General features: G+C 42.2%; 2 protein-coding genes across 11 annotated transcripts; one reads left to right on the forward strand and one right to left on the reverse strand.

The window, feature by feature from the left end:
* The first annotated feature begins 4,073 nt into the window (after nucleotides 1–4,073).
* Nucleotides 4,074–28,659, forward strand: NR1D2 (nuclear receptor subfamily 1 group D member 2). Of its 4 annotated transcripts, XR_006166819.1 has the most exons (9): nucleotides 4,074–4,337; nucleotides 7,584–7,844; nucleotides 9,865–9,953; nucleotides 10,879–11,023; nucleotides 12,655–13,271; nucleotides 16,934–17,119; nucleotides 20,987–21,197; nucleotides 21,731–21,874; nucleotides 23,844–25,643. XR_006166819.1 is itself a non-coding variant. In XM_042806325.1 (8 exons), the coding sequence occupies exons 1-8, from the start codon at nucleotides 4,322–4,324 to the stop codon at nucleotides 25,880–25,882; spliced, it is 1,722 nt and encodes a 573-aa protein (XP_042662259.1). In that variant the 5' UTR covers nucleotides 4,074–4,321; the 3' UTR covers nucleotides 25,883–28,659. The 4 variants fall into 4 exon arrangements, 3 of the variants coding, with proteins under 3 accessions (XP_042662259.1, XP_042662260.1, XP_032852635.2); XM_042806325.1 differs by lacking the exons at nucleotides 21,731–21,874; nucleotides 23,844–25,643 and adding an exon at nucleotides 25,686–28,659; XM_042806326.1 differs by having other exon boundaries at nucleotides 21,731–25,653.
* Nucleotides 28,660–62,062: 33,403 nt separating this feature from the next.
* THRB (thyroid hormone receptor beta) lies at nucleotides 62,063–232,500 on the reverse strand. Of its 7 annotated transcripts, XM_042806414.1 has the most exons (10): nucleotides 232,417–232,500; nucleotides 228,426–228,542; nucleotides 188,349–188,378; nucleotides 110,418–110,482; nucleotides 78,848–78,948; nucleotides 74,655–74,802; nucleotides 72,670–72,875; nucleotides 69,335–69,481; nucleotides 64,455–64,713; nucleotides 62,063–62,979 (listed from the first exon to the last, which is right to left on the reverse strand). In XM_042806414.1, the coding sequence occupies exons 4-10, from the start codon at nucleotides 110,422–110,424 to the stop codon at nucleotides 62,738–62,740; spliced, it is 1,110 nt and encodes a 369-aa protein (XP_042662348.1). In that variant the 5' UTR covers nucleotides 110,425–110,482; nucleotides 188,349–188,378; nucleotides 228,426–228,542; nucleotides 232,417–232,500; the 3' UTR covers nucleotides 62,063–62,737. The 7 variants fall into 7 exon arrangements, with proteins under 7 accessions (XP_042662348.1, XP_042662350.1, XP_042662349.1 ...); XM_042806416.1 differs by lacking the exon at nucleotides 228,426–228,542 and having other exon boundaries at nucleotides 232,417–232,446; XM_042806415.1 differs by lacking the exons at nucleotides 228,426–228,542; nucleotides 232,417–232,500 and adding an exon at nucleotides 219,400–219,580.
* Between the last annotated feature and the right edge of the window lie 55,858 nt (nucleotides 232,501–288,358).

Raw genomic sequence — 288,358 nt, forward strand, 5'->3', positions numbered from 1 at the left:
ATGTGAGGATAGGTTTGGTATCAGTTGCCTCACCTAAGAGAGGTGTACTTGTGTGAACTAGTCCCAGCTGCAGTTGTGGAGCACAAATTATTCAGGAGAGACAGATTACTGAGGGTTTCAGAAGGATCTCGTCAAACAGACTGACCAGACAGAAAAACAGTGACAAACTGCTTTATATGGGAGAAAATAACTTTCATTATATGTAAACCACCGTAAGCTGTAAATGGCCAGGGAAGAGAACTTGGACTCACTGTAGATCTGTGCAAATGTCATCATTGCTCAGAGCATCAGTCAAAAAGACAAGTAGGTTAGGAATTTTTTCCTGAGGTAATAAGGAACAAAGAAACAGAAAACACCAGGAGCTGTTGGGGCATGAAAAGATGATGTTCCTTGGCACTCTGCATGTAAACAATTTTTTTCTCTTTCCAAAGTCTATGTTTGGGGATCAAATTAATATTATTGTAAATGTGCCAGACACCGAAGAAATCCAACTTGTCCAAAACCAGGCAAATGCCTGCTGATGGAAACTCCTACGTTCCTGGCTGGTGTGTGGATGTTTACCGAGATTAGGAGGGCCTCTACACAGGGACGGAAAGGTGCAGGCATTCTGTCCCAACCCGAGCAACCACCAGCATTTCAGGCCTGAGGAAAAAGAGTCATCGGCCTCCACATACCTTTGGTGAGGTGGCCAAAGTGCATCCTGTCCCACCATCCAGCTATCAACTGCACTTAACAGTTAAGTCAGCATCAGTTGGCGCAACACTGTTGTGCCGTCTCCCAGCCAGAGGCAGGGGAGTCTGTAGCACAGCTGGGAGTCACTCTGCAACCTCTGGAATTTAAACACGCAGTTTTAGCTGCTCCACGTGTGTGAGGTGGGAGGGAAGAGGGGGAAATGTTTGTGTTCTTTCCCGGGGGTGGGAATGGGGTTGTGCTTTTTCCCCCTCTTCTGCTGCTTCACCTATCGATGCCTCACTTCAGTCTCTTCCCAGAACCACAAGCAGAGAGCAGCACCCTCAGTAAACAGAGGCTGAAGGATTCGGAGGACTGACCAAGTACACAGATTCCCAATTGTTCTTCAGGTGGTTGTCCTAATGCTGGCCCGCCTTCGGGTTGGAGAGGTGCTGTGCTGCTGTGAACACCAGCAGTACGCTGTCTCCCCATAATGCCGGGTTTGTTTTGCCTTTCATGGAGGGGTGAGCAACACAGACGGAATCACATCTCCTCATGGGGATCAGGGAATACCCACTGAACAACACATCTTGAGGGGAACGTTACTTGCAGCTCAGCAAGTAACACTAGAGCTTTAGTCGCCAAGCTAGGGTCAAAGAGAAACTCCTCAAGTTTCCAGGCACCCAGGCACCACGACTTGGTCAGCACCCAGAACCACAGATTATTATGCGATGTATTTATTTGTGTGGGTTTGGAAGAGGTAGGAGGAAAGAGGCTCCAAGAAAAATTTGGCTCCTGTATTGCAACCCGTTGGCAGAGCATTGTCTTCCCCCAGGTTATAGGGCAGCATAAAAACCTCGGTGCTCTCTAGGACAGTTTTCTCCTCCAGTTGCTGAAGCACCTCTCATGGACTGTGGCAGTCCATACCTTTGTGCTGAGCAGCAGACCTGTAGCATAGGAGTGGGCAGGGCCATTTCTGAGACCATCTCCATTAGAACTCCAGGACTGCACCACCCACGGCTGCCCACAGCCAGCTCTGCCTGCTGGACCTCCTCAGGAAACACACTTTTTGGCTTCCTCTGATGTCGTGGACAAGGGTCCTGAGCGGAAAGCTGCGTGGTGGGCCCATGTCTTGCTTTTGCCATACCCAGCCCCAAGAGGAGTGCTTGGCTCTTCCAACCCATGTGTGTGTGGGGAGCCACCTCAGGGAAGGAACCAGAGAGGATGCGGTACGGGAGCACAGGGAGCAGCCCAAAGTCATTAAGGAAGGAGATATGAGAGAGAAGCAAAATAAAAGCATTCTTGAAGATGGGCTGGGGGTGGCTCCAGGGCTGCAAAGTGCAGCACGAGAGGCAAGAGTTGACTGAAACTGCTATAATGATCCCTGAGAGTCTCAAAAGCAGATGGTAGATGATACGAGAGGCTGGAATCCCTCTGGGAGGGTCAAAATCCTGTCCTGGCAGTAAATAGGAGAGATTGAGATTGGGAGCAATAGTGTGATGGCCTCTCCCTACGGCATCCTACAAAGCTGTGTATGTTGCCTTTCCCATTTGTCCTGCCAGGCCAGAGCAGCAGCATTTGTCCTTGCCCACAAAGGAAGTGGAGGAGCAGTCCTTCCCCTTATTGGCCACTCTCAAAATGGAATCCACGGACCCGAAAAATCTGGAGCCTCCCTTGAGCCCCACAGACTGCCTGCAGACCAGGTGGACCTTTGGTCTGAGTGCCAATGCTGGCATACTCAGAGTGCTTCCACCACCACCTGCAAATTGAAGTCTCCTGCCTTGTCCAACAGAAAGAGCTCAAGTTCTGTAGCTTTTCTTTTAGCAGCCTTAGTGAACATCTAGGGTTGCTAACCTACTGGTTAGTAAATATTACACAAGCATCTACCTTGCTAAAATCCAAAAATAACAAAAAACAAACAAACGAACAAACAAAAAAAACCAAACAAAACCAGAGACACAGAATGCATTAACAAGGAGGACTTGCTCTGCTGTTGTTCCTGAAGTTCAACTTGGTTTCCTAAGAGAATTTGATTTATACACTATCTTCTCCTTTGAGTTTGTTGGCCAATTTCAGCTGCGGGGAGGTTTGACATGGCAGGATAGGCTAATCTCAAACACATCAAATTTGTGCTCGGCCCACAAAGACCAGAAGCCAGGCAGAGCAGGGAGACAGTGCTGTAAGAAATCGGAGCTGGGGGATGGAGGGACTGGAGATGGCGGTGGCTGTTGTGTGTGGACCGAGAGGAAAGCTAGGTGCCTCCCGGCTGCTTGGCCACGGACGGAAAAACAGGAAAACTCACCCATTTACCTTTTTCGAGAAGTGAGGAAACTCACCCAAACTGACCTGTTTACTTCATTCTAGAAGAGAGGAAACTCGCCCAAATTAGGAGGCGGTAAACTACATTTAGCTGCGCTTAGCCTCCACTTAGTTAACCTCATTTAACCCCACCGCCTCCTTCCCAGTCCGGAGGTCAGCACACACCGTGAGGTATCTTCCTCTGCCTGCTGGGGCCCGAGGAGGGACTGAGCTTCATTTTGGGCTGCGTGTTCACTTCATGGAGCCCCTGCCACCCCCCATTTTTTTGTTGCTGTGGTGGGTTTTCTGCAAAAAAAAAAAAAAAACCAAAACAAAACAACAAACTTTTGGTTTCTTTCTTCGAGCAGGAGATGGGGGAGGCTGTGCATCCCCCCGACCCCCCGGCGGGGACATCTCAGCGTTACCAGTCAGGCTCAGCGGGGCCTCTGGGGCGCATCCCTCCCCCCCTGGGGGTGGCGGGGGGGGGGCAGGCCGTGCCCGGAGGCTCAACGGCGGTTATTTAGGCAGAAGCGGTGCGTGTGCGGGCGCGAAGAGGTCTCTCCCGGTTTTTCCTTTTCCCCTGCAACGAGCGACGAAGCGGCTGATCGGGGGGAGGTGGGGGGGGGGGGGCACCCCCTCGCTGGGATGGGTGAGACGTTGCGGTGGGGAGAGGAGAGAGCTAATTAGCCGCGGCAGTCAGAGCGGTGGCATTTCCTGCCGATGCCCGGCGGGCGGATGCTGACACCGGCGCCCGTCACCGTGCCCCGCGGCGCCGCGGGCGCGTTACTCGCGCTTGCAGCCGCGTTACTCGCGCTTGCAGCCGCGGCCCGGGCCCCGGCGTGCGTGTGTGTGTTGGAGGGGTGTGGGGGGAGTCCCCCCGCAGCCGCCCGGCAAAGGGTCGGGGCACACGGGGGACGGACGCACGGACACTCCGCGCGCACCTGGTTGCCAACCCGCAGAGGCTGCGCGGCCGCACGCGCCCGCCGCACGTGAGCGCTCCCGCCCGCGGGCCCGGGCGGCGCGGAAAGTGTGTCACTGGGTGAGGGGGGCGGGCGGGGGCGGGGCCGCCGGGGCGGGGCGGGGCGGGGCGGGGCGGGGCGGGCGGTGGTGCCGCAACTCTGCGCGGCTCCCGATCGCTTTTGTTGTGGAGGGGAGGGCGGCGGGGACGGGCAGCTGCCGCCGCCGCCGCGCTGACAGGCGACGGGCACAGCCGCCCGTATGTAGGGGCTTGCGGCGGGAGGACGGAGCTGGGGAGGCAGCGACCGAGCGGAGCGGAGCCCAGCCCAGCCCAGCCGTGCCGAGCCCGGCGGAGCCCAGCGCGGCGCCGCCCCTGCCCCTGCGGGCGGAGGCCGCCATGGAAGTCAGCGCGGGTAAGCGGCGGTGGGGACGCGCCCCCGCGGGCGCTTGCGGGATCGGCGCGGCGGGTGCGGGGCGAAAGGGGGGGTGGCGGGGGGGGGGTTGGGGGGCAGCGCGGCGCGGCCAGGCCCCGCTGGAGGCCGGGGCGGCCGCGCGCTGCCCTCACATGGACCCGCCGGGCGAGCCATGTGCGCCCTGTGTTTACGTTCCGCGCGGCGTGCCCGCTCATTGGCCGTGCGGGGCGGTGACGCGCGGATTGCATAATAGTGCCGGGGCGGTGGCGCGGGGCGGCGGGCGGCGCGGACACGTGAGGCGGGCGGGCCGCGCGCTGTTTTGGTGACCTACATTCGGGGCGGCGGCGGCGGGGACACGTGGGGCGGGGGGGGGCAGCGCCGCTGCGGCGCCGGCGGCCCCGCCCCCGCGGCGCCTGGCTCCGCCCCCGCTGCGCTGAGGCCGCGGGGGGGGGGGGGGGGGGGGGGGGAGGCCGTTGTGCCGCTGGCGCGGAGGCGGCGGGGGGGGGGGCGGGAGGGGACGGGACGGACACACTGACGGGCACACGCGCTGCGGCGGGGGCGCGGGGCCCGCACGTGGAGCGGCCCGGTGCGCGGGGGCGGTGGCGTTGTGTAACGGGGAAGGGGCGGCCGGGCCGGGCCGGGCGGGACCCCGCTGCCCGCCTGGGCTAACGGGGGTGCCTGCCGGGGCAGCCCCCGCTGCAGCAGCGCCCGCTTTGGGGGTTGGGGGGGCAACCAGTTAATAACGCGAAGCCTCCTTCGAGCCTCTGCGTCACTGCAACTTCCCAAACCTCTGCGTAAACGGAATGCCTGCGCCTTACGGTGCCCCCCCCCCCTCCGCTCTTAAGCAGTTCCCTGCCAGGTAGGTCCCCGTGGCTCTGCATGACGCCAGAAGCGCCTCTCTTAGCCGTCAGAGCCCCGCCGGTTGGTAGCCCCGGGGCCGCCTGTCCCCCCGAGCACCCCGGGGTCCCTGTCGGGGTGCCGGTGTGTGCCCACAGGGATGGCTGTGCCGGTGCTCTTTGGAGCTGTCGCCCTGTGCTGCGTTACGAGACCCAACTTTTATCTGCTGATGGGACAAAACCAGGGCTCATGGGGAAGCGGAGCTTCTAAAACAGCAACAGGATTAGGAATCTGGGTTGGGACACAGATGGGAGTGCTGGGCTCTCTGTGGCACAGGAGCAGCCCAGCTAGCTATCTGGGGCTCCTCAGGCTTTTAGAAGACAAGGAGTGAAAACCCCCATGGATATACCCTCTCCGTGCTCCCTTACGACATTGGCGTTACCCTTGAGGGAAAAGAGCATCTCTGAAAGATAGTGGCGTGAGGTGGCAGCATGGAGAAACGTGGAGTTCCCTGCAGGGGCCGTGTTTACGTGCCCTGCTCTGCCCCTTGCAGATAAGCGTGGCTCCTGCCGAGAGACTCAGTGCCTCCCTTGGACCGGGTGGCCTGCGAGCTTTGACCTGGCACCTGGCAGAGGCACGTGCAGTGCTGGGGGACAGCAGGACCTTTGTCAAATTGGTGCTGTCTTACAGTAGCACAGGTGTCGGATGGTGTCTTTTAATCTCGTGCTGCTGTGGGATCCGTGTCCCCCTTGCCAACCCTCCTCCAAAAACCTGATCCTGGATGCGTGCTGCGCTGCATGGAGGATTTCTTAAAAAAAAAAACCCCTAATAATAGTAATAATAATAATAATAAAATCTGCGTGGGAATGGCATCTGTGGTGGGGTGTAGGGGCACCGGTGTCCGGGAACGTGAGCAGCAGCCTGTGGGTAGCGCACGTGTTGCACAACCACTGGGTCCGGCATCTGCGCTGCGGTGGCTCTGCCAGTGGCTTGCTCCTCGGCTGCGCACTCGTGAGGGTGTTGGTGGCGGTTTCCTTGGTAGAAAAAAAAAAAATTAAACGTCAGAGAGGAAATGGGCCAGTAAAGCTGCCATAGAAATGCGAAGAGGACTCTTCTAGCTGATCAAAGTAATGACAATTTGTAAGGCTGAGTTTCTACCTGCAAGCAGTGATTACTTCCAGGGTTGTGTAACACTGCTGTCTAATGGGCATAACAGCCTTTATCTGTGAGGAGGCGATGGCTGATGTAAGGGGCTACAGCCCCGACCTGCCATGCCAACACAGTTCATCAAGGACTCAAACTGACACTAAGTTCCCACTAACTAACTAAACACTAACTCAAACTTCCCCCCAAAGGAAGCCAGCGCGCAGCCACTTTAAAGTTTTTAATTCTTACTGGTGCGTGGAGTTCCTTGCTGCAATGTCCTGAGTGGTCTGTGAAGAGACTTTACAGAACAATGCAGGCATAAACCAGAGAAGATGCTGAGTGTAATTTTTTTAAGCAGTTGCGTGGCTTTCACTGTTGAAATTTTTGTGTGAAATATCACATGTTTTTATATTGACTTCTGAAATGCTGAGTCTTGGAGACAAACCCTAATGAAGTGAAAACAATTTCTCTTGCTTACAAGCAAGAAAAAGGAGCCTGTGAAAAGCTAGAACTGCTCCCAGGTCTGCCTGAGGACAAAAAGCTGTTTCATCTGAGGGATTCGCAAGTGTGTCAGATTGCAAGATGCAGCAGGACAGAGACTGTTTGCAAATAGCAGCCTGGCAGTCAGAGTTCAGCTGCTGCTAGAGACACTACAATGGCTTGCAGTTGGACAAATGACTTTCAGTATTCTAACTAGGCTGAAGTGCTATTTCTCTCCCTTGCCACCTTCCCTTCTGCATCGTGAGCACCTCTCAGCCCTTCCTTTCTGTGTCTCTGGCGCGTAGCCTGCATAAAGTCTTTCTCTCTGCCCTATTTCTGTCCCTAACCCAGCTTGTTTGCATTCTGGCTCCACAGAGCTGTAAGATCCTGGCTTCGCTGCGGCTCCAGGCGAGCTCTGCTGGGAGGGTGGCCAGGTAAACCCTCCCTGGGCCGCCCTGTGCTCTCTCCCCGCTGCCCCGTCCTGCTGGCACGGTGGCTTCTGGCTCTGTCATTCGGTTCTGCCATTTCATCTCCTGTTGGATCGGAGGCGGCCGACGAGACAGGCGCAGGGGACAGGGTCCGACTGGGAGGTCAGCTGTTGGGAAGGAATGGAGAGAAGCAAGCTGGAGGGAGGGAGGGAAAGGAGTGCACCCAGGCACACGTGATGGCTGGGTCTGGTGGTGCTGGGTCATGGCGTGGCTCACATGGCAGCGGTGCATGTCTGCTTGTTATGTCACTACGTGCCGCCTTTTTTTTTTTTTTTTTTTTTCCCTCTTGCCTTAGGGGGTGTGATAGCTTACATCAGCTCTTCAAGCTCAGCATCTAGCCCAGCCTCATGTCACAGCGAGAGCTCAGACAGCGGTTTCCAGTCATCCTCTTCACCTGTACCATCTTCTCCGAACAGCTCCTCCTCGGAAAGCAGCTGCAACGGCCGGAGCAGCGAGGGCTCTGATGGGGCACCGAAGAGCGATCGGCTGGAGGAGACTATTAAAACAAACCAGTCGAGTGTTGCTGGTTTGACAAAAGGCCATAATGGAGTCACAAGTATGTTTGGTGCCAGTTCCTGAAAACACCATTTTCCCCTGATCTATTGCAGCCAGGTCCTCCGTGTGGCTTGCTGTGAAGGCACATAGCAAAGCCTCCATTTTTATCTTTTTGCATTATATGTAGGGTAATACCTATGGTGTTGCCATACAAATGCTAATAGATGGAGGTCCCACTGCGGCTGACTGCAGACAGTCCATAAATACAGTCCGGCTTTGCTTCAGATTTTCACTAGTGAAAACTGATTTTAATAAAAATTGAACACTTGGTTAAAAAGATGCAATGAAGTAAAGGTAACAGTAATCAGAAATTGCCTTCAGGAGTATTTATGGACCTGTTTTGCAAATCAGGTTTCTCTGTGTTTTCATACTGCCTCCTCTGCCCATTCAGCTTCCCTCCCCTCGAATTTCTTCAAGGAACAAAATAAATTACCGAAACAGTATATATATATATATATACATAGGTGTTGCTGGAACCTTTATCTTTTTGATTCCAAGTCTTAATTTGTGGATGTAAAACCCAAAGTACTCATAAGCTGGAATGAAAGTCTTTTAAAATGCGTTTAACAATCTAGCTCCCACTGTTTGCTTCACGCTTTTTTTTTGCTAATCAGAGAAGATCAACAATAAAGAACTATTAGAACAATTTTGGAAGAGCAGGAATCAAACTGAGTACTGGAATGAGTGTTTCAGCAAACACTCAGCTAGAATTTAGACCAGTCTTTTGATGACTGAATTATTTTGTTGGCAGAATTACTTTATCATTTGGAGTTGTTACGAAGCTAGAATAAGTATCCTAACAGTTCTACCTTAAAAGTTTTTGTTTTATTTTTTTTTTCCTTAAAAAGTGTTCCTACCCTGAGTTCTTAGTAAGAACCTTTGTTTCCTCTTAAAAATTTCCTAGCAACTAGGGTTTTTTTTTTGTATCAGGACAGAGGTTCCTGAAGATGAAACCTGTTGTAAACTGTTCAGATGTACAGATAGATAGATAAACAGAGCTAGTATTGAGCTGAAAAATGTTTAAAAAAAAAAAAAAAAAAAAAAAAAAAAAAAGGAAATTTTGTGGTTTGGTTCTTTTTCAAAACCTTAAAAAAAATTTCAGTTCCTCTTTACAAATGAAACCCAAATGTCAAATAAATTACTTCTCTGGTAGATTATGATTCTGTGGAAGTATTTCCAGCTGTCTCTGTTGCTCACTGTTAAGGTAACTTTGTGGTTACTGAAGTCACTGTTAAAATTCCCATTGGCTTCAGTGAAACCTATGTTAGACTGGCACTTAGGACTTACAGAAAAATCTTTATTGACAAGCTGAAGCAAAATAGATGGGGAAAAAAATTAAAAAAAACCAAACCATGAGCATATTTACAGGGCTGAGAAGATATTTTTGAGTTCAAGGGTGCAAGCATGCCCTAGCTGGATATGCACTCAAATGAGTAGTCTTTACTATGTAAAGTAGTCTTTACTGTGTACAGTAGATGTGACTGAGTTACCAGTCCTAAACTGTTATCAAATAGGTAAGAGTGTATGGCTTGTTTACAATATATAATAAAATAAAGTGTCCTTTAATATTTATGTTTTTAAGAAAATATGTTTGTTGGGAAAACTGTAGCCTTTGTATGGGCTTACTTGTCCTGATGGAAAAACACACTGAACCTGAACTTTGGTGGCCTAGTTAACTAAAAGGGCCTTTTAAATGTGTGTAAATGTAAGCAGACTTTCTTTTTCTACAGTTGAGTACAATGCTACTGTGATTGAAAGTCCAGTGAATGCGTGCTTTCTCCCTGTTCTATTGAGTGCTTCATGTTTGTCTGTCTTCCCCCCTCCCCTGCACTGGTACCTTCTGAACTGTTCAGGGGTTTTGTACATTTTTGTTGTCTGTTCCTCTGCTGAATTTTTTTTTTTTTTGCATGTTGAAATGACCTGACACATTTTGCTTTTAGTCCAGGTTTTGAAAGCTGGAAACGCGCTCCTGCAGTTGTCATTGGTTTTCTATATCCTTGACTTCTCTGTTCTGATTCTAGAATTTAATGGCATGGTTCTTCTTTGCAAAGTCTGTGGAGATGTTGCTTCAGGATTTCATTATGGTGTTCATGCGTGTGAGGGCTGCAAGGTGAGCTATGTTTCTGCTTATCTTTCTGCTGGTGAAATACTCAAGTTCTCCCCATAGGGGAAAAGGTGTGGTACTTCTAAAAAAATATCTGTTAAATCTGAGAAATTTCAAACAGTGTATAACTTGTAGGAAAAGGCAAACCACTTAGCAATACACAGCATTTTCCAAACTCTGCAGTCCTTTCTGTTCTTGCCCCTTGTCCAATCCGACCTGACCCTGGATTGCATGGCAGAGAACAAGAACTGGAGACAGAGGTGGTGAGGACCATACCATGCAAGACATGTGAATGTTAATTGTATTACGAGATAGGTGTGAGTTGTCGCCTGGGCTGGGACACAGAACAAAACAGCTTTGGAAAGGCAATTCTTTACCATGGGGAAAGCCAGAACTGGGTGCTTGCACGTTCATGCATCAGTAGATCTGTATTTTCTGATATTTCAACACTGCAAATTTTATGTTCTGTGAGGGAGTTTATCAACTTCAGGGTTATGTGACAGAACCACCTTTGAAGGTCATATGGTGCAACAGGATGGTTTTGTTACTGAACTATGGATATTGAAGTCAAAAGATCTGATTTTGACTTTCATCTTTGCACTTGATGTGATATGCCCTCAATCTCCTATGATAAACTGTCAGTACAGTGACAGAGGTAATACTGGAGATATTTTGCTCTTAGGTGCTGACTATGCAGGGAACAACTTAGCATCTTCTGTAGTTAGAAATCGTAACTAGTTTGAGTTACATGCAGATCACACACGAAGGGGAAGTTAGTCATGAGGAGTGGCAAGTTCTTTAAAATCACTTGTAGCTGATGGCTCTGAAGCAGCTCATGAAATGCAGTGAGGTTTTCTGTGCTTGTGGAGAGGTGAATCTTTGACGTGCTGTAATAATACTTGTGGGGGTCTTTTTTTTTGTTTTCTTACAGGGTTTTTTCAGAAGAAGCATTCAGCAAAACATTCAGTATAAGAAGTGCTTGAAGAATAACAACTGCTCTATAATGAGAATGAATAGGAACAGGTGCCAGCAGTGTCGTTTCAAAAAATGCCTGTCTGTTGGGATGTCAAGAGATGGTACGTTCCTCTGCCGAGCAGTGATCCTCTAAGTGGGAATCTGCTGCCCACCTCCAAACCAATTGCTAATGGTCTTAATGGCAGAAAATGTAGGCAGCCGTGTTGTCAGGGACAGGTTCCCTGCTTGAGAGCATTTAGATCAGCTTGCCTTCTTGCTCTGTGACTCTCCTGAACTGGTAATGTAATACTGACCGCAGAGCTGCCCTCTCTCCTCTGGGGGCTGATGCATTGGTCTGTTAGGGGGATCGCTGTAACAAAGAGTTTCAATTTTGTTTTAATGAGTTAATATTTATAGCTGTATCCTGCCTGAATCTGAACAAGACTTTTCTCTCTTTTTTTTTTTTTTTCTTCACCTGTTTGTTTTGTTACTGTTGCTTTTTCAATGAAAGGGAGTTCTGCCCAAGCTGATAGCCTTAGAGTAAGCATTTTAGAGCCTAAATAGTCAGGTTTGGATGCATGGAGCAAGCATATGTATCTGCTCCTTTTTTTTTTTTTTTTTTTTTTCCTCCCTTTCTTTTCTTTTCTTGGAGCGAAGGGGAAAGCAAGGAGGAAAGGGTACTGTTGAGCTGTGTCTCTGACCATCTTGCTGGTTATCCACTTCTGATGTTTTTCAAAATGTAATGCTGAAAGTGTAGTTCATTAGTCTGCTGCAACTTACTGTCATGAACCAGAACTCTTCCTTCTGTTTCACTTTTTAATTTTCTCTGCGTGTTTATTTCGCAAGAGCTAGGAATCTTGGCTGTTAATAATTTAATGGGTGGAGTGTTAAAACTTATTTTAAATAATTGTTCTGAGTTCTTGTTGTGCATAGGAGTTATTTCATCCCCTAGGCGCTTGTTTGCGCATAAGGTTGCACCTGCTTTAATGAAAGAGATTTAGTTACATTAATGATGGACTACTGCGTGAACATAATTACATCAGTCGAAACTGGTTATAGGCCCTTGTAAGGCTGTGGTTGGACAGGGTGGTAGAGGCAGTTGTAAATTCCCTAGGACAGGGTCAAAAGGGCTGCAGCCACAATGATGCCCATCCCCTTGCCAGCAGAAAGTGTCCTTGTCGAGGCAGAGTTATCAGGAAAATTTTGCCAAGGTAAGCTTCATTCAGCTTTGATTCTCTTAATTGTTTTGGCAAGTTGTATAATTGGTCCATGAGGAGCTGTCTTGTAGAGCTTATATTCAAGTATGATATGAACTGTGTTTAAATTCATCTAATTGGCAACAAAGTTGTACTGATTTAATTGATCCACTCTTAAAGCCTGATACTTAATTAACACGCACAACTGTGTGTATAGTCCATAGCCAGGTTTGTAGCAGAAGGGGAAGAGGCTTTAGAGATTGTGTGCTTCAGAGCTGCCTTCTCTTTGTTTGTAAATAGCAGCACATAATTCATCTCTCTTGCCTGTCCTATGCCCAGGAAGCTCTTTGACTTCTGTGGTAGTACCCCTGCTGTAGTATTGGTGAGAGTAGTTAAAATCTTCCCTTAAAAGGCTAGATTATTTTTTGGGGAGTGTGTTTTGTGTGCCTGCGTGCTGGTTTTTGCTTCAGTTTGATGCCTGTGTCTGCTGTTAACACTTTCATGATTGACTTTTTTTTTTTTTTTTTTCCCCGCTTTTCATTTCTCCACCTTGGTAGCTGTTCGATTTGGCCGCATTCCTAAACGTGAAAAACAGAGGATGCTGATTGAAATGCAGAGTGCCATGAAAACCATGATGAACAGTCAGTTCAGTGGTCACTTACCCAATGAAGCGTTAACAGAACATCAGGATCAAGCACCTCAAGACGACCTTTCCTCCAAGCCCAAACAAGAGCGGGAAACCATCAAAAGCCCTTCTTCCCCTCCTAGCGCTGACATGGCTAAGGAAGAAGTGATTGGTATGGTCACTAGGGCCCACAAAGACACGTTCATGTACAACCAAGAACAGTCCCAAAACCCAGCAGAGATGATGCAGCCCCAGAGTGGGGAGAGAGTGTCGAAGAACACGGAGCAGTACATCTTGAGCAGCGAGCGCTGTGTTAGTGGGCTTGGTGGCCCTCAGTACCCTGAAAGCGAGCAGCACCTTGGCGGACAGTACAAAGGGAGAAGCGCAATGCACTATCCAAGTGGGCACACCATGTGTTTCACAAACAGCCACTGTATGAACTTCGCCAGTGGTTATACCCAGCGACTGTGTGATAGGATCCCAGAAGATGGCTTTTCTCCAAACAAGAATGCCACTTACTCTTGCAGCACTGGAGGAAGAATGCATCTGGTATATTGATATCAATTGTTTGATTTGACTTAGTGATGGGTGTGATCCAGCTTCACACAGTTGGCACAACTGCTGACACGTAGCATAGTGACACAGGTTTGATAGCACAAATTGTGATGAAGGAGAGTAATGGCTTAAGTTGTGCAGAGGATTTGAAATCATAAGTGATGTGGTTTCTTGGCTTGGCTTTTAGCAAACTGAAAGTAGACCAGTGTCAAAGAGCGTTGGTTGAAGAAAAATCATGGGGTTTTTCACTGGCTTAACAAAAATGAAAATAGATGTTAGGAGTTTGTAAGTTCCCTTCTACACTCGATCCTCTTGAAACCTTCACTTGAAAATAATCAACACAGGCAGATATAATGTATTTTCCTTAAAGGTATTCAGAGTAAATTTTATGGGGTGAAACCTCAGGGCTAGGATTTTGAACCAGTCTGCACGCCTTGCTTCTATGTTCTAAAATCTCTCTTGCTGGGTAGGCTGTTTGCTGTGTTTTTTTTTTTTTTTGGGGGGGGGGGAGGGGGGAAGGGAATGGGACAGGATGAGATGGTGTTTTGTTTTAGTGGGGATAGGCTGATTCTGATACAGGCAGTGTAAAATACAGGTTCAGTGGGACCCGGAGGCTATGCATCCTTTTCCCCTAGAACATCTTCAGATCTGAACAGAGACAGGAGGAAGATGCACGGCTCAACTGCTTGAGAGAAGATCGGGGTCTTTTCTGTAGGACTTGCACAAGTGAGGCTCTGAACACATTTCTTGATGACTTCGCTAGAGCATTTTCCCACTGAATTCTTAACAAGGATGTTTCCTGTGTTCTTGCATATGAGTTTTTTGGGGTGTTTGTTTTGGTTTTTGTTTTGTTTTGTGGTTTGTTTTTTTCTTCCTTTCCTTAACAGGTCCCTCTTGTTTGCCTTGCACCTGCACCTGCTGTTTCTCTGCCATTCCGGCAACCGGTTCTATAAGCCCCTTAAAATAGATTGCCCTGCTCTTTATCACTGGAATTGCCTGGGATGAGAGAACATTACATCCTCGTTCGCATCCTGCGTTCCTTTTGAGAAGTGCGAGCCCCTGACCTTTCTGAAGTACTCGAGCTGCCAGTGTTTTTCTTCCTCCTAATTTGTAAAGATTCTTCACAGGTTCTTGAAGGCCCCTGAAAGTCTGCACAGTGAAGGCTGTTTGTTTTGATGCTGGATTTCCTTTTTTGAGGTTTTTTGTTTGTTTGTTTTTCTTCTTCGGCCAGTGCTTATGTGGGCCATACCATCCCTATCAAGCTCTGACCTTAATTGCAGACTCTGGACACTGCAACGTGGCAAATAATAGTCATTCTCAACTTTTCTTCCTTGCAGGGAAAGTATGTGGAGTCACTACGACGTCATTCTTGGCACTCCCGAGAGGTGGAGGTTAAACCCGTCAGTATGGGCAGGCAGGGAGTGGTGCTGCCTGCAGAGGCCCAACCAGTCAGTTTGACCCGTGCACAGCAGCAGCAGGGAGGTTGAGCACAGCCAAGGATGAGGAAACAGAACCGAATCCAGCAGAGCGCTGCAGGCCTCCCCCCTCCCCATATCCCTGAGATGAATGAGGGCTTTGCTGGAGAATTCAGTAAGAGCAGGATCTGACCAAAATGAGTCAGGAGCAGTAAGGGAGTGTAATTAGACTCTAAACCAGTACAGAGACTGGTTCAGGGGTTTGTTTTTTTCACTCAATACCCCCACAACCAGAAAAGCAGAACAGGTTGTTCCTGAAGAGGTTCCTCTAAAGAGAGCTGGTGACTGCAGAAGCTGACAACTGCTTTCCTAGGAAGCCTGTCAGAATCCAAGGAGTGTCTGAGTGATGCTCTTAGTCATATGGTTTAGATTTAGGTAGTCCTGCAAGGAGCAGGGAGTTGGACTTGATCTTTATGGGTCCCTTCCAACTTGAGATACTCTATGATTCTGTTACTCTTGGGCAGAGGTCTCTCAAGAGAGCTTAGATGTAATACACAGTGGGTGAAAGTGGCAGTTTTCCCTTGGAACTGAGCGCCTGGGGGTTAGGGTAAAGTGTTGTAGGATGAGAAGTTGAGGTGCTTTTTGTGTCCAATTCAGAGCAGGGTGCTGAACTAGAGATTATTTTCAGAGAGTACTGTGTTTTTAACAGTACCTGTGTGAACTGCTGCAGTGTCATGGACAAAGCAGTGGTTAGTGTTTGCTATGCTTCTGCTTGTGTGCCTAGATATTTCCTTTTCCCAAAATATTTAATGATTTTCAGTTTATGGAGAAGGTCTCAGTCTATCCCGCAAGTGATCATTTGGTTTTAGGCGTTGTCTTCAGACACACAAATGATGTTGTGATTCACAGCTGAATCAAGAAATCTGCAATTCTGTTGTCTTTTGGGGACAGCTTTCTCCATATTGACCACCCAGTTAGTAAGTGATATTTGGGGGGAAAAAGGAGAAAAAAAACTAACCAACCAAACAAACAAAAACCACAACAAACCAAAAACCAGAACCAGAAATGTATATCAATTGATCTCCATCTTGGTCTCCCTAGCTGTTGTCAAATACATACACACGTGCACACACACACATGTGTGTGTAATACCTGTTGAATATATTCTTGTAATGGATCTTAGTTATGGATCTTAGGACCTTCCACCCAAAGAATTGCTAGGCAATTATGAGATTCCAGATGCCCTGCAGAAGCAGCAATGCTCTGAGGAATTACTAATCTATTTCACTGTTTCTATTTGCTTTGCTGGAATTATGTAGGATAACGTACACCATTTAGTATACTTGTGAGGAATACTTAAAGGAATTCTCATCCTTGATGATGACAGGTGAAATGAATATTAAAAGGTTTAAACTTCATTAAATGATGTAAATTTTAGAAAGCAGAACTGAAAATATCTCAGAGCATCTGGTTGGGTTTTACAGAGGGAGTTTATTGGCAGTCAGCCTTGACTGGTACCTCTGATCTCATTGTAATGGATTCAGAGTTTTTTACAAAAAACCCACTATGTTTGTATAAAAGAAAGCATTTTGTTGTCTTGTGACTGAGCAAAATTGGAATACCAGTTCCTTAGTCCTCCTTCAGTGATATAAATAAAAGCAAACGTATAGAAGAGGAAGGCGGTTCTGGTAATGAGGGTGTAAACCTGTGACTTGGGAAACCAAGGCTGGGTTCCTTGCTCTGCTGGTGACACCTTGGTCACCTCAACTGAATCACTTTTAGTTGCCTGCAAAACAAGAAAGATGTGTGAGAATGAATGTGGCAGTGACTGTGAGATTACAGTTTATTGATTGTGAAATTGTGATTAATTGTGAGATTACAGGGATAATACAAGTAAGAGAAATGCAGATATCAGGCATGAGTGACATCAGGGAAGAATAGCAGAACCTGGGTTCTCTCAAATCTTTTTTGCTATAAACAGTGTTGGCATTTCCAAGGTCAGCAAATTCAGAAACAGGTTGCTAATGGACTGCCATGGGGTTTTTAATTGTTTGTTTCACAGGGAAGAGGAGAAATCCAGTTGCTTTGGGAATTGACTTGATGAATAGTGATACTTTTTTTCTCCATGCGTCATTATTCCAAAATATTCTTGAAGAATAAACCTGTTTCTTTCAAGTGTTTGTCAGTATCTGGAATTAGATCTTTAAGAGTTGTTTTCTGTGTATGTTTTGTAAACATCAGGTCTGCCCAATGAGTAAGACTCCACATGTGGACCCAAACAAGTCTGGCCATGAAGTCTGGGAAGAGTTTTCCCTGAGTTTTACCCCTGCAGTGAAGGAAGTGGTGGAGTTTGCCAAGCGCATCCCAGGTTTCCGAGATCTCTCCCAACATGACCAGGTTAATCTTCTGAAGGCTGGGACCTTTGAGGTGAGACCACTGTGTGTCTAGTGTGTACCTGACAAGCTGTGCATCAGTCTGACCCCCTTAAGAGCAAAAATAAATAGAACTGGGTTATATCGGGCAAAACCAGCTTGTTTGTGGATGCTAGCTCTGAGCTGTCCTTAAACTCGTGGTGTCCAGTGCTTCTGTTTGGTCAAATCTTGGTGAGCTGTCCCTCTTCCAAGTAGCTCAAGAGTGCTCTGCCCATTTACCTTTTCATCTTCCTTGGACATTAATAAATAACTAATGAGGAGTTTCTTGGTTTTGTATAGCAGCGCTTACTTTGTTAGCTGCCTTTGCTTAGAGTGGAGAGGAGTAGACTGCACCTGGAAGGGTGGATGGTTTAGAAAGCTATCTGTTGCCTTACAAGTTTTGTAGAGGAATGTGTTTGTCATTCTTTATATCCTTCCATCTGCCACTGTGCTCCCTGCCAAAGCCAGAGCATCCATCCTGACCAGTCACCACCAGCCTTTGGTGGCAGCTGGGGGTTGCTGAAGCCTCCACCTCCAAAGCAGTAACACTGATAACGAGGTGTACTGCTGCAGCTCCGTAGATACCATGTACCAGCTGCACCCTGACTTACTCCAGACTAACCCCACCAGGTCCTTGTGGTTAATTTCACCCATTTGTGAGCATGACACATATGTGAATTAAATTGGGCATGATGCCAGAGAGCTTGCTGCTGTTTTAATAGTGACCTTCAGCAGGGGACCTTCACTTAAGGCTTTAGTTGCTTTTCCAGACTCTTGTGTCTATTGGAGAACATGCACATATTTTATAAGTATTCAGATGTGAAGTTTAAACATAGAGGGCCAGAGGAGCTGAAGTCCCAGGTATTCAGTGTTACTGTGCTTTTCTGGGGAGGGCAGTGTTGGTGTTGCTTTTGCTCTTGTTTACTTGATTTATTCTTTCAAAGAGGGATGTTGGATTTCATATTTACCTGAACTGAAGACGTTTTTCATGTAATGGGTTGGGTCTTTTGTCTGTATTTATACAACCTGGTTCTAAAATGGATAGTTGTTGGGTTGGAAGGTTCAAATTATACTGGAAGACTTGGTGCCTGAGTTTCTTCCATTCTGCTGTCATGTATTTTTTGCCATTATACTTGATCTTTCAATACTCATCTACAACTCCTGTAGCTAAGGGCTGTATTTTCACTTCTTCAGCTACAGCCTCTTACGTTGCTGTTCACATCACACAAAAATGTTGGTTCCTTCCTCTGCAAAGTGGTCTACTGTCCAGTGCCCTCGAGGAGGGTGGAAAATGAGGCTTGAACTGTTCTTATAATGTAAAGCCAAAACTTCATGTTTTGCAAGTAAAACGTTTTGTCTTGGACTTTCTTCACTTCAGGCTTTTCTCAAGCCTCATTCGTATCCCTTTTTGCTGGTTACAAACACTGCTGGTAAGAAGGTTTCTATATCCAGAGGAATTAATAATAATGTATGGCTGAATGCTTATCCTATTTATAAGAAACATTAATGATTTCTATTAGTGAGCTGGTACCTGTAGTTAAAGGCCCATGTGGCATCTTAGCAACAGAAAAAAATCCCACAAAAAATAATGCTGCAGTGCAGTGGAAAAAAACCCAACCAACCAAAACAACAAAAACAGGATTAATGAAACCTTTGCAATAGAGACAAAAACATCTTGAAAGCCTGATGCATGCAAGGTCATTTCTGTCTGCTGGGTAACTAAACTAGGATATCTCAACATCTGTATGTTAATAGAAGAACCTGAGTAAAAGTAATGCCTCCAAGCCTGTTTTGGCTCCCTTGGGTACCAGTGTGTGGCTGTCTTGGCACTGTGCTTACCAGCAGCTTGTATTCAAGGAGTACTTGTTTGTTCGGAGGTGAGAAGATGCATGGAGACACTGTTAGTACAGAAGCAGCATAGATGTATATATATTCACAAACATCTAAGCTAAAAGGTCCACTTAGAACTGGCAGTACTGGGGAGCTCAGTATATTGTGGTGGTATTTGCATGCCTTTGTATGGGAGCCAGCTCAGAAACTGTAGTGAGCATAAAATAAGGAACTCCAGTGGATTTGAGCGGGTCCTCCCCCACCTCCACAAGCCTCCATTCCAAATGTAGGTGATGGTAGTGCTAACAAGCCCCTTGGATCCACTGGGGTAGTGACTCAGTTTCTCCACAGACTCCCAAACCTGGTAACTTGGCTGCAGGTGGTAGGGAAGTGAGCGAGCACTTGCCTGTGTGGAGGTTTCTGTGTGCTTATATTGCTGTGGTCGAGTGATAGGGTTGATAAGGTGTATCCTCAACGTGCACAAATAGGAGTCTGGCTTGAAGTAAACAGGGTGAATCAATCTTGTGCTACACCATAGTCTAAACTGTTCTTCCTTGGGTTAGAATGCTGACTTTGAAATCTGTAGGTGAGATCTTTGCCTCAGTATTAAGTCAACACAGCTTCACGGGCTTCGGTGTTGAATACTAGTGTTAATACTGGTTCTTATCATTTAAAGTTCATGTTTCTGAAGGCCAGTTCTGTAAGGGGGAATACTCCTTTGAACTGAAAGGTTGTTGAGTACCTGGTGGGTCCCTGCTAATGCACAAGTTCAGCTTTGTCTGTCTGCCCTTTGTCTCCTTTTGTTGTATTCTGAGGGCTTTGCACCTAGGTTTCTGCCTAGGTTTCTGCACTCTGTAGTTAATGTCATCAAAGGACATATAGCTTAGCCAACAAAGGTGAATAATACATAGTGCTCGTGTGTCCATCAAGATTGCTGCATGTCATTTGGCTGTTAAAATTTACGGGCAGGCCATGTAATCTGCATGAGTGGTGTTTGAATTCTCAGACATTTTTATTTTTTTTTGAACCCTCCTTTTTTAAGCTTGTCAAAGGCGCTAGGCTTTGCTGAAAACCTGGTTCTTCTCTCATCTGTAGTAAACATTTAAATTAATGCAGTTATGTAGGGTAAGTGAGAAGAGACGACTGTCACACCAAGAGATTACAGCAAGTCTGAAGTTTTAACTAATGCCAGTTGGTTCATTTTCTCCAAATAAGAAGGCTGTTCTGTGCAACTTAAACCTTGAAAATGTAATTAAAGTGGTTGAACATGAGCAAATGAAACTTTACAAGCCATTCCAGAGGGAAACATTTCACAGTGCGACTGAGAAACCACAAGAGAAATTTCAGCCCAGAGGGGTAAGTTCAGCACATGTCAACTGCTCCAGCCCAGGTGCTTACACCAACGGGGTATTCCCAGCTGCAGCTACAGACCAGGTGCCGCTCCAAGCCCTGCTTCCCTAGCCTTTTGAAGGCCGTACGTGTGGTTCCCTTCTGTCAGAGCTCATTAACATTCCTGTGGGTACAGTGATGCGGCATGGTACTTTCCCAAAGAATGCCTAGTGGGCCAGATCATCAGGTGGTGTAAATCAGCATTGTTTTAATGGAGCTGCTCCAGTTTACGCCAAGCAAGAATCTGGTTTAGCACCTTCATTTTGCTCCTCATAAGTGTGGCCAAGAAAACATTTCTTTTAATGCTCTGTATGCCTTTGGCTGTTCGGTGGCTTAAGCAAGTCGTCCTCGTGGCATATGTATGAATGGCATCGTCACTGCGGCTGGCTGAGGCTTAAATTTTAATTTTCCTCCCTTTTATGTGCCATAGCCACTCCCCTGCATCCACTCGCTAATTTTTTCACTTGTTTCTCTCAGACTACTGGGCCAGAGCTTGCACTGTTTTTTACAGCTCAATAGCATGCTGACAGTTTCTGTAGAGAATGCTTGTACAGCGGTTAATGAGACAGTTTGAATGATGTTAAAAGGTTTAATTTTTTCTTTGGCTTTTCTAGAAACCCACCTGTATTTATCTGTTTTTCTTGTTCTTTTTTTCTTTCACCAGGTTTTAATGGTACGATTTGCATCTTTGTTTGATGCAAAGGAACGTACTGTCACCTTCCTGAGTGGAAAGAAGTACAGTGTGGATGACTTGCATTCAATGGGAGCTGGTGATCTGCTCAACTCAATGTTTGAATTTAGTGAGAAACTAAATGCCCTGCAACTTAGTGATGAGGAAATGAGTTTGTTTACAGCGGTTGTCCTGGTATCTGCTGGTAAGGAGAGAAAGTTAACTTGCACCTTTGCCAAATTTTGATCCTGGCTCTTTATTAAAATATTTTTGTAGAATGTATACCTTGTTATTTCGTGTCTAAGTGCAATTTAGTGTAGGTTTTAGCCTACTAGCAGCCTGTAATTTACTCTTTTACATACCTGCTCTTTCCAATGCTGCCTTTTGGAAAAAAGTGACAATGGGCTTATATTTTCCTACTACTTTCTATAGAATGCAAAAATACATCTCATAGCTGCCCAGTGGTCATTTAGAAGTTGTTTGTCTGACGCAGCTGAGTTTTACAGGACAGCATCAGTGAAATTAGTCCTGACTTGCACAGCCTAAGTCGTGGGATATGGTGGTGGTTTTACTTTCGAGTATTGTCATTGAAGGCTATTGCCTATCTTAAGTCTAAATCCAACAGTTTGATCTCTGGCTATGTCAACAAGAAAGCCCTATTCATCTGCATTGTGACTTCTTGCTGCTAAAGGTCTGCCAATCCACTAACATCTTCACCAGCCTCGTATCTTGTTTCAGTCCCTGGATATACAGAACATCTTGGCCCAGATTCAAAGAAGGATTAAGCACCTACTTCTGTAGTATTATCTAAAGCCTCAAATTAGGCACATTAGCTCTGCATATAATGCCTGGAATACAAGACGCAGAATCCCTGCTTGCTGGGTAAGGAGCTCTCTAGAGGTAGCTAGCAGGAATGCTAGTAGTGCCCGCTTATACAACAAGCCAGTATTTGGGGGCCACTCACTTCTTGAATAAGTGCACCTCTTCCACATGAGAGGTTTAGACCCACATCTTTCTTACCAGGGAGGGGCACCTCAGGCGTGGTGCTGTAGGCACATGAAGCCACTGTGAACAAGGTAGGACAGTTCAGCCTAATAGCTTTGTGCGTGGCCTAACGGAAATGTGATAGCACAGGATGGGGCAGCTGTAGCCTCTCCAGTTTGTAAACGGTGGTAATGAGCAGAGGGTGGTACAGAGTTTGCAAGCTTCAAAAGCCAGAGTGAATAGCAGTGTGAAGGAAGTGTGGCACTGTAGTCTGTTAGTGAAAATATTCAGGTAGCAGAGAGTTGCTTTTCCAGACACGGCTTTACATATTTTATCTTTCAGACACTAAATTGACGAGTACTGGAGACAACCTTTAAAATAAGGACAGAGAACCAGGCCTCTTCCCTCTTGGTGCAATGTCGTAACTAGGCTACAGCCACTCTTCTTGCTTGCTCAGCTGCTGGGCCCTAGAATGTCACAATCTCTCTGCCACCTGTTTTGAATGCAAGTGGCTGTATCTGTTCTGTTAACTGTGCTGCTAGTGCAGAGCCAGCCCCCACCCCCCAGCCTTTTAAGCACTGTTCTGTGCTGTTGCTAGCTCCCAGTAGGGCTTAGCTTAAGGATGGTCTGTAACGTGTACAGCATGTAATGTTAGAGCCATGCAATAGAACAAAAAGAGAATGTGTTTGATATTCAGGCTTCTTGTAGCTGCTGAGGATTTTTCAGATCATAGCTTTGGACATTATTGCTACCTATCTTAGCTACCTTGTGATCTGATCTGCAGTCTGATCACAGCCTTCCTGGACATCATCACAAAATACTTCTAGAGTTTTATAAAGTACAACTTCATTAGTTTTTCAGCATTTGGGCCCAAACTTGCATTTGTACTGTGTTCCAAACACAGTAGTAACCTTGATGGTCACTGTGAGTCCAGCGATTTTCAGATCAACTTCATTCTGTAGCTTGCAACTGAATTGAAATGCTGCAGTTGTTACTTGCACAAGTGAGTGAGCAAGCTTCACGCTCGAACAGGTACCTAAGAAGAACAAAAGTGCCCCCAAAAATGCTCCTGGGGAAGATGCTGGCAGTGTGAGGGTTTGCCAGGAGAAGGTGCCTGTAGAACTGAGGGATTGTGGGCACCTGTTGATTAAACAAATCTTGAAAGACAGATCCCCTACACCCCACCCCTCAAGGAGAAGCATGACCCGGAGGGTCATTCCCCATAAGGTGGAGGCAGAGCTTAATTAGAGAAGGGTCAAGAATTGGGGAAGAGCATCAGAATGACATGGAGATGCAGGCAAAGGCAAAAGATGCTGTAACTGGAAGAAGAACTGAAGGTGGAAGAATAAGGCCGTTAAGGCTTCTTCATCTTGGAGTGAAAGTTACTCAAGAGAAAATTGAAAGGAAGATAGTAGTCAAGGTTTACATCAGTTCCAGAAGTAGACAGGAGTGTTTGACTGTTGAATCCTGATTAAGTCATCCAGAATATGACATACCACGCTGCACTAGTTAAAAATCTTTTAAAGAGACTTTAAGTTGTTTAAAAATTTTTCAGAAAAGCCACTGGAATAAAAAGAGATGTTCATAAGTCTCTAAATAGTGCTAGCTGGGAGAACACTTGTCAGAAGTATCTCCACATAACACTGGATAAATAATTGCTCTTACGAGGGATAGTTGGAACATGTGGAAAGATGAAGTAGGGGTGGTAGCAAGGAGTGCGTGTAACTGTACATCCGCTTGTTTTGGTGTCACATGGCAAATAAAAGGCAGGGCTGTATAGTGGGGATGTGAGAGTGTTTCTGGTGGTGCTATGGAGTTATCTTGGTACTATTCCAAAATTAAAAGAATGGTTTGCCTCTGGCTGCAGTTTGCTGGATGTGTTGAAGATGCGGGGGAGATAGTAAGATGGCTCATGGGCACTGGAGAAGGAAGAAGCAAGGTGGAAGCAAAGCTGAATGAATGTGGTTCATACAGCCCTAGAGACCAGATGGTCTCTTAACTGCGGGTGATGCCCTGCGGTAGAAGAATATGAAATACGCACCCGCTATTATTCTGTCTTATTGGAGTCGTGCTAAAAACTTCTGCTGGCTACTGGGAGCAGCTGGAAGTAGACTGAGAGGGAGAAGAAAGACTTGGGCTAATGGAAGAGAAGAGGCTGCAGTAACTCCACTGAGGTAGCCAGGAAAGGCTGGAACTGCATTCTGCCTTCAGAGGCAAGGCGGTACTGCTGTCACTGTTACAGAGCTCTTGAGAAACCTCATCTGACCTATTCTCCTCTTCTGTGCAAATGTCATCATCCCTGCTCGAGGTAGAGCAAACCTAAAGGTTTTGCAAAAAGTGGGACGCAAGTGGGATAGATAGTTTAACAAATAATGGCAGACAGGCATCTCTTTACTTGTGCTCTCCTGGAGGACAGCTGTCAAAGCTGATGGAGCGTCTTTACAGGAGAGTGGAATATGTGCTAATAAACATAATTTAATATCAAAGTTCCTAATTGTTAGAGTAGAAAGTTCTGGAACAATCTTTCTAAAGGAACAAAACAGATTATCTGCTTCAAGGTGGATCCTTAAATGGATTATATAATAATTTTTTCCCATAGCGGTAGGGAACTGCACTGAATGCATGCAGGAGGACTTCCTAGACTCTGTTGACCTGAGAAGTCTGATTGGATTGCCACGGACAGCATAAGGAAGGGATTCCCACTCTGACTGTACGATCTGACTCAGTGCTACTCCAGAAAGCTGTTGTCATTCTGTGTCCCAATTCTGCAAAGTGCTTAAGTACATGTACACATCAAAGCACATTTCTGTTCGCGTCTGTCACTTGTGTATGTATGCACCCTGCCGAATTTACATAGCGTTTAAGAGAGGCTACGGCTTGGAAAAAAACAGCTACCCTGCATGGTTATTAGGTCAGATGTTTTGCTTAAAAATTCATCCTTTTGAGCTGCTTACTTAGGTTCCATCTAAGGACAACAAGCATGTTCTTAAATATCACTCTCTTGAAAGAGATGCTTTGGGTATGGGGTGAGTGCAGTATCTGAAAGCGTAATATTTTCTTGATGTTGAAATTCCTCTTTTCTTCCTCAGTTGGGAATTTTTGGGTGCATCATGTTTCATTCTAAGTGCTTCAGAACACATTCAGAAATAGTGCCTGGTCATGTCACAGCTTGTACTCCCTTTGCCCCTGGGGATCCCGCTCTGCAGATACAGGTGTGACTTGTCCTGTGTGGGATTTCCTCCTCAAACATGAACCTCCAGTTTAAGTTTAGGGTTCTGTGTCCAACCTTGAGAAACGTTTGAAATTTTTACTTCTGTATGCCCTGTCTCTATCCTTGTGTTGAAAGTTGCAATTCAGCAAAGTATTTAAACATGTGCTTTGATCTGTCCTTTTCTGGAAACATGAGTAAGTGATTACAGAAGAGGCGATTGAATGCTGCCGGTTCGGCGTGAGCTTAATGCTCTACAAAGTTGATGCTAAAAAGTGTTCGCAGGACTTTTAGAATGTGGGTTTGAAACTTCTGGCATAAGTATCTAATTTTTCTTGTGCTTGTTAATTTAATCAGTGATTCTTGCGGGGGCTCTTTCTGTTGCAACTACATCCATTCAGTCTTTTTTTTTGTCTTCTTCCTCCTCCCCCTGTTTTTCTCTTTTTTTTCTCTCTCCCTCTCCTCTCCCCTCCCCTCCTCCCCTTGCCCTCTTTTCTTTAGATCGCTCCGGAATAGAAAATGTCAACTCTGTGGAGGCACTTCAGGAAACACTAATCCGTGCATTAAGGACCTTAATCATGAAAAATCACCCAAACGAAGCCTCTATTTTCACAAAACTTCTTTTAAAATTACCTGACTTGCGTTCCTTAAACAACATGCACTCTGAAGAACTCTTGGCCTTTAAAGTTCACCCATAGGCCTTTAGGTCTCACTTGTACTTGGACTTGCCTCGTGTTAAACTGTTTCGTGCTAAAATATGTATTTATACAGTTGTACCACTTGTTGGAGAGAGAATTCACAGACTGTGAACAATGGATAGATGTCCCATAACCATGCAATAACGCTTCAGCAGGTGCTTTCAGCTAACGGCGGTGCAGCGTTCAGAGTCCTCCAAGACATCCAGACCCAGCTGTGCCGCACTTCTGCAGAAGAGGTTGCAATGAGCCCAAGTAAATATGGACTGTTCTTTCATTTAGAAAAAGAACCACCACTGCCCTCTCATGTAAACTGACCGCAAAATAGCTGGGTATGTGCACACGGAGCATGGAATAGGGTGGGAACAATCCTGTGCTAATAGGGAAATGGAAGAGCTGATGTAATTTGTCTTTCACTTATCTAATAGGTGTATGTCTGTGTCTCTTGGTAACTCACTCATGATTTCACTGTTATTCCATTAAACCCGATGGAATGATTTCAGCCTGCACCAACTCTCACTAAGTGTGTGTTCATGCCATGTGTATATAATATAAATAGTTAAGTAATGAGTGTTTATGGCTATATAAAGTACAGAGTTGTGTGTATATATGTGTATGTATATAAATAGTTCTATACATAAAGTATACATATAATTTCTTCACAATATTTTAAACTGTGAAGGAATTTAAACTTAGAAGAGAAGGTGATCGATGGGAAGAACCAAATAGATGCACTTTGCATATTGCTGAACTAATTATCTGAGCATTTCTAATTTTTAGAAAACAGCAAATTTGCATTAATATGCTGTGTTTGTTAATTAAAAAAAACAAAAAAACATAAAAAAACCCCAAAACAAAAAAAAACCCAAAAAACAAAAAACAAAACAGAGTGGCACCAAAGGGGCAGAGTCAGATTTAACTTCCAGAGGGGGTTCATAGAGAATCTCAAGTGGAGATGGTTAGTTGTGGCACTAATGAGATTGGTTGTTGCCACTGAGGTTCTTACATTCTGATAAAGGTTAAAGAAGCACCAGATGCTCTTCAAATACTTCAGCACAGCCAGAAAGAAACTATCACATGAATAACAGCATCTATCAGAAAAAAAAAAAAAAAAAAAAAAAAAAAGGGAAAAATGTGTCCATGGTTGCGTTTGGGCATATGTGTGTTCTGTGACCGTTTATTTCTTGCAATACATCCTTTTGCTGCTTCATTGCTAAATAAGAATTGAAAACAGGAATGTGAGATTCCCCATGTCTTTTCAGAGTTTGGGCTTTGTGGTTCCCATGCCTGTTCTGGCGCTCTCCATTGGTGCGTGTGCCTGTGTGTGTGTGTGCAAAGAAGGTGCGCTGGATGGTCTGGATTTTTTTTCTTAAAAAAACACCACAAAAAACAACCAACCAAATGGGACTTTTTTTTTGTTGTTGTTTATGCCAGTAGCAAATTACAAAGCAGATCCGCAGGGCTTAAGGTTCTGCTGCTTTTCCATGTAGGAGAACAGCTGCCTATGGGTTTTCTCCATTTGTAGCAGGACCTAGCACCAGAAAAGAGAGATTAAAACAAGTCAAAGCGGTTGTGTTAATTAGCTATGTTTAATTTTTGCTCATGTGGGAGGAAGGTGCTCCGCTGCCCCTGAGCTGGTTAACCTTGGAGGTGCCCCTCGGTAGCGCTGCTCTGCAGAGGGTGATGCCTCTTGGCGCTCAGGTGCCCGCAGCAGTGGGGGCCAGGGGCCGGAGAGCCACCGCGCTGCTCCTCGCCGCGGCTCTGGCTGGGGATTTCCCTGCAGGAGCTGGTGAGGAGTGTGGGCCAGCGGGCCAGGAGCAGGAGCTGGGGGAGAGTCGGCGTTGGCCGTGGCTGAGGAGCAGAAGCACCCACCCTTTCCCTTGCTCGGCAGCTGCTGCAGGGAGGGCTGTCCTCCTGCCTCAAGCTGCTGCAACCACTGGGTAACAGCCCCTTAATACACACAGTTTTGATAGCCAAATGCGCTATGGGGGCATATTGTCCTAATTTCTGTTAACAGTCTGCATCCTACCAGTATTATTTGTTTGAGAGCTTCACTGAATTACGCGTTGAACCATTCAGACTTGAGAAAGGACGCAGTCACATGTTTTGTATTACTTAGGAGCTGAAACAACTTCTTTGTAGACCCCATTTCAAATGTGGAAAGTACAGTTAACCCTTGGTTGTTTTGGGAGGGAGGGAGGTTTCTTACAGAGATTGGCACCCTACAACTGTGTTTTGTTGTGTTTTGTTTTATTTTTTTTTTTTTGTCTTAAAACTGTATTATTAAGCCTTTAGGAATGTATAACCAGGACTGAGTAATTACTGCTTATTAAATTTTTAGTTAGATTGACCATGTATGCCTATAGATAGATATTCTAACTTGTGCAGTTTCATTTGAAATAATCTTCCTGTACATAATGGAAAGACTCCTATAACAGAAAAAAAAGCCCCAAACAGATTGACTGAACAAAAAAGTTGATTAAAGTACGGTTCAAAAGTGACCCACATATTACAAACCCTAGCTGGACTCTCAGAAGAAAATCTAAACTCATCGTGTTAGCTGTGTATTGTGAGCTCTTCTTTTACTGTGTCACTGGTTATACACTTGTTAAACGCTGAGATAATAGACTTCATGCCAGGCATTTGAGTACTGTAGATTGGGTCATTGCTGAAAGATTAATGTACTGTATGACTTAAATGAAATTTTTATTCTTGATTTTATTCTTGATTTTGTTCTTGTTTTAAAAGATTAAATATGGGCATTATGTCAGCAAGCTAAACTGTGCTTCTGTGTTCTTTGTATTTTTCTGTGTGAAATCTGGAGGGGAGGACAGCATGCTGAGAGGAACAAAGCAGAAGTAATGGATGAGAACATCAGCTGCTGTAAGGCCACGGGGGCTGTGCTGGTGCGGTGGCTGGGAGCCCACATCTCAGCCTGCCTGCCATACTGGTCTGTCCGGCCAGGTGGCCGGGTGGGGTTTTCTGGTGCACTTCATTTACTACAGTTAATGGAATTTCTTGGGTAGTGTCATTAAAACAGATAGTTATTTTAAACACCTTCGTTAGTTTCAAGAATAGAACTCTGTAACTGAAAAAAAGGATATGGTTTTGGTTTTGGTAAAGACAGTCTTAAAGCCAGGTTATAAGAGAGGTGGATGGAAAACAGCATATGAAGGGCAAAGATCTGTGTGATTTTTCCAGCTTAATTTCCTAGTTTGAAGTGTTAGCTCTTTTAGGAGATAAGAGAAGCTTCACCAGGAAATGTTGTATCTATTGGTGTTTAAAAACAAAACAAAGCAAAACAAATGCCCCCCAAATTAAAACAGAAACAAATTATGACTGCCAGCACTGGAAGAAATACCAGCACAAAAATGCTTTATTTTTTCTCGGCGTGTTTTCTCTGGTGGCATGTTTGCATACGGCTTCCCTTATTGCCACCAAGTCTGAGCCCCCATGAGTGGGGCCATGAGCCACGGAGGTCCCAGGGCCTGGGAGGTCCTTGGGAAGAGCTTCTGCTGGGATGCTCTGGATGGGCCACAAGTAATTTTTCCCTGTTTGCCTGCCTTACTTCCCTGGTGGGGACAGGAGGGACACTTCCCTTCTAAAACACGATTCCATTCCCCCCTCCCACCCTCCCACTTTGGCAGGATGCTCTGGGGCTGGGGACATGATGCATTTGTGCTTTTCCGGGAGAAACTTGCTGGGCTTGGTGTTGACGGTGCCGATTCAAGCATGAACGTGCCTGCAGCAGGCTGCCCCGTCTCTGTCCTCACTCCATGAGGAAATGGTGACTGTCGCAAGGAAAACAAAGGTATGAGTGTCACTGTGTGAAAGTATAGAGTGACGAGGGTGTGGGCAGCCAGCTACCTCCCGCTTGGGTTTGTGACCTGTGGGCTGTGTGTGGGGTGGGAGGGAATCGGCATTGGCAAGTGAACCGCAGAGCACTTTGAATATAGAAACACTTCGTACAAGGAAATACTCAGCACTTCCTTTTCTTTGATGAGTACAGCAAGCAGCTGCCAGAACCTTCATCAGCAAATACCTTATATATTTATTTTTCTTTTAATTTTTTTTAAGGTTGAAGTTTGGTATGGGGAGGGAGGAGCATCCAGGTAAGGGGACAGCCTGGAGACACCTACCTCTGGCAGCTGACTGAGCTCCAGTGGGCAGCTCGGAAAAAAACATTGTGGGAGCTGTGCTTGCTGGGCGGGAAAGTTGGTCAAGGACACAGCTGTGTTGCCAGTGAGAGAGTGAGGAGCTGAGCAGGCGTGCATGGAGGCTGCACATTCCTGGTTATCAGGACCAAACAGGTCCATCCACGCCAACCAAGCTTCCTCCGTGCAGCCGCTGCTCTGCCATGCCAGGCCCCTTCGCAGAGCAGTTTATACTTGCTGCAAACATACACCCTAGCACTTCTGTTTTAAGGCAGAGCTTGCAGGGGCTGAACTCTGCTGTCTCCTACAGCTACAGAAACAAACTGCTTCTGCCTGGCCTGAATCCCTGAGGCAGGCTCCGTGGTTATCCATGATGGTCGCTCATCTGTTTTGCTCTCCAGGAGAGCGTTTGCCTCTGGCTGGAGGAGGACCCTCAGGGGGTTACTTGTAAAATTACATGCTATAAACTGGGGGGGGGAATATCTCCTCAAAGGGCCCTTCTCTCTGCCCACTCCCCTATACCTCAGTTTAAGAAGTCTGTGGCTCAAATTGTTTCAGGCAGCAGCACTGAGTGCTACTTTCAAGGTGGTGGAAAGGCAGAGGCAAACACGACGTGTTAAAAGCCCATCTGGTTCAAAATGAAGCACATCTAGAGAGGCCTGCTGGATTACTGCTGTGCAACAGCTCTTCTCCGTTGTGCGTGATGCTCCATAGACCTCATGCAGGCAGCCCTGGGTTAGCTGCAAGGCTAGATAATTGCTGCCTTGGTTTTCATTTACTTAATGCAGATACTCAGAGCTCTGTGATGCATAAGCAGCGGTGGTGGTTTACTAAAGGGGACTGATACTCCTGTCCCCTTTTATGCCACTTTGGCAGGTTCAGTTGCCAACACACAGCCGACAGTTGCCTCTGTCCTAGGCTGGAGACTGACTTGGTTCCCTTATAGTCCCACAATACGGGAGGATCTCGAGGAGAAACTCAGGCACCCCTCAGTCCCTTTCCCTCTGCTCCTTTGGCCCCAGTGCAGGTGCAGAAGCCCTGGGAAGCAACTCAGATCTGTGCACAGATGTGACATCCTGATAGCTGACTTCTCTTCTGCACAGCACTGCAGGATAGAGAAAACACATGGATAAACGGCCACCTGACATGTGTGCCTGGGTCCCCAGTGGCAGATGACACAAATTATTTAACAGGGCTTCATTTCCACAATACCTAAACTAGTACCTCTTACGCTGGTTTATGGTGCAGAGATTGGTCCATGCTGCATGAAGGATTTCTTTCTTTTCACCTTTTTATCCTTGCGAGCAACCTCTCTGGCCTCCTCGCGTGCTGCTTACCGGGGTGTGTGGCTTGGCAGCTCTATTTCCTACTGTGCAGTGTGCATTTGCCCTCTGCATGCCCATGCACAGGCTTCCCCTTGTTGCTAGTTTGGCACGGGGCCAAACTGACCCCCCTGACATCTGCAGGGGAGCATTTGTCCTTTATAAGAGCATGAGCAAAACTGCTGGGTTAATGCTTCAGAAAACAAATGCTGGGTCTTATATTTCACAAGGGGAGTTTAGCCATAATTATTTACAGTCATTTGCCATGTGCCGCACAGAAAAGCTGCACTAAAATAACACTATCTGCAAACCTAGTTCTGTCACTCAGTGGCTGCTTGCTTTTCTGCATTTTAGCTGCCTACTGCAAATGCTGTGACAAACCCGGGCATAAAAGTGCCGGTTTTCTCATAGGTGCTTCACCCTAGCAGAGGTTCTTCCACTGCTTTCTATAACAAAAAGTGGGGTGTCACTTTTTAACTTCACTGTAAATAAAACTTTCCAGGTAGCTAACTAAGGTGGGCTGAATTAAAGCCCTTCTGTAAGTAGCCGGGAGGACCACCTGCCAGCGATACCGGGAATTACCTGGCACCTGCAGCCAAAAATTCCTGGTCATAGACAAGCAGGCGTGGGGCTCAGCCTTCGCTCCTACGCTGGGGGGGTGTTGGTGTCCCCCGGCTGCCCCACAGCACCACAGCCCCTGGGCCACGCTCAGGGCACGCGTCTGGCCCCGAGAAGCCTCCTCGTGCACTGAAGCCAAGACAAGAGAGCGTCATGTTCAGAGGGTTGGAGGAGAAGACAAACACGCGATGGGTGGTGGTAATAAGGCTAGGTGGCTACCTCCACAGCTAGTAATTATTTTCAAATCGTGGAGAAGGTCCTTGTGTTTGCCGCTTCCCACCCACCAGGTTTCTGAAGGTCTGTAACCAGGTCAGGGTCTTCAAAAATAGTTCTGGAGCTGAAGAGCAAAGTGCTCGCAGGCTCTGATGTCCATGCTAGACTTGTCTGTGGCTTGGCTCTCCAGTTGTGGCTTGACCTTTAAACACACTCAGTACAAACCCCGGGTGGCTGCTGTGGTGAGCTTTGCCTTGTTACACACCTTACCCCCAAAATGGCCAGAAACAGCGCTGTCGGAGTTGTGACAGAGCTAAGTTTGCCTTAGTGCTGCAACAATTATTTCATTTAGTCCTAGCATTTCATTAGAAATAAAATAAATAAAACGACAAGACCTGCAGAACCGTGGCACGGCTTTGCCTGGGTGTTCACCTATGTCTGCAAACATACCCTCGCTCTCTCGTGGCTGCTGACAGCAATGACTGCCTCCTGCTTTACAGACTGGCGTAATTTAAGCTCAGTTACTAGTTCAGCCCAGTGACCTAACCGCAGCACTTTGCACTTTACACACCACCTGATGCCTACCAGCTGCAGAGGTCTCCGCGGAGGGGGGACCAGCTTTAGCCTCATCCTGCCAGGGCGCAGCCGCGTCCCCATGCCGGCGCTGTCCCGGCCCAGCGCGTGTGCTGGGGCTGGGGGCCGGGTCGGTGCCCTCGGGAGCAGGCATCGGCAGCCTCAGCCTTGCTCTGCCCACGCTTCCCTTGCTGCGTAACACAGCCCTTACCCCGCGTGAACACCGTGGGCTTTGTTTCCCAAAGTGCTGAAGAGCTGCCGCAAATTAGGAAGGGACCTTTCTGCACTGGAACTTAAAAAAGTAGCTCCAGGGTAAGTTTTGTCTTCTCTGGAGAGTGTTAAAAGATGTAAGAGAGAGCAAGACTCCAGTGGCTTAACTTGTTAATACACTAGGACTTTATTAAAGTCTAAAAGGAGTACCTTGAAGGAAAATGGTGTATATGATTAAAGTCTAATAACAGTACGGACAACATTTTAAAAGGATTGTGTGATGTTGTTAACTTCACCTTAAACCTAGTGTTAAAGTTACAAATGAACTGTATGGGCTCATACCTCCCTCGAATGAGTCACGGACTTCACATTCCCTCTTGATACAGGTATGACCACAACCTTGGCTGAGAACAGTGTTAACTTGATGGTCTGGCTCAGTGTCCATGTTCTAGCTTTGAAAGGCCAAATGTCTCCAACACAAGCACTTGAGAAAAGGCTGTATATACAGGGCTGCTGGAGTGACTTCACACATCAAACCACAGCTCAACGTCTCGGTCTTTTGTTGTTACAGAAACCAAACCATTTGTGACGGCCTTGCTTCAGAGAGTGGTTACAAGGTAAGCACTGATCAGCACAAAAAAAGGCAGGTTATCAGTGTCGTACCCCTCTGTCCCCCTTGTCTCTCCACCCAGCAGCTACCCATCCTGCGTCTCCCCTAGGTGCTGCTGCCCCTGCAGCAGAGACACCAGGCTCCAGCGCCTGGCTGTGCCCCCCTGCTTCTGCACGAAGGCCAGCAACTCACCCCAAACCCACTTGCATTGACCCCTTTAAGCTGAGCTGCCAGATGTTGCTCCACAGCTGGCAAAGCCAGGGCTTGTGAGCCACTTCACTCCTGTCACCCTCCTGATGCTGTGAGAAAGGCTGTTCCCTCCGTCTGTGGGGGGACTGGCCAGCTCGGAGCAGTCTTTAACCACAAAGCAAGGTTTGTCAGCGCCTGCCAAAGCCCAAAGACTTGACCAAACAGAAACTGGCTGCTCGGGGTGGGATCAGATATTGCAAAGGGAAAAAGTGCTTTCCTGCAGGAGGGCCACCTACCCATGCACGGCACGAGTGTGCGGGAGGAGACCCCGCTTCCCCAGCCACCGCCGGGCTCGCTGCCCAGCGTGGCCCCTTCCTGGGAGCTTTAAGCTGGCAGGGTCAAAAAGCCAGTGTGACAAAGGAAAATACAAGCACCTCAGAAAGAGAAGTGCAAACCCCAGCAGATGAAGGGCATTCCCTCAACTTGAAAACGCAGTCCAAAAAACTTAATTTCCGTTTGCACCAGCATCGTTTTAGCTAGTCTCATCTAAGTACCCGGACGTTAACCTATGGCCAGACACTGAGCTGCAGAGTCCTGCCTGGCGTTTCTTCCTCCCGGGAGGAAGAGGAGACGTGTTATTCCTCGGTATTTCTGGAAGGGGGCACTCTGGCACCAGGATTGCAGCACAGCACACTGCTGTCTGCGGCAGGGCTGCTTTCTGCTGCTGTTTGCTCCTCAGCCCAAAAGAGAAGCTGTTAGGAAAAAATAAACAGTTTATACCCAGCTTTGAGACAGAGACATTAGAAGAGAAGGATAAACTGCAGCTCTAGGGACAAAGATAATGTAGCAGTGAATTTATTGAAATGTCAGGGCAAATGGGAATGACATAACCAAATAATCAAAAGGGGAAAAGAAAAGAAAGTAACAGAGATGATAAAAAATTAAAATGGCAAACACAGCACGACAAGGAGCAATTACCCCTGGCTGGAAGCAAAGAAAATGTACAGCACAGAGATACAGAGAGAATAGTGGTAGAGCACAGCTCAAAATGAAAACAATAAAACAAAAATATAATTAAGAACAATTCAAGCCACCCAGATGCATTCATGGTTCAACTCGGATGCCAAATTCGGTTAATAACTGCTTCCAGCTGCTCGGTGATGCACAGCCATTTCTCACTGCAGGGAGCTGGGGAGAGCATCAGCCAGCAGACAGGCACTGCACTTGCAGCACAGGCCCTGGAAGAGGGCAAGGAGCGGGAGGGAACGAAAGGTGGGAAAGAGCCCTCAAGCACTGCTGAGCATCAGCAGGACTAGGCACAGGCTACTGAACGTCTCTGGGTGCTGGGCACTTGGGGGTAGAGGGGATGCCACGGCTTTAGTGATTTCTCTGTACGGTCACTGTTCCTGCCCCTCATCTCCCCTCACAGCTACAGTCTCTTCCAGCGAGAGAAAGATGGGGGCATGAGCCTCAAGGGCAAGCAGCCCTTCACAGAACGGGGCTCAATAGCAGCCTCTATGCTTCTTCTCAATCTGGGGCCTGAAAATAATAATACCGGATAACTTTAATTTTCCTCCTTTTTCTGTTGTTGATATTTTTTTTTAGCTGTGTATTAGGATCCACCTTTTTCTGAGTTGCTTACCAGGAGAGCTCCCAACTTCACTTTTTCATGTTTAGACACAGAGATTCCCCCTGCCCAGCTACTCTGGGTGTGTGTGCACACACATGCACGCTTACACACACACACACACACACACACACACACACACACACACACACACACAATGATTCCAGCACCTGATGGAGAGCAGCAACTGCGGGTGTGCAGGCATGAACTTGCAGCACTAGAAACTCCTAAGTTTCCCAGGGGATGATGTTTGTCCTGTAAGACAAAACAGTCCTCACATAATCAAATAACCTTTATATCACTGCTGGGAGACGGGGCATGAAGACTGTCAGCAAGAGAGTGAGAACAAAGAAAAGACAGAGAAGGGCACAGGAGGGAGCTGGATAATGTGTTTTTTTTTCCTCTCCATCCCCTTTTTTAATTAACAGCAAGCCTACTCTGTGATGGTAGAAATGGCCTGCGTTTGTTAATCACAGATCATTTTGGTTATGTAGGAAGATGTAAACAGAGCTTCGTGTGTGACTGATCTGAACTGCGGAGCCAACCCCATGGATTATTTTCACTGCTCCCATCAACAGCAGCTCTCAATGTGCTTATGGCAGGCCCCAGCTCCAGAGGGTGCTGCTGAAGTCTTCTGTGGTTGGGCTTCAGCTGAGAGAAAGGGATCCAGCTACACTGTACCTGTTCTCAAGTCCCCGCTGTGCTGTCCCACATCCAGCATCCAGCAATACCTCCCAGCCTTGCCAGATGAGATAACTACATTGGCATTGTGTCTTCTACAGCTTGCTTTGTTCCTGCTCTTCCCGCTTGCTGGTCAAAGAGCAGAGACCTCTGCTCTGATCTTCTAGCACCTCTCGTCGTCTATCTGCTCCTTCCCTGAGCAGCACCACACATCCCCGCCTCGCCTGCTTGCCCAAACACCTCCAGCAGCCAGCTGGTAGGGGTGCAGCCAACTTCAGACCCCCCCAAGCCCCCCCAGCCCGTTGCATCCTGCCTGGCTGCCTTCTTCAGTTCATGTTGCCTGACTTGGGGCTGTTGGAGCTTCCTCCCTCCTCCTGGCACTTGTCCCCCTCCTTCAGGAACGCATTCCCCTGCAGCCTCTCCCATCTGCCCCCCGCCCCCCCCCAGCACTGGCAAGAGTTAGCAAAGGAGACAGCTCTGGTGTTTGCACTGAGAGGCTGACTTGTGTCTGGTAAGCCCAGTAGCAACCAATAGCATTTTATTAAAAAAAAAAAAAAAAAGTGATCAAGGAGGGGAAAAGAATGAAGGGATGAGTTGTCATAAGAAAAATGGTGTGCCAAGAACTGAACGGCATATGACTGACAGCTCTGTGATGCCATAAACGCAGCTGTTTCAGCTACAGCTTTTAAGCTGTTTAAGCTGAGTCAACCATTTGAAGTATTTTGGTTTCTCTACCTATTGACTCAACACCAGGCTACTGTACTAGAGATCCCAGAGATTATCTGTTCAGGTGGGAGGGCAAGAACCCAGTTTTGCTCCATGTACTTGTGCCAAGACAGCAGCTCTAAACGATGGCAAACTTTTAAAGAAAGTTTGTAAGTGGATCTTCAGGACCCGTCTTGCATTTAAAATCTTCAGGCTACATTGATCTTTTGCTGCTGGGGAAACCCAGTTTACTTTCTTCCTTGTTTAAATATAATCCTGATTCAGCTTTGAGATGAACAGTAGCAGCAGATAGGAAAGTCTGTCCTTCAGACACTCTGTAATTCCAAAATTGCCCCTTGGGACTGCTCTGCAGTTCAGAAATGGGTTCCATGGCAGGAGACCATGTCTCTGTCACAGGGCTGTGATGGTGCTGGTACTGCTGGATAACCACAGCCTTTTTCTTCAGCTGTAAAATAAAGTAAGCCAAGAGAGTCTTTCAAAGCAAACCTCTCTGAGACCCTGTTGTACTTTTTGCCCACCTTCACCCCACAGACAAGGATCTCCTGCCATCTCCCCCCACTGCTGGCTCTCTGTGGTCTGTGGTACATCTCCTGTGGCTCTTGTTCACTCAAAGATTTTTGGTGTGTGTGTCACAAGGTCAAGAAGATTGATCCCAACTTTCCCACCTTTGGACGTTCAGAGCTCGCTTTCTGGTTGCATATAAAGATGATTCAAAAGCTCCAAGGGGATTTGCAAAGATTTGAAAAGTTAACACTTATCTAGTTTGGTCTAAATTTCCATAATCACCCCACACCCCTGCAACAGGTGGTTTATCCAGGAGATATAAAAAGAATCTTATTCTTAGGAGAACAACTATGTGTCCCTGTTAAGCCAGTTGCATTGCTTTGCTGCTGGTCGTGGATGAGCCAGACACAACAGTTTCATTATCTCTCAGCTGAAGATGGAGAAGGAATTGAATAAATTCTGGTGGCAAATTTTCTATTTCTCTTTTACTGTCAGATGTGAGCCCACAAGAAAATGTGTGGCTGGTATGGGAGAGTTGGAGAGCAGTCACTGAATCACTGCTGGTTATGAATTTAACGGTACACAAGGCAGCCTTTGATGAGAGCTTTGCTAGTTGCACCCTCCTCTGCTGGGGTGGGCATCTCTCCATGCTGCATTGTTGTCTACTTGTGACTGAAGAAGACTCATGGTCTCCTGCAACCTGGCTGCTGGCGTGTGGTCAGGGGGACAGCATGCCACAGTGAGCAGTGTGAGATGTTAGAAAGAGGGTTATTTAAATTCATGCTCATTGGATGATTGTAGATAAGTATGAGAAGTCACCAAAGGTTTTGAATGTATAGGTTCTCCAGCTGTGCTGTGGTGATTCACTGCATTGTACTCTAATTTGGTGCCTGACAGATTTTACATCAACAGGAAGGGTTTTTTTCTCCATCATGCTAAAGCTATTGTGGACTACCTCAGACATTTCAACACCCTCAGTGATAGATGGCCAAATCAAGGAGACGATGCTTGGCTATTTAGCAATATGTGTTATGTGGCAATATAGTTGTACAAGGCTAAGAATTTCTGCCATGGACCTTTCATCAGTATAATAGAAAGAAAGGCCAAGTCAATCAAGTCTAATAGTGATTATGCATCTAATTTTTGTTCAGCCAGAATAACATCAAGGACAAGTTTTTCAAGAGCTCTTGACTATGGCAAGGAAGTGCTAGCTCCTTTTTTTTTTGGCTGCTACTCTCATTAATTAACATGATTTTTGCTTCCATTGTGATAAGAAGCACTTCAGAAAGATGCCAAATATAAATATAAAAATTAACAACAAAATGAGATCAAACCAGAAGATGCTGGCTGAGGGAGACACAGCTAAGTTTTCCCACACCATCACTTCATTGTATTCCTTTCTTTGTCTGGCCCTTCTCTAAGATCATAAATCCCTCAGAGAAGAGTAAGCCTTACTTTTGAGGCTGCTAATGTGAATAAAGATTGCTGAATCATCCACCTGGCCTTCTTACCTATCTGCAGACTATCTAGAACACTTTGAGGGCTGGGGTAAATTATGAAAAAATTACACCTGACAGTTTGGTTTTATAGCTCTTCAAAGGTAAACTGTTTCTCTGAACTTTCTGAAACCACAAAACTGTGCAGAAATAATATTTAACTGCAGTTCAAAAGCATCCAAATCCCTCTTGAGACTCCAAAGTCTACCGCATGGATGCCACACATCCCTCAAAACCACTGCACAGCTGCATGAGCCCATAGATCACATGCCCCTTGGCATACCCTACAGCTAATAGTTTGAACCTCTGGCGGTGTAGTTCATCCGTGAAGCCCTGTTTTTCTAATCCATCCTGGCAGTCCTTGTAACACTGGGGTGTGGCACCCCTAAGTAATGTAAACAACTCTTATCATCCTTATCAAGAAAGAATGTAAATAACCAATTTAATAAGAGGCCTAAAGTCTTAAAATAACTTGTTAACCTCCCTTTCCTCTTCTCATTCTCTTCCCCCTCCAGAAGGTCATACTTTCAGTTTTTTCAGTCCAACAGCCTTAGAACTAAATTACATACATTTTATAAGACCTTGTTAATTGCTGATAAAGAATATAGTTCATGTTTGATAACAGGAGTATATCATGGGCTGCAAAAAGTGTTGAGCACGGTGATAATAATTACCTGTGACTTCATGTAGTCTTTAACTGAAGCACTTCCGCAATCTGGGCATTCATCCACTTTCTCCCTTCTCTCCCTCCCACGTGGAAGCCTTTCTGTTGAATAAGCACTGAGCTTGCCTATTACCATAGTAAGGGGAACAGGGTGTCTCCTTTACCTTGAGGCCTCTTGACAGACACTCTTGAGATCTCAGTTCCTCTAGAGAACACCAAAAGTCAAAACTTCTCAATGGGAGGGAAGGGTAAAATCAAGACCGGTACAGAAAAACAGAGAGAGAGAAAAAAAAAAAAAAGCAGAATTGCAGGCATCCTACCAAAAAAATAGATATAATCTTTAGTTCCTGTGCTTTTCATTTTCCTTCTTCATTTACTCATGATGCCTATGCCTCCCTCATTTTCCTGGTACTTGCAGGGCAGAATTAATTTTGATGTCATTTGCAGGACTAGTAGAGACCAGAGAACTGCTCCATGCTGCCACACATTCAATTCCCGTGAACACCCAACCTGTAGTATTTTTGCCTTTCTCCAGCTCCATGTGTTATGTCTCACATAAAGCACGAAGATGCCAGTCTCCTGAGGAGGCTAATCTTTTCCTGAGATGAAACCAGTGGCAATAATTCATCCAAGCTTCTGAAAGGCAGAATAATAAATTCATTCTGAGACTGAACTGCAGACCTTATCCTGCCAACACTGTCAGACATCAGTTGCTATAATGAGAAGTACATCCTGAACCTACAACTCATATTATAAGCATTTCTTCCTTGGCGTTAAAACATGCCCGTTAATGCAACAACCCAAGAAATCACAGGGAAAATATTGGTAGAATTTATGTTACTTGACCTGTGAAAGAAAACCACCAAGTGTAGCACAGGCAGGAGCAAACTTTCTGTTGCACATGGCTCATTCCTGTCAGTGAGACATGCCAGTGATACTGGGGCATACTGAGAATGGAGAGCTGGAGGGATTCAAGACGCTTCCGTCTGCTGCAGACGTGACAAGGTGGCTGGAGAACAAGGACCAGGCCATTCTCTGCATGGAAACCAACAGCGTTTTTTATTTCATTGTTTCTGTTCCTCTGTCAGAACAGCACACTTCACTTGCAAAATATGTGTGCTTGACAGAGGCAAAGGTCTTGCCCTCCCTGAGATATTTTTTCACTCTGTTCAACTAATTTTAACACCCTATAGACTCAGTCCTCAGGTCTTCAGATGAAGACGTTTCAACATTACAACTGTTTCAAAATAAGAGCCATGAAAAACCTACTAATGCTTTGTGTATGCTGCTATTAATTACCCTGTCAGAAAGCCTAGGAAAGCCTGATAAAATGAACTGTATTTAATCCACCATCCAGAGGAATTCATTCAAATAAGCAAAGCTGACTCAGGCAATTGCAGGGAGTTTTGCTAACAATGTTGTATCCAAAGAGTGACATTCAATATGACACATATGGAAGAGACCAGGCTGCCCTACACTGCTCTTAAAGGTGTAAGCATGACTCTCATTACTGTGCTATTTCTGTATCATTGGTGCTCCAGGAAGGCAGGGATACGTTACTTCCATCTTGCAGGCAGTTTCACTTCAGACCCATGCCCAAGATCACACAAAGAATCCCTGGCTAAGGTGGGAACGTACTTGGGACCTCCTGAATTCCCATTACCGTCACCACCAACCCCTTTCATATCTCATTCTCAATTAATACTTAACAGGGTCTATACCCAAATAGCAACCACAGTGCACTGCACAGCTCAGCCCAGGACAGAAAGGGACAAGCAGGTAAGAGGTGGTGCAGACCTCACCTCCCAGTGTGCCTCAAGAACTGCAGGCAGAGAATTTTGAGCTCTGGGAGCAGAAGTCACTTGGGGTGGTTGAGGCCCAGGAGCTGAAAGAGAAACATGTGAAGAAACCCCTAGTCAAGGAACCTCTCGCTGAACTACCCTCCCAGATTCCCGTTTGCGAACAATATATTTGAGACAGGACAGCCTTGTCCTCCCCCTTTAATGGTCATTTAGTGACAAGCAGGTAAGCGAGGCGATGAACAAGATAATCTCTCCAGACGTGGAGTATGATACAGGGCGCAGTAACGAACACGTACCAAGGATGAGATGTGCTGTATGACCAAAGTGCTCAGCTGAAGTTCAAAATCTTTATGGTGTAGGAGTTTCTGAATTTTTTACAGCTCTCTAGTACTTTTTACTACTAGCTTGGGAAAAACTTCTCTATTTAATCTAGCAAAACTTGTGAAATCAGAAGACTGCTGAGAGGAAGCAGAAGGGTAAATGTCAACAGGTAATTTCTGAATCCTGTTCAGCATATAGTCTGGCAAGCTCCCTGTCCTGGGGTTTGCTGTAGTTTAGATCAGCTGGAGTCACAAAGATCCGAAGGAAACAACATAAAAACTATCCAAGCTTCCCAGTACATTTCTATGTCTGGAGTCCTCAGAGGGACAACTGCAGGTTTCATCTTACAGATCCTGCCTGGAGATTGTCATTGCTCTCCCCATTATGTCTTGGCTGAGTAACAAGAAACTTCTCAAGATGAGTCAGTCAAACACACACAGCATTTTGAAGCAGGGCAAATAACCTGTTATGAAGTATGTAATCAACATTTGTATTGTGAATACTGATGTTAGGCTGATAGGGAGATGTTGATACCATCAGGCCTGGAACAGATACCAACATGGTGATGCTGGAATGATTGATTTATCCATCCTGGGTGTTCTCTTGCTGGCAACTGAATGCACCCTGGGCCTCCTGACTCTGGAAACAAGTTAGACACGTGTGGTATGATCAGAACAACAGGTTTGGCTAACTGTCCTGCTCCAGGCTGTAGTGATAAAGGACAGGTACCCATGGACAGCTGTGATTACATCATTTACATCTATTAGCTCTTTTCCCATGTTTCGATCCTCCTTTCTCCACCCTAGCCTCCTCCCAAATAAACAAGCCACCCCTAATTACTTTTTCCCTCTCAGTCCAAATTTGGCTACATCCAAACCCAAATTCTGGTCATGATATGTAGATAATCTTGTCCTTATATGATATTACTGGTTCTCTTACATAGGCACTGTAGGCCTTGCAAGGTTCTACTCCCCAGAAGGTCCCCAGCCCTCCCTTACAGTTATCTGTGAAGTCTGGTTATTCCTCACATAATTCACTTTTAACTGTGTGTGAAGTCCATCCATTCCTCATGGCGCTATATGCAACTTCTGTTGGCATCTCATGTTAGTAGTTGTTCTGTCTGGCAATTGCTCATGTCATGGCCAGTGGTTTATGTCCCATTCAGTTAGCTGAAAGACAGGTCAGGGCATAGTCATCTGTCTGCAGCCTTAAAAAACACTGCATGGTTTTTAGGCAGCCTGCAATGTCCACACCAGCTATGTGCTGCAAGAACCATGGAGCAGTATGAAAAAGTCTGGAGAGAATCAGACTAAAATCACCCTGGACCTTACAGAAGCTCTGACAGGAACCCAGGTGCATCAGGACTCACAGCCAGGCTGTATTTGTCAGCGGGGGAGATTTCAGATGATAAATGGTTCCCTGCATTGATGTATTAGTGTGTCTGTCACAAAAGCTATTCTTTATTCTACGTAGGTGCACAACCAACATTCACAGCATAACGAACAAACCATTTCATGTGAGAAGAATATTTTCAACAATGGAGGTGCAAAACCTCTGCCCCACAGCTGCCATGGCACAATCAAACACCCAGCTTCCCGATCACAAATCACAGCTTTGTGTCAAGGACAAAATCGGGCTTCACCAATATCCATGCTTCTACTTCCTTTGGCTTTTTGTAAAAGCAACAGATAAAATTCTCTTGTCTGATGAAGAACGTAAATTTTTGCAAGTGCAGTACTTTTAAAGTAAGGATGGTTTCTATTCCATGGAGGGCACTGGTGTATACACAGAGTAGCCCTCTCTCTTACAAAACCTTGGCACCCAAACTCCAATCCAAATATAGGAGCTTCTACCCCGCCACTACAAAGAAAATGCCCAGGAGTCAGGGTATGCATGTGTGTAAGATGTAGCAATGAAGGTTAAATGGTCAACGCAGAAAAGTATGTCCCCTACAGATAAATCTCTGCATAACATCCACATTAAGCAGGAGGAGAGTGTTTCGTCTGCAACAGACACAACACAAAAAAGAATTAATCCCTTCCCAATGCTGACTGTTACAAACCTCAAGAGCTGAGAAGGGCTTCAAAAGAAGTCAAACATCCTCTAAGTCTCTTCTGAAGCCCAGAAAAAGGAAAAAGAAAATCTTCTTTAATCCCTTAGTAAAATCAGGGGAATTGCAATAGCAGTCCTGAAATAATTCCTGGGCTTGGCTTGCTGCACCAGTTGATTAGAAGTGCAGCACTGCAGTTGCTGGATCATGAAAGCGATTCTGAAACGCCCATTTTATTAGTCCAGCCTCTTGTCCTGTCCTAGACACCTATCTTGCCTTGACACCTCCTCGTTAAAAGCCTTATTACCACCTTCTTTCCTACCAAAAAAGAAAAAGTGGGGAAGATCGTTAGCTTTGTTCTGAAGCTGAAAACACTGTCATCATGCCCAGTTCAGGAAAAAACCCATGTGTGTGGGAGTAATGGAGTGTGTAGGTAGGTGCATTCATCTGTCTGGAGCCAAGGCTAGAGGCAAACCAGATCAGATCAGCATGGCTAGAAATGTGACAAGGTGTAATTAACATTGGATGATTACTTAATTTCACTATTGAGATAGATATAGATATATATATATTTTTTTTTTTTTTTACTAGAACTTGAAATGAAAATGAAATTCAGGAGAGCCCCGCGCCCCGCGCCCCGCGCGGCCCCGGTGTGCCCTTGCCACCCCGGGTTCAGAGCAGCGGCCGAGCCCCGGTGCCAGTGCCGGGGCGCACGGCTGGCGGCCCCGGGCTCGCCGGGCTGCCGGCCCGCGGGCTGCTCGAGGCACGGGCCGATTCCACCATGGAGAGTCCCACCACGGCCTGTCCCCTCGCCCCTGGGGCAGGGCAGCCCGGGACTTCACGTCGCCCTCGGCTCCCAAGGGCAGAGGGAGGTCCGGGAGCTCGGCGCCCGTGCGAAGGCTCCCAGCACCCCACGCGGAAGGGGACCGGGCCCAGGAGCCGGCACCGGCCCGTCAGCGCCTGTGGAAATCACCGCGGAGCAACGGCCTGAAATCGGTTTCCCGTCTGGGGCAGGCCAGGAAGCGATTTGGGACCCAGGCGCGAGGTCTTGCTTTTCTTCCCGAGGGGAAGGAAGGAATCGGAGGAGAAATCAAAACGGCAAAGGAATAGGAGAACAGAGACAGCGTCTGAACGAGGAGACCTTCTCCCACGGTAGACTGTGAAACACACCATTTGGCAGTGCAGGAAGTCTGTTTCTACTTGAACTCTTGTATTGCCGTTACCCAATCCTTCTGTAAATGTTTTAATTAAGAATGTATTGTTCATATTTACATATGTCTCCTTCCAAGCCTGCATTTAAGGATAGATTGATGCACTTACTTTTCAACTTAATGTCGCTAAGATAGCTTCCTTTCAATACTTGCCTCTTGAGAGACAATAAGGGCAGAATTCACATGCATTTTGGAGCTGCTGGGTCTTCGCTTTCTGGGACAATTATGTGCATTCACAGTGCTGCGGTGATGAAGCACTTTGGACAACACCAGAAAATGGCTCAGGATTTCCTCCTGTTCAAAAATTTAAGTTATGCTGTATCATTATTCACTTAGGATGATTCAGGCAAATGCAGATCTTAAATGGCAATGTCTGTGAAGGTGCCAGGCAGGTGCTCCTAGCTGTATGTTATAGATGCAACTTTCAAGTAAGATTAAATAAATATTTACACTGATCCTCCCAAGATTTCTCCATCTCTACTTCCAATTGCTTCATCCTGGATATATCTTGGAAAAATACTGGAATTATATTTCCTATGGTGCACTTCCCTAGACTTTCAAGTCCAATTGCCCCCAGGTTAGAAGATTCTCTTGTTGAATCAGGTGTCTCTGAATGGTCTGAGTCACATGTACAAAGTACATCCTGAGTTCTCATCTTTGAATAGTAACACCCAGCAGACATGCTTTTTGGTAACATGCTGTAAAATGGTATCTCCTTTTCACTTGAAAAAAGCATCCTCCAGCTCTGACACTACTTTATCCAGATGAAAATCTAATAGATGCCTTTATAATAAAAAAAAAAAAAAGGTTTTGTTCATATTTGGAACCTGTAAACAATTAAACTGATAGGAATTTTCTAGAAAGACTTGTATGACCCAGTATGTAGTAACCAAAATAATCTTTGCTTAAGACATTCTTCAGAAATCAACTTGAAAATGGAGTACTGATTGAGAATTCCTATAAACTACTGCAGTTTGGGAATTTTAGCTGCAGGCCACATCTGTTTTTTCTAAATAGGTTTTCTAAACCTTTTACTTTGTAACAACTGTTGATTATATAAATGGCAATTGCACCACTGAACAATAGTTGTCTCCATTGAACTGCTCAGTAGATAATGAAAATAGACCGCAGACATAAGAAAGCCCATCGTCAAGTTCTTCCATTCTGCTAGGCATCTCCATTCAAAAGCTTTATCATTTACTGACATTAATGTACCCTTTTTATGATAATAAGTGAAAATTACTTCACAGTTGCTTCAAAAGCAGTAATTATGTTTTAGAAACAATGCCTATTTTCTACTTAGATTCGTTTACCTTTGTCTAGAGCCATTTTCATTAAGGAAATGGCATTGTCAGGCTGCTGGCAGACTCTGAAATAAAATGAGAAGGCTCATTTCTGTTACTATCAACCTCCATCTCACTCCCAGCAGCTCCTTGTGGAAGGAAAAAAGGTAGAATTTAGTGAACAACAACATCTTTAGGACAGCAAATAATTTCTACTGCATTGGGTTCCTTCTCTTTGCCAGTCAGAAAAATAAGTGTACTGTATAGACTTTTCAAATGTAAATACAGGTAAATAAAAGGTAGTTACCCAGAACATAGAATTATGGAATCATAGAATGGTTTAGGTTGGAAAGGACCTTTAAAGATCATCTAGTCCAACCTTCTGATATGGGCAGGGACATATTTTAAACTGGAAAAGCCTTTTATGGATTGAGAATGGAAACTGCAGTCACACTACATATCCATTTATGTGTACACAGTCATTGGAAGATTCTGTGTTTTTTGTTTCTTCAGCTCAAAATTGCTGGCTTAGTCTGCATTGCGTTTACAGTGGTGTAAATCTGTTTATTTTACTTAACTTATTGTTGATATACATTGAAAAATTTGGGATTCACTTTCCTTCTAACAAATAAGCTGCTGTGGGAACACATTTCATTATCTAGTGTAAAGATCCCTTTTTGAGGCATGAGATGATACCAAAAAGAGTCATAATCTCTTAGGCTTCAAGATGAAAAATGATGAGCAGATTAGATAATTTCAGCCTCTGTTTTAGTTCATAGTGTCACAGAAAGCCAAAACAGCATTTCAGTTTCTCTTCACTTTCCCCTCCTCTCTCCTTTCTGTCCCTCTGCCCATTCTTCCTAGCTCCTACAAACATCTACCACCCTTCCAAACAAAGCTCCAAAAGCCTCCAAAGCCTCGGAAGCTTGGGGGGAAAAGGACTCTACTGGATGTCAAGGAACAAGTGCTCAGCCCAGTACTGGCTTTGTGATAGCGAACCATTATCTTCATCCTAACACCGCATGAACCTTCTGCTCTTCCTAATCCCAATAGTTAGGCATACCCTTCTGTAAAACAGGCACTAACATCTTTACATGTCCCCTTGCAAAGAGCTGCCTCTAAATTATCTAGTCAATTAATAAATCAATTAGACTAAGCCTTTGAGTTTTTCTAGCCAAACAGCAGCCTGTCTAAGCAAAATAATACTTTTCCCTGTAAACTTTGCCACACTTATGTCTAACGTATTTTGCATCTGGCCAACTAACAATTAGTAGTTTCTAGCAATGATGATAATGTCTTTTAGCCATCAGTCATCCATTTGCTTGACATGAATACACTGACTAAGATTAAATGAACTGTGTTTGATTGCTTTCCTCTTGGCTATCCAAAGGCAGTCCTAGTTACCCGCTCCTTTTTTTCCCAAAGTATACTAATCAAGAAAAAATAATTTCTCATAATTTTTCTTACTTCTGGTATTAGTGGTACTGACAAACTATTACCAAATTGTGCTTATTTCTAGATTATTCATATCTTAAAATATTTGTTTTAAAAAACCATTTGCTACTGTATTAGCTAATCTGCAAGATACCTACTTTGTATTATTTAGTACTTTTATAATGAATCTTTCCAAGCAGTCAGGAGTTCCAGCTCAAGTGACTCTGTACTGTAAGCAGGTTAATGTTTTCCTCTATGAAGATGATGCTATATTGTGCCTGGATTGGTTTATTGCAGCTAGCTGTATTAATATGGCAAAAGAGTTGTTACAGTGACTGGAGCTGGTGGAGGATTAAAAGACATAACCTCAGTCAGCTTTGATCTCACTTTACTAAGTCACATGGATAGAGTTACATTATATAGTTGTGCTAAATTAAAGGAACTGGAGTGGTGACTCTGTGAGCATTCCAGACACTTCTCATCAGCGTTTGAAACTGATGCTACATGCTGTTGTCTAACACGTGCTGCTAGAGGTCTAAGTAAAGTGTTTTTAAGTCAGAAAGTTACTTTCCCATCTAATCAAGAAGTTGGATCTGAAATGTCCTGTGCAATGTTAATTAGCTGTTTTGGTTGTGTCTGTGATCAAAGTATTCAAATAAGTGGAATTATAACATTTCTATTGGATGTTTTGTAAGAGACATTGGTAATACAGTCCTTGGTAGAAAATGCTTTAAAGATTTCTACTAATTTCAGTATCAGGAGCAACTTCATTGGTTTCATCAAGTCAAATGGTTAGACCCACTGTATTTGACTTTGTCAACTCATTTTTGGTGATGTAGGGAATGACCAAGGCAGACAGGCCACCATGCATGGCTGACTCACAGCAAGCTTCTGCTGATGCAGGCAGTGGGGTATCCTCCAGAAACTCAGCTACGATGCTGCTCCCATGACTTCAGCTGCCTCATGCGCTGCGCCAGGTAGTGACAGTGATGGTGTAAAACCATCAGGGTGGCTCAGCTTGGACAGGATTGTGGCTGTGACCCATATGTCACTACTCTTATCAAAGCAAGAGATAAGTTGAAAACTGTGATGGATACAATGAGGTGCAAAGTGTGAGGATGGAGGAAAAAAGTAAACATAGTACACTGCTATGTGTGTTATCAAACCTAATGATACCACAAAGAGTTCTCTGTGTTCCTCACCTTAGCTGGAAGGGCACTTACATGCTTCCCACTTCTGGATGGAAGGAGAGACTGGTTAGTGAATGGCAAGCAGGACTGCTGTGCTGTCAGTTACCTTTGGAGTTACAGAATGTAGTTTTAGTTCCTATGGCTGAAATTTTTCTGGACTTTTTTTTTTTTTTTTCTCCTTTCAATTATATACTTTAACATATTCACAACTGAAACAGTGCATACACAGTAACAGCAAACAAGCATGAGTTCATTTAATCTGAAACAACATATGTCTCATTAAGGTAAAATGCATATGCTGTATATTATCATAACCACATTAATTGTATCACTGTCATCTTGATGTACAGATTTATTGTAAAATGTTTCTAGTTATTCACCAGTTTAGTGTAAATAAATAAGTAAAAGATGAATAAACACTTTGATCTATTTATGGAAGAAATTCCAAAGAAGAAAATATATACAGAGGTTATTATATAGGTCAGACACAGCTGTCTCTTCTACTATAGTCATAATTTATCATTAATACTTTAACATATACTGGTCTAAGTTCAGATAAAATCTAGAATACCACAAGTATATGTTCATCCCATGGCACCATTACACAAATACATATACCAATTAGTAAGATTGATATTGTTAGTAATACATAGTAACAAGTATAATATTACTATATATAATGAGCAAAGGGGGAAACAGAAGTTGATAAAGCGTATATTTGCACTTCACTTTGTCTGAATTACTCCGTGCAGTGTATATCTTCAAACATCCATCAGCTCACCTTTTCCATTACACAGTAGTAATAAAACACACAGCTAGAAGCAAGCAAACACAAAATTCCCAGTACCTTCACCTCAAAGCATGTCTCAAGCACCCCCCCATAAACGTACACACACATCCTATCCTTGTTCCTGCAAGACTGAAGCAAGACTTCAGTAAGTAAACAGCGAAAAGACTTGTAGTATTTCTTCTCCCTATCCCCCCATAACTGTTGATCAGGCTACTAATTAGCAAAACTTTTTAAATTTATAGTGTTTAAAAAATACTTTCCTAAAAATTTTTAAAATTTTTAAAAATTTAAAAATATCTGGCTCTCTACTAATTATTCCCCATTTTCCCTGGTGATTAAGTAGTTCAAAGTAGAACCGTGCTATGAGACAAAAACGTCTCTGATCTGTGCAGTGGACCTCGGTGATGATGAAATCTGACAACAGAAACAGCTCACACATAGGCAAAGCAGAGTATCCTATCATGGAGCTGTTGTTGCAATGCCTGTCACAGTCTGAGAGCTGAATATTAACCATATAACAAACACATGCACAAACCTGGATGATGGTGGCACAGTGTGATGCAGTGAAGAACAGGAACATTAGTAACAGCGCTCTCTGTGCACACTGACATCACATGACCAAAACAGCCCTGCTTCTAGATCAGAATATCGGATGCTATTTCTTCAGAACTCAGTTTTCAGTTTGGTATAGTTAAGATTTTTAACCCCTGGGCCAGCTGAATGTGGTGCTTTTAGACTTACTGTACTGCCTGAAATCCCAAGGATTGCCTTTCCCACTGACCAGCGTGCCAGCAGTCTGTAACCCAAACCAAGTCATACCTGAGCATGCCAAGGACAGAATTCTGGACTGAGCCTGGGAAAGAAACAGGATAAAACTTTCCCAGTTCTTCAGAGGGACAAAATTCAAGGGAAGAAAGAGCATCCTCCATTCTTGTCTGGATTACCATGTTTTTGGCAGATCTCACTCCAGCCAACTCTGTGACTTTCTGCGTAGCAACTTTTCTGCCTAGCCCGATCCAGGAAGTGCTTCCCATCCTTTCTGGAGCCAGTTTGTCTACTCTTTCTTGTGGGTCTGCCAACTTTAAACCCACTTGAGCACGCTGAGTATTTTCCCCTTCTCTCTCACCTCGTGCAGTCTTTGCAAAGGAAAGGAACATGTAGCTGAGAACACACAAATCAGTATTATTGGTGATACCATGCATACATTCTTATACACTCCACTGTAGCTAGGGAGCATGACAGATAGAACTATAATACCCAAGATATTAAAATCATCTGTAATGGCCTATATATCTTTTGAGTGTGTTGTATGTGTGTCCATGTGCACCCACTGTATGTGTGGGTATGCAACAGTTAATCTCACATGTAGCCTCATGCCTTTGGTCAGTGCTTCCCATCCATTTTCTTGGTCTGCTGGTTATTCACTGAAGGAGAACTCTGAACTAAGGAACAGCAACTTGCTTCAACTCTTCCATAGTCTCCCTCACTCAAAATGATAAAAATGCAAATAATAATGATAGTAAAGGAAATCCTACTGTCTGAAATTTACAACTGACTAGGAAACAAGTGATGTTGAAAAAGGATCAAATGCCAACCTCTGATAGTAACAGTCCCAGGTCTGAGCGCATCCACTTTTTCCACACTACTATACTTTTGAAAGTTTATGTGTAGGATCTCTGAGTGGGTTCATAAACATGGATTCTAAAGCAATCTGATTCACTGTCATGTGCAGAGCTTTCCCCTGGCCTACAACCTCCTCACACATTTCTTTCGGAGTACTTTTTATTTAAAAAACAGTTATGCCGAATAGGCGTGATAACATCCTGCCCCACGACTGTGTATCAGAAAGCTTCACTTTGTCTGATCCTCCCAGGGCATGTTCTTTCAGACCTCTGCACGAAAAAGCCCACTTAGCATGGTCATTTCTACACTCTCCTCAAGTTCCCATCTCATTTCTAGAGGTATGTACCTCACCCAGCATCTGGAAGGCTGTGAAATTGGTCTGTGGGAAACGGTTTGCTTTTCTGCAACCCTTCTAACCCCACCACAATTTGTTCCATAGATATTACAGTGAAATACTCCAAGGGACATGATTACTGGAGTTGAAAGGTCTCCAATGAAAATTCGATGCTACTGGCTTGTTGTGGTACCTAGTGCCAGACTTGTAATATTTTAGCTGCAGGTGTAGACTAGCAGTCACAACAATTGTCACTTGGTGGAGCCAGATTACTCTGTAAATGGAATATGCCTTACAACTGACTTGCAAAAAAGGTCTCCAAGTCAGGATTTTTAAGTAGCACCTTGGAGAAAGAAAGTTGGGTATCAGGGCACTTACATCTTTTGAGAAATGAGAATTTTTACAATTTTGCTTTTAGTTACTCTGGCATGGGAGAAGTAAAGGTCTTTCCAGCTGAGGGAACAGTTACTACCTTTAGTTGGAACAGGATAGGAGTGCAGTAGAGATGCATTTGGTAATATATGCCCAGATGTGTAAGACACAACCAGGAGCTGTCACTGTCAGGTTTTGCACAGTTTAAAGAAGTTCAGATTGTTGATGCTAAAATGTGCAATCTTTTTACTGATTATGTCTTTTTTTTTTAAATATCTGCCATTTTTTCCATCTCCCCCTTAAGTTCTTTTAATGCAAGTGAGAAAGGACCTAATGTATTCACCATGTAAAACATAGAACATCCTAAGAGGAAAAAATGAGAGGGTGCCAAACTATAAACACCTTCTCGGCACTATGCTGAGATTAGCAACTCTTTCCCCACACTGTGTTTCTTTCTTTCTTTCTTTCTTTCTTTTCCTGTCCATATGTATGGGACATTTTAATTAAAGAAGTGTTATTAGTAAAAGCTCCTCTGGCTTCTGATTCTGTGCTATATTTGTTGTAATTGCTGTAACAGAGCTCAGGGAACTTGCATCACGCTCTGCCATCTTGATCTTCAATGATCAGGAATTATTACTGAGAGCATGTGTGCCCTCTGGAATTTTTGTATCTTCTCATGGCATATTTTTTCTTTGCACTGAATTGTTCCAAACCAGCAAGGTAAGGCTAGATGACAGGTTTACTTTTGAGGACGTGTCCTGACTGGCATACAAACAAAGTCTTACCAGTTCTTTTCATGTATTTTTTAGACCTGTCAGATCTCACACATTGGGAACAGATGATCAGTTGGCTCCAGCCTACTATTTTTCTTCAAAGTATATTGAAAAGAAGGAGAAGAGAGCTCTTTTTTGTACAGTGACCTTGCATGCCAGAAAATGCTGGCTGGCTTAGTCTGCAGTCTGTTGATGGGTATATCTTACAGGGGAGACAGAGAACAGGAGAGCGGCCAGAGCACTAGTGGGGGGGACTGCAGTTTAGTGCCCATGCCTACCTGGAAGGACGTCTCCTTGCATGACACACTGGATTGGATGAGGGTTGTGTTTTTTCATGTTCTTGAGGTTGTAACAGGAGCTCTCCTATCATACAAAAAGGTGAAAGAGAACAAGAACTGCTTGTGTCACAGCTTTGAAAATTTAAAGTACAAAAGAATATTAAGGGCATTATTAAGTTCTACCTAAGATCTCCTAGATAGTTAATTTACTCAATTATTTCTGCATAAATCTCACTCTTTCAAGATGGATGAGCACATGATCATGAAAGTAAGCCATACATGATGAACAATTTAATTTATTACTATGGGCCAGGAACAGGACTTTTACGAAGAATTAAAAACTACAGTGTTATCTCTGTCAAGGAAAGCAAATAAAAGTGAAAATTATACCTGCATGTAAAGAACACACCACATTTTATAGAACAGTAGAATGAAGTTAGTGATAAAAATCAACAAAGATCAAACAGAATAAATGGGGCTACGTGAATAGAGAAGTGACTTTCCCATGTACAGGAGGACAGCATGGTCTTAATGCTGGAAGGTGGAGTAAGGATGGGATGAAAAGAGATCATTGGTTCTGCATACCTGGAATAGCTGGAAAGAGGCCCTGTGATGGCACAGGCCAGGTGGGAATTACTATTTTCAACCAGAAAGTTGATGGTTTTGCTCCCTGTCATGCATGGCTGAAGCTGAGGACAGGGTTGGGATCTGTGCCCACAATGGGAGAAACAGCCCCACAATTGGGCGAGGAGACCAGGGAGGCTCATGGAGTTGTACTTCAGGCTGGAGAGGTCTCCTGTTTATCCTGGGCCAACTTGGGCTCCCCCACAGTTTTCAGGAGGGTGTTTGTTTCGTGGTGGCAATTTCAGATTTAAGTTTGTTAAAGAAGGAGTTGATGAACTATGTTTCTCTGCGGTCCCATGGAGCTGAACCCACACCAGGACGTGGTGCAGGAACCCCAGACTGCCTCTGTCTCTCTTTGGTGCAATGATGGGATGGGGTCAGTGGTGTCAGGCCATGCAGAGTATTGAGCTGGGGGTTCAGGTGGGCTCACCAAAGGGCAGGAGAGATCGGAGATGGCTGTGTGCCCCAGCCTTCACCCTGACTCTGGAAGTCTTCTCAAACCCAGGAAGGAATGAAGTGTGGCAGCCGCTCCTTTCCCTAACCTTCCTGCTACTCCTGCCCATACCGGTCTTGACCAAGCGGGCCAACTGCAAACCTTGTTGGCCCCAGGAAGAGTTTGAAGGTGTTCCAGGAAATGCAATGCCAGATCCTTGCTCCCAGACCGTGCAAGAATTGAGCAGGAGCCTCTGCTCCTGGAAACCAGAGCCCTCACCCCGACCCATGGCCAACCTCCTGCTGAGCAGCAAGGTGGGCACCGTCCTGGGGCTGAGAGAAGACCTCACTGCTGCCTGCCACAAACACCAGCCCGCAGCCTACCTCTGAGGGACGTCCAGAGGGAAGGCAGCAAAGACTGGGGCTGGGACAGGCATTTGAGGTCTGTTCCCATCTCTGGAGGGTCTGTCTGGTCCTCGGAGAATCTCCACACAGCTGTTTGTGCCTGTTCAACGAAGTTTAACCCATACACAAAATTCAACAGGCTCAACTTAGTCAAAGACAAGTTCGTGCTGTCATGGGTAAACCCAACTTCAGAGGTAAAGGTTTAGCAAGACTGTGCCTTTAAACCTTTCCCTGTATATTCTGTGCTTCATAAAACTGGTGAAAAAGGCCAAAGTTCTCTCACTGACTGTTAGACAAGTATATCACTTCTCAATGTTGTTAAGCCCACTTTATGGAAAAAAAAAAAAAAAAAAAAAAAAGATGTTTCACTCAGAAAAGTCTCCACTGAAGTAAATAGTGGGGATGGCTGACTCATATGCAAGTAAGATATTTTTCTACAGCCATCAGATTTCTGAACAGCTTTTAGGCCTGAACCCAAGCCCATCATCATCAGTTAGGTCAGCTCTTTAAACTAGACGAACCTTAAGCTTTCACTTACCTCTCTGTTTACTTGTCGCAGGCTGTAATTTTCATCCATTAGTTACCGTATTTGCCCTTAAAAAAATAGTCAAAATGCTGATGCTTCAATACAGAAACAGAAGGATACATTTCTGTATTAGATAAGGCATTTTATGCACAGATACATACAGAAGAGGGAAATGGAGAATTTTTTTCAACCTCTCCTTTCAAGAAGGAGAATTATAAAACCAGTTTCAAGTCTTGGGTCTTTTTATTAGTCATCAGTTGCTCTGCATTATATAAAAATTATTCCTGGCACCCTATGTCCAGTGGGCCTGAATTGAAAGAGGCGAAAAATGGGAAAATTCAGTACAAACTACTCAATAGCCATTTCAGAGACAAGAGGGAAGGCAACAAGCAGATTTCCTAATACAATAATATTACATCAATTTCTAAAATTAGGGCCAAGCAAATTAAAGCTCAGAATATGCTCTTGTTCTCAGTGCTAAATTACTTCAAATCTGGTCTAAGAATAATGCAGTCCTAAGCTATCCCACAGCTTGCAACAGCAGAGAAAAGTGAGGTTTTCATAACTGATCCTTAACTCATGCAGTAGGAAAAATCTGCTCCATCTCACAAAGAATATGTTTTTGCAGTATTTTTAGAGCGATGGCAGTTTCCATTCTATGGAGAGCACTGGCATCCACTCAGAATAGCCCTCCTCCTCACAAGGCCTTGGCACCTGACCTCCGATCCAAGGGCAGGAGCTATGAAAAAGAAATGCCCGCATGCTGAAAAAGAAAATGCCCGGGAGCCAGTGTGTGCATGTGTGTGACATGTAGGGGTGAAGGCCAAATGGTCAGTGCAGACAAGATTTCCCTCTTACTGATCAACCTCTCCGCTTAAAATGTACATTGAGCAGGAGGAGAGTTTCATCTGTAGCAGACACAAAACATCAACAGCTGAGAGTGGCTCACTTGACTTTGCAGAAGTCAAACATCTTGACTCTGAGGAGGTCAAATAGCTCCTAAGTCTCTTCTGAAGACTAGAAAAAAAAAAAAAATTACTTCCTTGATGAGAATGAAAATACTACTGGGATCAGCCTCCTGAAGCTGTGGAGGGATAAAAGTGGAGCATCGCAGCTCATGAAAGTGATTCTGAAATCCATCTTATTTGTCCAGCCTCTTGTCCTGTCCTAGACACCTATCTTGCCTTGACACCTCCTCGTTAAAAGCCTTATTACCACCTTCTTTTCCACATAAAAAAGAAATGGATATTGTGAGCTTTGTTTTGAAGTTGAAACACTGCCATCATCCCCACTTCAGGAAAAAACATGTGTGGGAAAAACAGCATGTAGGTGCATTCATCTGTCTGGAGCCAAGGCTAGAGGCAAACCAGATCAGATCAGCATGGCTAGAAATGTGACAAGGTGTAATTAACATTGGATGATTACTTAATTTCACTATTGAGATAGATATAGACATATATTTTCTTTTTTTTTTTTTTACTAGAACTTGAAATGAAAATGAAATTCAGGAGAGCCCCACGCCCCGCGCCCCGCGCGGCCCCGGTGTGCCCTTGCCACCCCGGGTTCAGAGCAGCGGCCGAGCCCCGGTGCCAGTGCCGGGGCGCACGGCTGGCGGCCCCGGGCTCGCCGGGCTGCCGGCCCGCGGGCTGCTCGAGGCACGGGCCGATTCCACCATGGAGAGTCCCACCACGGCCTGTCCCCTCGCCCCTGGGGCAGGGCAGCCCGGGACTTCACGTCGCCCTCGGCTCCCAAGGGCAGAGGGAGGTCCGGGAGCTCGGCGCCCGTGCGAAGGCTCCCAGCACCCCACGCGGAAGGGGACCGGGCCCAGGAGCCGGCACCGGCCCGTCAGCGCCTGTGGAAATCACCGCGGAGCAACGGCCTGAAATCGGTTTCCCGTCTGGGGCAGGCCAGGAAGCGATTTGGGACCCAGGCGCGAGGTCTTGCTTTTCTTCCCGAGGGGAAGGAAGGAATCGGAGGAGAAATCAAAACGGCAAAGGAATAGGAGAACAGAGACAGCGTCTGAACGAGGAGACCTTCTCCCACAGGTCGGAGAGGGAGGTATGGAAAGAGTGAAGAGACGTGAAGCCCATTCCTGTCACAGCGCCCCGGTCTAGACTGGGAACGCAGAAGGAAAGAAAGGGCGTTCCCTTGGGAAGTATAATTGAGACATAAATCGAGAGTCGGTTCACTGGAGTGAATTAAGTTTGGCTGATGGGAACAGTGGGGAAGTGAAAACCTTTGGCTGGGTGCCCAAGGGAGAGGAGGAGTGGAGGTAAGATACGAGGCAGGTGCTGAAAGGGATGCAGAAGGATAGAAATGTGAACAGGTTAGAGTCGATGCAACACTGTGCTCTGGGACCGACTTTTCCCCTTCCAGCGGCTTGAAAGGGTGTGACAGAGCTGACGAAACAGCCTGCAACAAAGAGACAGAGACACCAGGACCACTTTTCAGTTATAAGCTTTTTCTTTTTTAGAATTCAAGCTTACACAGTTATCTATGCCCACTATATTCATAATTACATTTTAATATCTGCATACAAAAGCTATGTAAAAATTATTTTCTTCCCCCAAATATACAAATTTTCTCTTTAGATAGTTTAAAACATTTGTGATCACAGATTCTTTTTTTAATATATTTTAGGCTGAAAAAATATTACCAATCTAGCATAACTCTTAACACTGTTTGCAAAAAAATACATCATCCAAGGTACTTTGTTTTTTACTGTACGGTGTAATGTTTGCCTTACCCTCAGGGCACGAAACTGATATTAAAAAAAAAAAAAACAAATAAGCAAAACCCACAAACCTCACAGACAAAGTAAGAAGTCCTCCCAACCAACTTCATAAAAACAAATAAACAACCCAAACCACCCTTCTCTTCAAAAAAAATATGAATGACTAATTTGATGTATTTATGAGCAAACTAAAACTGAAGATTGCTAAGGAAGTAGGAAAAGAGTGAAAGAAATTACAGTATGTCAGCTAGTTCATGCCCTGATACTATCTTTACCAACATTAAATGTGTAATTAAATAAAGTGTCTTTTAATGTTTTACATTGTGCTCAGTAATTTACATAAATTTAATCTACACCCGGGTGCTGATGTAGATTTACATTTGATTGTCTTGTGCATAAACAAGGTTAGCTTTTAAAGAAAGTAAACTGTGCAATGGACAGTCACAAACAACTTATTACCTGCACAATATTGCTTTTTGAAGGCGACATCAGTCAATGTGGATACACACAAATAATGCATACTCTTTGCGTTTGCTAACATCTATACGACACACTAGAACTTTGTAATAAGGCCAAACCTTTTTTTTTTTAGTTTTTAATTTTAAAGCAAAAATATACCATAGTAAAAAAATGTGCTCACACTGTTTTGAGTCTTTAAGTGGAAAATAAATCTCTATCACACTAGAATAAAATTCTCTCTATAAAATTTAAATACGGATCACTTCATTGCTGTATCAAAAGGAAACGTCTGGCAATCATTTCCAGATGATCACAATAACAAGACACATCAAAAGGTCCTGTCGCCTCTTCCTCTGTGAAAAGATAAATGTTGAACACTTTCAATTGCTCTCACAGTGAGAGGAATGCGTTCCTTGGTTGTGGATTTTGATTCTGTCAATGAAAAAGGTTTAGCCTTAGGAATGCTGGCTACATCTTAAAACCGTAAGACTGATTTTTATAATTTATGATTCATGCAGCAAGAAGTCAATATGACACATACAGGTTAGAGTTCCATAGCATAAAAGTACATCACTAGCAATGACATGCTCCGCTTGTGATCAACAGTCCTATCTTGGCAGATTTCTGATAGAAATGGTCTTTCTGGACAGTTTTTTCCTCTTTCTGATGCCTGCCTCCGAAGAAGCAAGCAGTCTGCTTAAGGATGATTTTGGACCTTGGAGGTCTACCTCTAATGTCTACATTTTGGCAGAACGTAAACAAAAATCATTGTCACACACTATATATGTCATTATAAATACGATAACTTAAACTGAGATTACACATGAAATAAGTATCTAAATGCACATGTTACTCAGGGCAAAACCATGACCGGTGACAATCAGGTTTGACAGGAAGGATCTTTTATGTAAGACCCACATATGGACCACAAAGCAAACATGAGAGTTACGTGGCACCATCAAACATGAGACTCTGGACTGCACTGGAAAGTGCACATTTGCTATTTCACTCAGAAGGCCAGCTACTGCAAAGGGTGCTGACTGCAGTACTGGTGTCTGCCCTCAGACGGTCGATCCAGAGGCTCAATTCTACAATGGCCTGAGACCACTGATGTTTAAAAGCAACTATGTCTTTGAGGAACTAAGGTCAGTATCCACCAGTAAGAATCTGCAAGAGCATCCTCATGTGATCTAGTTTTGCCCTCACGATCACATAAACCAGGAGTTGTACTGAGGGAGTCAATGAAGTCACACAAAGTTAAGACTGGTAGGAGATCAGAGGCCATTAGATGTCAGCACAACAAATCTGTAAAACTAAGAGCTTGGTCTTAATTTTCAACTGAGAAATACTACTGATCTCCCTCTGTTAATCAGTGCCAGGCTCCAATTTAATCTAGAAAGCCAGAAAAGTATGTTGACACATGTCCTTTCTGCTTAGAGCACTGCCAAACCTGTCAAAGTTGGTTGCTGATTTTAGGCACTTCAGTCCATCTTCAGTCACCTAAGAAAGGAGGCCTGATTTTCTGAACCCTGATTAAGCACAACTCCAAACTGCATCAGCATCTTGGGAAGTCAGACCATTAGCTCAGATGCCTAAATGCAGCTTATGTGCCTCAATTCAGACATCCATTTATGCAGGCTGTTTTAAAACTTTGTAACTTGCCACAGCAGACCTTGGGTGACAAGTTCCTGTATGAGCAATGACTTTTACAGCAGCCAGTGTGAAAAATGTTAATTCTCAGTACTGTTTCAAACTGCAGTTTTGTCCAGGGTTTTTCAAATTCTTTCATCTCTTGGTGCCTCCCCAAGTCAATCCAGTAACTCTCACATTTTTTTCTTTTTTCTCTTTTAATGCAGTCCTGACAATCTCAAGTGTTCAGAAGCCAGTTATGAGGGCCCCAACTGTCATGAGCTAAGTCACTGCTGGGTAGCGACTTTCCACCTAAACAATTAACATTTAGGCTACTGCTTTTCTTTATAGCCCAAAGGGTAAGAATTGTTCACCTTAATGACAGACTGAACCTCTCAAGCAGCAGCATGATTCTGGGAACTGAAGCTCTGAAAAGTACATGAAGCATCATGGACCTTGTAGTGAGATCATTGTGAATGTTACCAGCAGAAACACGATGTTTTTTCTCCCAGGTCTCATCTGCAGCACAGTCAAAAGCTTGTACGCTAACTCAAGCTCACATTTAGCAAACAGGTGAAACACTTGCACTGATTTCAGGAGGAACTCCATGCTCAGATCCATGGCAGAATATAACTCCAAGACAGGCACATTTCTCGTTCGTTGCAAGCCACTGTGGGTATAGATGCAAGTATGGGATCTGTTGTTTTTTTCTTCTTTCCCTGTATGCTATCTGTTCCCTATCAAGCCACCCCCAAATCAGGTATCTAGCACTCTTTACTGACTATGGATGCTGCTCATCTGAGATTCTGCAGGAGTAAATGTGAGTTCATCATGTCGTCTGGTTTCTTGTTCCAAAAAATTAGAAAGTTTCTAACTCCTTGTCTCCTAGTCATAGTGCTCTACAAGGAATTTGGATAGAGACTGATATTGTTAACACGTATGTTTCAAGATGGAGAAAACGCAGCCCACAACAGAGGTTCTTCAACTTCAGCAAACACTGAAGAATGAATTTCCAATGGTCTTTCTTCCTTGCTACCTGCAAAAAAACCCTAAACAAGCCATTGCATTTTATGTTCTCACAAAATGATGGGTACAAACTCCTAAGTGATAACATCAGTGCTCACAACTCATCACTGGTGCATATGGTATCAAAGAACAGGGAGAACATCCCTGAAAACATAGCCAATAGCACTCCAAATGCTTTATCAATGATGTAGGGAAAGAGGAGTGGAAAGAATTTAACCCCTGACACACACACTGTGTTCTACCTACAAGGTAAGATTTCCTGAGTATCAGGTTTTCATGAGGGGATAAACAAGTAACATATGGGTTTAGGTATGGGCCATGAGCTTTGAAAGTCAACACATCCACCCTAACAATGCCCGCTGACTTGCCAGGCAAACACATCAATAAATAGCAGAGAAAGAAACTGGTACAAATGAATGCAAAACACGAAAGAATGTGGGGAATGAGGAAGTGCAAAATACGTGAGCTAAGACTGGTTCCCAGAAAGAACAGAAGATGCTTTTGATGTATCGTACAAATTCAGAGAATGGTTTAATATCAAGTTTATAAAGTCCAGGGACAACACCCTTGAATGGAGATGGATGGCAGAGAGGAACCTCTACATACAATGCCCTCATCACTGGCCTCCAAACATTCCAGGACTGTGAGCACTGGCTTTCAGATTTCAGCAGCAGGACATCCTATCATTGCTCAGTTCTGTTCCTGCTAGTGCAGTTAGTGGAAATAAATTAAAGGAATCAAGAGAGAATCCAGCCAAATGAAACACATACAGACACCACGGAGGGAGAACCTAGCTGATCAACACACACAAACACACACACACAGGAGAGTGTGAGAGAAGGAGAGAGTGAAGCTAAAAATATGGAAATATGTTTAAGACATCTGCTGAAGATTTGTAATTATATATATATAAAATTATATATATACGTGCATATAAACTTTATATATATATATATAAACCAAAAGATTACTGCCAAGCAACACTATTTGTATTACTGGGATAAAGCTGTACAGTCTTGAGTGTCATTAATGACACAGTTGGTTTCTGTCCCATCTGAAGGTCACCCTGTGTGTTTTGTTCTCCTTGTCCTCATTCTGTGAGCATTCATATCCCTGAATAACTCTGAGGAAAGCCTGCTATCCTGACAGAGAGCCTTCTCCCTCAGAGTAATAAATTTTTCACGCACCTCAGAAAAAGCAGACCTATCCACTCTCAGGAAAAGCACCTCTTTACTCAATAGACCTTCCAGTGAAGTTACCTGGAGTTCAAATGCAGTAAGAACTGAAGGATCTTACTTTCTTATACACATGGAAAAAAAAAAAAAGAAAAAGAGTCAGTCCCTTCTAACACTCTGCATTACTTTAAGTACTTTATGTATGGGGCATAGTTAAACTATCTGCTGGAACAATCCTCAGATAATGATGGCATCATGATGATGATGATCCTAGATCATGATGGTGACTGTTATAGTAGAAACAACCATGAAGACTAGAAATCTCATCTCATGAATTGGTCAGTTGTGCCCTGCAAAATGAGGTCATACTAGACAGAATTGCCAGGGTCAAATTAACGATAGCTGTTTTAACTTGGAGGCCAATTTATTTTCTGCCACTTCAGTTTCTCTCTCCTATTTTCCAAGCAATGATGTGTGTGAGCTGGTGACCACGCAAGTGCTGGTGAATGAGACTGGTCTGTTTGTATTTTCACTGTTAAGCTGTCAAAGCATTCACATCAAAGGACTGAAGAACAAATTGCAATAGTCACAAGTACCCGCATTAAAGGGATGTTTTCATCCATGTGTATACAACTTCCCCCCAGCAACCCCAAGAGAAAACCCAAACAAAAACCCAACCCTGCCTCAAGAAACAGAAGAGCACGAAAGAAGAAGAACAAACAGAGGTGAGAAGAGCCGGGCAACGGGATGAAATGACAGCCAGTAGTGCGACGGGGGTGCGGAGAGCCGCTCCAGTCTCTCTAATCCTCAAACACCTCCAGGAACAATGGAGGGAAGAGTTCTGTGGGGCACTCCACCTTCATGTGCAGGAAGCGGCTGGCATGGCAGGCTCCGATCATTCGCAGGTCTGTCACTTTCATCAGCAGTTTTGGCCAAAAGTGTGCAACGTGGTGTTTTCTGTAATTAATGTAATGTTCGAATGCCAGGAGGAAACCCTCTTGACACTTTTCTATCCTCTCAACACAAACAAGGCCTGGGCGATCTGTAGATACAATGAAGCAGAGTTATTATTACTACTTATTTACTTTAACAAATTCTTCATCATAAATCAAGAAAAATAAGATGATTCCACTGTTAGGAAAGGAAGGAGGGAGACCAAGGACATCTGGCTCTGCCACAAACAACTTCTTCGATCCTGGACACCTCACTTATCAGTACTATCCCTGTTAAAACAAGGACATAATCCTGCCTTTCTTCATCCTTTGCCTGCTTTGCCCATTAAGAGTAGGGCTGTTTAGGAAGCGTTTCCCTACGGTAACTAGAGCGACATACCCCTGATCTTAGCTAAAGCTCCTATCTATACCTTTCTGTAAAACAACTAATAAAGAACCAACAAAATTTCCTTGGCAGACAGCTAAACTACAGTTCTTTCCTATCTGTTTCTCTACAGTCTGACCAATGCTTTGATCAAGCTTTGATCCACAGGTGAGCTGCAAAGGAAACTGTTACAGAGCACCAAGGAACAACAAAGGCTGAGATTTTGGCCAGTTGTCTCAACCAGCACCCAGATGGGCACCAGGAAAGCTCCTTTCACAAGTCGTTCTTCAGGACACACTTCTGGGAAAGCAGGTCCTCTGAACTGCCTTCCAAACCCCCTATTCATGTATCATTGTGTAGGGAACTAAAATCAAAATGTTTTGATTGGGAAGGTCAATTGCTGTGTTGTGATTAGTGTGGAAACCTTCCTGTCTCAGATGCAGTTAATGCTTGTAAATCACTGTTTGTGTATTGTTATTCAGTGCCCAATTTTCAAAGTGGTCTTAAAACAAAATCTTCCCAAATCTGCCACAGCCCAAGAATGGAATTTCCTCTTTGGGCTGGCACAGTCAGTGGAAGCATATTTGAAAACATACTCAATTTAAGAAGGTTAGAAGCTCTTTGGGAACCCTATGAAATGGTCTGTGCTGCTTCTGTTTGAGGAAGAGACCAGTTGCAAATGGTCCCAGTGTGGGGAAACAGCACAGCTCTCAAATGCCCATTAGCAAGCAGTGGTGCTGTTAAGTAGGAAAACAAGACGTCAGGTCAAACTAAGCTCACGAGGCTGATGGAAACACGTATGAACTGTACCTCCTGCCCAGTGCACGACAGTACCTAGGGGAAGAGGGAACCTATTGTAAGGACTACTGTTGCTAAATGATCAGGTTTTCATTCAAGGCAAATTGGCTCAGAACCAGATCTCATTTCTTTCTGATGATCAACCCTGCCTCCTCCCTAAGTGCTAAACTGAGCCAGGTGTGTTAACAAAGCTGCTTTTACGCCCATCTCTGAATACCCTGAATTTTTTCCCTAGTGCTCACCAAACTAATTCTAAGCTGCATCGGGATTTTGAGAAACAGTTTCTCCCACATTTGCCAGCACTACAAGATCTAACACACCCTATTTCTTTTAAAAAGAGGCTTGTGACAAAGTCTCAAGAGTTTCAAAATGGTTGGGGTCCCAATATATTTCTGATCTCACCTGATGACATGAGCAGAACAGCCTGAAGAAGGGCAACCTCGGTGTCATCCAGGTTAAATGAAGAAAGAGACATGCCCAGGTCAAAAATGGCATCAGACACTACACCAAGACCCCCATTTTTCAGCTGGCCCCTTGTCACCGCCATCTCCCCATTTAGCGTTAAAGTCTCACTCTCGGGGTCATAGCGAACTGCTGCTCGGAGGGACATTATCTCCATACAGCAGCCTTTCAGAAGGATGATCTGGTCTTCACATGGCAGCTGCAGAAATTATAAATGGTAAAGAAAAAGATATGTTTTTCGAACTGAGTTGACTTTACAACTACAATAAATCCATGAGCATGAGGCTGCAGTTCACCACCCCAGGCCACTGCCTCGCGTAGTGCAGCTACCCTCCAAACACGCTGCTGACCAACTGCACTGCACAAACCTCCAAGGCTCACATTCCTGCTTTCAAAAACTGCCAGCAGGTTAACATCCCCACGCACCTTTAGGCAATCTAGTGATGACACAGCTGTAGGCAAGTGGTGCTGGGCATGACACTCAAAGCAAACCAAGCTGGTTCAGGTGCTGCGGTGAAGCAACCCAACTTGCAGAAGTGCAGCTCTCCCTGGGACCGCTCAGTTTGTGGGAGCATTATAAAATTAAGTCCAATAAACCTTAAGAACATAGCTTTCAATTTTGCAGAACGTTTCCCAAAGTGTGAAGGGTGAAGCAGACCTGTCAGGTTGGTGGTAACATATACTGTTGGTTTTCTCTCCCATCAGGTGTGGATCTAACTGAGATGGCTGTAGTGGTCACTGTTAGCTGCTTACGTTTTTCTCCTCTACCCCTGAGCTCCCTCTGCTTCCAACTTCACATAACAGAATGAACTATAACAGGGGCCAGTACAGACCTCAGCCATCCTGGTTAAACTCACTGCCAGCCGTGATTATTTCTTACCTGACCAGAGGAATAGACAGACATTTGGGAGGGTCTGTAAGAGTGGACTGCTTTTTAAATAAAAGGAATTAAATAAATTTTTTAATTAGAAGAGATACCTCAATCAGGGGGTATGTGCTCTTAATTTTCACTGCCCATTGAAATAACAGAGAACTTATTAAACTATATTTAGCCTAGTAAGGCTGATCTCCCTAGACTCCCTACAATATTGCTGGACAGACACAAAATCTACGGTGTAACACCAGCTTTTATACTGGTGTATAAGATGTGATCTTCAGGGCATGTGGCTAGACACATCTTTTCCATGACACTAAAAAATGTAAACTGTCCGATCCGGTGGAGGTAGGTCCTGTATTTGTAGAGTATAACCCGGATGCTGACACATTAGGAGAATGTGTTCTGTAAAGCATGTCTTTACGTTTTCATAGGTAATTCAATGACAGCAAAACCTACCAAGATTATTTTGAGACTGTCACTAAATGAACAGCAAAGGTCACGTGTATGAAAAAGCAACTAATTTCTACCTGGCTTGAAAGGAGGCAAAAGTCCATCCATTTCTGACCCATATAAAGTTATTATATTTACCCGATTTACAATTAAAAATGAAAAAAACCCACCAACTATAGGCTTACGTGGCAACTGCGTACTTGCAAGGCAAGTGTATTGATTTGGTGTGAAATGATGTGGATGCCAGACAGTTACCTAATGCATGTGGAAAGCAGTTCCCTGTCAGAGAAGAGTTTTAAGCCCAAAGCTAGCCACAGTCAGAAAAAGGCGTTGAATCATGTAGCTATTTTTCCAGCAATGCCAACTTCAGGTGTGAAGTGTTTGATACACAAGAAAAATGACTCATCCCGTTCAGGGCAAATCACTTTCTCTGCAGATCACACTCAGCTCAGCAGCAGTGTGGGGAAGGCTGCACAGGCATGGCAGCAGGCTTGCTACCCAACGACAACACCACTGTTTGGCTGCTGAGCCCAAAGTAGGGAAAGAAACAGAGTAAGAAATAAAAAGAAAAGGGAAAAGAGGAGAGGAGAGAAGCGGGAAAGGGTAAGGGAAAAGAAAAGGGAAAGGGAAATATGTGTGAGAGCAACCATGAAGAGATACCGGAATAGGTAACTACAGAGACACGAAAGAAAGGAAGTGAGAAGGGAGAAGAAAAGAGAAATGACGAAAGAAAGACTAAGGAGAAGGAAGAATGGTGGAAAAGAAACAGACAGATAACGTTAGGGAAGTTATTTTGTGACGCTTCAGCTATTTTATTAGTGAGCCATTAAGCCAATGAGAATTCCTCTTCCTACTTGAACTTTCTTAAAACTTTGTCATGGTAGTGGTGATCTGACTATGCCCGTCCTTCACCCACTTTTCTAATTTGAAGGATATACAGGACACCTGTTTCACAGATGCCAAGTCTCAGGTCTTATCTGCCAGTAGCAGCAGGTACCAAAGACAGGGGGCTTGAACAGCAGTTCTGCTCCTGACTGTGCAGGTTCCAATGCTACCTATGCTCATCACTTCAGCACTGCTACCAGAGCACCTTCCAGGAGTGGGGTCAACCAATGTCCCTGATTATCTGCCACACGTTGTCCTTTCCTTCTCTCTCTGCAAGGAGAAAAAGCAAAAGGCAGGAACATGAGGTGCTCACCTCTGTAGGACATACTGATAGCCAGCACACGTGTAATGCAGCACCACAGAGCTGAGCTGAGCTGAGCTATCTAGAAGGGTATTTACGCAGCTTCACTCAATGGGGAACCAGTGATGCCCACGGCACTTAAACTCACATCAAACTGATTAAACGATCCTCAATCTTCATCTTCTAAGGACAAAGAAATGCAAGAAAGAAACAACAGCAGAAATGCTGAAAGGTAAATTGTTTTCTTTATACTTCGATTATTCTGGGATTAGATTCTTGCTTTGAGGCATGGGCCAATGGATGCACACAAACTCAGCTGGGTGCTCACAGTGCTTTGCTGGCTTGTGCATGTGTCCAAAGCAGAGAGAAAGAAGCAGCGGTGTATAGGTAAGCGGCCATGCATGTTCCTTGCCATGCCCCTCCTTGACAGAGATTTGATACACTCTCAGCCTGAGCCTCTGGCAATTAAGAACTGAGACAAAGTTTAAATGCTCTGCAGGTCTTATGGGAGAAAGGAGGGCCTTTTCTCCTAAGCAAATCTGCAGCCCACACAGTGTTGCTGCTTCTTAGGAAGATATGGGTTCTTAGAGAGATATGGGTTAAAAACCATAACTGAAATAAAGTTAACAGGACAGTGCCACTTCAAAAAGGAGTAAACATTTGTCATTTTTTGTATGCTACAGCAGGAGCTAGATGACAACTCAGAGGACAGCTGTCCTATTCCTTTGTGTTCCCAAGGAGTTGTCCCCCACTGCCATCAGACCATGCTGCATATGGGTGTCAGGTTTACACAGTGGCTCAGCTGTAAACGAAGCCTGTCCTAGCTGAGCTGCATAATCCTACAGAGGCCATGCCCAATGACGCCCCGACTCCTTCATCCATCCCTCCTGCCCGGCTCTGACACAGGTGGGCCCACGGCAGCCAGGAGGGGTAGGAGATGTCAGATGGGCACTGCAGCCTGTGTGTGACTGGCAAAGCTTTATAAATTAAAAAGCCTACCCTGGTATGTCACTGCAACTTCACACCGACAAATGCCAAACCAGAGGAGACAGATTCCCTCAGACACTGAATGCTGCAGAGGCCTGATCTATGGACACATTCCTTATATTTTAAAATCTTCATGCTTGGCCACTATTTCATGCTTTCTTGGCTGATGGAGCCAATCCTGAGGTTAGCCAGAGAGAGCTATTTACGCTATGCCAACTACTGATATTTACCTCTTCTTGTTCTGTAGGTGCCAGAGGACATAAATAGCTCTCCTTGACTGACCTTAGAGAAAAGCTGCCAGCCACAGAAGAGTAAAATGCTATAGCTGCCTTAAACTTCCTCCTGACTGATGTTTAGTTATTAGGAGGAAACACTGTTCCCAAGCTGGGGAGCCCGATGAACTCACTGACCACGGTCACTGCCATTTTGAATGTCATTCACGTGGCATTTCACCAGCAGAGTCAAGTGTTGCTCTGCAGTGTGGGTGAGCAGGCAGGCATCCTTCCCTGGCTGGGCTGGGGACATTTCCATGTTAAAATTTCCCATGGTTGTGGATCCTAAGGGACTCACAAGACCTAAAATTATTAAGATTATTAAGACTGAAATCTTATTTCAGGCTACAGCTCTGGTAACATTTTTTAATTTAGGAAAAAACTATCATCAGCCATTGCATCTGGTCCTTCAATAAAAGCGATACTTTGGTGTAAATGAGATCAGCCTTGGGCCTCTGTATTCCTAATGTGCAACCAAGTCTATTTGAGTTGATTTACCGTATATTTTACATGTGAGTTTCTAACTGGAATGACAAACCATTACTTTTACAGATTCTTTTATGCACAACCTCCCATTCAGAAAAAGCATGCCAAGGGAACACAAAGAAGCAAGTGCCATTCCTGGGTAGGGATGCTTTCCTGAGTTTGAAGAATTTGTTACTGTGTAGACCCAGCTCTACAATACTGCACCCACCAAGGAGCCAGAAAGTACAGAAGGAACTGTGTGCTGGAAGATGTGATTAAATGCATCAAAGATGCTTCTAGACAGTCTATTTTTGTTCATTTCCTTTGTTCAAGGCTATCTCTAAAGACACATTCAAGTCCCTAAAGAATCATGATGACTTCTAGATGAATAAAACCAGGATTTCAGTAATCACAGGAAAAAGAAAACTCATAAAAATCCAGATGATTCTAGTCCCATCTATTTTGATTCTCTTTAATTTTTGGGATTTTAAACACAGTGATTTTTTTAGTTCTGTGCCAGGAGTATTTTGCATAGTGTTTAACAACAGGCATATAAACAAGGAATGCAAGGAAGTCTTCTTACCTCACAAAACATAGGCAACTTTTTGGCAAAATCCACCACTCTTGTAATCGCTGGTGTGATAATTTTTGTAAACTGGCTGAAGGCTTCTAAATCCACTTTCCCACCTTCTGGGGCATTAACTATTGGTGCCTGCCCAATATCTTCTGGCTAAGGATATAAACAAAGATATTTAAAGGAACAGTCTATCTTAGAGCAAGTATTTTATAGTCTAAAAAGTCCTGCTTGGTGACGAAAGATGGTAAAATAAAAAATAACACTACTCACTATATAAGTAAAGCCCATTATGACACAAAATGTCAATTTGTTTGTAAGGCATTTGTGAAAGAGGGGACTGCACAGAGAAATGGGTGACTGGCATACCACTACCCATCCTGTGTGGGCAGCTGCGTTTTTGTGCACATGTAGTTTCTTCCCTTGTGCCTGTATCTGAGTATTTTGTGGATGGAGCGTATGTATTTTTTGCTTAAAAATATATATCCATGTTTTTGTTTCTTACAGGTGCTGAGAACACTCAAGTTTTTCTAAAAGCAAAGGGAGCTGAGGTGACTTGTTATCCTGGAGAAGATGCTGAAAACTTTGCAGAATTGGGCTCTATCACCTACTTGAAGTTCTGAAATCCTCCCCAGAACAGATTGCCTGGTATCACAGAGCTCCAGGCAATTACCAAAGCCTGTTTCCAAAACTAGGCTAAACCAGTTGATGACTAAGAATGGGTTAACACAAAGCTTGTCTGGATAAAGTGACTAGAATTTGAACTCATCTAGGCAAAATTTTGGTTGAAAATCACTTTCTGCATGACTTCAGCCCAAGGCTTCTCCAAAAGAGAAAAAAAAAAAAAAAAGTCATATTTTGAGGATTTCAATAAATATATACAAAGAAATAGCTTCAAGCAGAATTGGTGATGAGTGGGTTTTTATTCCAACTGCACTTCAATTTGTTCACCTGATTTTATGACAGCTTGTCAATGTTACCATGAATTTTAAAAACAGGCATATCAAAGCTGTTCTGTTCGCTAAGTGTGGCTTTGCGGTTGTAAAAGACCTGTCAACCACCATGCAGAGGTTCCATTTTGCTCACATTAGAGAGTCAAAAAATAGGTAAAACCCAGAGAAGGAGGCCTTTAAGACCAATGGACTTAATGACATTTATATAAGGGCACTTAAACAGGGGAGGTGCTGAAAGTGCTGTCTCTGATAAAAACTTGTGCTTGGCAGTTTTTATAAAGCAACACATCAATAAAGATCCTTCCACAGCTTTGTCACCAATCTGAGTCCAAATCTAACTTCTTTCAAGAAAAAACTCAGCAAAGCATTAATAAAGCAAGCATCAATTGTAAAGGAACAATGAAGAGGACTGGGCTCAATTATCTGACAGCTCCTACTAAAAAACTCGAATAATCCTAGTTCTAGGCTCCCTCCCTCCCTGAATCTTGGGAAACTGAACCACACTGTCTCTGTGCTCATGATAAACAACCTCCATCACTTCCAAGCAAGAAGACCAAATGCTTAAAACCACGCAAAACACTGTTAGGGAGAAAAAGAAAGAACACAGCATTTTATTGGGAAAGGCAAAAGAAGTCAAGATCACTAGCTAATGCTAACACACTCCAGAAGAAGGGCATGCAACTGGAGAGCCCTTGCCATCTAACTCACCTCAAAAGGAAAAGAGGTCCAGACCTCAAAGGAGCTCCTGTTGTTGAAGAACCAGCCTCAGCTGCTTAAGGACTGACCCACAGCTCCTGGGCCATGCAGTCAGCTCCTCCTGCTCTTCAACAGCTTGTGGCAGGGGCTTTCAAAGCCTGGGGCTGGCAGCCCATCCTGGACTTTCCCCTCTGCGCTCACTGCGAGGTGCCAGTGAGCCTCCTGTGCTTGCCTTGAGATCACTGGGTGTCAGCGTATGAGCACTGCAAAGAAGCAGGAGGGCCTGCAGCAAGGGCTGCACCGGGAGCAGTTTGGTCTGACCTAGGAACCAGCTGTGACTCCCACAGAACTGGCCATTACAGCTGCCACCCCTGCCCCATCCCTCCCCTCTCCCCACAGCCCTGTTGTCACATCACCTCATGCCCTGCTTTTGGGCACCCTTTGCTGAAGGCTCCCCCTCCACCGTGTCTCTGGAGCCTGAAGCCCCTCCACGACCACATTTTACATGACCCAGTATACTCATTCACAGCCCCAGCCTCAAGCTCCCCGTGCTTTATCCCAAACCAGGCAGTACCCAAAGCACAGCACTCCTGTCTAAGCAGCCAAATGCACTATTGCAGCTGCTTCTTGGTCTGCTAAAACCAGTGCTGCAAACCTCACTGTGCAGCACCCCTGGGAAGTGCTCTGCTGCTTCCTGCCAGCCATCACTGGCTGTGGTTTCCTGACTATGCGCTACTACGAACATGCAGCCATTCATACAGAAATTTAAATGGTGCCACTGGAATTAACAAAACATCATAAAAGGGATCAGTTCATTTGAATATATAATTTCTCTCAGCAATTTAACAGTGGGTCAAGATTCCCATGGTGAATTAGGCAGCAGGAGCCTAGGCTTGCAAAAATTAATATACTCTATCTGATTTGGTACACACAGACTGTTAAAGGCCCCTGTGTATTCCTGAAATGCAGTCTATAATCCCTCCTTTGTGCTGTATAAGCATTTTGCATTCTGCACTTATTCCTTTAAAAATCAATTTAGAAAAATCAAATAAATCCTTTTCTAAGCCTGAGCATCATAAATCACCACTTATTTTCTGATCCTTAGTTACAGGCTGAAAACCTCAATCGTCTTGTAGTCTGCAATGCCAACACTATAGTGCATGTATCATCCTGCTTTCATTGAAATTCATTTTTCCTTGCCAGATTTATTTTAATGAATGTGCTTACTTTGGAACAAAGAAGCAAAAAACACGAGCTATTAATAAAAAATATCAGCTTTCGCCTAGAATTTTACATTGTTTTAACATTTACAATACATTGTATGCTAGTCCCTAATAAAGACAACTATCCCTTGATGTAATATATAAAATATATATGGTATACATTATAGTCTGCTACCATTGTTAATCAGGAGTGAAACAATTTTTCTACTTTTTCTTATCACAGCACATTAAAAGTATCCAGCTAGGTAAGCTTTAACTTAGCAACATGCTGTTTATCTTTTGAAATACATAGTCTAAACAAACACTGAGCTTCAGGCAAGGATAAGCAAGTAACTATAAAAATAAACCATTTTTCATCAACGTCAATACACTAGCAGATATACCCTCTTTGGAGTTGCAAAGCTGGGAAGGGACTTCAGAAAAAATAAAGGAACCTGGCTTCAAGAGCAGCGTAAAAGGCTACAGTCCTTACCAGAAATTTCCTTTTCTGCTTCCAGTGGCTTCCTTGTGCATTGGTGGCCACATGTGCTTCAGTAACAATTTTGATGAGTTCCCATTCCTCATCCGTTGGCTCTGGTTTGTGCCCAATGGTTTTCTGCAGCTCTTCCCGGCGTCTCTTCTCTCGATTTTCTTCTATCAGCTTCCTCTTTGCCAACCGCTTGCTGTCATCCAACACCACTAGCAGGGGAAAAAGCATACAAAAATGGCAGGAAGCTCTTAAGGCTGCCTGAACTTTGGTATCTTCTATGCCTGAAGTACTAATTGATTACAAACACCTTAACTAATCAGTAAAGAAGTACCTTGGTAAGTCCCACAGTTGACACAGTTCTCTCATTTCTCCCTCCAATCTCATTTTCTCAGAAGCCTGGATTGCAGAGAATGACTTACGCTTCTGGTAATGTCTCGTATACTGCCACTGCCTTCAGTGGCTTCGTCCACCGATGAAACTAACATCTAAAAGCTCTGTGAGGACTCAGATGAAGTGCTCCTATAATGGACTTGGAGTAGTCCATGCTGGGAAAGATGCACTTTTATTTTCTTTAAGGTAGTGTTAGGTACCCTCACTGCTCTGAATTGTGTAGAATGGTTCTCGTAAGCCAGCAGAAGGCAATACTTGGATTTAAGAAAGTGGGGGCAGCTATTCACAGGAGGCTCAAGTACCTGTTGCATGACACGATCAGAAACAATCTGCCTTCGGCTCCCTCCTTGAGCTCTACAAATGGTGCCATTCTGTAGCACTCCCCTACAGCCCCGCTACTTCCAGTGATGCCATTCGCAGAGGCCCCAGGGCTGCACATCTCTGACCACCGCTGAAGGTTTTGTCCCATTTGCCATGCAGACGCGAACAGGCCGTTTAACCAGAGCGGGCAGCTCTAGCAGCGGTGGGCCGTTCTGATCCACAGCCGGCAGCAGGCAGGAGCAGCGAAAGCCCCGCTCACATGCTTCTGTGCACACCCGTGAACTCAGAGGTGGCAGAAACCCTCCTGGGGCCGTGCGCAGCGACAGCTCCTTCGGCGCGCACCGAGGTGCAGCTCACAAAGGCCGCAGCAGCTTTACGGTACCGGGCTGCTCAGAGCCAGGCTCAGAGGAACCTCCCGCCCCGCGCAGCCGCTACCCAGCTGATGCTCAGCACCGCCGGCCGTGTGCCACCAGGCTGGAGGCCAACGGGGGACCCAGGGTCATCCAGCCCTCCCTCCTGGAGGTCCACCTGCCTAAAATGAAACTGTGTCATTTCTATTTCCCTCTAGACAGAAGGCACTGTTATACATTACGTTAACACTGAAACCCACTAAGTTAGCTTATTTTTCTGTTGCTTATTGGGCCTGTTTTCCTGTCAGTTCTTCTGCAGAGGATTACACCGGCAACAACCATTAACATTAATGCCCAGGGGGATTTACATGACTTCCTCCCACTTGCACTAACTGAAGTTATCGGTGTAAATCCCTGTGCAATGGCAGGAAGAGACGACCCCTAAGGGTTAATCTTACAGCCATATTTTCTAGTTCTTTAGAATAAGAGTCAAATTCTTTGCAGTAGATAACTTCTTCAGGGCTAAAAATAAAACAAACAACTGCAGGATGACTCATACACCGACATTCAATTTCACATCCTCCAGAATTTTCTAAACAAGATGTTTTTTTCTCAAGCAAAGTGTCCATCCAGATGCATTTCTCCCTCCTCTCCTCCAAAGAGTGAACATTCCTACTGTTACTCAGCCTGGTAAGGCCAGGAGAAGGTGCTGCCGGGTAAAGGATAAACACAAAATTACAGCCCCAGGAAAGTGGTTTGATGCAATGAGCATAATTCCCTGGTACAAATTATTAAAACAAAAACATGCTGGTAGTTCTGTTCTACTTTAACAATCTTCACCGATCAACATACTTTAAGCACACACACGTTAAAAAAAAAAAAAAAAAAAAAAAGAGAAAAGAAAGAAAACCAGCAAAACATACTTACAATCTGTTGCCATGCCAACAAAGATACATTTTTTGAAGCGACATTCCTGGCACTGATTTCTTGTTACTTTGTCTATCACACATTTTCCTTCATATTTACAGGAATAGGTTGGATGGAGGTTTTTCTGAATGGTTCTTCTAAAAAAACCCTAAGTGCAATAAATAAATACATTGGAAAGCATTAGCATTGTCAGTTTTTTCAAATTGGGAGCTACTTTGGTTTGGTAGGAATGTACCTAAGTATGCAAGATAACATATTTAATTTCATGAAACTCTCAAAGAGGAAAAGAACAAACCAGCTTTATAGTGTATGGCATTTCTTTTCTGAGTTTCATGAAACATCTCCTCCCTAAAAATTAAAAACATAAAACCATCTTAGGTAAGTAAAGGCATAAGTAATGCTGTCTTGAGGGACAAATACTGTCTACATGTTTTCTTAAAGTCTTATGTTTTTGTGTGTTAATTCTTTTTGTATTTGAACTAGAGAGTTTATTTTGAACCCCTTTCTAAATTAGATAATCTTCAAGGGATATTAAGAGGCATATACATTTAACTAAAGTGCAGCTTGTGCAAATGCTATGAATGGTGGTGTGTATGTGGTACTAAAGTATTAAGAACAAACAGTTCTACTCCTTTCTTCCCATCAAAGCCAAATAACCAATTAACTAATGAAATCTGAGCAAGACTAAGAATTTTGCAAAGATAATTTACAGAATCTTTGAGTTGGTTCTAAATAATGGATCCATAATTAGCTGTACTTCTGAGAAGAGGATTTAATTCATATTTACCACAGACCTCTGTATTCAAAACAAACAACCCCAATAAAAATCCTTCTATGCATAACTCCATTCTTTCTTTCTATCTATCTATCTATCTATCTATCTATCTATCTATCTATCTATCTATCTATCTATCTATCTATCTATCTATCTATCTATCTATCTATCTATCTATCTATCTATCTCTATCTATCTATCTATCTCTCTATCTCTCTCTCTATCTATCTCTCTATCACAATATAAATCTGTATTGCCAAATGCAATATGGATGTGAGGTCAGATCCTAAGCTCATGAAAACTAATGTAGCACCACTGAATTCACTGATTTATACAGCCCACGGACCCTGGCCTTAGGTAAAGAAATCAGATACAACTTATCTCTGAACATTACAGACCTAATCCTGGTACTAATTTCAACATGACATTTCTCACTGACTTCTACAACAGCTGGATAAGCTTCCAAAAACTTCATGATAGGGACAAGATAAAGCTGTAAAGCAAGAAATTTAGACTTCACTTTAATTTCTAGTTTCACCATTGTTTGAGACCGTCTATCTTCAGCAATGCAGCTTAGGATCACCTTGACATAGAGAACACACTGGGACCCTGGTCTTGTTTGACTGAGGCCACTGAGAATGGCTTTGGTTTCAGCGAAAACAATGGCAAAATTCAAGTGAGATTTTACCTAGTGAATAGCCTCTTCAGCTGAGATTTTATCTAATGAATGGTCTCTTCACGTCACTAGGTGAAAAGTCAGTTTTTAATCACGTTAAGTAACACCCAGTAAAATCTTATAGCAGCGTGTAATTTCTTTTAACACAGGATGATGAAGTGAGACATAAGGGTAAGTCTCTATTTCAGCTTTTGCTCCTAACTCCAGTGAAGACAATAAAGAGCCTTGTCCTCATTAGATTTTTATCTTACAAGACCCAGCTGAGAGTACAATTCCTTCTTCCTTAATAATCTTCCTTAAGACCTGGAATCTCAGTTAAACTGCGTTGCATAAAGCGTGTGTGAGCCTTTCCAAGACTGGGACCTGTGGGGTTGAGCCAAAATCCAGGAAATTGCAGGCAAGATGTCCTTCTTTGGGGTTTGAATCAGGTCTTAAACTCATCTACTCAACAACTGGATTTGGATCCACTCAACTCTTTGACAAATTCCTAGACACAGGACCTGCCCCGCTCCTCCCTGAAGATCAAAGATGGCTCTGGACAACTAGGGCGACGGAGTAATCTCTAGTTACAGCAAGAGGTGGATCAGGAAGTGGTACTGAACTTTGGTTATCCAAACCTTGCATGGGACTTAACGTCACTCTAGCTTTACAATGGCAAGGCTCTTCACCACCTGTGCTGGGACCAGCACATTTCGTCTTCCCATTTCTTTGCATTTCTCAGAAACTTTTTGAAAAAAACCTCTTTGATCATCTCTAGATATGATGTGATAAGGAAGCTGCTCTCTGTATTTGTCCGAACACTTCATCACAGAAGTGTTATTTTCAATAAAAGACAGCACATTTTATTGTAAGGCAACTAGTCTTTTCCTAAATTCGTTTACTATGCACCAATATAGCAATAGATGCAATGGGTACAGTCCAGGGAAACACTTAATTGACATCAGAACTCACGGCTGGTTTATTTGTGTTTAAATTCCTTACAATTTAGTCTTCAGAAATTATGTGTGAGGATGCTTTGTTCATGAAAGCACTTGCCAAAGCAAATTTTTGGCTGTCAGCCCTGATTAATGTTGTTACAAAATAAAAATGATTTTGAGTGTAAGCAACCAGTAAATGTCAAATTAATTCAGAATTGATTACATACAACTTTGCTGATAAAACATACAACTTGAAGTGTATACGCAGATCCTCCAAAGTATGAGTTGAAATTGTCCACATAAAACCCCCCATCTTGTACAATGAATACAGTTGCAAGAACAACAACAAATCAAAAACAAAACAAAGCAAAACAGTCTGTTTGTAAGCCAACTGTAAGTAGGAGAAAAAAATTAGTTACTTATTGCAAATCATTAGCTCGATCCCTTGTGCACATAAGCATTATTTTATATCGTACATCAGACAGAAGAACTGTATCTGAAGATAAGAGTAGATTTTGTATGTTGTATCTTTAAAATAGCTGGTAGGCATAAAGAGAAATACTTTAGTTGGAGTAACAAAAACCTTAGTAGGAAAGCTGGAGAGAGATACAGCTGTTCAGCTGGGAGTAAAAGATACTTCATAATGCCACAGTGTCACTTCTCATTATATTTGAATTAAGTCATACTCATCCATTATATGTATTGTTATCATCTGGTATATCGGATGCAAATCTGTAAGAATCACTTGCTCAGCTCCACAGTTTTTTTTCAGATATAAATATTTTTTCATACATATTATATGTCTATAAAACCATTATGAATATTACCACAAATCTGTTACATGTAGGATAGTTAGGTCTTTGTGCATTTCATAAATGTAACTTAGGGCAATACTGTACAACTGAAGGAACTACTTCAACAGAGGAGTTACTGTGATGAGGGGCTCTAAAGCCAATCCAAACCCAAAATCTCAGATCCAAACATTCCAGACTTTGGGGATGAACAGAGTACAATTTTTGTGGCTTAGTCCCATGACACTAGTCTGTGACATGTGTGGTCCCATTTGTTTAGAAAAAAACCCCATTTTTTATTTTCTGCAGGAAAAAATAGCTTTCTTACAAGGTCTCAAGCTATTAAGGCAAATTTATGGCAGTGAAATCATCTAAAATGTGCCTGATTGTGTTACTCAATTCTTTTTTTTTTTTTACTTACTTGCCCAAAGCAATCTCTTTTTTAATTTTGCATGTAGCTTCGGAGATGCAATTTAGGGTTGAAAGTACATTTCAATATGCTTAAGTTAAAGAAGTCAAAATCTTTTTTAAACAGTCTTAACTGGGTGTCAATGCTCCCCAAAGTGATGGATGTTACTGTTCTATAAGCATGTGGAAGGGATTTTGATTTTTGCTTCTTCACAGTGACGATGAGAGGCACTGGAACACTGTTAATCGCTACAGACTCTTCATGGCCATAGGCAGAATCTCAGCTATTGCATAAACAGCTTCACTGGAGTATGCTGATATACACTGGCTGAGAACATGGCCAAACAAACATTAAAAAATGGAAATGTAAAAGCTAACACTTAAACAGCAACAACTAAAATCTAAATTTGTTTTCTTTTCAGAAGCAAACACTACAAAAATCAACTATATTCCTTATGCATATGAAGAGCAGCGGCATAGCCAGATACGGCTTATCATCAGTACTGGATGTTCTTATTCGCTTCTAATCTGTCTTTGTTTTATTTGACAGCACCGTTCAGGAAGTCTGTATAATAGAGGAGCTGGAGAGCTGTTTCTGATTCCCACTTTCCCACTGTGCCATTTACCTTGCAACCTTCGCAAGTGATGCAGCGATAATGATATCCGGTGGCTTTGTCCCCACATACTACACATAGCTCATCCTTGTCTAAGTAACTGGGTATATACCCTGTAAAGAAAAAGAGGATGTGGCATGTAAACTCAATATAAAATGGTATGATACATTTGATATAAAGATATTATATTAAAACCCACTGCAGATCTTGTCTACCAGCCCCATACTTCTGAACTCACTGAATTTCCTGAAAAGGAAGCCCATACTATGTTACAGACTTATTTAAACATCACCTATAACATCATCTACTTCTCAGACTGTTTCAGCATCTACTGGCCAAGAGGGAGAAGTTGGGACATGATTGCTCTCTCCTGAGTGGAATCCTTCCTCAGAAAAATCAATATATTTATTTTTGCCTCCTAGTCATTGATGTGAAAAAAAAAAATAACAGCAAGACGCACAATATATTTCTCTTTTCTGTTCCACAAAAAACCCAATGTATATGTATACTGAAGATGAGATCCCATGTTGCAGGGTGACTCAAGAACATGGTAGTATGAAATATCTAGAAAGTTCATTTGTTTCAAAACAGCTCAACAGGTGTGGTTAGAGAAATACCAGCAACAGATAGCCCAAGATGTATTGATCATACCTGACCTGGGTGTGTTTCACAGGAACATTTAATATAGCCTGAATTTAGGGCAAAATACGTGGGCATTCACATATATGTGTGTGTATGTGCATGCGTTAGAATGACATTTTCTCTTCTGAAGTGGTTCACCAGACACCCAACAAGGGAAATCAAATACTACTGCTATGCTTTGGCATTGGCATTGGCAATGCTTGGTTCTTTTCCCACAGTGACATTTGTTTTGATAACATAAACATATTTTAAATTTGAGCAAAAACCGAAACAATTCTGATGGCAACCAAAAAGTAAATCTAAACTAAAGAGAATTTTTAAAGAGGGTAAAATACAAACCTTTCAGAGTAAATGTTCCTATGACTCATAATTACTGGAGCTGTGGTACATAACTTTTCCTTCTGAAAAATCTCTCTGTAAAGATGTTAACACAGAAATCTCAGACTCAGAGGGGAGAGAGGGAAGTGCAGCTATCTGTGTAACTGCGTAAGATTATTAAAGCGTAGTAAATATTTCACACAATCCCAGACTGGCTGAGGTTGGAATGCACCTCTGGAGGTCATCTGGTCCAAACCCTCTGCTCGAGCAGGGCCACCCAGCGCCGGTTGCCCAGGACCATGTCCAGATGGCTTTTGAGTATCTCCAAGAATGGAGACTCCACAACCTCCCTGAGCAGCCTGTGCCAGTGTTGGTTCACCCTTACAGTGAAAAGAAAACATTATTTTATCGTCTTCAGAAGGATTTCCCTGTATTTCTATTTGTGCTCATTACCTCTTGTTCTGTTACTGGGCACCGCTGAGAAAAGTCTGGCTCTATCTTCTATCTGATGGGGGATCAAGTATTTATACACATTGGTAAGACCCTGCCTTGAGTCTTCTCTGCTCCAGGATGAACAGTCCCAGCTCTCTCAGTCTCTCCTCATAAAAGAGATGCTCCAGCCAGCCCGTTCATCATCTCTGTGTTCCTTTGCTGGACTTGCCCTGGGAGCCCGGTACTGGACCCAGCACTGCAAATGTGTTTCACCAGAGCTGAGCAGAGGGGAAGGATCACCTCCCTCAACCTGCTGGTGATGATCCTCCTCATGCAGACCAGAATGCTGCTAGCCTTCCTGGCCTCAGGGACACACTGCTGGCTCATGTTCAACTTGCTGCCCACCAGGAACCCCCTGGTACTTCAATGCAAAGCACCTTCCAGCTGGTCGGGATCCAGCCTGTACTGCTGCATTTCTTATTCCTCCCCCAGTGCAGGATTTGGCATTTCCCTTTGGTGAACTGTAAGAGATTCCTCTCATCCCACTTCTGCAACCTGCCTAGGTCACTCTGAATGGCAGCACACCCAGGGGGTCCACCAGCCACCCCTCCCAGTTTTGCATCATCTGCTAACTGGCTGAGTGCAATTTATGAGTGCAGTGAGGGAAAGTCCTGTGGATGTGATTGCCTGTGACATTATCACTTGCCACTGGCTTGCTGAACCCATCTGTAGCATCACACGTTAGACTAGACTCCAAGCTTGCTGTCTTTATGCAGCCTTTGCACCAGTACAGCTCGGCATAGCTCGCGGACATGGCACACCCCAGTCACATGGGGGGCAACCAGCAAACAGGACTCAGGGCAGCAGAAGGCTGTTGGAGGATGCTGCAAGAGGGGTGGTGATCACCTTCCTGTGACTACCATGCCAGAGGGTCAGCTCAGTAACAGACATCTTAAGTGAAAGTGCCTTCCTAAGGCTACACTTACCAGAGGTTCTCCAGAAAGAAAAGTCCAAATTAGAGAGAAGATACTTGAAATTAAATGAGTTTAAAATAACTGAATTTTCTGGGGGCTGGTGAGTGGATTAGGAGAAAGTAAGTAAGGAAGAAGGCAGGAAGTATTTGTACAGTCTATTTCATATGTCTAGCTAGAGCATAATTATGAGAACCTCAAATTATAGAGGCATGTGTGTGTGTGTGTATATATATATATATCCTTCTTCAGTAATGCTGGAAAGCAGAAGCACTCTGAAGCCATGCTCGGGTACCTACATCTCAGATTTGACAACACCCCTACTGGCATATGAAAAGGGAGAGGGGAATAAGCTGAGATCTTACTGATGTATCATACCAGTCTATATACAGCAAAAGATCGGCTTTACACTCAGGTTATATTTCTCCATGATGAACAAGTTGTGCTTGGATAGAGACTGGTGGACACATGGAGCTGGTCCTGTGACCTTGAGGGAAGAAAAACAGCAGAGTTTTTACTCCAGTACACGTCAGTGACTCCTAATGGCCATTATGCCAGTGGGGGATTAGCAGAGGTTATTACCTCCATCCTGCCCCACTTTTGCTCACACCTGCCTCTAAACTTCTACAACGTGGAGCTGATGCAGGAGGCAGCAGAGTCAGCACAGGGATGCAGAATTTTACACTAAATTTCTCGTAAAGATTAATGGCTTCTTGCTATTGCTGGTTACTGCTATTCACGAAACGCAGACGTAGCATAGCATGGACTATGTACTCTAAAATTCAGTATCCTTGGTTTGCTTCCTCAAGAATTACTTCTGAATTAAATGGCTTGATATTTAATATTATCTGGTTAGCACTGCTCATGTAATGGCAGCTTCGTTCTACTGGATGAAAAGGAGACCAGTGGTCTAAACCATTTCCTTAAATATGTACAGTAGCTTGCACTTCTGACCACTGGTGTCCACCTCTTTCTTGGACTTTCATGACTTTATCCAACCCATGAGAGAGTTTCCAGTCTGGCAGAAAAGATAAATCTACAGGCACTCCTAGTCAGAAATTAAAAATGGCATCCTTACATGCAACCACATTCCCAATTTTGCTGCATCTGAAGTGTTAAGTGACAACCATTTAAACTAGTTAAATGATAAATATTATTTTCATCACTTTTGCAGGATTGTGCCCATGTCACAAGGTAAGCACACACTTTGAGCTTTTCTATTGATTCAACAGGAAACTTAACCCAAGAAATCACTGGCAGTAAAAGTGTGAAGTAAACATCTTTCTATTACAAAACTGAGTGATATGCACACTTTTGTGTATTTTTAACCCTTCTTCCAACAGCTAATGGGGGCAGAAACTGCTAGAAAGTAGGAAAATGGAACCTTCGGCAGTAATTTAAAAAGATGTAATTCAGACAAACAGACATCATGCCAACATGAATAAGGGGACTTACATTCCATACAAACCATAACGTCTACTGTAAATAATTTCTATTAGTTGCAAATATCCAGTCTGAACTCTGCATACATTCAATGCAATTTTATTTGTCAGACATGCAGATAAGCAGCCTCAGTGCATTTTTGTTGCTGCTCAGTTAGAAACAGTATCAGCAGGAGAACATGCAACAGTGTTTCTCTGAATTTGGTACCAGCATGAAAGCTATGAATAGTGCAGTGGAGATTCTTGAGGAATCTGTGGATAGCAGGAGAGCTGTCTGTTGGATGGTTTGAGGAAGAAGCAGAGCAACAGACTTCTCTCACACCTCGCAGCACTTGGGGAAAAAAGAGGAGGGGCAGACTAATAGGGACTTGTTTCTCACATCAGGAAGTACTTTGGCATCTGGTGTGTTAAATAAATCTGAACCAAATATAAAGCCCTCTATGCGGAGGAAGCAGATGCTGTCTGGGCAGAGTAACCCAGGTGCTCTCTTATGAAAGAATGTCTGATGACAAATCTCTTGGAAACATTGGGTAGGTTCCTATTACTGGTGTTCATATTTCATTCTTTATTTCTTGGTCAAAACCTAACTAAATAGCTAGGAGGAATCGTTCAAAAGCAAGACCAATCTCATTGAACTGTACAATAATAACTGGTATCATTCCTTGGTCTGTCAAGCCTCTGCCTGCTGTATTCCAGCAACCTTACAGACCATCATCTGGTGCATCCCGTATGATCCTCAAAGTTAACTTGGCATTGTTCATCCCAATGTCCACCTTGAATCTTTGTTTTGAGTAGAGAACACTAATGAACGACCTTGACCTGCCACATCTGGTGTTTCCCCCACAGCCTGAAGTAACTCCTTTGCTCCCCAGCCTCCCACCTGCCAGTCCGCCTAATCTGACTCTCGGCCAGGCTAAGTACTCTGCAGGACCAGTTGCCCCGCTAGAGGAATATCTTATATAATCTATTACAACCATTCTTGATGGTGATTTACAATATTTTAAAATTTTCAACTGTAGCTTTGTAGAGGTATGGCAAGAAACAGCTCCCTTTGATCGGAAAATGCACAGGGAGCTTGCCCCAGCAGCTGTAAGGGCAGGAGGAGATCTGCTAACCCATGCAGTCACCTGAGGTACTCTGTTTCATTAATACTGGATACCCACACTCTCAAATTACCATTTGCAGGAATGATACCTTAAAGCAATATATGTGACCCTGTACAGTGTAACAGATTGGAGAGACATAAATGAGACACTCAGTGGCTACTCTCGCCCCCACCCCCACAACAAGGTAAAGAAAAACTATATAAATGAAAACAACCCCTGAACAATGATAGGTTTTTTTCCTCTTTGCCTGGCACATATTAAAAAAAAAAACATGTTTTGAAAAAAGTAAAGAATCAATTTCAGTTTTGTTAAAGTGTTGTTGCACAGACTTTACACCTCCAGGTCTCTGTCTGTACAGATAATGTAATAATGGCTTAAGGATTAAAATACACCTTAAAAAAATGCTAGGACCCAAACCATATTTGACTACCGAACAGGGATATGAGTGACGTCGATGTAAACAAATGATGCCTGATACCAGATGTTCCTTAATAGCTTGTTCCTGATCCACCATAGGCTTATACCTTGCAAGCAGAAAAAGCCATTTTTTTGCTATTGCACAAGGACACTTATGTTTTAAGACCATTATTCAGTATTTTGATTTTCACTGTACACTGGCAGAGTCACGTATTAAATATATTCTCTGAAATCTTTCTTTCCCTCATCTGGTATGGTTATGTGACTAGAGACCACTCACTAAAACAAGGAGTTTAGGACTTACCAGTAAGCTCGTATTCACTTACTAGACACTGCCGTATGAAAATGAAAGAGATGAAATTAATTACTACCTTGAGAATCCGCAACTGTATTAGAACTGAAAAGAAAATTCATACTGCTGTTCCACCGATTCTATAGTCACATTGTAACTCTGCAAATTATAAAAAATTACAAGAGCCATCCAGATATCATCCTTGATACACTTGTGTAGAAAAAGCTTAAATTGAGTGTTTATCGGAGAAAGCATAGAGCTGAGTGGGAAAAAGCATACTCCATTCTTGGTTGTGCTATTATCAATATTGATCTGAATGGCTGGGCTGATACACTGATTCTTGTTTCCCGCTTTCTTTAAATTACTCCCACTGAGAAAAATTGCTTGTTTCTTCATCGAGCTTGGAAGCACCAAGAATGTTGTTAAACAGAATCACACATTTCTTGCTAGCTACCTGGCTTGCTTGTCCCAAATTTTGATCTTTGTTGACATTCTTTGATTTATGAATTTATTAAAAATTGGCAAGAGATTCTGCAAAGGTAGAATTTAGAACATTTTTTATAGCCTCTTTTCCCTCAGTGACTTTTTCTATGTATTAATCCTGTTCTTCAGGCTGAGTCAGAAACCTTATCAACAGTAGTGCTTTTTGCACAGATGTGCTAGAAACATTTTAGCTCAAACTGTGTTTTCACGTAAATGTCTGTGATTGGTACTGTATTTGCATCCATTATCAACTACAGGTATAAAATGCACTACTCTAAGAGTCAGACCATGCAATTTTTTCCCAAAAAATTATTTAAATGTTTTTAGAGGCCATAGCTTAGTATCACAAGTAATTTACTTATTTAGAAATCTACGCCTTGCTGAAATCAGTTTTACTGCTGATGCAAGAGCAAAGTATGACTTAGTTCACTTTCCCATCCTTCATTTGGCTGTAAAAAGAATACAGTAAAGGAACTGAAAATGCTTTTTTCCACTCACGTTTTTATTAAAAAAGAAACTTATAATTCCAAATGTATAATAATTTGCTGAATAAGATGCAATTTTTCTGATCAGTGCTATCTCCTTTGTTGGGTGGTCAAGAGCAAAATTAATCATTTTTAAGCCCCAAATAATTGTTAACAGACTGGGAGCTGCTTTGCTGCAAAGGCCAAGATGAAAAATTCTCACTGTTTTTGTAAATTGATTATATGCACACATACTCCCTGCACTGATAAGAAGACATTTTCACATAACCTTCATGTTGCCTTTTCTTAGATTTTCAGAAAGTACCCTAATGCTTTCACACCGCTGAGAACTCACTTTGGACTAATTCAGTTGCATACTCTAGCAGTTACACAGTACGTATTCTCAGCTGCATGTAAACTGCCTGAGAAAATACAAAGGGAAATAATAATTACAATTATACTAATAACAACAATAATAACTTCCAAAGCCCTACTCTCCCACCATACGAAGGGCCCTTAAAAAGGCAGCATTAACCTCACCTTGTACCTGGGAAGAAAGGTGAGAGGCAGGGCTGAGGGACTGGCACTGCTACAGCTCGACTCAAGCATTGCTGCCTGCAAACCCCTGGTTTGGGGGCAGCCGCTGGTTTCTTCTGGTTTGCCCTGACTGAGCCTTAAGTTAAAGCCTAACACCTGCAGGCATCTTTTGTTAAGTTTGTCTGGGAAATGACCGCGCAAAGGGAAGTGAAAGCCAACTCTTATCCCGGTTTTAGCGCTGCAGATGTATTGTCCAAATGGCCAAAACACTGTGCACACACCGAACGCGGGGACACCGAGGTTTCCAAACCTCTGTACGCACACACATTTCTTTTGTAGTTCCCTGAGTGCACCACCTCCACCCTGTCACAGGCTGCTCCTTGATGTACGGGCAGTGTGAGGAGGTCCAGGGACACTTTTGCCTTGGCTCTCCTGGAGCATCGCCCCGTCCCCACGTGCAGCGCTGCAAGCTCACCGTGGCTGGCGGCACCGCGAGAGGGGAAAAATAGTCCAGTTTCAGCTCGCTGGGATGGAGCTGGGAACAGCACCTCGTTCTCACGATGATGGGCCCTGTTTTCATCAGATTTCGCAGCCTCATGTGGAAAACAAAGTGTATCTGGCTGCCAGTGTCCTTTGGGAGGCTCAGGTCCAAAAGGGCTTCCTTAATAAAACCATAAGCTCTTGAACGAGTGTTGTGCTGCTCCCTTTTAACAGTGTGCTCTTCAGCACTAAAGATAACGGAGCAACAAGCAGATGCAAAGCTAAAACCGTACCTCCACCTCTTGATTTTCTGGAGCACAATTTTTTCCTTTAAAATTCAAGTCTTTCATCTGAATTCATGACTGATAATCCGGAAATTCATAGTTTTTAATGCACTGTAATAACTGGAGCAGCTTAAGTGCTTTCTTATATTTTAGAATAACTGGCTATATTTTCTAAATACTTCTTTTTTTTTTTTTTTCTTTAGGGACACATTGTTGGGGTCTTTGGCTCTTGTGTACTAACGTTATTTTCTGAATTCTTTTAAAGGGAAATAGAGAAGTAATTAAACTCTCCTTCATAAATGGTAATATTTTCAGCATATAGAGTGTTGATTTTTTTTCTTTCCAGAGGGAAAAGAAGACTTTAACCATTTAATAACTAGCAAAAGTTTTCACAGGAAATGACTCCATGTACTACTGTAAAGTACAATCTGATTTGAACAGCATATTATTGAGATGACTACAAGTTTCAGGGGACTAACAGAAATACCAGCTGCAACTATCAAGACACCTCACGAACACCTGCTTAGAGACTTAATTTTGCTTTAATGGGCTATTACCGAGTCTTCTCTAACAAACTCCATCGTCCTCCCCCAAAATCAATTCTGAATCAATACAGACACACATGCCCTGTGTAGAGCCTTCTGTTCTTAGGACAGGATTAAAAGATTCATTAGTTTTATGATAGCTTGGTTAAAAGATAGAAATTAAAAAAAAAAAAAAAAGAGGGGGGGGGGGAAGATGCACATGTCCCCCACAGTTTAGATCTCTTCTGCTTAACAAACTCAGCGTTTGCAAAGGTTTGACAGAAGGGAGGCAACTTTTAATTGATTATCACAGTAATAAGGCTCTAAAGAATCCCAAAGCACGTTGCTCAGTCTCCATGAATGATCAATTAAAAGCCTGCTTGAGAGCTCGCTTCCACCAAAATTCACTGCCATTTCTTAGTGAAACTGAGGCAGTAGAAAACAAGGGCAGACAAGCAGTTTTTAAAAACAGTTCTGTATTCTTTGAACCAAACAAGCACAAAAACTTTAAACAAAGCAGATGTCAGGTGTCTTGAGTAATGAAGTAACTTACTTAAAGCTCTGATCTAGGTACATCAATTATCATTTATAACCTTTAATGTTATGAAAAATGTACTCCTTTGCTGACTTTGCAACAGCAAGTCTTTATTTTTTCTAAACTAATCCTGAGTACTATTTTTCTTTAACCAAATATAATACATGGGAAAAGTCTACAAAGAGTTATAAATTCATTAGTTAAAATCCCACAGCGGATAAACAGCCTTCAAAAGCATTTAAAATGTTGCACAACACAAAAACATGCATTACACACAAGTACATTTAGTCTACAATTTGATAGTGTTCATACAGATTCCTAGAAGAGTTTTTAAAAAAATATTTCCTTTAATGAAATACAATGCTGTTGAAAGTAAAAAAATTAAGACATTTTTCTACGAAGCATATAGAATTATTGCACCAAGTGCTAATGAATATTGCCTATACAAAGGAAAATATTTCAGTTTTCCATGTAGTTAGTAAGATTAAGCAGTCTACTTTTTACTACAAAGCCACTTTAAAAGTAGTAAATGGTGTTTTCTCTATCTACCTAGTTACATCAGATTCATCTGGGTTTTGGTAACTGCATGCAGAAAATCTGGTCTTAATAGAAAAAGGACATTATGCTGGTACAGTAGACAGTGTTTTTTTATTCTTTAGTAATGTAATTTTAAAGAAACAGAGAACATATAGTCTGTATGTCTCAGCTTGCTAGTCTGAGTTCAGAACAAGTAACATCAAAACCATTTCCAAGTGTTTGTTGGTATTTTGGGCTCTTTTTGATTCTGCTTTGTTTACTTGAAAGCAAAAGAATAAATTCTAAAAACAGACAATGATTTAACCCTGAGGGAGCAGACATCACACTCCGATTATCACCCACAAACATATTGATTAGATCAACTTTTTGGATGCAGAATAGTCTTTCTTGCATAGATATATTCTTGAATTTTCAGTCTTTTTTGCTTTGCATAATCAGGAACTACATGGTTTTAACTTAAAAGACAGTAACTCTATTAAACGCAAATCATTTTCCCATACATATTTACAGTTCTATTTTAAAAATATTTTGCCTAAGCTGCTAAGTAAACAGAGTTCACATCTACTGATAACAAGGACTCACACAAATTGTTTGTATGTATCCAGAAACAGAGCTTTAAGATGCAGAATATGTAACGACGACATTTCAGAAGAGAAACTTTCTTACCTAGCTCACTGGTGAATAGCAAATGAACTTAATAGCCCCCGAAAGCAGAAAACAAGCAATATATTTGCAAATTTCTTTTGCAGATTAAGAAAAAGTGCTTGGAAATCCTCATCACTCACAAACCTTACAATCACCTAGCAACCTATGTTACTGCTGCTTTCAATTTTGAACAGGCAGCCTTCACATTCAAAGATGTATCTGAGCCAACTGATGCAACTGTAAGTTTAAAGCAAAACAAAAACAAAAACAGAGATTATTTTTTTTGTTATTTAAATAAATTGCCCCTACCTTTCTTCTGAGAGTACGATGGCGACTGCACTTGAGAAAAAGTAGGTTTTTCTTCAGTGAAATATTCAGGTTGGTTGTACTGATTCAGGGCCATGTCCATGTCAGAGTACTCGCTTTTAAACACGTTTCCAGGGTAACTACAGGTATAAGGCTGATTCACCGCCCAGGCCTGTTCCATATATATGTTGTTACTGTGTAGGACCTGAGCATCACAACTGCTGTAACCCTGATTATCTTCGATATATGTGCAATAATCAGTGGATTGCACGTAGCAATTGCTACCGGCAGCTGGGTGCACTTCATATATTTCTTGCATACAGTAGCTCATTTTGTTACCCTATCTCAGCTTCGACTTCACGTACACACACACATGCATACACACACAGGCATGCATACACATGGAATGGGAGAGGAGCAATGAATATACACCAACAAAGTCGACTGCAAAACAGCCCGTTTTACTTTGGAGCAGCACCTGATGTGCTAAAATCCTATTTATATTGGGACAGCTTGTGAGCTCCCCTGCCAGTCAAACATATTGGGAAGCAGATTTATGACAGTCAGAGGTCTTAATCTGTGACCGTAAATTAATTCCAAGGGAAGATGGCAGGCAGGTAGCAATGACCATCAGACAAAGAAGTGACGTCCTGACAATCCTCCTGTTCCCCCGTTTGTCTGGAATAATCATTTTATAAACCATTTCCAGCCTTTTCCAATATGATTAGAAAATGATTACTAAGGCAAGGACACAGTTATGTCACTGTAGTTGTCAACTTAAGTGTGAAGCATTATAAAGACTGCTTAAGAACTCCCAGAGGGGACATGCTGAAAATCCTAAAATCAATAATCCTGTTTTTCAGCATTAAACCATAGAAAATCCAATAGTGCTGTGCTGATGACCCAAACAGTAGTCTAGTTTTACAAAATTTAGCAACTTAATCTGTCATCAGCTTCATTGATTTTGTTTTACAGAATTACATGCATGAATCTCCCCAGCCTTCCACACGTACACAACCCTCCCCACTGCCTGGTAATGCATTTATGGGAAAGCAGCTTTTCGAAACTTCGGTGATTTGGGGAGGTAATTTCTATGGAGTTCAACAGGTGGGAAACTTCAAAATAATCAGCAAAAAGAACACTGCTTAAATATTATCAATAAGCTAATTGCTTTTCTATTCTGCTTTATTATCTTTTATGTTTCAGTAATGAAGTACTTTTAGAAGTGTATCTTTTCCGACAACAGACTGAATGGAGTAAGGAGGGTTTTTTGCTCGTTTTGGCTCACCTATGAGCTATGAACATGTCAATGCCACTACAACAAAACCCATATGATCTTCTAATTGTTTACCCAATTGCAACCCAAACCTCAACACGGTTAATATACATTGTTTAATCAGCCATTCTTTTTGATCTAAAAAAAATTATTTAATTTTTAACTTACATTAGCTGCTATTTGTTTTTTTACTAGGCAAAATATGTTTTTTCTATACAGCACAGCTAAAGTATGGCAAAACTTGTCAAGTCAGTAACAGGACGGTATCCCTCTTTGTCTGTTCTTATTATTAGGAAGCAGAATTATTACTGATTTGATAATGAGGTCTTAGTTTTCTTATTTCACTCATTTCAAATAAACTACAGGATAGTCAAAATTAATATGCAGGTTGGTCCTTTTACACCTAGGATCTTGAGTATACATCTAACAACCTTGATGAACACACACCCACGTGGTATTCAAAAATTCAGTGAAACAGATAAGAGCTGGGCATGACATGTACATATTTCTCCCTATCCGATACTGTTTAGCGTTTCAGTCTAATTCAGAGAGCCAAATGTTCTCCCTTCCAACACACAACCATAACTAACCTATCAAAATAAGAAGCATTGCCAATTAGCTTCTAAGGCACAGGCTAACCGAATTCAGGATAAGTGCTTCTGAGGATCAAAGAAGTTAAAATTCATGCTTGGATTTTTTTTTTTTTTTCCCTCTCACTGTGAAATTTGTATCTTTAACACACATTTCTTATAACTTGCTCAGAAAATAATACATTTGGTAAGTCAAATGAACTCTATCAAGATCAATTCTACTGAAGCCAGTGATTTTGCTTCCAAAATGAACTTATTCTGCTAAAACTCTGATAATTTAAACTAAGACCTTCCTTCATCAAAAGTACTAATAGTTACTGAAATTCCAGAAGTAAAACACAAATGAATTCTTCATGCTGTTTTACCAAAGATCTAACTCAACAAATAGCATTGTGAAATACAATGTGAAAACGCACACAATAAAAGTTAATTTTCATTTTAGCTCAGGCTGATGATCTAGATTTTACAAACAGTGATTTTGTCTGTGATAAAAAGCATGTCTTAGGCAAGATCAAATTTTTCAAGAATGGATGTTCAGCACTTCATAAAAACATGCCTGTGTTTCCTAAGAAACTCTGCAATATTTGTTTAAACAGAAACCCCCAAACCATACCCATTTATGTGGTCAGCTGGCAATACTGTAGTACATACAAATGTAACACGACCTGCCGAGTTTACTTCTCCACACTCCCCAGAAAGAAAACATTCCACAAGTGCAATACATGGGTTGCGTGTTTACCACAAAACAATCTCCTGTACAGCTAACAGCAATTTATGGGAGCCTGCACAAAGTTGAGGCTGCACTTTGCAGGTTAGCAGAGGAGAATACCTAGATACTTTTACACCACCCAGAAAAGCTTTGGAGAACTAGGCTTTAAATTCCCAGTGGGAATTCCTCCCCATGTGGATTCAAAATTCAGATAAGTCAAAATTCTTACAATTTGTCTCTTCTCTTGTTCTTTTCCCTCCAATTTGGTTTAGGTTTGTTACTGAAAAACTAAACAGAATTGAGACTGTGTGTAGGCAGAGCTGTCCTAGCCAGGATGGCACCTGAAGATGTGGTATCTCGACGTGGCACAGCCTGTGACTTACTTTCTGTTCCAAAATAAATCCCTGAAACATTTCCTATTTTCTATTGCTATGCCAATAATGTTTAGAAATGTGTCATATATACTACTTCTGTCAGAATTCCAGTAATATTGGAAGGAAATTAAATTACATGAAACTGTGGAGAATGACAAGAAAAATAAAGACGGATGAGAGCCTTTTCTGACAGAAAAAGAGAAAGATAAACACTACCAGGGAATGGGGGTTCTTTACCTGTACTGTGCTAACATTAAAGAGGTTTATAGCACTGCAGATTGTTGTTCCCTTGGAAACAAATCAGTTCAAAATACACTGCAGTGATCCAACATCCCTATTAAAACTGAAATATTCCTAAAATATTTTCATTTTCATCTCTTAGGGTCCAATCCTGCGGGTCCCTTTCACGTATCACTTTGAATTAAATCATCTGATAAAAGACAGTCAGATGGGGCTTTTATCAAAAGTCTGAAAGTGGAGTAGAAAAAAAATATTAACAGCTTTTCTTTGTCTTGTATTCTGATTTGAATATTAGAGTCTTTAAATCATGTCATGTTGAGCTTTCATTGCCTTCAGCAATGTAGTATTGCACTTGGAATTTTATTAGTTCACAAGTGTCTGATTATGTGAACACATGGAAATTAATCACTAGTGGAATAAAACCTCTGGTGCGAGCAAACAGGCGAGAAAACAGAAACTTTATACTGCAGCAGAAGAGGATCCAAAGTTTGAACCCTTCACAATCTGAAGTGTCAGTTCATTGTATTAATAAAGGCAGAAATCATTTGCTGAACGTGAGTCTTGAATGCCTCAAAGGTTTTGAAATACTCATCCTGGTGTAATTCAGAATTAAGTGTAGTGCGGTCAGGGATGTTACACTGGGTGGGCAGAAGTCAGGCTGAGAATGCCTTAAAGGAGGTGTCTGTGGGAGAGGCTGCTTTACACTAGACCATGCAGTTCTTCATCCACTCCCGTTTTAAAAATTCTGACTAACACCATTAATTACGAGCAGTCAAATGTCCCACTAAGCTGCATTTCCCTTGTTACTTCACTCAGTCAAAAAACCACCAAAATGAACCCACAGAAATGTGAAGACAAGACAGTATTGCTGTGGATGATCCTCCTGACGGTACACCCCAACCAAGATCCCCAACACACAAAAAAAGAAGTGTCATTCCATGCAATCCACTCTGTTGTGTCCCTCTGCTATTTATGTGAATGTCCAGGTGGCATGTTACCTGCAAGAGTCATGTTCTCCTGACTGCTTCCAAACTGTGCACCCCTGTTCTAGAGTCCCGGCTATCTTAACGCTGCAGTTGGGGCCCCTATGCGCCGGTGCCAGGACGTGGGAGGTACTGCAGAGCAATCAAATTAGTCAGGGCAGAGTGCTGACTCTAAAGGACCAAATGGATGGATCGTAACATTGGTTGTGTTCACACTTTATGAATACGGATTAATAAAAATCCAGTATTTTGTCAAAAAGTTTTGCACATTTGCACATGGGGTTGCAAGGATTAAACATACCTTTCCAAACTCTTAACAGTTATGTACACTTGTATTAACAGCTCCTAGTTTTATAATACATATTTTTACATGTTACAAGTAACTGTTATATTTCCTATTTATAGATTTTCTTGTTGATTCCATTCTCTCAGCCACCTCTGATGAAGGCTATAGTGGAAAAAAAAAAAAGATCACTGCTCTTCAAGGAAAACACAAACCTGCCCTTTCAGGACTCACACCACAAAACATGGGACACATCCCAGACAGACTCTATCTTTTTGTATCACAATGGAAATATACCGAAAACTGTAACAGCTTTTGAGCACAAGTACTAATGAGGCTTTTGCAACATGCATAATTTGTCAGATACAGCTATCTCCATGCCCGCCTCTCTTTAATGTATATATTTGCATTACCCTATCCATTCACTTTACATACTATGATCAGAGACTCACAATGGTCCCTCAAAAATGTGACTCTGCAAACTTACTGTTATAAACTAAGAAAACCTCAAACATCAAAATCCAAAATAATAACATGAATTTACAAGAACAGAAAATGAACTCTATATAATATTTATCTTATTATGAAAACTCTACATGTGACTAAATAATAAAGTATGTAGCATTATGGAATTCTAGTGCTGTAAAGTTGCAATAGCATTTGACAGTTCCTGAAGTATGTCTCATTGGAATTAAAGACAGAAAAACTGTCATTTTGTCTATGCTATATTTGCTATAGCAAGTGAGACAGTTGAAGGAAAAAGAGATAAAGCTTTCTGGCATAAAATCATTTCTTGGGTTTGCACCAGATGCAACAAGCTTCAAACTAGCTGCCCCTGGTTGACACCTGGGGAAAATCTTACTTGCACAATAGCACACCTCTTTTCTCAACATGTATTAAGTTAGCTCTTTCTCTGAAACTGCTTCTCACACAAAACCTGCTGTACTTCAGTTATGACATGCCACTAAATTTGTATATGACTCATAAAATGCCAGTGTGATCTGCCTTTTATTGAAACACTTCAGGCTCATTAGTCTGTTTGGATAACAAAGAATGTCATAGTTTACATTTAAATGCTCAGATTCACTACAAATCCAGTTCTCCCTGAAAGTATTTGACACCTTGAATAAAGAGAATGGAGCTTGCTCTTTCATCATCAAGACTCTCCCAGGGTTTGTGCTTGCTTTTTCTTGCACTAGTTCCCTGCACTATGCACGACACATGCAGGTAGCACACGGTCTTGTCAGAAAGCATTTGCTCCTTGAGAGGTTTGCCAACAAACTGGCTAACAAAATTGCTGATTAGCGTTTGACAGCTTTTACGATGGTCTCTGAGCAAATATTGCTGAGAGTGATTATAGACCTGTGACCCAGACAATTCAATTTGTTAAGTGTCCCCATATCTCATAATTGGAAGACCCTGTTAGCAGACAGCAGTTAATTACACATCTTATCTCTTGAGAAAGTAACCACCAATGCTCAAAACATGCACCTTTTCTGAGTCATTCCCAACCCCAACTCCACCTGAAAACTTCAAGGTAAAAAGTTCCATTTGTTCAAAAATAGAACCAAGCAGGAAGATAGCTAATGTAGCTTGACACAACATAATTAAGACTCCTGGCTGGGACTGTCTGGGTTTGTCAGCCTCTTGACAGCCCTTAGTAAGAGGTTAAAGCGATCAACACCTGACATCTGTTAGCAAAGAGGCATTCTGAGGTAAAGAGCAACTAAATCTAAAGAAATCAGGTACTTAGACCAGTTTAACTTTTTCATGAGGTGATATCCTGCCTGACACTGTAATCTTTCCTCCTGGAGTGATGCAAGACTTAAGTAAAAGAAAACAACTTAAATTCCCTCAGTCCCAGTATGCAGTAATTACTTTTTAGGTGAAGACCAATGAAGAACTATTTATCCCAGTTTAAAAAGGAATAAAAATAAGCACTAAATTTGTGCTAACACCTGAACTATGATTCTTAAAAGGAATTCCTTCAATACTGCACTGATGTGAACAAAAAAAAACTACCTGAAAGAAAATGGTTAATTCTCCTCACTACTGAGGCAAAGAATATTCATAACAAGAACTTCCACATATTTGAGTTTTGTATGTGTACTTACTAAGGCTTTGGGGATGGTTAATAATAAGTAAGAAGAAGAGGTAAACAACAGTCACAGGTGAGAGATGAAGACCCTGAAAGAAGTAAAAGAATGCTTCCGTTTGCCTTTGCATTTTTAATGTATCAAGGCTACGCTTTATTTCAAAAGGCCAGGTTCAGAAAGTATTTTTGATCAGCTTATCAGATCCACAGAGAGACAAATTTTTAAAGAGCTAAAAGAACAGATATTATTTTATATAAGTTATCACACAGAAAAAAACACTAAGTACTCATCACCTCATCATGAGGGCTCTTCACAAAGCTATAAAATTGAATAATAATCACAATTATCCCTGCTGAAAAAAAAAAAAAAAAAAGATCAATTGAATTGGTAAAAGAAAACAGCCCCCATATAATAATGCTTTTACCGATGGCCAAACCCCTGATCATAAACAAACATGTAACAACCTGGTTTGGTTTTGGTTGTTTTTTGAAATACAGCATTTGCTGTGCTCTGCATAATAATGCCAGTTACCTTTACATTTTTTTTCTTCATTTCGGTATTCCTGGGCACTTGACATGACTTGAAAGTTTGCTTTTGTATGGCCTGGCTGTAAAATCGTGCTAGTCCAAGTTGAGGCATGTTGACTTTGTGAAAGCTGCTGTCCATTCCTCTGGATATCATACTTTTTGGAGTGTCTTTTCCTACACAAACTGCTTTCCGCTGTGCCCACTACACTCCATTTCTGATTTCTGCCAGGAAGGTGAATCAGTCTGTCCCATGACAAGAGGCCACGTCCTAGATGTTTGGCAAATACTGCAGGGCTACGAACGGTTGGCATTGCCAAAATCTTGCTCAGGTGTGGAGTTTTGGAAAGCAAGTGGTTCCCCAGCTCTCCCGATGCCGTGGAATTCCCGTGCATCTCGACTTGACCACACTGATATGATGCCGAGCCTTTCAGCCATGCCCATTCAGCCACCACAGTTCCCCTTCAGTACACATAAATATAAAATTTTCCTGTCTCTGAAGCCTGAAAAAGTAGGCAGGTCTACGTGGACAGGCTAACACCAGATGTAGCCTTCACAACAACACAACTACAACATGGGCCTCGGGGCAAGATACCACCGATTTATTGCCTTGCTCGTATGATCATTTGAGGTCCTGTAGGTCGAGGCTGGTCGTGAACAATTTTCAGATACTTAAAACACAAAACATCAAGGATTCAGCCTTGTTTGACTTTGCTCTTATCGCAGGTTGACCTGAGGGACACTCTGTTACCTAAGTGTGACACTTTTATATGGGCATGCTTAGCAGTTCTGCTTTTGCTACCTACTGCCTTTCTCTAGTTGTGGTCACAGTGGAGGATCAGAGACACTAATTTTATCACAGGAGTATGGACATTTGGGTCCAGTGTAGATAATGAACAATATTAGAGCTGCATGATTTGATCTAATGAGTCATAATGATGAAGCAAATTTATTTACTCTTTGATACAGAAGAAACCGAGATACCACTAGTTGATAAACCTGTAAAGCTAAATATAGCCCATTCTCTATTTTTGGGTAGCGAAACTAAATGCTATAGAAGTCATACATGAGAGATGATATTCCATATTTAAAGAAATTATTTTATATGTATCAAAATCCAAATACAAAATAGCTTTCGAACTTGCATCTAGAAAAGAGCAAATTCCAGACATCTGATGACTGATACACACTGTGGTTTTAATCAGAGCAAAATTCTGCTATTTTTAAGGGATCTAAGAGTTAATTTTACAGACATTTCACTCAGTAATTAGTATATATATTAGTAAATAAGTGCATACTAAGTCAGCAATTTCCTGATAAAATTTATTAAAAAGAACTTTGGATTTCAGTTACCAGATCTATCATACTGCTGTTTATGAAAGTTCTGTCTTAAGACTTCTCTTAAGTGGAAGACTGCTAATATAGGACATACTCAGAAGACTTAATTATGGTTAGAATGAAATACTGTTTATCATGTGTTAATCCCTGATGGCATATACAGCTTTCCTCAACATTTTCTTTCATGTTAAATGTAAATGCATACCTGTTTTTCTTCTGGGAGTGTAAGCTCACCTGATATTGGGAATTAAAAGTCCATTCCTTCTACTCACTATATCTCAGCTGGACATCAATAACATGAATTTGTATGAGAAACTATCTGGCATCACAGACTTCAACGCATAGGGCAGGTATTAACTACAGAATTTGCACTTACCTACTTACTTCTGGCTTTATAGATCTGCTTGTAGCTCAGACTTGATTTGCTTCATGAAATGAAAAACTAACTTTAAATGCAGGCAAGAGAATATAACTTGTAGGAGGATAATCATATTTAAAATAGTGGAAGTAACCCAGAAAATACTAGGCAAGTCTTTAAAAAATAAAAGAATGGAATAGAAAACTTTTTTTTCACAATTTGAACACTTTTATATCTTCTAGACTTCATAATATATTTAAGCTCAGAGGGAGAGACTGGATTGTTCTGGTAAGACCCTCTGGGAGCTGCAGAGAACTTCTCTGTAAGATCTGAACCAAGCTTGGCCACTTCACTCTTCTTGGCATGGAGAGGAACTGTGCACTGTAGCTCACCCTTCCACGAGGCTTTGTATAACCTCAGATCATGTACCCTTCAGTACAAGGCTACTCTCCTCTTCCTTGTCTTCCTTCACATTATAGTTATCTCCCTGCATGGATATTATTACATCTTTATATAAATGAGTCAGGCATGTGCTCTATATATACATATATATAAAATATAGGCATTTATGTAATTCACTCAGATACTTCTATGCTTTGTCGATTTCTTGAGCAGACCACTGACCCCACACAATTCTTGACCTTGTTTAAAAAAGTCAAGTTATATCCTCAGTTACTCAGTTCTTGCTATTAGTCCTAGATTGGTGATTCATAATCCAGGCTGTTCGATCTTGTTAGGCAAAAATTTCTCTATCTTTACCCCAAATTTATCTTTGATATTAAAGGTTGTCTTTGTTGTCTTTTAGCCTATGAGGATTTGCTTCACCTTTGATTTTAATTAAAAAACATACATTCACCACAATGGTAAAACTTTTCTTCCCCAAGGATTCAGAGAGGATGTCACACAAGGCATAGGGATTTTTAACTTTAGCAAGGAACTCCAAAACCCTCCTTAATTTAAAAAAGAAAATTAAAACATATTTTCCAATTTCTGTGTTTGCAAAGCATCTATGGGATTTTAAAATATGATTCTAGGCACATTTAAACTATGAGAAGAAACTGATTCTACTATAGCTTCCATCATTTGGAATTTGGCCAGACAGAGTTTACAAAGGCTAACCCAATATCAAGCAGCTTTATCTTCTCTTCTCCTTTTATTCCCCTGTGAAATTTGTCTCATTATTTTGATTCCTATGTTATCGACAGTTTATTTAATTTTACAAGCTTCCACTTTATTTCAGAAATTCCCTTCAGTCAACAGGGATATTTTACATTCAAATTTTGCTAGATGAGGATTAAGTTGTAAGGAACTTCCACTCAGGGGTCTCATATTTTGTCTCCTTTTCTTATGCTTCCTATACTGTGGCACAGCAGATATATATGTCCTAAATTACCATTCAGTTTATTAAAATGGTTAATTACAGTTTCACTACAGGACTACATTATTTATTCTACTCCTTTTGCTTTAATATATCTTGCCTGAATTTCTCAACAGCTTTTTTTTTTTTTTTTTTTTTTTTCAACAGAGAACGCAGTTTAAATCTCCTACATCTGCTCTTGGTTTTGCCAAATCAAAACCTTGATAAAGAATGATAATGTAATTTTGTCTGAGCTCCCTAATTGTAAGAGAGGCATCCCTCTCTCTCCCTCTAACTACTGTTAAAATGGCTATAATCAAGGCAGAAAGCAGTACAACCTACTGGGATGAATCACTACGAAAACCACAGGCCCTATTTCAGAGTAAAGAGGGACAAATAGGAGGTGCCTAGTGCTTTTCTTGTCAACATAAGTAAAGGAATCATCAAGTAATTTCAGAGATATAAAAGCAGCACATGGTAGCAGTAACTGGCATCTGAGCAGTCAACAGTTCAAAATACTTTCTCAAGTTCCCATCAGAGTGTCTTTAAAGGTAAGTTTGGTTTATAGAAGCAGAAATGTTTTAGCAAATGAAGTGCCCGTTGAGCTAGACTAAAAGGACAGGTGAGGAGAATCCCTCAGAAATATATTATTCCAGGCCAAGATGAAGACTCCTAATGGGTAACTGTAAAGTTTCGCCTGTTCTCAGATATGCATTGTAATCTGAATGTCAGTATATAAAGGACTATAAAAGCAATGGAACAATTCATTTGTTTTCATCTTAGTTATATGCTTTTTTCTCTACTTCTCTACTAGTATCTGCCAACAGTGGTAAAGGAAGAGATACAAAAAGCCTCACCCTTCTTTAGTACATTTCAAGAGAAGGGAGTCCTAACTTGTTTCTTCCAGAAAGATGGGAGGTGGCAGCCAGCCAGCCAGGAGGACAGCAGCTCTTGCTGGAGTGAGCTGTGTACCCATCCTGAGCTTTAACCCTCACACAAACTGAGAGTGCACAGCACAGGACTAAAAAGCATGCCGGAAAGCTGGGAAGAGTGCCTGTTCCCTGTGCTCACTACAACAGCCCTAGAGACACCACAGGAAACCCTCCCTGCTGTGCCCCAGGAGCTGCACCCATCTTTCCAAGCTCGGACGGGCCCTGCTCCGCTCAGGGCTGGCACGTGTGTTACCACTGTTCCTGCTGCCGCTCCATTCCGCAGTAGCTCTGCTGGCAGCCAGATCCACTGGTGATGGGAGCTGCTGTGTGGCCACACAGGCAGCCAGGCCCTCCCCACTCCTCAGACACCACACTGCTCACACTTTTTTGGGGGAGTGCAAACATTTCTTTTTCACCCTCGGCAACAGGCTGTCACTTAGCTTTGAGGCCAAAGGTAAATCTACAGTTCTGGGATGTCTGAAGATTGCTATTTTTACAAAGACGCTTCCTCTTACAACAAAAAGTTATTTTACATTCCAAAACTGCTCACAGCCAGCAAGAATTTCAACTTGTAGCTGACCAAAACAGTGGCAGTAGGTGAATAGTCTCTGAATTGTCACTTTACTTGATTGCAAAACAAAAGATTGACAAAAGCGATTCTTGAGGTTTTGACTCTTCTCATATTTGAAGTTTACTGAAAACGAAGCAGCAAGGGCACCAGCACTTTTAGGTTTTTTTTTGTTTTTTTGTTTTTTTTTAAACATTGAAGTATGCAAGCATCTAAGGACATTGAAGTGGGCTGGCTTCACAGAGATCAAATAAGGTAAATGTAAACAGGATTAGACTGAGGGGTGCACAGTAGGTTGATTAAGCAGCCTAGCTTTGTATGGACTCAGTCCAGTAACACTAGATGATTTTTACTTAATGACTTAAGAAAAAAAAAAGCAGGCAAGCTACAATTAAAGGACATCTCCTCAGCAAAATTAAAACCTGATTCATGTTTTGTACAAGCATTTTAAAGCATCCAAAGTAACTAGAAGTAAAGGCACGTGAAGTTTTCATGTGTGTTTCATGTGTCATGCTGGGAATGATAAAATTATCTGTGCCAGACAAAGCTTTAGGTTTCATTTCTTCTCATTAATGTTGCAGTCACTTTACAGCATTTTATTTTCCTTTATTTTGCTTCTCCTCTTCCCCTTTCCTTTCTCCTTTCCCCTCTTTCCCTTTTCTCCCAAATAACACCATTGCATTTTCTTCTTATTCTTCCTTATCAAACAGGGGAGCACTTCATAATTGAGTTTCTGAAATTTTAAATTAGCTTCGTGTGATCCTTGAATAAGCAGAAGGATGGAGCACAACTAATACAGACTAGCCAGATTCTTCTCTATAAATATGCAAACCTGCCTTCATATAATGTGCTAAATAAAGCTGCTGAGAACATGTGATTTTTCCTAAATTTTAAAATGTAAAAAAGACAGTGACTGTAAGAAAAAGCTGTACAATGAGAGAAATGGACTATAGCAGCTGTAACTAATGATGTCTACTGAAACCACGAGGTCATTTCCAGTATTTCAGAAACATCTATGTATGTGTATGCTTGTGGAAGTAAACATAGGCAGGATTATTCAATCTAGGACTGTTGTACCTTTACTTGCTTTAACAATGGCAATATTATAAAATATGTAAGTATTACATTTTAGAATATGGCTTTTGATATAAATTGAATTTCAGTATTTTCAAACTATCTTTTGGACAGATTACATCACAATGAAAGAAGAGTGCACAGATATTACAATAAGCATTGTGAAGAGTTTGTAATGTGTAAAAGGTAACATTAAGACACTTGTAATATACAGTGTAATAACTTTATCCTTGTTCTTGCTGACAGATATCTTAATGAGCTCCTCAGTGTGAACCAGTGTAATTGCTTTTTAAGAACACACAGAATTTCTATTAACTATTAAAGTAATACTAGACACATACTTATCTCATAAAGAAGCCAGGCTTGACATTATGCTCAAATTTCTAAACATAAGAAAAAATTAAACAGAGGAAAAGAATATCCAGAAGAACGTGGCAGCCCATCTGTCAGTTAACCAGAAGCAGGTTCTGAGCTCAGAGAAGAAAATGGTTCAGGGTTTTGGTATGTGAAGAGCTATCTGAAACCCTCTCCCTAGAGAAATGTACAGGAGTTGTGTACCTGAATATGGAATCTTGTGACAACTAGAGATACAATAAAAATACTGAAAGAAACAAATGAGCAAAGCTATATGGGAAAAGGCAGTAAGATACTGGCATACACAATGGAACTAGAAAGGTGACGTTAACCAATACAGTCACATAGATGCTAAATGTATTTGACCCTCTCATAGTTCTGTACAACACATGGGAGAGAGTTTTTCTGAGAACAAGGTACACCTGAGCACAGTAGCTCTCTTCAAACCACAGGGCTTGCCTGGTTACTGTTCTCCAACAGGAGTCACAAGCAGATACCCAGGAAGGAGTAAAAACAAAGCAAGCATAGGTGAGACTTCCCATCAATAGCCTCCCAGTCCCCAGCTACTTGTCAACCAAGGGACTGCCTGAGCCCCTGCAGCCTATCTAAACTGTAGTAACAACTCCGGAGGGATCTCTCTCTGAAGTGCAGCACTGCGCCCCCTTGCATGCACTTCTTGCATTCACAACACCCTTTGGCAAGGAGTTCCAGTATCCCTTTAATGTGCAGAACCACCTCCCTTCATTTGTCTTAAACCAAGATTAATTTGATGCCCAACACATGGCAATCCACCTCTCCAGGACTCATTTTGCAGACTACTGCTTGTGTGAATATGGGAATGTTAATGGATTTTTACTCTCTTCATATTGTGTTAAGTAATTCTTTTAATGCCTGGTAACCTACTAAAGTAAAAGTGAGGAGCCAACACACCATTTCCTGATTATGGATCATAATACCATAAATTAGATCTTTAAAAACATCGTCCTGGAGAGTTTACATACTAGGTTCCATGTGAAAACCTGACTCCACCTCCTGTGGGTGATAAGCAGCAACACAGGGACTACATATGGCAATTGAGGTGACAGGTAACTCTGAGTGCCACAACTCTAAGAGCCAATAAACAGCTGCTGGTCACAACATTGATTAAACCAATATAATGAACATTTATAACAAATATGTTGTAATGCACTCTGATCAGATCTGTCATAACCTCAACCCTTTGTGCCCCATGCTGGGTGCCAAAAAGGACTGTCGTGGTTTAAACCCAGCTGGCAGCCAAACACCACGCAGCTGCTCGCTCACCATCCCCCCACTCCAGGGATGGGGGACAGAATTGGAGGGGCAGTGGTAAGGACACTCATAGGTTGAGATAAAAATAAATTGTTGTTATTATTGTTATTATTAATAATAATAAAAATAATACACAATGCAATTGCTCACCACCAGCTAAACAATGCCCAGCCTGTTCCTGGCTAGCAATTACAGAGAAGAGAAAATCCCCAAACCACAGCCCCGGAAAGAGAGAGCAAGCTTCCCAGCCCACCCTCATCTATATGCTGAGCACAGTGTTGTATGATATGGAATATTCCACTGGCCAATTTGGGCCTGTTGCTCTGGCTGTGCTCCCTCCCAGCTTCTTGTCTACCTGCGCACTAGTCGGGCGTGGAAAATTGAAAAGTCCTTGATTTCTTAAGCAACAAGTAAAAATATTAGTGTATCATCCACATTCTCATACCAAATCCCATACTGAACCCAAACCACAACACTATTCCAGCTACGATGAAGAAAAATGAGCTCTATCCCAGCTGAAACCAGGGCAAAGGTGTAAGTTACAGTGAAACCATTTGGGAAATCCCTCAAATCACTACCACTGTTTTGTAAAATCCCGATTCTAAGTACTGCTTGTGCCATGAGCTTTCAAATCAGTTCACATGGTCTTTCCTCAATCCCACGTTAGACCTTCCACCCCTCCTCACTGAGGAATGGACAGTATATTTGGCCACTGCTTACTAACAGCAAGTCCTGGGGATATGTGTGTATAATTGCAGGTCTTTGTTTCTTCAAGATGATGAAACAGTTCAAGCTATTTTAGTTCTAGAATTGCTTAAAGAAATACCCTGTGTCTTGAAATAACATCTCCTGTTCTAGGACTGAGGTTTGAGCAATGGCCAGGTGAAAAAATGAGGTACTAAAACTAGAAGTCTTGACAAATACATAATTTGTGAAAGAAAAAACAATAAATAAACAAAGTTTGCCCAAATAATGAAGTCAAAGGCTTCTTCAGAAAGAAAACAAGTGGGATGTGAAGAGAGAATTCTTTAAAACTTGAAAGAAACTGAAGCTTTGTACAGGTCTAAACAGTTTTCAGACGTGTTCACATATATAACAAAGCAAATATGAAAGTCTGGCCTTCATGTTTTGCAACCTTTAAACATTTCCTTAAACATATGTCTTCTTTTATGATAAGGACTGTAGCAAATCTGGTGCTTTTAAAGACCGTCAACAGGTATCCATCTAGGGAATGTAAAAGGCATTTTGTTTCTAGGGAAATAACTGGAAAATGCCTGATTTGATAGTAGCTTTCCTATAGTTCATTGACAGCTTTACATTTGACACAAAAAAATTACAGTCCTCTCTACATAGGGGACTGCGTATCAAGGACAAGTAGTATAAATTCATTGCTCTGACATACAGTCATCAGAAGAACTGCATAGCAGTCCATGGTCAGGCTTATGAAGACCATAAAATGGCAGGCTGCAACTCCTGCGGCGAGCACAGCAAAGTGTTTTATTTCATAGGCTAGTGGAGAAGACTTCGAAAAAATACAAGGACATTTGGGGGTTTTTTAATTAACTATTTTAAAAGGTTTTTGCCTGTGAAATTAACCAGTACGTTTTACATTGACAACACTATGCACTCCTCCTAACTGATGGCAGCAGCCAAACACAGTGTTACACAGTCTAAGAATGATACTCAAAATTGCAAAGAGTCTGGTCCCATCAGAAATAATTTCAGAAAGACCAGTTAACAAAAAGAAGCACCTTTGGTTTAAATACAATTACTATAGAAGGGGACTAAGTATACTGATGGATTATTGAAAAAAAATAGAAACGGAAAAAAGTATCAGCACTAACATAATGAAACATACTTAAGAAAATGGCTAGCAGATGTTGCAAAGCTAAAAAACCACATTTGTTTTCTCTCTTCTCTGTGAAATCCAACCAGATCCAATTTTTTTTTAAAAATGTACGTATCTTATCTGAAAAATACAGCAGGTACCCATGAGTTATAAATACCAAACTTAAGCATCATTAGAAACACACAGACATAGTATCTTCATGTTTCTCCTAAAGAAAAAAACAACTCTTTAAAGAGCCTTTTTTCCCCCTCATAATAGGAAAGAAAAGCCTAACACATTATTAAAGAATTGCATAAAAAATTGAAACACTACAAAATGTTATACAGACTACTTGCCTTTTGAAACTTCTGTATCTATAGAGCACTTTTAAAAACATTAAAATTTAAAACAAAAAAGTTAAAATGAAACCAGAATGTCTGTAACCTAGAACTTAACCAAGTGTGATATTTTTAACTGCATATTCAAAAATACGCTTCTAAGTAATAAGAGCCATCATGGAGTGATTCATAGCTTCATGCAAAAACATCCCACAATATAAATCTTGTTAACCTTTTGAAAATCCCCAAAAGCTCATTACAAAGCTGCTGAATCCTGGCGTAACAAAACCGTATATTAAAGTATTTACTGTCCTTCTAAAAAGTCCGTTACTTAAAAGAAATAATACACATGAATTAGCTGGATTTTATCGTGGTCTGGCAGAGAAGAAGTGTCAGACATTGATGTATGTCAAATTAAATTATCCTAGGAAAATCATTACAGAAATTCAGAGAAAATAATTTCTCAACTGATGTTACACATTAAACTACTCTCCACCTGAATTAATGGCAAGTTTACAGGTTAATGAGCATTACAGTGAAAAGACTCATGAAGAAAAGGTGGTACCTTTCCTATCCTATTACTCTTCCCCGTTCTTGAAAACTACATGCAACACCTTTGTAGACACTGATTTTCAAATGGATTTGCCGCACAAAAGCTGATTAATTCTCTTCTCCAAATGAGTGACCTGTTACAAGAAGTGCTGCATATTAAATTCCACTTAATGAAAATATGCATGTATAACATTTAATTTATATTCCCTAATGTAAGCACTTAATTTTATTATAATTCCTATCTTGATCTAACTTTACAGCCATTGCCAGATAGAATACTGTGAATATTGCAGAGTAGACGTCTGAGTCGATTATGAAACTCCAAGTAACAGCAGGGTAAAATCCTGGCCTTACTGAAGTCAGACTAAGAGCTGCTGCAGACTTCACTGACACCACCATTATATTCTTTACATTCCATCTTCATCTGCCATGAAGGTGAAATTAATGAGATTTACTGTATTCTACAAATACTATTTTCTGGTTTTAGAATCCATTCTTGATTTCCTTCTTCAGTTCTCACTCCAGTAAATGAAGTAATACGAAGGTGTGTCCCTGGGCTTGTCCTGCATTTTGGGAGAAAATGTGCAGAAGGAAGCCTTCAGTGAATCGTGATTATTGCTAGTGAATAGGATGCTAAAGCCAGAAGCTTCACTGTAGTATTTAAACAGCTAGAATGTTTTAATGAACCATGCTACATGTTTATTTGAAAGTACTATCTTCTCAATTAGAAAATAATACTTTCTAGCTTTTAAATTTTTCTATTCTCTTGTGCAAATATATGGCAGAAAGACTGGCATTTATTGCTAAGATAGTACTAATTTGTAAAATGCTTCTATTTTTTTTTTTTTCCTGGGTATTACTTTATGGACAGTAACTGCTTGTGCCAACTGTAAAGCTGCTGCTGCACTAGGGGGAGGAGCATCCAATCAGTCATTTTCCACTTACTTCTATTTACAAAAAAAAAAAAAAAAAATCGTATTTTACTTGTATTCCCTAAACGCATTTTTGATGTTGTTTAAAAGCATCAGATCTGCTGCAGCATTCATCATAAAAGACAACAAACATACAAAAAATGAGGTTTCAAAACAGGAAAGCTAAACTTTCAGATTTGCTTTGTTACATTTATGTGTGTGATCACTCATCTGAAAACTATTTATTTTGGGGATGTACCAAGCTTCAGTTTATGAGAACAGAATGCATCTGTCTCAGACTTAGTACTCAACTGCAAGATGGATTATGTCCAGCTCTCCCTCTCCAGAAGCATCCCCTTATCTCAGTGTTTGGTCAGCATCTGAGTGATGTGTACATAAAACTGGTTAGGCGAGTTTTGACACCTAAAACGGGCAGAGTCGCAAAAGTATACTGACAAACACAGTGTTTACAAAACCTGTAGGCCCAGCTTTTCACTTGTCAGCTTCTACTGTCATCAAGTACCCAATATTAGGTGTTCATTAACTCCATCTATATTGCTGCATGAACTCTATTTTGACTGCATTCTAAGAAAAAGGAAGAGTTGTTTGGACTTCATTAACTCAACATCTGCCTTTCCGTTTATCTTTTTGCATGTAGAAATTGTACTTAGTGCATTGATTTTCCTTTTGACTTTTCATGTTATTCACTTTTAAGTAAGGGCTTCTACGCTTCTGAAATCCTTCCATGTTACGCGTAGCTCTGAAGTTCCCAAAATAATTTTGGAAAACTTGGAACTCTTGCTTTATCAAAAGCTATAAGCACATACAGGTACAGACGTGTGCCACAAAATAATCACACCAGTAGGTGTTTTTAAAGCTGAGAAGTCAAAATATTGAAAATATTTTTCTTGTGGCAACTGCAAACATTGCAACATTATAGTAAAGCGCAACTTTACTACCAAAGGCCAAATTCTACAGTCTTCTGTCAGAAAAACTTCTCTAGATTGCAAAACTGGAAACTGGAGGCTTTGGGGCAGTGCCTACAAGAGGAGAATTCTTACTGCAGTAAAAAATGTAACCTATAGGCATTTAAATTATCTGTCAAAAAATCAGAATAATACAGCCTATTATTTTAGGCAACTGTTTTGGTTTTGGATTAGATTCTGCTCTCATATTCCAGTGACTCAGTAACAGAATCTAAGCTTTCATTTTAATTCATTAGGAAAGGAGTCCTGTCTGGCTCTGGATGGTGGTATTTATGCAGTTTTATAGAGTTTGAAAGATTTCTATTTCATCCATGCTTCTTTTCACATTCACGCTCACATAGGGAATTTCACTCCTATAACGAGAACCAGAAAATATAAGCTGATCATAATGAAAAGTGCCGGACATCTACAGCTGTACCAACAGTCATCTTCTGCAATGAAACTTTTTTTTCACCTGCCAATTATTTTCTTTGCACATATTTGTCCTGCCCACTTCTTTAAAAAAAAAAATACAGAAAACATTGGTCCTTCCAATTAGGCTTTGTGTTTCTCTGAGATTAGCAGAGCTGCCCTGCCACAGGGAAGTCCAGGGAGATAGGTCTGGTTAGAGTGCTAGTGAGAATTCTCTGGAAACCCCCCCCTCCATAGGAAGCTACACCCCAAACAGGTAAGGTGAGGATGAAGTGGGTACACTGCATGTCCTTCCCCATCCCTCGCCATCACACAGCACAAGCTACTAATTGCTGCTTCCAAAAACACTGCAAAATCAAGCCCTGTAGTGAAAGGTCAAACACCACAGTTTAACGTGAGACAGAAGAGAGCATGGCAGAGAACTGGAAAGACTGAGTTACATGTCAATGTGTTAAATTCTTCCAGAACAGGTATTTGCTAAATGAAATTCTCATGCCTAAAATGCCTGCAGAAGAAGGCAGAAACACTCTAGCGGGCCCTGCCAGTGTAACCTAGGGATGCTAACTCCTTCCTGATCCTCCTGGTGGTGCTAGTCCAGAGCCTGACACTCCAGCCAAGGGTCAGGTATTCCACTCCACGAAAAGCCCTGATGTCCTCTGCCTCCGTCTCATATTCATCTGTGCCTAACCTCTGCTTCAATGGACAGCAAAGAAACCATAAAACCAGAAGTCAAATGACACATCTTTGCATATTAACAAATAATACATTTTACTGTGAAAGCATGCATTTAAATAATACTCTTGTTTCTCCCCATGAATTTTACTCTCTACCTCATACCTAGGACCCTAAACTTAGAAGACTGGCTTTGTTGGTGAATGCAGCTATTAGCCTTTGCTGGCCAACACAAAAGGATGGGAGCCTTCTAGGGGAAAGGAAAGGATATTTGATCTACCCAGTCAGTAAAAATAAACCGTCCCTTGAGCAAAACACCAGGAGTTCAGTTGCGTTTGTTATGATCTTCCCTATGTAGCACATGCTGCATTTTACAAACAGGTTTTTCAAAGGTCCCATTTATGGCATTTGGCTTTTGAAAAATGCATTGACAAACAGTATCAGCAGAACATTTTATTTTCTTACGCAATCTGACGAATACTAAAAGAAATTCTGGAGGTCTGAAATTCTCTGGTCTCCATGTAATAAATGCATCTTTTTAGACATTCTGTTTGGGGATTAGAACGTATGAGGTTTTTGACACAGCTAACTTATGTATAGCCTTCAAATGCTCTGCAACTGGCAGGGATAGGATGGTTAAACAGACTCAGAATGGTTAATGGTCATTTCAACTCTGGATCTTCAGCCCACCTGCAGACCTAGTCAATTATTACCGGAAGAGTACTTGGTAATCTGTGTGAAATTAATTTGACTGTCTCACTTTGAACCTCAGGGGATATGTCCATGTTACAAAATAACTTAGGCCAATGTACTCAGCAGAACCTGCCACTGTACTGGCAGGTTCAGCAGATAAATTGAAGTTAGGATGTGCATTTAGAACAAACCACAACTTTGTTTCTGAAGGAAAACCAAGAAAGACAAGAGTTTCAGCAGAAAAAGCTGGGGAAGTGTCCCCTTAGAGATGTGCCCCACATCTCTAAGTTCTGGGTAGAGGAAAGATTTCAATTTCCAGCACCAATGCATTCAGAACTTGCTGAAGCAGTGTTTTGCAGTAAACATTTAATAATTATCACTCCAACAAAGCAAGGAATAGTGCATAGATACTTTCATGAAATATGATTACCTGACATACTGCTGGGAGTTATGGATATGTAATCATTCTCGTTCTTCTTCTCTCACCAATGTCACCTGCCAAAAAAAAAAAAAAAAAAAGAAAAAAACCCCATGTAATACATCCATAAATTCAAATCCACAGAATACAATTAACATTTAAACAGGATGGAACATTTTGGATCTTGAATACCACGGTCCATGTTTGATGGCTTAACACATTAAATTCAATGCACTTTGCTTAGTTGCGTGAGGCAATGAATGCAAATCAAGCCCAAAACTTGGTGGACTGGAGAAGCTGTAGGTAACAGGGATTTGGAAGCAAGGCCAAAAAGCTGGTGGCTACTGATGCCGGAAAAAAAAAATGCTTCTGCCTACTTCATGGAACACTTTCCCTTAATTTTTTGCAGAAGTTCCTTTATGTCTAATATGTAACTTTAAGAGCTAATTGTTTTTTACTTTACAGTTTCTAATGATATATGCCTGTTATTCTCAGGTTCAGTAAGAATAGAGGATTCAAAGGAATTAGAAATTCTCTGTCTACAGTTACACCAATTCTCCTTCAATCATTTGAAACTCGTAAGTCTATCAACTTTTACATAGTTTTGAGACAGTTTTGAATAGTAATTTTAGTCATTTAGTAGAAAACTAATTTATACGCACTTCTTACTTAACTTTTGAGCAATGGCATCTTTTGTTTTACTAAGGAGATAATATCAGCTGTGAGAAGCTAGATTTGGCATCGTAAAGTTGTGGTTCTAATATTTATAACCCCTCCCCTATTCATATGCCCATACATACACAGCGACATATGAACTATACTTCTCCTCTGTTTGGTAGCAAAGACGGAAACCCTGCAAGCTAATTTTGTGTCAGGAGAGAAAGTCACTGATACCAGCTACAGCACCATCCTTCATCAGTATCTGTATTTATTCTACCCATAATGTTTTCCAAACAGGTATTGCAGGCAGCATGTCCTCGTCCAGCCTTCCCAGCCCAAAGCACAGTGCCCGGCTGGACAATCCCAGCTCACTCCCTAGTTTAACCACCAACAATTTAATCCAAGTGATGACAAGCCTAAAGGCATTACTCCAGAACAGAAAGAGGATCTCATTAGAATTTTTAAATAAGAAACCCCAAGCCTACAACTGACCCCAATAACGCCAGGGGAAAACTAGCCAGGGATCCCAGTCAAGCTTTCTTGATCATCGGGAAACACTTATCTTTTAATGTTAGCATGCAAGTGACATCTTACAGAAGTAGAACCTCTCTTAGATTGCCCGGATCAACATTTTATGGTAAGGAACTGTCCTTCGGTCTTTAACAAACTTTTAATTTTCTTTCTCGCCACCCGCCCAGCGCTGCAGCGCTGCAGCCCTGCCCGCGTCTCCCCCCAGGCAGCGGGCGCCCCCTCACCCAGGGAGCCTTTCCCTCGGCCTTGAAGCAGGCGCCCTCCACCACCGGCAGGCTGAGGGGGCAGCGAGTGCACCTGCTCTGTTTAAGCACCGCCTGCAACACTCGGGCGAGAAAGCAGGTGAACTGCAGCGGTCACGCGCGCCGTGTAATTAATGTATCTGGGACGCAGCCTCACAGCTCCCACCCGAGGTCTCCCACCCGCCCCGGGCCGAGCACCCGCGGGCGCTCGGGCCCCCGCCGCTGCGCGCCCGCCCCTCAGAGCCGCCACAAGATGGCGGCGGGACGCCCCCCGCCGCGCTCCGCGGGCCGCGCACCGCCCGGGCCCCTCGCCCCAGGCGCCGCTGCGCATCTCGCCACGCGAGACCGGGGGGGTGGGGGTGGGGGTGGGAAAGCCCCCGCGGCCGGGAAGCGGCCGGCCTGCCCGCCGGTCGGTGGGGCGCAGGGAACGGCCGCCCGCGGGCTCCCGGCCGGCGGGAGCGGGGCCGCCCCCCTGCCCCGCTCCGCCGACGCCCGCCCGCGCCACGCGGCGCGGCCGCGCCCCCTGGTGGCCGCGGGGGAGCAGGCCGGGGGGGAGCGGGAGGGCCCTGCGTGGGGGACAGCAGCGTCCCCACGCCGGCACTGCAGCACGGCCGGGGCGGGTGAGTGGGGTGGGTTCTTCCCGTGCAGAGCTCGGCCTTCTGAATTAACGGCTCTGTTGTCTTCTCCCTAGCGTGTTCCGTATCTTTTGCATCACTTTATGCCTTGTTACATTAATCGGGCATATTAATCTGGCAAGTCTCTACAGTAATCCCTACTCCCAAGACTCAGAATTGTTTCGTGATTAAAAAAAAAAAAAAGCCAAACCACAACATCCCTCCCCCCCCCTCCAAAAAAAAAAAAACCAACCAAAAAACAGGGAAAAAGGGGAACGCCCCCACCCCCATTGTTCACTGTATTTGTAAAGCAAGTGCAAAGTAAACCTACTGCAAGTTTTACAGCAGAAACTGGTAAAAAATCCTCCAGCACACATTACAACCTATTTTTATCTTCTTGTCTTCCAAGCAAACCACCTGAGACTCTCCCTGGGCTCTTCTCAGAAAATACAGTCTTTGCTTAAACTCTTAAGGGAAAAACAAATACTCCACTTGATATTTGCCACGTACAACCAACACAACCAGAGGTGACGATACAAGACCCTTCTTTGGCTAGTGAGATCTTGTGGAACTTTAAAGTCCTTCACAGTTTGTCAAACAAAAGCTTAAAGAGGATACAAATTTAGAGCAAGACTCCAATTAACATCAGACTCTGACCCATCCTACCACGTCATGGACCCCATGAACCTCAACAATAAGCCATTTCCCAGAATTTAATTGTGGTCTGGTGACTCAGTGACACACAAGTGCTCTTGAAGTAAACAATTGAATATTTTAAATAAAAATTCTCCCCCTCCTGTAAATAATTACTTACTAATCCTAAAATTATTGTTTTCACGCCAATCTATTAAAAAGAAAAAAAAAAAAAAAAAAAAAAGGACAAATAACAAAGTTCTTCAATGAATTCTGTATAAAGATAAAAATTTTAGCTATCCTGGGAGCTTGGCCATTTTCCCTGATGAGACCAGGCCTTGGCATGAAGGCAGCTGTCACTTGTGTAAAAAACCTCATTACAAAATGCCTGTAGGGAGAGACAGTCTTTTGTTTAGAGCATTATACTAATGTATCTGGCTTTGGCACAGTCATCCTGTGTCCCACAGTTTAAAGTGGAGAGTGTGCATCCTCTTTTTCTTCTCATGTCTGTCTAGAAACTAAGGTTATCAGAGCAGGCCTTGGTGTTGCTGTGTGAACGTACAGCATCTCGCCCACCTAGCATCTCCACCAGCTGGACTTAGCAACTGCCAAAAGATACACAGGGATGGAGCCCATTTATACAATACCTGCTTTGTACCTGATGGTGATTTTAATAATCTTTCCAAATGCATCTAAAATGTTTTCAGAAGGATGCTTTTATCCTGCACTTTATAAGCCAGAAGTAATTTTCTATTTTTCCTTCTAAGGAATGTGGCACACGGGTAGAAACGTTGTGTAAGTACAGGACTGTTTATCCATCCCAGCACCCAAAACCTTGACTTCTGAAGGCCCAGCACAGTTGCAGCTTTACGTCAGCAAGAAGGGTAAATGGTGTCTACAGCAATTATAACGAGTTCCTTTTGAAGGCATAGATGTGGAAGATGTTGGAGGAAATCAGGTTCTTTTTCAGAGTCTACAACTAAAAAGTACGCGAACAGGCACAAATGAGAAGGATGTGGATGAGTCACAGGCAAGGCTCCACCACATCAGGCCAATAATGTCTGGGAGTCTTCATGGGCACTGCAGAGTAAGTTTCTTTCTTGCCAAAAGCGACACAGTTTTTATGGTTAAGCTTTTCTAACATCACAGGGAGCAGGCTTCATTAGATTATCTTTTGTGTGTTGAGCACTCATTTGCCCACAAAGAGCTACCCAAGGTCTCATGGCTCTGAGTCACAAGCCCTGAGCGCTAGCACTAACTTTGGAGAGGTTGCTTATCTCAAATCCTGCATGATTTCCCCGCCAGAAAGCCGAGGTGGTGCTCTTTCTCCATCACTGGAGTTCAACCCTCGTTACTCTTCCTTTTTTTTATTTTTATTTTTTCTTTTTTTACAAGGTAGTCCTCACATTCATATTAGATACCACAAATAAAAGTAGCAAAAAGCTTATTCCATTCTGATACTGAGTTGTGTTTCAGATTTACAGCCCTGCACCAGGAAAACAATATTCCTATTTTGCCCCAAATAAAAAAAGACATCTTTGGGATCTTCATCTCCTCTGGCCTGAAAAGGTGATATCTGGAATGAATTCTCAGGCTTTGGTCTCCAATCTAGAAACACTGTCAAGCCATATTGCCTTTTACTGCACTTACTTTCTTTTCCCATAAAGAAAGGCAATTAACCAATTAACATTAATCAGTGCGCTTAAGCCTTCTCCCACTCATCACCAAGTGCCTTCTTCACACAAATGCACTGGATTAACCAACTGTGCAGCTCAGGGGATGGGGGTGTTTTCTTATTTTACTTTGTTGCTTCAGGTTTAGACGGTGGCTGCCAGTCTCCCCTAGGCCAGGGGCACAGTAATTTCGTGGTCTGCACCCCAATCCCTGTCCATACCCTGAACCGCACGCTTCCCAACGAGCCTCGGGCTTCCCTTCCCACCCAGCCAGCACGGAGGGACCAGCACTGCCGCCTTCCATCTCTTCCCAAGGCAGGAACAGGTGGGAAAAGGGATTTTGCACCTTCCAGGAGCACTGTCACGCCACCCAGCTCCTTGCCCTTCACCAGACTGTCCCGACATCTCCTTTTCAAAGCCAGAGGGGTGGCCACGGGGTGAGCTGGCTCACCCGCACAAGCCCCTCCTGCAACCCTACCTGCGACACCCGATGTCTCAGGCTCATCCCCAGCACCCTTACACACCACTTACACAACGCTCGCCGTTCCTGGCTCGCTGGGAGCTGGGCTGCCTCCAAGGAGAGGAGCCTTGCTCTGCGAGGAGGGGAGGGCTGCTGGCATGGGTGGGAGCCCACCCGGGTCCTGGGATGCAGCGGGGAGCAGGCGAGGGCGCGGAGTGGGGTGGCAGAGCACACAGGTTCTGTAACGGGGCGCAGGGGAAATCTCTGGCACAGGCAGATTGAGCGCCCCAGGACACCAGCCCCTCACGCTCAGCCCTGGCACGAGCTATGGCACTTTTGTTTTCCTTGGGGGCTATCTTGGCTTGGGGGTGATGAATTACAGAATGCGTCATCTGAACATTTTGTTCTGCAAACTCCCTCTGTGCAAGTTGCTCTCACTTTTAACTTCATCTTCAGTGAAAAATCCAAAGTAGCAACTCCACGTCAGGAAAAATGCATGGGTAGCCTATAGGCTGTATCAAGGCCTAACCGAATTTTTAAATTTGTTTCAATGTTTAACATTTCAGTATTTAACAGAAAAGCAAATTTAGTATTTTAGAGCAGCTATGCAGAGGATTTTGTATTAATACATATTCGGTGAAAAATGTACTAGGCTATGGCTTATGGTACGTGATACCTATATAATGATCCAGGAGTATTCTCTCACTTATACTGAACAATTATGCATTGTATGAGAACTAAAAATCCATCTAGTTTTCTAGATACGTTTAATGAAAATCCCCCATCAGAACTGGCTTGTAGCCACAAGCTCAGGAGTGGACTTTGACTCATGCTTTTTATTGCTAGTCTAGTTCAACTCACGAGGACACAAAAACATGCAATAAAGGACAAAATCAAAACCACAGTGCACAATCTGTAAAACCATTTGCAGTCCATCCTGAAACACATGATCACAAAAGCAATCAGCCACTGAGCTTTCTAATATGACCGTCCAGTAGTTCAGTGTAACCTTACTCTTTCCTCCTCACACAGACACAACATGTGGCTCTTTAGAATAGGGTACTGGTTTTACCTTTTAGATTCAGAATTTCCTATTTTAACTTGCTTCTTAAATGTTCTAAAAATTGCTGAGCACTAACAAGTCAAGATTATGGATGCTCTACGTCAGTCAGGATCGGACCACAATATGATATGTGCTCAGCTCTGTGCAGGCACCAGCAGCTTTTTTACAGCACGAAAGCCAGAAAATTATTATATGCAGACAGTAAGCCTGATCACTTATAACGGTAACCTCACTGCTTTACAGGTTTTTGAAAGCACTTGTGTTTCAGTAAGCAGAACTGCAGGATGATCGATGTTAATTTAGATGGACAAGGTCATTCCTCCTATAGTCCCACACTGGTGAGGCTTAGGTTCTGGCATATGGTTTGTAATGACAGGCTGAATGATAAAGCTGTTGTGTTGAATGTGTCTACAAAAAATAGACGCAGTACCACAAAATGAAGTAATGCAAGATAAAAACAAGATAAAAGTTGTTTATATGATTTCATCAGAACTCAATGTCTTGTTGTATTGGGGTAAATATATCTTTTTATAAGCTAATGGAAATATAACAATGGATTTCATCATAGCCAAAAGGAAAAGAGTCTTAGTATTTCTGCTTGTTTCCCGGTAGCCCGAACATGCTAGAAAGGCAGTCTCAGGTATCATTGAAAGTATGCAGGGGAAGAATATAACGTTACCTTTAAACCACCTGGGCATCAAGTAGAAAGCTGAGTATGTTACGCTTCTCTTGCCTTGTACTTACAGAAATGAGTGACATTATCTCACTTACAGAGTATCTCAAATCACTTATTATCGTGGTGTGGAGCTTTGACTGACCCTAAGATGTAAAGGCTCTAAGAAATCTGCCTATATTCGGCTTAAAACTCTGTCAGCATACCGAGCTGCAGCCTCCTCTTTGCTTGACTTCATCCCCTTGCAGAAATGTCAGCTCTCTAGCACTTTGCTTTGGCCTACTACATGTGTACACAGGAGGGCATGAGAGGAGCACAGACGTGGAAGCAGCCCTGTTTAGCCACTATTTTGATAACCAGTGTTTTATTCCCTGTGGGGGACTTTCTTAACATGAAGCATTACAGTGCAAGCTAGCTTGATGTGCCAAAGAGCAGCTCATCTGCAACTCTGCATTAGGTAATGTTTATATCGTTAGAGATTTAGGCCTTCATTCAGAAAGACCTCTACCTACTTGCATAAATATCCAATTGAGCAAGGATCCGGGAGGGCCAAGGATGATAGAAAATCAAAAGGAATACTATAAAAGACCTCATATTTAAGTGGTTATTTCTGTGTTTCTTGAAGAGCCTTTGAGACACCTCATGGCTTATGTATTTGTTGCCTATGGGAGTTTCATTCATTCAGACAACAGCTTTGACGTAAAACTTTTCTTGTTTGTCTGTTTTGTTCTGTCAACTCAGGAAACATTAGCTCTCCATGAAATTTCAACAAGGGACAGTTTATCTTGGATGCTAATTTCTCTTATTACTCACTGCGAAGCGTGTATTAGATGAAGGCTGTCTTGAATTACCCTGTAAATCTCTACAACTGACTAACATCGGATAATCCCAAAGATAATAAATTTCAAAGTCTTTTATTGAAACTGGTGATTTTCCACCCTCATGATGAAATGGATTAAGAAAAAGAATGTTTTCTAAATGTCAGGAAGGGAGGTACCTGGATGAATCTTGTTAACAACGCATTTTGTCAATGCATCTTATATACGCTGTGCTTAAAAAAAAATCAGTGAAGCAGAAATGAGTATGTTCTAAGCTACAGGTGTCACTCTGAATAGGGATAAATATTGCCCTAAAGATTGGTACTGGCATTTGTTTGAACTATTTTCAGGGGTTCAGATACGAACAGCCAAATTAATGCAGCTTTAGGCTTTCTACTTTTCTTAATCAGACCTTCAGAGAGTCACCACTTAGCTTAAAAAATAAATTATAAATACTGAAAAATCATTGTCTGTATTGCAGGCCTTGAGTAGCAGTGTGCAAATATACAGAACTTTGCAGAAACCTTTGTAAAAAAAACCCCAGAGATGCTGTTACAGCTATGGATTTAGCCTCATGGGTTTTGCATACAGTGTGACTCGATGAGTTTCCAAACCTGAATCTATTTGTCCTAAAAACTAATAGCTGAATTGCAAACCCACCGAATTCTGAAATGTTCAACACAGATTCCAAACCTGAAATGTATGGCTTAAATTCAATTATAATTGGGGAAAAAATTTGAAGAAGTTTGTTTTCAAAAAAATTAAGGTAATGGACCAGAACAAGAAGTTGGTTGTTTTCTGAAATCTATATCCCTAGCCAGCAAAACCTATGGTAGGGGGATAAAGACTAGCAGATCCTTTCTACAAGTCGAACTGGTGATCCTGGAGCCTTCCCCTGCTACTGCAGAAGCAGCTCAAGGGAAATGGGCATCAGACACTGACAGTGTGATGTGCACCAAAAGGGAACAGTGAATTTCTGGATGTGTAGGTTCAGGCCTTATGTCAAGCAGTAAGGCAGATAATATCCCTGGAGGCACAATGAAAGCGTACCAGAGACACACAAAAAAAGTATCAATAATAGAAAAGGAGAGGCAGACAAGTGAAAATAAATGATTAAGGGAATGGACTGACATATATCAGTTGAGACTTAACTATGCTTTGGCAAAGTGACAGGAAAGTGAGCACACGATAACCATGCTCAAATGAGAGCAAGGGATGATGGAAGCATGGGACTGCTACAGGAAATTTGGCTAAATTATGCTAATGGTTAGTGGTGGACATGTAATTAGGTTAGAGAGCAGCTATATTTAAAAAGGAGAATTCCTGCCTGGTTTTAACGGATATTTTGAAATGGAGAAGCCCATACTGCTATTCCTGAGGTTTACCCAAAAGCTTATTTTTCAAAAGAAAAAATCCAATGACTTCGGTAACAATTAGGCTCAAGTTGGAGAGTTGGAGAAAGCTTTCTGCAGACATCCCCTCTGAAATTTCAAAATACAAACCACATGTTTTATACATACATAAATATATTTATAATTATTATAAATAAACAGTTTCAGGTTACCTGGCAAAAAACTGGTGGCCATAAAATATGACTGTATTAGAACTATCTAAACACCCATTTGCTTATGGTTTTTGGCAGACACAAGTCATTGAGAGAAGGAATAATACTTGTGAAAATGAAGTAGAAGCTCTTATTTAGCTTATTTTAACAGAAAATTGTTTGCACCTTTTGTAATGGCTCTCTCTATATGACCAGCACTGCATGAAGTTAACTGGATTTCAGCTGAGGATTTTCACAGCTCAGACCCTGTTCAATATCCTATTCCTTTCTCTATTTTTTTTTTTTTTAAAAAAAAAAAAAACCACATTGTGGCATATTCGCAACTAAGTAATTAATTTATTTACTTTGTAAGGCAGGCAGAGTTTCCTAAAAGGTGTGCTCTAACCTCTACTACTCTTCATACTCTTTTTCCTGACCTCACTGGAGCCCCAGTGCAGAGTGGAGAGGACGACTACTTCTTCTCAGAAGAGAGATATATCCTAATGTTAAGTACAAACATTATAGATGCAAACCTACTTTTGGTGCAGACTGGAAACAAATCACACAGCCTCAGTGTTAACAATGGCCTTTCAGTATGTCTGATAAAGCAGTAACTTCCTTTTCTTTAAAAAAACCTCTCTTCTTGTTTGCTGCCTCATTTACAGCTAACAATAATAGAATCAGGCTCAGAAATTAAAAGAAAAAGTTTAATCACTGATCATTTTGCTATCTCTCCCAAGCAAATAACAAAAGTCCACAACCTTTTAACCTTTTCCATCCTATTTGCTGATTACTTATTTTGTAATTAACCCATTATGCATCTGTCATTGTGTTTTAAATTAAATCACTTTAATTGCTACTAAGTAGGGTTTATTTAGCTCCTGGTATGGTTGTATAGGGTCATGAGTGGAGAGCTGTTGAACCATTCTGAGTTACAGGTGGCTCTCTGCAAAACTGCAGAAGTTGCTGAAGACAAGGAAGAGTTAAGCTGCTTTCCCTAGGTGATTTGATTTCAATGTCTAATGGCGTATTTCTAATGGAGAAAAGTTTACTGCAAATATGGGAGGGCATTTTTTTATTCCTTCTGTATAGATCACGTTGGGCATTATTTTGTTTCTTGAAATAATGTTTCATGAAGGAATAATTATGCTAGTAGTTCTAGAAAATGCCTAACACCACGCTTGTTTTGCTGTATAGTAAAACTGTGAAATGCAACACAGCTTTATACTAACAGCTGAACTTCAAATAAAGAGAAGATCTAACACATGGGAAACAGGGAGCTTTAAGTATGGGGCTAACAGTCAACACACTTTAATATCTTCATATAAACCACCATAAATACTGAGGATAGACATAAAAGATTTTGTTGTCTGCAGCACAGCTCCCTTCTTCCACATGCGTGGCCTGACTCGCTTCACCGACCCTGCAGAAAATACCCACTTTTTTGCAGGGGGTTAGGGAGGGGAATCAGCCCTGCGAGGCAGCGGGCACCGCGGCTGGCACGAGGCAAGGGCCAGGAGCCCACAGCTGCAAGGAGGGAAGGGGAGGGAGATGAGGTTCACCCTGCCCCGTGAAATGGCACCCTGGAGGAACACAGGACGGGGTCATGCCTTCTATAAAAAACCAGGGTATTTATGATTCTGTGGATTGAATTTACTTTTTAATTGTTAAAATAATTTCTGAAGGTTTCTGAAACACCTTTGAAGATTGTAAGTCTTGCACTGGGGGGAAAAAAGCCTAAAGACAACACAATTCATTGTAACATTTTTTTTGTATTCAGATCCTTAGGCACTGAAGAAAGGCACTAAAAAGTGCTTGCTGTATGTTCTAGAGAATGGCACTATGAATTGTTAAGGTCAGGCTTCCCTTTAGTACTAAATAAAGTCAAGAATCTAGTACTGATGAGACATGAGAATGTATTTCCAACAAAAAGTTACCTAAGCATAACTATGGGTCAAATGAACAATAAAGAAAGTCCACACATGAAATCTAACAGATTTAGCAAGCTGAACTTCCCACATAGACTTTGTTCTGCAAATTCTTTAACAATACTAAAATCCAAGATTAGCCTAGATGTTAAATATTTCCTTCCCTGCTCTTACCAGAAAAAAAGTAAGTGTATGAAAGTATAGGAGGTTACAGAGCACACCTTAATAAGCCTTTCCAAAAGACGGTCTTTGTGTCCAGTGAGGAAGCTGTAATTAACTTTTGAAGCTTGCTACGTCATCTATGCATTTTTACCTTTGGCTGTGGGCTACCGAGACATGGGACATGGCTGGAAGATTCTGGTGCAGCATTTTCTTGCTGCCAGTTTTCAACCGCTGACTTCATCCTGATGCCTTCCTCGCTGATCCGAGTGACTGCACACATCCACAGGCAGTGTGCCTGAGGGTGCTCACCTTGCCACCCCCCGTCTTCCCACCACACTTCAGCAGCCTACCCCACCTCTGCATTCACTTTGCTAGCACTGCCAGTGTGGGGCAAGGCTTACAGGTGAGGAGGAAGAAGATGAGGGACAGCAGAATGATGCAAAGGAGAATGGGAGACATAGTGGTGACTTTTAAATGTTGAATGAGGAGCCTCTAGATGGCCTTCTAGGGACAGCACAGCCTGTCAGAGAGAAGCCATCAAAAGCTCAATAAATAGATAAATCTTTTATATAGAGAGGAAGGATACGACCAGAAAGTTTACATTTGCTTTGAAAAGTTGGAAAAGGGGTAAAGATGCAGCAGTGGAACTGAATTAAGGTTCAGAAAGATATCCCTAACAGCTGTATTCTGACTGTGCTTTGATATTATATGACCCATCTTAATATGACCCATATGTGACCTGTCTTAAGATGATGAAGCTCTGAGCAGGTGTTTGAGAAGTTTAGACCGACAGTGAAAACCAAACCACTGAAAGATGCAGCCAGCTTTGAGGGTGGCCTGCGCGTAGGTGCGCAGAGACAGGTCCGTGCTGGAGACAACATACAACCAGCCCAAGCCTCCGGGAGAATGGCAGGGAAAAAAACAAGCAGGGGAAATTCAATTGTCAAGCCCTGTTCTGCACCGCCTGCTTTGGCTGGGGGGTGCACGTTGGACAACTTCAGCTCTTTGGTTTTCCCTGGTTTGCCAGTTGTTTGCTTGGCACCCTCAGATCTTTCCAATTTCACCATTGCGTCCATTCAGCCCCTAACAGAGGTGAAATATTTGGGACCTAAGGCACGTATTTATCAAAGCAGTAACATGAGGGGTTGTGAGAGGGCAGAGGGAGGTCAGTATGGAAGCAGCATCCTCCCTAAGCAAAACTCTGGTATGAGCAGACACACGTTCTCCAGAGAGCGCACGCAAAAATTACATGGGGGAATCCTATCCACCCCCTTTATTAAGTTCATTAAACTCTCAACACTATACTGCTTCGTGATGGCTATGTGGCCTAGTTAGCACCAGGGTATCAATCTGAATTTCTTTGCTCTCCTGAGTTAGTGGGATGGACCAGGCTTTTCTTTAAAACATAATTCTCTCCTCTTTCCCTTCTCCTCCTTTGCAAATTTGCCAGTTTTCCAGTTAATCTCTCTCGCTGTTCTAGTTTCTGATTTTGTTTGTGTGAATGTGTAACTGGAAAACTGGATGCTGCATTTTATTCCTGAGGATATCAGATCTGGGGGTTCCAGTACCAAATGCCAAAGCCACGGCCCTAATGACTCAGTCTTTGCCTGGTGCTCCTGTGTGTCTGCCACCTGAAGAGCATATCCTTGAGGAACAGAGCTGCAAGGAGAGGCAATCCCCATTCACAGAAAGCTTTGTTTTAAGACACTCATCACAGATGACTTCAAAGGTTAGCAGGAAGATACCGAACCTGAGCTGGTAGGGAGCCCCAGGGGCAAGACAGAGATAAAACGGGGTGTGCACCCAGGGGTGCCCCATAGTGGATAGATTCAAAGAATTGCAAAGTTTTCAGTTCTAAAGCTCTATGTAAATGCACTGCACTAGAAAGGGATGGAAGACACAAACAGGAGGATTTTCCAAGTCAAGTTACCAGATAAGTTCTCTCTGCTTACCTCAGGAAAAACTGCCCTGAAAATTCAGACAAGAAAGAAACTAAAGAGAGCCGAGAGGAGCCACAAGCAAAATGACTCCCAAACACAAGATGAGACACAAATTGCTACTTTTTCAGTGGATTTCATTCATCCATTTCACATCATATCTTTTTAATTAATATGCAGTTTGATTTTAGCCAGACGCTCAGAGAGTTTTTATGCCACTTGCATCAATCAGGAGTAGCAGAGTGGGATGTCATCTCTGCATTTGTGATACTGAGACTTTCCATGATTTATCTCAGCAGCATCGCAAGGATACTGAAAAGGACAATGGAAATACATGATCTTACAAGTGATATTCCACATACTTCCCACCAGGCTTATCTGGAAATGTGCTAAAAAAGCATCAGAGACATTCTTTTCCTGTTGCTTTCCATAGTGTCTTGAGCAGTAAAATATTAAGTGTCAAAAGTGACACACCAATCTAAATTAAGGATGTAGCCATCTTCCCATCCAGTGATGGGAAGGAGCTAATCTATTACAGCAATTTTAGAATTAATAAATTTCGTAAGTATTAATATATGGATCTAATCTACATTCAATTTTATCCAAATTACCTTGTGCTGAAAGAACAAGTTCTGTGTAACGACGAGAAACAAACGAAGCTCACAGAAAAATAATTAGAGCTGGGAGTTGCAACGGGAATTGGAGTCAGCACTGCCTCATGTTCTGTGTTGAAAATTTATTCTTACAGTAACCCAGCTTCCTCATCCATAAGGTGGAGATGATAATACTTACTTCAGTTCCAACAGTATGCCAGTAAGATCTACAGATAAGCCATCAGAATTGCTATTATTAATATTATATATGCTTGGCATGCATTTTTTACTACAAACCAATTTTATAGACTGCATTTTTGGTCTACTCTCAGTGTTTTGGGGATGACTTTTTTAGACTTCAGAAAAAGTTGTTCTCAATTTATTTACTACATTTAGGCATATTCTTTGCCATTGTCTTTAATTTTATTTTACAGCTTATTAGTTTTATGGCATTTTGTTCTCTGTATGATGTGGGAACACAGTAGCGCAATGATTCAACAAACACCCGTTTTACCAACCAGCCAGATTTAACAGGCTATTTCTTGTTGTATCCTATAAACACAGTGAGCAGCCAATCTGATATTTAATGATGCAAACCATAAGCAGAGGTAGTGTTTTGTGCCAAGATACAATATGTGGAGATTGCAAAAGCTCACAGTGAAATTTCTGTGGAAAAAATAATACAGCATGGAGGTTTCTGAGTTATTTTTTTCTGCAAATTAAAACTAAGTATCTTTATCATGAATAGCAGCTAGATCAATTAGAAAACCCCCAAAGATATTGACAGAATGAGAGAACACCTCATATAGTCCATGGAAGGCATTTGCAACCAACTGTGCTTTTTATGGGAAAAGTTTATCAGAACAGGATTCCCAGATTTATTTTCATCTTCTGCCATCCACTAACTTTGGTCAGAACGATAAAGCAGTTTGCTTATAAGGGAAGCACAAAATGTACTAGCTTCTAAAGAGGGCTTATTTTTTTAGTATCTGTGAAGTTGTTGAAGAATCTTACATAAGAAGTTATTTATAATGACTTAAAATTAGAATTTCCTTTGAGGTATCCTAACCAAATTACAGAAAAAAAAGATTTGTGAAACGGGATGAGGTAGGTTTTAAAACCAGCTTCTTGTTATTAAAAAAACCATCTTTGTAGATCTCTCAAAAGTGAGACTGGTATACTACTAGGATTTTCTGAACAGGCACAAAAACTGCAGCTTTATAGTTCAGGGTACAGTGGACTATAAAGTGCTGGCCTTGCTCATATACAGACAATAAAATGAAACAAAAACAAGTCTTAAAAATTCAGAATGAAAAAGCGGAGTTGCTGGTAATGACCTGACTCTCAGTTCCTGAGTGCTTGAAGCTGACAGTACTGGATCACTGGAAATGCTTTAGTAACACAGACATCTCTTCTCTCCTGAACAAACTGACATCACTATAATCCATCAATTTTCTGGAATTCACAACCACGCTGGGCTTTATTTCTGCGCTATTGTGGTCAACAGTCATAGCCAAAATACATGTCTCTCTTCCAGTTCTCCTTTTAAAAATCATATATTCTTTTAATACATTTTAGATGTACTTCTTCATTTTGGTTTTATTCATCCTTACTCTTTTTTTGTAGAAGAATGGGCTACAATTCATGAAAATTGTGCGCAGCTGTAGAAATAAATATTCTGTTTGATCCTCCAGGACAGATTTAAGGTGTCATTGTCAGCTTTAGGATATCTGTCTGTATTAGTCATCCTGCCAGCATTAAGATAGTCAGAGAAAAGATAAGGGTCTGCTGGAAGGCCCACTGAAGCAGAGAGAGTCTTTCGACTGACGTCAGCTATTTTGTACCACGTTCCTCTAGCACAGATTAGGACAAAAAGAAGAGCTTCTCATGCCAAATTCTGTACTTACTTTTTCACGTGCATTCATTTTTATTGAACAGGCTCAATGAAGTCTACTGGGACCATTATTCCTGCAACCTTTATACAACTTTTACCTTACTTTATGCAGTCTGTCTGGGCGAGGGGCCAGGCCTTCTTATTTTACAAAGAAAAGCCTTTTCCTCTGTCTGTCTGAGTTTATTCCTTCACTTCACCCTCTTATTTATGGTACTTCTTTTACCAGGTTCAAAGAGGTTGGTCCTTTGCTGGACATCCACCCTTTGGAAGCAATAACACTGGCAATGAGATGGCTTTTTTGAAAATCAGGCCCAAAACATTTGCCCCCGGGGAACACATCATTTAGGGATGTCACCTTTAGGGACAGAAGGGTCTGCCTGCTGAGTGCTGGAGCCCCGCTCCCCTTTGACATCTTGCCAGCTTGGCTGGCACCTGCCATCTTCATGTGAGCCCCTGCCCTCGGCCGCAGGTCACCCGGCTGCCGGCAGTGCTCCAGCCACCGCGCTCCTGCGGCCGTGCCCAGCGCCGCTTTCTGTCCAACACTGGAAACTCCCTCGAGGACCTCAGATGTCGATCCCCACCCGCCCGTGGAGTCGGGGTGGGCTTCTCGACCCCCGAGGAAGACGCCAAGCAGGCCGAGTGCCGCTGCCAATGCAGCTAACAGAAGCGATGGATAGCTGGATTTCAGTGATGGTGAACGGGAGCTCGGCGACAAGCGGCTGAGTGTCACAGATGAAGGAAGCGGGGGGCAGAAGACCTGCTGGGGACCCCAACCCTGCAGGACCTGTCATGTCACCTAAGGCCAGGATTACCTAGGCAATGGTGGCTGAAAAACCAAGCTGGGATGAACATGGAAAAGGCACGATCAAGGCAGGGAAAGCAACTAAGGGTGGGTTGTTTACTTGGGAGGAGACTGGAGTGGAGGAAAAAAGCACAAGGGCAGCAAAAAGGAGGGTCCAAACATGGGGAAAGGCATAATAGCAGATGCAGATGGTAACTAGGACTGCTTGGGGGTATCTGTCAAGTGGCCATACCCCTGACTACGGCAGCAGTTGGCCTAAATCAGACCAACCAAGCTCGCCCGTCGCTCTGAGCACACCGTGCGCGCTGACTGGCCGGCGCGGTCCGGACCGGGGGGGATGGCGCACGGGGGAACAGCTGAGCTGGATGGATGGAGCATCCAGTGTTGCTGTGGTGGTGCCCGTGCCAGGCCTGAGAGCGTCAGCCTCTTCCCAACCTCCTCCTCCTCACACGCACACCTGCAGAAGGAAACCTTCTCTACCAACACAGCGGCATCTCCCCAAACTCACTTCAGCTAAACCGGTAAGAGGCAGCGGCACTTTTTCATTGGCATAGCTTCATACATATTAGGGGCTTTGCCAGGATAATTTCACTGGCTGGGAAGGGATGCTTATTTTTATGTCTCTACACAACATATGTATGCTGGCAAAATCACCCGAAGTCACTTCACTGCTTGCCTAGTCCCAAAGAAGGAGTTAACGCCTTCAAATTCAGTGAGCAGCAGAGCGGGTAATGAAACTGAATTACCCATATTTCTTCAGAAAAATACTACATGGAACTATTGCATTCTTACATCGAAAGCATGATTTTTGTAACAATAGGGACTAGGTGAGAACAGAAGTCTCCTCTTTTCAAATTGTTTTTTCTACTGGCACTTTTCTAAAATAACCCTTAGATCTTTCTTCAGTTAGTTTCACATAGACACAGTTTTCCTTGTAAGTATTACTGTCTTTAGATACTGCAGAAATTATGCTTAAAAAGAGTATGTACAGATATACGAATCCAGACACCCACACTCAGAGTGTAAACTAATGATGATGATGGGTGAAGTAACTAAGGCTTAATTTTCCAGCAGACACATGTGCTGCCTTCAGGTGCCATCTACACTTCTGAAGTTCGCTTCTGATATGAAGTGAGATAGCAGAAAGTAAAAAGAATTAATCTATGAGAGTCAATATCCTCAAAAAAAAAAAAAAAAAAAAAAAAAAAAGAAGGAAGTCCTACAACTCTTAACTGGAGATAGACAAAAAGGGGTTTGCTCATTGAGGAGAAGACTTAAAATCCAGAGACCAGCCTGCAGAAAGAAATCTGACTGGCTCCACTGGCTCCACACCAAGACATCTACAGTAGATATAAACCCAGAAACTTCATATTGCCTCTTACTCACTCCAAGGTTTTTAAACGAAAACCTGTTCCATTTTCTCAGAGGCAATGACTGAATCTCCACTGAACAGCACCTCCTGCATTCATGGCACATTTACAACTGAGCAAAGCACCGTTCAATGCTACAAATGCAAACAGTCGCACAAAGCAGCCTAACACTGGAGAACCCAGGCACTCCTAGGAAGAATCTGGGATTTGGGATGTTAGCCATTGCCAGCATTTTTCTTGCGAGGTTTAGCAGCCCACTAGAATATTTAACAGAGCCATACATTCTTTTTTAATGCTCTCTCATGAAGAGGGGTATTTTATACATAGTGCATTTTTGTATAGGAATATGATTTTAAGCTACTAAAGAAAAAACTCTAGTTGGGATTTGTGCATCACTGAAATTTCCAATAGTTTGGATGTTGATCAACCTAGGTGCAGTGTCAAAAATCACATTTACAAGCTAAATAGCATCAAATAACCTGTATGCTTTTTTTGTTGTTACTGCACTGTAGGGAAAACTTCTGACATGCAGGTAAAACAATTTTGTTTTTTAATTATAAAACATTGAATCCCCAACATATTTAAAAATAATAAAATCAGATGGAAAGAACTCGCACTGATTTAATTTAAAAAAAAAAAAAAAAGATGAATATGCGGGTGAATGCCTTTCCATAATTCTTTGGCAGCGGTAATCACAGCTCTCCAGGTTTTTGATCTGAAACTCTGATTTTATTTGAGTCCCAGACATAACATTTGGTAGCTGCACACAGGAATGATCACAAGTGAAGCTCCTCTCTACAGTGATTGTCAGTTCCCTATTTCAGATGGTTTGGATGAAGATGAGATTCCCAACTGAAATAATTTGACTTTGCAAAGGAAAAAACCTGACAAGCAGTCTGATCCTGAATCATAGCCTGATCCTGTTCCCATTTAACTCAAGAGAACTTCTACCCACTGCTTATATTCTTCCACGGAAAAGCAGAGATAGCTCAAGGCAGCAGGCATGGTAGGCAGCAGCCTAGAGCAGAAAGCTGCCTACACCACCCAGGAGAAGATGGAGCGTGGTGCTCGTTTGCAACTCCACAGCCCTTTCCAGTACACCGTCTCACAACTCATAGGCACTGACTGAGACCAAGGGCTTCAGCTGAAATTTTACCAGGCTATGAGTTCACATCGTTTACAAGTCTCAGCTGCTCTGGAACTGGATAGCTGATTTCTGAAATATTCTTCCATCTTACAAATTTGTATTACCACGTATTTTACCTCCTGAAGAAATTTATGCTTCTGCGTATTCACCAAATAAACCCTCACTTGATGCCGGGGAATAATTTTTCTCTCCATATTCTTTCACAGCTGATGGATATTTTGTTTTGCTTTGTTCTGTTTTTTTTAAATCCATGTAAAACAACTCCAGGCTGATTTCAGTTCCACACTGCACAGATTTCTCCCAGAAGAGACTGACATCTTTCTTTCTGTGGTTTCAGGGAATATTTAAATATTTTATAATAAAAAGAAGAACGGCTTCAGCAGGGGTACTGAGAGACCCCCACTGTGGCCAGTGCTACCTACCTAGCAAGGAGACGCAGAGCCGGAGATCAAATCAAAGATGAGAGACAGGAATAGGAAAGCCTCAGCGCTGCAAACCCAATCTGTTGTGCACAGGGCATTCCCTCCTGCTTTCGGGAGACAGGGATGGATCTGACTTGCCTGGCTCCAGAAGTGTGCGCTGCCAGCCCAAACTCACCAGCTTAGGGGTGGGACTTCGCTTCCACTCCTCTCCAAGGCATCTCGCACTATGGGCAGCTGGAGCGGGTTCACGTATACGTGCCATAAGGAACCTTGAGAACTAAGCCTGAAAAAACCTTCAGGTGCCAAGAAATAGGTGTCGCAAAGCAAAACCTTCATTCATTTACCCACAAAGGACTCCTGTACAGTACTTAGCATTTTGATCTCCAAAACAAAGTCACTGGTCCCTCAAGCGTGCAGGTGCTCAGCTCCTTCAGGGAACATAGGAGAAAGCCCATATTCAGTTTGTCAGTCTTCTTTCATGCCCCCCTTCATATAGACTTATAAGGTTTCATCCTTCTGGTTTTCCTTAAGAGTCAGGAAATATAAAGAAATCAGTGGGTGTTTTTAAGCACTTTAGTTGCCAAAGTATGACTTGAATGATTATAATATGTGATTCAACTCAAATGAGTTTCTCTGTGTCCTCACCATTTCAAGATTACCCAGAAGATTACACTCCTTACAGCTGTTTGTATCGCCAAATCAGAAACTTCAAATGAAAATCTGGTATCTGCAAATTCTCAGACAGAAACCATAGCAAGTGTCATTAGCTTTCCAAACAATAGCATGTAGAAAAGAATTTCACCAATACGGGGGGAAAACTTATCAGGAATCCACTGATCAGAAGACATTGGAATTACTATAATTTAATTTTTTGTGATGATAATTTCTTGTTAAAAAACAAGGGGGATGTTAAAGATGTCATAAAAGTACTGTCAGGGACTTTAACTAAGAAAAAGTATCCTTGCATGTTGCCAGGAGAACCAGGAATGTTTTTAGAGTGGAGCATATTCTGATCCGTTTTCCCCACGGGAAATTTTACCCAAAATAAAGTCAATGGCAGATTCCCTCTTTAGGGCTTCAGTCTTTGAGCAATGGTCAGTCCACAACCACTTACATGAATTCTAACTTGCAAACATAAACCTGAAGTTTTTGCCTATTTCTGTAGCTGGTTGCAAAGGATTTTCCATTTCAGAATAATGCTACATCACTGAGTATGTGCTAACTCTCGCACTCCTCTATATTGCTATTACAAGTCAGTCTGCTGGTAAGGAAATCTGGGTTCGTTAATCTTGCCAATACTCTGCACTGTGTCATGCGCTGCTCATTAGGAACCACGGGCAACCAGACTGTCTCAGCTGATCAGTTATAAAAGTCACAGGAGCCTTTCCCATCTCACTGGTAATAAAGACACGAAGTCTGCCACTATCACAATTCTCTTTAGTAGAAGAAAAGCAGCAAGTGCCAATTAAATAAGGTGCCACGGTAGGCTGTACAGCAAACAGCATTCAGAATGAACGTTGGAGTGTGAAGGACGGAAAGCTTGCTTCCTCTTTCCAAGAAACATAGCAGAAAGTTAAACAGCAAATAACCTCTCTGATATAGTGCAATCTGCGTGTATTTTCCCAATTTGTGCATAGCCTTGAAACATCCTTAAGCCTTGCGTTAAGAACTTAATTGCAGCTTTCAACGGGTCTTTAGCATTTTGACAAGTCTGAAGTTCATTCTTTCAATGCAGGCATCAGCTCCAGTTCAGCAGTGGATTTACTCTGTCCATCCATACAGACACACTAGCGGGGTGGGTACTGCTGTAATTCATGAGCAGGGTTTGCAGTAAGTGCAGGTGAAGAAGCACTGCAGGGCAGACAAGGTTGAAAGGGTTTTCATCTTACAGGGCTTTATATAAACTCTGGTATACTAGAGGTTGCCTGTTGGGACTACTACAGCATGTCTTGCATGAGAAAAGGTAAACACCTCACTAGGTGGGACTAAGAGAGATTTGCTAGCTGGTGCACGTGCCTTGTAAATCCAGGCCCATGTATGCTAGCTTCAAATGCCACACCTACCCTAAGCAACCTCTTCTGTTGCTCATCTCTCCCTTTAATTAGAGTCTTTTTCCCAGTACAGAGCTCTCTTACTGTAAGTTCAACTCCCAGTGTCCTGCAATATGCACAAGCGATGCTGGCTTTCCCTCTTCCCCACAGCTAACTTCTTTACATTTCATGAGAACTATTATCATGGTCTTCCCAATCATCTTTTTGCAAAGCTAAGCAGCCGTGCTTCACTAAACCCATAAACTGAACTCAGGCTTCCTACGCTTTTGATACTTCTTGTTACTCTCGTCTAGACTCTCTCCTGTTGCTCGTTATCTCTCCTTCAATCCAAAACTGGAGCGGGTACGCCACCTGGGACCTCAGCAGGACAACGGAGTTACATACATATTTTTCGGTCATCACTTAGGGCAACCTACACAATAACTATTCCAGGCTATTTCCTCTGCAGCAAGTCTGCCTGAAGTTTAAATTAAGCTATGTAGAGACCACACTGAAAGAGGAATAGAAGTGTCCCGTTTTGTAGCTCACCCGGGGTAGCTACTCAGTCTCAAATTTTTAGCTGACATTTTTCCAAATTAATGTTGTCAGTATGTGCACATACACAAGCGTATGCGTTCCCGCATTTCAGACCTGATGTCTGGATCTATCCTGCATAAGACGGTTAAACTTTCAACAGTTCTGCATGTTAGTGACAGCTACCAAAGACAGAAGGAGAATGTCTGTCAAAATTTCTGAAAATAAAACTTAGCTTTGCAAGACCATCTTTTTCAGCTATCTGGAAGCTATCTAGATTTATTTTTATTATTGTAATGAACAATTTTATTATTGTAAAGGATTAGATGTCATTATTTTTCATCTAAGAATATATTTAAATGATGTATTAAATGTTATTTTATGGGACTAATCAACACCAATTTTCATTCACAGTGCAGAAAAGGTCAGTATGCAAATCCAATATGCTAAAAATGGATCCGCTCTGAGTAATGCCCAATCAAGTTAATGAAACTACATCCTGAAGACAAAGTTTAGCTTTTTGTTTTACCTCTGATATTTTGAATCTGTTCTACAGCCTAACGCTTGATTCAAAATGTCAGGGAGAAAAATAAGAAATTAAGTAATGCAGAAATAACATTTTCTTTCATTATGCACAATCTATTTATACCGTGGCAATCTCTGCATTACTTTTTCCATGAAAAAAACATAGTGATTATCAAAGTTTATTCTGCTTTTCTTCAACTTCAATCTTATTCTGTTTAAATTGGAGTATATAGTAAATTGTAAAATTACTTATTGCTTTTATATATATATATATATAAAATGAACATTAGAACATTAGCATAACCTATCCTTTTTTTTTTATCGGAAGCAATAATAATCTTTTAAGCTATTTGAATGCAACTACATAATTCTGAAGACCAGTCTGGTCTGTATGACCTCAAACGTTTTGTAGGTGACAAAGAATTTTGCAAATTGTTTTTTGTTAGAAATTAAGAACTTTTAACATCATATAAAACCATAAGCAAAATGATCCAAACACCAACGACCTCATGAACACAAGATTAGAATATTTTTCTTCTATTAAATATCTGAAGTCTTCAGACGGATGGGGAGAGGAAAGTGGAAATCATTAAGTGCAGTACGCGTACCACACTTAATGTGCAAGTTTGTAACTAAGAGAACAACTGGAATATATACAAAATAAGTAACAGTTCTAGTACCTGCAAAGTACTTATGGCGAACAGGTTAATTTTACATATTTATGGGCATGGTACTGGTGCTTAATAGCTACAGGCACAAGTTTTGCCAAGTAAAATTGCTCAGCAATAAACACAAGATTTGATAGGGATAACAGTTGTATGCACATACATCTGAATACACCCATTCAAAAAGTCCTTTGAGATTAACACATCCTGGAATAAAGCATAATGGAAGACAGGCATGGTACATAACTTTCCCCAGCTGAACTATCCTTATTTATTAAGGAGGGCTTCTGTTCAGCATAAAGCTACCCACATTTGTAATTCTTCCCAGCACGGGATTTCATACAGATAGGGCTTTACTCATTTTATTTTTCACATGCGCTCTTCATATTTTTCTTTCTTAATTACCAGTAGGATTAACTGCTAGATCCTTCCATCAGTGTTACAATATTGATAGGCATGAATACTGGAAAACCAGAAAGGATTAACATTCAGAGTCTATCTTCATTTGTTCCTCAGTATTACAGAGCTTCTAGATCATGTCAGAAGAGATGCATATAAGGGTGGAAAATATGTGCTCTGACACTACAGACATGAAAATTTCACAGGTCAGAACAAAGATAGCATCACTTGGATGCAGTCCTATGTAGAGTGAAACATGGAGAATAAGGCATTTTTCTCTGACTGCTTCCTAAAAGTTCCCAATGTTTGGCTTTGACATCCGATGGGCATTCAGCTGTTATCTTTATAAAAGCATCTATTAAACACTAGCACTTTCTTCTTAAGTGGTCACAAGTCCACTATGATTGCAGTTCTTCTCCTTTTAAAAATACTAACATTTACTGTCACTGAATTTCCTCTGCTATCTGATTACACAGTTACACTTAATACTGTCAGATTCTACAACACTTCTCAGTTGACTCTAGCACTGTTAGCAGGCTTTATTACTTCAATTTTAACCCCCTTTTCCATATGTTGAACCACCCAGATGCTTGGACTGATGCCTGTGGGACTCCGTTGGTGACTTCCCTTCATTGTAAAACTTGACCATTCACTCCCCGTTGCTTCCTAACTTTTAACCTGCTATTAATTCATGACAGGAGTTTCCCTTTCGTTGCATGGCAGCTTTAATTCTTTATAAGCCTTCAGGAAAGAACCCTATTGAAAACTTTTTGAAAGCCAAGTAGATTATAACTGGATCACGTTTTTGCCCCAAATCACTGCCTCCCTTGGAGAACTGGGCAGACTTGTGAATTTTGACCTCTCCCTGTTAAAGCCAGGCTGCTTAGCCTGCACAATGAACAACACAATCCTAAATTATAACTGACTCCCTGTTCTGATTCATTCCATGCTGCAGTGCTAAACTCTAGCTGTGGCTTGATAGCACTCATCATCCTGGTCAGTTCTTGATGCACATGTGACAGAATTTGGCTGTCAGAAAACGAACGGTTATGCATTACAGAAAAAAAAAAAAAAACTGTACAAGACCATTATTTCCCATATCCATTTTTTCTTTCCTTCTTTCTCCAATGCAATAAAAATGAATGGAGGTGTGGGAGAGAGGAGAAAACTCTAAGAAAGTTACCTTTTCCATTTTGAGAGTTCACTGCAAAGGAAACCAACAAGCCTAATACCAATGGAGTAGCCCAAATTGAGGGTTTCCAAGCTCATAGGTGACTTCAAAGCTTCAGGGGACAGAGGAGGCAGACATTTCCCATGCAATTTCCTAAGGTTTATTTAAAGAAGGTTTACAGGAGTGGCAAATCCACTCCACCATCTCCTCCTCTGCCCTGTACCTTCTGCCTGTTGGATGGCTTTCACCCAGCTCGAAAGGGATACCAAAGTGTGAAAAACCTGCGGAGTCCGGGAAGCGCCATGGCAAGGCAGGGGCTGGATTCGGGGCAAGAGAGGCAGTGGTGCCTCCCCCGAGCGGGAAGCCGGGAGGAGTGGAGCACTCCTCGGCAGCGGCGAGGAGGAGGAGGAGGACGAGGAGGACGAGGACGAGGATGAGGACGAGGAGGAGGAGGAGGAGGAGGAGGAGGAGGAGGAGGAGGAGGAAGAGGAGGACGAGGAGGAGGAAGAGGAAGAGGAAGAGGAAGAGGAAGAGGAAGAGGAAGAGGAAGAGGAAGAGGAAGACGAGGACGAGGACGACGAGGACGAGGAGGAAGAGGAGGAGGACAAGGAGGAGGAGGACGAGGACGAGGAGGAAGAGGAGGAGGACAAGGAGAAGGACGAGGAGGAGGAGGATGACGAGGAGGAGGATGAGGAGGACGAGGAGGAGACTGCAGCAGCACCCAGCCTGGGGTCACCCGCAGCACAGCGAGGAGGGAACGGGGTGTAGTGCTCTGTTCGGTGGGTTTGTGCATAGTTTCTCCCCACACCTGACAAACATCCTTCCTACTGATGTTGTCTCTGTTGCTGATGTCTCATTAGTCAAAGTTTCAAGAGAACCCGGTTTGGGGAACCAGGGGCATGCACCCCCTGGACCTGCAGCCCCTCAGAGCAGCTGAAACGTCAGTGGAGCCGGGGACCCCAGGATGTCCAGGCACAGCCGAGGGGTGCAGGGCCACTGGCTCCCGGCAGCCGGGGAGCACGTCCTACCCACTGCCAACAGCAGGCACCTCACCACAGAGCCGTCTGTCAGGAGTGAAAACAGGGTCATTGGGGAGCTCTCCCATGGGTCTAGCACAGCCTTATCTAACCCAAGAGGTTTTGAATTGAACTTTTCATTCAGAAAACTGTAGTTTTCCACTTAAAATTTCATTGTGATGCTCCGCTAACAGCTCCAACGTATTTCACTTCACGCTCTCGCACAGCAATAAAGCGCTTTTGTCACAGTGTGACACCAGAGCAGTAGGTATAGGCTGATGATTTAATACCGTGCTTTTACTGTCATGTCTAAAGAATTTTGGCTGGCTGGTAAAGCAGATATCAGACAAAGGCCAAAGTACAGTTATTCACACCCTGTTTTATGGTTCGGTTTTTCTCATGTTATGACATGAGATGCAAGAAACATGGCACAAAGGGTTTTATCTGCTAGAACAGAGAAATGCAGCATTCCTAACACAGAAGAAAAATCCACGGTGATATTCCCATAAGTATTACAGCATTTATCTTTTGAGATACTTATAACTATTTGAATATATTCATAGATACAGATATATGTATAGACACACAGAGAAAAAAACCTTATGTTTAATTCTAGGTAACACTTGCAACATACAATATGCAACTAGGATGTCCTTTTAAAAGTGATTGTATTGTTACAGATTCGTGTTTCTCCAAACAAATTATAAACAAATCAGCAAGTGCTTGCTAGAAGGGGTATTTTTTCCTGGATTTATGATTATAATTTTACAAAATAATTCTAATGGGTCACTCTTGGTAAAAATACTTGAAAGCAGGAATATAAGAGCCACAGTCACCTTTCCTAAAGATGTTTTCCAAGCAAAATCCAGGTTCCAGGTCCCTGGATTCTAATGCTGGCAGCCAGTTACTTTTCCTGTAACAGTCTGAACAAGATCCCAAATTTGAAAAAATAACAAGCTCTAAGAATATTCAGGTCTATAAATGCACGTTCCACCAGAACTTTCACTCTAAAGTAACCTTCTTCAATTGTATATACATTTTTCAAGAAAGTGAAGGCAAGGTCTGAGCAAGTCGAAGAGCAAAATTGGAAGTGGGAGGAGGGAAAAGCTCCACAAATTAAACTATTATACACTGCAGAATTTGGCATAGACCCACAAATAGGTAGGTCAGAAAACAAAAACACATGAAAGAGTTGAAAAGTGAAACAATGTAGGTTTTAAGAGCCAAGATTAATCATCTCTCTTTCCTTTGAAAAAGAGCATTCCAAAAAAGCATCACCAAAATGCAAGTAAGACGCCACAATAAAAAGATGTATTATGTACCAACAAATACTTAGTGTTTGAAGAGACATCACAAAAACTGCACCACAGCCTTGAAAAAGATATTTAATCCTACAGACAATCCTTATTTTAACTGGGTACAAAGAAAAGTGGCTTAGATGTCACTTTCTCTATGTTCAGTTCACAAAAATAGGTATTTGCCTTTTTTTTTTTTTCTGCTAGTAAAAAATCCAGAAGAAATGGGGATTTGCTCTCTTTGTACATCAATGTATATCTTTGCTATGTTAACCTAAAAGAATTTTTCATCCTGTATCTTTGAGCTTCACAAATAGCTATCAGAGACAAATATCACAGATAAAAAACAAACCTGGTTCAGAAAGAGCAGAGAGTTAACTTTTCACTTTCCAAATCACAAAATATTAAATACTGAAACATTCTCTGAAATGCTAACATTTAATTCTTTAAATAGCATCCTCAGAGGCTTCACAACTCTCACTTAATTTGAGGGTAATAGGTTACAGCAACTTTTATTGCTGCACTGGACCTAATACTTTTTTTGTGTGCTTTTGTTATGCCAAATTTGCCTAAGTGCATATGAATAAGTTGGGGGGGGAGTGGGTTGTTTGGTTTTGTTTTTGTTTTTAAGAATGTGTATACATTTAAATGAATGCTTCTGCTTTCTGCTTTGGTTTTCAACGAGCAGCATTTCTGACCATGCGGCGTCTTGCTATTGTTCCTGTCCGTACCCACCACATCTGCTCCACAGAACTTCCCCAATTTATTTTTTTTTTCCCCATAAATCACATTGTATTCTGTATGCAAACCTTACACAGAACTGAAAAGAATTTAATGAAAAGTCCTCAACAGCCCATCACCGAGCCCTGCTCCGCGTGTGAGAAGGTGGCAGTGATCTGACGCTGGCCGGGCTCTGTGTTTGCCTCCCCCTGCCTTGTGCTGGCAGAGGAGAGCCCACCAGAAAACTGCTGGCTTCTCTCTTCCAAAAAGCTCTCTAAATGCCACATCTTGAAAAGCACGAAGAGGAAACATACATTTAGAAACTGTTCCACTGGCTGCAGCATAGCTTGCAAAGCAGCAACGGAGAAAAAGAAAAGAGGACTCACCAAGAGACATCCTGACGTAGGGAGAACAGTTTGGGTAGCAACCCTCAACAGTCTGGAAGTTAATACTCTGCTTCTCCCCTCTTTTCCTTTCTCAGTCCCCCCCACTCCTAATTTCCCCATTTAAGGGAGAAAATAACAAGGCAGAAGACGCCAAGAGACTTTCATGACATAAACAATAAGGCCTTCCTGTGCCAACATTTCCTTTAAAAATACTTGCCAATAAAACTCCTGGAGGCCAGCAAGAGAAAGAAATGCCGAAACAGCCATGACATGAACTTGGCATATTTTCTGACTCACTCACTTCCCTTGAGACAATCCCTCCAAGAGAATGCTGAAGGATAATGGGAAAAGAAAATTTCTTCCAGCGAGAAGGACTTCAGCTGCCCGTGCTATACAAGAAAACTGCCAATTAACTTTATTTCTGTTTACCTACAGCCTCGCTCACGCAGCCACCTCCGCTGCCATGTTTCCTGACTCACACACTCATGTTTGCACATTCATCTTGTAATCCTGATGTCTGAGAAAGGCAAGAAGACTTTAAAAAATAAAATAAATAAGTCCTGAGAATCTCTGACTCCAAATAATCTCTGAACAGGAGAGAGAGTGATCAGTAATTAATAAAGGGTAGCCAAACACTCGCCTGCTTCGTGTATTAAATCCAAATTTCCTTTTTCCTTATCCCTGCTATTTATACTTCATTTATAATTTTTTAGTGCCAGACACACTAGTATATAAAACATTAAGGATACTCATCTATCCTGTGTATCTGTAATGACAGATTGTGAAGATTGTCTTGTCAATCCACCTCACTTTGAGTAATACAATGTTTTCAAAACTAGATGGCACGTTAGGAACCAGAAATCACAGTCTCTTTGGAGATCGGCATCTCGCACGCACAAACACGCATCCACGCCCTCCCTGCCCGCCGGGATACGGCCGTCCCCTGCCCGGAGCCCCTCGCGGGCAGGAGCACGGGGGTTCAGCTGCCTCCTCTCCTCCGCGCCTCCACCGTGGCCGCCGGTGTGGGGCCCTCGGCGGGAGGCCGGGGCCCGGCTCCCGAGGGAGAGGATGGCAGGAGGAAGGCCAAGGCCGTGCTGATGCCCGGGGCCAGGCGGCTGCTCCCCCGCCGCGGGGCCAAGCAGCTCCCGCCGGCCCGAGGGGCCCAGGCCCGGACCCCCGGCCAGGCTTTGCTGCAGGGCTGCCACGCTGCCGCCCTCCCGGCCCAGGCAGCAAAGCCCCATCCTGCTCGACGACGGAGCGAGCAGGAACGTCCGCTGGTTCGCAGGGGCTGCTCGGCTGCCGGCCTCAGCCTCGCGGAGCGGGGGCACCACCGCTTCCCTCCCCACGCACTCGCCCGGGGGGGCCGTGCAAGGGTCTGTCCGTCCTTCTGCACCAACCTCGCACCCCGCCACCGCGTCAGCTCGTGCTCACGCTTCGTTCCTGAGAAGGCAGCGACGCTGCCAAGTGCTCCCCGCTCGGCTAAGGGCTGTTAGTGCTGCTGGGGTTTCTCTGGTTTTGCACTCGACTCCTTAGATTAGCATCAGGGCATCACATATCAAAATAACCACTAGTGAGGATTTGCTGGCCTGCTCAGAGTGAGGGTTCACCATACCTACAGCTGCATAATTTTTCCATAACGTAGTCTGATATTGTACACCCCTGGTTTCTACTATTAACTTGCAGCTTTAGCACTTGGGCTTATGTCACACCCAGCAAGTCTCCCGACTCTCCTCTAAGAGCCTGCCTACGCCCGAAGACCCCCAGCAATCATATCTAAGCCAGTGCCACCAGACTATGTAATTTTGTTGTTTTCTGGTTTTATTCTGTGTGCGTGTGTATTTTTTTTTTTTTTGGCATTCCCAGCTAATATGGTTCTGCTGGTAAAATACTGTAGCATGCTATAATGTACGTAATCTACATTAGGAGTTATCTACCAGTTCACCTTTACTCCATCATGACTGCTGAGCACCTTGTCGAGATGCACACACACAGTGCAAGCTTCTTTTTTCTTAACCATCTCTTTCTGCCCACTCGCAAAACTAACTCTGGTTTGTTTTTAGGTTTGTTTTCATCAAAACCTGAGAAAATATGTGTTTTTTTGTAACACCACCATGGCAAGCCATCTGTGGTTGGCTGGCAAACGCAGAAATTCAGGGCTGGGGCAGAAATATTTAGGAGTCAAAAAAAGCTGACTTGCTCAAGAAATTAAAGCCCTTCTGACAATCTTCCAGAGAGCCCCTGAGGAAAAGGGAGGGAACCAGAGAGACTCAAGGAAAATGGATGGGAGCCCAGCATGGAGATTCAGGCCAGAATGGTTCCTGGCCAAGAAGGAAGGTTGGCAAGTAGACAAACACAGGCTTTCATAGGCAGCATTGTAAACAAGACATTAAAAATATTAATCCTTTTAGATTTCAAGCACCAAGATGAGATTTACTTAAGAAGCAGAATTATGTTGGTAATGGCTCCTCAAACATTTTAGCTGAATGTCAAAATTTTTGCTCAGCTGTATCAAGTGAAAATACAAGGAGCTGTTGACACTACAATATTCAAACATTCAATCGTATGGCAGGGCTGGAAAAACACCGAGGAAGGCAAAGGAATGCTTGAGCCTTGGGCAGAAACTCAAGCCGTCGCAAGGAAACTGCATTCAAAAATTATTTTTACCTTCACTTCTGCACCAAAATAATAAATTGAAGGGGCGAAATGGTTTCTTAAAACCAAGCTTCCTTTCAGAAATCTTTTCAAATAAAATGTAAATTACTTCTACCGAAATACTTTGTTTTCAAGTCGAAACGGTCATCAAGAACAGAATGTCTTTTCGTGTGAGAGAAAGTTTAAGTAAACTTTGAACACCTAGGACTTTTAAAAAAGTTTCTTCTCTCCTACAGGAATCGGCATGTCTCCCCTTTTCCCCTTAGAAAACAACATACACATTTTCTAAATGATTGAATATTTTTTTTTTTTTTTTTTTTTAATGTATTGGGAAAGTAATTTCCCCCCAAAGCAGACAGGCATTCAGGACAACTGAAGCACAGAAACACAGAATAAACATGTTTTTTTTTGGTGCACATGGTAACTGTCATGCCACCTTAAGCCTGACACAGCCAGGAGATTCACAGATCTTCTACATGCTGGTGAGTAGGGTTCACAGGCTTGTCTACCGAGAGGCAAGCATGTCGGGGAGGCCCACGGGGAACAACAAGTGCCTTAAACAATGAGAAAAATATGAGCTGCAGTCACTATATGGGATTCAGGAATCAAGAGAGTCAGGAGTCGGAAGATTCCTGTATTGGGTTAAAGGAAAGACTAATATTTTTTGAATTAACAAGGTTGATCCATCATGGAAGTCCCCGTGTCCAAGAGAGGTCTCTTCCCCCTCTCAGTAGCACTGACACTCATTGTAAAATGCCACACACAGAGGGACCGAGATAACTGCACTGAAAGCACTAAAAGCATTCTAAAGAAAAGGCTAACATTCTCCATTATCTTTAGTCACTTAAAAAAGCATTAACTTAGCAAAAAGGACAGAAGAGTATTCCATCTCGCGCAACCTAAGATATATTATACACCCTTCAGAACTGTATTTCTTATCAGGTTCCAAAAAAAAAGAACAAAAATTAAAAGATAAAAAAAAAAAAACCACTAAGCTCTTTTCCTTACTTATATCTGTAGCCACTCATACACTTATCTTAAGCTTTCTACAGTATCTGAAATGGAAGATCTGAGCAAAGGAAAACCTCAAAACACAGAGTTAAAGAGGAATAACTTAAATCTGCTTAGGAGTGAAAAAACTAGATTAAAGTTTAAAGAAACTGAAATTTTATAACAGTTTAAACATTTAAATGCAAATGCAAGTAGCAACACATGAATTATAGAAATTCTGTAGCAGTCCTGAACTTATGAATCACACTATGAAATTTGCTTTCTGCACTCTCAATGTAACCAGACTGAAATACTGGCACCTCAAGATATTTTGAAATGACACACAAGCAGCACATTTAATAGCATTAATTTTAATAAGTTAGCATTCTATCTCAGATGCATCTGTTTCAAAATGTCCTAGCTGAAGGTATTTTTATGGAAGCTATTTGCCTATTACATACCACAACCAGTGCGACTTCACAGTCCAGGGAGGCATTTTCATCACACGGAAGGAGAAGCCATTAGCAAAATGCTGCTTGGCAAACAGTAGCTCACACACTGAAGCTGCAATATTATCGCGGCTTTCCTACATTAAGCATAGGACTGTGTTCAAAGTAAACATGTGGTCATAATTAAATAATAATTATGACTAACATTTGTGTAACACCATTCATCCAAATAGTTTAAAGCATTAGGTAAACCTGTAAACAATGGGTCTAATCCTGCACCCTTTACTCACATAATACCGTGCAGTTCAAATGGACTATGTAGATCTTGTCTACACAGACTTAATTGTTCTCAATTAACTCCATGTGTCAACACTCATTCCAGTGTGTCTTGTTCCTATTTAGCTTAATTCTCTCACTGCTTACTACAGGTGAACATACTGTTTCTACATTCTCCCTGATTCAACATCACTTTTATGGGCACTTTTCTACATGGGTCCCACAGGGCTTTTCAAATCTCAGCGCAGTCTCAATTCTCCTTATTAGACAGGCGTCTAATAAGACAAATATTCTCTTACAGATGAGGAAGTTCACTTGTTGTTAGTATGCTTAAGGGACTGACCATCACATCTGACTTGCATCTGTAAACCCAGGACGTACAACTTCTATTCTCATACCTTAATCACACAAACAGTCCTCTTCATCCATCATGCTCCAGAGTAAAACCACAGGAAACGGTAAGAACAGGGGAAAATTCTGCAGTTTCTAAAAATAAAATATATTTGGAAGCAGACATGCTCAAACCACTTCTATGCATCTGTGGTACAAACAATGTCTGTTACGGAGATCCAAAGTTGGTAAATGAGATAAAAATAAAAGAATAAAATCAAGAAGGACTTGTAGATCTTCCTGACATTTTGGTGTCACTGTGTCTTGACAGTCAAGCAACCAGAGAACAAGGCAAGAGACCAGGAATACCCGAGTCAGATTTCATTTTGGCTCTGTTATGGACTTAACTTTGCTTCGGCTGCAGCATCTGTAAATCAAGCCAAATAATCCCTTCCTCTTACGGACCTCTTGAAATTCATGAAAATCCCTATGGCCCTTTGAAGACAAATATTGTTTACTAGCTCTACCTATTATTTCTCTTTTAGCATTTTTTACCTCCTATCTTAAATTTTGCATAGAAGAAAGTCACTGTCACATCTCATTTGCACCGCGATTTATTGTATTTTCCTTCCAGTTTTAATTTTCCTTTGCATGAGGTATGCTCAATTTTAGCTCTCGCATGTATTCCATGTAACTTTGGCATATATCAGAAAGCTTTTTTTTAGCACCAGACAAAAGCACTGTAAAATGTCATTCACTGCTGAACTGTCAGTAAAGCTCAGACTAGCACAGCAGTGAAGTACAGTGAGTTTTTCCCCTTCAAGTCTTCTAATGGTTTTAAGCACCTCTCATTCAGAATAAAATCAAAATAATTTCCTCTAACCTAACCTAAGCACGATTTGGCCAAACCTGAAAAGAACCTAGTGTCACAACAGCAACCCCTACCACAGAAGAAAAACTGCAAACGTCACTGCAACTGCTTACACGCCGTGGAAAGACTTGTCATGAATTCAGGAGAGGAAGCTGCACGGCTTCGAGCCCGTGAGGACACAGCTCTCCTTGTTCACTGATAACACCTACAGCTATGCACTCTTAATCCCATATATAGGTAGTGTTTGTGTACCCTCTATGAGTGAAAATGCAGATGTTAGTGGTTTAATCTACAGTACGTTAACAGCTTAGTTTTAACAAGCAACGAAAAGGATATGTTATATTAAAGTGCATTGCCTTTGCATGCAGGGGTGGGGATGGAGAGGTTTGCTCATCTCCTCGGCTCCACAGGCAGCATCTGCCGGCAGCACAAACGGGCAGCGGGTAGGGGAGCGCTCTCGTCCTGTCCCGACAAAAAAGCACCAGAGGTGCTACGCCGTCTCCTGCCAGGACACCCAGAGCAGCGCTCCTGCTCAACAGCACCTCTTCATTTATTTTTGCGGTGCCTAGGACAAGACTGCAGCTGTAAAAACTGAGCAGTCTCTCCCTTCCCACGGACCAGATCTTGACAGCGCTGCTGAGACCACGGCTAAACACTGAGCTGAGGCAGAGAAACCAACAGCAGCTCCATTCAAAGCCAGGATGTAGCCCTCTCTGCTCCTTATCTGTGCCCTTGTCTTGGGGTCAGGCCAGAAAGAGCCCGTAGCCCTGTGGGAAGAGCACCTCTGGCACTGCTCCCCCGCCACACTTATGGCTGGGGCGGGCAGCGCACAGCCCGGACGGGGAAAGGATCCTGGAGGAAAATGGGTGCCATGCTGCCGGGCACCACAGAGCTGCCTATAAATACAGAGAGTCTCAACACCGCCTCTTCGTGGATCTGTAATCCTGGAGAATTTGTTCACAGTAAGCTGTAGGTCACGCCACGCAGGATACAATTCATTGATGCACCACAAGGCACAGCGCTGGAGCAATTCATGCGAGCCCCCCTTTGAGAGGGACTTCTCGTGGCACTGAACTTCAGCCAGGAGGGATGAGAAACTACCTGGAGTGAAAATGAACAGCACCTTAAATGAATGCACACAGGACAAACAGGCTCGGTCGTTTGGATTCCCAGAGCTGCTTATGAGTAAAAAAACAACTATCAGATTTGACACAATGGCATGCTAGTCCATGCTTTCAATTCACCAGCAGTAGTAACTGGCATTTGCTTGGAAAGCTTTTACGTTTAATGCTAGAAATGCAGGATCAAATCTGCCTGAGACACAAGTTATGTTAGTCAAAATAGCCAAAAGTTTTAGCTGACGTTATGGTAGGTTATAAACTGCAATAGCTCAAGAGTGTTCCTCATAGGAAAAGCAGCGGCTCCAGAGGATGGTAATGAGTTCAGTCATCTCAGCTGAATGCCCCTGAGTCAGAGTTGGCTGTAAGTGCATCTAGAGAAGAGACAAAAAACCGTTCAGGTGCAGGAAGCAAGTCAAAACTTTTCCTGAATCTAATTAGGACAAATGAAAGTACAAACTTCAATTTTTATTTCATTTTAAAAGTCACTTCTTATTGCTATAACTGCATCTCACTATCACTCCCATAATTTATTTATCACATGATTCACTTATAAACACATCCCGGTGCTATCCGAGTTTATCATACCACTCATTTTAAAATTTCATATGCTGCTATTTCAGGGCTCCTGCATCCCTGAAGATGTAGTACTCCAAATTTCTGCGAGCACAACGGATTCTGAATGTCCCCATGGTATATCTTTCTGACATGGAAGTAAATCCAGCATACAGTAAATCTGCAACTAATATCAAAACACTTCTTCAGACCTGACCAAAGTGCCGGTTGCATTTAACACTGAATAATGAAGAGGCAGAAGCCACTTTTTAAAGAGAGATGATATTTCTGAGTGTAAAATACAGGCCAGATTCTGATGAGATCCTTCTGTTGATCTAATTCCGCTGGCTTTAATAGATTTTCTCTAGGCTGAGATTATGCTGCAATAGAGACCAAGACCAGGTAAGGGTTCAGTTCAGCTGTCCACACATGACCCCAGGCATCCTGCCTGGCCTCCACTGCCTGCTCCGGGCCCCGTATCAGTCTGGGCAGGACACGTGTAGCACCAGCTAAGCTAGATGCCTGCCTTCGGTCATCCCTCCATGAAGTGATTCCTGTTTCTGAAACACCTGAAACCTGGACAACTGTTTCCCTCCAGTTTCTGCTGGGCTGGGTGTTTGGACCCTTGGGGATCCTGGACATACCTCTCCCCTGGGTTCTGGAGCACGCCAAACAGAAAATTACTACAGTGCTTTCTACAGATCTCACACCTGCATATGTATATGTATTCCATATCCTGAAAGAAAGCCTCGAGACCTTCCTTCTTCTAGGGTGCACACATGCAGCCATCAAGTGAAAAAACCCACCAGCGTCCTCAGGCAATTTCTACCTCAATTAGGATGTAGCAGAGGCCACTGGCCATCTAAAAAATGCTAATTCTTTGCTATTTGTCTTTGAAATGCTGTATATCGTGACACCTCAAACCTTTAAACTAAAAACTTTTATGAAGGATCATCTGATCAGCCTCTTTCTCATCAGATGGGTATACTTCAGCTTGAAGTTAATAATAAACTTTCCTTCCATTGAGATTAGTTTTTAGCAAAACAGATACGCAATATAAAAAGGAAACCCGAAAATCAGGCTAAATTTAAAAATAAAATATAATAAGTGATGTTCCTAGCTTATACCTGCATCACCTTCTAATAAATGTAATGCAGCTGTGGGAGGGCATTTTCAGAAGGGAGGAAAATCCTAGGAAACAAAATGCTTTTAGTAGAATGCTGAATGGTTTCATTGAGTATTTTTAGCCTGGCCTCTTGAGATGCTCTGCAAACATTTGCAAAACTCTAAAACAGAGCCAGGGTTATGTCACTATCTTTGGTACAAATAATTTGTTAGGAACTATTTTGTTTTGGCACAGGGATATATCAAGAGACGATGTGTGAACTGGCTTGTTTACTTCTGGATTAATGTTGTTTGTCAACTGAAGGCTGTCTTTATGAGGGAAGAGCAAGGTGCCAGAAAGTACATTTCACCATGCCAAAATTAAAGGGAGGAGTTCAGAAGAAGTCTTTTATTACCTAATTAGTTTTATCAAATGACACAGATCAACTAACAGGAGATAACTAATAGGAAAAAGGGGTCTAATGAAAAAGTAAGTTATCAGCTGGATGCTCTCCAGAAAACAATTATCTCTCTAGGTAAACAAGTACTACTGTTGGGAGGTCAGACACAAAGCACAAGGAATGAAAGTCTTCTCAGGATACCAGCCCTCAGTGGAGTTGAAATAGAAGAAAAAAGTAGTGGGATAAACTAAACTGAAAAGGGATGACTTGTTATTAAAGGAGCTAGTGTCTTTAGATAAAATTATTCCTATCTGGCCTATAGATATCCCACCAGTTGGTTTATTTCTGAAACACAAATCAGGTACAGCTTGCCAGATTAATATCTCTATTCAAAATTAAAACTAGGACTACAGTAAGAACATACATATTCACCTGCTGAAGAACAAATCACCAGAATAACTTTTTTACAGCTAGTGGGGAAAATGGCAGCTCACAGATCTTACTTTATCCTGATTGCCCTCATTAGACCAGAAAGGACGATCACAAAAAGAAATATGGCATTTTAGATAATATTCTGTTTTATCCAAATAACTGAATGTAATATCTGGAAGGTGTTTAACATGTACTTAGGTCTCCTTTCCATTAGTTTCCCAATTGCATGCTATAAACTAGCCAGACCATTTAGACTCATATGGCTCACATACAGGTTACATCGACTTTTAATTCCTAATGTGAACAATACTTTCATGTTTCCCATTATTATTTGCTTATCTAGTATATACCTAAAATATGCAAAACTTGTCTGATTACTTTAGCCAGTAAAATGACACCAGACACATGTAACAGCACAATGACATTTAAGAAGCCTTGCTGGAAAAATAAATTCAAAAATGAGGATTTAATTCACTAAAGACTTGTGCCCCACAGCAGCTTGAAGAGATGCAACATCGATTTTTACAAACATTCTTCGAGATTTGTAAGTGATGCAACAGCAGAGTTTTATTATGCTATTCTTTCCCTTCATCCTCCCTCTCTTCCATCATCAATTAATTTGAAAACAGACAGGATAAAGAATTTACAGGAAAATGCTCTATTTCTTGGGGTCAACAGCTCTACCTTTACTGCAGAGCTGCGGGCACCACAGGAAGGTTTCATACTTATTTACAGTATACTGTAGCAAGGACTGCTCGATGCAGAATGATTAGAGGGAACTAAAAATCAGTCACTCTAAATGGGAACACCAGCCACTGCCATTCCAGAACTACGTTAAGAGCAGGCATAAGATGTTTATGAGGCCTTGGCACGTCCTGGGCAGGGCTGGGTAGCACCGCTGGGAAAGAGCGGTCCATACGGTTCCTGTTAGCGTGCCTCTCCCTGCATGGAAAGGCTGAGTGACAGACAGAGTCCTGGTTCAGATCAGACATTTGGGTGACCCTGCATCCAGCTGAGGGCAGCTGCAGGGACAGAGGCTTCAGCCCAGACTGAAATCGCTGATGCAGACTGTCAGGACCCTTCCCATGAGAGCGCGGACATTCCCATCAGCCTGCACATAGAACAGGGACCACCGCTCCTCTGAGTCTGAATGGCCTTAGCAGGGTACTGGATTCTGGGCGCTCTATAATGGGATAGTCGAGGAAAAATAAAAGCAAGAGCACGGTACGGGAATGCAAATGAGTGAGCTCATGCAGGCACAAATAGAAAGCAGGTTTAGTCGAGGAATCAAATAACCAGAAGATTAACTTATTCCATCTGCCATCCACCTTTAAAGCCCTGCAACAGAAAAGACTGTAAGATTCATGGTCGTCACAAGTCTCCAAGCAACTCCACAAAAAGCAGGGATTCTCTGCCAAAAATAGTCAGCCTCCACTTTCCTCCAGAGAGCCAGGCCTTGGCTGGCAAACCGTAACCACTGCGATACCGAGACCTGCACATGGATGAGGTCACTGGCCATGATCAGCGCATCAGCATGTGCGGTGCAGATCTCAGTGCACACAAGAGCCAGCTCCTCCCCTAACATATGATCCTTCGTTCCCACAAAACAGCACAGTACCACTGTACCCTCTCTTCTTCCCTGCTCACCCCACCACAGCCACCTCCTTGCTCTTTCTTCCATCATTTCCCCTGACACAGAAATTGGCTGCAAGGCATGGAGCCATTGTAGTGGGGCAGAATTGTCCTTGGCTCTGCCCGCCTTGAGAAGACTAGCAGAGGAGGAAAAGTTGGCCAAGCCAGGACAGTGAGCGGAATCAGAAAAGTAACCATCACCACTCTCACCATGATCACCTGAAGATCCAGTTAACCGCCTTCCTTCTTCCAAAAGAACTTACCCAAGTAACAAATCACCATTTTAACTGCACAACCTTTCTCTCACAAAGGGTTTCTCGAAGGTTTTGATCATATGTGCTGTGCACAGACACTGAATTTCCAAATGCTTTACTAACATTTTTTTCTTTTATCCTTTCCCTCCTGTGTGCCCTAAGCAGGTAGTATCTACTATGTCTACCAGAGTACAAAGTAACAGAGGCTCCTGAACTCAAAGTCCCAAATGAAACTGTTTAATGCTGGGCAATGATTTTCCGCGCTCAGCCAGGCCACTCGAATTTATCCAGCTCTACCTATAATGAATTGAGAAGACTCTTGCCATAAATGGGTACATATCCCAGGCTGCAGCCAGAGCGATCTCCTGAGATCATCGTTCCTCCACGCCTGTGGCATTCCTGCAGACAGCTCCTCTGAAAATCGTAAGCTTTAAGGCAGTGTTCTCTGCACACCACCTTCTTTCTCCACCTCCCCCCGGGAAGCTTCAGCCTTCCCGCCCCAGCATCCCTGACACCAGACTGGCCCCGGCAGCACAACGTGAACCCATCAGAACAAGCAAGCTGAAGGAAAGGCGCCCATGCTTACTGCTGCTTTGGCCAGAGCACCCTGGCATTTTCAGTCTGGTTCTAGGAGTACCTAGGCTAGATGCAATGCATTGCCAATCCGCGGCCACAGTAAATACTGAGACCTCTCCGCAAAGATTGAGCTGGTTCTGGAAGCATACCTAAATATAGGAAAAAAATTATTATAAGGAATGTGAGCCAGAGAGGCCATCCAAACAAGAAAGCCTCACTTGACCAGATCGCTGACCTTGACTAAGAATGCAGGCACTGTACACAGGAGGAAAGCTATCTGTGCTCAAGCTGCAGTTAACACCCAGATTCATATGCTGTTTTCCACAAGGAAAAGCTGTGTCTAAGGTCAGAAGGCAATAAATCACGTTTCATTTTGGATCAGCTTATTGTTTAGGACACACACACACACAGAAATATCAAAGGCTTTTTGAAATTAACAGTGAGTGATTATGTGAGGCAAATGCAATGAAAACACAACACAGTCTCTTAGCTAGGGGTAGAGGATATTCAGCCAAATCCTTCCTCTGACTCCCGCTGAGAACAACGCAATATGGAAATAACCAAAATTATGTATTAGAAGAATGAAGACTGAAGGCTTTCTGCGAAGTTATTGTTTTCCTGAATCATGAATTGCAAGACAGCTTTCTGTGTCACAATAGCATTTCAATTACTGGCCTTTTATACAATAAATTTACTATACATTTTTGAGGCTAGACAAAAATTTTGTCATTATTCTAGTACGTCTAGTAGTAACAGTTATATAGGACACTGCATTTGGTCCTCCATTTGTTGTTATAAAACTCAAACTAGGCAAATAGATGATAAGCAATTAACAAGTTTAACAACACATGTGATTAGCCGCAGCCACATTAAGAAAGTGATTCTTATGCACGTTAAGTGGATTATTTAACTGAGTGATATGCATTTCAGCAGAATGAACTGGATAAGAGTGTGTGCAAGTTGCATGCATGTTGGAAATGAAGTGTTCTTGCAAATTCAATACACATAGGTGGGTACAGTGACACAGCCTGTTACTAAGGATTATCCAATACTTCCCATAAGATCCGATTTTCACTTACTTATAATTTTGCCAGACTAATTGTTTGGGCTGAAACTTTCCATGTTGGATGTGTGCCTCAGGCTATTTTTTTCTTACATCAGTCAAAACCATTCAATGATTTCCAAGATAAAACCCAGGACAAAAAGACATTGTTTTACAATGAGAAAATAATATCTGGTAGCTCCTCCTTTAAGAATTCAAATATCCTTCTTGTTTTAAACAGGCAGAAGGTACATTTTAGTCAGGGAAGTGGCTTTTGCCAGACCAGTTAAAACCAGTTCAAGTCTGATGACACTGCAAACCTCTGCAAACTTGTGAGAGGTGCTGGATATGGGGTTCAACCCCGGGCACCACTGAGAAGCACCATCCTCACGGAGGAGAGGAGGCGAGATGCCTCCCCTGCCGGTGCCACAGCCCGGGAGGGAGGTCGGGCGGTGCCGAGAGCAGGACTAGGCTGACCCACACTCCCGGGGGGAAAACCTGCTGAAAAGAGGAGAAAGGAGGTGTACCTGGCCCATGCAGACCACTTACGCAGAGAACAGAGGGCAGGGTCCTCTGAAGAAGAGGTTAAAAGGAAGAGGATTTAATTAGCTGGCTGAAGTGACTTGGATAATGAGTTTACGATGAAAAGAAACAACCAGACAGGGTCACGGGTGGGGTACAGCACTTGACTTCACAAACTCTGTGTGCTGTGTGTGTACAGCACTTAAAAAATTATAAAATGCTCTTAAAAGGGTATCATAACATGACAACTCAGAAATGGACAACACAAAGCTAACGTTCTCAGACACCGACAATAACATGCTGCTCCTAATTATTCAGACACCTCTGTCCAAGTATCCTGTTATTTAGACTCTAAGCATCCCCATAACTGCAATCAGAAATAAACCCCTTTCTCAGGAGACCCCTCTTTTTAAAGGGTGTATAAACTTACCCCCCTGTTCCCATAATTAGAAACCTATATATAAAGAATGAGAAAGACAATTTGAAGTACCTCAAATGGCAATGAGGTGGACAGCTCTTACTGAGGTTTTCTGTGTTTTTGTTTTTTTTTTTTTTTAAGGCAATTTATGCCTTCAAAAATCTTCCCTGTTTCCTTACACATCCAGCTATAGACAACTTAATTTGAGCAGTCCTGGGGAGAGGACACTGGAGCTACCAATCACGACTGAGCACAAAACATCAAACAAAACCCTTGGGAAAGACAAACAGCGTGTTTACTCTGTAGCCACTGTGCAGCCCGGAGCACACCCCCTTAGCCACTGACCACCCGGCCGCAGCAGCAGCACAGAGTGGTGTGGGCAAGCCCCCGTGCCGCTGCCTTTGGAGCAGCCACAGCTCAGACCCAGCTCCAGCGTGTTTGCCCCGGCAAGGTCAGCCTGCCCGGAGGCAGCAGCACGGACAGGGAAACCCCCAGCGTGGGACCCGTGGGGCGGGTACAGGACCCTCTGACGGTTCTCACTGGTTTCTGCAGTGATTTCTGAGCAACAGCCAGGAAGGAACGGCGAGCGTTGGTTAATTGTTTACCTGTCTTGTGTTGGTTGCTCAATACAGAGCGGGCGTTGCACATGCAACTGCACCATGGTCCGGAGTTGAAATGGAACGAAACAAGGCAGAAAACATTCTGTGACTGGGCATTCAAGGTTGTACCCAGAGATTATACTTAGAAATATCCACAGAAATGTATTAATTTAAATTACTGATTACAATATTTTTCCCTTCCCCCACCCCCCCCAATCTTCAGCTTACTTTCTATGTTGTTCGCCTGTTCTCCCTTCCGCAGTGAATTCCACTTTCCACAACTAGCTGGTTATATGATGAATTAGTCTAAAAGGCAGAAGATGAAAAGGAATGCTAGCTGTGCAGTTGGACCCTGCTTTTCTTCCTATCCCATGCGATATCATTTATTCCCACAGATATAAACTTCAATACCCATTATGACAACACTATTTTCATTGATTATGTGCTTATTAGTGCCAACCTTCCTTCAGCGAAGAAAATCACCTTCTCCCAGGAGAGAGATGATTTGCAATTTCATAATAATTGCAGTGTCTCTTAAGTAGTTCTAATTTTAACAGGACAAAGTGCATCTCGTTTTACAAGGACAGCAGAACCATTACACAGCACATTGGTACAACCTTTTCACAATGCGAGTGTTTCTTTAGAGACAGGAGAAAAACAAATTAATTCTCTGTGAATGATTATTTTCCTTATTTAAGAACAGAAACATATTGGGACTTTGCATACCATGCATTTAAGATGATAAATACATAAAAACAGTAGATTGAGAAAAGTTAGGACCTTAAATAATTTGCTTCCATCATTTTAATGTTAACTACTAGATAACATTTGAAGAATTTTGGTGGAACATAAGTGAAACTTCACAAGAGAGGTATTTGTCAAAGACAGGTCTTCTGTTCTCCAGTCCCATTTCTCCATTTAATAAAACCACTCCCATTAGTGCTGGCTGATGCGGCATGTGCTCCCAATAACACGGCAGAAGAGTGGCCTCAGTGAAGGCATATCTTCCCCTCCCTCCCAATGCGGGATGCATTCAGTCTTAATACTTGCCACTATTTCTTGTCATATACTTGTCACTATTTCTTTCCTATAAAAAATTAACTCTAGATGTAGCAGCAGAATCAAATAAAATAAAACGTAACTCACACTGCAACTTCTTGATTTATATTAGATCTAATTGCTTAACATCCTACTAGAGACTTGCTAGATCTGGCCCAAAAGTTACCATCAACAAATTATGACAAAATGTGTGTTGATGCACATAAAGTGAAAAGAATTGCCTCAGAAAAGCAACACAAAGCACCAAGTGAATTGGAAATGGTCTGTGAAAGGCAGAGGGCATGGACTGTAGCTCTTCCATGCTCTGGTTGTTTTTTGTGAGCTTGATTTATGTATAATTAACCATTTTTTCCCCTGCAAATAATTTAATTTGGAGCTGTCCTATCATTTTTAAGGCCCCATCCTCCTGCCACAGCCACATAAAGCAGTCCAGCCTAAACCAGTGACAACTGAAACACGTTGCCACAGCAAGAGGTCCAAGCTCTCTATGTTAGCACAAAACCCCACTCATCTCCCTCCTGCTTCTCCTATCACCACAAGAATGAAATGAATTCATAAACTGTAACTCTCAGTCTAATAGAGCCTTGGCCAAAATTCAAGCTCAATAATTAATTACATTATGTCTCTCCAAATTCCCACACTAGGCTGACTAAGAGAAATAACTCTTCTTTTCCTCTCCTAAACAACAAGTTTTTATATGGCCAATGGACACAGCATTCCACCTCTGAGAGAGCTGAGAGGTTAACTGGAGAGAAATAAGATATAATACTTGGGTAAGACGACAGCAGCAGATAAAGAGTATTGTAGTAAGTTTGAAGTGCATGTCAACCCAAAAGCTAAATCATTGTTCTCTAATTACACTTTTGCTCGGCGAATAAAAGCACAAATGATCATAAAGGGCAGGCAGCTGTCAGGACTTCGTCTGAGGGTTTATAACACAGACTGAATGATTTGGGATAGGAGGATATTGGAGACAATTCAGATATGGTTATAAAAAGCTGATAAATCAATAAGGTAAGACACATTTAAATATAGCACTAGAGTTCAGTAAAACACAGAAGGCATCCAAACCATTTCAGTCAGAAGAATATGGAGTATTAACACTATACCATGTTCTTAGCCATAAAACAGATCAGTACCTCGTGCCACTATTCAGTAAATTACCAATATATCAAGAGAAAGAAAACTATTATGATACCTGTACGATGCACGTAACAAACTACTCATCGCACTGGGATTATAATTGGAATTTTCTTCTGAGGCTGACAGATGATCACTATAATCTTAAACAGCAATCTCACAAGATTTTATTTACTGCATATTTAACGTGTGTTTGTAAAGGACGTAATTAGCTTCTTTCCCTTCTGGTACAAAAGAGTGTGCACCATCACTGAAAGAAAAAAAAAAAAAAAAAAAAAAAAAATCACAAGGCAAGGGTAGCGTGAAGGGTGTTGCTAGCATTGCATGTATTTCACAGTGACAAAAAACAGTGCAATTCCTTCTGAATACCAGAGGTATCATCAATAAAATCTGTTTTTTTCCTTCCTTAATCTGGTCTGGGTCAATTTGCTGTCTATGTCACTGTTTTACAGATGCCATGTATCTGCAGCCTAGAGGTTGTATCCATGCAAGCACAAGACATTAATATACGACGACAAACTATTTTTACATTGGTCATATTACTACAGAGAATATATGCAGTGGATGTTGTCAAAAGCGTCGGAGTGATTCCCATGAACTAGACAGTAACTTTCAATCCTCTGTTTTGGTTTAGTTTTGGTTTCTAAAAACTCTTCCAATCCTAAATCAGAGGCAGGGTAAGTTCAATCCAGCCTCTCTTGAAAGCTGGTGCTGGAACAATTAATTCAACTGCAGTCCAATTCGTCATTCATTCTACTAATTTTCAATCTGTAAGGTGTAAAGCCTCCAATATTTTTGTTCAAGTAAGGTCCAAGATACTAGAAGCATACCATCCACCGCACCCAGGTTCTGATGCACACTGTGCATGCTCTTGAGGGATACTGCCAGAAGCCCAGGCACCTAAGGCTTGGTCACCTACTCCCACATCGACACCACACTGACTGGGCAGAGGCTCCGGAAAATAGTGCAGGTAGGTTAATTAGCATCATCAACTTTTGCACAACAAATCAATCTTCTTCAGCAGGGGAAGTGCTGGGTCATTATACATTGGCTGAGAGAGGCAATAAAACCTCAAACTTTCCTGAGCATAGAAATGGTAAGCAGAATGCTTGCATGAGTATTTTGTATATTTTACATGTTGACTTGGTGGTAATTATAGAGTTTAACATTAATACTGTCAGAAAAAAATATTGCAATGGGTTTATACCTTGGTACTTCTAATTTCACAAAAAAACCCAAGAACATATACACAAGCTTGTACATTATTTGATTTACACATATTTTAAAGTCTAAATCATCATGTGCACACAAGCACACATGAAAACTATGACAAATAACTGCTTGTCTAAATGTACTACTTTCTGTTACCAGGTAGAAAGGATGGGGCTATCAAAGATTACCCCTATGCCAGTGTTTTTCCTAACCTGGAACCTGTTCTCAGAACTATCACCCACATATGTCTGAAGACTGGCAACCTTACAGCTCCCAGTGCAGGAATCTGATTCACATGAGCTCTCTTCCTGCTGACCAGATCTACAACTCATTGCTATATGGACACTTTCTATTACTTTCAATTTCTTAACTATTCATATTCATGTCAGGTATGGTGAGACCACAACTGCTTTCAAAACACATACTGGAACTTTTCAGGTCTCCAGTAAACAAGTAGCAGGGCATTTTGTTGAGCTGTAATATCATTTCACTGATTTAAGTGCCATTACTTTCAATTTATACATATGGCAATCAAGGGAAATGCAGTATCACAGAAAGGGTATTTCACTTTTATTTTTCACCCAAGTGTAGACACCCCAATGCTTTTTTCTTTGTGGTAGGTGTTTATTTATTGTATATCATCATTTGATTTGGAACGGATTATCACACAACTTTCTTATAAGCGTGGTCATCAATATCATGGGTTTTTTTGCTTTCATCCTTAGTATACTCATCTAGGAAAGATTTGCAGGACACAATAAAAGAGCCTAAATACTGTTGCAGTGTGAAAACCTATGAAAAACATCACAAATCCCAACACTGTAAATCACGCTTCCTTTCTCCTCTTGGTCACAAAACGTAATTACAGCTGAATCTAAGCATAATGCACAAATAGTTCTGACAGTGTTTTGCATGTGCATCAAGCCTTTTATCTACAGATCCTAATGCTCCTTAGGAGTTTGAATTTAGATCTGCAGACTCCCCATAATACACAGCTAAAAGAATCAGATTCTACGATTAACTATCATTGCACCAGGACACAAAGAAGTGCTTTACTTGAAGTGGTATTCCCAGTTTGAAGAAGATTAATTTACCTACTTTGTCAGACAATGCACCGAACAACCCCCTCACTCTCATCTGGCAGCTCAGAGAGACCCTAAGGGGAATTTACGCTCCTAAACTCAGGATGATCAAAATAGTCTGAAAATTAAGTGAAAAAGCTGTTAATTCACCAAAGCTACCCTTAGCCGTAGCTGGGTATCCTGAGGAGGGAGGGAGTTGACAGGAGCAACGTATGCACTCCCCCCATGCAAAGACATTCAGGATAAGTCTGCTCAGGGTCAGACCTATTCTCAAGGCTCATGTGCAAAGACAAACCACCCTAGAGATGGGAAAAGAGCCTGCTAAGATCCCAGTTATCAGCTCACGTCCAGGTGGCCTCTTAGGGATGTTGGACTTTTCCAAATACCGCACTTAAAGGAACAAGGGATTGGATTATAATTTAATGTGTTATGCACGCCACACCCCTGAAATAACCAATTCATATATAGATCCTGAATATACAGACACAATAGAGATGCACTGTACAGATATAGTTACACTGTATAGATACTCATCTGCACATGCTGACTAACTGATCTTCAACTTCAGCACACTTTCCCAGCACACAAATGTCAAATCAATGGAGAATCCTGGACTTTCTGTGGTGGTTCTCTGTGCATCTTTGAAATTTTTGGTCACTGCTCCTAGTTCTCCCCAGAGTTAGAGGCAACCCTTGGAATGCCTCAGGCACTTGAGGAACAGAGGCCAAACTACAGCATGCCCTTTGGGTCTTAGAAGAACTTTTGTTAACTAGTAAATGCAATACAACTGTCTCATTGTAAAGCCTCATTTTTAAATTCAGTAACAGTAATCATGGAGGTAATAGTATTTGAGCATAATTTTTTTTCAGCTGTTCATGAGCTTTACAAAACACTGAAGATCCTCTACCTTTCTCTGGAGGTCAGAGGCCTCCAAATGAATATGATGATAATTAGGTCAACCCTACAAAGCATTAAAATGAAATAAGGACTGAGACTTTGAAAATTTGTAAGAAAATGTGTTCAGAAAAGTCCAAAACCTCACACTGCTAAAGATGAAATTGACTGCAGTAAAATGGCCAGGCCATTTCTCTAAGATATCCAGAACACCTGAGACACTGCTGAATCTTAGTAACCTAACTAGCAACAGCCTGATGTAAGCGATATGGGTAGGATTAAAAAGCTTTCTTGACTTCAGCGAACAGACTGGAACACCACCTGGAAAAGTGGCTCTTTGGTAATGCAACCCTATTGATGATTTCAGTTTACTATATATATTTTTAATGTATGTGATTCAGTTCTCCATCTCCTTGTTACTTTTATACCCTTTGTCCTGGACTGTTTCTGGTTAACCTGACTGGCTGATACCACAGTAAGCAAGAAGAGAATCATATTTGCAGATTTTAACTGAAAGACAGCTGGTGATAAAAGAAAATATATGAACATCTGGATCAAGAACGGCTTGAACAGGAATTTAAAAATGACTTACACAATGGAGCCATTACATTACAGAATTACCGTACATTACACACATTACAGAAATTCTGCTTATATTTTATTTTATTGACATGCTAAATTACCAGCCTTGTTCACTGTAACACATAGTTTTAAATTATCTGTTCAGATTTATCAGCATAACTAGATTTATTACGCACATGTAGACACCTGTTTTATAAAAGATACCAACTGTGCCAGAAGGACCATACTGGAATCCTCTGGCTCTCATCCAAAAGGAAATGCATTGCAAACTTTGCTGAACTGCTCTAAGAAGTCTTCAGTTTTACAATGAGGAGATCACTAACCAAAGTAAAAGACATTTTATGATTTGCTAATCTCCATGTAAAAAAGACTAAAGAAAAAATACTAGGTTTTGGTCATTTGGCCATTATTACATGAGATGAAGACCAAGACTAACACTTCTTTTCTTGTGAGAAATGGCAGATATCTTTGCTGTCAGTCTGGTCCCTTTTACATAAACATTTAAGTCTTATTTATAACCAAGGAAAACATTAAAGGCAAAAGGATGAAAATGGAAAAAACCCCAAATTCTCAGATAAATTTAAATAACACAAGGCTTACCACACTCTACAGCCTGTTTCCAGGTACCACCCCGACATCAGGCGTTGTCTCCCACGGGAGACACCCTTCTCGAGCCACTGCTCGAGGCCAAGCGGGACACCCCCTGCGACATCTCGGGTATCAGTGGGCATCAGCACGCTGGCAGCTGAACAGAGACGCCGCCAGTTACATTCGCAAACATGAGATGCAATCAAAGGCACGCTTCATTATTTCAGATTTGGCGCTGAGAAGCCTCCTCCTACTCCGCGGGAGTCGCTAATGGCAGTAACCTCTGGGGGATTCCCCACACGCCGCGCCACTGGATGAAAGGATGCTTCCAAAAGGATTCTGTGACTGCCTACCAAGGTATCTGCCTTGATCAGCGCACACTTTGGTGCTGCTGCAAATGGCCTGGCCAGTATCCTTCCAAGTACAATAGTTTAATAAAATAAATCAAGACTAAAACTTCAAAAACTGCATTCAGTTTGCTTTTACCTGTTGTTCTGTAACCTACTGACAGGTAAAGTTTTGATTCAGGCTATCTCTACACTGTACAGAAGATAATCCGCCAGATAGATTTCAGGGTCTTACTCGGCTTCGAAGGTCAGTTACTCCAGCCCTACAGCCAAGCTCTCGCATTAAGCCAAAAATTCCTTATGAAATTTTCAGTGATTAAGAAGGGTGTGCACATGCAGGAGACTTAATAACGTTGTCTCCTGGCCAAAGTACTTGGAACAGCCTCTCTTCACATTTGTAAATTTGTTTAAATATTTCACAAGTACGGGACAGAAGTATGGTACCATCACTTTTTCAAAGTCAGAATTATTCAGCTGGAGGAATACAGGGAAATACAGTCTTATTATGGTGTGGTGAAATGGCCTTTACTACATGCGTTCCAAATTCTTCTGGTAATGGCAAACAATGGTGCTAGGCATCCAGAAATTCTGTCAACAATGCTGTTACACTGAAGACAGAGCAAATGGATTTCTCTGTAGAAGATCATGAGCATGAAAAGACATTTCCATTCCTACTAAGCATGAAGATGTTTTGTTTATTTAGTGCTAAGCTGAACAATAGAGTAATTCAGTCTCAGGGTAAGAGGCTCAGGGTAGCGTCTTGAGAACAAACACTTCAGTAGACAAGTATTTTGATGTTGCTGTGTATGGGAGGAAGAACCCCAGACCCAGGAGAAGGTAGGAAGGAAGTGAAGATAACCCTTGAGGTATAGTTATTGACAAAAAATGAGAGAAGTGGAAAAGATGCTTTTGGATAAAGCTAAAAGCTTGTGAAAAGCATGCGCATAAAGAAGCTCTTCTAAAAGTATACTGTAATGGTTTTAGTGGCAGTGCTTTTTTTTTTTTTTTTTTTTTTTTTTTTAATGCTACCACAGCAAAAAAAAAAAAAAAAAAAAAAAAAAAATCTTTCCTCAGCATTTGTGAAGATCTTCAAGAGCAAATTTTGATGTGAATAAACTGATCATTATAAAGACAACTGTTACATATTAGCCACCAAATGGTCCACAGATATCAGTGACGCATCTCTAGAAACAATATGTTTCAACCTTAGGCAAATAATCCCAGATTTTCTTTTTTTTTTCCCAGTGCTCACAGAGGAAATCGTTACTGGTCTAGATAAATATTTCAAAGTTCAGTTCAGTTAAGAGCTTTATTTAGATTTGAGACTTCATTTTGCCTTTTGTTTTTAGGGCTAATTTATCTTATTCTCTTCCTTACTCGTCCCTAGTAAGGTTGTATATTAACATTTCATGTCCCCTTCTATGCGATAATTAAACAAAAAAATAATTAAGAACTCTATGATGGTAAAAGAGAAAACCTGAGCAGACTGCCTTGCAATACACAGGTTGCTTTGGAGAGCTACAATAAGAGAATAAAATAGTAGCATTATTAATAAATTTAACAATGAATAATCACAGGTCTAAGAATTATTATTATCTGGTAGTGCTTCAGCTAACAAGTAGGATAACAGGTAGTCTAACTATGCTATTTTTTAATAGCATTTCCAAACAATTTAGAGAAAATACTTTCATGTCACTGTTCCTTTTAAGAGTTTCATGAAAACTGGAAATGGGTGGGATTTCTTTTCAAGACTGTTGCTCTGTTGTGAACATGCAGTAACAGTGTCAGTGGTCCTCCAGAAACAGTTCCAAATCCAGTATTTGCTACAGAATTGCAAAAGCAAATCTGTGGACTTCTCAAAACATAAGAAGAAATAAGAAAAATGCAATTGACGCTTAGTAACTCCAAGGATGTGTTTCCCTATCTCTGCAATTGCAATTTACACTGCATTATAGTTACAAGGTAATTATTGCTCATTTTACACTTTTACAAACGGGGGGCAATGTCAGAAGTCACTACCTTTGACTCCCAGTGTATTATCTGACATTCATGCTGCTTACAACCCTTATAGGATCCTTAGGGCTTCCTCAAGCATAGGATAGTAAAAAAAACAAAACAAAACAAAACAAAACAAAAAAAACAACAACCCCCCCTATTAAACTAGCTAACTAAGTTCTGGTCACAAAAACAAAGGTTTTTTACACTTTCATAGAAATAATTTCTTCTGAAATTCACAATCTGCCTTTTTTTTTTTTTTTTTTTTTTTTTTTTATATATAGAACTGCCGTATCAAGGAGTTCACTGAGGACACTATCCTACAGTTTAAATTTTTTGTCTTTCATTCAAAAAAATAATCCTTTGCAATAAATAACAAGACAACACTATATTATTCTGGATTATTTGCTTAATTTACTAAGTTCTGTTCAGCTATTTGTATTGCACTCAGTCTGCATCTTCTTGGCCATCCTAGAGTCGTGCAGAGTCTTGACAACTAGGAACAGTAAATCCACCTGCCAAGATATTTGAAAAACCAGCAGGAAGTGCCACATTTCCAACAACATCTGAGAAGCTTCATATAGTTGTAGCTAGGTCAAATATATTTACAGTCCAAATCTAGATGAAAGCCTAAAATTTAACCAGCCCTGATCTAGGTGTATGGAAAAGGTAATCACTAAACAGTGACAACTGTTTCGGGCAAACAGTATCATTAAGTAGTGTTCCCATTTAATTCCATTTGTAAATAAATAAGTCTCAAAAAACTGGTCTCTGTTTCAGCAAAAGCATTTTTGCCAGCTGCAACTGAGATGGCTAAAATCTGAATACCTTCAGAAATCACCAAAACTTTCAGCAAAAAATGAAATTTTTATATTCTATTACCTGGCAAGTATCTCAGGAGTAATAGTAATCTATACTTGCTGTAGGATATAGTAAATGTAGATCTGTATAACAATTTACAAAACCATATGTGTAAAATTATTATCATATATATAAAAGTAGCTTTCAGATCACTGTAGAGTTTTATTAAAATACTGAAGTCACTTGTAGAAGTGCAGACAGATAACATAATGTAACATTACCTTGCTGATGGATAATTTGAATGCTGCACTATCAAAAGAAATCTGTCGTAACGCCCCACACAATACAGAATAGTCAAATGCTTTATTCTTCCTGTCAAACAATTAACTGCTGCTTTTCTATCACTGAAAGTGAATGTATAAATATTATGCTAACTTGCAACAAAATGGTCTGGAACTCAAGTTTACACTGGGGCTGAAAATTCATAGCTAACATAGATAACCTAAAAAATCTTCTTCAGTAGAATATATTAAGTAACTAATTGGGGAAAAAAAAAAATGAAAAAAATCACACGCCCCACATGCCACATGACAGACTCCCTGCAATGCTTGCACTGGATTTATTTTAAACTGTGCATGAAACAGTTCAGTTTCAAATGAAAGCATCAGGAAAACTCTGAGCTCCAAAGATAAAATCTGGCATCAAAGAATTAAAAATAAAAGGACTGCTTTAGTTTCAGACGTGCTTTTCAGGAACTGAGCTTGCTCTGTGTTTTCGCTACAAGCTGCTGACACCCTCCACGGAAAACACGGTTATTTGACTTTTACTGAAGCGAACAGCTCTGGCGATTCCCTCCGAAGTGCTGGCCCCACGCTGGGGTGGCCTCTCCCTTTTCCCGAAGGGAAGCAGGAATACCGTGTACAGCCACCGCCGCCGACTCCTCATCCTCCTCCTCATCCATCTCTGCAGTGGTGGCAGAGGTTGCCCCCGCTCCGCGCAGCCGCCAGGCCTGCCTGCGAACTTCGTGATGACGCTGCAAGAGGAGGAAGACTCCGGTACCAACTGCTCCCCATCCCGCCTGGCCGGGGACCAGCGCCCGGGCAGAGGAAGGTCACGCAGGGATGCCTCCTCGGGGCAGAGCTCTGGAGCACGACAGGCCTTGGTTTCAGCCCGACCCCCCATTTGTACTGGAGACAAATCCTAGCCACAAGCTAGCAGAAACACTACCTAAACCTCAAATGCTCCAGTCACGGTTCCACCACAAAGTGTAATCACCTTGCTGTGGGACATCATCACCTTGTGACATAGGGACTTGATAGCAGTTATTTTATGGAAACAAGCATCATTTTATTAAAAAAAAAAAAAACAAAAAAAACAAAAAACAACAACAACAAAATTTACAGGCAAATGTTAAAATGAAGTTGAATCCAAACACTAAAGAAATGCTGGGGTTTTCTTCCTTTCCTTAAAAAAAAAAAATTATGTGTACATAAAGGACCACTAGTATCAATAGAAAACACCTCTTAAACGGCCATGAGTAATGAAACGCTCTCCGCAGTATTTACCCGGTTCTAATCATCAGATAGCGTTAAAAACAAAACCGAAAGACAACACACTAAAAAACAAATGAAAAAACAACCTCAGGAACAATTGGAAGCAGTATCATCTCAGTGAAAGTCACGATTAAAGCTCTTAACTCAGCTATGAACCTTCCCAATTATTTCCAGCACTGAGTAACATCCTGAATTAGGCAGCACTGACCTTCACTTCAAGTTCCCTGCTGCAATGCCATTTTCTAGCAAAGGAGCAATCTGCAAATCGGAAGTATAACACATATGCAGTGTAGACTTCAAACAAAGGACCATTGTCACAACAAGGAGCCTAACCATGAATAATCTTGTTATTGCAATCACGAATTATCTGACTCATGCAGCACCTGAAGCAGAATTCAGGCTAAACTCACGTGCTTATACACAAAGCACACCTGCCTATTTCACCCAGCAGACAGATGCTAAGTAATGCAATATGGTTTTTTTAAAGAGAAAGCCTTTGAGAGAGTACAGCCAGAGCTGCAGAGGTAAGAGGAGATTAATTCTTCTATCATTATGTGTTTATCTTTCCCTTCTCTGGGAAAGAGGGAGACATACCTGCAGCTCCCTAGCATATTTTGCTTTTCACATTAGGATAAAACACTTCAACTAATTCAGGATACAACCGATACAACCTTACACAGCCTTAAGACTCAATACTCAGTGCCTAACGCCAGTTTTGATGGTTCTACCAGCTTTAGAGGGAAAACTGCCATTGTCAAGCCACCAAGGATTAATACTAGAAAACAAACATCCAGTTACAGAAAATATTCACAGAAGGGGAGAAAAAAAACTGCAAGGGAGTCAATCTGCATCCTTCGTAAACAAGAAATCAACTCAATTTGACCGCAGAACTCAGCAGCACCGTAACTTGCCACCTCTGCCAGCCCTGGGCAGCCTGGGCAGGCAGGAGTCCAGAAAGTGATAAAATCATTATTAAAAAAAAAAAAAAACAACCAAAAAACAAAACACCAAACCAAACAAACTGAAACTTAAGAGAATACACAAGTGTTTCTTAATAAGGTAAATGAAGTTTCTTTATGAGCATATTCCCAAGCTGAACACACATTTTAACTTGAAATAGAGGGAGTGTTTTGTGAAAGCATTATGTAGATGTGAAGCTGCTTTTATGTAACTCAATTTATCAGAGAAACACGTTGTATCATGTTTGTAAAGTATTACAGAGATAAGAGTATAATCATTGAAATATTTGCATATTTTGTAGTACAAATAAATAATGTATGCTAACAGACTATTTGTTGTTACATTAGCTTCAAAGAAATAAGGAAATAAGGCTTGATTTATTACTGTGTGGCTCAGGCTGTAGGATGGTAAAATTCCACTGACTGTAGTTTAAATAAAGGTTTGGTAAAAGGAATGGAAGAAATCCTACTAATTTCATAATTCAGGACAAATAAATGGCACAACATAAGGTTTTTGTATTACAATAATTTATGATTTTACCTTATTTATTCAGAGCAATTAAAGGACTGCTGAACTGCAATTTCTTAAGACTGCACTTTAAAGAAGTGGTGACACGTTGAGGGTTGCATACCATACCCTTCCATAAATAACAAACCGACTGAATCTGTTGTCCTGCAACAGCCAGCAGCGCCGCTGCCCCTGGAGCCCGGCCACCCAGCCCGGTGCCCGGCGCTGCAGCCAGCCACACCTCCTGGGTCTTCGCGGTTCTGTTTTTGACCCCACTGTTGTCACTGGGACCCGTTCCAGAATCTGACGGTTCTAACTGGTACCCCCCAACCTCCCTGCTTAAGAAACTGCAGACCAGTCTGCAGACCCTCCCATGGCCATGTTGGCCTCAGTCAGCTAAAGCGGTTTTCTCCCCTCCCTCGTGCCTCACTGCAGCAGGCAAGGTGGGGAAAGGCAGGAGGAGGAAGAGGAAAATAAACTTCAGCACGCACATACACACATATGTTTATACACACACGCACACATGCATATATAAACATGTATTTACGTGCATACAGTACACTTCAAATCAGGTTTACAAATATGGGAAGTATATATAATTAGAAATGAAAGGTGGAGCCCTGAATCCACAGAATCATCAGCTGCTTTGGCTAATGAGTCCAAGTTTTGCTCCCATTTACATGAGGCAATTGTGGAGTAATGCAGAATATATTGAAGCTCACTGGCAAACCAATTCCGAGAGCTGTGGCTTGATTCAGTACGCCGGTCGTACCCAAAAAAAGTGTCATGAAAATTCTCTCAGTAAAACCCGATGCCCATGAAGGGCAGCAGGAAGGTGTGCTCACACCCTTGCAGGGTTTAGTGCTAGGGAGCAAATGAAACGATGCATAAAAAAGCATCACATACCCTTAATCATACGCAGTAGTAGGATCACATTTAGAGTACTTAAGAGATTTAATAAATCAATTTTAAAACAGTTTCAGCTTTTTTTCAGAGATGGCAAGTAGATTAAGAATGTTTATTTCAAGTTGTAGAGCTAAGGCCATACAACTCCATGTGTAGATATGCCTCAAAGTAAGAACATCCTTTTGTAGTTAAAACCAATCTACTGTAAACAGAGATCAGATTAAACCAAAAGACGACATTCTCAATGCAGTATGAGACTGGCAGCATATTCCTTTATAATATCAGCATATTCTCAGCTATGTATTTTTAGGTATTTTCTCATTCCCTCCCAATAATATAGTATTCTCCCATAAATGCCATGGAATTACAGTACCTTAGACTTCATCTTGGAAATAATAGGGATTTTCTGTGAAATAATAATCCTTGTGGAAGTATTAGCAGGTAATTGTTCCATTTATCTGTAACTTGAAAATTAAAATTGTGAAGTTTTAGAACTTGCAGAAGTTTTAGGCTAATTTTTCTTTATGTCATGATACCAAGAGAATATTTCTACAGTAGAGGTAAAACCCCCAAACAAACTTTCTGGCAAAGTCTTAAACACCAAAAAGCAGCAAAAAGTCCTGAATCTAAATTAAAAAAAAAAAAAAAAATTAAAACCATGTTACAATGAGATTTCTTAACCCAAGTCATTAGCTGTGTTAACATTTGCAGCACATTACGGGTATTAAGCAGAACACATTTTTATTTGAGTGTAAAAGTTTGGGACTTTCCTCATATGACCTTCCTGGCGTACTGCCAAGACTCAGCTCTTGTTGACATTTAATCTGAACATAATCCCTGAAATCTCTGTGCCATTACTGGGTTGCATGGGAATGATTCCCTGACAACATACACAGAATTGTGCTGTAAATTTTATTTGCAGCTCACGGCTGTTCCCCTTTGTTTCCAGCTGTTGCAAATTATTTGATTGAATAAAAATAATCTATACCTTTCATTTGTTCTAGAACTATATAGTACCCAAAAAAGAAAACGAGTCTGACACTTCTTATTTCAGCTGTTTTTCTACTGATGGCTACCATATTTTTAAGGGAGTAAACTCCAGAAAACAAATAAAATTCAGCAGCTGATGAAAACCCTGGGTAATGAGCTGCAGTGGCTCAAACAGCTCCATCGATTCTAAACAGGAGCAAGACCACACTGCAGCAAAAGGGTGAGGGTTCCAGCTGAGGGTGCTTGCACTTGACTGTGGTCTTCTGACCGAGCAATTGCCTTTACAAAAAAACCCCAAACACATACACTTAAAGAGTTTTTATCTTATTCAAAGATGCCTCTGATCTCTGAGGCCAACTGCTTTTTTATCATGAACACTGTGAAAAATCACACTGTTCAAGATTTCCACATCTGTGATTTTTTGGCACTTGTGCAAGGGTAGGGACTGAATAACCAATGTCTGAACAACACTAATGAAACTGAGGCAACACAGCAATTTGTCCCACAGGGAAGTGCAGAAAAGCCCCGAAATCACTGCAATGACATGAGTGTGGATCTCTCATTGTTTTCTGCGTGCTCAGGATTTCACCAGTATTTTTCCCTTGCATTCAGGAAGGAGCTAGGTAGGCAAGGCAGCACCGACTTTGATCTTGCTAATGCAGGTCCCTAAAAGCAGTAAATCAGAAAGCAGTATGCGCTCCAGTATGGGATGGAGAGACCTACCCATTGACCCGCATACTTAGTTCAGCAACAATTTAAGTGTCATTATAGTTCACGTGAACTAACACTGGTCTACCTACACTTGCTGTGGTCCAACTTCTGCCTGAAACAGAGCTTGGCTCTTACTGAGACTTCTTATTTATGATCCTAACATTTTCCCCTTCCTGTATAAAGGAAGTAAATAAAATGAACAGGAAAGATTAATTATTCACTTCAAATGATAAACACAATGTAAAAAAATGCAAAAGGATAACATATAAGGTAATTTTAGTTTTTGAAGACTCTTAATTTGCAGCAGAGAGCTTTTTGTTTTTCAGCAGACTCTTCTCCCTTTGTATTAACCCCTTCCCACAAAGACATCTTCTACACAATGAGTTCATCAAGCTGCCAAGGACCACAATTCCATGGGAAAAGAGAAAGTGCTCTGAAGCATTCATAAAGCCTTATTTTATTACCTGTAAGGTACTTCTAATGCTAATCTCTTCATACGTGTAAAACATGTATCCTATTTCAAAGGTATTATTTGGTGTTGGGGTGCAGGGGACCTTTCAGTTCATCTCCTTCTGTTCTTTAAGAAAGCTAAACCCCAAGGAAAATTAGGAGCTACTCCTCCAGTCCTCTGTTTCCTACAACAGAGTGGCTTGATCCAACCAACAGCCACTTAAGTCATTGGGGAGCTGTTAGTGTTTGGTTTAGGCCATGTAAGAGTGAGAAATTGAGACATGTTTTTACCTGGCCTTCACCCAGTTACAGTGCCACCACTAATGAGTGGCTGCTATAATGAGATCTTTTGAAAGAGCCATATGTGAGATAGGAATCAATGAACACAATGCAAGCCCCATCCCCACCTCAAAGAGGGGAAAACTCATTGCAGCTTTATCATAAATATTTTTCAGGTGTTCTGGTGCCAGTCGACTGCCAAAGGAATTCACTGATAGGGAAGGGCACGGTCTGTTTGCAGTGCAGTCCTCCACGGGGCGATGCACCTCAGGGCTCCCAGCCAAAGCCTCCAAAGTGCCCCCGGGGTAGCAGTTGGGCTGGAGCTGCCCCATCACGCCCTTCCACTGCAGCCAGATTTGCCTGGTTTTGCAGCTGGCACCACCAAAGGCTACAAAAACTTGTAGTCAGCACAATCCCTTCCAGATTGACTTTTCAGTCTCTTCAGCTAATAGATACTGAGATCAGTGCATAGACTGGCAACAGCTGTAAACATAGCTTATATATGAGGTTCTGCACCTCCCTAAACCCTTTATTTTTCACAACAATTTATGTGTGATTGTTACCATCATGGCCCTCACTAGCCTCAAAAGAAAACTGCCCACCAAACCAGCTTGTAAAAACATCATTTCACCTAGCACTGACACAACAAAATCCTTTTTGCTCAGTGCTTCCAATCCTCATGATAACAGAGCATCATGATGAAAAAAAGCTATACTGGTTAGTCCAGTGACTCAGCGGTGGTTTCTCCCACTGCTGCTCCAGAGCAATGGAACTGGCTCAGGAGCTCAAATCTTGATGCTGAGTACTCGTTCACTGTGCAGCCAATCCTATCGTTTTCAAGACAAAAAAAAAAAAAAAAAAACAAGTCAGTGCAGCCTGCAGCTACTAGTGATGTACATCCTACTAGTACACCATGTACTACCTGAAGGAAAAAATACTTTCAACAGTGAGTGTGACAAAGACTATGGCTTTAAGAACATCTCCATTTGCAACTAAAAACTCAGACAACAGGAAACAAAGTCAGAAAGAGAGCAACCAAGGGTTATAAAGAATATTGTGTATATATGTATATCTTATCCAAACAACTTTTGGAAGAACACATTCAGACAAAGCATCAGCAGTGCTGAGGAATTCAATGATCCCTTCCAACAGAGAACTGCAGAGGGCTTTACAAACTAGAAATCCCATAGAGGCAAGTAAACACTACCTATTTTCAAGCAAAGAGTTACAAATGAAGCCTGAAGAGTGAGCTATAGGTATGAAGTTCAAAAAAAATCCACGTGTGCAAGCAAATGTATATGAAATTACCATGGCCCTGTGTGATAAGCAAATATATACATACCAGAACAGCAATTATTTCTCTAACTTGCTGCTGTGGGCCTGTGACAACACTGGCTTTGTGAGCTACTGTTGTGCCTGTGCTTGCAAGTGAGCTCAACGATGGAAGACCACTCTCTAGAAAGCTCACTCAAACTCACAGGGTTTGGTTTTGTTGTGTTGCTAGCTTGATGTAAATCGTGAGTTGTGCCCCTAACCTGATTCTTATTCAAAGAGAAAAGCTCTTAGCACTAGGGAAGCGGTGCTGTAAGCCTCAGCAGATGGTCCACAGGGAGGAGGAGGAGGTGGCCTGATATTGTTGCGGATAACAGCATCAGCGATGCAGTTAGAAAGCAAAACTTTGTATTTCAGCATTCTCCTCAAACAGTGAGCCCAAGAGAGTCTGGTCTAGTGTAGAAAATGCACCAGGATACAGAAGGTTGTGGGGAAATGGCACAGCCAGCTCAAATCCACATCTCTGCACTCTCTTCCCCTGCAAAACACCAGCACCTTTTCAATATTGCCTGCCAAGAACAGTCCCTCTCCCATGCCATCCTGCCACAGGTGTCATCTGGGAGTGTCCTAGTTGGCACAGGCCAAACCCATGTCACAGAATGTGCTAGAAAATAAACAACATGGACAATCATAAGATACCAGTCCTGGCCCTGACTGATTTACCAGTGTAGGCACAGCCTTGGTGAACTGAAGTGGAAACGGAGTCTTTCAGGCCTATCACTGCAGTTAAAATACAAATATCAGAAACAGAGCAGTACAGAAGGACCAAAGACTGAGACTCCAAATTTTAGTCCCGTAGCTGCAACACGATCATGTTTGCACCACAAGGAAGAGGGAAGCACAAATAACTTCTAAACACAAAGTCAAATGTTTCTCTGAAAATAAAGAGGCCAGAAGATGAGTGCTACAATAGATATCAGGGCGCTGGCAATGGCCAAGTGTGAAATGGATGCTTTCCAGCATTCAGTTTAGGAAGACAAACATTGTTTCACAAATTCACTGTAGCCCTGCTTATTTTCCAAGCTCCTTAACTCATGCCAAAGGGCTTGGACTTTCTGAACATCCTGTTCTGTTTCCTCCACCACCAGTCTCAGTCCTCAGTGCTAAATGTCTTTATTTCAGAGCCCCATTTTCTATCATTTTATTCCAAACTCTTCACTCTGTAGGCTTTCTATTTTACCTCTGGGTAAGAGTGAAGACAAGCAGATTAATGAGAAGTCTGAACAGCACATTAAGTTACACCTATTTTAAGAGCCTTCCACAGCAAGCATCCCAAGGCGCTGTATAAAAATAAAGCTACACAAATCGCATTTAAAACTAACGAAAAGCTTGCAGATGCCGGCATGCCTCGAAGCATAAATATAAAGATCGATGGTTAAATGATTCAGTGATTCCCCAGTGTCTCGGAGCCACATGAACACAGACCATTTTACCTGTCATTGCCTGGATGCATTAGCAATCTGCTCGGATGTAAAGCTGAGGCATCTCCATGACGGCTTACTGGCAGGAAAAATATTCCCCCCCTGAAGAGGGCAGGAAAACAGCTTTAGTCTACGAGCAGCAGCGGGCCATTTCAGGGATTTCCTAACTGACTAAAGGCAATGCCTCCTGCACCTCTGAAAGGCAGCTGCAGAACACATTTCTGTTCCTCTCTTTGCCTCTCCACAGCTGCAAGAAATTCAAGGTACAAGTGTTCTCACGGGGGCGACTACAGTAGCAAAGGCTCAGGCAGAGACAGGAACATCACCCCTCGTCCTGATGACTTTTATCCCCCAGATCCACTGCTCGTGGGACTCCACCAACACCGCCAGAAGCCCAAGCAAAGACCTTGGCATGGCTGATGTGTACGCTGGGCCCAGCTCGCTCATACATACAGATATACCTCCCGGCTGCTGGGGTTAGGTGACAGGGGAGAAGGCATTTCTCTTGGTATGAGGTTACTGCTGCTGCCACCCAAGCGGCCTGTTGCTCTTGTTGATGTGGACACAAAAGCAGTCCACTTGCTTCTCTGCTGTAAGCCTTCCCATCCTGCTTCCTTCCTCTTCCTTCCCGTGGCAACATTTCAGGCTGAGACCAAAGCATGCAGTCAGAGATCCAAGGGCCCAGCTGTGACCTTATTTGCCCTAACTGCATTTCTACACTGTCTAGTCAGAGTGCTTTCGCAGCGTGGGGCACAGCAGGTGCTCCTGCAGGAACCACAGACCCCAAAGATCACAGAAGACACCCCAGTACGGAATGTGGGTGACCCCGCACTTGGTCTCACGCTCACCAGGAGCTGCTGCTGGCTCTCAACACCTATGTCACGAGACTGTGTAGCAGAGCTACACGAAGCGGGCACGGTCCTGCTGGGCTCCAAGACCCCAGCCCCTCCGTACAAGCCCTTTCTAGGAGCACTCCAGTGTGGACCCTCCTTCCCAGCTACGGGGATAACCATGCTGCTGCCTGGTAAACACCGCTCCTGTGTGACGCTCCCATGCAACCACTTCATCTTGCCCTGCCATTTTGAGGCAGAAATGGTTAGAACAGTGTATAGAGAACCAGCTGGTCCTTGCTAAGACTTAGTTACCTTTCCTGAAATAGTTTAGGAGGAAAGAACCAAGCGATGCATTTGCAGCCTCTTCAGGCAAGTAGTGTTGGAAGATCAGATTTGGCCTGTAAACCTTACCAAACAGCAGTGTGGCTCATGCTAGATTCAACCCTACTTTAAAATTATGTTTTTATTAACACTCAGAAAAGAGGAAAAAGATGTAACAGCACAGATGGTAAGCTGATAGTAGGCTGCAGTTGTAACAGTGAAGTCAAGCTAAGGCCCAAGAGCCATCAAAACTTAAACCTATTCACAGTATTTTGTGTGCAGCTGAGGTGATCACCAGCACATGCACACTCTAGAATTTGTGGAATTAAAAGAAAAAATTAAAAATGTTATGGCTGTCAACATAGTGACATTTATAGAGAGTACTGATTTTAGTAAGTTAGCTAAAACCAATGCTACAGACTTAGGAAGAGGACATGGAATAACATCGACGTTAAGAAGAAACGGGGGTCCTGAACAATGCTGGAATCACATTTTGAAGTCCACTCAAGTATACGTACGTGAAATCAACTGGACAGACAAAGCTGATGTTTCAGTAACGGAAGTTTAAACAGACAAGACTTCAAGCTCACACTGCTCGAGTAAGGAACGCTTTTCTCACCATCTGGCTTAGAAATCACTTGGATTCCAGAGTGGCCTTCTAATCGCCAACAGGAAAGCAGAGAAACTATTTTAAGTAAGCATCACTAAAAATAAAATGGGAGACGCAATGAAAGGAAAAAAGAAAGTGGTCAGTGATAAATACAGTATAGGGATTTTGCTATTTATACTTTTAAGGCTATTTATATTTGAAAGCTTTCCCTTTGAGACACTGACAGGCGGGCTTCCACATTTATCAGTCTGGTATTCATTCAACTACGCAGTATTTATGGAAACATGTAAAGGCCAACAGAAATAAAAGAGACATTAAAATTAATTTTTGTCTGCAAATCAAGGTTATTATTATCACCTCACATTCAAGTTCAGCCACACATAAACAAAACATTTCCCAACATTACACTGATAGGCATTTTGAATGCTCTCCATGAAATCCTGCTCCAGCAACACAGCACACTGTGAAAAACCTAACGCAATAGTTTGACACGGTCTGACACAACTTACATTGCCTGGAGATAAGCTCTTTCAGATGAAATTGCTGTGTGGGCTCGATTTCCCAAAGAGCTGAACACTTGATGTCATTCAGGACACCGGCGCAGCACCTGTGATGGCAGGGCCACGTAGAACCTGTACAACATCAGCTCACGGCAGAGCAAATCTAAAGGGCAGAACCGATGCAGGAAGGATCCGCGAGAGTGGGATGGCTGCTGAAAGACTGATGATATGCTGGAGGAGGACCGCTGAAATACCCTGCACAGTCCTTTCCAAAACTGTTGTATCTGGCTCCTCAGAAGCAAAGGCATACGAAAGGAAAGTGCATCTCCTCTGGCGTATCTCTAAAGTTCCTCAGAAAACACTGACTGCGCACCTGGTTAAGAACAGATCACATTCATGAGCCCATTTGGAAAATGTGAGCTAAGCTACATGCTGCTTTTCTAGTAACCCGGATGATCTAACTTAGTTGTAAAGTCAATTGACTGCCTTCTGCTAAAACTGAACTCTGTTAATTGAATATATTGAAATCCAGCTTTGTTCATGTGCCAGCACCGTTTAGGTTAATTAGCTAGCTTTCCTCTAGCGGTCCCTTCCCTGATGTATTTATTAAGAACTATCTTATCATGCCTCAGGTTTTACTTTGCTAGCCTATGCTGCTAAGATATAGGCTCTCAGAAACGCTTTTTCTTTCTGTACCTGTTCTAGTTTGAATCATTCTTGAATTCAAAACCCAGAGTTATATACAGTGCAATACATAAAATTTCATTTTGTGCATTTTCCTACATTGACAGTAAAATTTCCATGCCTCCATCACCTTCACATTACCCCTCTTCTAGTTTAGATCCATATTTATCTTTCCAGGGGCCACATTATTTATCCATTTAGGTCTGGAGATTTGCCTTGTTTTGACACAAGTTTCAAGCATTTTTAAAATATTTTCTCTACTTTTAAATGTCTAGGCTTTTTAGTCCAGCCAACTTAACTACCTACCAACCTCACTACCTTGTTTCCTTAATTTCACAGCCTGTTCTTCTGTGAGAAAGAGCATTATTTAAGGACCTACTTTTGCGTATGCTTGTATTAAATTTAAATGGAAACAATTAAATGTATGCTTCATCCAACCTTATTTTGTATAACCAACTCTTCTATAATGTCTCCATGCTAAAACAAAACAAAATCTGAGAGAGCACATCAACACCTCAGTTCAATAAGCTTTTTTAAGAAGAAATTATATTCACTGCCTGTAACAGCTTGCACCCAAGACAGTCAATGTCCTAAGTTTCCAAGGGATTGCATCTACTGAGCCATTTACAGCTATATTTCTACAAGCGAAATAAACATGTCCAAGACTGTTGAGGCCAACTGGCACAGAAAGGTGCCATGCTATAAAACTCTCTCGCCCTCCAAAACAGGGTGGCTGCTTTCAAACTGCCTACTGGGAGTAATCCCAAAATAACTTCCAAATTTTACCTGGGAATAGTTCAGGTGAGTTCCCGTAAATATAAACCCAAACTAGGCCAAGGACAGTTAACAGTAGAGACAACCGACTTCCAGGGCCTGGGAATGCTTCCAAGCACCATTTAATTTACTAGCACAGACATGCTCAGTGCATGAAGACCTCTTAATGCCTGCATGACCTTGAGTTCTCCATGTCTCTCTGTAGATCTTCCCTAGGTTGTCATTCTCTCACCTCCCTCCTCAGAGACCAAAATAATTCTACTGATACCACACCAGCCACAGCTTTTAGGAGACTTTTCTCTGCCTTGAAATATTAATCTTTGTTTTCTTCCAACAGGGATGATGAGACCTTTGTCTCAAGTTTCTTATTCAGGACTGTTTTCATCTTTATGTTTGTATGGTGTTTCTTTGCTCCCGGAAAAAAACCCGCTGCTCTTTGCCCTAGCTAAGCTCTGCTGATGGATGTGTCTTTCCACCTAAAGAAAAGAAGTCTTCAGACACACACATCTGCATCTTCCTTGTACTGCTAGGAATCCCAAATTTTCATGTGTTTTGGGGTTTTTTTTTTTTTTTTTTCTTCCTTTCTTCCCCTGCTGCTGCCCAACTTGTCCCCCCTCAGCCTCAAGTCTATTTATCCCCATCTTACCCTCTGTTTTTCTGGTGCCACTCTTCTTCGTCAGTGTCACCTGTTCATTTATCCCTTTTTCTCCTAAGTTCTCCACCATAACACATCAGTCTTTCACTTGATTTCTCCACTACCAATTAGTGCCAGCCTCTATGCTGTGATTACAGCCACATGCCTCTGTGGTCAGCTTCCTCAAAGACCTCTCCCTTCCAGCTACTACTTTTATACACAGTTGTGCATTCAGATCACCTCAACCGCTTCTCTTCACTCATATCCTTAGCTCCCTGACTCTAGCTGCATATAAACTACTTGGACATTCTCTCTCCTGACTTCTGTCAGGTGACATTTCTGGGTAAAAATAGATCCTTTCAGGTAACACTGAAGAAAGTAAAACTCCTTCTGTTCCTGCATCCAGACTCAGTGTCTTCTCTGCTATCCTTCATTCAGTGCTGCATCACTGCACACCCTTCCTTGTCTGTGCCTTCAAGGAAAAACAAATAGCCCAAACAAAACCCATCCAGACTCTAAATTTTCATTAAACACTGGCTTCCTCAGGCCACACACTGTTAAAATTTTTGGCTAAATGTGAAGGGCAGTTATCTGTCTAGCCTGAACTAAGCTGTCTTAGGTGAAAGGTTTCAGTTGTGACCAAAGGCAGAAAACCTCCTCCATACCTTTCAGCTACAAGAAGTTTAATCCACTGACAAGTGCACATAGGTCCTGCAAGCACCAGGGAAAGGAAATGAAAGAGTAGTAACAACGTAGGGCAGGGATTCGTGTACATGAAGCTTTACTACAACTTAAAGAAAAATGGATGCCTACCTAAATAGAAAAAAATGAAAGAAGTAGTGGGAGGAATTTCATGTCCGAGATCAGTAAACCCAGTCTGAGTAAACGTCATTGTTTGATAAGAGGCTAGGAATGAAGAGGTAACTGCTCATTCTTTTGAAACAGGAAAAAAAAATGTTTATATCAACCTCAGATACCGAACAGAATTATTGGAGTTTTCTGCAAAATTGGAAATAATTGCAGAAGCATGTGGCTAAAAAGAAAATACAGTTCAAGGATTTAACAAGGATATCTTTTTGCAAATCAAAGTACAGACTCCAACCCCTGATTATTCCCATCAAAGTGTAAAACCATATTAAAGAGCTGGATCATACAATCTAAACTCCACTTTATTGTTTCCTTCCCTTGAAACAACACAGGTTTTATAGGACAAATAATGACAGATCGTCCAAGGACATGTGGATGTGTAGGAACAGAGTACAAAGCAGACTGTCATTTGAACTTTTTATTATATAATAGCACTTTGTTTTGAGAATTAGAAGTTTATCACTTTCGCGTTCAGTGCAAGGTTTTCCTGTATATCCAGCTGTGCAAGAAAGGACAAGCAATGAACTGCAGGAAAGACTTGTGCCCTGAATGCTTTGGTTTATCTCCAGAGTTTAAAATCCAGCAATGCTGCTAAATGGAATAAGGCACAGTGAGACAAACAGAAAGAGTATGCCAATTGCTTTCACCTAAACAAGCACCCAGGCATCAAATTTAATTGTTAGTAACTGATAGGATTTTCAAAGATGCAAATGGACAGTAAATGTCAAGTTCAAAAGATATTTGAGGCTGGCCTAAGTGTTCTAATTGCTACGGTAAATCTACAGTTCCTGAAAGCTAAGGAGTCTCCTTCACTGAGATTCTCTTCACAAGATTTTGGAACGTGTATCCACTATAAACATTATACTAATTATAATTAATTACATTAATTTTCTCTCATAATTTCCGCAGTGATTTTCCTAAAACAAGGCAGGCCAAGAATACATCCAAACAGGTATTTCCTCTGCTAGGTCACTGAAGCATGCTGTTGTACCTGGCCTATTGACCCTGGCAGACCTCTGCCTAAAACTGTTTTAGGATGTAAGTGAAAATTACTTTGAAGGTTTCTTCTTTTATTTTTTTTTTTCTTTCAAATCATCATAAAACCACAATGAAGTCTGAAGCTGCTTGACACTTCTTGCCAGAAAACGTCCCTGAGTCACTAACAGTGTCTCACCAGCAGTCCCACTTCACCTGACGGCACTAGCCTCACCTGAACTAGTTGCCGAAAACCTATGAACACCTTTCCGGAAGGTGACATTCACCTGTGGCCTCTGCTACAAAGTACAATACAGAGACTGACTCATGGACCCGAGAGAAATCTTTCAGCTGGCTTTAAATTAGGGTCTTCTCTTCCCTTTATGATGCAGATGAAGGCACAGTCCCTGCCTCTGACCAGTGCTGCCCTTAATATTTTTTAGGAAGATATATTAGAGTAAAACAAAAAAGAAGATGTGTCAAAGTCTACAACACTAATTCCATACTTGATATAAAATGTATGGAGATAAAACAAAATGCAAGCCTTTCATAGTTCCTTCTAAAACTTTAGAAATCTTCCTCTGAATTCCCAGTGTTGCTTTGACTTGCTTTTCAAACTAATTTGTTGCCAGAGGTGCTGTATAATTGTATAAGTCTCATCTAACCTGAAGTGGAAGTTGAAATTCAACAAATAAGTATGCAAATATCTGCTAGTGATTTGTACTTGCAAAATATGATCCAAATGTTTACTGCGATCCTATTTAAGAAATTCTCAGTAGACACATTTCTATCAATGGATTAAATGCCAATAGGATCAGATTTCCTGAGAGCCAATCGTGAAGGGTTAGGAAACCCATGTAAAGAAATTTTTGAACAAGATTCCAAAGATAAATCCTTTTGTTATGAAAAATATTCTAAGAAGTATGCTTAACAGGGAAATATGACTGACTGGTTCAGTGTTCGAGTACTTGCCACACATTTACATCAATGAAAAGCATTTTTCCCACCAGTGGGAGAATTTAATTACATGGGGTACAGAAAAAAGAAAAAAAAAAAAAAATCCATTGTGAAAGGGTTCTTTCACTGTTTTAGTCAAAGTGGATGTCTTAAGAATATGTCAGCTGGACAAACTGAAAATACAAAAATAAAAGATGATTAAAGATAGTGTATCTTCACCTAGCAATTGGTAACTATGTGTTCCAGCCAGAGAAAACACTGGGAAAGCTACTGAAGGAGTTTTCCTTTGGCTCAGCAAACAGATGAGCAAGAGTTCTCCTAAGGCATTGCTTACAAAGCCAAAAGCTGTTAAATTCAGTGGCGGCTAAAGCAAGTTACAACACAGTCTGCTCCAGCCTATGTGGACAGAGCCAAGCTGCAGTATAACAACATTTAGGGCAAGAAGAGAGAGAGGAGAGAAAACATACCTTATGGTTTTATCCCAGGTCTGAACCAGACCCACGGGGCTGTCTCAAACAAGTCAAAATACAGAGTTAGAAAAGGCTTTCTGCGCAGAGTGCTCACCTCCAGCAGCACAGGTTTTACACTGGTATCTTCTAGTGTTTATTCAATCAAGTTTTCAATTCAAAGAACAGAGACACTCTCTTTGGAAAATTATGCTACTTGCTGTCTTTGATGAAGACTTTTCCAGTCCAATAAATTGCATCTCTCCTGACATGCATTCTTTCTCAGTTAATCTAATTTTTCCTATATGCCACTTTACCATCCCGGGCATGTTGATCAAACCATTCCTACAGCACTGCTTTCTCCATGGCCCTCTCCTACACAAAACCTCTCTCTTCATCTCTCCTTCCGTATTTCTTCATGTCCACGGTCCATTTCCCTTTCTCTTCTCAGACTTTCAGTTAAACCACATAAAATGACGCATAAAGACTAGAGAGAAGCTTAAAAAGCTGTGGAAGTGAAAAGCAGACTAGAATTGTGAATTAAGGACTGTTTTCTGGTCAGCTGTGCAGCTCTACCTCATTGCCTAAGTATGTAAAGTCATTCTGCAGCTTCAAATAACTCCTATTTGTGTAATTTCCACTTAATTTAAGAATGAGCTGGAGCAAACTGTATTGGCATTCTAGGGAAGGCAGGAAAAGTTAAGAGGATCTAAAAGGTTTTGATACAATGAGTGTGATACTGTGCCAGTCAGAACCAGTATTTAGGATCCCACAAGAACAAGAAATCACTGCAGGTTCTGTTTTAATTTTATTGCAAGGAAGGAAGAAATAATCAAATTTAAAGAGAATTGTGAATGCTAATACATTTAACAGCAGTCTCCAATTTAACCTCTGTCTATTCCTATATGCAAAAGCTTTACCTTCAGACAACTTTTGGAAACCCAGAACACCTAATCCACCCACACAGAATGGGAATGAACCACGGTCAGCCTGCCATTTTCCCGCTGAGGACAGGTTGCTGAAAGAAGTGGGCACTCCCTGCCGTTTTCACTTAGCTTTTGCTGCCAGCCAAGCTGGAGCTCCTCCTATAAATTCCAGTATTTTCCAATCAGTTCATTTTCAGAAATGGAATTTTGGCCAGAAAAAAACACAACTTCTGCCATCTCAAGAAATTCAGAGCTAGTAAACATCTGCATTGTGGCTACTTATCTAGAAATCTTGATGGGTTGTACTGTCATTGTATTTTCAAGTGGCTCTACACTGAATTTTTTACTGTCCTTTACATTTTACAAATGTGCTCTGTAACTGTGAAAAGCAAGGTGCTCTGAATCAGCCCCAAACAGGGGCTGAGACTAATGGTGTGTATGGTTTGCATCTTAATATAAAGAAAGTCAGAAATGTCAAAACTTGTCATAACTGCTCAACAGGATTCTCTCTCTGTACTACACATCTACTATAACTAAAGGACTATGACACATTTTAACCTGACATCCTCACAGTCAGCAGAAATTCAGTACAGCTTTTCTGCGGTGACAGTCACACGTGGCAGAGAATATTTTCCTTGGTTTCTGGGTGACCTTTATGGAAACCCACTGCCTTTCTCTGAGGTGCACATGCACTTCAAGTCTAAGTTCAGAGTGCACAATTTCCCTCCTGAAATTTTATTATTTTACCTTTACCTCAGCTTTTTTTTTTTTTTTTTTTTTGTGATTATTAAATCAAAGCAGGGATGATTGGTTTTTAAATTAATTTGTGAAAGGACAATGAAAGATGCTGATGTCTAGAAGGATGGGAATGAGCTTCTAAGAGATCAAAAGAGAGATAACATCAATGAGCAGATGTGTCCTGAAAGTTTTCTTAAATGCAAGCACAACTGTCTCAAGACTGATTTATTATAAATATAGATCTGCCTGACATGGTACCGGGAAAGAGCTCTTACTGACTCTTCAGCAGAAAGGGAAAACAGCAGAAGGAGCCCCAGTCAGCAGTTCACATTTGAGGGAAAAATACAGTAGACTCCATTCAATCCTTGTTCCCTCTGCAAACAAAATCATCCCAAGTGAAAACGCAGGAGGAACAAGAAATACAAGTCCTCATCTCCCATACTCTTGTCTGATGAGGCTCACGGGAGCCGCATCGCTGACCCCCCAGCTGCACCCCGAGCCCACAGAGACCTCGTGCCCTCGGAGGGCCAAAGTCTGCCACTGCTCCTCACAGAGCAACTCAGATCAGAAATATTCCCTGCGCACAACATCCTTTTGTACTACACACGTGAGGGCCCTGAGTAGAGAGCCCAGTATAGCACATAAGATCACGGAATCGGAAACCACCCAGTAAGCGCGACTCTGGAGAGTCACGAGCCCATCCCCTTCAGTCACCGAGGTGGGCTGGCACGGCTGAGGCAGCTTGGCGACCAAAAAGCAAAGCATTTGAGGCTGTATTTCTTCGGGTTTTTTTTCGATGCAGTTTTAACTGATCTAGTTCACTATACAACTCAAATGGATCAAACAGGCATGCTGGCTTGCAGTTCAGTTTACATTTATCTTTTGGGGTTCTTTTCCTTTTTTGGGGGAGGGAGGGCTTTTTGACTTAGAGATAAACTGTTCCTCTGTCAGGAACAAAACTAGCCATCAATCTTGGATGGATGCACCTAAAATCCAGTTTTAAAAAAAACCTCTGGACTATACATGGATTTTACTTTGAACTTCCCTGCTAGATTACATTTGCACTTACTTGAGTAAAAAGTTAGAACTTCTACATCTCTCACTGCCTGAGGGAACCAAAAATATTAGTGCTGATTAAATATTTATTTTGTAGCAACATGAAATCTATCATGCTATAGAAAATTATTTTGAATGATACTTCTTCTGCAAGGCTGTGACTTACAGCTTTTCCTTTCTGCGTTACACATTCAATAAAAATACAGCTGGGCCAAGAAAACTCTGTTTTGTTTTGGCAAAGCATCAGACGGCATCTTCTGGTTTGCCAACACAGGCAGAATCTTGTCTAACTGTGGGATGCTCTTGGATTTACTACCTATTAGCGAAACTATTAAGAAGCACTGACAGGTTCCAGCCCCTTTCACGTATTCTCAGTCAAATCTCATTTGTCTGGACACAAAAATATAGCAGTCTTTTCCCACCTCTCAGGGAAAAATTAGTAGGAGAGTTAAGTCTCATGTTACTGGGACTTCATTACTTTTACAAGCTATGCTAAATAATTAAACTGCACTTGTCAAAGAAGAGATTAGAGAACATTTTGTGATGTGGAGTATGTTTTCACTGTCTGTTTACCTCAGCTGACAAAACCGAATCATTCACAGTCTCTCCTGCACAACAGTGCAAACAGCTGAGACCCTAAACTTGGAGAGGGGGTGAGCTGTGGAACTCAAAGGACAAGTGTATATAGGATGTGATTAAAGAAAGAGCACTGGATTAAAGCCACAGAAGAGAAAATTGAAACAGCAGAACCAAAGCTTGCTCTCAGGACACTGCTGAATGAAAATGACCTAGAAGCAAGTCTGTCTAACACCATTTTGATCGGTAGCAGCTCCTAGACAGGCTTTCTACGGAGTCCCAGACCCTTAAAGTGGGCAAAAAGGTAGAAAATGGATACGTATTGTTTAAAGAGACTAAGACTAATGATATTCTGCCCACATTGACTTTCCCAACGTTTAATTTACCTTCTTATCCATATTTTCACAGTAATATATATTGGGAGCAGGGCGAGTCTTTGGCTACAGCTAGTAGCAGCGTAGAATAATCTGAAATATTTGGTAGTAAGCAGGATCCCACAGGGCTGAAACAGAGGGGCTATCTGCAAAGTGGCAAAGGTAGAAAAATTAGACTAGCGACCTACCCCTCCACCGCATCCAGAAGGCAAGGCTACTTCCATAATGCCAAAAGACAGAATTTCTGACACCGTGCACGCTGTCCTACCTGTCTCTCTTCTCCACAGGTAGGTTGCAGGAGCCCGCTCCGTTCAGCAGGACGACCCTCGGCCACAGGAGGCAGATGTAGCCAGATGAACAGATGCCTCTCCCGCTGATAGGAATCGATCTGTTTGGCCAACCCGGCAGTTTTTCAGAAGCAGTGTTCTGAAGGTTACTCAAAACAAAAACCTGCCTGGCTGCAAAGCCCTTCTGGCAGCAGTCACACGTGTGCTGTACCTGCCTGCTGCTACTGGAGCCACATCCAGCCTCCCAGGGCTGCAGCAAACAGCAGGACCTGCTGCCCTGAACATCATCGTGACGATCAAGTTGGACTCCGTCAACGAGCACATACACACAATCTGCTATTTTTCAAATGTACTAGTCACCAAAAGCCACATTTCCGTTAAGCGGGAGAGAACATTCCCGATGCTCCCATTCTCTCACAGCAGCAGAATTTCACTGAATCGACACTTTTTGCAAAGTTATGTAACAGTGAGCACAGCATGCTTAACTCTCAACTGAGCAGACATTGCGAGCACAGTATAAGCACCAGGGTACTTCTTTACGTCAAACTGTGCTCCAATCCAGCATGTGTATTTAAAAAAATAAAATAAAATAAAAAAGGGGAATTTGTTTCTTGGAAAAGAACAGCAAATTACCCAGGCAAAATCATCGATTCTTGTATAGGGATTATCAAGTAAACAAAGTGCAGGAAACAAGATTCAATAGCTTTTAAATGAGGTGAAACTGAGCTTTTAAAGCAAGTGCAGTTACTCAATATAAATAACAAATTCAGGACTAGCAGTGCACTGGAAACAAGCCAAAGGAACTCCCCAGACCTCAACACAACTCCTCCTTTTTGTTGTCTGGAGTGCTTTTACAGCGTTGCCTGAACAGAAAAAAACGCCACAGATTCTCTCAGTGATAACCAAAATCAATTCTGTAGCCCTGTGTACCACTGTCCAGTAGAGCAGTTTCTTCTCTGGTATGAAAGACTGCTTTCCTTTACATGAAATGACTTAGCCACAGGCTTTCACATGGAAGAAAACAGCAGCAATCTGATGGCTCAAATACATTTATTAATGGAGACAGCAATTTTCTTCCGTGGCACAGGCTCTTCCACTCATTTTCAGAACTGAAGTATCCATTAAGAGTGACTCAGTGGTAGCAAAAACATGTGAAAAAAAGACATCCTGAAGTTTTTTTTTAAACACTCTCCACAGTCAGTATTATGGCTATCAGGAATTTGTGAAAACCATAGGTATGTAATATATTTTCAAGAGAGGTGGTGCATAAGAAACTTCATACTACAAAATCACAACTGCTATTGCACAGCAACCAGCCGAACATGTTTGACTCCTGACTAACCAGTCTTCTCTCCTTTCTGCTTTACCACAGCCATGAAACCCTTACCTACTAGCAAGAGTAATTAACCTTTTTTTATCCTTTTCCAACCCCTTGCCCTCCTTCACCTTTCTCTTTTTTCTTGGATGTCCATGAAAGTAGGTGTAGCCTCCATGTGCAGGGACACAGACCTACTTATTTCAGCCACCTTACTTTGGGTTATCAAACACAAGGGTATTTCTCTTCTCTGCTTCAGTTTTCCTATGGTTTTAGTTTCCCAGTTCAGGTTTAGAATGCCATGTGTAAACCATACGTACGTGCTAGTCCAGGGAGGGAGAGCAGTAGGGATGGCCAGAGTACAGGAACGACAAGCCAGGTACGAAGTGCCCACCCCCTGACAGCAGGTCGGGCACCAGGTATTCTGCAACACAGAATCCTCTGACATGCCTGGGCTCACCCTCGAACTACCCTGGGTAGCTCTAGTTTCTTAAAGCTTTACAGAAGAACTTTTTCACAGGTCTTTCAACAGAGCTGGAATGACGTGAAAACTCTCCTGAATAACTTTTTATGCATGCATACGGCCAGCACAACTTTTAGCTATTGCTCCTGTCACACTACTGTGGAGTTACACTGTACGTTCCTGTAACAGAAGTTACACTACATAAATTCAGTAGGATGACTTAATTCTGAGCTCAAATTGATGGATTTTTCCATTTGCAAGATTTTGCACAGTAACTCATGATTAATTTGCGATGTTGAAATTAATAAGCTTATCAAAATAACAAAAAGGAGTCAGGGCTGTTCTTGTTCAGAACAGTGTTTCATGTTTCTTCTAGTATAAAACTAATTTTTTGATCAATCATTTTTATGTATTTTCTATGGAAAGACTTTGCTGCCTCTTACCCAGTAAACAAGAATGCACTTCCCCGTAGCTGATGAGAACCGAAAGACGAGTGCTCTCCTCAGCAACCCATGCCTGTCCCAGAGCAAACGTATAAATTACTACTTTTACAGTTTTGGGGAAAGCAGATTATTTTATACTAGGAATTCTACATAATCTGCTAAAAATTTACCCTGCCCTCTCCATTCATATGGACATTAAGACTGGCTATAGAAGATCTTACGTCAAAGACAATGGCATTATGCTCACCAAATAACTGAAGAAAATTATGAAGTTATTCAGGACTTTAGTTATATCACAGAAGGGAATCAATAAACATCATAGATAAGTTATTACTTTCCAATGAACTCAATACAAAATGCAAGGTACTAAATCAGGCAGAATTTTAAAGTATTACACAGAAAGATGTGTCCATGGACTGATCAGACAAGAGCAGAAATTGGCTCAGCCCTAGTACATATGCCTGCAGCACACAAAACCTTCAAACTCAGCGGTGGGGGACCCACCACCATGTCTCTTCAAGGATCTCCTCAAAGACTTTTCAACCTTTCACCACTGCAAGATGAGTGATTCTGGAAATCCTGTGGCTGCCTGTACCACATAAGAGCCTTTGCTGGTGGAGATGTGGATTTGAAAGGCCTGAAGGAACTCTTATGATAATCTGGTCTGACTTCCTGCCTGGCATAGGCCACAATACCTCATGCAGCAATTTCTTTAAGAAGCATAAGAACTTGTAACTCTACTAGAAGATATTTCAGAAGGAGATCTAATCTTGATTTAATTACTCCAAGTGATCTACCACATTCCTTTCTGAGCATTTCCAATGGTTAATTACATTTACAGTATCATATTTCACACATGAACTCCTCTTGCTTATCTTGCTGTGTTTTTGTCTGTTGGAGCCCTATCCTATCTCCCTACACAGATATTTTTAGATACTAACCACATCACACCTCAAAATTCTCTCACCTGAGATAAACAGTTAGTCTGCTTGGCAAATCAAAACAGGGACTCTGGAATCCAACGCAGAGCAGCTGCGGTGGTATTATAGACAGCTTTTGACTATAAGACTAAAAGAGAAAAGTCAATTCAAGTGCAAGGGGAAGGCACCAAGCATCTTCTTTAACAAGCTTTTCCAGCTTTCATAGCAGTCACCCACTTGTAAGACCTGGAAATTTGGGATCAACAGTACTGCGATCTGCAGTTTCATTTTTAACTTAACTGATAAATTCTAGCTCAAACCGGATCGGTAGTTACTAAATACTATAGCTAACTCAAAGACATATATGGCTGATAGCAGGTGGTTTTCTACTACTCGTATGTCAAAATCACATAAAAATCCTGCTAACAGAATGACCCAGTACTTCTGCGTGCACTGCCAAGGCAGAAATCCAGGAGTGAGCAATATGTACCCTAAAATACTTCCAGTTGTGACTCTGGGAAACAAAATGAGTAAATTTCCACTACTGCTGTCATGTTGTATTACTTAGGCACATTACTTAGACATTTATATTGCTGTAGCATTCAGAGTCCCCACATAAGGCTCTCTTGTGCTAGGTGATCAACTACAAACAGAGCGAGCTTAATTCATTTTTGTAACGTTTGCCCAGTTCTTGTATGGCTAAATCCTGGTAAGGAGACAGAAGGCAGACTTGTGTCCTCCCTGGATCACGGATGCTGATGAGATCAGTGGACAAAGACTGCTCAGAACTAAAATTTCTTCTGGCATTTACTAAATCCCTGTACTACCCACGTGATTCCCAACACATTATGAAGTTCCTTAGCCCTATTCCATAAGTGCTTTCAGTCCTTTACGCTGATTTGGTGCAGCAGCTTGCTGTCTCAGAGATATATTATATAGGTACACACCTTTGTAACTGCAAATACATGCACATACACTCCATGTACTAACACAAAGAAAGAATATGCAAAAATAGATTGTATGCTATTAACAACATCACTTTAAAATTTTCCACAACAAAAAAAATGTGATATGACACCTCATTACTTTTTCACAACACTTCTGTTTTTTCCATTAATATTTCACATTTCTACTCACTTGTGGTTTCAAACACTTTACATTTTGCATAGCTTAACTGAGGGGTTTTTTTAGCCTCCCTCTTCCCTCTTCCAAGGATGCCCCTCTGCAAATCAGGAACACAGATTACAGAGATGTATCAACTTCTACTGGTTTAAGATGTCAGCAGGCTTAAAAACCATTCCTTTTAATCACACTTCCATGTGGAAGGCGTTTGCCTTGAAATAGGTGCACAAAACCCAGCTAACAACCCTGCAATCTTTTACTTTAACCACTGATAAAACCCAAAACAGGCAAATAGGGGAGCAAAGTAAAACAGTAACCACCACTTCCCTTCCTCGGTGTCCTGTGAACGGCTATTAAAATTGAAACTATGACCTGTGACTGAAAAGTAATTACGTATTTCTGCAGTGCTCAGAAGAGGTTCATACTGCAGCTGCCTGTCAGAACAACTTGCCATCACACACCTCGTTATGTTACTTGACATGGCTGCTTCCTCTTCTAGATAACACAGCACATGAGTATCAGCACCCTCACTAGCAATGAAAGAAACAAAAAGATAACCCCCTCTTTTTTAACACCCCTTGCTTTTGGTAATGTATTGAAATACCTCCTTCTGCCTTTTGCTTATGTAGCAGATACATAGAGAATCCACTTCCAGAATGCAGACTGAATCATATTATATAGAAGAGGAGGAAATATTCACTCCTAGAAGAGTTCACTCCTCCTCTACAGATATATTTATTTAACTATGTAACTCAACCTCCCACCACATCTCAAAAACCAAAAATTTGCTACAAAGCTACTTATTTTATCAGCATATACTCTATTATTTAATTTTCAAACTGCAAAAGCATTCTCTGAATAAGTGAACATTTTAATTGACTGAGTAATGAAAACTATAGTCTGCTGAAAAATAATTACTTGTAAATTCCTTATAGGCAAAAACAAGTTTCCAAATCTATGCAGGTATCTTATTTTGATTAAAAGACCAAATAGTGGTTTAGTAACAATAAAAAAATGGTCAAATGTTGTTACGCTTATTCTGCAATACTGTCTACTTTCCTTTTTATGCTTTGACATACTGCCCCACACTATGGCTAGGATCTACGCTGAAATGCTGAGCGTATTTGTTAAAAATTACCTCCAATTAACTTGAAAATCTTACTAAAGTAGAAATAAAAAGTCTTACCTTATTAGACCTTCATTTTCTGTTCTTTCACTGAAAAGAGCAAAGAAATCTGAATTAAAGATTCATTTGGTAAAAAGCACTTTCTAAAGTTATTATTTTAGTTTCACTACAATTAACACCAAAACTATGGGGTTCTTTTTACATAACTGAAATAAATTTCCAGAATTTTGGAGAGTTGATCATTCTCACCACTCTGGAGTGGAGGCCTTTATTCATTTACTGTCTTAGCTAGCTGTTCTGAACACACATTTCAAATGCTTTGGAAATATCAATACAAACAACTGACCTAGTCAATTCATCACCCAAACTGCAGTATGATTAGGCAGATTTTATAAGTTTATTTTCACTGCAAGCAGTGTTTTATGACCGGTATTTGTATTGCTATTATTTTTATTGGACACGATATTTTCTCTTATGAAATGGACTTGCATTGCAGCATGCCCATTCAAAGAGCTTCCCAGCCTGGAAGGAGTTTTTTAAAAGCAGCTGTTTTCTGCTGAATAACCCAAACAGGCAGGGTCAGCGGCAGTTGTAGAAGAATGAAAGCATCAATCCATTTCATTAAAGATCTGCTTCAACTAAGCCATTCTAAATGGCACATTTGCCAAGAGCTTACCAACATACATCCTGAAATCTGAAAAATAAAGAAGCTTTAAGACTATTGCGAAAAAGTTCCGGCATGACTCATAACAATCAATGAGCTTTGAGGCCTGCAAAAATATTAATTAACCTTCCATTTCTTTGTCAGTCCTTTACAACCAATAAGAACTATTTGTAGGCATCAGCATTAGAATTGGGAATTGGATTCTGGTAGCTCTGAAGTAAACGGCATTTTTTGGCCACTAATATATGCAAGAACAGAATCACACTTTATCTTACTTCATTTTCTAAATTACCATAATACACAGCATGAAGTAGGAAACAAAAAGCCAAGTCTAATAGAATCTGACAATTATTAGTGGTATTTGTTGAAAAGCAGAGAAAATCATGCTGAGTCAGAGGCAAAGCATCTCAACCTCTAGCACTTTCTGTACACTTCATTAAGCCATCAGTCAGTATGGTTAGAAATTTACAGATGAAGGGAAAACAAGGAGAGACCTTGTTCATCTTTGCCAAGGATGAATTTGAAGCTTGGCCTCAGAGCATGTGATCAGTGCAATGGTTGAAGAGATGAATTCTCTGCTCTACAACGAAAATACTGTGTTTTGGGGAACAGAGGGGTTGATAACAGAGTCTTCCAGGAATGGCTGTCAATATGAGGGAAGCAAAGCTTAAGTGAATAGTAGAAGTGTCTCTTCCCTTAATTTAGAGTATGTTCACCTGGTATTTTATAACAGACCTATAAAATGAGCCTCTCTCAAAAATGGAACTGGTGAACTTAAAAAGATCTAAACATTCCTGAAGTGCAGAAATTCACTACATTAACCATCCATTTTGAGAAAAGGGATGAGATCTCATTTTTATGAATCAGCTCACCACAGCTGACATTTGCAATGTCTGACTTCCCACAGCAGAGTATCTGCACGTGCCAACCTTTAAAGGAAGAGGAATAACTATAATGTCATTTCATTATGTAGTAAAATATATAAAAACCTCATAGGTTTAATTTTCTACAGCTCTTTCTGATAATCAGCTATTAAAACATGCATCAGCACCAGATTACTTCACATTTACCCATCTGGCTTTAGGTGTGGGTCACCCACAAGAGGTAACTTAAGAAAGGTTTTGCATGCAGGAATCAAGGGACAGAACCAGTAGGTATTATATCACTGGATGCTATGCAGGGTTTCAGTAGGGTTGAGTGGGATTTATTACAGCATGAGCCAAATCCTCCTTGCTTTTCTCATGCGAAACACCCATTGAAGCTAGCCAGAGTGCAACCGAGGACATATTATGTCTTCGATTCTTTATTGCTCACCTGTCCCAATACTACAGCGGTCCACAGCACCGACTTTATGGGACCAGAATGTTTCTTTGTGGGAAGGGAAAGGAATATGTTACAGGATAGCCTGTTTTAACCACAAAGCAGGTACAGAGGCAAGCCTAAAGAAGACTAAAAGTCATCCTGGACTTGTGACAAGATCCACAGCTTTTGAAGTGAAGTATTTCTATGCTAGCAACACTCACGGCACAGGCTGCTTTGAAGCATATTTAACTCATCCTACGTACTTTTAAAAGAAGAATGAAAGCTGACTTTGGCAGGGTTTATGACTCCCAGAAAAAAAAAAAAAAAAAAAAAAAATCCTAGCATGCTTAAAGAAACAGTTTGCATAAGTTTCCCTTATCTGATCTAGCTGTTGATAACAGGACAGGCTACAGTGAGGGCCATGAGCACCTCCCATCATACATTCTCACGGTCCCTGCTGCCTGCCATGCTTGATGGTGTCAGTGGACATTTGTCCAAGAGGATCATGTCCTGGAGAAAGAAGGGCCCGTTACTGCTCTCCATCAGGTAGCAGGAAGCTTCTCCCTATCTTCAGATGATCTGGCTGCTATCCAAGCGGAGATAACCTCCGCACCAACGTGCCCAAAACCACACTGGGTAAGTGAGGCTCTGTTTTCATGCTTAATGACCTCCTTGCTTAGATGGAGAAGATGATGTCTACCAGAAAAAAACAGAAGACATTTTCATTGCAGTATTCAGATGTGTCATTTTTCTAAGCATATGCCTCTACATTAAAAACCGTACTTGTTGCCAGTCACCAAATGTGTTAACTTTGGATGCACTCTGGAGGGATTCTAGCAGACTGCCTCAAAAGCACATCAATACAATTAAGTTAAACTAAGCAGACAACTGTCCACACTCAGTGACAAAAGGCTCTGCAACTTTAACAAGGTATTTACCATTATACTTTCCATTCAGATACAAAAAATATCATAACTCTTTTTGCAATCTCCACCTTTCTCAGAACAACTCCTTGTGAATCAGTTTTGTAAATACTAAAACTAACACTAAAAAAAACTACTGACCGAGATTGTTTTAACAATGTACTTTGCTACTGATGCTGTTCATAAGTCTTCTTGAAGAAGACTCACTACTGACTCCAGTCAAACCACAGAAAACTAATACTGCCAAATTGATTAGACAGAAGAACAGATGTAAATGAAAAGTTACTCTTTTATCAGACCAGAAATCCTTGACTGCATGGAGTTGTCCACATAAAAGCGTTCCTTTTTCTTTCAGTCATTATTATTTCATCTTTTCTGTTGCACGCTGTTTAGCAGAAATTGCAAAGCTGAAGAGATTTGACCCCTATAACGAATACACCCAAGTAGCTAAAACAAGTTCCTTCCAAGTGATTCAGCACTTATCTAGTACACAGCAGAAGAAAACACATCCAGGTGTACTTCACACATTTAGATATAAATTACATATTCTGCCTATGACTTTGAACACATATATTAGGGACGAGGGTACTACTTTTCTTGTTATACACACATTGTTATCCAACAAAATCCCACTGATCCTATTAAAAGTTACTTTTAGGCTCCTGACATCCACCACAGATGTATTCATTTACAAAGAAACAATTAGGGGGAAAATTTTTTAAAGTTGTCAAAAGATGCAAATCTATTCAATCTTCTAGACAGATTCATCATCACCCCAGAATTTGCTTCAGTTTACTTCTGTAGTGCTCACAGGACGCTCTGGTGTTCATAGGCCCACAGGAGACTGACTGAGCAAAGCAACTACAATTTCCAGTTTTCACAAAAGATCACAGAAAGCCAACAAGGCCTGGAAGAGCCACTGAGTTCTCATTCCATCAGTGAGCCAAGGAAGGAAAAGGAAAGGGGTGGAGGACCAAGAATCCTGACCAGGAGATAAATTCATTCCTAAAGCCACTCCAGTAAGTTTGGCTTTAAGTTCTGTTGTTTAGCAACTGCCAATAAGAATTAAAATGCATGTCAGTGAAAAAATAAAACCAAAAACCAAACCAAACCAAAAACTTAGGGGGGAAAAAAAAAAAAACAACAAAAAAAAACCCCGAAAACAAAAAAAAAAAACGAAAACAAAAACCAGGGACAATCTCACTAACCTCCCTCAGCAAAATTCTTCCTCAAGATGCAAGGAACTCTGCTGGCATAGAAATGTAATTTAATTCTTCCTGCCCCACCACTCTTGACTCAAGGCCATTTGATTTCACAGTTCCAGCACTTGCAGTAGTTCGCAAGTTGTGCCATGCACTTTGTAAAGTGAAAAGCCATGACTGCAGCATGCCAAAGTCTAATCTGTAAGAGGCATTTTAATTTCTGAAACTCTCACAGCGTGCCTTGGATTGTTTGGTGCTTCCTTAGGGAGACTGTGGGTGCAGCAAGGCAGCAGAGAGGCCTGTGTGCCCAGTCTAAACCCCGGGACCTACAGATGCATCCTGAGAACGTTTACTATCAGTACAAAGCTAATCGTAATTATCATGCGGGTATATGCTCTCTGCAGGATAAAAGGCTAGAAGATTGGACAGCAAAGACAAGATCATAGCTGGAAGGCAGAAAACACATAAAATAGTTCCACATAAAGCATATGTACAGATTAAAAATTAGCCGTCGTTGCCAAAAAACTGCACATAACCCCACCCACAGCTATACATGCCTACACATAACTGCCAACCGCAAGAGGAGTATGTCCCACCAGCACGACCAGTCACACAGCCACTGCCTCCCGCCTGTCCTTCTCCCCGGGGAAGTGCTGGATGTGCAGGCACACTCAGCTCTCTTCACCCACCATTTATTATTGCTCTTGATGACTGGCTGTCACGGAAATCTTCAACGAGTTTTTGAAAGCTAGTCCTCCTCCTGGGTCTAAGTAGTTTTGAACTTCAGCCAGGTAGCTTGACCCAAACTGTTCAGAGGTGGAATAATGAGGAAACAAAAATTATCATTGCTAGTGTAGTATGGTGTCAACAAACATGCAAAAGAGCTAAAACCTCACAGCTGCTTTACTGAAAATGCTATGAATACGCTGTCCAGAAGCTATTATCCTCTCCAGTAAATGGTGAGTCCACAATCAGCAACGTCTATCATCCTGTTTTGCCAGCATTTCCATTATAATCTTCTGTGTTAGTGAAGAATTAACAAAGTTAAAATATACTATGGTTAGCAGACCTTCAAGTTCTATTACAGTACATTTTATTTACATTATAAATCTTAATGTCACAATTTTCCTCGACTTAAAAAAGGACAAAGATAAACTGATTTACTTTTAAAATAAAAACCGTACCAAAAAAATAATTGTTTCAAATCCTCAAATTTATTTCTCTACTCTTTTTAAAAAAATATATGATTTGTGCCCTTAAAAGGGAAAGCTAACGCATTATTGTAATGTAGATATTTATAGAATTCAAGAGAACTAAGCAGATCTCAGAAAAGGGCAGCTTTTGTCTCTGTGCGTAACACAACCATATGCCCTAAACCCAACTATTTTCTCCCCCGGAAAGGTATTTAAGGATGTCATCTCTGTAGGGCCCAGCCCAGTGCCACTGAAAGCACACTGATGCACACTGTAGTCAGTGAGAAACCCTCCATTTACCTTGGGCTAGAAAACCTTGTCTGGGATCAAAAACCCAACTAGGAAAGGCATCAGGACGCTGAAAACAAGCCTTCATACTTATTTTTCAAATACCAGTGTGTATCACTTCTCCGAGTATTGCCCAAAACTTCAATAAAAATTAGTCAAATCTGAGGGGAACCTTCAAGCTTTAAATACAATGTATGAAGGTGGTGAAAGGAAACTTTTGGGACTCAGGGGTATTCACCCCACGTGTGTTTCACCATATACTGCAGTTATTGGTAGAAGTCACCACTTATGAAACTGATGGTGCAAACAGCACCCCGGAATTTTCTCCTCTCCTACTCGAGGTTACTGAAGAGGAACCCAGAGAGCAGACAAGCTGAGACAGTCAAAACAAGGTGAGACACTTCATCCTTAGATTCAGGCTGTTTTACACCAGATGCCTGATTTTAATCATTGTCTGTATGTCTGAGTAAGCATAAGCTACAGCAGAGATAAGACTTGGACCTTCAAACCTTGTACCAGAAAGACGTATTTTTCTGCCTATAATCACCCCACTGACATGAGAATGATTATGGTTGTCTTAATCGCCCCTGGTTTGTCCTCTGTATGATGGCACAATTAAAAAGGCTAGTAACTCCACGGACAAACGTACAGTAAATATTGCTGCACAGTATCTCCTGCCAGTGAATGTCATTATTGAGTCCTGGAATAAAACGTGACAGACTTTGTTATCTTTTCCAGGGTGCCAGTCCCAACCCATCACATCCCAGAGCTTAAAGCCTGGCTGCCTCCAACTCGTGATACATACAGAATGTATATTTTTTTTTTTCCCCCTCAATATTTTTTCTAATAACTAAGCTTGGTGGTGCCATGTTCTGCTTGGGATGGTGGATGACAAACATCATAGTTGCACACTGGAATGCAGGTCTCACAGTAATTCTATCCAAATTTAAAGCAAGAAAGTCCTATGAAAGCAGAGGTTTAATACATGCATCTAATGGGGAAAAACAAGGACAGTGGACTAGTCTGTAGTACGTTAACTGCTTTGATTTTAAGATCTTTTTTTGTTACATTTCTTTCTTCTGTTTTTTTCTATCCGTATGGCATGTGCCCTCATTTAAGTCCCACGTACGTCCCACTAAATCGTCCCAGTGCAGTTCAGAACTGTGGCAGACTGCCTGATTTGAGCAAGGAGTAAATCCTTAAGATCTGCATACATTCTGAAATCCATGAAAAATACCCTAATAATAAATAAAATGGAAATCTGCCATTTGAAAGTCAGTGAAAGCAAGCTTAGAGAGGAGAGTATTTTCTTCTTATTTACGGTATAGTAAAGATTTTATGGAGTATTGTACAACAACACTGTATAATTATCAGGCCAACAATTCTGCTGGAAAGTATTTTTCAAATGGCCGTTTTGGTTGCCTATGTAAGAAATAGACAATGAAAAAAGAAACGAGTATTTCTAAGAAGAGCTTTGGAAAATGTCTCCCTATGCCCAGCACATACAGCAAATATAAATCTTTACTGAAACGCAGTTACGTTTAAGTAGTGTCTGCAGCTGCCTAACTTCATCATTTGTGGAGAGGTGGTGGTAAACACTGCTAGTGACAATGACATCATTTGCTAGGGATAACCAACTATGACTGAATTCAAAATACTGCTGAATCAAGATTTTCTCACCAAGCTAACGGGATAAAAGCCTTAAGAAATGGTATTTGGCTTTATTTTCTGAAGCTAAGGTCAAGCATGCTGAAGCTCCAGATTTTTTCAAAAGGTAAAATTGTGCTAAACTCCCATTAAGAGAAAACCTGACAGATTTAGACATTTGTTTAGTAACTATGTAGTAATGTATCAAAGCCAATCTGTTGCAATTTGCCTTTTATGTTTATTTCTACCAAAGAAGATGAGGGGGGAAAAAAAAAAAAAATCTATCAAAGTGCTCGAATTCAAAACTGCAGTCATACACATTGAAAACTTCTGATAGCACAACTAGCAGGAAGGGGGAAAGTGGTATTTTCCCCACTTTGGATTCTCCATAAAACAGTCTTCATTTACATTTCTGTATTTTTAGGAAGACAGTGGTGTTTGTTTCTTCCCCCCCACTCCAGTATATCACAGACAATACTCAGCTGCTGGGTGTATGAGGTACTTGCAGTTGTAACCCAACAGACAAATCCTTTGCTACAAATAGAGAATAAATAATGGGGATTTACAAAGCTGTAATTATACTGAGAGGCTTTATGCACAAGGATACATTAAAAGAAATACTATGCAGAAAATAATTTTTTTTAAGAAATCCACTGAGCATTAACACCACTTACACGGAGGACCCTTTTATAACGCTACCATAAAAGGGATTTTAAATGCGTGTCATCCCTAAAGGATGCCTGAAGCCTCTGCCAAGCTGTCCTACGTAGGCTGAAGTTGGTCGCATACACCTGTCTTACAGTCAGCAAATGGCGACAGATCAGCAAACTTGGAGCCCAAAGCAACAAACCACCCCAGAGGCAGGTGAGGGACCCCAGCAACCAGCCAAAGCAAGTCGGCTGCTGCAAACCCTGGCAGCGGAAGGGGAGCAAAGACCGAAAGGTGGTGCCTGCGGCCCCCGCCGAGCAGCCGCGCGGGTGCACGAGGAGCAGGAGCCACCGGCCGGCCCACGCCGGGCGCAGCCAGGCCGCCGGCGCGCCAACCGCGCTGCGTCGGCTGGGTAACCCACCACCCAGGACAAACGCCGTGCTCTCGCCTTTGCACTGCTCCGTCCGGACACACGGGAGTGGGACACCCCGACCCACGCTGGACGCCGGCAGGATTTCGGGTCTCCCTCCTGGGGACGGGCGGTCCCTGCACACCGGGGACCCGGGGCCCCGCCAGGGGAGCCGCACCAGCTGCAGCGCTGCCTGCGGAGCCCCCACCACACGAACGCAGAGGTGACTTCAAGCATCCCACTGCCTGAATCGAGGAGGATGGTAGGTTTCGCTCCGGTATGTTCCATGAGCGGATCACAGCGGAGAAGTTCCTCTACAACACGGTGCGCGCTGTTTATGTAGTCAGCGAGGGCTACCTCAACTCTGCTCGTTACGTCAGGAAGATTTCTACAACTCCTCGCAATAAAACACAGAGCTGGGAATCCTAAACAAAGTCAGAACATTTTGTATGAAGTTATCCTGAGAGCCTTTTGATCCTGTTCGCTTATTGTTAGACTAAAATGGGAGAATCTGACTGCTATTTAAGAAACTGTAGTAAATAAAACTGGAATAACTTTCCCAAACGTCTCCTCTAAGATCAGTTCTTCATTATCACAGTTTAAATTCTGTAACCAATTCATCATTGGTGGAAGTAGCATGCAGAGTTATGCATTGGATTTTTAAGGTTACCCTTCAACACACTGAAACAGTTGCTAGTGCTATATTTGACAAAAAGTCCACTAATTTATTATTAATTACTCTGATGGAGGCAGGCACTACAATCAATTAGATGGTCAAGAGAAATCTAGATTCAATGCAACAGACGTCAATACCACGAGCACTATGTCTCCCACGTAGAACCTTTTCTTAAAATGTATTAATTATGATAGTTTGACTTCTGGCACGGATCCCTGCACCAGACAGAGCTGCAGGAAGGCAGCGTGACAGGAACGCGCAGGGAGAAACGCAGTGCTAAGAGGGATGTGCAGCAAACCCCCGGCGCGAGGGGGCTGAGGGGTCCTGATTTGACGGGAGGGAGGAAGGGGCAGCACCGCCTCCACTGTCCCCCCCATCAGCGGGCGGTGAAAGGAGGTGCTCAAAGCCCGCTGGTAGAGCAGGGGGGCAGAGAAGCGACCCGGAGAGAACACCGGGGAGAGGCAGAGCTTCCCAGGCGTCCAGCCCGATCGCTCCGATGCACGATTCCATGTCTATAGGCAATAATCAAGCAAATAGTCAAACAAAATATCCTACCTTCCCTTTTCTCTGATTTGTTCAGAAAAGGCTTTCATGCTTGTTTTGCTTCCTGCTTATAAGGTAAGACTTTTCTTCTGCAAATGTCTCAGAAGTACAATATGACAAAGCAACTGAATATTGCAACTAAGCTACAATGGAGTAGAAATCTCAATTTTTCATTTTACAAAGCAGAAGACCTTTTGTTCCATATAATATTTCAATATTGGGTTTTGTTTTGGTTTTTTTTTTTTTTTTAATTTCAGGATCAATCTATGACTTTTGTATTTGGGATCGGTCACATGGACTATGTAATGGAAAAGTTCTATAACTTATCTGAATCATTATTTTATTTTGTTCTCCTGTGGTTCCAATTGTTCGTTGTTAATTAGATCCAGCCATAACATCTCATTGTGCAAAAGGCATACTCTGTTTTAATCAAAATCTTGGATGGAATTTTGGATGGCATCTTTAACAACTTGGACAGAACATTCTGTGGTTTCCTCACCGACAAAGAATCAAAATGATTAACTATGAACACGTCTTCCACCAAATGCTGACAGTTGTTATCAGGTTATTTTGATGAACATCTGCCTGTTTCATGGAATCATTCTAGATTCCCCTGCATTCTTTACCCGCTTTCTTCACTCAAAACAATAATGAACCCTAAGCCTGTCCCATAGGACGAATCCACAACGAAGCCCTAAATAATTTTTTACTTTCTCATTTTATGCTATGCTGAAAGTGATGCTGTAAGCACAAACGATGACTGTGATAGTCTCACCTATTTGAAATCAGACCTTTTCATTTATGGTTTTCTAATTATTTTCCCAATAGTTTTAGCAGTGAAAAGAAAGGGACACTGTATGGGAATGAAACACACCAATTCATGCTTACGGACTGTCTTCCTAGATGTATTTTGGTGACATGGTGCTGATTCAGACCATCCTCACAGGTATTTACTGCTGTCAAATATCTTCAAAATGTCTCCTTGGCAGGAATAAACACAGCACTCTGCTTTTTCCTATTGATATATAAATTGTCATTCGATGGCACTTTGGAGTTTGGTGCTCCTGTTTTGAGAACCCTTGCTAGGTTTTACATTTTGCTCCGTAAGATTTACCCATTTCTTTTATGTCAGGCCACTCCACAACTTCTTTCCCGCTGCTCCCTCCCCACTACAGCCCCGAGCAATCACAGACTGACCAACTGGTGTTTGCTGTTGCCTAAACACCTGTTTGTAGCAGCTCCATCAGGAGAAATAGCCTCTAAATCACTCAGTGTTGTAAGGACTCTAGAGAGAAAATTACAGAGGATCCTGTTATCCTCTGAATTGTCTAGAGTTTAGGAAACCAAGATCGTTACAGCTTATACACTATCTCCCTGACTGTAGTATAGAAATCAGCAAAATCTAACACAGTCTAGCCATCAGTTCTTCCTGCTTGCCTTCCCTTTGCAAGAACACAGGCAACAGTGCAATTGTTTTATCATAAATTAATTATACCATAAATTATAATATCATCACATCATATTGTATTATGCAATTACAGACAGATGCAAAAAATTGCTTGCTTTTAATCTTCTAACTTTTTAAAATTATGAAAAACTTTCAATCACAGCCTGGAAAGAAATCTAATAAGCTATATTTGCACACGCAAGTGGTGATTTTGGCTGCCTGGGCATTTCACTGACAAACTGAAATGACATTAATGGAACCTTGTTTCCAGTAAGGACTGAATACCATCTTTCAGATGTTTTAGGTCATGCACTCTAAAACGGCCTTATGCCAAATCATGAGTCACTTTTGAAAATTTAAGATGCTGTATCTAGTATAAAAAAAACATCAAAAAATAAATTTCTTAACTATTATAAGAGTAGCACCATCATTTGGAGAAAAGAAAAAGCCTGCTTTGGTCAGTTTATTTCCTAAAGCAAAATAAACCAAACCACCACAGCAAAGATTTTCAACCAACAAGTTAAAAAACAAACAAACAAACACACAAACAAAAAACAAACACACAAAAATAAGTCTCTCTTAAATGGGGGAAAAACTAATATTTGAGATTTCTCACAAATTAGGCAACTTCTGCCTGTACTTTAGAAGAAAAATCAAAACAGTGGTAACAAAAGCTTGTCAGCTTTTTTGGCGTGGTGGCATGTATGCCATATCTGCCCATTTCAAGCACTGTGCCTCTAGGAGTGTAAATCAAACATCCTATTTGTACCACTGGATATAAATGCTAAGGGTCAAAATCCCCCCAGGTTACCCAGCAAAACTATCATAAGTAGCAGTTTGCCTGCAGAAGGCTTGAAGAATTGACATTTCAGAACTCTTAAATTCTGCTTCACTCCAAGTTTTTGTACGATTGCTTTTTTTGCACAGCACGAAACCCTGCCTCCACGCGAAAAGACACTGAAAAGCAGAGACGGATGGGACAGCAGCTCGCTTCCTTGTTGCACAACCTTTATACTCGTAACTCCTAGCAAGTTCTGTAAAATGACTGACAGACATAGACTTTCGGGGAAATAAAAAAATAAAAAAAATCAACGTAGCTGAAATTGTGTTGGTTTAACGCTATAGTACAGAAGACACCAGCTCTATATGCCAGCACAGCAGAAAACCCCCTCAACCGCTTTTAATAGAAAAGCATTCAGTGCAACAAGTATAATCTGCAGTGGCATTTCCCCCTGTCTACTGTCTATGCTGAACTTTAGCTTTTATAGAGTATATTGCCCACTTCCAACACAGTGCCCTATAAGCTTTCTCTCAATTTTTGAGATATTTAAGTAGCAAAAGAGTGGGGACTTATCAGATTCTTGAGATTCCTTCTAAAACTCCTTTTTTCTTCCGTTCTGTGTCTATGTTGCCACGCAGACATCAATTCAGGCTTCAGTAGGAACTGTTACTTGTTAAGTTAGCATGGCTCATACTCTACGTCTAACAAACTCCCTGATAAGTTTAACTGTCCACAGAGAATAATTTAAAAAGGTAAAGAAAAATCCAGGAAATTCCACAAAGAAAAGCTGGGATTTCAAAAGTCAAGGAGGGTCAATCCATTTTACCAATGTCATTCCCTAACACTTTTTTTCTAAAGTTCAGGAAAAAAAGTGGAAAAGGAAGGAAATAGGTAGTTAGAGACATCATCATTTTTATAAACCAGTCGTCATACAGAATGTAAGAACATCTACCTTTGCAGCAGCAATTATCCTTGAAAAGACTTTCAAAATGGCATTCAGCAGCAGACTTAGATCAGGAACTGCCCACAGAAAGAGCAAAACAGACAATGACAGACCTGCTCTGGTAAAACATCAGCTTCTAACTCCAAGATACTTAAATTAATAGTTAATTCTTTCCCAATCTTTCTGTCCATCTATCTACTGTTATCTACCTCGGTGCTGCCACTGGATAAAGCTGGTATCTTAATCCTAACCCTTTCAAGATAGACAGCTCTGATATACTGACTTGTTTTTAATATATTTTGATAGACAAATAAAGCTCTCTACGTGCCAGCAAGTCTGCATATTTAGGATTCAGCACTCAAAGAAGCGAGTGATTATAATCTAGTGATTTTGCAAGACAAGTTCATAAGGGCTATAAATACAGCACATAGCATCAAAAGACCTCATCAGCCAGACATCTGAGTACCAGAAGGAGATCCAAGGCATAAAAGAAATCAAACCTTCAAAAACAGCGTACCAAATTGATTAGGCAACACTGGAAGAATGAGTCTTACACTTTATTGTGTATATATGCCGAACATGTTTATGATTTCTCTTAAAGGACCCATCCTGCATTATCGTTATAGTAACAGATAGTTCGTGTCGCGCCTGCCTTCCCACACCCCGTATCCCACGATAAACAACGCTGCCTGTGTTAGACAGAATGTCCCTTCCAGGTGCATACCAGCTCCCGAAAGGGTACCAAAAATGTCCTACTCGGATGCTGTCAGAGCCAGATCATGAGCAGGAATCTCTGACTTTCCCAGTGGGAGGCACGAGCATGGAGCACGTAAGCTGCAGAGCTTGCTGGGCTGCCCACGGGTGCAAGAGATGGTGACTGCTCCGCCGGCTCTGCAGACTGGGATGCAGCCCGGGATGCAGCCCGGACATCTCCCTCGAGAAGAAGGAGGAGAAGAAGAAGGAGAAGAAGGAGAAGAAGAAGAAGGAGGAGAAGAAGAACTGCACATTTGCTGAACCGCGCAGCTGCCTCTGTGCGAAGCCTCGTGCAGCAGCAGGGGAACGGCTCCGAGAGAGCAGCAGCCGCTGTGCTCGCCCAGGGCACCCCGGGGTGCCTCTCCCGGGCGGTACCGGTGCCCAGCTCCCCCCGACACGAAACCCTCGCGCAGGCAGAGCAGAGCGCCCCAGCGCAGGGTCAGAAGGCAGCTTGGGAAAGCACTGCGTGAGCAGGGCACAAATCCACAGAACCGCTGGGCCAACAAACTCGCTCAGAAACCTCACACTGCTCATGCAGGGAGCAGTGACTGGAATTTAAAATATAAAATATACCATCTATCCCTATGCCAGACAATGCTCTCTGTCTTCCACTGAGACTGTGTGCAGTGTGAGAAGACTACCTACACCCAGCAGCTGGAGAGGACTGCAAAACCAGCAACGGCTGATGCTCTGCCTTTTTCAAAAAATAGATGCTGAATGAGAACAGGAATGGGAAAATGAATGGGAATGAGAATGGGAAAAAACAACCTTAACTTGAAGTAATTTTTTCCTCATTACAGCACAAAAAACGGGGGGGGGGGTGGTGGTGGTGGTGGTGCTCTGTATTTCCATTTAGTTTTCTTTGGGTTTGCTGTCTTCTTTTCACTTCAGACAGGTCTCAAGCTAGTAAGGCTGAGAGCCATCTCGTATTTACCTGGCAGACCCCAGCTGTGGGCAATGTCCTCACATCACAGTAGCGCTACTAACAGTTTTCCCTCTAATTATTTTTTCCCAATTTTCTATTCTCCAGGTCAAAAAGCAAGGAAGAGCTTCAAACAGGTAACAGAGACGCCTCCTCTAAAAAAGAATTATCCAGAAAAACTGCAATTCAGAATTAACAAAGCCTCAGGTCTTTTCTACAGAAGCGTTTCAAGTCCTATAAACAGAGAAGAGTTTTTCATTTATCAGGCTGCAGAAAGGGAAGGGCTTTCCATCAGGTGATTTTGAAATTCTTGGTCAAAGGTTAACTTGTTTTTTAACTTCAAAGTACAGAAAATCTTGGAGGCTGAAAGAACACAGGCGTGAGGGCTGCCCTGAAAGTAAAACTTCAGAGGGCACCTGAAAGCAGGCGATGAAGGCACATAAAGCTGCCTTCAGTACTGCACCTCTCCTCACTCTTGGTTTCACAGACAGATCCTAAGAAGTGAAAAGGCAAATCCCAGTTCGGAAAGTTTAAAATACAATCAGATTTTTTCTGGCCAGCCGCACCAAAGGAGGAAAGGCAGTTTCACTAATTAAGATCTGAACTTCTGCTTCGACTTCAGTTTTTTTATGATGTTACTAGATATTTAAAAATATGGTACTCATTCATTGCAGGGTGCAGCACCCGCAGGGCAGTGAGTAATGGTTTTACTCTTGCTTCAGTACTGGCAGCAGCATGTTGGACTGGAAAATGAACCTCTATTTCCTATCTATTTTTATAATCAGTTTATCTATCATCTGCTTAATTCTTACCCCCATATGCACAATAGAAACAAAACATTTAAGTCTCAGTACTACACTGAAATACATTCACAACGCTGCCATTGACTCCGACAGCTAACCAGCGACACTGACTTGTAATCGAGGACAGCATTTGGCCCCAAACACTGTGCCTGTAGTCTATATGAAAAATTCATGAGCTAAATCTTTTCACTTCTTTTTATAAATAGGAGACAAAAATGAGAGAGTCATCACTTAGTCAGCCGGGGAATGAATCAAAAATCTAAACCTAGGGTATCATTTTAAGGAAAGTAACTGGTAATAAAGACTAAGCAAACAGGATTGGACAGGACTGAGTTATTTGATTTTATGCCATATTTTTGGCTTTCATTAATTGAAAAGTAGAAAATATCAACCAAACATAGCAGTAAGATATCAGATACAAAGTAAAAATATGTAGTGCTAAATGCCTGAGTATATTTTGCTGTAGCACTGAAGTCATACATGTTATTGAATCCTGGTTTGTTTGCAAGCTTTCCTGTTTCTCTAAACACAAACATTATTTTTGTTATTTTGTAACTAGCTCCATATTATGAGGTGATATTAGCTGTGGGGATGACAGCTGGCAGGAACTTTTGAATCGAAGAGTCTCTCACTGATACACACGAAGCTCTGTATTAGCTCTCACAAGATGCACAGTTTACTAAAGATGATTACCCATGAGTAAATAATGAGTCATGATATCCTTAAAAAAGCAAATACACAGAGTTAAAGAATAATTTCTAACATGGGTAAACAGACAGCACTGGAAATTGAATCACTTACGTGCATTTTTCCTAACAAAGTGTTAAAAGCTAGAAAATCTATAGAAAATAGCCATAATTAGATAAAAATAAGTTATAAGACCTTGGAAAGACTGTATCTCTTTTCATATGACTGTAAAGCACCATTTACAGACATACGAACAAGTAAATGCAGTCTTAAATATATGCAGAAACAAAGGGAAGAGGGGTTTTATTTGGATGACACAACACAAACATATGGTAATTTTGTCATTCTTGATGGGTCATTCAATGGACAGGATACAAGCATATTTTTCATAAATTCAATTCTGCCATCACACTTCCCAGAGGAACTTTTTGAGCCTAACAGTTAACTTTAAAATGTACATGGTAGCATTAGAAATAAGATGCATATGCAAATAGCAATAAAGAAGGGGAGAGCATTTCATCACCGTCACTGATTTTCTGGAGATGAATTCCCCAACAGTAAATTCTCAAAGTGCTAGGAAGTTGTCTGACAACATATAGTAAAAACGAGCAGTTCACCTGCATGTTATAATTACAGTGTTAGATCTGCAGTACCGCTTTCCTGCCCAATTTCCTATACCCTTATAAACAATGCAGACCACCAAAATGCTACGTATTGGCAATATCCATTCCCAACACCATCCATCTGTAAGGATTTTGCCTATAACAGTTTGCTCCCAGCCATTCTGTGCAGCCTCACAAACATGTGAGAAGCTCCTCAGCAATTTTAAAAGAAAAATTAAATGGAAGTTAGTGATCCTTGTGACATCTCAGCAGCTGAGAGTGGTGGCTCTGGAGTGATAGCAAGAGTTAAAGACCATAAACACACTCTACTGTAACCACACCTTTTCTTATACCCTTCTGAAATGGTCACTTGTAAGGACTAAAGCAGAACAACCTGGAGTCCAAAGGAGAAAAAAAAAAAAAAATAAAAAATAAGGTCAGTAAGGAATTATGTGAAGATAGGAAAACCCACGCACCTAACCTGCTTTCTTTGTGAGCACCGCTGTATTAGAAAAAGATCCAGATTGCAAGTTGAAATTGGTGGTGTCCAAATGCTAGAACTAATGCTCTTTAGTTGACATGCAACATTCTGAAATTAAGGAAGCCAGGATACATTTGAAAATGTCATGAGGAGGAAACGGTCACATTAGATTTCTCTGGGGAGTTGGGAGGAGCACTGAAGTTTTACCGTGACACCTCCGTTCCAGGCTGGGTACGGCCACCACCTCGGGGGGAGCGCTGCCCAGCTGGGGTACCAAGCAACTGGGGTACCATACACCAGATCTGGAAGTTCTGACATGGAGACAGGGGTGCTCTTCCCCGCTTTCTTCCCGGTGTACTTCTCCTAGCATATTGGTCTTGAAATGTAATCCCTCATGCTCTGACTGATCTACAACCGCCACACACTTAGTCGCAGTTCAGTTTTTTGAGATTATGTGATTTTAAATCACAAGTTCCTTAAAAGTTGTCACAACATTTTAAATAGCATTTTTTGGAGAAGAACCAGACAGACTCCAGAATTGATCACACAACCTGTCCTACGAGTTTATTAAATTGTAGACACTTACACTTCTCAAGCAGGGTCACATATGAACATAACCTTCAATTCTACGAGGTGGCACTCATTTTTTTGGCTCACTGATGATTGTTAAGATCACTGAAAAAGCACCAAGTAGCTTTAGATGCCAATGATCGTAATAGAAAAGATGGCACTTCTTCCCCAACAATCCTCAAAACTTAAAACACTACCGTAAAGAAAAGGGAAAGGAAGGAAAAATGAGTGCAACTGGAGCACTTCAACTAGAATAAAGACCCCTTTAGGGCACTTTAACTGCCAGTTTGAAGCTTAAAGAGAAAATAAAGTAAAATCTAAAATGTCACATGGTGCTTACAGTATTATATACGCCTACAATAGGCAAATACAACAGAATGCTGTTTTTGCTGTATTTTGCTTTATATTATTGCAATTATTTAATTAAGAAAAAATATTACACTAAAAGTAGGAAATACTTCAACGTGAGTATCTTCTTTTTTTCTTTTCATGATGTAAATGATCCATATTCTCCATGTTGTTACACTACAGCTAAACTAGGTTAAGGGCATTATTTAGTGTTCAAAACCAGAACATGTCACAACTATCAAAAATGACGATGGAAGAGGGGATTTCAGTAGCTGTCCACCCTCATTCTACCAAAGTTGTATCATTCCATATTATACAGCTGCTGGTGCTTTACACAACTTAGGTTCCTATTGATTACTTCCGAGGTGGTAACACCCTCACACAGGGACCGAAGTCTTAGATCCATCCCTTCTAACAAGTAGATCCCTTTGTTAAAATCAAAACACACTTTCACTTTTTACAGTTCCCCTTTACATCTACTTTCAGACAGTTCAGATACGCGTCACCAACACACGTACGCAGACACCTTGCAGGCTTTGCTAATGTCATTTTCCTTTCACTCCCTCTATTATTTTTCCAATTCCTCCCTGAACTCTCTTCTGTTTAATCTTCTGGTTAGAAAAAATAATAAATACTGCGGCATACACAAAAGGGAACACAGTGTTCTGGGACTGGCTTATGTGAGCCTTAGGAAAATGGTACAAAGCTGAGAAGAGCTGTGCTTGCTGTGGAGTGACGTCATGACCTCTGTCTACAGCCATAAATTATATCAGCAAAGTGACAGTGTTCTGCATGACCTTGTATTGCTTAATTTTTTCTCTCTTTTTTTATTATTACTGTGCTTGTCTTTGCTCTACTGATTCTAGTTACTTCCTCCAATTTGATAACAGTCTAACCAACCAAACATGTATTTCTCCTACACGTCCAAGCAGAAGACCTAATTTTACTGTCAGCACAGCCAGATCAAAGCAGCTAACCTGTTATGGAAACATCAAGGCCAACACCCTAATAACGTCCCAATTTCTTATGTTAACCAAATCGATAAAATTATTCTTAATTAACAACAGGTAACACAGTAGAAACATAACTTGAAGGTAAGTGTTGAAACTTATTGACTCAAAAATGTACTGCATTCACTACTAGAAATTCAGCTACTGATCTACAAAATGTTCCAAAGATACAAAAATATGTGCTATGCTGCACACTGAGAGATAACAAAAGAGTACAGAATCTTCATTCAGTAGTTTTACTTGTTGAATTACATAACGTTGATTAGAAGACATTAGCTTGGATTAAAAAGGGAAGAGCATTAATTGCTTTAAATATCACTAGCTAACTGACATATAAAGGCATAAAACTCTTACACTGAGTTTTCACAAACTTTCACCAAGTTTGTCACAAAGTTATCAGTAAACAAGTAATACAACACAATTCACCAATGAGAATCCGCATTACATCGGAAAAAAACACCAAGTGATACAGCAAAAGTCTGAAGAGAAACAAAGAAAAGCATGGTATAAATTTAATCCCTAAATCAAGATATTAGGCTTTCCACATATATACAGATGCAGATGGCTGGGTATACCAATTCCAAAGAGAAAACTGTAGATAAAATTATTTCCATCTTAAAAGCGCACTGTAAGCAGATCGTTTTGCTCACAAAACTGTTGAACTTTGGAAAACAGTAAGCTTGTCCCACCTACTTTTATTTTTGCCTTTCTCATTTCTCCAGCAGTAATAACCACCGAAGGCAATCTCATACTAAATTCCACTTTAGAGTCCCGACCCCTGATTTCAAACACTGCAGGAAGATGTGTATTTATTAAACATACACAATGTTGACCGAATTTCAAAAATCATTATTGGGATCATAACTTTTTCCTTCTGACACATCACTTCTGTGCACTACTTAAGGTCATAATCTTCCTTTGAAACTCAGCAAGACTTTCTCACATGGAAATGAGATAGCAATTCCACCCCTTTGATATTATTTTAAAAAGTAGCTCATTCAGTACTAGGAGTATTATTAAATAAAATACATACAAGTAAATTAACAGTAAAGTAACACAAAGACTGCTGGCATCTGCTGGCTATAACCCAGTAGCTCAGATTTGCTCTGCTGACACAGTATATAAAAGGAGTAACCCCAGACATCATTTTTTCTGACTCAAAACCAACCCATCCAAAAATACAAAAAGCGTGCAACAAATATGAATCCCCCAAAGATTACCCTCAATACAGATAAGCTCAGCAAAAGTAAGCGTTTAAACTGTAACTTCTGATCTGCCCATCTGCTTTCCCCACTTAGCCCTGCTTTCCAGATGGGAAAACAGGTGAGGTCTTGAATTACTCATATGTCGCTCTGTAGTTTTGCCCACACCCTTCTTCCTGTTACACCATCACCCAAGTATTGTGAAATTTGGGTCTCCTAACAGAGATTGCAGCTCGTAACCTTCACACAGCAATAGGTAAAGCTTAGTCCTATTCTATCCCAAGCTCTGCAACATCTGCCAGGTCGAATCTCTCCAATTCTTCCTGCCTACTGCTCTTTCTGGGTTTAAATGCTCCTTCTCTTGAAGAAGGAAAAATTACATTGAGGTTTTCACAATCCTAATTTGCAAATTGTTTCAACCTCTTTTAGATTAGATTACTTTCCAAAGCAAACACAGTAATACTATACCACTCTCATTTCCCAAACACAGACTGACTTACGACTGTGCAGGGCACACAATGCATTTGTCTCTTTTCAGCTGCCCATGTTCACAAATGGCTTTCACTGACTTCGGGAGATCTTCGCAAAAGTACGGGATGTTTCACTTATCCAAGGCTATTTAAAGGAGCAAGACTTAAAGAAATACTGACAAGCTTAGGCATGATGTATCAGGAAACCCTTAGCAACAAAACATTAAAAAAAAAATTCAGACAGTAGATATGATCTTGTAGATCTGGACTCAGGAGTGGTAAAGGTCTGCCTTTAAATATCTTTTCTTGCACCACCAATCAATTAATTCAGCTGCAGACTTACGATCATCAAAATGGACTATGGCTATATCTACACAGACATGTTTTGAAGAGACTGAGCTCAAGTTATAACTCGGTGTGGAGTTGAACTTCACAAAGGGGAATCCAAGCTTTTCTTCTTATTGCATGTCATGCTTGCCCGGACAGTGAGCCATATCCTGTCAGCAATCCGCTTCCCCTTTGCCTTCTATCTCCAAAGTAAATTGCCAACAAGACTTCCTGCTAGTCCTCGTAAGTCGAGGAAATAAAACATGTAAAAAATACTGAGAAACAGAAAGCTTTTAGAAAAAAAGCTAGCCTGGATTGTTGTTGCAAAACATGGGTTAAACTGATGTGAACTTCTATTATGGGCATGAATTTTAAGCTGCCATTTGTGGATGAACTCGAGCTACAAGCAAAGGTAAGGAGATGTCTGGTACGTGCCCTGGCTGCCAGCCAGTGTCCACACTGGTCCCCACAGGGCTGCCTCACGAGTAGGTCGTGTAGTAATGGGAGAGGGAAGACTGCCTGCTTCAGTTCAGGCCCTGTGGCTGCAAGTCCACCACTTTCTTGCTTTCAGTACTTGGGTTTCTTGCTGGAGACACAGGTAGCTCAAGAAAGAGATCTCTGGAAAAGCTCTGGGAGCCAAACTGGGCAGCAAAGGTCAAGGGAGAGGGGAGGGCAAGGGTTCACAGAGTAGTTTGCTTATGCAAATTTGGCTTTTTACGCTTACATTCCTATGAGCAACGCACGATCACAAAATGCCTCCTAAACAGCAGCCAAGTCCTAGCTACTTTTTATGCCCATATGACTCTTTCTATGGGATCAAAGGCAACGAGCCTGAGCATTGATCCTTTATGTGCAAAGGTGAGAGCACGAAGTCTGGTTCTAAGTTTTAAGTAAATTCACGACTTTGATGCGTGCCTGGAAAATGCATTTAAGGCACTTTTTGAAGTTACAGAGCAGATTAAATTGTTTGTGTAGACCGAAGCAGTGTGATTTGTTCTCCGTTATTCTGGCTTGAATTCATAATATTTTTATTGATTCCCCTGAATTTATTACGGGCAAGACTGGCAGACCAGCTTATTTTCAAAGTATGCTCTACGCTTCCCATTAAATTAATCTATTTTAAATTATTTTTTACATCACTCATCTCTAATCGAGTGAACAGCAATTTCCCATATCAGACTGTCCATCTCAAGATGAACTTTTTCAGAAAATTTCAGTCACAGAATAGCTGAGGCCAGAAGGCACCTCTGGAGACTATCTAATCCACCCCCCCCAGCTCAAGCAGGGTCACCTGGAGCGGGTTGCCCTGGGCCACGTCCATCTGGGTTTTAAATATCTCCAAGGATGGAGATGACACAACCTCTCTGGGCAACCTGTGCTGGTGTTCAACCAGTCAGCACAGTCTTGTTGTTTCTGCAGAAGTAGCCAATTTGATATCTTTCTTCCTATATGCAAAATTTCAGACTTTTTCTTTCAACTACTTGAGCTCTCCTACTCCTTGGAACAGAATCTGCAATTTGGCAAGAAAGGCCCTTATGGCAAGAATTAATCCTGCCATCCCTGTGAAAATCTATTCAGAAAGGGAAAATGGGGGAGAGGGACTTGCCTAAGTTTATTTGTGCTCCACAAAATCTTTTCTAGAATTTGGATTAAAAAAGCAAACAAACAAACAAACCAACCCCAAACTTGTTTCATTCAGATTCTTGAATTTACCAGCTATCAGGTATTTCAGGAGACGTGAAGACATCTGAAAACAGAAGGAAGCATGCTGTATATACATACATTTCTCCACACACCTAGCTCCATGCCAGGAACAGGCACCGCGAAGAAGCCACTGCAGTGCCCGGAGGCCGGAGGCACGGTCCTGGATGCAGAAACAAGCGCGGCCAGGTCTGCCCTCTCCCCGGGGAGAGCCCCGTGAGCCTGGAGAAGTCCAGGCCCCCGCCAGCCCACAGCGCTGCCCCTTGCCCCTCGGACTGCCACCTGGCAAACCACGATGGACTGGGGCGAGGGAGGAGAGGCCAAGGGACAGCAACTGCCTGACGCAGCAACCCTTGGGCTGGGGCAGTTTGGGGAAAGCCTGCTTGTTTCTCCTCTTCCAGTCACCAGCCCAGAACCACGACCCAGATGGGCTGGGAAGGCTCCGTCCACTCCACATCCCCTGGTTTGGAGCTATGAAAGCCCCTCACCAACAGACGCCAACAAAAGCACTCCCAAAGCCTGGCCACCGGGCACCAACCCTTCTGTCTCTCATAAAGAATGCAAAAGAAGGGCTTGTTATTAGGCAGGTGGGGGAAAAGTGCTGAAACACTCCACAACCACAGCTGACAGGTTCTATCACAGCCAAGTTTGACCATGAACAGTGAAAACTGACAGCACTCAGAGCTGTGCCGTGAAAGGAGGGCTGAAGGCAAACACCCGTAGGCCCAGGTAAGAAACAGGTAATCTGCCCTGAAGAGAAAGCAAGGCAGACGAGAGGAGATGGAAGCACCTTAGCCTAGCTGTCCCCCCTTCCCAGTTCCTATGCCAACGCAAAATGTCTCATCCACGTCACTGCAGGTAGGACCAGGAGGGCTAGCTCAGGGAACAGCTCTATAGAGAGGGTATGACCAAAGCCCTCCCGCACTCAGGAATTAAGGAATCCAGCACTTCCCTGCCCCAGGCCACCGCCGTTCCCATCCACACCTAACCGCCTAGCAGAGAAAGCACTTCTACCTTCGCAAAACTGAAGAGTGTTTTGATACGAGGCCTCTTGAAGAGATCACAGTAGATCCTCCCGCCTCGCAAAACACACTCCCACCATCACTGACTGGCAAGGCATGGCCAGAATGGCTGCAAGCACATTCCCTGCATCCTACTGGGAGAGAGGCAGTGGGTGATATTCATCTTTCCTGGGCAGGGGATGAAAGCAACAGGGCTTCCCAGGAGGCCTGACTATCAGAGCAGTCTCTGGGTCCTCCCAGAGTTCAATGGAAATGAAGACAGCTGCCATCAAGATGGTATCTTGTGCAGCAACCCACCTGGCAAGAAAGCAGGCTTCATCCATCTCAGAGGCTATCATCATTTTCACCAAATTCTCACAGCACGTGCCAGTGGTCACATACAGATGCAGAAGAACCTCCAAGTGGGGGGGGCAAGGGAGGGAGATGCCAAAAAGCAGTGGGACTGGGGACAATAAAAACCACCACCACCACCAAGGAGCAAACCCCTCAGTAATGCAGAAAGATGAGAAGGCAAAAGCCCAGGGCCTGGTCAACACAATGGCAAGCAGGACTCCTGTCACTGACTTATCCCTTTTGGCAGCACAAAGACCCTGTCAGAGAGGACCAGGCAGCAGATGACTCCGAGGACAGTGCAACCCACCCTGCCAACAGTAGGAGCGTGGCAGCTGCCTCCAGCCTCTGACAGATTCAGCAGCCAGAGAGACTGACAGGACATCCGACGGGGAAAAGAGGTTGTGATGCCATCTCCATGCACTAGACTCTTCAAGGAAAGAAGATGTCTCTAGCATCCCTGTCCTATTTCCAGCAAAGCAGAAAAGTATGAAGTATCTACGGCAGAGGACTTCTTTGTGGTGGGGAAAAAAAAAAGAAAAAAAAAAAAAAAAAAAAGCTGAACAGTTTACAACAGTTGAACGCTAAGTTGGAAAATCAAGTTAGATACCTTCCTGGTGCAGAGTTAACTGATTTTCAACACAAAGTTCACAATAACCAGTGACAAATTACTGCTACATGTGTACCATTTACAGGCACAGACCACATGCTTCCCGTATTCTATGTAACCAGCTGCATTCCCTGTGATCTGATGTTCAAAAGTTTCAGTGTCAAATAAAGTTAAGAGGAGTTGTAGTTTTCACACACGGCTGTTACTATACAACACTAAACGCGCTGTAAAAGTGAAGCAGTGCCATCCCTGGACTCTAAACCTTTATTTATCTGCATATACTCAGAGATACCTGAATTAAGGCTGCATAATCAACCTTAATTCTGGTATTTCCTTTCCTTAGCGCTTGACATTATAGCCTTAATAATCAGCCACTTATGCAGTTAAACAGTTGACCCAAGTCCTCTGGCCCAACTAAGCTGTTTTATTCTGGTCACAGAGAGCACTTCAATAAACCACATCACTTCAGTAAGTCACACCAGTGGAACAGGCACAACACAAAATACACGCAGTTCAGCGCTGCATGGGAAGTACTCTGTGTTCCAAATACAATTTTCTCTATGTTTTTAGAAATAAAATTATACTTTATTAGTTAATGGAGGTAATTATTTTGCTTTAAAACCAAAATTTGTCACATATTTTATAGGCTAATACTCTTTTAATACATATGTGCATGGGCATGTATATTCTGGATTTACATGGGTAATAACTCTGTACAGAATCTTTCCCTGCTTATCTAACTGCATAATGTGTTTCACCTTATCTTTTTCAGGGGAATAAATGCAACATGGAAAGTAAGACACATAACTTAAAAAAGAAGGCTTGAGATAAACCCTTCCATTTCCTGAAGCCACGGACAAAGCTGTTCTAAGCCTACAGCTCCTAATTACACTTTCAAGCACCTTGCACATCAACACACACCATTTTTTAAAAAGACATTTGAAATATTAAAAAAAAAAAAAAAAAAGGAGCCAGGAATAAGTTAATAAACCATGAAAATAAAATTATTATTTTAATGTAAAGCTAGCAAACAGATGGTATGATGTCACATGAAGGCAATCCTACCTGTGTCAAGAATTGCAAGGAGCTAGGCAAATGGACCAGGAACGATAAGATTGTGCTAAAGGCCAGAGATAAAAAACAGTGCTAAAGAAGAAATAGCTTCAATTCATTAGTGCTCATTCTCTTTATAGGTAGGAAACCAAGAAGCGGTGGCAGCAGCACTCCGTACCTGCTGAAGCACAGCTGGGCTGGAGCGTGTGGAAAGCAGCTGGCACGGCCGAGTTGAGGGAAATAACGCCGTCACGGGTGGGAGGTGAGGAGTTAACAGCACGCTAAAGGAGGCCAAGGTGCAAAACCAAGGCAGTGGGAGGAAGGCGTGAAGGTCTGCAAATTCAGGAAAAAGCCCGGAGCTCAAGAACATTGTACAGATGTAGATAATGAGAGCAAACATGACAACTCAAGGAAGTCGATGTGCAATGGTGATGAAAGCAGCTGTTCTTACCCACAGAAGTATATTTTTCTTGTGAATATTTTAAAAATAGTTCATCCATATGCATGTCACTAAGATTTCAGTTACTGAGCAATTGTCCAATGATCCAACTACTTATGCAGTTGACAAGTACTTCTAATTTTTGTCAGCGAGCTCCTTTATTTCCCTACACCACAGCTGCTCCAAAGCACATCCTACGGTAAAGCAACACTGTCGCTGTACCTGTGGCTTGCAGTTCATTCCTACCAACTCCCATGAGGTAATCCAGACGACATGCAAACATCAGTGTTAGAATAGGCAAAAATATTTAGCAGATGAGCAGAATTAATGATCTTCTACCCAAGATAAAGTAGTACACGCTGTGTATGCATGCACATAGGCAATTTGGTTCTACATGTACCAACTTCACTCCTTCCTCACCCGGCAAATGAAAGACATTTTGACTTTAAATTCACTTGAAGAGACATTGATCTTCTTGCCCTGTTTTCTACCTTATTATTAGGCAGCTTGACAATCAGTCCTTTTATTTCTTCCAATGGAAAACAGAACCCTAGTTTATTGGGTTAGGTTCACCAGAGGACACAGAACAGTTCTGTAATCTAAAATGATCACACTGCTTTCATGCGTATAATCTAATTATAACATAAGAGTAGTTGCTGTTTCAGTTCATCAGTAAAAATTATTACAATTCTGTATACTTAAGACACTTGAGGATATAGAGCAATTTTTTTTAGACCACAGTTTATTCCTTTATCCTTTGACTAATTTATTGGTTTAAGTTTCACAGGACCTTTAATTTCTAATAAGCTACAATAGGTCAGAGTAAAATGAGAATTTTTATGACCAAAAGAATTCAGAATTAAATATATAATTTAATTTTCATATTTCAAAAAGGCATTTTATTTGCTTACAGTTTAATCCTGTCTAGTTGCAGGCTGTTACATGCACTTTGGCAGTGTGACCGTAAACCAAAAAGGTTAACAACAGAACCAACTTTCCCAACCGATCTTTTTACTTGGATTGTCCCCCTACCATAACCGCGTGCAAAGAAAAGTAGCAGTGGTAATGGAAACGATCTCATTCATGTGTTGTGAATTAAATGAGAGAAACAACTTATGCAAGATTCAATTACTTTATTCAATATGTCCTCTTGGACCACGTACAACTGATGAAGTAACAGAGAATTGAAGAAATACAATTCTTTAATCTTTAGACAGAAATTAAGTTTATTTATAGACTGCCCTTGATTCTCATAACAAAGGTTCTCATAATACATGCATTGCTTGGTTAGGTATCCCTGTAAAATATGTAAAATCCTAGCTCAGCCCTGAGAGGCCAGAGCATTTCTCCACTGCGCAATGACACGTTTAGAAACGCATCAGAAGCAGTACTGCCACACTAACGGCCGTGCCAATTATTCCACTGACTTCTTTGACAGGATAAAGTAACCCAGGCGGACCCCCAGACTGACACACCTACATCGCACTTTGCAGTACAGACCTCCTCAACCACTCGGAGACCTCACTTCAGCTAAGCAAACAGAAGAAGGGGAGTACCTTTGTGACTTAGTAGATTTCTGCTGTCCTAAACGTGAAGAGGTACTGAACATCATCGATTCATTAATTTGAATTGCGGCCATGCAGGAGAGAATCTAGGGCTGCATATGTAGCTATGTCTGAAATTTGGAAAGGAAGGAACAAAGTGTGGAAATATTAAGAATATCTTTCCTGATTGGGTCCTCTGACCCCGTTTGACAGAAAAGTCACAAATTTAGATCCTGACCATACTCTCTAGAAACCCATGGCATGAATGTGCTGCCCCATTCCCTGCAGGCAGGTGGACAGCGCCCCGGCAGTATCTCCTCCCTTCCTCCAGACAGACGCCAGATTCCCACGTGCTCTGGAAATCCAGCACGCAAAAGGATGAGATGGAGGAAATATGCAGCTCTGCATTGCTACCCTGCACCCCGCAGTACAGCTCTGCCTTCTGCCACGACAGACATCTATTAAAGAGCAAATTAGTTTGGCTGGAAGAATTAGCAGTTCCCAACTCCCAGAAGGCAATCCAAGACACGAGGGCTCACAGAAACAGTGCTACCTTCCTCCTCGCTGCCTTCCCCCTCATCTCAGGCTATTTACCTGAGCTGCTTTCATATGCATGCCTCTTTTGCCTTCTTCAACTTTTAGTAATAAGCAAACCCCAAGTCAGTAAACCAGAATATGATGCAGGAGAGATAATGAGCTCCAGAATTTCCTTTTCCAAGGAGCCAAAATTCCTGGTCTCACCCTTCCGGTAGCAAATGAGAATCTTGCTGGAGGATGTCCTGCCTCAAATCAGGTGGGTTTTTTGAGGTTTCATCTCTTGATTCCCTTCCAAATAGAATCAAATTTCAAGACAGGCTACCCTAGACAATAAACTCTGTCAAACTTCCATGATTTAAGTTTAGTAATCCTTCTCCTCCCTACTCTTCTCTTGGCTCGGTTTTTACATATAGCCAAGAGGAAAAATCCTGCTCATCATCAGCAACAGGGAAGCCAAGAGAGGATATATGCCTACCACAGGTATGTGTTATTCTGCAAGCTTCTTTACGGAACACCAGTATCTGTTATCACTAACAACTTTCTCCCATTCACCTTTTTTAAAAAAAAGCAGCAACCAACCATATACTGAACAAGGGAAGTACAATACGCACGTCCGTGAAAGCACGACTTCAGATGTCCCACTACCGTAAATTCCTCAAAAAAATACCTGAAGAAACCTGTCTGCAGGGTAAGCAGCCTTCAGCGAAAGCGGATTCACTTTTTCCAAACTCCCCCGTTTTGGGGGGAGTTTGGAAAAAGCATACACATTGTCCTCCCATAACAGGAAATGATCAGATAATAAAATTAATGCTGTAGCATAGAAAAGAGTGAACAAAAACACTGCCACCACTTTCTACTCAGCAGAAGAACATTCCCACACAGGAAAAGGAGATAGCACAATAAATTTGACTTTACATAATGACTTGGATATGCAAAGAATTTCAAAAGCACTGAACAATTTGAAGTAGCCAGGATGTGCTCAACACCAGCTCATGCAAGACTTGATCCAAAACACACTAAAAATCAATGGGAGATTTTCCATCGACTCTCGCAGACTTTGGTTTGAGCCCTTTCAGCTCTGAACATCAGAGTCCACAGTGAAAAGCCGATGCAAACCACAGCTAAATCTTCCCTCTTCCAACATGGAGCCATAGGACGTTTACATTTCCTCGGGACCATCCAGCAGCAGCGCCCTTCGTTTCACAACCAGTAGGTCAGGACTAAATTATTCCATCATTAGCGAGTAACAATGGAACACACCAGCTCATCCAAAGGTCACCAATTCAAATAAACTGAAGGAAGGCTGAGACTAATTTAAGGGTCCCAGGACTAATAGGAAGGGTGATTCTGAGCCAGTTAGTAAATTAAAAAAAAAACAACAAAACAAAACAAAACAAAAAAAAACACTTGTGAGGAAGGAAGTAGTCATATCCAGTTTCACAAAACTTTTGTTGTTATTGTGCCTTAAACAGCTGTTCTGTGAGAAAATGAATGGCTATACCTTCCAGTGAGTTAGTGCAGCTTCTTCACTTCAAAAAAGACTATTTAAATAGTTGTATTATTTACAGTCCAGAGAAAGGGAGAGAACTCAAGCCTCCCACTGTAAGGCAATACTGCTAACTAATACAATTGCATTGATTATGATAAAGTCTCCTGAAAATTACCTTGTTACTACAGAAATTTCTTATAAAGAGCAAACCTTTTGCTCTCTTTTTTTTTTTTTTTTTTCCCTCAAAATGTTTATTCAGAAGTTGGAAAACAGGAACCAGAAAATCTAGTAAATGGTCTCAACACACAAGTAGTACTGAACTGTAAAAGGAAAACAAACCATTTTATAAAAAGATCCACAGTCTATCAATTATGCAAACATATATTTACAACAGACTAAGGTTTGTAAATAAAAGCTAAATATATTACTGTAACTAGCAGATGGCTCAGTCTGAGCATATGAATTTTGTGTTAAGTTAAAATATTAAAGAGGAACATGCATATACAGCAGGGGTAAAAAACCCCAACCCAAATAATCTCATCCTCCCTCCTGAGACAGAGCTGGTATTTATTACAGCATTTTTAACCTGGGTTTCTCCTTCCACCGCCTGGCTCCCGGGAGTGCCAACAGGTTTTGGGGGGCCGGGGGGTCTACCCGGCTCCTGCCGCTGCCCGGCGCAGGTGCGACCGGCAAATGGCTCCTGCAGGCTGACAATTTTCCCTTCTGCTTTTTACTCCTACGCTGCCCGATCAATCCACCCACCGCAGCTTTCAAGCCTTCCCCTTCTCTATTTAGTTAACAATTAACACCTTGGGCTTTTTAACTTCACGGATTTCTGTTGTCGTCGCCGCTTTAGAAAGTCAAATAAAACTTCAAGGGACAAACTCCTAACGGGGAAATACCGCCGATGTTGCAAACACAAATAAATAAGGAAGCGCCGGCAGCCACGCACCCCGCCGGCTCCCCCCCCCCCCCCCCCCCGGCACCGCCGACCCCCGCGGGGACGGATACCCGAGCGGGGACGGATGCCCGAGCGGGGACGGATGCCCGAGCGGGGACGGATGCCCGAGCGGGGACGGATGCCGCAATCCCCGCCCCGCCGGGCCGGGCCGGGCCGCCGCTCGCCCCCCGCCGCCCCCGGCCGCCGCGGGCGGTTCCCGTTCCCCGACGGGCGGTTCCCGTTCCCGTTCCGTTCCCCGACGGGCCGCCGCAGCGCTCCCTCCGACAGCGTTTGCGCGCCGGCCGCCGCCGCCGCTATAACCCGCAGCCCCCGGGGGGACGGGGGGCAGCGCGGCGCGCCCCGGGACGCCGGCCCGCGGAGCCGGCCCCCGCCGAGGCGGGAGCGCGGGCGACTTACCGGCGGAGCGGCGCGGCGCGGAGCGGCGCGGATCCCCGCGTCCCTCCCTCCCTCCCTCCCTCCCTCCCGGCAGCCGCCGTCTGGCTGCGGACGTGACCCGGATTCCCCCCGCCGCCTCCTCCCGTGGGGCCGCGCACACGCCGCGCGGCTCTGCGCACCCCCCGCCGGCCCCGCCCGCCGCCGCTCACCTCCGGCCGCGCCGACCCGCCTCGCCTCCGCGCCCCTCCGCGCGTTACGCAACGCGCCCCGCGGCCCCTCCGCGCCGCGGAGAGGAGGGTCGGCGGGAGGCGGAGGGAAACCGCGGCGGAGCCGGAGCCGGAGCCGAAACCGCCCCCGGCGGCCGCTGGGGCCGCCGCTGGGGCCGGCGCCCGCGGGCGGCCGGGATCCCCCTCCCACGCCGCGGCACGGCGGGCGGTGCCCGGGCGGGGCGGGCCCCGGGGCGCCGCCGGGTCACCCCTTCTGCCCCCCGGGGCCGGGCGGCGAGCGGCGGGCGGGGGGAGCCGCGGAGCTTATTAAAATCCCGCGGCGGTAACAGCGCAACGTGCGGCCGCGGGTCGCCCTGACGGAGGGGCGGGGGCGGAGGAGGAGGAGGGCGAGGGGTCCCCCGTGGCCAGAGGCTGAAGGCGGTGGACCCCGCTAGCAACTCTCCGCAGGCAGGGAGGCCGTGGCTCAGCCTCCAGAAGCGGGCACCCAGGCCAGCCGCGGCTTTGGGCAAACAGTCAAAGGGCTTTTTGGTGGCACCTTCTCCATCCTGGCGGGCTGCCCGGTTTTTTACCGCACGCCTTTCCCAGGGAGGCCGTGGCGGGCACGCCGCACCTCGAGGCCTCCGTCGTCGCGGGGGTTCAGGCGGCCTTGGCGGGTCCCACCTCCGCAGGGACGCCCGGCGCGGGGGTCTCCCCTTGCCCCCGCTCCTCTGGGTTTGGGGAGCCAGCCCAGCCCCGGGTGTGAGGGCGGGTGGGCAAGCAGCCGCCCCGTGTGGGAGCCGGCAGGGATGGGGCTGGCCGTAACCAACGCGCCCCCTCCGGCAGGAAAGCGGAGGCCGGTGGGCCTCTGGCCTCAAAGCTGGGGGAAACTGAGTCCCAGAAACACAACCGCCGCACGTCAGCCCAGCACAAATGCTGCTGCTTGCTCGTAGCAAGGCAGGCAGTTTTGGGAGGCCATACATTCCCTGGCCCTCAGTCACGCTCAGAAGGATGCGCTAGGGAAAGGATGACAGGACATCCCCGCCGCCCGTCTCTAATTCCTGAGGCAGGGAAAGCAAGGAAGGAGAGGGAGGTACCCGGAGTCTCATTAACAGCTATCAGCCTGAGCGAGTAAGATGGCGTCTGAAGTAACAGGCGCGAAAGCAATAGCTACTTGAAAGAATAAGATCGGTTTGTTTTTCCTTAAGGAATTACAGGAATATTAAACCCTTCTTGCAGTTATAAATCATTTAATGCAAATCATTTAATCCAAACAGAATTTTTACAGGCTCATGAGGCTCACTCGTTTTGCCAAGAGTGAGTCATGTACAAATAAAATGAAACCAACAAAGAAAAGAGCTCTCATACCATGTGTATGTGGGTGATCCTTTGAAAAACTTGTAATTATTTTTTTAACTCTACCACAGCCAGGAAGACAGGTTTGTGAAGCAAGAGTGAACCTTGATGACTGAGCTGTAGCCCATCGACTTGTAGTTTTTCCTTTCCCCAGAAAGTAACACAACAGGTCCCTTGTCAGGCCAACAACAGCGACAGCGTGACTAACGTTATCGGCGGCCCCTCAAAGGCCGCGGTTTCAGACCAAGCTGTGTACTGACATACTGAGGAAGCAAGAGACTTTTCCAAAAAAATGAAAATAATGCTAAGTGATTAATACTTAGTAAAAGAATGCAGTAGGCTGTTAATCCCTTGCTTGCGGGTTAGTTAAGGACATGAGTTAAACTTCATTCTTCACTCCCCATGTCATAAATATGTTCTGCTAAACACAGAGCACAGCATGAGCCGGTGGCGTGGTGAGGCACTGCTCTGAAATGACTAAAATGCAAGGACACAAAGCCATGTGACGGTGAGAATGGGAGCCTTAAAATGTGTCATCATCCCTGCCCGGGAAGCTGGTCCGAACACCATCCACTGGCGGCAACAGCAAATACGTGTGGATCCCAGCGAGGTACGGCTTCCTGGGATGTTCTGATGCTAACTCCCGCATCATTTGGAGGAGATAGGTCAGAGTATCTCAGAGCGCTCCTCTAGCCACCTACTTTGCCTTTTAACGCGTGGACAGATTCTCCTGGGTCCTTGCACGACCACAGTCTCCCTTCCACCCGCTTGGCCAGAAGATGACACCGCACATGGGCTGTGAGCCCCCCGTGTGCAGCAGGGCAGAAGCGGGGAAGGAGTCCAACAGCATTTTGGTAACAAGTCGAGGGGTTGGACTTAGGGACAGGTCAGCTGCCCAGGTCCAGCATGCGGTGTGGACACCAGTGGAGCAGAGGGCCCCAGATTTAGGCAACCCAGGACCCCGGCCCCTCTGGGACAGTCGCTACCGATGGCCCCTGCCAGTGCCTGGACCGGCACTCCCGCCTGGCAGAAAGAGAGGTCCCTCGGTTCCCTTCGGGGCTCTGAGGGAACCTCTGCTTGCCCTGTTGCTACCGGGAATGTGCTGTGCCTACCACGGAGTCACATAAATGCTTTTCTTCCACCGAGACCATGAGGCGGGGGTTCGGGACAACTACGGGGCACGTCGACCCTGCGCTACCTGCACTGCCCGACGGGCAGCAGGCACTGAAGATGGAGGGGGCATGTACCTTGTACAGCCAGGAAAGTAATTTTCCTCCTCCCTGAGAACAGAAGTTCAGGTCATCTACAGGCATAAGCCCCTGCCGCGTCAGATACCCACAGGCCGTGACTTTGTTCACAAATACAGGAGTCAGAAACTTCCTTCAGCTAAAAAACAACCTAACACCGATCTCATCAAATGACTGAGAGCTGGACCAGGAGCACATAGGATGTCATCAGCTCTGAGATGAGCCGGAAGAGAATCTGTACGTCTTTCAGGGCATAAGGCTCTTGTCAGTGAAGCAGTATTTTTTCTTTCACATTTTAACACAACATAACTTGGTACCTCGGTCGATTTCAGCTTTTTATCCCTTATTGCTCTCAAGTTACTTTTCCTCCTAAGTATTTTTTGTCTGGCTTTCATACCTTGGGGACGGGCAGGCAAGGGAGAACTTTAGCTCAGCTGGGCTTTCTGATGGAAATGGACATCCTGCATCTGCCATCAACTGGCAGATTTCCTTGTTACCGGTTCTTTCAATTGTTTTTCCCTGTGGACCTTTGATTTTAGAATGGTTGCTTGGCAAAACAGTTCAAATACAAATGACTTTGTGTTTTTCTCAGAAGTATTACAGACCTCATCTGTTCTTTTTTGAGGAGGGCTGTTACTAATTTGTTTACAAGTAGGCAGGCAGATAGTACAGGCCGTGAAACATGGGCTAAGGAAGCAGCTGAATCACTTCACCACCCAGCACACATTATCTGGTGGACAGCAGAGTCCCTAATCACTTTCCGAAGGAAGGTCTTACAAAACATGCAGATTCTCTTATTCCTTGCAATTTCTCGGGCATTTTATTTCCTCAGTCCTCTGAAATAGCATGTGCTACAGTGCGCGGGAAAGTGGGGATTGGAGACAAAACCAGTTATGGTAAAGCAGCACCAAGTGTCAGCAGTTCAAGATCACTATGGAGTCTGCTGATTAAATGAGAACCTCACTTTTTGGCAAAGGGAATCCAAACCATTTTGTTTTAAAAACCTTACAAGGAATGTGGAAGTCAGGAAGCATACATGTCCCTTTTCATTTTTTAGACTACCAGTAGTGAACCAGCACAGCAGGAAAGGGTCCTGTGTGGGTCCCTCTTTAAACCACAGATAACCAGTGCTTATAGACATAACAAAACTACCAGGCAGTTGGTGAATACAATGACTTTAGATTAATTTCCATTTATTCTTAGTGACAGCTGAGGCTAATCTTCTCCAAATGCCATGAAAGACTTCAAAACATTTTGATGTTAACTGAAGGTATTTGGCCAACATCCTCTAGTCTTTGTCTGGGGCAAACATCCATTTCCTGCAAAAAACCTGGTAATAAACCACTAATACTATTTACTGTTTAATTCTTTTCCTCTTCAATTTCCATTCTACCATACAGCATATTATATGTCTGTTTCAAGATTTCTGGGAAACCTAAAAAATAGCCTAACTTAATAATACTTTGTTTTTTCACAGAGATCTAATTCCATCCTGCCATCAGAATTTGAGGGGAACCACAATGGATGCGTGAGAACAGAAGAGAAATTGAATGAAGGTTGTGACAAATAGGGAAGAAAAATAAATAACCAGAAGGACAGCAAAAGAGAGAGAAACAAACCTAGAGGCACAATCTAACCTCCAATGCACAGTTCATATCCATTTTTGATCTTCCATGTGAAAACACAGCAGGGAATTTTTTTCAAGTTATGCAGGGATGCACATGGCACAGGACATTAGTGCTCGGTCCATAAAACCCAATGAACAAGGGCAAAAAAACCCCTGAACTGCAAGAAAAACAGCAAGATTAGGTTATCGCCAAACATTATTTTTCAGATCTGTGTGCCTAAACCACACAACGAAGTACTGAGGAAAACAGTCTTAGCCTTCCTGCACTGAAGCAGGCTTCCAGACTCGGTAGGAATTTGTGCATATTCTTCTTTTTATTGCAGAAGCTGTTTTACTAAAAAAGGCTATTTGGACTGCCATCAAAGGATGATGTGGAGGTTCAAGAAAGTTCAAAATGGATCAGACAATTTATGGTCGATAAGTCTATTGATGGCTAGTAAACACGATGATGCAATCCAGTGAAATCTCTGGCTCAGGAAATTCCCATAACCTCTGCCAGAAGTTAGGAAATCCTACACTTGTCCTATTTCTTCCAGTCTTTCTGCAAGCATCCTCTGCTCGTCAGAGTCAGTCAAGGGCGACCAGGCTAGATGGACTACTGGAGTAAACAAAAGCAGCAGTTCGTACTTCTTACGCTCTGAAGAGGTGATCAAGGCCATTCCTGTCATGTTATGCTGCCACCTGTGATGAAATTTTAATGGCCTAAGTCATGGCTCCAAATCTCATCAAAATGGTAGTGGACTTAGTTTCGATCTCCCAAAAACACACAGCAGAAGCAACTCCACATTAATAAATGAATATTAATGGCAGAAGTAGACAACAAATGACAGGCTTCATTAGCTCACATCTACAGCTCTTCCTTCATACTGAACGGGCTGGACAAAGGGGGAGATGGGCACGCTAGTAAGGACAGCCCGTCAGGCAAGAAGAAGGAGCATTGAGCTGACCTGCAGAAAAGGCTCCGGTTTGAAGTGAGTGTGATAGCACCAAAGTCTGCACAAGGTTCCCTTTCAGTGGCAGGTAAGAGACATCTCTTTCCAGAAGAATCAAAACAAGAGTGAATGCAGCTCGGAGAAAAGGTAGAGTGGGGAGATGGCTAGAAGTCATACTGAAACCAGATCCCTTGTCCCAAACCACTGTGGTTTCAGTTAAAAGATTAGGGCTTGGAGAGGCTCCTGTAGATGGAATAATTATAACTGGGTTACTCTGAGGGAAAGCTGAAACCCACTGGGGACAGGCTTGATTTTGGAGGCCTGACAGAAGCAAGAGCATTTCAAGTTCTCTCATTCCTGATCTAAGACCATATGGAGCTCAGCTACCAGGTGGGTGGGTGTATTAAGTGAGGGAACGAGCAGCTCATCGTATTCTAAATCATCTTGTTCTTCGTAAGTGAGCATTACTATGGAAAACATAGCAAGGAACAGAGATGCGGGGAAACAATCTCCACCTCTGAGTGAAAATAACAAAAACTAGGAATTGAGGCACCACCTTTCTCTGGTGTCTCTTCTCTGGAGAAGATGAAGACATCTACTCATTTCAGTATGCGAAAACATGTAAAATAACACACTATCATCTTTCCATTAGATCTCCATCTCTTGCTTTAGCAGTATTTTGATAAGCTTTATTTTGGTAGGCCTAAAACATGGAGTGATTGAGATCACTTTACCATCTTCATTCTGAATCCAATCACAGCTGGATTTCTCAATAAATTCAGAGCCACGCACAGAGTTTTCACTGAAGTATTTTGGTTCCTAAATTCTCCTCAAAGATATGGAAGAGAAATATGACCATGGTGCTAGCAGAAATGCTGTAATGGTATAGCACTATAATTCTATTATTTTAGAATGGCTGTTGCCATTTTGCTCCAAGTGTAGCATTTAGTGTAGTACACCTGCTCAGGGTAATATGTAGCGCTGGTACAGTTCCAACAGTCATATTTCAGTAAATGCCAATTTGAACACGATTTGCCTGACATACAAGAGAAATCATCTTTTGAGTGTGATTATAGGCTTCATGTTGTGATACTTATGGTAACACTGCCTGAAAAAAGAAGCAGTTCCTTCCCTTAGAAAACCTGATCTGCCAGGAACCCCAGAAGATGCTTTGGAGGCCAGCTTGAAAAACCTCCCTGTAGGACCTGCCAAGGAAGAGTCCTACTCTAGTCACAGTTCTGGCTTTTCAAGAGACCTTACCCAGTATAAACATGCTGCAGCAGAGTGGCAGTGCTACCCAGTGTGCATAAATCTTTGCAGAGGAAGGTACATCAGGAAAAACTTTTGCTTCACTTCTGAAGACTAAGTATGGGAAATCGTAGCATAACACTCAGCAGTGCTATATTTTTTTACAGTTACCAACTGTCAGCCAAAACCCAGTAACATTAAAATTAAAAAACTAATTATGACCTGAATGCAATGAGAAGTAGGATGGAAACACCTACAGATCCTACCTTGTGCACTCAGACCCACAGCTCTGACCTCCTGGAACAAATTAGAAACCGGCGCTACCATAATAGCTGGGTATCTTGATTCTTTAGGATACATCTGAACGAGCAAAACATGAACAAACAAGCAGTGGATGAGACAGATAAGTAGCTAATTCCAACATGCAGGAACCTCCTGCTTGTTAATTTATCCACCCTAGTCAGCCCTCTGACTATAGGAAAAACTATCCGCCAAATCTATACTTGTGTACCAGGGCAATAAACAAATTAGAAATGCACAGAGACAGGCAGAACAACTTGCATGTTGTTTTTAAATTATCTTTGTAAAAAGAAGACCTTAAGGAGGAGCTGGGGATGATTAGAAACTGATGATGGCATACACTGCCTGCTTTTCCTCCCTCCAAACATATAATTTCATTTCTTTCAATTAACTAGGTCTTCAAACACACCATGAGCAGTTACTTGTTCTTTCTAAAGACTTTTTGGAAAGCTGGCACTTGCATTTCTAGCACGGTGAAGCGGAAATAAACCTTTGAAGAAATCTTACCTGTTGAAACCACTTTTTGATGGTCTAATGATTTAAGAAAATAACCCACAAAACAAAACTTGAATTTTGCCAAAAATGTCATTACACAGCACAATGAAAGTGCTTCTCCACTCTGACTATACAATTCCCAATGCAACATGATAAACATCTGAAGGGGGGAGATTCTCTAGAAAAAAATGTGTATGTGTTGTTCATTACAGTGCTGCGTTTCATCATTCAGCATTGAAAATGCCCATTAATAAAATAGCATTCATTGGTTTTATAACAATTCCAGTTCAGAATCTTCGTTTTGGAACTCTAATTGATCCTCCCAATGAGCTTTATTAATCATTGACGGAAAACTGGCAAAAGCCTACCCTGTACTTTGGCAACCTTTCAAAATGTCCAATTAGGTCAAATCAAGAAAGCCCCAGAAACCAATTACAGCAGCTCTTCTAAGCCAAAAAACCCCTCACTGTACTCTGAAACAACTGCAACATCAGAGGAAAAAACCCCAAACCAAAAGCCTCAGTCGTGATCTGGTTATGCACCTGAAATACCACCTCCATAGAAACGTGCCAAACAGCCACTCCTCAGACCACATCAATTAATGATATTTGCTTACAGATTTTCTTTATCGGTGTCATGAATGCCACCAAGCAGTTCACCTTAAGGAACAGCGCCAGCCGGTTCCTTAATCTGTCAGGCGAACACTTGCTCCCGCTCAGCATTTTCCTGTGCTTCTCACCTCCAGCGCTCCGATTTCACACGTATACAAAGTCTTCCCCTTTCTATGAGTTTCATGTGTTCCGTATCTCACCTGCATGTTTGTACATTAACAAATATGTTGACAATGTGATAAAAATAATCCTGGCGGCAAGAACAATAGCGACCTTTGCCTAATTCCTCAAGCACGTGCTCTTTGCCTCTGCGGTACTACGGCACGTACAGCCATAGGTGCTGGTGGGCTGTCTGAGGTGCGTGTTGCTGCCAATCCTAATCCCACCACCCACAGTTAAGAATTAATTAGGACTTGAAGATGCCAGAGGGAGGCAAACCAAACAAAAATAGCATTTTAATTAACTGCAAACCATAATTAAAATTCTGCATTATGTTTAGCATCTGCACATTTCTGGACTTATGGCAGTGACTCTGAAACTAATGAGATGGTCCAACTAAATCCCAGAGAACTGGACATATCTCACATCCTAAACACATCTCCTGTTATATCTCAGAATGGTAAATAATTCATGCATCCTTACTGTGAAGACCATAAATTAAAAATTAAAAAATAACACTGTAAATGAACCAAAATCCATAAACCTCGGCCAGACTAAAGGAGAACAAATCATGCACACATAGAGTAAGTAGATTTTGAGTTTCCAATTCCAGATGTACACTTATTCTGCAATTTCATAACACAATGGTCCCTGCTTTACTATACTTATTTTGTTGGTTACTTTATTACTTATTTCTTTATTTACTTATTTACAGTTCCCTTTTACTTTTTTTTTGGTAATTATTATTAACCTGTCATTATACTAAAAGAACTAGGAAGGTGGTGTTATACAATGTTTTTTTGCCAAAGTCACAGAAGTTATTTCCAACTTTTTCCACTCTAATGGTATTTTAATTACAGTGATGAGACACAGAACACTCTAAGTTCCTTCGTACCTATTTTAGTTAGTTTTCTCTGTCATTTGATATTCATCTGGCTATTTTACAAATTGGATCTCATCAGTTCACCTCAGCACAAAGTATTACATTCCCTCAACTCATGCTTGAGAGAGTCACCTGTCATTCAGAAGTCAAATCTCTTAACAAAACTCTCCTTACCTTCACCAGGACATGTAAGCTTCCTGAAGTTTTACTTTACCATGAGCTTGATCAAGGGTAACCACCAGGACCTAGCCAAGAAAGTCAGATGTTTCTCTCGTGCCCATCTCTAGAAACCTGAAGGAAAACATCCGTCTGAAATAACCACCCAGCTTTTGTATTGTCATTTTCCAAAAATTTCCAGACCAAACCTCTTAACATTAACTAACCACAGTTAAAACTTAAATTCACAACGCAAAGATAACCAAACTCATAATACCATTTATATAGCGCACTCATTATTACAGCGCCCAGTATCTCATTCGAATTAGGCCCACTACCTGGCAGACAAGTGCAATGTTTTAGTTAATACGTTGAAAGCCTCGTGTGGATCCTTTTCTTCCTGCCATTATTTGTTTACTAATCCATTAATATAAAAATCAGGCAATATTTGGAAGATCCTGTCTATCTCTAGCCCTCTTTCAGCTTGAGTTTCATAGGCTTCTCAGGTTTCATAGGTTCATAGGTTTCATGTGTTCTCCTTTATATTTTGCTAAACTAGTAGGTACAGAAGATTAACTGATTAGAAATTATGTTATTAATGTTTTCACTTCCATAGCACATTTTTTGAAGTGTAAATTAAAGAATTGTAACAGAAGTATTAAGAACTTCATAAAACAGTAAAAACAGACTGGTATGTATTCAGGAAGCCAAGGTCAGATCTAAGTGTAAGGTCTATGTCAGGATGTATCCTAATGTAAGGATATCTTTTGTTAGAATGACTGCCATTATTTATGACTGATTGCAAATCTGGCCGAATTGCTTTGTTGAGCTGGAAAGGTCAGGAAGTTTACTCTGTTTTTTCTCTCATTTTATTTATGTCACGCCTTTTCTTTAACCGTCTCTACTCTCATAAACGCACCACTTCGCTACTTCTGTCTTTCTACAAAAGCTTTCCTTGCATTTTCCTTTTTATTCGCGTATTATTTTTTTGTTGTTATGATGGCAAACTCCCCAAAGTGCTACACTTCCCTTAGGTGGATAAAGAAAGCAGCAATTGCCCCCCTTTCCTGACACGAAAAGCTGTTGTGCCGTGGCGTAGAAGGCCCAGCTTGGTACAGGACAGCTGCCGTCTGCGGGGCGTCCTGCACGGGGCCATGCCCCCCTGGCACATACGTGCTGCTGTACAAGAGCTGCCGAACCTCAGCCCTGATCACAGGTGCTCCTTCTAGCTGGCAATACTTCCCAGGAAACCACCTCACAATCTTCATTCAGATGCAATAAAATCTGTATTTCCTATAAGTGCCCTTGGTTTGTAGTGCCCCTTAAGGGACTTTCAATTTTTCCCCCTTCACATTCCTGCCCTTCCCTCTGACATCCCCCAGTCGGGGCAGATACATTGTTCTGCATCGGCTGTTTTCTTGCTTAGTCCTTTTCCCTTTCCTGGAAACACAGCCCTTAGCACATTCAAGAATTTCTCAGGTTTCTCCAGTGCGTCTTCATTTGCCCAGAAGATAAAACGTTAAAACCTCCGGGTCTGGGGTTCCAGTTTTATCTGCCACCCACACAGTGAAAGCAGCCCACGGATCCCGGGGGCAGCAGTTTTGCAGCCCCCTCTCCCTCCCAGATGAGAGTCTCCAGGAATGTCGGGGGCAGTTCAGCCACCTACTCATGCTCTGATTCCCGCTCTTTCCTCCCAATCCTTTCCCACAGCTTTTCTACAAGCTACCTCTTTGTTTTGCCTTACTTAGGTTGATCTCCAGACTGCAACAATTTCTGTGATGAAAATAAGTGTAATTCATCTCCTTTGCCTCAGCTGCTTTCTTGGTAATACTAACCTGTGTCTTTTTTGTTTGACTCTTTTAAGCTGGTCAGCTAACTCCAGTATTACCTGCTGATAATGTTTATGTTACCTGGACCACTTCAGCTTCTTTCTAATAAGAGGTTTCTATCTTTAACAAAGACATTTCTTTGGATTTATTTTTCCCCCCCAGCTTTTTTTTCGTAAACCTTTTCCATTTCAGCTTTTTCCATGAAAACAAGGCATTGTTGTATTAGCAGGTTCCCTTTCTTTCTTTCTGCTAGGACTCATTTTTAAAGAAATTTCCTTCTTAAATCAGAGACAGTAAGTTTTTCTTCATTTCCCTAATAAATCCTGATACCATTTCCCAAGGCTTTTTCACTAACAATGCCTTCTCATTTATTCTGTTCGTTTTATCTCAGCTGCTCAGTATAAATTTATATTAGAAGCTGTATATTTTTGTTTGATGTTTACTGATTCAATGAAAAACACCAAACACACCTTAAACTTTTGCAGCCCAACATGCTGTTGTGCTTTGAATTCTTAAACAAGTCTTACTCCTTTTGGTACTCTTGCTTGTATAGATAGACTCTAGTAACTTTTTTTAATGATACACAGTATTTTTCTGCTTTCCTTTGCAGCTGGTTTGGTGCCTCAGTCTTCTGCAGTCTTTTCTTCCAGGTATAATTTCTGGGAAAAAAAATCTTTAACGTGGGAAAGAGTTGTGATGTTACAATCCTATATCCTTCTGCAGTGCTTTCTTTTCATCGAGGCTCTTTCTGTTTTTCACTGCCTCCTGGTTGCTCCAGGGCACAACCAATCCATGCTGCACGACCTAGCAGAATGTCCTTCTGTGATGACAGTGGTCACCTCACGACATCTGGCAATATTTGGGCCCAGGAAAGCCCCAATTTCCTCACCAGAATACTGCCTTTCTGGTCATATAGCTTGAGCTCAAGTTACAAGGACGTGGTTTTTTTTTTGTTTTTTTTTTTTTTGTTTGTTTGTTTGTTTTTTTGGTTTTTTTTTGTTTTTTTGTTTTTTTTCCCCAGAGATGCTTTCCTGGTCTAATTAATTTATCTGAGTTCTTTATCACAGCCTTAGTAAGCAAGAGCTGATCCTGCCTTCCTTGCAGCCGATGGTATTTTGCCACTGTTTTGGTGAGAGGAAGCTCTGCCCCTCACGGAGGAGGACTGTGCTATGACAGAGGTGCAGGGCAGAGCGCGGGGACACGCACTCGCTTCTCCACAGCTCTGCCACCTGCTGCTGCGGGATTTGGGGTAAGTTACTCCATATTCCTGTGTCTCGCATTTTCCACATAACATGTATTCCGGGTTAGTTTGTTTACATGTCTCCTGCAGAAGCATCCCACAGAACACACTAGGCAACCGTATGTTTTGTTTTTTTTTTTTTTTTTTCCATGAGGTATTGAGTTCGCTCGCCTAGGAGGCCGGAGCGCCTACTTTTTTAAAAAATACTGGTTAATTATCGTTCCGAGTCACAGGTACGATCAGCAAAGCGCGTTACTACACTCACAGAGGTGCTTACAGCTCGTCTCAGCCTGCCCGCCGGTCCCGGAGCGCTCTCCGGACCGGTAACCCTGCAGGGACGTTGCCACCTGTGACCTGAACTCCCCGGCGTTTCTCAGCCGCCTCCCACGCCCCCGCCCCCGCGGGGCCCGGCGCTCCCACCCGCGCCGCGCAGGGGAAGGGGCGCGAAGCCCCCCGGGAAGCAGCGCGGCCGCGCGCGGCAGCGTCCGCAGCCCCCGCGGGTGGGCGAAGGGGGCGAGCTCTGCAGAAGCAGCGAACGCGGCGTAACCCTTCCGGGAGCCCGTTCGCTTCCCGCGTGACCGGCAAATACGCCGGCTCAACCGCGGCTGCCCTCGCACCGCCAGCCCAGCCCTCGCACCCGCGGTCAGGGCGGGGAGCCCCGGGGCCAGGGGCGGGGGGGCAGACGGCGCCCCCCGGGCGGCAGCACACCGGGGGCTCCCCCCCCCCCCCCGGCAGGCCGGCGCTCCGGGCCGCCCGCTGCCGCCCGGGCTGCTCCACCCCCCGCCGGGAGCCGGCACAGGCGAGCGGCCGCGGCCCCCCCGCCCGCCGCACCCCCGGCTCGCTCGGGCCCCCCGCTCCGGCCCCGGGGGGGGCGGGGGGGGGTCGGGTGTCCCCCCAGCCCCGCGGCCGGGGGAGCGGGGAGGGACGCGGGGAGTCTCACCTGCCACAGGCGAGCGCCGAGCAGGAGGCGCCGGGGCGGCTGCGGCGGGAGGCGGGCGCTGTCCCCGGCTGACCCCGCGGCGGGGCGAGGGGGGTGGTTCGGGGGGGGGGGACGGGACGGGGACGGGACGCGGGGCCGGTGGGCCGGGCCGGGCCGGGGGGCCGCCTCCGCGCCGGGGGGGGAGCGGGGCGGGGCGGGGAGCGGGCGGGGAGAGCTCCGGGGCTGCGCGCTGTCATGGCAGCGCGGCCCGGCCCCGCGGGAGACCCTCTCCCCGCGGGAGACCCTCTCCCCCCGGCAGCCCCCTCTCCCCGCGGGAGACCCTCTCCCCCCGGCAGCCCCCTCTCCCCCCAGCAGCCCCCTCTCCCCGCGGGAGACCCTCTCCCCCCGGCAGCCCCCTCTCCCCCCGGCAGCCCCCTCTCCCCGCGGGAGACCCTCTCCCCCCGGCAGCCCCCTCTCCCCCCCGGCAGCCCCCTCTCCCCCGGCAGCCCCCTCTCCCCCCGGCAGCCCCCTCTCCCCCGGCAGCCCCTCTCCCCCTGGCAGCCCCCTCTCCCCCGGCAGCCCCCTCTCCCCCGGCAGCCCCCTCTCCCCCCGGCAGCCCCCTCTCCCCCGGCAGCCCCCTCTCCCCGCCGCAGCCCCCTCTCCCCCGGCAGCCCCCTCTCCCCTGGCAGCCCCCTCTCCCCGCCGCAGCCCCCTCTCCCCCGGCAGCCCCCTCTCCCCTGGCAGCCCCTCGGCGCGGAGCCCGGTCGGGTGGCGCAGCCCCGCGCGGAGCGCTGCGCGCAGGGCCGCGGGCGGGCAGCCTCCCGCAGGGGCGGGGGCCGGCGGAGCAGCGCGGAGATCCGCGCTGTCCCGGCTCCCGCCGTGTCCCCGTCCCTCCGCGGGGAGAGCCCCCTCCCCGCCCGCCCGAACACACGCGGGGCTGGCGAGCGGGGCCAGCGGCGGCTCGGCCGCCTCGGGGGCAGCTGCCGCGGGCACTGAACGCCGGGTTTCTTCCAGATTGCAGAGAAGTTTATTGGGTCTTTCTTTTCTTTTTTTTTTTTTTTCCCCCTTCACACTCCTGTTTACCACTGGCCAGGCGTGGAGGCTGATCTACGGAGCAGCCAAAAGATATGCCCATTTGGTTTTAACTGAGTGAGTTCTTTCTGGTTTCAGCTCCTTTACCAGTAATTTTACATGTTATAAGGAATAAAAAGAAAGAAAAGGAGACAAGGACAAAGCATCGTTTAGCTATCACAGTGCTGCCTGCATTAGAAATGTATAAATAACATAAGCACTTGCATCACTCCTACTAGGGGCTGCAATTAATTTGACTAGACAGCCTCGTAATATCACAGCTGAGACAGAAGTGCAGTTCAAAGGCAGTAAAAGGATTAAAGCTCCATCCCGGTCAGCATCTGAACTTCTTAAACAATGTTCCTCTATAAAGCAACTCAACTCTGAAAATGCGATAGCATGTGCTGACTCTGGCGCAGCGCTTTTTGCACCACAGGCTCAGTTTACATGTTAAAGATGTTGCCACCGAATTACAATCCTGCAAAGCCAGCTGAGATCTTCTCTTCAACCAATAGAATAATTATTTAAGTACAGTGCACTGAAATAAACTGAAAGTCTAACCTCTCCTATACACAGCGTAACACCTGCAAGTCTTCACTGAACTTACATGCACAAATAAAGTATAAATCTCCACAAGCCAGCTAAAACATGCTATGTATTTTAAATATAAATTGATTTAGTCCTGTAGTTTAACAAATGACAGCAAAGCTCAACAAATATGAATTGGCCTGAGCAGGAAACAGTGCAGGCAGGCAGACAAGCTTCTTTATTCAGATCGTCCAGTACTTTGGCCCTGACTCCTCGTAGCGCATTGCAGAGGGTGTCCCCAAGTCATGCTCATGGATCTATGAAATTAGGAACTTACTGTAGTAAACAGTCGTCTAGAAGAGTTTCAACGTATTCTACAAACACTAGGGAGAACCATTCTTGCTCTAGAGAGAAAAAGTACATGCTTTAAAATAGCCAGGGGTAATGAACTGAATTGCATTAATTCATTTTTAAACCAACTTACGGGTTTGCAGCTAGCACAACCACATAAGGTGTCATTGAGCCGCCTTTGTGCCGTAAGGCCAGTTGCTCTGTCCAGAAGGAGAAGGTCTGCAGACTAGGAGTACAACAAAGCAGCAGAAGATCTGAGGAGGCTGCACCGTTACATGACAAAAGATGAGGGGAGTGATGACGATAAAATAAAAAAATCGCTGTCAAAGGAGCAAGGTGAAGACAAGGACATAAACTTCAGCTTAATGTAGCAGGGCCAGGGAAGGCAGCTGAGTGCTCAGTAGGGGCGGGCGAGGTAGCCAGCAGCACAAGGAAGGATGGTGACCATCGGGAAGGAAGGGCGCCTTCAGGACCTTTCCTGAGATACATTTTAAGGGGTTTCTTTTCCACAGAATCTTCATAGTTCCATCCAGCAGCAAAAGAATATATCTAATCTATACAGGATTTTACTACTGAATCAGGGTTGGGGTTTTTTTTGTTTGGTTGTGTTTTGGGTTTTTTTCTTTGTTTTGGTTTGGTTTTGTCTTGTTTTTCTCCCTGTGCTAAAGGACTAGATAAGAAGACACAGCTGGCTGGAACTGGGAAGAACTGGGAAGTGTGTTAGAGTAGACAAGGCCCAGTGTAATGAAAACCAGTGTCTGGAGTAGGGTCTGAAGCTTTGCTATTCATGACTGTCACGAATAGACTGTCACTATTTTCTGTGATGACGATTTTTTTTAAAGTATGGAAATAAAAATGACCAGAATATCATTTCTGTACTCACAAAAAAAGGAACTATCTTCTCTTGCAGACTTTGCCCTTAAAGTCTGAAGTGGAATTAACCTTCCCAAAACCTCCCAGCCAGCCAGTGCAACCACACGAAGCAGCTGCTTGACGCCTGCAGCCGTTATTTGAGCGCACACAGCATTTCTACTGCCTCCGTACCTGCGGTGCCCATTTCGCTGCGTTGCACAAACTCAGAGGGACTCACAGGCACCCTCAACCTTCACCCCTAGAGCTGCCTAAGAGCCCAGAGAACAGCCGGACACCCGCTTTCTGAATCGGGAGGTGTCGCTGGGCTCGGCCGGGGGGGGGTAAGGGGGAGGTCCCCAGGATCGGGCCCATGGGGGGGGGTCGCCTCAGCCGAGCGGGACCGTCACCCTCCTGGTCGGGGTCCCTGAGCCTCTCCCCGCACAGTGCCCAGGGGGAGGTGGCCCTTTCTTGAGTAGGCTTCCACTTCTGAATACGCTTCTACCCAGTAGATTCTGATATCTGATTGATATCTGATTGATATCTGATTGATATCTGACTTCAGATGCTGTTACATTTTGGAAAGTTTGTTAGAAGCTCAATTATTTTTGAAAATATTATTTTTCTAGGTTTAAGTTTTTCTGAGTGTTTTATCAGGCTTCCTAGATGACTGTCTATACTTTTGGTAGATTTCCAGCTTTCACATCCATCTGCTAAGTCGAAAATAACATGAATTGAATATTCAGTTTGTTCTTTAAGTTGTAGGTTTTCACGGACTGAATCTTATTTAAGCAGATAAATGCAGTTGCTGCCTTGCCAATTTGTGACATTATTTCCTTCTAGATATCCCCACTGGCTTGCATATTACTGCCAAGGTATTGAGACTGACTCATCTCTTGCACTTCTTTGCCTTCCAAAGCAATGTTTGAATTTTAGGTTTCTTGTTAGGATTGGGTTTTGCATATTATTGTTGTTAACCCTATGTTCACTCTCATGCTCAGGAGTCTCCTTAGTTCACCTTTTCAGACAGTCTTACGTGGCTGAGTGGACATCCAAGACCTAAGTCGCTAGCAAAATAAAGTTTCAGCATATTGCTATTGAGCCATTTAATGTCTAATAGTCTGGCTGTCTAAACCTTTCTGATAGTGAATCAGTCGCAAGCCCAAAACATTTAATTGTTTAAAGTCATTTTTCACTGATGGGCCTTCATATTAAAAACTTTGGTATCTCCTTGTTCAATGAAACCTTGTTCAATGTAAATCATCAAGCAGACTATCTTATCTCATTTCGGTCATGCTTTATCGGTGCATGCTGCACCTGGATATAAAGCTGTGTTGATACTGCTTTCCTTGACATAACACATTGCTTCAAGATACAACAAAATAAATCAGGATAGAGACTGTCAAATGCTTCTGTGAGATGTGTGTGGTTTATATCAGTATTCTTCTGCTGTTCAGTCTTCCTCTGACAATTGTTTTTAGACTATGCTGATACGTACTCTGAGAAGTTAAGAGTAACAACAGATTAGTAGAAAACTTATGCATGCCAGAAACTGAACAAGGGTAATGCCCTCTCTGCACTTGCAAAAAAAAAAAATAAATATATAAGCCAAAGTTTATATGGAGGAAGATGCATTCTAGCTTGCCAGGTCATGTGCTGACCAGTCACTGCTGTGGCCGCCACACAATGTGTACTGGAGTTGGGTTTAAACTAGTTACCTTTAAACTAGCAATGACTGTAGTGTGATGATCCTTTGAGGTGAATTTCTAGTAAAACTTGATCTGGAGCAAAGTTTCTGCCATAAGCTGTGCCTCAGCCAGCTCACTGTATGAAAAGATTTATCCACCAAGAAGAAATAAAGGGACAGAGAAATTTTGTGCAGATCACTTCGGGGACTCTCCTGGCATTGTTACTCCAAGGAGTTAGGTTTAACCGTTGAAAAATTTCAGAAAGAGAAAAGCTGTCAACTGTGCGGTGTCGCCCATCTAGCGAAGCAGAGGCGGGCTGCAGGGACGGCTCCTGCTGCCTCCAGTCTGCCAGCTCTCCCTCTCACCTTGCTAGTTAACTCGCTCTCGTCGGGTGATCCCGAGACGAAATCTGCAAAAAGGGGTATTAGAAGACTAACTAAGCCCCTAGGTGGTGTTCTGTTTGCGTGTGGCTGTTCACATTTCAATTTATGGATTTCAGAGAGCACAGAAATGTGGGCTTGTCTTGGTCCTAGAAGGAACATGCAAAGCAATTTCATTCCTTCTTTCTGAACCAACATGCCCTGAAAATTTCCGCTGTTACCATCCTGTTAGGGGGCCTCATTCGTTTAAAATCAATATGAGACATGCAGTGGTTGAAATGGCAATTTTATTCAAGATTTCTTCTGTAGTAATATGCTGTCATACATGTTCTGAGTGCTCATATGGCAGACTTCCATACACAGTTTCATTTTAAGCAAAGCATATATATATTTCTTCTTATAATTCCATGCAGGAACAGTCAGGAGGAAAGCTTTACAGAGGAAGCTAATTCTAAGCTCTACAGTTTTGCTAGTGGCTATGGAATCCAATTCACTTAAGAGAAGGCATCATTTGTTCATTCACACAGGGACCTGGGTGGGGAACAATCCTCTGAAGAAAAGAGAGAGGGAAAGCAAGTAAGCACAGCAACTCCTTGTGTTTGGTTCTATTTTCTGCCCATGTTAAATGGGCCATGTAATGAGTAAAGAATTCTTTAGATCGAGTAGTACACAAGCATGATAGGTCAATAATTACTTTGCTGCTATCTGGCAGTCTGAACTGGCCACGAACAAAATCAGTGCTGTCATTTCACAACTTTTTAAAATCAACGCAGCTACAAAAATACTTCCTAGAACAGATAAATTCCTCTGCTACATGACAATTAACAGCAAGACCTTAAAGATGCAGAGAGGCCCGATGTGTATTTTTTAAGAGTCCAAATGTCTCCTGGGTTGCCCAATGGAACACTAATGGAGACTGTAAGATTCTGGCAGTAGTACTTCAAGATTATTTTAAACAAACAGACAAACCAACCAACCAACCAACCAACCAACTATTGGGGCTTCTCAATATGTACTTTTGACTAACCTAGTTTTACATGAGTGTATTTTTTTGTCCTGCCTCTTCTACTTACTGCACTGATTTGCTGTGAGCTTTTAAATTACCTTGCAAATTCTACAGGGTGAGAGCTATGACTGGGTTTGCATTGCACCTAGCTCAGAACAGATACACCTAGAACTGGAAAACATCATTTTTACAGAGAGTAAAAAAGAAATGGAAAAAAAATGTGAGAAATGTGACTACTCAAGTCTTTAAAACTATGATAGAGAATGGATGGGTGCCCTGACTTTTGACTAAAGTCACAGTCCCCTAACCCCTGTGTTTTGAAGGATGGGCATCAAGGGACACCGTGACACTAGGCCTATTCAATGGAAATGTGGTCTCATTAGGGAAGACACCAAGGTGATCTCAGAGTGCAAGAGATATTCTGGAGAAGAAAAGGCTTTCCTGTACCACACTATCTCTTCAGAATCTTCTGGTTCAGGTCACCTCTCACAAAGTGTAATTTCTTGACAAACCTTACCTCTTTTTTTGTTACTATTTTTATAGGCTACCTTGGACAATTAGTAAAAGTTTCCATGGCAATTCATCAACAGTTTCTCATAGATGAAAATAGATTTAAGCTTTCATAGACAAAGACTCCGTTCTTCCTTTCTGTTTTTAAAGTATTTTTAAGGCTAACCAAGTAGGATCATGTAGGAGTATGTTCTCTTACAGTAACAATAGCACTGTGGGGATATTTAGGGAGGTCCAAGTTAAAAGTAGTCTATTAATATCTTAAACATCCACGTTAAAAACACATTCGGATGAGATCAGAGTGCATGCAAATCACTGGGGTTTCTGCTGTAGAGAGGGAAATGTCTTACGTTCTCCTTTCCTCAACCGAAAGTGCAATCAGAATAATGCCAAGGCAGGGCTCGCCTGCCCTTGGGGAGCACCCGATCCTCACTCTGTCACGATGACTGCTGAGGCCAAATAAAACCTGTGACAAGGCAACTTAATAAGGGGGCAAAACCGCACTAGCAGATTATCTTGGGATCAGGGAGACGGTGAAACTGTAAATGTAATTGGCTCGATTTTTCCAGAAAAACATTAACTGTTCATATTCTGGGAGAGGAAGGATGACACTGGAGTAACAAGAAGAACTAGCACCTCACAGGTAGTATCTTCGTGTCTGGGCCAAGATCAGAGCTCTGCTGGAAAAGAGGTCTGGAATGAAAAAAAAATAACAACCCCAGACCTCCAAAATGGGGTTAAATTTTGGACCTTCGAAGAGAATTAACAGTGTGAACCTTGACACAGTTATGTATGATCTTAACTAGTTTAAGAGCCATGGCTCAGTCATTTAATTTATTTAATTTCAGACAGCCAACATGCAGTGAGACACTGCACAGATATACTTAGTTCTCACTTTTGAAGTGCACTTGGACAGTCCACAGGAAATGTCTTGGAAATGAGAACTGCAGAAACAAACAAACAAACAAAGGAAAAGCACGCCAAGTTATTTACCAAGGGTCAGAAAAAAAAAGCGCCTGCTCATTCCTCTTCCACAGGAAAGCCACTTGATGAGACCATCCCTTGGTGAAGAGGAGAGAAGGAAGAACTGCTGACACTTATTGGAAAGTGAAATTCTGGCTGCCTAACCTAGGGCTATGCCCCCTTAGTGCTTCCCCTGTGAGCGACTGAGTGAAGAGGAGCAAACGGGGGGGGGGGGGACACAGACACGACACAGGGACAGGACACAATAAGGCGTCCCAAACTCATAATTTAAACTGAAATTTCAATCCTATTCATCAATTTTTTGACTGCTGATGTCTAAAAGTGTAAGTCTAGTTTACCACCTTACTTTTCTGACCATCTTATTAACTTAGCTTTCTTTTTAAAATTTCTTATAAATAAGATATAAATTTTTGCAACCACTGTATACTATAAATAGTCATCCTTGACCATCGTGCCAATATTCATCACATAGTCTGAAAGGAAATGTAAATTCTGTCTGAACTCATGGTATGGCATGTTTTCCAGAACTACTGCATTTTTCTACAATCCAGCAGGCTCTGCAAACGTCCAGGAGAGTTATTCTGTCTCCTGTGTCATGGGCGTGTTATACTTCTACGTAAGATCAGTTCCTGGTGGCTCCATAGGCACCAGTGTTCACTCCTCAGCGAAGCTGAAGCGCAGCAGTATAAGGTCTCGCAAGCAGCTGCGTGACAGAGACTGGTGTTCATAAAAACAGTAGTTTTGTTTATTCTTAGAAGTAACACAGATGAACCATGCCATGCTTTTTAAAATAGGATTTTTTTTTTTCTCTGTGATAGAATGACTTTTTATTAAGGTTGCAAAACTGGTGAAACCACTTCTTATAGGAACTGCTGCAGTGCAGAGACTCCTGTGTAACCATGAGCGCCCACCTGAAGTCTTACAACAAAAAACTGGAGTCTTAGATTTGGTTGCACAGGCTGTTTGGCTTCTCAGACCAGTTCCTTGCTCAGAGCTGAGTTTTAGAACTAAGCCTTTATATACATGTGTGTAAATATATATATATATATATATTCATATTCCTTTAAAAAAGCACCTACACCTACTTAAAATAAACTAAATACAGATACATATATGTTTATATTTTTCGTGAAAAGCAAATATGTTCCATCTTCTTTCCAAAGCAGTTTAGATAGTTTACAGGTGGACTTCTACACTGAGAGGGTGTTAATACTTCAACCTTCTAGAAATAAAAATGAGTGGATGTTGTAGGAAAATTACCGCAGAGCAGAATATTAGACCTCTGCGAGCATGTTAAAATAAAACTATCTATCTAACGTCCAGCATCCTCCCATGTGTATACTGGAAAGTTTCCCTTGAAAGCTAGATCTGCAAAACTGGACCACCGCTTGCCCAGATTGCCGTAGGAGCTACCCGGGGTTCTCTTCAGGTGATGCAAAAGTATTTGGGTGACTTAAGTAGTATTACTGGGACCGCCACCATCTTCCTCTGTGTTGTTACACGGGTTTTTAATTCCCCTTGTTTCTTGTCTTCCATGAGAAAAAAAGTAAAACCATTTAAAAGCAATATACAGGAACCAATAAATACTACCAATTTAGTCAATTTAGGTGCAATGTCATTGAGCTGCTAAAATCAAATAAGCATACAAATCAGTGGATTTGCAGATCAACTGAATGCACTGCATTATCTGCACAGCAAAGACCAATGAAACAATTTGAATTATCTGAAGTTCAAACCTACTTAATACAAACTCATGGTGGAGAGGAAAAGAGGTAAAGTCAGTTCTAGTATCTAGCATCTTGCTACACAGTAATTAAACAAAGCCTTATAAACAGTCTTATAAACACTTTAAAACAAAATACACAGGAATAGTTATAGAAGATCTGAACAGAGTGTAAACAAAAGAAATTACATAATAATTTCAACATGCAATTCTCAAATTAGATCTGCATGACATGCTACTGTTTTTTTTTTTAAGAGCAATAAACAAAGGTTATTACTGACAGCAGATATTTTTCCTCAATACTCAAAATAGTATTATAATACACTGTTACTGCATTTCCAAGTGATTGAGCATATTACTGAGAAAGCTGCAACAGAGAAAAGAGAAAAAGACCGAAGGAATAATATTATTTCTATGCTATGCCATTCCGGAAGCAGCTTTTTTAGTTGTGACCAAGGATACAAGCAATTAGTAGTTTCCACCATTCAATTCCTTCAGCTGATATTTATTCTAAATAAATAATACTTCAGTGTCTGTGTGTGTTTTCTTCTCAAGTGTGGGCTAAACAGAGGCGTGGTGAAAAAAATAGCTACCACAGTGACTGCAACAGGCTCGCATTTCACCCCAGCGATCTTAACTCTCTGCTTGTAGAAGCACTGCTGAAATTCCAGTTCTTTCACTTAATATTACATGCCGAAATGTAGATAGCAAGCTAAATTTCAGTCCCACTGAAGTTAGCTGCCAGCCTCCTGCTAACTGCACATACAGGTACAAAACACAAACATATGGCTGAATTAGGAACAGAGGAAAATAAGGAGGAAGAGAGGAACTGCTGTCACCAGCGGACAGCAGGGCAGGTGGGCAGCACCCAACCTTGTCCGTACAGGTTTCCACTGGAATTTCATGGCAGACTGGAAGAGCTACTCCTTCTTCAGCCAAAAGCGATGGTTTGCACCTGACAGAGCTGGCAATTCCTAGCTGCCAACGTGGCAAGAGGGTAAGGAGTTGAACAGCTGAAGGGTACTCAGGCAGGTACTGAAGGCTGTGCCAGACCAGGAGAAGGAGAGGTGGAGAAAAATGGGGGGAGTGGGGCGGGGGGGTGTTCCTGCCTGGAACAGGACAAACTTGGAAGCAGATTTTCGTGTTGCTGTATCTGCCCACTGCAGCAATGGCGTTACCCATAAACATGCCCACAGCTTTGACAGTTATGAGAAGAGCATCCTCTTTTTCTTCTGCAGGCTTGTAAGGCATGTCTTGCGCATAAATATGCCAGAAGAAGTCCAGTTAAAGAACTAGATGGATAGTTTTTTAATATTGCTATTTTTAGACTATATCAGAGATAGGGCTGCTGGGGAGTCTTATTTTAAACAAATGGTAGATTACTTCTTTCTCTTACATGCACAAGGCTGTGTCAGGACTGAAAAATAAACACATGGGTGAAAGATTTCTTGAACTCCTGCATGGTGGTTAATTTTTCAACAGTTCTTTTAATGGCTTTGAGAGCATAATAGAGCAGAATCCACTAAGAGTCGACTCTCACTGTCAGTTCTTCGTCACACTGTTGGAGAAAATCCCATCTGTCTTCCAGTGATTTAATTTTTAGCTATGTTCTTTTCCTATCTCCCTCTGGTCAGCTTTTGAATGAATTGCAAATTTTGGATCTGATTTTTGAAGCACTCTACAAAAGCATTGCTTTTTTAACCATGTTTGCATAACTCTCCATCTGACTAACCTGCTAAATTCCTTGTCCCAACAGACACACAGAAATGACCCATTTTCAGTGGTGTGCTGACTGTATACTTAAGGACTGCATAAGTTTGCCTGACAGGCCACAAACAATCCCTGAACTGCCTCTTGATAACCCCTGATTTTTTTATGGTGCTGTAATGAAGCTTTTTTTTTCATCTCCCAGAGCAATGGAAAGAAAAAAAGATGTAATTGAAATAGATCCGAAGGTGTGATGTCTTGGGATTTAAAATCCAAAACTGGCTCAGTTACATGTGGCGAATCATTCTTGGTTTATGATGGGCTATGGAAGACAATAAAGTTCTCCTACTGTTCCCCGTGGCCAGCTATTCACATCCCAGACCCACCAGTATATCTGATTTACTAGCATGCGTTTTGGCAATCAGAGGAGAAAGACTGCAGGCTGAATGGGTGCCAAGAGGGATGTGTGATGTGGGCCAATTCTCCCGCAGAAGTCAGATCCAACCTCGCTGAGTGCACCAGACACTCAGCAGCACAGTTTGAGAAGCAGCAAGGGGGAAAGGGAGAGACTGCCTGTGCCTCGGGCACAGCCTCCTGTCGCTGCCTGAGGCAGAGCACCTTCCCATAGGATCCTGCAGAGGTTTGGCCATTACTGCTGCAGCCTTGCTCCGTGGGTGTTCATACTGATTTGCTTGCATGGGGGTTCTGGGCTTTAATTTTGATTCCTGTTAGCTCTGCATAGCTAAGCAGACCAGAGGAAGTGAAACGGATTCTGTTATTTCTCTCCTACAATGTCAGAATCCATTTTATGTGTGCAGAGCTACCGAGGACAATCTGATTGCCAAGTGTTTCTGGTGGCAGAACTGGCCCGCTGGTGACAACACACTGGAAAAACAAGAGAAAGAATCCAAAATGACATTCAGCTTCTAGGCAAGTTGATAGAGCCAAGTATTGGCAAGTTAATACATTAAGACTAAGAAGGGAGATAGCTTTCCATTTGTAAATTTGATACCTTTTGTCTGGAACAAATCAGAACAATATAAAAACAATATAACTTGGTTATGTCATCTTTCTATAGTATAATTTTTTAGAAAATAGATCGGTAATTTAAGGTGCTATGTAGTGCCTGGGACAGGGCCCATCCGAAGCACCACAAGCCTCTCCTGGTTTTTATGGGAACTAGTTGAGGATGCTGAATACACCTCCCTCGCCGCCACCGAAAGCTCAGGAGTACAAAGCCTTATTGATCCAGTTATCTTCTGAAGCTTTATTTATTAATCTCATTTTGCAGACTTGTGAGAACACGGTGGGAGAAGACTTAGCTGGGGAGGAAGCTTTTAGCTCTGTAGTAAATACAAATAAGAAGATAACCTTAAGCCTCTCCATGGGTCCTGCTGCGTGGGAGGGACACTGCACCACCCTCACTAACAGAGCAGCCTGTGGTTGTTCTCATGAATAGAAGCTTTGTGCCCAAAGGAAAACTGACTTTGAAAGCAACCAGTCAGACCCAAACAAATTATTTTAGTAAACGGGGTTGTTTTGTCCTTTGTATTCTGAGGGAAATGCATCCGGAGTGACTGTTTTTCATAAACCTGTTTCTCAATTTGAAAAAATGTGATCCCACAAATGTTATGATTTCATCATCTTTGCTGCTAGAGCACTCTTCCGGACACGGGATCCTTCAGTCTGCCAACAGCTCGGTGAGTTGGACAAACTACTGGACAATGACCCAAACGAGAAATTTAATCAAGTTAATAAAGACAGTGACTGAGGAGATCTGGCAATAATTTATCTGGCAAGAATGAATTAATGGAAATACAAGCTACACCATCAAGGTCTCCTGACACTATTTTTCCAATAAGAAGATACCAGAATTATATCAGATGGAAGACAAACAACATGCAAGTTAAAACTTCAGAACTTTAAATTTCTTTGAAACGAGTACTTCCTTTACTGATTATGCCTCTTGGGTTTAATGAATTTAACAATGAAGAAGTAGGGTCATTTTTGTTAATGGATTTTAAAACATAACGTGCTCAGAAGTAGACAATATAGAGGTATTTATTACAATAGTGAGCATCAGAGAACATTTTGTAGCAGAAGAAAATTGACTAGTCAGAGTTAAGCTCAATAGAAAAGCCATAAAACCAAAATCCAAGTCACTTTCTGTTGTGTAATGGGAATATAATTAAAGAGATGAAATCCCATAGATGTGTTATATGGTCTCCTTCAAGGACGTTGCACTTCCAGTACTGAGTGTCTAAGAAAAAATCATTCCGTTTTCGGTTAAATGTGTTAGGGGTGTTTTTTATTACTTTACTTTTTCATTGGTGGGGGTTTGCGGGGTTTCTTTCTTTTACTTCTAAAGATTTGGGGTTGGGTTGGGATCTTTTCTATAGGAACAGAGCGATGGCTGTACACGATGGCCATGCCTGCACTAATTTCAGCAGCGGGCGGCTGAATCTGGGCGCACTTCCCGACCCAGCTCCACAGTGCACCTTGATGCTCGTAGCCAGGGCTACTAAATTCCATTCCTGTTTGTAGCAGACAACATAGGAAAGAGACGAAAGATTCCCTGGTATAGCTTGGTGTCATCACTACAGCAGATTAACTGGCACGGTGCCATTGCATCAGGACTGCGGGTGCTTGTATGCTTATCCTGGGAACACAGAGCTGTCCCGCCTGTAGAGGTAGAGTATGGGCATACAGCTTGCAGCACAGACATGCGTAAGAACCTCATCGGCTCCAGGGATTTATTTCCAAAATAAGGTGCCACTTAAACTTAGCAAAAATATCAGAATATGGACTTCTGCTCCTCCCTGCAATAATCCCGGGGAGGTTTCGCCAGCCTAGTCGATGCACCACATACTATAGGAAATGAGGTACCTCGCACGCTTCAGTAACCATGTGGTCGCTGAGTGAGATACGAGACACCATCAGAGGGCTGAGCTCTTCCAGTACTCCCCAGTTATTTGCAGGAGCAGGTCTCAAAATTGGATTAGAGTTAGGCTGTGTTCCTCATTTCTATCTGAATCTTTGCTGTACAAAGGCCTCTTGCAATGGTCTTTATCTCCTAAAAAATAGTACAAATAGGATTTGTCTCTGCCTTCTGCAGAGCTAGTACTGAATTTGCAAATGAAGAGAAATCCAATGGTAATTACCGACAATTTTTTTTTTCGCTTGTTTACACTGTTTATATTTGCCTGGTAATATATTTATTTATGTTTTACACATCAGAGCAGATAAAAGGAAAACCCATGAATTAATTTAACAGTCAAAGGAACTGCAGGAAAAATATTTCAATACATGCTTTTTTCCTCTGCAAATTTTACAAAATGAATCTGTCCTAAGCGTCACTGTATCGGTTTAAATCTTTTTTTACATTGTTTTATCCTTCCTGTTTCTCAAGCAAGAAATCTTTGTGACACTCTGCAGTGAGTGTGTGCCTAGGGACACAAAGAATGAATTGGAAATCACCCAAAAAAGGACCTCCTTCTGCCAGAGATGGGTCAGTATTAATTATAAATTGCGATTGTCTCGTAATGGCTTAGCAAGGGCTATGACAGTTATTGTAAGTGCCACGCTGCATTTGTGTTATTCCTACATTCTGTGTACAGGATAGGTTAAAGAAATCATGTGCCCAAATTCATTAAACAGTAAACTTTTATTCCGATACATTATTTTTTTTTGCACTTACAACTATGTATGTTTAAATCCTAACAACATCTGATTCCCCAGAAGCATGATTCATTTGACAGATATAATAACTACTAAGTGTAAGATTTCACCAGACCTTGTAATTTTGTTTGTGGGACTTGGCAGGGAAGTTTCATGCACTGAATTTGGAATGTATCAGTTATTCCACTTCAGTACTGAAGTCCTAATATGACAGAGGAGAAATAAAAAGCCATAAGGAAAAGGTGCAAATCAAGGCGTTGACCAAGCAAGATCACGGTGGGTTCGTCAGAGAGATCAAGGGGATTATAGCCTTCCTCTTTCTCTTCCTCACGATCACCCGTCCTGGACTGCTCGCAGAGGGACCAGCCCCCCCAGCCTCCCCATCTGCTGGGCTGTGACCAGCCTCGACCGAAGCCTCACAGGCAGCGCCCTGGGACCCTTCTCACCCGCCCGACTGCCCTAAGGGACCACCCGTGTGCTCTGAGGTGTTCGCACGAGCAGCCGAGAAATATCACTTACTGATTTTCTTTAATAGAAAAGCAAACTATGGCAGGGGTTTGTTTGGGGAGTTTTCCCCACTTTATTAAAAAAAAGTCAGTAGGTCCTATACTGACATCCCTATTCATGGCGCCTCTGTCTAAATAAAGTTTAAATATTGTCAAATACTTACTGGAGGATAGCAAAACACACACTTTGCTAGGGGAAAAAAAGTAAACCAAACTTTTCCCAGTGTCATGAAGAGCTCATCTCTGTCTGAGGGGAATTAAAAGTTATTCTGTTGATTTAAACAGAAGCAGGATCAGGTCCTTTTTGTCAGGGGCTGATTCATAGCCTAGGAAAAAACAACTAGAGAATCTTATGAATATTTTAAGATTTCTGCTGATCTATGTACCTATGCATACAGGGAGATGTCTCAGTGTAAATGGAACCGCATTACCTAAATTAAAAATAGATGGAACATTTATAAATGCAAAAGTAAATACAAGGCAATCAAATTATTACGTAAGAAAATCCTGCAAGGAATACTTGAGCACCAAAGAACGTATTTCAAACACCTTGACTTGTCAACAGCAGAGAATTTAAAGAAACTGAAGAAAGAAGAGAGGTGCATTTCTCACACAGCACTGTGCCTCAGCTCCAGAATTCGGGTTCCCCAGTCACCCAAATCAGAGGTGGGACTCGGAACCACAGCAGCACTTTTCCATGTGGCGAACCCCCACTCTGCTTCCACAGGAACCTGAGCACAGGGGCCAGGGACCATGTGGCTGCGCATCGGCATTGGCACCACTATCTCTGAAAATTTGCCATGCATTCATGTGCCCAGCCCCAGCACACCAAACGCTTTCAACCAGCATGGGCATAGCCAAAGAAGTGCAGATCCTAAAATTCTTTTTTTGGGTCAAAAGTAGCTTCACTGACTTAATTGTGAATAGTCCTCCATGGATGTCAGTGACTGATAAAGCTATCCCCACAATGGAAAAAATAAAATGCCACTCTAGCAATACAAACAGACAACTTTGGACTCAGTGTCCAAGTCTGGACTTGGCTGGACTCGATGATCTTAAGGGTCTTTTTCAACCTAAACGATTCTATCATGCTATGATTCTATTCTAAGTGATTTCCCTAGTAACCTAGTCTTAGAATGCTTTGTAAAAAACAGCATCAGCATGAAGTGTGTGAGATCTTTGATTTAAAATGTTCCTATGGAGGCAAGTACAAGGTTTCTGAACTCTTGAAAAATACCAGTTTGATCCAGGCATTTTAAACACACAGACACATTTATTAGTAGATCTTTCAATCACATAGATAGTAACCTATCATTTCAATATTTATAAAATCTTCTTGCAAAGCTGAGCAATATGATATTTAAAATACTTACTACATAAGTAGTCAAGGGGGGCTACTATTTTTATTTAATTATGAGCAATATCTAGTCCCCATTGAGTTAGTAGAAGTTACTCCATGGAACTACCTTACACAGTGTGTTCAACAGCATGTACAGCTACACGTTCAATGCTGAGAATGAATAGTAGCTGCTGAGAAATTTTGAGAGCTGGCAGTGGTTCAGTGCTCCACAAAGGCTGGCCTCTTGTGCTCAGCAAGGAAGGGAGTTCTCTCTGGGTTATTTCTTCACATGTGATGGATGTGATGGAAGGAACTGCCCTTTCCTAGTCTGATTCAAACTCCTTCCAGCACAACACTCTTTCAAGCATATGAAACAATCTAAATGATTCTATGAAAAAAACCCTCTTTTTATTCCAACTGGCCAAAGAATTCACTGCAACCAGTGAAAATTATGAAATTCGGAATTACAATAAGAAAACTTGAGAAAAGACTAAGCTAGGTGTAATGGTATTAGAGGGGTCTTCCCAAGAATTGGCACAAAGTGGATATATTTCACAGGCTGGAATGGGGACTGTTAGAATCCAGTAGGTTTAGTGTAGGAAGAGAGTGCCATTTTGGGTTGTTCAAATCGACAACTTCAGAAGCTGTTATAACCTTAGTCATTCTGGAAAGGACACTTATGTTTCACTGTTGAAGGTTTAGTCCTATCAGGTGCCAAGAATTTCCTATTTAATGTACCCAGAGATATTGTTTCTGGCTCCTGCCTTCATAAATTTTAATTAAAAAATGGGAAAAGGAATAGATGTAGCTTGCAGTTATACACTGTTCAAATATAAGAAATTTCACTAGAATAGTAGTAAAGAAAGCAATCTTTCTATACCCCTTCACAGTCCTTCAGAACTATCATACATTTATCCAACTACGGGCCATCACATAACACAATCTGGAGTTGTAACTACTGGGTGGCAAATCTTAATACATCTTTATTGGGCCACGTTTGCAGATGGTAAATTAAAGGCTCGGTTCAGCAAATCTTACCGATGCAAGTAATTCTTATTTTTGCATGTCTTCTCACTGATTTCAAACCCTCATTTATATAAATCTTTCCATTGCCCTCAGTAGTACTGACTGTGGGAGTAAGAGTTTCCAGCATCGGTCTTTAAATTATTTGTGGTTTTTTTTCATGAACAGATGTCATAAATTCTACTGACTAAATTAGCAGTTATAGATTGCTTAAAGGATATGTGTTAAATGATTGTTTGTTGGCACCAAAATTGTTCCTTATTGTTTTGTTTGGTTTTTTTTTTAGGGGGGAGGGTAAAGCCTATGGACTACTCTGTGTTCCTACTCTAAAGAGCTTAAAATTTATGTGTAGGAGAAAAAGAACCAGAACATATGCCTAGAATAAACAAGATTATGTAGAGTTACCACAGAAAAGATAGAATAGACAAATAAACAATAACACTATCACGATGAAGACAGTAAATCCAACGCATATGCCAGTAGTGGGACCCACCTTAACTAACCTGAGCAGTATAAAAGTACGGCATTTGGTCCCAGACATCTGGGCTGTTGCCACGGTCCATGGAGAGAGACAGATCCATGAAACGGACCACTCATGTGCCAGGGGAGGTTTAGATTGGATTTTAGGAAAAAACTCTTCACTGAAAGGGTTATCAAGCACTGGAACGGTCTGCCCTGTGGTTGACTCACCATCCCCGGAGGTATTTAGAAGGTGCATAGATGTGGCGCTTAGGGACATGGTTTAGTGGTGCACTTGGCAGTGCTAGGTTCACACTTGGACTTTGTGATCTTAAGGGTCTTTTCCAACCTAAATGATTCTATGATATTTTAGCATGTGATGAATCACTTCCTGCATGTGGTTGTGTCCACTGACTGCAGAAGGCACCTAGGTAACTAATCTACATTTAGTGCTTAAATGCCTTTTAGAGGGCTAAATTAGGTAAGATAACCCAACCCAGCTGCCTTGCAAAGGTCAGGGCATACAAAAGGGCGGAGGTGAGTTTTAAGAAAGGATTTACAGACAATAAGTTCAGTTAGATCATCGGCACAAGAAACAAGTCATTAAATATGTTTGTGAATGTTGTATCTTGGGTTAATAGATCAGAGATTAAATATATCAAGCATCTTTTCACACACTCTTTCCCCATCCATTCTTGCCATTTCAAACATATATTTTGGCTTTTAAAACTGTTTTACTTCCCCTTGTTGCTGTGTACAAAGGAAGAGAAACCGAGCTGTGTAATGAGACAGTGAAACTGGTGTGAAGGTGCTGCCGAGTGCTCAGAGCAGAAAGCTGAAAAACATGATTTTTCTTCCTAGGCACAGTTTTACAGAAGACAATGCACACCAGTAGGAGAATAACTTTCAAAAATATTTCAAGTGGAAGTGAAAATCAGATAGTGGGAAAATGGTGAAGGGTAGAAAATACCAGAACTATGATAGATAAACATTATCTCTGACAGGCAACAATTTTCAGAAATGTCCATTGATTTCACAGGTATCCACACGGCTAACAAAATAATCACTGGATGTTTGTGAAGTTTTTGATCAAAAATAATTCTTGCATGAGGACTTTGAGTCCTTGTAGCCATAAGTTTTATGTAAGAAAAGTCTAGATAAACACAGGAAAGGTATGGGAAAACTGTATTATATTTAGAGGGAGAGAGAATAATAGCCTAAATTATATGTTGTTTTGTCAGCTGAGATTTATTTGTATTTCCATTAATTTAGCATTTTCATAGTTTACTTGGTACAGTTACAAAATCTCTAGAAAAGGTAATTTAACAAAAAGAAATTAAAGATTTTATGTAGTTTAAAGGAAATAGTAATTCATAACTATTGTTATAATTTGTATTCTATAAACAATGATTTAATAATATAATAATGTTTTCTGAAAATATTATAGAAATAGTTCTCCCATTTACATCAAGTGAAAACCATAATGCTTTGATAATCAGCAAGGAGCCAGTCTTGGAGACTATGGACTCAGCAAGAGAGCAGATAAATCAAAGTAAAGAGGACTGCCAAACTTGTACGTGACATTGAAATGATCCTGGATACCCTTCAGGTCTTAAATCTATTTTTGTGTTTGCAGAAGCATCTTGCTATTAGAACGGTTCCAATAAATCTCCTTCTTGATGTCAACCCATTAATATTACTAAACAATAAGAAACCTTATGTCAATCCATAACATTCTACAGACACAAGCCTTGTAATTTTTTCCACTTTGACTTTCCCCCCAGTGCTGATAAAAACATCTATCACACAAGCACTAAAGCCTGGATTGCTGGCAACAAATATTCAGACAAAAGTTGGTGAGGAAAAAACCTTCGGTAGTCTGATGCTTTCTCAATCTAGTGACACTTTCGATTTGTTTTCTAGACATGACTTGAAATTAGGCGTAACAACTGAATCTAATAATCACACCATTTATTTATTCTGTGAAAATGTATGGACTGCTATTACAGCCAAGTTTCCCTGAGTTAGTAGTGAAGTACTTCATCATGAAATCCTGCTGTAGTTTCAGAACAGTGCTGTGTATATAGACCAGTTTCTATAATGATCCTTGAAAAACATCCCATTTCCTTGCAGTTTAACTCCAGTCCACGTTCACGTGGCACGGATGGGAACCTGGACTCCTCCTCCATACTAGCAGTGCTGCAAAACTAATGAAGAGCTCAGACTTTAGAGAAGGGACGCTTTGGTCAGTTACGTATAAAGGAGAACAGAAACGAGGCAAAATCTATCCTTTATCCCCACAAATACATCAATCCAGGGAAAATATATTCATTTGTTGTTGTTGTTCAGATAAAAAATACTTGGAAAGAACTAATTTCATAAGCAGCCCTCTGATTTTAGTAGCCTTGGACACAGCCACTTCAAGGGACAGGCTGGAAAGCGCTCTGGTCCAAGCCCAGCTCTGCTAAATGCAGTGGTTTGGCGAACATCTGTCCTGCAGATTGGAGAGTTCAGTTGAGATGCTCAAGGTAGCTTTACACAAACCAAATCAGCTATCAGATATAGCCTGGAATAATGTAGATCTGGTCAGCAGGGGTTAATTTCATGCGGCAGTGGCTCTCACTGTGTGGGACTGGATCCCTGTCAGTGAGGCCCCTGCCCCGCCTGCCTGGCTGTCACCCTCCACACAGCCAGTTCTCACCATGTCCCGACACCAACAGCCTTCTCTATGTCTCCATTTGCTCTTCAGCTAGCAGGCAAAAATATTTTTCTGGGGTAGGTGAGCATCTACATAATGCTTACAAGGAGAGGAACCTTGACTTTGACAGGAGAAGATTGAGCTGGCCCACTACATGGGACAGGGCACAAGCCAGCTGCATAAGGAGACAGGAGAGGGGAGTAGGACATAGGGAGAAAGAGGAAGAAACCCTGGGGAGAGCGGAGAAAAGCAGTACGGTTCCTCAAATACCACCAGAAGGTGGGTGTAGATGAGTGGACGCAGCAAAAGACCAGTTACTTCCCAGCCTTGGTGTCACCCACTTAGGGCAATCAGCACATGAGCTGCAGCCCATTGCCTGGACATCCATGCTGAAAAATCCAGAGGAAGGAGGACAGACGGTCCTGTGCGCATTGAAACTTCGTGTGTGCTTTCACTGTTTGTTGTCAAGCAGATAAAGTTGGCAGTGGCTTTTAAAACTGCATGGTTTGGACTCCTGTTGTGTTTGTTGGTAAGTTGTCTTGCCTGTGCTATATATGTTGCTGTGTAAACATGTGAGAAAGAGGCAGGAGTAACAAAATTGGATGCAAAGTTGTTGACGTTATCAAAATCTTGTAATATCATAAACGCAACAGGAAATAAACTGATGCAAACACTGCAGCAGTACACATTATCATTTCCTCCCCGTGATGATGACGTTACATTTCCTCAAGATCATCTTTCTGTGTGACGCAAGGGTGTGAGGATGGAAGACATGCCTTACTTCCTTTTGCTTATCTGGATTCAGCGTCAGAGCTGAGCGATGTATTTTCTAGGTGTTGCCCAGAAGTATGTCTGCTGAGACAGCAATTCCCATCCATGTCCCAAATCTCTCAGTTCCAGTTAGCATTTCAGCAAGATTTATGACCTCCTCTTTCCCCTCTCCCCTTTCATCCCAGGCCTTTGGTAGGAAGTGTCTTACAGATCTCTCCTACCAAAGCACTGGCAGCTGATGGATCCATGCTGGATGGGCGAGCCGTGAACCTGCTGGCTGGAAGAAAAGCTCTTCCTTTCTGGGTTTTACCCAGCTGCAGGTTCCTTGGTAACCCCAAAGAATGGGGCTGAAATGCAACAGAGCTCCACGAACTTCCCTGTGTGAGTTTTGCCTGAGGAAAAGTAGAAAAGTCTCTCAGTCTTGCTGATTGGGAGCCCAGGTGCAGCTAAACCCACAGAGATTTCCTTGCCTCTCCAGCCCCACCAGCAGGTAGCCTCTTTATCACGGAACTTATCTCTCCAGTCTGGTATCTTTGGCACGTTGGATTTTTCTAAAGGCCCTCTTTTTCTTGAGGTTTCTATAGAGACCTGCACACATCAGTTGAGAGGCTTTCCAGGGGCAGAGCCTGGTACTCTGTGTGCTTGCATCATCAGCAAGCAGCAAAGTAATACCACAACGGTAGCAGCAGCCAATACAGTAATGACCACACTTGGGCTCCAGTCACACCGTACAGTTTACATTACCATCCGAGTAAAAAAGAAGAAAAGGACTTCCTTTTTAGGAGGTTCATGACTTGCTAACTCATGCATAACTAATTATAAAGCCACACTTTATTGCGATTTGTGAGAAGAAATGAAATACAAGTCTTAACATACACCAAACATATAAGTTCCTGCCTACGTATAGACAGTGAACAGAACTGTAGTTAATAGTTAGCTTTATTCAGTTCATTTTCAGCTGACTCTTGGAGGATCCCTAAGCTATTTCCTATACACTAAACCAGACTTGTCCTAAACAGAAATACAGGACTGGGTCAACTTGTCCAGTTCTCTGTTATCACAGGCAACTACATTTTGCAATCCCTCTTATGGCTGATCAATTTTTGTTCTTCAAAATAGTTTGAAGTTTTTGCTCCTTGTCCTCCTAGGAAAAAAAACTTTACACATATATATATATATATATGAATATGATAGCAAAGTTTTGATTTCCCTGCGTAAGCAAAGTTCTACTTTTTTGTGTGTGGGCTTGTTGCCACAATATCTGATTGCTCTGGAATGCTGTGGGTTAGGTACAAGTGTTCAGAGAAAACATGAGGAAAAACCATATGTACTCATTAGTGAAAAAGATCATCATGACAGATTGTTCTCCATATGTGGAATTTCTGTATGGTAATCTTGCTATTTACATGACACATGAAAAATGTATCATTTTCTGATGACAAATTTAATTTTATATAATATCATATTAATCATAAAACCATGAAAAAGGTTATTCCATTTATATCTATTTCATTAGGAATGACCTGCCATAAATGTAATGTATTATATTTATTGCTTTAGCATTAGTGTATTTATTGATATCATTGCAAAACATGGACATTACAGTACTGGTTGGAACCAATAGAAGTTAAAGAGGCCAGAATAATTAGCCTGTAATTGATGTCATGAAACTCAGACAATTCTCTATACTTCAGAAGTTTACCTCCAGCAGTTTTCTGATCTACTGCATGTGAGAAAAGGGAAGTATTTATTAGTAAGTCAAAGAAGTAAATTAAATCTTGCAATGCAAATGGCAGAATTTACTTATACTTAATTAAGACTTACTGAATAATTTTAATTCATTATTTGCAAAATATTAGTAATATTGAAATATTAGTCAAATAATTCCCTCACTTTTCTTCCTTGACATTTGAATATTTTCAGACATTAAATATTTATAAAGAAAAGTGTCATTTAGGAGAATAAAATAATAAGAAGATAGAGCAGAAAAGTATGCAATCTGGTAAGCAGATGACTCTTTATCTCAGCTTTTTTTTAGTCTTGTTTAAGTACTCAGTTGTCCGGCAAAAAATGTTAAATGGAGATCTCTTTAAATAGGCATTTTCTTAATTTCTCAAAATAGAATCATATTCCTGTAATCTTTCCTTAGGCAGAACCTTAACCAGCTTGAAGACATACACAATCTGTTCCAAAACTCATGTAATCAGTGGAAACAGTTCCACTTACTTCAGTGAATTTTGGAAAAGGCAGGATCACAAAAAGTAGTAGGCTGCTATGTCATGGTTTTGGACAGTAAGTACCTGACATTTTTGTAACTGTGTCCAAACTATTTTAAACTCCAGCATAGACTATGGCACATGATATTGAGAACCCGAACTTCCCTTTTGAGAGGAAACCATGCCTGAGATAGACTTAGAAATCAAGATTTTTTTCAGATACTTTGCATGAGAAAAGACAAATAAAGTGAGTTTTGGTTGCTTTGAGGAACCGTTGCGCAGAACTGCTTATCTTATGGTAGTGACTTTCCTTCATGGGGACTGAAATATACCATAGTGACATGGAGAAATACATCTGTTTCCATACTGAAACTGTGTAATGATTAATTATTAAGTATTATGGGAAAAAACACAGAATATAATGGGCATATCACGCTATTTTTCCATAAGGACAAAATCAGAAATGTAACTGGCCTATATATTTGATTATCAATGCATGTCTTTTAAAGATTAAACCTAGCTTTCTCTAAATGGACAAGAATTTTGAGAAGTTTCATCACCATTCATTTTATTTTCTTTGTATTTAATGTACCCAGATAAATACATAAAAAAACAACTTTACCAAAAGGTGATTTCATTTCACTTTCATTAAAGTTCTCAGATATAAACACCTGAAGAGTATCAAGGGTAATTTTACTGCATTACTTTATCTAACACAGTGTGCCTCCAATACAAGAATTCATTGTTTTCTGGATGAATGCATATATCTGCTGTAATAAATCATTTTCTGATATTACAGAGTAAGATTTTATGGTGCCATTAATTATACACTTCAGCCGGAGGCATTTCTGCATGAGTTGTAGAGAGATCTGTGACAACAGTAAAGAACTGTATTAATCATATGCAGATATTATTTGTAAGGAACCTGTTAGCAATTCCAAATTTTATATGCATCACTCTAAAAGGACTTGACAGGTATTTTTACTTTTAGCTTCCATTTTTATGTAAAACTCCCTGCCAGTAATAAGAGTTCACTGCACGAAACAAAGCCAAATGAAGTGTCTGTTTGGAAATGGCTACGTTCCATTTGTCACTGTTCTATCGAGGTCCCTTAGCTGGTATTTATTGGCTTAGGAACAGGGCTGGTTCTTAGGAAGGATTTGTTTCTTGAACACAGTGATGGCAACAACTATAGCAGCAGAAAACAAAAGTGAGGGCACAGTTTACTTGCAGAAGTCTCACAATACTTCAACAAATCTTGTAAACTGGAAGACTCCAGTCTTGATTTTTTAACAATTTATTTCCGAGATGTTAATACTTCAAGGCTATGGAGAGCCCCTATCTTTCATGCTTAGAAATCTGACTTTTCCAGGCAGAGGCCTGACCCAAGTTGGCCATGTGGGGCTGATGATCTTACCAGATGCTGTTGATATCTTACCATTTAGTAGCAACAAGTTCCCAAGTAAACATATTCGAAAGGCTTTTTAATCTTATTAGTTATGAAATAATCTTGAAGTTCTTTGTTCTGCCTCACTACAATTTACTGGGGTTTTATTTGAAGAAGGACTGATTCTACATTGATTTCCCTGATGGAGAAAAAAATAGGTCAGGTTGTCAGAGGTAGTTTCTTCTGTATTGCCCTAAGAGCTGCACTTATTTCAGGCGGACAGCACTGAAACCATCCTCAGAAAGGCTTTTTGACACAGCAATCAGAGCAAACAATAATAAAAAAGCCCAAATGAACAAAAAAAAATGAAACACACCTAAAAAACCGCAGAAATAAAATAACTCTCGTAGAGGTTTAATTCTTTTCTATACACACCAAAGAAAGAACAAGAAACGGAGGTCAGAGAGTCCCTGAAGCCATTCAGAGTTTCCCTGACTTCTATTTTGAGAAGGAAATGGTTGCTTAGCTGAGAGGTGACCAGAGCAGTGGTGCTGCCTGGAGGGGTCACCATTACTAATCACTGCCACTCCATCGCCCGCAGTGCGGGCAGGCTGTGTGATACTGCCCTGGGAAAGCCGGCAGGCAGGAAGGGTAGGAGTATTTCACACAAGTTGGCTGCTTTTGCGTGCCTTTTATCTTGTCCCTGATCAGCTCTTAAGTGCCTGATATGTATGTGTGGTTTCTTAAACATCCTATTTTGTAGCTAGTACTAATTCGGTCTTAGTGATGTTTTGTTTGGCTGTAATTCACTTTGAACAAAGCCCTTCAGGAAACCCCTCCAAGCAGCTGTTGTGTTCTGAGGCCTTCTGCTAACAGACTCAGAATCCCAGACAAAGTCCTTTTATTTAATTATTGAAAAATAATTATGAAAAGCCCATGTCTGACAAAGTTGGATATAATGTGGGCTTAAGATGAGAACACTGCTCAATGTGTCTGATGATGTTCAACAGTTAAATTTTTACTGAGGATCGAATTCCTTGGGTAATTTCAAAGCTATAAAACACACAGATTCCTTTCTGTTTGTCATCTCTTTTAGTTGCTATCACTGAAGTCAACAGAAAAACTTCCACTGACCTTACTTGGCTCTACATGTTACAACAAAGACCCATGCAATGTTTAGAGTCTCTCATGTATTTCTGTGCATTTGGATGAACCAAGGCTCAAAGCTTCTATTCTAACTCTTGAGTTCTTGGGTTTTTCTCTATTCTGTCCAGATCCCTAACAGTACTGGGACTTCCTGAAGGAACCCATTATCATACAGATGTTTGTTATCCACTAATAAATGTGTATATTAATCTAACCAAATGTATATACTGATGACTATGTGTCAGGACTTGACACAGGAAATACAGTGGGTGTCACTTCGTGATAAGATGCAGTATAGACAATATTTCTCCCACACACTATCATCAGAGGAAAGAGTCTGTGTAACTTCGTCAAGCTCATAGAGGAAATACATGGGTTTAGATCTGCATTAAGAACATTCACAAAAGATGCATTTTAAAAGCTACAACGTATGCATTACGAAAAGCAAGATGTTGGCATAGAGGCGTTAGAAATGTCCCTCGAACACTAATAAGGTCTTTTTCCAAGGAAAAGCATCTTGCAGCTTGTACAGTTACCACAGTAACTTCTTAGTTTTGCTCAGAGAGTCTCAACAGAGTATCACTAGGGAAAAAAATAAAACTGACTTTTCCCCATGTTGCTTATTTATTTATTTATTTTTAATGAAAAAGAGATGTTTTAGACCCTAGCCAGATTTCTCAAAATTCAGTGGAATTATTTTTGGAAAAGCAACAAGATTTTTCCATTGCTTGCAGACAAGGGGCAAATAAGAAATTGTATTTTCTTATTAATATCAACTACTCTGTATATTTGTAACAATAAAGACTTTAAATTCTTATGAAAACGTGAGACACTGAACAAAACCTATGCATTGACAGCAGTCAATCATATCAATCGCCATCAATTACGCTTATGAAATAATTAATTGACCATCCTAATGTGACCATTATGGAGAAGCACTAGTTATTCCTCCAGATTAGATTGAAGTAATTTTTCATTACTGGCTTGAATTTGAAATTGCTCCCATATCCCCCTCCCTTATTTCTGAATTTCTGGCTGCCTTGTTTTATTGAGGGAATAGGGCTAGTATTTGAGGGCAAAAGTAATAGCTGCCTGCCTGGAAATAATCAGATAAGGGCCCGATCTTCATCTGGTGTTAATGAATCTAGAGGTTTCAGTTTCATAGGAAAAAAGTTATATTAACCAGATGAGGATTTGGCTCATGGAATTTTGTACATTAACTTGTCACCCATTTTGAAACTCCCATATGTTTCTGTCGATCCATTGTCAATCTACAATGGCTTCTTCTAGCACACTTAGGTTTGTTTACTCCTTTGGCTTTGCTTAAGAGAAGGAGCTATAATATGCTAGGGACATTACCCCTGGATCCAGTAGTAGCATGAATTTAAGAATCCTGAAAAGCATCATCAGACAACTTTGTCTGTGGGACAGTATCCTCCACTCTCACCAACCTGCACTTAATGCTCATGCAGAAGGGCAGAGAGAAAATAGATATGCAGCACCTTTATTCCTCTTTCTTCTTTTTTTTTTTTTTTTTTTTCCCTGACTCTGCTGAAGGCTCCCTTACCAAAGCCAAGGCTGCTGCAGACTTGCAGTGTGTCCTGACTGCAGCACTTCCCAGCAGCCCTCTCATGCAGCCAAAGCACATGTAGAGCACACTACTGCTCCAGCCTGAGCCGCTTGCCCTGCGTGCCTAAGCCAGGGGGTGGAAGAGATGTTGCAAACTCATGAAGCTGCTCTGCTCCCTCTCCGGAGCTCTCTGAAAGCAGGCAAATTCCCCATTACCAACCTTATAGGAATTATGCTTCTGAAGCAACGTGAAGACTGTGGACCACAGAAGATCCTGTTCACAAAGGCTACAGTGATGATGAATGGTAAATGTCAGCAAAGAATCATGACTCTAACCATCAAATCACTAGGTAGTTATGAAACAACTTCTTCTTAGTGACTCTATCTTCAATTACAAGCTCAAGATCAAGGTTTTCAAGCTGGTGGCACAGGACTGGATGACAGTGATGAATTTAAGAAATTTATCACCATGAGATTGTGTGCAGTTTAGCACAATGCTTATTCAGATCATTTAAAAAATAGAGGGAGTTTTAAAATAATTGTAGAAATCAAAAGCAGAAAGTGTATTTTCTTTCTACTGTCAGATTCTAAAACGCAGATGTACTCAGAGTTTATAGGGTTCTTATTGATTTTCTGTATTATATATTCTTGGTATCTTTATTAAATATCTTTAGAACCATATTTTATATGTTCCTGGAGGAATATGCTGTGTGTGCACAGTTTCTATGGACAGGATTAAGTAAATGCTTTAAGTACTAACATTAATAATGCTACCAACGATTTGCAGCCCATGCCAAAGCATAATGTCACTTAGAGGAAGGTGGAGAATATTCTGGATTTCTACATGCCAAGATACAGATAATTAATTTTAATCTCTTATAAACAATGGTCAGAGAAGAAGAATGTACTGGCGGTTATTTTTTGGCTGATGAGTACTGAAGAATTAGGAGAAAGAAAACAAAATGCAAATGTCTGGAGACTGGGGGAAAAAAAAAGCCTTACCATCTTCCTACTGAAAAATGGAATAGCCACAGACAGGAACTGTCTGAGAGGAAGTAGGCATTTTCCTTTAAATGGCAAAAGAAAACAAGCTGCTCGAATAAAACAAACTAGCAAGATGCTGCATTCATGCCTTCCACTGGAGGCTTGTGTCAAACAGAACAAAGCCCTTTCCCAGGGGCCGTTTGTGTGAGTAAAACCAGACGTCCCCAGCACACACTGAGGGATCCGGCGGTCTCCTGCTTCGCCACCTCGCCAGCGGCAGCAGAGCTGGCCCAGCTGCTCCCACTCGCGGGTGGCGGCCGGGCCGGCCGCGGGCTCGGGGGGCTCCTCTGCCACCAGCTGCCGCCGGCAGCGCTGGGGGCCCCGGGCGCCGCCGAGCCCCGCACCGATACCTCCGGGGCCCCGCGGGCGCCCACAGGCCCACCCGCAGCCCCAGCGCGTTAGCTGAATAACGGGAACAAACAGCGTCACAGAAAAGTTGCAAACAGAAAAAACCATCGATGCCTTTCCAGTCTCCTCAACAGCATTATTTTAACCGTGTTTTTTGGTATCTTTCACAGATCTTTTGAGTGGCCTGAACAGACAAGTGGGAGGCCCGGGCCTCATAGCAGAATCCCATGCTCCCCACCTGCCCTGAGCTTTCAGTTCCTTCCCTTTTTATTGACTTCCGTTTATATCCCCTTGGACACAGTCTCTGAGATACCAATGCGGACTGTTCTCTCTGGATAGCATCTTGAGCACATTAGTATTCCTCTCTACTGCCCCAAAACCACCAGTGGGTATGCAAACCATCTATGTGATTACCTAATTGCTATTGCCTGCTTTCCCTGGGGCTGAGTCCCTGCACTGCAGGAAGTCAACTCCTTCTCTTCCCGTTGGACCAACTTCTGGGTGGCTTCCCCCTCATTTTTTACTACTGAGAATCAGTCAGGGCTGCTAGTACGCTGAAAAGATTGCACAAGGCAACTGCTACATATGTGTTTTCTTGAGAATGCTTTCTGGTGTATCTTTCAGTGGAAAACAGGGCGCTAAGACAAGTGACAGGCGTGGTCAGAGGGCCCAGTTCAAGCCCAAAGGCCTCAGTGACTCTCCAGTCACTGTTCCACCAGAGCCCGAAGGCAGATACAGCCCCAGCACACCCGTGGTGCTTGAGCCCCTGCAGTGAGACAGGATGACTTCAGGCCTTGTTGCTCAGCCTACGCACGTCTACCACAGCAACTTCTTCCTCTCCAGCTTTTACCAGTGTTTCTGTTGGACCGTAAGCATCTCAGACCACGTTGCAAAAGTTTTTACGGCAGGAATACTATTCTGGGGAGAAAACCGAAGCAAAAGGCGGACTACGAAAGTGTGCAAAGGGCGCCCTTCCACTCCCATGTCCTACGCCAGGGTCCTGCCCGCTTTGTTTCACATGCGGCCCCAAAGGAGGTGGTGGGCCCCTGCCCCACGGGGGCTATCCCGAGTGGGGAACAGCACGTTCCAGTCCGGGGGGGGGCTTTCCTCCTCCCTCGGGGGGCACGCACCTTCTCTCTAACCTTTACTTTGTCTTGCGCACAGAGGCCACGCAAACGGCACCCCAGCTGATCCGCCTAAAACTGCTAAATCTTCCAGGAGGGCTAGGGGAGGGCAAGGGCGCCTCGGCTCTGTCAGGCAACGTGCTGGCTTGGGTCTGGCGACAGCAAATGCTACAGTCTGTGTCTTATTCTGACCACTAAACATCATTGCTTTTGGCCAAGTGCTTAGAGCAGCCAGAAACCTTAACCAAATCTCTTATTTCTTCCCAAAGTTTCCATCAGACTGGTTTACATGTCTTTTGCTCGTTTTAAAGGGTGGGGTAAATCCCTCGCTGCAGTCAGCGTTCCCCGCTAGCACAGACTGGTGCCATTTGCATCCCGTGTTGCCAGCAGCAAGCCCTGAGAGTCATGAACGAGAGCCCAAACATCACAAGACTGCCTAAAAAATTTTAAAATAACAGTAAAATTTAAAATAACATTTTAAAATAACAAAGAGAGTTTTTTCTTTTCATTACACTTCAGATGCTGGAAATTTAGGTTCATTTTTCTTCCACTCCTTTTCCACTGTCTTGCAGCCTGGAAATATTTTGTAGAAATGAAAGCCGAGATTTACACGCTTCAGAGTGCCAGTACATTACAGTTTCTATGAAATTTCATGATAAGGCCCTGGGACTTGGTAATATCACGCAAATTCCACTTAAATAGTTACTTTGAAACTGCAAATAAAGTTAAGGAAATTAACTCAACAGAGCATTTCTTACTATTTTAAGATAATTTAAATATTTAACATACATAATGGACCACGTTTTAAGTGATGCAAGGCCTGACATGATTGCTACAGCATCTGAAGCGAAAACATGGTTGGTTTGATCCTGAATCTCTTGCCATCTATGTGTTCACAGGAGACCACCGGATATCCAAACCCTGTTTTCATGTGCAAAATAAATCATATGACCATAAAAATGCAGTAACAGAGCATAAGACTGCTTTAGAAAGGGAGTTTGGTTTCCTCAATGTTGTAAAGCAGGAACTGGACCTTTTGCAGTTCCTAACCAAAGTATTCACATTTGTAAACAATATTACATACTGAAAAGCTTTATTTTTCTATACAGTTCTATAACTGAAAACTGCTGTTCATATTACAAACGGTATATTTAGTGCCTAAATTTGATTATGTATTTTTCTCTTCTCTCTATTTCACACCTTCTAAAAATGCAGATTTCCCATCACTACTTCAAATTTGCAATACCACTCCATTCTTTTCAAGTCTGTCCTGGAAAAATCCCAGAAAATCTGGTTACCACCTTCTTCATCTTGAATAATCTGGTTCAGGGTCGGTCTGAATCAAACAAGCTTCCATTAAGTTCCACTAGCATCTACTAAATTGCCATTAGCAGCACTGAATCTTCACGCCTGATCTACTGGAAGAATTCAAGACTTCAAGATTAGAACTGGAATTTCAAGTTTCCAATTCTAAATGGTTCCATTGTGGTTCTCATTTGGATCTTTGTCACCCTCTAGTGTCATGACAATAGATGCCAGAAGCAAAAAAGGCAAGTTACAGTGCAGAGCATCTGAAAGCTATCCACACAGCCCTAGGATTATAGCTACAGAAATAACCAGGATATAGACAATAGATATAGCGGGTGCAGTCATGCGATTGCGTGATACATAACAAAGAATCAAGAGTCAGCTGTTGGTGTGGATTAGGATGCTATAATCATCTGTGCCTACGAGGCCGTAGGGACGTCACCGCAAGCTTTGTGCAGCTGTGTCACAACATGGGTGTGCTGTTGCCAGGCAGGAGCGGCTGTGACACTTCACAAAATGCCCGGACTTATCAGTGGCTCATAAAGACATTTTTGAAAAGCAAATGCTTTTGTGTTTGAACAGTGGCATCATACCCAGCAGACTGGCTGGTGGTGTCCAACACAAGATCTCCTGGATGCCATAGATCACAGCTTTTGTCCTCGGCCAGACACATTTCCCTTTCAGCACAGGATAATGCTGTTCAGTCTAGTTTAGGTGAAAGCAAATAAAACATGAGTCCTACCTTTCCCTCACAGTTCTCCACAATTACAAGAATTAAACAACCTTCCTGATGTGCCTCAGCACATCTGTTTTCTTCCCTTCATTCCTTACCTTGGTCTCTGACCGCATCAAAATCACCTGAATTCTCAGTCTCTGATACCAACACACTTTCTTCTCTCAGGTCCTGAAACCCCATCTTTCCCCTCCTCATGGTCGCTATATATGCATTCTTTGTGGTTTGATTTTTTTTTTACCACAGGTTTGTTTGTTGTTTTTATTTTTTTTTTGTTTGTTTGTTTGTTTTTTGTTTTGTTTTGGTTTTGATTTGGTTTGGTTTTGTTTTTTTTGTTTTTTTTCTTTTTTCATGATTCCTCCTGCCTCCTTTTATGTTGCAGTGGGATTACTTATACACCTGTTGTTTTTTTTTTCCATAATACATCCTCCAATTCTGTCCTCTGAGATGACTCCCAGGAAGCACATCTGGAGCTCGCACTTGTGAAATGCTGTCATCAGAAGAAGAGCTAAGCCTTGCTTGGTGGATGGGTAAGGAGGGGACATGCACAGGTGGGCTTGGCAGCCAAGAAGAGGGCAAGGAAGCGCAGTAGGAGGGGGACTAGCAGTGGCTGGATGGGCAGAGCAGGAGGAGCGGCAAGCTGGGGTGGGAGCTCGGGTGCGGATGGTTGGGAAGGCTGTAGAAAAGAGGAGGCTCCTTGCTGGGGGCCCAGCGGCTGTTGCAGGGCTGGAGGATGAGAGTTGGGAAGCTGGAAGGAATGGGAGGCTCGCCAGTGGAAAAGACAGGTGGAGGTAAAAAGGTTTGGGTGAAAGGAGCAGAGGATTTTATAGTATTTGCAGGCTTTGGCCATGGGATCTGGAAGAAAGGGAAGCTCGGAGTCTTGGTCAGGAAGCAAAGAGGTTAGTGTGGTCATCGTCGCAGGTAGCGGGGGCATGGTCCCAGGTCAGCGTGGGCACTGTCCACCAGGAGCCCCTGTGCCCGGGCTCTTAGTTCAGAAGCAGAGATATGCACCAGGATGTCTTCAGCAAAACTGCCAGGTGCCACCAGAAATGTGATAGCCCTACCATCCTGCTGTGTTTGCAGCTATTCCAGCATCTTGTTCCCACCACCACTCTCCCCTCCCTGAAAACCTTTTTCAAAGTGCCTGACAGACTGCCCCAGAAAGAGGCGCAGACTCTGCCTTCAGCACAGCTAGATCCATTTGCTTTTGACAGCCCACATGGCACTGAATGCATTTCAGTGTGGGTTTTTGTAAAGCCCCGTTAAATTGAGAATAATTATTAATTACAAAGAATAATAACGCTGGTTTCTGCAGGGTGGTTGTTCACATTGCAAAACTACCCAGAACTGAGCTTGCCTAGCAGCATCTGCCATAAATAAAGTCAGGCCCAAGAGGCACCAGCAGAGCTCTGTAGAGACCTTCACACGGTGTGCCAGCTCAGGACTCTGCCTGGCTTCGCAAGTGTTACCCTGTCCTTTTTGTAAGCAAACTGAATTCTTCAGTTAAAATGTCAGAACGGTACGATGTGAGTCAAAGGTTCACAATCCAGGGAGTTAATCATCCCAATAGTTTCAGCCTGATCGGGGGTTGGGGTTTTTTTTGGTGTTCTTGTTTTTAAATCTGTCTTTAAATGGCACACAGATTTCCTGTTTGTCACTGAGTATTTGCCCCGTTTCATTGTAGAAAAGTTCTACTGCTCAATGCTATAGTTAGACTAGCACTTTGTGATCCATCAGGTGAAAGAAAAAAATGAAAAAATTTACACCATTTAAAATAAGCACCTGGGGAAAATCTGAAAAGTACAGATTATCTTATACAGACTGATTTACCACAGAAGCTTGTGTTTCCCTTATCTGGCAAATGGTTGATTGAGTAGATCCCATGTTAAAATATGGTTTGCCATGTTGAATGATTATGCATAAGTACATTTTTGGATTTTGATTTCTAGGAACACAAGCACCATTTAGTGAAGCCACATCTGGTACGCAGTGCATAATGCTGCATGTTTTACTCAGAGTCATGCCAAAGTTTAAAGTGATGAACAGAAACAGTGTTTGCAAACTGAATATACAAGGACATAAATTATACTGACAAAAGACTGGACTTGTAAGAGACCAAACACAGAATTCAAACAAAATTGATGTATCAAGGCCCAGTGGTCCAGGGGCTGAGTACCCGATTCACATGGTTTTGACAGATTTGGGGGCTGCTTCGTAAAAGGCAAGGAACAATATTCAGGATCAGGCCCACAGAGAAAGAAGTGTCAGTGATTTTAAAGTCATAGCTGAAGTTCCTGCATTTAGCAATCTGACGAAACCTTGGTAAATGAATGGCTTAGGACTTCCCACAGTATTATATTAATTCCCCTGCTGTTCACAAAGCACTAATTTTAAAATGGTAAACTGATACTTAAAACACAAGGATCAACAGCAACATTTTTTTGGCCACAAGCATTCAAGAAAAATATCACCCTATGATGTGTTTCAGGAATATAAAACCTAACTATGACAGAAAAAGTATGAGTTTACTATGTGTGAATTGCAGCAAGAGGTGGTGCTGATAGCATCAGCTATGAGTAAGTTTGCCTGACACTTCCTGTGATAATAGCCTATATTCTGTTGCTATAATTTAGCAGTACTTTCACTGTTAGCTATTTTACCACTGAAATTTCACACGTTTGAATTTTATACAGTCACATATGTCTGCTGCAGACCAAATCACCTTTCTTTCCCTCTCTCCTTCACTTCCTCCTTCATGCTCTCCCTCCCTCCCTGTCTCTTCCAAAGTCATGGCCAAATTACATGGGTTTGTGTCTGTTCACAACCTTTTCTCTGAACAGCTGCAGCACTTCACACCTTGAAGAAGGGATCTGAAATTTGGAAGGGGACAATTTCTGTGCAATGGATATGCCCTTTCCTGTGTTCAGTGAAAAGCCTACCAAGCCTGACCAGGGTCCCAAGTCTCTGAAAATTCTCTTCATCAGTGCTCAGGAGGGACTCACTAACACTTTGTACCTGAAATTTCAAAGGGTGCAACAGTACTTTCAGCCAGGAATGACAAAGCTTTTCTTACCTACAGTTGCATCTTTGGGATTTTACAGATCAGGCCCAAGAGCTTTTTTTTTTTTTTTTTTTTTTTTCTGGGATTTTATCCTCCCTTCTTTTTCATTTTTGTTACAGAAGGTGGCTGATAGAAATGTGGGGTACAAATGGGTGTGAAGCTGATACATGAGGAAAATGTTGAGGAAACCTGGTAGAAAAAGGAACTGAAAGCTTGTGGAAAGAAAGAAAAACTGGGTCAAGAATTTATGATGGGGAGACAGTAGGATTTAGGGGTCAGGGAGGAGAGGGGGAAGAAGGAATGACTAAACAAGGCACTTCGTGGGGATATTAGGACTGGAGCTGGAGATCATGATGGGATGTGCCATGAAAATCATGGAAGAAATTATACATCTCTGGAAAATGATTATTTACAAGTGCATAGCAGTACCTGTTAGTCACTTCCTAACTTTTCAGAATGTACCAGTACTCATCACATTCTCCCAAATTCCTCTGCATCTCCTGAGTCACGCATATGCTAGGTCACGTATTCAACACTGGAAGTCAGGTAACCAGGGACATGTTTAAGCTTTTTATTTCTGTTTTACCCTCGAATTTACCCTTTGGCCGAAGGAAAAGTACACTGGGCCAGGGTCCAGGAACTGTTACTTCTAGTTTCATGTGTGACTAATGTATGACTTTTTACACTTCCCTGTCTTTGTTACCGAGTCCTTTCCTCAGCAACTCAGCCATGGTACAGTTAATATTGTTTTTTGTATTTATCACAAGCAAATACACCCTGCAGAGATGTGTCACGGGATTTATGTTACTGCCATATATATTTACCACTCAAAAAAAGCAATATGACAATGTGTCTTATTGGAACCAGGTTCTCCAAAAATTACTTTTTAAACTCTTTTCATCTGTGTACATAACGCTTTTAACCTAGAAATAATGACTCAGCAAAACCTCTAGTTTGCAAGCCAGTAATATTTTGACCTATATTTGTAGTCCAACTGTTTGGCTAAAGCAGGTGAAGGTTGAAAGGCCGCACAGCAAGATCCCAAACAGACACGAACCAAAGTCAGAAGACATTTAGTACCTGGCAGGACTAGGTCCTCCATGTGTAACTTGGACAGCACTGGAAAGCAAGGCATCCTGGTTCTGATCCCTCTGCTGTAATAACTAATGACATCACACTGCCCTCTCTGTTGTTTTATGATGCATCCCCTGAAGACTGTTGGCTAAACTAACTTCTGGTTTATGCAAGTGGCTTTCTACCACGTTTGCACCACAGCCAAGTACCTCCTCCCATTACCAAGCACCACAATACTGCATGAGGCAGGCATGGCTGTGCTACTTTGTCTCCCAGCTTTCTCCCCACTGTACAGGGAATTAGTGTGTTTAAAATCTAATGTGTTTAAAATCCCACTAGCATTGCCTGAATCTTTTTTTTTGAGTAGCAGACTAAGTTTAGCAAAAAACAAGCAAATTAATTTATACCAGTTAAATTAAAAATAGCAGCTATGTTGTGACAATAGCAGCAGGAGAAATCCCAGTTGGTCTTTTGGAACATTTCAGGCTTCCCGCATCACTGCCTCGCCTGCAGTATACCCCCTTACATAACCTAGCAAGCAGCACCAACAAACTCATGTGAGCAGGCACATTGCCAAAAATATTTGGCCTATTGAATACCCATGGTACACAGACTGAAGACTTTTGTGATTCTCCTCCACATGAACTTCAGCTTTAAATGGCAAAGAAGTGTTTGCACTCTTCTCCCTTGAGAAACCCAGACTTACTTTTACGAGGCCATCAATATTAATGCTCATGCGGCATTCCGAAAACTATTTTCCCCTTCCTCTTACACTGCCAGTCATGAACAATGAAGCAACTTTGTAATCAATGCCGTATTTAAACTGCTTCTTGTTTCTTCCTCCTCCTTCCCTTATATTTTCCTATTTATTTGAGGGAGGCATCTTTTTCTGGTTTCTAAACCTTATTTTTCTCTCTAATGTTTCCTTTGTTGATGTGGCCTTCTTCACTTTGGGCTTGCATCAAGTTCCTCTGTAGCATCCGATCACATACTTATACAAATGTCTCCATAATGCTGAAATTGTCACATACATTCCAGATGTCAAAACCAAAATGCTTGGGGTTTTGAGAAGAAAGGCAGGGGAGTAGCAGAACATCCTGAAGCATATGCACTCAAGAACTGGGGATTTGGGAAGGTGCACCTCCCCTGTAAAGCCTTCCAAAACCACAAGAATTACTGAGTGCAACACAGCCGCCCACCAGAGCAGAGTCCCTGCAGGCTCTCTGCTAAATGGGATGGTCCTTCTGTTCGGAACTGTCAGTGTTCCGCAGAGGAAGATATGTTTTTCACAGAAGGGTTCCTAAACTTCATCCACGCACAGTCCGTGTTTCACTGGAGATTGTTTGATCCACGGGGCTAATGACAGGACCTTTTTTCTGCTTTCAGTTTTAACTGAAAAAATTTTTCAGACGATACTTATTATAAGGAAGTAAGCAAGCAGAGAAAGATGTTTATTTTCATACAACACTTTTTAAGGAACCTACAGAATTCAGAAACTATACTATGTGTTCTTGAGTGCTCATCTAACGCTCATCTCATGACTTCCATGTAAATATAGATCTTGAACTCAACTTGCTATGGCTGCTTCACATCATCTGGGAAGTAAGTGTAGTTGACAGCCAGCTTGTGTCAGCAAGCTGGGGAACGGCCTTGGCCCAAGCTAAACTATGAAGGCATGTCTATGTAGTCAGGTGGAGACAGTTGTGGAATAGCTTAGCTCATTTTCTAAGGTGCAAAATGGAAGACACATTCAATCCAAATGCTGTTTGGACACGCTAACATGGAACTGTGCCCAAGCTAATAAGTTCTGCTCAGAGGCAGGTATTCTTTTACATAAGTTGGCTGGTCCCTTCTTTGGTGAGGTATATATGCTACAGCTTGAAATAATACAGTACAGCCTTTAATATGGTTGGTTGCTAGACAAAGTCTGCTCAGAAAGCCAGACTCTTTTTCTTTTTCATGTTTATCCTTCAGAAGATCCCAGGAAAGTCATCAACTAGTATGGGATACGTTACGCTTGCATGGCAGAAGTAAAGGGGCTAAATCTCATAATGGTTTGTTTCTCTTTCATATTCACAGTGTCTTTCACTCTGCAGGAACAAGTGAAAGGAGACAGAACCGCTACCATGCCATGAGTCAAAAAAATGCCCCTTTTTGCCTTGTAACTATCTAATGTATACATTAATTTTAAGTTATAGTGGTAATATATGCCACAATACATTTGGGGTTTATCATTTTTTAAGTTAAATATTAGAGTTAAATATTTTTTCCATTGAAAGTCTCATTATAGTTATCAAATGTATTATTATAAGATCTTAACCTTATATTAAAATGCTTGGTGTCAGCATATCATGACCTTATAAATGTCTTTTCAGGGAATTTGATGATAATGCACTTCTATTTCCCATTCTACACAGACTCCATTTTAACAGATTGACATGTAACAAGGTTTATTGCTTTACTATGTCATTAACAAAATCAGATGACCTCTCTGTGTCAGAGGTAAATCATTTCATATACCATCCTACTCTTATTTCTGTTATCATAACTAAGCTCTCAATTAGCTGGGAGTCTCAGCAATAACTTTCTAATCCTTTACCAGTAATTGCTAAAAATCTATAAAAATATAAGTAACTCCCAGGACTTAGCTTGGACATAGTCCTGAACTAATGTATCTAAAATGGTTTGTGAACTGCGCAGAGCTTCACAATCTCCTGCACTATGCACGTATTTATCTTAATTAGCCTTGCAAGCTGCATCTCATAGTGTCTAGCACTTTGTTTTCCACAAAAGGCATTTACTTTGTTAAAGAGTAAATGCTGTGTGGAGACATGCGTTGGCAAGAGACTGATGCCTAGGTTGTAGAAGCTGTTTTCACTGCTGAGTTAAATTGTAATCTACATTGCATTAACTCCTCTCGTGCTGTCTTGAACAAAAGCATTGGCATAAAAAATGCAGAGAGATATCACTTTAACTCAAGTTACCTTTGTAGCAAAGACAGCAGGCTGTGGTGCTGAAAAGACTGGAATGGTCCCTGTCTCGAGTGGGACTCCCATGCAGAGAGACAGGTACCACTGGAAATCGGTAAGTCACACATCTAGCTTGTACTTCAGGGTGGGAGAAATCCTGTGGCACGACCCATTTCTGTCTTGTGCATAGAAGGAATGTTGTTCTGTCTGTTGGATATTGAACCTACCACCTTAGACTAGATCTACCTAGTTACAAATCGCAGAACCTAGCTGGGATGCATTCCATCCAGTAGTAACAGTTCACGTTTTAGTGAAAAATTCCTTTATGTTTGCCTAGGATACTGACAACTTTTGAGTGAGATTTGACTGTTGTGAAAAAAGGTGGTAAAACTGAACAGTGCAACTGATAGACTCTTAGATGAACACAACACACCACGTCCTCAGACCTATGGATCTCATTCCCTTCTCACAGCAGGGCTCCCTGAAGCTTGTGTCCGTCTTTCACAAACACATTTCTTTATACTTGGCTGAGGTACAGTTTAGCTGTTTATCTAATGTCCTTTTGCCTCTGCAGGCTCTTTCAAATCTCCATAGAGCAGGAGTTGCTGATGAGACAGTGGCTGCTGCTCCATGGCAACTAAAAATAAAAAGCTACTCCCTTCTCTTGATTTTGAACCTACCATCCACAAATGGCTTTTCAGGCAACCCAGTTCTTACACTGTGCGAGAAAGGGAAGAATCCCTCCATATTAATTTTCCCCATGCCCCTGACGATTTTATAACCTCTGTTATATCATATCCCAAACAGTTATTTCTTATCCAAGTGAAAGTATCCCTATTTTATTAAGTTTCTTCTTTTATGGAAGACATTCCTTATCTTTGATCACACATATTGCCATCATTACTATCTTTCCTAGTTCTACAGTATTTTTTTATAAGCACAACTAGAACAACGCACAGTTTTAAAAATGTGGATCAAATTTAAACATCTGGATCTGTAAATTGCATCATGGTTATAATTGCATCCCAGTTTCTGTTTTATTTGCGGTTTTCTTCTCCTAATACTTTGGGGTTTCATTTGTTCACCATTGCTGAGTATTAATCTGACATTTGCATACATTATTTATCCAGGAACTCAGACACCTCTTTCTGTAGCTGTTATAACTTATTTAGAGCTGTACTTTCATAATTATAAAGAGGCTTTTTTGTCCCCATGGGTATTATTCTGTATTTAACATAGAATTTCTTCCACTATTTATTGCCAAATTTCTCTGTATTGAGAGAACACTCTGCATTCCATCGCAATTGGCACTTGGTTTGTATCATCTGTTGATATTATGACCTCACCATTTACTTCTTTTCCAAAAGATTAAAAAAGTAAAGTAGCACAGGAGTGAGCATAAAACCTCAAAGAACACCTATGAGTAAACCACTGCTATTATGGAAATGGAGTGCTACCCTTTCATTCCCTATCCGGATTGCCAAAGTTTTTCTTTCAATTACATATGAACACCTGAGAAACATGCATTATCTCACGCTTGCTTTCTTCAGCATGCTTTGGGGAAGTATCTTGCTGAAAGTTTTGGGAAATCCATCTATAATATACGATCCAAATCATTCTCATTCACCTGCATGCTTATTCTTTCAATGAACTCTGATCATTTGTGCCTCGTACCCTCCCTTTGCAAAAGCTTTATTGACTTTCCCTTTTTATGTCATGGTTAGCTGCAAGTCTACCCATTTTTCATCACAGCTGGTATCAGCTTCCTCAGTGCAGCGGTCAGGCTTATTGGTCTGTAATTCCCGAGGTCTCCCTGAATTTAAAACCAAAAAGAATGTCACACTTGCCACATTCCATTCCTTTGGAACAGAGGCCAATCTATGTGTTGAGTTACATCGCAGTTAATAATTTGTCACATATATCAGCTTCCTTTAGAAGTATTTTGAAAACCTGATCTAATCTAGGTGATTTGTTACCATTTGGTTCTATCTAATCTGAAATTTCTTCTCTGATACTTCAATTCAAGATAATTCCTTTGACTTGGCCCCATAAAAAAGGTTCTGCTGTTGAAACCTGCCCAAGCTCGTCCATGGAGAACATTAATGTGAAAAACTCATTTAGCAATTCTGCTCTGGGCTTATCTTCTTTAAATGCTCCTTTTATATCCCAAAGATTATAGAATGCCTATAAACTGTCTGGCACTATTCATGCTTCTGACGTGTTTAGAGAAAGCTTTATTATTCGTTCTTATGCTTATCACAAGTTACTCCTCAAAATATTTTTGGCCCACTATATAAAGGGTTTATATTAAATGTGGAAGAGTTTATGTTCTTTTTTGTTTTCCTCATTTCAACATAATTTCCACTTTTTGAAGACTGACTGTTATTTCTAACAGCCGCTTTCACATTTCTGTTTAATCATGCCAGCTTTCTCCGTGTGTGTGGTCCTTTTAATGTCTTTTTTGATAAGTAGTAAATGTTTGCTGTTAGTTTCTGGGATAGCATAAACAATCAGCATGCCACCTGCAAACTTCTTACTTCTTTGGCTGCCTCTTTTAATTCCTCCTTAATAGCCATGATTTGCATATTTCAATAATACATAATAGCCTAATAATATACAGGAGATACATATGCTTTGATACTGTCTTTTGGTTCCTAGGCAAATCCTCATAACATAGGAATTTCTTTTTAATTACGATTTCTAATAACATCTATGCATGGTTAGTTTCTCCCAGAATCCTGCTTTGTTTCTTAGGGAACTTGACCAGCTTGTCAATGAAAGGAAAATCAATCAGATCTCAGATAAGATAGCACAGAGTAAATCACCCTCCAGCTGGTCTGAATGGGCTCCCACTCCTACAGTCTGGCTTGTTCCCAGAGTTTGCATAGTTAGCTGCAAAATTTTTTGTGAGTATGAGGGAAATTATAAAAATGTTAGGAGACTCAGTAGTACAGACAGGTGCAATTTAGAGAGGTTCATCTTGAAAGTAGTAGTGGTTGAAGCAAATAATTAAAAGAATGTGAAATCAGAACTGATCACAGAGATTCAACTATCACAGAATTGCATAGTGAAGTCTCATGGATTTACTAAGCAATTTACTAATCATTTCAGTCCATCAACTCCTACATTGCAGCTCTGAATGTGAGGTACATCCAGATTTCAAGACATTATTTTCTCTCCCCAATAACTTTCAAGAGCAGCAAAATTAATAACTGATGATATAGAGAAATGTTCAATATAAGAAAGCTGCATGTACACTAGGAAGGAAAAGACTATTTCAGCAATGCGCAAGTGCCCAAAGAATGAAAATTAATGTTTGTCATACCTGCAATGGGCCTGTTAAAACATTTTCTTTTTCTCTCCTGCAATGCCATCTGGTGGTACTCTTTAGAAGCTGAGCATAATAGAGCTGATTTTGGCAGCACTCATGCTATGAAGAGCTCTGACTTTCAGTTGTGCCTCTCACAAGCTTACAGTGACCATGTTTTCTGAGTATTTTGGTTGCTGCTGCTATAGACATAGATGTTTTTACTTTTAGTGTAAATGACATCTTACTTTACCTTTGTTTACTTTCAAAAGCCTTGATTCCTATGGCTTAGTCTTTATACGCATGCAGTTACTACATTAAATAATCAAGTTATTTTAGGAGAACATGTGAGACCATTTTTTTTTTCCTCATAGCTCCTAAAAATGTTTTTTTTTTCCATCCAACAAAAAACATTACATATTTCAATTTATATGAGGAAATACTGGTCATGTTGAAACTTCTGGGAAAAATGCAATTGGCTACTGGGGGCAAGAGCATGGCTCGTAAAGTTTTTTTATCCTTCTGGTAGAAACAGGAAAGGAAGTGTTGGTCTTGCATGCTGTGGAGGAAAATGTATTACATCTCCACGTGCAACTTACACCTGCCATCTTGTCTCTGGCTGACTCTCACTCCAGATGTACAGCAGCAATCAAGAAGAGTGCTTGAAGAAGTCTCATGAGACCTATAAAGTCAGCAACATGGCTTATGACCTCTTTTTTGTTCAATATTTCATGATGTATTAAAAAAAAAAAAAAACAACAAAAAAACAAACCACAAAAAAAAAAAAAAAAACAAAGCGCAAGGTTTTCCATTTGATTTTCCATTTAAAAGACAGATCTTATAAGACTGTAAGGTTTATCGCATCAGGGAAATGGGAAAAGTGTAATTCAGTTGAGATGTTTTTTCAGCTCAGGCTGTTTTCAGCTGTGTAGTTTGTTACTTTAGTTCCGTACCACTAATTCCCATATCTGGAAGGGAAAGTTCAACGTCCCCACCTCTCTCAAAGAGAAGAATAGTGAATAGTTTCACCCCCAATTTCTGAGTAATTCAGATGGGAAAATAAAGAAAAACAAGCCTTGAGATTTATGGTATTCAATATAAATAATTAGGTAACTGAGAGCATACAAATAAAATGACAGAGTTTAAATCAAAACTTTGGCTGTTTCGGTGCAAATCTGAGTGGTCAGACTAATCACATGGTGTTTTACCATTCTCACATTTAGTGTCCCTGTTTCATTACCAGTCAAAATGCTGCAGCGTAATAAAGGGTTTGTATAGCCCCAGCCTAAATCACCTTCTGTTTTGAATTAAGAATTACCCAGGAAGTGAGCTGTCTCATCCTCCTTTTGGTTGAATTCCTTCCACTTCCATTCCATTCAACATATACTTTGAACAGGATGTTTCCTTTCTGCCTCTTGTATTCCTAATGCTTTTGTATTCCTAATTCTTTGGTGGGAACTGCTCTGTGTGTCTCTTCTGCCTAATTTAACCATAGTTTATATGACTATAAGATAAAGATATTTTATACCTCACCAGTCAAGTGTAAACTATTACAGTAAATCGTGTTATTTTCACAAGTTTGGTAACAAGTGCTAGCTGGCATTACAAGTGTGGAAGTAACACTTTTATTTCCACATTCCTGCTTTCATCATCCACATTTATTTCTTCAGGGGAAGAATAATACTTGATGTCATATTGAGGAGTGTCTCTCTACTATAATTAATTCCTGGGCTGGGAAAAAATACTGCCTAAATACAAAAGGTCACAATTAAACTCTGCAGCATGAACGTACCACTTCCGATTTCTCTGTTTTATTAAACCTTAACAGCATCTGACCATAAGAGAGCACTGTCTTGAGGTCACAGAGAACATTTTCTCGAGCACTGCTTAACTCTGTTTTTCTTTGTTTTTCCTCAGCTTTTTTTGAGCTGCTACAGCAACCAGGAGAGGAGCTGTTGTCCTTGTACTTGGCTCTCACTTGCATTAAGGCTATCTTCTAGTTCTGTAACAATTTAGGTGGAAGTTGTGTAATTGCTACCCACATTTAGACCTAGCTGTGTTTCCAGGCCAGAGGGGTATCTTAAAGTAAACAAAAATCAAACTGCAAATTGTAATAAGGAAGAGGAATGGAAGAGACACTGCAAGGAAAGGTAATTATTTTCTATCAATTTTTTTCCCGCTTTTTCTTCTATGTGTTTGCTACCCTAGGCTCCTTTTTTTTTTTTTTTTTTTTTTTTTTTTTTCTTACCAGAAACCAAGATCTGATCATTCTTCAGGTGGAATATTCCTTCACTTTTTAGGACATTCCAGTATTGCTCAGCAGAAAAGTTCTGCGTATATTTCTGAGAATATCTGAAAATGAATACACAGTGCCAATGGTATTTGCTTCAGTGGAATATGGAGTATGCAGGCAGTAGTCAGAGTAGAGGATAAATAGAATGCAGACTGTTTTCTCACAACAGTGTTTGTTCTTGAAATAGTCTTTAAAGGTTCACTTTGCTACATAAATATAATTCAGAAAAGTATCTTCTGAAATACCTTTTTGGAAAACCATTCATTAAAGCAATATCCCTCTATTATTAAATTTCAAACCCTATGCTCCATCTTTTCAAAGGCTCCACAGCTTTGTTGTTCTCCCAGACACAAGGAGAATGCAATGACTAAAAAGCTACCAGACCGAAGCACAGGCAGCGAATGCAGCATATTTGTGGGGTGCTTGGAGACAAATGAGATTTTGGCGTAGTGGTGACTCATTTAGTTGCACAGCTATCACAAGATAATGTGATAGTATTAACGTAAGTAACTATGTGCTGCAATTATTCCTCTCAGTGGTACACACTAGCTTGTGTAAGTGCGTTCACTTCTTCCAGCTCGTAAAACAAATCCTGAAAGTATTCTCATAGCGATTACTTTGCAAGTAGTCTGAATAATCTGCTAGATTTTGTGTGTACCTGGCACCGTTAGTTGCCTCCACCCAGCAGCAAGTGACACTGGATCTGGCAGTTCCTCGCAAAGGCAGGAGCAGTGCTCAGAGCTGGGGAGCTGCCTGCCAGCGAAGGCAGTTCCAGTCCAGCAAGTGGGAGTCTTTAACCAGGCGTTCCCGACCTGCAGCACACACCCTTAGTGATGCACAAATACTGCCAGAACTGCAAAACGTCTCCCTGAAAACCTGGGAGATACGACTGAAAACTAAGTTTAGGAACACTCTTTTTAGTCCAATTAACTCAAAACAACTGGCCAAACTGAACTGAGCAGAACTGCTTGATACGGCAAGAAAACGGATAAAAGAAATGGGTGCCTACGAAAAGGTTTATTAAATTCTAATTCTTTGCTGATATTCATTATTTCTGACTCTAAAATTGCCAAGGGTCCACCAAAATGGACATAGTAAGGAACACCCAGGCAGACACTTTCTAAGCCAAAGATCTAAGCAAAAGACACTGGAAGATGATTTGTTAGAAAAGTGATCATGACTGGGGTCAGCATTCTTTTGACAATATGTGCTTTCAAATACTGTTTTTAAAACGCTGTTCATTTACTCCTTGAATTATAGTAGTCCTTAAACCAGGCCTTCACCTTTCCAAAATGCCATCTGAATGGTAATATTACAAATTTAAACAAGCCGTCATATGCAAATCAGAGTTAACAGAGCATCCCCTTTGGTAGTTGGACATGCATTATTCAGCTCTGGGTATCTTCTTTTCCCCCTGCGGGCTGCAGCCATGATTAAAATGTTACTTTAAAATTAATGTCTCCACAGAGACAAAGATGGATTTAATACATAATGGATTCTCTCCCACCACGCTATTAAGCAAGAAAGTTACCTCAGCATGAAGATTTCATTACATCTCACTGAAGACTTTAGATACTTTACTGGAATCTCAGAGATTCCACAAGGCCAAAATGGATTAAAAACAGGATCTCTTTAAAGAATATTTTTTTTTTTTAATACAAAAATGTAAAATTTCCTGTGAAGATAGTTAACAATGTACATGGCATGACAATTGTGGTGGGGTTTTTTTTTTTTTTTTTTTTTTTTTAAACACAATCTATTATTTTTATAAAAATGGCCTGGCATGGTGTAAAGCCTCAAAGGCCACTATACATGGTACAGCTCAACATGCAGTTTTGAACTGCATATTTTATTAAGGAGGTCATTGTGGTTCACTGGGCACAGACTCAGACTCCCTGTTAGAGCACCAGATGATTCAAAGGCTTTGTGGTCATCACCACACAGTATTTGGAAGAAGCAGAATTTGGAGCAGATGGCTTCAGATCAGAACTTGTATTTTGGTACCTTCTGCACAAATATTAAAGTAAGTTCCAGCAGTGGTCCTCATCAACACAGCCTAGAGAGATGTTCCAAACAGATCATGATACAATTAACTAAGATCCCAGCAGCGGGAGTCAGAGGTTAAACAGAAATAACATCTCCACACATATACAGCCTTTCAGGTTTATGCACAGCTATTTTCCTCATCTAACCGAAGGAAAAGTAAGTTGGTGGTGATGTTCCTTCCATCTTTCAAAGAGCTCAGCTGCCCTTATATGCTACTAGACAACAACAAACAGAGCAGCCTGCAAGCCTCGGGAATTGCCTGACCCAAATAGGAGGCACTCATCCTTTCTTTCCTCTCTGAAGAAGCTCATGCCTGCCCTACCACTTGAGTCTGCACTTAACAGTCATTTATTTTTCCTTAGTATAAGTAGAAGTCAAGGCCTTTCTCTCCAGATACCATCACTTCAAACAAGCCTAGATTAGAGCAGGAAAACGCAGGTATGACTCTCTGCTAAAGTTTAATTCCTTGAAATCCAGGTTGCTGCCTCACTCTTCCAGCAGTTCTTGATGCGGTGTAATCATAGCAAATCACAGTGTCTGCAGTGTTGACGGGAAATTATAACAAAGCTGATTACTAAAAAACACATTTTTTTTGTGTGAAGATCACACAGAAATTCTCTAGGACTAATCTTTAAAAACTCTAGTCTGTGTCAGAATCACTGGAGTCTGTAGAGCTCATACATAAGATATATAAAAAAAAATACTAAACCAAAGTAGTATTAAGATAACCTACATGCATTTGTCTTCACATCTTGAAACATGAAAACTTTGAGGAAAAATCTTGAATTATTATGGGAGAAGTTCTTACTTTGGGCTTATAGCATATGGGGTCAAATGATTTTATTGTGCTTTTGCTGAGCAGAAAGCTATGTAAGAAAAATGATCAGCCTCAAAAATAGCAAAGCTAAAGAATAAAACGTCTAGGAGATTTTGCAACAGTAAATAATTTGGACAAATAAAGACTGTGGAATACAGCCGTGTTTGTTTTCATTTTCACTCTATATTAAATATGAGACTTTTCTTTCTTATATTTAAAGCTAAAAGGCTGTGAGTGGAGGCAAGCTAATACCTGAGACAATTTTTCTTAACAACTGAATATGCTCCATCTGGGTTTGCTTTCCACTGGCTTCTGCCAGTGCTCTGGTGAGCAAAGTACAGGGGAACATTCTGACCTCAGAATGGGATAGAATTTTCACTTGTGTCTCAGTTCCACTTAGGAGGGACAATACAAAAAACATATAAATGATGCTGCCAATCACAATAAGCAAATTTAACTCCAAATATGTAAAACTTGCAGTGATCTGCTGATGAGGAAGCAATGAAAGCACCAGTGCATGGTTCTGGTCTACAACGACTGACTTATACGCAGCAAACATGTACGGGGATGAAGACAAGAGCAATGTTCACCATTCTAGAGTTGTAGAAAAGATCTGCAGAGAAAATGCATTAGCCAAAAAAGTTACGTTACTTATGAAACACAGCTCAATCGTCTGCCCAGAGTTATACCGCAAGGGATGTCGCAGAGGTCCATGAGCAGGCCAGAACTAGTGTCCCCCCCATAAACGAGTGAGAGACCTGGATTAACATAGCCACCGTGCAATTAGCAAACAGCATGCGTGACATGACTGAAAGATGAGCAATGCCTGAGATCAGACCCAGTGGACCGTGGGACAATATGGGGCAGCTGTGTGGAAGTAAGCCAGGGGCTCTGGGGCTGCGGCAGATTGTGAGATTTAGCAGGGGAGAATGGATGAAATGTAAAGGTAGGTGTGATCTATAGCGTTTACAGACCTCTCTGGGGAACGGTGGTGACTGTACATAGATATTTAAATATGAATACGTTTTTTATTCATTTTGTTCAGCTGTAAAACAAGAGTATGTCTAGAAATAAACGAGTATTGTTATAAAATTTTCTGACTCACACATTCTCTACCATGGCTGGAGAGAAAAGAGATCAATAACCTTAAGCACTAATTTCCGGAGCTCCAACAACATGGTCCTTCCAGGGCAGTAAAAAGTGAAACCAAGATTCTTGCACATTACCTAGAAATAGTTTGCACTAGTTTGATGGCTTCTATAAACCATAAGCTCTGTTTCTACCTACAAAAATGGAACTCTGCATCTTGGAGGTAATATGATTGACCAGCAATACCCTAATTCTCATCAATAAATGTTGCTCAATAAATCAAAAAATGTTGCTGAAGAAAGAAGAAATCAAGTAGTCTTTATCTGGAAGTATATTAAATACAAAATCTTCCACGTGTCAGAATTACTAACAGCAACGGCAGCCCAGCTGGATTCCTTCTGCTCCCAGAGGAAGATCAGAATTAGGATGAATTAGATCCCTTCCATACCATTACACCACTTCTGCTTGTCGGGGAATGTGGGAGGAAAGCTGTTAATGCTGAGGCCAATTTGTTGTTTATGTCATCTATTTGCATGCTTAATTAATGTAAATTACCAGCAGCTACAGAAGTTTTAGACAATGTCAACAGTTACGCTCCAGTTTTTCAAGCTAAAACCTCCAGGAGAAAAACATGGCCAGTTTATATTTTCCCTGTATCAGTGATAGCAGTTTCCAGGTTTTACTAATTTATTCTACTTTTGGAATTAGGAGCCAGGAAATAATTACTTACGTAGGGAAAAAGAGATTATAATGAGATTTAGGACTGGGCAGATGAGGATTACCTACAGGAAACAGTCCTTGTTCCCATAGAACAAAACAACCCGCACCCAGGGTAATTCTGGGCATGTCCTTGAAAACAGTATTGCACTGTGCAAAGAAGCTGTTTCTGTGGTGTAATTTTTTTTTTTTTTTTAACTCTCCTTTCCTAAAAACAACATGATGTGAAAGAATTTCATAGTACTAAAACTCCCAGACACAGACCCAGTAACGGAAGCAGTGAGAGGGCTTTGTGGAACAAGCTCCGTGCGAGCACTGCCAGGGTGAAGCCTACAACGATCAGACTTCTGAATAGTCAAGCAAACAGCCCGCACTGCAACAAGCACTGCTTACAGGGCTGAAGCAAACACAGACAAGTTTGATTCACATGCCTCAGTAAGCGCAAGAACACTTGTAACAAGGGGCCTTGCAACTGAGCAATTAGAGCTCTGGAAACAGTCTCTGCCCTACCAAGATCCCCAGGTGGGTGAGCGGCGGGGAGGGACAGGTCTTGGTGACAACGGCAAAACCAGTCCCTGACTGGGGCTGTGTTCCCTATACAGCTGCATCAGCAAAACGCTGCCAAAAAATGCCTGAGCAGAATCACAGAAAAATCAAGCAGAAGAAAGCCCTACAAGAAAGCAGCTCTAAGCATTTGTGAATTCCTAAAACCATTGCAAAAGGTATAACTTTGGAAATGGCACTTTGTTGGCTTTATTACTAAATTGTAATCTAAACAATCCCGGCTGCAGCAGCTGAGGCACAGGTTTCTGCTTGCAGTGAACGTGAATGCACAGCATTACGTGGATCTAGAAGTATGTGTATCATGTTGATCCCCTCACAGATATATTTACTCTACATAAACACAGTGGTCTACTACAGTGCTTCACAGACTCTTCTGTGCCAAGCTTTTTCAAGAACAAAATTCTCATGAGCACAGCCTCCTAAGGGGTCTGTTTTATGGACAGCCACCTACATGAGGCTGACAGCCATCAACTAACAAGGCTGTAGCCATGAAGGTGCAACCAAGGTACAGCTGCTAAAAGCTCTTCCATCTCCTGGGGCTACTCCCAGTGGCTGTGTCTCTCCAGTGCCCCCCAGGATTTTCATGCCATGATTTGGGCCAGCTGAGACTGCTACCACCATTCTCCAAGGGAGAGACTCACCCTGGTCCCAGTAGGGATCACCAGGGCTTTGTGCTGGCCCGTAACGGAGCACGTGTCGGGCTAGGAGTGCCCAGCTGTCGGAGCTGAGGGCTTTCCTATCCAGAAATGCACCCTGCTCCTGGGTCCAGCTAAAGGTAACCCTTTAACCACTACTGCTTCAATACTTCCATGGTTGTCCATAGCAAAAAGCTTCTTTTCTAGGCCACGGGCTTCATGGGCTGAAAAGGACATAGGGTCCTCTTCCAGCATCAACTTTTTGGGATCATCCGCTCTCTTATACTTTAACAGAAGAAACTATAGCAATGGGTTGCATTAAATCCACTAGAGAAGCTTCAGCAAAATTAAACTCACTGTCCCAAAATGTGTGTAGCTGTTAGTTTCTATCTTGTCCACCCTGTAATAATGTTGATCTGGTGCACAGTGTCAGCTTTTTTACTACCACTTCCTTCTTTTCCTGCAGCCCCAGCGGCCCTGACATCGTCAGATCACTTTGCAGCTTGTTTCTGACCTCCTTGCTCTTTCTTGTTTGATGTCTTGTGTGAATTTGGCTGTATGAGAACTCACACAGCACAGGATGATACAAACAGAGATACAAAGCAGAGAGACACCTGCTCTTTGTTCTTTACTTTAACATCACTAAGTCCAAAAGGATCTGGAAATACAAAATGAATACAGATTACAGTTAGCTGAAAGAATCATCGCTGTTGTCTTTGCTTCATCTTTGTGAAACCAGCAGTGCTACAGATCTCATGAAGGCGCTCTGCTGAGCGCCAGGCAATCACTTGGCCTAATAAAACAGATTGCTGCATGTCAGAAGTTGCAGACTTCATTTCCATGAACTTGTTGTGTGGCCTAGCCATACTCGTTTGCCACTTAGGGATGCTACTGAAATTCAGTAATTGTTCATGAAATGCAATTAAAGATTCTAAATACATCCAAATCAACTAAAACTGGTTTAAAATTTATTCACTTTCATTGTGCTGTTTTTCCATGTTTCTGTACTAGATTTCTGTGCTAGTCAAGACATGTCTCTCTTGAAAATCGTTCTACTTTATGACTCCTGCGTCTTCTGTGTATAATTACAGAAGAATTTGAAGTTAAGTTTACAAACCCCCTCTGAGTCACAAAGTGTGTTCTCTTCTTCCCACTGGATTGGTTAGTCCACGAAAAAACCTAACCCCTGCCTGCAAACTTTGTAATTTCAAGAGTTCTAAAATATTTTAAGTATGTATTTATGTGTTTAAACTTTTAACATACAGTTCTTTACTACAAAACTATCATGAACTGTCAAGTGAAAAGCAGAACATTAAGCTAATGTCTCTGAATTGTTAATACTTTCTATTAAACTCTAGGGACATAAGGTTTTCTTTCACTTCAAGCATCATCCAGAAATATTAAAACATCAGTTCCTCATAGTCTATTACATGCAAGCTGTGTAAGATTAGTGCTAATTTCCAAAAATGACATTGCCAGAAGATGGCACCTGCTATACATATTTGATGCTGCTGAAACAACAAAGATGTGCAGGATGCCTCAGAACAGAGTGGATACATAATTGATTTCACCCACTCTATGTTCCGGGGTTTAGAGACTGGAGGATATATTCATTATATAATGATGCTCAGTGACTTCAATAAAAACAGAATTTAGCCTCAATCATAAATACAATCACATGAAAAAACACTGTTTGTTGCATGGTATGTGTGTATTACAGAACTATCATTTATTCTAACCCGTGGTTATTTAGAATTTCCATGGCTCTACTTAAAATTTTCTGTCTGCAGCCTCCTTCCCACAAATTGAAATGGCACATTTGTTTCAACACCAAAAACTTCCACAGGAATATTTTGCCTTCTTAAATAAAGAAGGTGTTTTGTTTAAAACCGAAACTTTGAATTCCTAAACAGTAGGATTTTGCCTCTTTTGTTCTCCTTCTGACCATTCTAAAAGGCAGAGAAACCTCTAGTTTTCACCTCCTCTATAGCATTTTAAAGCATTTTTGACTTCACAGCAATCAGAGTGACAAAGGGAGACAGAAACATGAAAATATTAAAAATGTCAGAAACCTGGGCACTATTGGTTTTATTTCTTTTTGTCACACAAAAAGAGAAGTGGGGCATTCTCAAGAATGGATCTTTCTGTTGGTACCTAGCGCCCACAGATCAAATTCAATTATCCCTGCAGGCTGGTGGTGATCACTGAAATTTGTAAAAACATTTCTACTTCGGTACCCATTTTTTACAATGTTTAGGATATCCTTAAACGTCAAGACTGAAGCTTTTATTGTAAAGTAAGATGAATTGCCTGTGTCTGGAGAACTCTGAGTTAGCAGTGGGGCAGAGGTTCCAGGACGTCAGCATCTGTGAAATCTGAAGTGAGGCTACAGGAATTAACAATGTCCCTGTCTGCTTGTATATGTCCTGTGTAGTGGTAAGAGCTTTCAGTAAAAGAGAGGTCAGGAGGCTTTGGAAAATATGATTCTTGCTAAGTGCTATCAGGGGGAAAAGAGGAGCCATAACCAAGTCCTCTGGGGATATGTTGAGATCTGTGAGATTTTTCTTGCAGAGATGTAAATGCTTGAATGACTAAGTCTGTTATTCACTTTCTGGGAAGCAGACACTGTCCATCTGCAATAATTCCTAACCAAATATTTTCTAAACATGTTTCATACATTTTTACATTCAGAGCAACATCACAAAGTACTGGTGGGGAGCAAGAAAGACTTTCAGGGACCTGTTTGGACAGTATGATTTAAATGACGTGCCAAGATGCGTAAGGTCTCGAAGGACCTGTTAAACTGAAGGTACCAGAATACAGGCAAGGCAAACCACCTTTTGCAGCTGCAAAGACCTTCAAATGAGAGGAAGCTACAAGAAATACTTGTTCACTGTTTCCTGCTGTTGCCCTCCCAAATCAGTAACTCCATCTCCCCGCTTCCAAACCATTGCTCTCCCAGCTTCGGGGGCTCGGGTTTGCCCTCTAAGCTACCGTTCTCTGCAGAACTCTCTATTTTTCATTGTTGATTTCTGTCTAGACTATAAGACTTCATGTGACTTCTTAGATTTTCTGCTTTTTTGCACAACTGTTTCAATAGTTTTCATACAATGAGAATCAGTATCTTGCATTATTTTCATTCGAATAATAATGAATTTCTTTTAAGTCACTACTTCTAGATGCTGGTATTTTCCCACCATACTGTGAAAATTACATCAATGGAAAAAAACTCAGGTTCTTTTTAATGCAAGGAAAATTTGTGAACTAACAGTCAAGAGAGTTTTCATTAAAATCCATGTAGATTAAAAGGCTAAAACATTCAAATTAGTAGACAAGGCAATCTCCCTAGGGGAAAACAAGGCAGACATTGATGCCCTGAGCAGCACACAAACATGGAAAAACATTGGCGGTTTAATTTTGACAATATACTGAAAATAAACCAGTTCAAAATGTCAAATGGTGAACATGTGAAAATACTGAAGCATTTTTAAGCACTTCACTAAAAACATGCTACAGGCTTAGGTACAGGATGAGAAGCATACAGAACATTAAGCAGTGCAGTTTAACACCCTGTTAGGAAGGTTTCATGTGTATTTCCTACCTAACACTGCCCAACATCACACAGTCAATTAGCAATAAGGCCAGAAAAATAGTTCAGATATTTTGATTTTCTGTCCCCCAAGCTATTTGTTAAATCACAGTTACGTCTCAAACTAATGGTATTTTGTGTTTGTCTCTCCCATTTACATGCCTTCAAGCATCTTTTTACAGTATCTATAGGTAGTACCTGTCTGCTATTTCTGCTTTGCCTATGGGGAAATTGAAGGGGTTTGTCTCAAGCAGTGTAACTGCTCATGAACAGTTTAAGAAGTAACACTGAAACCCAATTTATAGTCAACTACCTGGTGCAGATTAAATGATCATTGACACAGATAGGAATCTTGACCCAGACCTGCAATCTTTTACTATGGCAACAAGTGTTAAGATTGGAGCAAATTCCTTTACGATTTTTGAATGTATAGATGTGCAACATGGTACTCTTTCTTTGGGTTTGAGCCTCAACCTCCATAAGAAAAGTGGTTCCCATACCCCCAATATAAAGAAATATTTAATTAGTCACTCATTTCTAGTGCTAATCAAGATACTTACATGTTAATTGTTTATTAAAATTATAACTACTTCTTTATTGTCATTGTAATTGAGGGCTTCATTCTATACCAGAGAGACATACAATTTGCATATTCATAAAACTCAGTGGGTGCTCTTTTAAAAGTCAGCCAGATTTAATAAACATAACAAAAACTAGTTTATTAAGTACAAATTAAAGCTGGAGACACATGCACTGAAATGTCACCCTGTTTTATGTTCTTGGGTTACTGCATCAAGGATCATTTTTCAAAACAAGTCCACAAGAAAGACTTTTAAACAACAATCCCAGCATGTGATGGGGAAATGTGAACACCAGAGTGATAATCACTGTGTCACTTATTAGCAATGCTCTGTGGAGTAACTCACTTCTACCTATAACAAGCCAAATTTGCTTCCTGGAGAAACTGGTTCAACTAGTTCCATACTTCAGGAACTCCCTATAGAAATAACAGATTTTTAAATAAAGTGTATCTATATATATTTTGGATATTACAGTTTATCAATTGATAAGAGGGAAGGTCCTCTCATGAATTAATGTCTAATTAAATAGTTATATCTAACAAAGACCAGGAATAAACTGCAGATGCCCCATAGCAGAAGTCTACATGTGAGAGTTTCCTAAGGATCTGTACTATTCATAAATTATTTGGAAAATGGTGTAAATCTGCAATGAATGAAGTTGCAGGTGATACTACATGATTTAAAGTGATTAAACCTAAAGCTGACTGTGAAAGTTATAGAAAAGGTTCTGAAGCCCTGAGTGACTGGACAACAAAACAGCAGATGAATCATTTCTGTTTCTGACAAGATGAGAACTAGCAGGCATGGAATGAAATTATCAGGTAACAGACAGAAAACCAAGTAAAGTACTTTTTCACTAAGGATGTTAGTAAAACATGGAATCCCATGCCCCAGTAAAATACAGACAGCAAAAATACAGAAGATGTCAAAGAGGGGTTTGTTAAATACACAGAGGATAAGCACTTTGGGAGATATTAGATGTGATGGTCCAAGACAATCCTGAATTGTGTATGCTGGTAGGAAGGAGCAGGATTTTTTGAGAAATACGAGAATATGACATAGACTGAATCAGCCT

This window comes from Tyto alba, unplaced genomic scaffold, assembly GCF_018691265.1.
Source record: "Tyto alba isolate M040663 unplaced genomic scaffold, T.alba_DEE_v4.0 Super-Scaffold_46, whole genome shotgun sequence".
Classification (NCBI taxonomy): domain Eukaryota; kingdom Metazoa; phylum Chordata; class Aves; order Strigiformes; family Tytonidae; genus Tyto; species Tyto alba.

Excerpts from the sequence above, each read along its gene's own strand:
- NR1D2 (XM_032996744.2), top strand. The coding sequence starts at position 7,505 with ATGGCAGCGGTGCATGTCTGCTTGTTATGTCACTACGTGCCGCCTTTT. Across the intron at positions 7,845-9,864 it reads AGGCCATAATGGAGTCACAA|AATTTAATGGCATGGTTCTT; the intron begins GTATGTTTGGTG and ends TTCTGATTCTAG. Across the intron at positions 11,024-12,654 it reads TGTTGGGATGTCAAGAGATG|CTGTTCGATTTGGCCGCATT; the intron begins GTACGTTCCTCT and ends CCACCTTGGTAG.
- THRB (XM_009966380.3), bottom strand. The coding sequence starts at position 89,581 with ATGAGCTACTGTATGCAAGAAATATATGAAGTGCACCCAGCTGCCGGT. Across the intron at positions 69,482-72,669 it reads AGCAGAAAAGGAAATTTCTG|CCAGAAGATATTGGGCAGGC; the intron begins GTAAGGACTGTA and ends TTATATCCTTAG. Across the intron at positions 62,980-64,454 it reads TGTTCTGCTCATGTCATCAG|ATCGCCCAGGCCTTGTTTGT; the intron begins GTGAGATCAGAA and ends TTGTATCTACAG.